We start from the raw sequence: 243,290 nt of genomic DNA, 5'->3' as shown, positions 1-243,290 counted from the left end.
TAATACCAGCTTCCTTAGGTCAGGATGGGGACTGCTCAACAGCCTGCTTCCAGGCACCAGACTGCAGTGTGACATACTCCGCATGGGCCCACTGAATTAATTATAATAAGAAAGCATTGCCAGTGCTGCAGGAGATGGAGGCACACCCTGCAACATCTCTGTGTATAGAAGTGCCCAAATTAGTCCAGATAATGGAGAATAGTAATAAAAACTTTCTCTCGTAGATTCTGACTGCAAGTCCAGCCACTCCTCCCAGCTCTGTCAGCAGGAGTCAGCCATAAAGCCATAGCTTTACCCGTGCCTCAGTTTCCCCACCAGTATGACACTAGGAGTCATCACTTGGATGCTCCCAAGGTCCCTTTGTCCTGTATTTCACAGCCCGTTCACCCACCTCAGTTCACTTGATGTGAATCTCCAACTCAGATGCGTTTGCAGTTGTTAACAGCATTCTAACCTGGGCCTGAAAATCCTCTCTTCATCACACTGTTAGCTGGTGCAACTCCTGTGCTGGTGGTATCGCTTCCACATGACAACTTCAGTAGATGATTAATGTGGTTATTTTCACACCCACTCATTTAAAAAATTGAACTAAATTCTGAGGCTCAGCTTTATTCTCCCTTGCGCGACACATTAGTTTAATTGCATTTTGCATTTGGTGCAGTGCACTGATTGCTTTGATGTGGGAGCACTTCAGAAGTCAAATTATTATCATCTCTCCTGGATGCTGTAGGCCAAATATCAAGGCTATGGCAAAACTAAAAAGCAAGCCAATCTATCACAGTGCCGCTGAGAATCGCTTTGCATACATGTCACTCTTCCTGCCAGACCTTCAGCTCATTCATTCTTCAAATGTTTCAAATCACAGCAGTTCTATTTTATGTTAAACGCATTGAACCTCACGTGGGTCATGCTCCTTCCATGACTACTTTAGGAACTTTAGGGTACCCCAGAGGTGCTCTTTGAAGCCCATTGCAGCCAGGAAGGCTGCTCTGCCTCATGCTGCTTTGCACTTGCAGGTGACATCACAGGAGAGGGAGGAACACAGTAGCATGGCCAGAACAGCACCCTGCTGGCTCTGCTGGGCTGTTCATAACTCCTAGCAGAGCTCCTACATCCACATCTGCATTACTTACATCTGCATTACTTTCTGTTTTCTATGCAGGATAGATCTAGCTAGAGTAAGCTTGTATTAAACACCATTGCAGAACCAATAGGAAAGGGGATGATAAACCCAAGAGATAATTCTTATCACTGTGACCATCAGTGCTTGTAATTACCTCTGCACCTCTGTGCCTCCCTCCATTAACCACAGTTGTGCTGCGAAGCCATGTAAAATCAGAGTTCCGCTCTTTAGCAGCTTCTCTAGTGCCACCGGGAAGGCTTACAGGGGAAACTAAAGCGAAGTCAGAAGGCCATGTTCTTGTTGGATGGGGCACCAAATGGATCACCTTAAACACCCCTTTTTTTCTTATTTTGGCTAATGGTTCTGTTAGCTGAGAATTAAAACCCCGAGTAAAACTGCGTGAACCACTGAAAAAGCAGTTCAAACTGTGTTTTCTTCATCTGTTTTTGTATCTTTGGAGGAAGGATGCATTATCAGGTCAGCAATGACTTTGCAGAGCACTAAGGTGCTAGGCAGAGCTTATTTATATGGAAAGGATGAATGGTTCCCTATGTGTTAATAGCACAACCGGTGACAAAACCTTGGCATTAATATTTAACACCCTTTGTTATGTTCGTGCCTGACTGTTATCCAGAGAGGGCTGAGTCAGGAGATTGGAAGCTGCTGGGAATTGAATTAACCATTATTGGTGGGAATTCACAGAGTAGAAGCTGGAAAATGGAATAGATGCTGTTGTGCTGTATGTCAGCACACTCGTTCTCTCTGTTACATTAAACACACATTAACCCCAAACCTACTCCCTCTGTCCCCATTACCACAGAGCTGCTGGTCAGAGGCAGTTCCATCCCGCTCCCCCCACACCTGCAGCTGCAGGGCTGTTAATCACTTTTAATTGCCCATAACACTACACTCCAAGGCCTGCCCTTGTTTCCACCCAGCAACACGCTTTTCATCTGGGTGACTTTCAGAAGCGCTCCGTTTTATGTGGGCAGCTAAAGGTGTAAGAGTATGTGCTATATTATATTACAAAGACATTTTATACGGAGCTGCAATACTAGAAAGGGAGAGACAAAGAGGGAGGGGGAGGAGGGGTTGTGTTTCATATTTTTCTTTTTTTTTTTCCCCCTTTCTGAAGGTACTTTCTGCTGTATGTCCTGGAGGGAAGCAGAGGGGCCTCCCTTGATGAAAGGTGGAGTAAAAACGTGGCAGAAGCAGCAGAAGATGGGGCGAGGGCAGCTGCACCGAGCGCTGAGGGCCAGCAGGGGGAAGCAGCAGCGCGGTCCAGGCTGAAACATGGCGGGGGGGGGTCTAGCTGGTCCCAAGCACCCATAGTGGCTAGCTAATTATTGTTGTATATTTACAAGCGTAATGAGGAGCCGTCCTTATTCCTGCCTGCCACCTGGTTATCCCTCGGGCAGCCGCTCAGATATTTGCTCTTAAAAGAAACCCCACAGCTGCTCGTTCCCCAACCCATGTTCTTCCCTCCAGAGCCAGCTGGATGCCAGTTGCGTGTGCACATGTGCTTTGCAATGAGAGTTTCATTAGCTAAGATGAGATAGACTCCTCCCTTCCAGCCAGCCCCCCCCCCACACACACACCCCCCAGGGTAGGTTGCAAAGGAAACCCACAAACTTTTGGTTTTGCTCTTTATTGTAGCTAATGAAGAGAACAGTTTGCAAGTTCCGTGACTCATGTTTATATCCTCTCTAGCTACAAGTGGAACTGCAGTGTCAAACAGCCTGACAGGTCAGTGTGTGACCACAAACAGCACTGCCAAGACACATGGGGCTTGATCCTCACAGTAGGGATGGACACACAGGCTTGCTCAGTGTTGATAAAGATGCTTTTGTCTTGTCCAGCTGGAAGCAGGACTAGCTGAATACCCCCTAAGGAGGGCTGTATTTCATGTGATTTCCAGACCAAGCTGAAATGATGTTAGAGATAGGGCTCAACCCTGTTCGGAGCTTCTGGGGCATCTGTTGGTTTGCTGCCCTCAGTGCAAGATCTGGGCATGGTCACCTATAAGAGTCATTGGGCATGTCCTCAAGGAGACCAAGTAGATGTTCACTCTTCTAAACATAGCTGTGGAACACCACCATAAAACAACAACAAAGCTTTCGTGTTTACTGGGAAGCACAGTGATTGCACTGCTAAGTGATACACACAAGCTTAATACAATAGCAGCCTCTGTCCATGTCCTTTCCTTTGTAGGATATGTGATAACCTCAGTGCTGTGTCAAATACATCAGTAAGCCTGTGTATTTTTAGAGATCTACCCTTTCACCATGGGATATGTGGCATACTGAGAAGTGCTGCCCACTTCATCTCCTGGTGGAGCACTGCTTCTCCATCTTCACACAGGTAAGCTCATCCAGCTCTTTCTTCCATGAGGTGAGTTTTCTTCATCACAGTTCCAAAAGACATTCAAGGAACATGATTTTCATGTGCATGCATGCAACTGAGCCAGCGAGGGATCCAAACCTCCTCTGTCCCTGCCAGACATGAAAGCAGCCGGATATCCCTAACATTTTGGAGACTGAATGGTGGAAATGGGTGCTGTGACATTGATAGGGCAATGCAGATTCAACTCCTGACCTCATTTTGCAGCCTCACCTCCACCCATTTTCTCTAATAGACTGGGAAGCAGACCATGTGCAAATCTCAGCCCACTCCCTTAATCACCTCCCTTCACCATATGTGTGCATCTGCCCAGATGCTTGCTGCCTAGACATTTTACTCCCAACTTACACTGTTTCCCAGTGCTGCAAACAATCAGCTGCTGTATTCCTCTGCAAGCACTTCTGTGCACAAAACAGGGGAGGGGAGGGCAAAGGACAGGATCTCCATTCACGCTGCTTGAAATCACTGCCTTGCAATGTGCTGGCAGTCCTTGCAATGTGTTGTGTCTACATGTAAAACTTCTTCCTGAGTTCTTTTCTTCCCATGCTTTGAATGCCCAAAAGTGACACAGAAGAGCTGGAAAAACCAACCCACCCTGTCCAAATGGTGAACGTTTTCTTTGTTTTATTTCTTTTAAGAAGAAAAAGAAAAAGAGTTCTGACCATTGAACTCCCTTGTGAGAGCCTGATGTTCAGTTGTATCAACACATCAGGTCATGAATAGATCTCTGGTGCCTTCTGGTAATCTCTCAGGTCAGGATACAGGCACAGAGATAGCTGATGTGGCAATGATGGGGGCTCATTGCACACCTCTGTACTGGCCTGCAGGCTCCAGCATGATCCCTTCAGCAACACAAGTAAACTCAACTTGTTCTCGCCCAGCATCTCAGCACTGTTTACCTTAGGGATTGCTGGGCCCCTGGATCTGGAGGTGCATGCTCTCCTTGGAACTCCTGCCATGCAAACAGCTGAGATACTTCCACGTCGCCTATACCCAACTCTCATCAGGAGGAAGTATCTCACCACCATCTCTAGCAGGCATGTGGTGCCAGCCAGCTAGCAGCCTCATCCACTTATAGTCCAGCCTCATCTCTGCTTTGTTTGCTTCTTTTTCATGGCAACAGACAAGCTGTGGAGCTTTTCACCCACACACTTTACCTGATAACAGTCTCGAACCAGCATCTGTTTGCCTAGAGGCACAACTCCTTGCTACTAGTCAGGACCTATTTCTTAGGAATTGTTGATAAATGATGTCACTTTGGAATGAGCTCCATCAGCCGTGTCTGCACTACCTCACCTGCCACTCCGAAACTTGCTGCTGCCTGTGTCCAGCTGTGCACAGGGACGACCACAGACATCGAGGCAGCTCCCTCTAGTGCAGCAGAAAGATGTGCTCAGCTCCTTCCTGAGCATTTAGATCCACAGAGCTTGAAGAGCTGAAGTTATGCTCCCCCTCCCACACGGTTCAGTGTTTGACTTAAAAACATGGGTATTTCACAGCTTTGTGTGGAGCTATTTTGATTTCCAGTTTGGAGTGGGCTCTTGGCAGAACACTTAGAGCATCCTTTTAGCCTTTGTCTTCTTGGGCTGGTAGCTCAAACACAACCTTTGGCTCAGTAGAATTGGAAGTCAAGGCTGCCTGCCCCCGACAAAGGGATGCTTACCCATGGAAATGTCACACACACATTGCCAGGGATGGGCAAGAACAGCACTCATCTAACCTGACGTGTGGCCTTTGCCTCTCTCCAATTTACAGCAATGTACAACAGCACATTTTAACTCTCGGATGGACAGCCGGGCTGTTTCAGCATCCCCTCATTTTGCTGTTATTGTGCTGGGTGTGGGACCCAAGACAAACACCAAGTCACACACAGACACACATGCAAACACCCTTTGCAGCTTCATGGGTTTTGCTGGCTGACGAGCAAAGGAACAAACAATCTGAGGGAATGCAACTTCTCACCAGAGCCCAGCAGAGTGCAAAATCCCACCCAGCACCAAGGACTCGTGATTTATGCTTCTGTTACTGCACTGACAGACAGAGGCAGGATTAAAAATAAAAAGTCTTGCCAGATTTTCTATCCCCTGTGATGAAGCAGGAATCTCTGCTTTTGAATGCATTTGTGGATTCACCCCTCAGTTATAAGGAGAGAAGCTTACAAGTGGGACAGGTTCAGCAGCTGCAAAGAGAATAAAGATGCTGCAAGGGGAAAATAGACTTCTAGGCAGACTGAATCAGAAAGACCAGCAAAGGGAGAACATCTGAGTTCAGCAGCTGAGGTAAAGTGCTTTCTGTTTCAAGTGCAAACATGGAAACTGTAAATGTGAAGACTGAGACTCCCCAGAAGAAGAATTAAGCTCAGCAGGTAGCTCTGCCTCTGTCCCAGGCTGGACCATACAGACAATCCTGATTTATCAGTTTTGGAGAAAAGAGGTGGGGTCACGCATTCAGAAGAGCGTCTCACATCTCACAGTGCTTGCTCCAAGAAGCCTTGTGTTGGAGTCCAACCAAGCTGCCAGAAGGGCAGACTGACATCCCCATGTCCACAGCCCCAGCCCTGGGCCACGACCTGCTCTGCTTCCTGTTCTGTTTGCACCTCAGTCTGGAGAAGTTTCCATTTTTGTCCTATTGCTAAAAGCAATTTCAGTTGAAAGCAAGTAATTAAGAGCAATAATTAAGCAGATGTGATTTTTAAGCATTTAAGGTTGAAAAAGCTTGTATGATCCTTGAAAACAGGATTCTTTAAAGTACCACGGTGATAAATTGTTCCCATAAATGATGAGAAATGTTTAAATCAATAAAACGTTTGTTTAGATGTCCATATGGAGGAAAGATACAGTCTGTTGCTCTTCGTATTGGATTGATCCCACTGTGTTAAATTACAGCTGGCTACGGCCCTGCATCGTTTACTGCACAGCTTGACAAGCATGTCAGATATTCACACTGAGCACAAAAATTTTGTGTGTCTGATCTCTGCATTGTCCTTGTCACTTCCTCCCAGCCAGGGCCAAATTAAAGGCTGCTTAATATGGGGGGAATCTCGCCGCAGCTCTCCCACAGGCCTTTAGCCACATTACCCGATATCCTCTCGGATGGCCCTGGGGAACGAGCAGCTGGGAAGCAGATGTAGGCAGCTTTCAGCACGTGACCGTGTGTCTGCCTATAGCACTAGCTGTGTTTGGGATGTATCAGCTGCTCTGGCCTGGTGGCCATAAATACATAAATACAGCAGTAGTGTGGGCAGGGTCTTAAAGGAGTCGTGGCTGTAGGAAGGCTCCCAGAGGGTAGCAGCAGTTCTGGGTGGCTGGGGAGCAGCCAAGGAGGGAGTGGGAAGCAGTGGGTGATGCTCCCAGCCTCTCATTGCTTTTCCTAGGTGACCTATGCTGCAGGGCAGAGTGAGGTACTGTGGATCCCATGGAGGGGACAGGGAAGAAGCTGAACCAGGTAACAGGGTTACTGGGTTATTGGTGCTGCAAAATGCCGGGCTGCTTACCCCCAGTGTGCTCACTTTTTCAGGTTCGCTTCATGAACATGGGTCAGATTTCATCACATTTCTCCACACTCATCTTTTGTACATGCCAAGATAGCCCCGTTAGTTTAGGGATGCTGGTGAGTGCTCTCCTGCTTCCTGCAGACACACTTCTACTTCCACAGCTCTCACTTTTCCCTTGAGAAAAGGAGCCCTGCAAAACTTGGGCATTGCTGCAAGCAGCAGCAGCAGAGCAGGAAGAGAAGCAGAAAAAAGCAACCTGATGTCCTAATAAGGGCCAGTAGAGGCCACTGCTGTATGCTTGAAAATAACTCCAGGTTTGATGTCCCTGGCCTGGTCTTGGCTCTCAAGCACTCTCATCCAGTGAAGGTTTTCCCCTCTTCTCCTGGTGTCACATCTTGGCTCCAGCACCCCCAGGCATGCTGCAGACAGGGTCAGATTGCAGCAGCCCTTTCTGCTCTTTGCAAAGGCTGATGTTGGTGGCTGCACAACTTAATTCCTCACCTCCAAGCTCCAAGCTGCCACCAGTAATGAGAGCTAATGCATGCAGACCCTCAGGAGGCTTTGGTTTTCCAGCCCAGGTATCTTTAAGACAGCGTGGTATCAAGATTATACATATTTTCTTGAGTCTTTCAGACGTGGTAACATCAAGAAGATCCCACCTTTCAACCAGGGCATGTTCAGTTCTCCTGACTGTAGCACTTTGCCTTTGTTCCCTCTATAGCCCCATCCTTCCATCTAGCTGATGGCGATTTGGGCTGACTCTTATCACAGCCTCAGCAAAGAAAAAGATATAACATGGACTGCATGTTGAAATCCGTGGAAATATTTCTGCAGGTCTGTTTGTACGTAGCCAGCAGTGCAGCAAGATGTGGAGTGCCTTTGATGTTTTAAATGGCTTGGGTCTGTGAAAGCCAAGCTGAACTGTGCCTCGACTTTAATGAAGCAAACAGAGAGGTGACTGTGAACGGCAACTGCTACGTTTCAGAAAGGTAGCATTGTGGAAAAACAAGCAGGGCACCAGCAATAAAGTCAACAGCTCTTTTAAAAATAACTAGATTGCTTTAAATAACTGTAAGCGTGTTTTAGAATAGCTTGAAACGTTATTTTAAGAGACAGAGGGCCTTTTTCATTAGATGATGAAAGAGGACGTTAATTTTTCAGAAATCTGGCATTTTGTCAATGTCTGCCTTTGAAATTTATGAAGACAAACTCGCTCCCTGTGCCTGTGTTTTATCTGCTCATTACTCCCAGTACCAGGGGGAACAGAGTGCTCTCACAGTGTGCTCTGATGGAGATGTTGTGCTTCGTTCTGTCTCGGTCATGATGAAATGCGGCTGAGCACATTCAGCCTGTTCCAGCCGACGTTACACCTCTTTTTGCTCTCCAAGTGGAAATGCAGTCATCAGAGGGTGTGTACGTGTGTGGGAGATGGCTTCTCACAGAGCAGCTGGGATCCAGGCACTGGTGGGGCAGCGTTGCCACATGGAGAAGCTGCTGGACATACACATGGCTGTGGCTTCAGGCCAACTGGCAGCACTCTGCTTTGCCATCAGCCTTGTGGGACTTATGGAGCCAGAACCTGAGTGAGTTGAAGGTTATGTACTTTCTGCCCTCCTTGATGGGGAAAGTGAAGGCTCCAAGAAGGAAAGTGAAGGTGCAAGACCTGGTATGAACATGTTAGGAACCAGTGATTTAGGCAGCGGCAAATCCCCTGGGGACTAATAGTGCTTCCCTCTTCCCTGTTTTTTCAATTCACTGTACTCATTTCTACCGTTAAGCAGCTGATGCTGAGTTACAGTGGGAATTGCCCAGGGATGGCACGTGGTGTGCATGTGCATGGAGGTAATGGTTTTACTGTGACCTGTTGGAGCTCAGAGACAAGTTAGAGCCTCAGGATGGCTGCAGAGAAACTCAAGGGCTGCTCTTCACCTAGTCAGCATGGCTCACATTCAAATGGCAGCAGAGCCAGATGCAGCTCTGTGAGGTGTTTGATCACAGAAATCTCCATGGGAGAAAAAAAATAATAACAATACTCTTAAAAATGGCTGTTTCACTCTTTGAGACACTGAGAATCTGAGTCCAGCTGATAAAACACTACAAATGGGCTCTGGGGAACGAACTGTGCTAGCAGAAGAAGTGTGAGGCTACAGGGAAGCCTGAGACATGGCCTAATACGTGTTAGCTTCTGTGCTTCTACCAAGCCATAGTAACAAGATGCATTATGTGCATCCTCCCTGTGCCAAACACAACAGCTCCCTTCCTTACTCAGCCTTTCAGCACGCACTTGAGGCTGCCATATTACACAAGCCATCACCCAGCAAAGTGCTGAAACCAGCCATGGCTCACCTGAAGGTAATGGGACATGGCAGAATTTGCTGCCATGCAAAGACTGCAGATACCAGCTATTAAGATGTGTTTGAACTTTCACCAGCACGATCAATGCGTATAGGCAAGCAAATAAGCAGAAAGGTTCTGTTTCTGGCTTCTTAGTTATTAAATTGGTTTTAAAATACAGATTCTTTCAAATTAGCCTTACATATGCCCGGTAAGATGTCTTGGTCTTTCGCATGTTCTTTAAACACACAGCTGTAAACTACTGGCCCAAAACATCATTTTTTTAACCAGGGTTTCTGCACCAACTGCAATGTTTGCTTTGTTCTTCTGGTGCCTCAAAACCTGAGAGAATAACTCAGTTCCTCTTCTCATTTTAAAGATGCTCAGAAAAGGAATCTCCTGCCGTTACAGCAGCAAGTTGACGTGACTGGGTGCTGGCACAGATTGGTGAGCCTCTGGTTTTCATTCTCAGGACAGGTCCTTATTGTGAAAGGAGTGTCTGTGGTTTTAGTAACTACAGATGTAAAGGAATTGCAAATGATTTTATTGATATTTGGATCTGTGTGTAAATCAGCCAAACAATAGCAAAGGAGACCTGTTAGGCTGCGTACATCAAGGCTTTCAACAGCTCTTCATAAGGCAATCAAATAAATAGTGCTCCTAATGTGTAAAAAGTGTCATTTCACTGTTTTCCGTGAGAAACAGTGAAGGTAACACCGCACCAAGAGGCCTCATGCTTTGCAGGATGGTTTGTGATGTGCACCTTTCTTCCTATTTCAGCAGAACAGAGAGTTAGGAGCATGTTGGCTTGATTCTCTCTCTGTGTGACACTAAACCCTCAGATGTGGTTTGGGGCTGAATACATACATGTATCAATGCTCTCGCCTTGTGACAAATGAGAAAAATGAGTGCCAACATTTTGGGACTGGACTATAAGAGAGAGAGACTCAAAATCATAGCAAAGGACTTTGAAGAGTATAGTTACGCGAGAGAAACGTCACCAAATGCTATATCTGTGCAGCACTGACTTTTTTATGTAGTCAAGACTTCTATGCTATGAGACACTTAATCTCCTATCAAGCAATCTTCCTCCATGAGGAGCCTCTCAGCTTTCTGATCTCTTGCTGCAAGCACACAAGTTGCTTTCTGCTCTTGACCACCCCAGGCAGACGGTGGGGAAAGGGAGAAGTGAATCAAAAAGGGAAGCAGAGCATTTGCTGAAAGTTGCAGGTGATGGGGTCACTTAATCAGCCACAAACAAATTCTCAGGGATGGTGGCTAACCCAAAAAAGCCACTGCCATGACCCTTTGTTCCCCAGGTCAGACACATCTGAAGGCACCATGAAATAAAGCGGGAGGGAAGCGGGAAGGAGGCAATAGGTGGGAAAGTCATGGGAAGGGGGGGAAGTGTGTTGCTGGCAAAACTAATATGCATGTTGTGAAGACAAAGCCCTCATTAGTTGGAGAAGTCTGCAGACTGTAATGCCATCCAGGACACCTGTCAGTGAAGGGACAGAGGGGGCTGTTTGATCCTAATCTATTTCTTGCCAGCACGGCTCAGCTCTGTCTCTGTTTCATCTACCAGAGGTTTTGATGGCTGGTGCTGTGGCCCACTCCACAGCCTGCAAGGCTGGAGATAAGTCTTCAGAAATACCCAGCTGACCTTGGAATGAGCTTTGCTTGGATTTGCTTACAGGTGGTGATCAAAAATACCGTGTGACGGCTGCTTAGTGTGAAATAGATCCCTTCCATACAAAAGCACATCAGTGTGTATTACAAAACACAACTTGCCCAGCCGGAGATGCCAGAGATGCCATACCCCATTCTTGACACCACCAATGCAATGGGCTTCTTCAGGCTGCTGAGAAGTGGTTGAGAAGCAGTCTAGTGTTACAGGGCTGCATCCAGTCAGTACCCAAACCCCCGCTGTCCCTCCTGCCATTAGAATTTGTGGCAATGCATCTCTGATTTTCTAGGCTCTATATAACATTCATTTACACTGCATGGTGAAGCAGCTTTGCTTTCTCCTCTTGATAACTGAAGTTATTTTGATCTGCTGTCACAAGAGATCTGCACTTGATGACAGGCCAACTGTTCATGCTGCTGAACAGAGAGATGTTCAATGGCCTTTTGTATTTCTCTGTGATTTGGAAGCGTGTTAAGTCAAGGAAAAGCACAGTGGATTTTTACTGATTGCTGTGCACATCAGCATTGGTGGTGCAGAAGTGCTGGGACCATCTGGTGGGTGTATGTCATCCTGCAGAGCTGGGCTGGCTGGCAACAGGCACAGAGCTGGTGTGTGAGAGAAAGGGACTTTGAGATATGGGGAGAAGAATTTCCCGGCTCCCCTGCACTGGGAATTTCTTTAAAGAGAGTCTATTTTGTTCTTTTCTTTGTTCTTTTCTTCATGTTCTTGGTGCATGAAGCCAACTACCACAAACTGCCACAGGTATGTGTTGTAGTACACTGGTGTTGGCAAAACAGCTGATGATGGAGATTTGTAGGGCAGTGTTTTAAGCAGTTCATGTTCACGGGTTTTGTGAATATGCCTGGAGCTGATGATACCTGGTGAGGTGTAAGAACAGGCTGCCCAAAGATGTGGTGGGGTTCACCTTCCCTGGAAGTTTTTAGGAGAAGGGTAGATGTAACACAGAGGGACATGGTTAGTGGGCATGGTGGGGTTGGATTGATGGTTGGACTTGTGGCCTTTTCCAACCATAACGACTCTATGATTCTATGATCAGAGATTTGGGTTCTCTAGCTGATGTTCTTCTGAGGAAACAGATCCAAGGAAAGTGATCCCCCTTAGAGGAAGGAAATCTGCTCCCTGTTTGCCTGCTAAGGATGGCATCTCTTTTGGTACTTCTTTTTCATCCCACAATGGCAACTTCATGAAAATCAGTGAGAGAAGTTTGAGGTGGTATTTAATGCAAGGATATAAACGTGAGAAGTGTTCACTGTTCAGATAAGCTGGAACTGTTTGCCGTCACCAACATGGTATTGGTTCCCAACACCTGCAGAACTCTCCTCTCCCTCCCTCTGAGATTTGAGACACAGTTTGAGAGTCTCAATCTTATCCAGCCCACAGAGATAAAGGGAGATGATCTGAGCACTGGGAGCAAGAAAAGGAGCATTTGAGTCCTAGACAGAGAAGATACCATCCCACATCCATGTTATAGATACAGTTTTGGCCTTAATAATCTCTACAAGGTTCAAGCAAATGTCTCCAAATGCCCTCGACTCTGAGTGTTTCTCTAACTGGTTTGTACAAAAGGCAAATAGACACATCAGCTTTGGCAGCTGTTCAAGAGAAGCCAGGGATGCCATATGTGTTCACATCCTGGCCACACGTGGGGATGGTAATAAATAATGGGTTACAAATGCATGTGTTGCTTTCTTGATTACTTGCTTTACTGTGGGATCTGCTGTATTGATTAATTTTAATCTACTTTGCATGTTATTTAGATCTGAAATTGAGCAGAGTGCAGGGGATGGGGAAACTGCTCTAATTTTTAGGGAGTACACTGCATTTGATTAATTTTATGGCCTGCATTGACTAAAAGCTTTTATCCTGGTCTGCTATCAATTTAATTCTTTGTGTTTGTCATTTTTTACTCCTGGGGTCCCACATAATTCAGTTTTGTAAATTGATTTGATTGATGTTTTCTGATCTTTCAATAAAGGCTTTTGGCATAGACTTGTCTGTCCCTCGCTTTGCAAGTAACTGGACAACAACCATTGCTAAGGACAGAAATAGAATTGTATTAAATTAAAATGCATCCTGTAAAGAACAAAGTGCCCAGAGCAGGCGCCTGCTAACCATGTCCTTTGAAAAAGCACAAAGCATAAAGCTGAAGTGCCAAAGAAAACCTTCCTCGAGGCTCAGTTAACAGTTTACAGTCTGCAGGTCTCCTCTCCTCCCTGCCTTCCTGCTGCATCCCACACCTATTCCATGGGCTGTGCTGTGGCTCAAGACTCTGCTGGGACACACAGTGTCAGTTGCTGCCACAAACACGTACAGGTGCACATTTCTGTCCAGGAGAAAATAGGCAGTGCTTATATCAGGGCTCCCAGGGACATATGTAAGAGCTGGGTGTTAGCTCAGCCCATCAGCAGGTGGAGGGGCAGATGGGGCAGTGATGAGCAGCTGAGGTCTGCGTCAGGGGACAGCAAGGTGCAGAGCTGCACTTCCTGCAGGAGAGCCATGGGAATTACAGACATTTCATGGATTACATAGTGCAGGTCAACAGTGTTTGCATTTTGCTTTGGGTGTTTTTACTGTAGTCACTCCAGGCTATCTGCTGTCCTAAGGGCAAATTCCAATGTCTGCCTGCTGTGCCTTACTGAGGATTTTGTGTGTACACCGAGATCTATCCTAAAGAGGAAACTTCAGCTGGAGGCTGCCCTCAGACACAGGCAATAATTTTGCAGCAGATTATACAGCTCAAGGGGCTTTATGGATGGCACTGGTAGAGTGTGAAGAAGTAAAATGATGGTCAGCTTCTCCAGGTGTGGCTGCTGCTATCTCAGCTACAGTGCCTCATTTTCCAAGCACTGGAACAAAGCCCAGCACACTGTTGTCAGCCACACTCACCCTCTCTGTGTATCTCAGTTTGTAGCTGCTTCAACATGATGAAAACAAATCTTGAATAGCTGCTGCTTCCATCATTACATTGAACTCTGTTTTCTATTCAGTTGCAAGGACAGCTAATTTCCAGCAAATGGGAACAATGCGCTCATATTGCTAATTCATGCCACTACACACAAATGTTCAGATTATGTTGTGCAGATCCAAATTCCATTCTCATTCATGAGTGCAGCTCTGACTTAAAACTCATTCCCTAGCAAGAAGTAGGAAGCCCTGCAGCAGTTTATGACAACTTAAAAAAGAAACAATGAAAAGCAAACTGATTTCTTTAGTTTTTCAATTTCTTGCTATTTGAAAAGCAGACTTAGACTGCATGAACCAGTGTCCAAGGCAATTTGCCTGCAAGGGATCTGCTAGGAGGCTGGCATCCACACCACTGCTAACAGCAGCGTTGCCATTTCCACCATTTTCCATGGCAAGGTGTGGAAATAATTACAGAGATGTTCCTCGGTCAGACTTTCCCAGCCTGTGCTTTGGCAGAGGAACAACAGGCCCTAAGGAAATACAGTGAGGGGCAGCACAGGGCCTTGGCAGGGCATGAGTGGGGCTGCTGGGTTTTGTGCTAGGAACAGGTGGGCAGCGTTTGGGTGCAGCTGAATGTGGTGTCTGTTGGGCAGTGTGTGCTGGGAGAGCTTTACAAGAGCTGGAGGTGGGAAGGCGAGCAACGCACCTCCGAGCAAAACAGGCTGTAAAGCTGAAGTTTGGTGTGCGGGAAGGAAGTACCTCCTTCAAACAAAAATCAAACACTGCATCCAAAGCTTCAACCAGAAGCACAACACCACCACCGAGCAGCAGAGCCGCCAGGTGTTCCCCAAGTGCCCCCAGCGTGGATCCGAACAACGAGGACCGTCGAGCAGCGCTACAAACTCAAGAGCGAGAAGCACAGCCCGCTCACAACCACCACCTCCCCACCCGGCCCCGGCCCCGGCCCCGGCCCCGGCCCCGGCCCCGGCCCCCCACTCTCCGCCCGCTGCTCGGGGGCGGCCCCGCTCCGCAGCGGCTCGCGGCGGCTCCGGGTCCGGCGCATGCGGGCTCGCGGCGGGCGAGGCGTCGGTGCTCAGGTTGCAGCCGCAGCCCCCGGCCCTCCTTCCTGCCCGCCTCTCCGGGCGGAGAGCACCCGGCCCGGCCGCCTCTCTTTCCCCCCCCCTCCCCTCGTCCCCTTCCCTCTCCCTTCCCTTCCCTCCCGGCCCCGCTGCCAGGGGCGAAGCCGCCCGCCCGGCCCCGCGGTGAGTCTCGTCCCGTCGGAGTTTAGCGAAGGGCCGCTGTGTGGGGGGGAAAGTTTTGGGGGGCGGCTGAAGCGGAAGGGGGGGGGGGATCATCCCGGGGTATCTCCGGCGGAAGGGGGCTGCGGAGGAACCCCCGGCCTCTCCGCGAGGTTTCCACTCTTCTTCCTGCTCTTCTTCGGGGCTTTTCTCCTTACAACTTCGCTTCCCCTTTGCTTCCTTTCATTTCTTTCTCGTTCTTTGCTTTTTCTTCTCTGAGTTTGGGTCTGTTTCCTCGCGCGGCGCTGCTCTCGCCTCCTCTATTGTCTACGGTTCTCCCCGCACGGCCTCGAGCTCCGGGGGTTACGGAGCGGGACGAGCTCGGCCCGGGACATCGGCACCCATACACACGTACATGCACACATACACACTTATACGTACAACGTTCCTGGAGCCCCAGGCTGGCCCCCAGCCTCCCTCCGCTTCCCCTCTATTCAACCCATTGATATGCTGATGTAGGGGCGGGCGGGGGGAACCCTCGAGCTGCGCTGACGCAACTTTGTATTGGCGTTTGTTTCCTCGTTTATTTGTAGCCGAAGTTGATCGTTACCGAAGTCTCCGCTTCGTTCCGGAGTCTCCCTGTCGACTCCCCGCTGTTGGCTTTTCCCACCTTTGGGGTTTGAAGTATTTGGGGGCTCTGAAGTTGTTGCCACCGGGGCCTGGTTTGTGTCTTCGTGCTGCTGCTCGCTGATATCCCTCTCAAATGAATTTACGGTGCTTTTGGAAGCGAATTGTGGGAATTCCTGGCCGAGGATTTGGCAAAGTTTGAGCGTTTTTTAACCTGAAAACCGTCAGAGTTTTTATGAATCTGCTGTTTGTGTCTGTGCTTATGGGAGTCGTGGAAAGGAGCTGGGATTGGTGGGAATGGCGTTGCTGAGCTTTGAAGGGGGCTCTGCCCCACTGAGCTGTGCTATCCCTGGAGCTCAGGTGTAAGAAAAGTGGTTTGAGAAGTTTGAAAGGCCACACTGTGCTGGTTGTGGTTGCTCAAGGGATTGGGGTTCTGTGCTGCTCCCTGTGGTCCCGGGCAGCCATCAAACTGGAGGTGCTCATGGAGATCTGTGATGTGGGAGAACTATGTCAGACACGTAGAGCCCCCGAGCAGCGCTCAGACAGTTGCTCTGCTCTTGTGCTGCCAGTTCTGGCTCATGCAATCCCAGTTTGATTTTAAGGGGCCAAATAACACTATCTCACTTTTTTTGCTTTTCTTCTTCTTTTTTTTAACCCTCTCCCCCCCCCCCCCCCCCCCCCCCCCCCCCCCCAGGTCTCATAGCAGGGTATGGGAGCATTAAGCAAGATGATGGTATCTGGCATGAGTTCAGATCTGTACACGTCTTGTGCACATATGGCATGAGTGTAGCACTGCCTGTCCTCTCAGTGCTGGGCTGCCCTGGGGCTGCTGCTGGCAGGGCTTGGCTGAGGGGTTCTGCAGGGCAGACAGGTTCTGTAGGCAGCTTGATAATGGGGCTCTGTGGGGACACACCGTGCCGTGGCCTGTGGCTTGCTCTGGTGGCCAAGGGATGCTTGGCACGGCCCAAGCAATGAGGGCAAGATGTGTTCAGACAACGGAGCATAGTAGGAGTGCTTCTAATGTACAGAGCACTGCCAGGTACATGGAGGATTTGGACCATGATGTGGGGGAACTGGGAGACCCAGGGTTATGCAGAACTCACTGCTAATCTCCCAGCGGGATCTGCTCCTGTGTTCTGGTCCAGGATACGCTCCTGTGCTAAGAGGAGGATTAAGTGCAGCTGAAGGAATCTGGTTATGCTATCCAAAGCCTGAGGTAGGGCAGCGGGCGATAAATTATACCAGAGGGAAAAAATGCTGGTAGGCTTATTGTGGTGTGTGCTCTGCTGGTTACAAGGGCAGGAGCTGCTGTTGTGTAGTTCTCTGCTGGTGTAGCTTTAAACAGAGCTGCTTAACAAAAGGCAATGTAAGTCACTGTGCCTGCTGCACCTATTTCTTTTCCACTCTGTATCCAGGGCAGCAGGTATCAGTTTTCCCTGCCTGGTGTTTGGTGGTGTTCCACTTGCCTATCAAACAGCCCTGGAAGCAATGCTGTAGCTGGTTATCTCTGCCATCTCCGTGAGTGCTAATAATGCTATTTCTGTAGGGGTTCCCCACATGGGCAATAAATAGTGTGGAGTAAATTAAACCATGCAGCTGATAAGTATGGAGTGCCTACTTGGGTTCAGTGTTGCTGTAGTGGGGGAGGAGGGTGAGGAACTTAGGAAGTGGGGTGAAAGGCTCTTATAGACTGATTGTGGCCCCATGATCGTGAGTGAGGTGGCAATTTCCAGCCAGAGGATAACACAGGCATGTAGTGCAGGTGAAAAGCAGCTCAGGAGTGCTGGGCCAAGAGCTGTCAGTTGTTTGCATGCATTAATCACCTGTGGCATAAAGGCGATAGGTGCAGGTAGCTCCATGTGTACGTACAGTTCTGCTGTGGGGCTGTGGCTTGTACAGACTGCCTACTTTGGGGAAGGGTGTGCACCACCTGCACTGCCACATCCAGGAAATGCACTTTTCTAAGTCAGAACTTGTTGGCAGCATGCTCGATACCACAGGGTTTTAATGAAAAAACAAACTGTCTTTCCCTTCTTTCATTTATTTTTCTTTTCCCTTGAAAACTGCTGTCAATAGTTTTGATGTGAGGAGGGAATCAGCCCCTCTATGTGCTCACTGAGTGTCCAGGCACTGAAGTTGTGGTGCTACAGCCTGGCAGCGCTGCTCTTAGTTTGCATGGTTGGTGATGGGCTGATGGTCTGTGTGGTCTTAGCCGTCTTTTCCAGCCTTACTGATTGTATGAAAAACAATGCCATGGATGTGGCATGTTATGCTCTCTTTCTTTCTTTTATTAAACCTGCCTTTCTCCCTTGCAAATGACCTTTATGCAGATGTAGAGGCAGAGCACATCCCTCAGAGCTGGCTGCTTAGTTCCCTTGCTTAGCGATAAGGAAATATGTTGGCAGCGCTCCGGGGTAAGCTGCTATGCTGGGAACTTGGTGCTGCAGTCAGGCTGTACAGCTCTCCCTAAACAACTTACATCAATGGATTTCTGTTCCATTCCCTTTGTCACACAAGCGAGGTGACTTTTCCCTGAATGCCCCTGATGCTTTTTGATAATGAGGAAGGTGTCTGGCTTCAGTGCCTGTCCCTGTTTTACAGCATGGCTGATGATGATGATGATGAGAGATGTTACTCAGATAAGCCTGTGAGTTAGAAGTTGTTTCCTTTTAAAGTTCCTTAAGTTTACCTCTGTGCAGAGTGAGGATCGACATCCTCTGCTAAAGTAAACCCTGATGGGTTTTATCATCTTATTTTTTCTTTATGACCATTTTAGGTTCACTCACAGTGTTGAGGAAAGGGGTGTAATTGCAAATACTTTTAAGTAGTCAACAAGTCCTAAAAAAGAACGCAGTGTGATAACCTGCTGAAAATAAACTGTAATTCTGTTGGAGCTGCACCTGACCCCATGTTATGTTGTCATGTTCTCTAATGAGATTTTTGTACGCATGTAAAAGATGAAACCTGAAAATCAGAAGCTGGAAAATTTCTTGTGTGATTTTTGGAGTGAGTGAGGAAAAAGCTGAAATCCTTTCTGGAATGGCTGTATGGTTCCCACAGCCCAAGTGCAGAGCTGCACCGGTTTGGGACCTCTCAGATACTGGGCGTGGGCTTGGAGGAAGTCTAAGGAGAAAATACCCTTCAATGTTCAGCATCCTGCATAGCTGCTCCTCTTTGGTGCTGTTTGAGATGTCTGAGCACAGTCCTTGCAGCTGATCCTGTTTCCTCCTGTAGATGTGACTTCAGGTATTTTGGTGCCTCTGAGTGGGAAGGGGAATAAAATGGGTGGTGAATTCATTTAAATGAAGATTATGGATGTTGGTGAGACTTCTTGATGTGTGTGAGCTACAGTGGTTGTCCTGGAGAAGAGCAGGATATGTGGCAATAGATGGTGATGCTCAGGACCCTGTGCTGAGAGCCTACCTGACATGCTGTGTTTCAGTCCCAGCTGTGTCTCTGGGCTTTTTATCTCCCGTGGCTAATGCAGGTTGGAGCAGTAAGTTATGTTAAGACCTGTGACAGGCTCTGTAGCTTCATTTGAATTGTATCTGAGGTTCCTGGCAAAGTTACCTGGGAAAGTATATCTCTTTCCCAGTGTGTCTCTACCCCCACTGGTGTAGCTGCTGTGCGAGTCTGAGTGCAAAAGCTAATAAAACCATTGCAAACAAGTGCTTTGGCACGAAGGGCTGCCTTCAGATTTCTACCACTGACTCACCCTTACGTTTTTCACGAGCTAACACACCTGTTGTACATCACGCAGACGCTGGCTCCTGCAGCTCTTCCTGCTGGCAGCAAAGGGGCTGTGAGCATCCAGCATAGGCTGTAGTAAGGAAGAGAAAATGGGGAATGGTAAGGCTTGGGTTTGCTGCAATGAATGAGAAGATCTCATATGGAGACGGCTTGTTTTATAGAGTCATTTTCCTCCTGAGCTTCCTTTGGGATGCTGGAGCTTTTGGTCCCATAATAGTGTTTGGACAATGGATGCTTGAATGGAGGAAGCAGGTGTTAAAGGAAGGGGGAAGTGAGCTTTTGGGGGGAAGGGGATGCAGGATGGCTCAGTTTGGTGGTTATACACAGCAAAGGGTAGGCAATGCACAGCGCACCATGCTTTCTAGCTTCTGGACCCCCAGTGAGATCACAGCAAAACCAAGGCTTGCATCCCTCGGTGAGTCAGGCTTAGGCCGTGCACCTGAAGTTGTGTGTGATGAGTCTCGTTGTTTTGTTCCATGCTACCATAAATCTGTACATCTGAAACTCCCCATTGTTCACTCAAGGAGCTCTGTGCTTTGCTTTGAAGACAAACCTCCAACAAATGAGTTCGGGTGACCTGGATGCAAACAGTTCCCCATAGTGCGATCTGAAGCTCCTTAAGTTGGTGCAGATATCGGTCCTGGAGATGAAAGCAAAGTGCTGCAGTTCACATGCTACGTTGCACATGGTTTTGCATCCGTAGCTGAAAGACTTCCCATAAGGGGAGCACCGACAACACTTTGCATGTCTCCGCGGGATTTGCAGCCCAGGCAGGAGCTTCCCTGGGTGAGGCCGTCAGTTTTTCCATTGCTGAGTGCTTTGCAGCCGCTCCACCCATTTTTATGATGAGTGATCATCGTGCACAGCCCTGCACGAGGTGGTGAGCAAACCTTTCGTTGCGTTGTATGTAAATGTTTGTGCTTTCTCTTCTCCTAGCAGCTGTGGTGAAGGTGGGTTGTCTTAGATGAGGGCTGGGTAGAAAAATTAACGCTAAACCCCTCTTTCATGTATGGCTGCAAAGAGAAGTTTCATGTAACCAGCATCCATTTTACAAGCTCCAGGTGACTCCTTTGCACTTTTCTGTTGTGTGATGCAAAACGTTTCTGTTAGCTGCAGGTTTTCCAGTATTAGGCAGTGCAGTCACCAACAAGAAAGTAAATGGGTCTGTTGTGGGGTTATGTTGTGCTGGCTTCAGCACAGTCAGTGCCCCATCCAGCCTTTGTTCAACATTAGGCTCAGCTCTGGGGCTGCTTCTCCCTTCTGCTGATGAATTTTAGAATGAGATTTTTGGTCACTGCTGCCTGATGAGGGGCTCCAAGGCTGAAGGTTTGAGGCCTAACTGGGTTAACAGTGCCCTTTTGTGTGCTGGAGTGGGTGTCTTGCTAAGCTCCTTTGAAAAGTGTTGTGGGGAATGGGGTGATGGGGAGACAGTGGGGTGGTGTGGAATGGGGTGATGGGAAATCACCACTCAGTGATTAAAGCAGAGCTTTGGTCCCAGCTTTATTGGGTTAAGCTAGAGAACGAGCCAGCTCCTTGCTGGAAGGGCTCACAAGCTGGAGCTGGGGAGAATAAATGTGTTTGCATGGACGTTAAGAGGATTAATTGTTTGCAGTGCATGTTGAAAGTAGGAAAACTGAAGTAGCACTCAAGAGGTAACTGGCTGCACATTGGGTACATATTGTTGTTTTTCCCACCTTCCTGCTGGATTATACACACCATTTGTCCATCAGTCATTCAGAATCCATTTGAGTTCCACATTTTTCTCTAATCTGGGTGTTTTATGCTTCCCCCCTTCAGCTTGCTTATGGGCAGTAGTAGCCTTAAGCAGGGAAATGTTCTCTTTTCAGTTGGGTTATCTGCTGAAGAGGTGTGCTGCAAGCTGTAGTGGGTTTCCTTCTACAGCTGGAATGATCTCTGTTTAAACTGCAGAGTGCTTAAGACCTCCCTGGTTTTTGCTTGATCAGATTAACTAGGATTTTGGCAGGACTTTGTGCTGCTTTTTCTTAGCCAGTCAACTTGCGTGTTGAGCCTTCAGTAACTTTCTTGCTTTGTAATCTCAAAGTTCAAAAGTCATCAGGCTGCTGGAGAATAAAGGGAGATCCTGGCCCAGCAGCAGTGAACCTCTAGAATGCCCCTGCTTCATGTGCCAACATCAAGCTCCAAAACGATGGAGAAATAACAGTCCCACAGTCACTGTATGACTGCATTGTCCGAAACGAAGGAGTGTTTGAGAGGTATGAAAGTGAAGTGTTTTCAGTGAGTGTAAATTTATCAGGTGTTTTGTGCTCAGTGTGCAAGGCTTTTATTCTTTCCCCCCTATAATTTGTGATATCTTTGCCAACTGTTAGTAAAAATCAAGTCTCATCGGTGCTTCTATTAATTAGAATACTGCTTGGATAAATAAATACCTGCATGTATTTATGCCTTGGGCTTATGATAGTGCAGTGCCAAGAGGAAAACTTAGGCCTTTTGGTGGAATTGAGCTTAAATTCTGCTTAGATCTTGTCTTCAGGAATGCTGCAGCACTTGGTGTTTGCTTTGAGGGAGCTCAACTGTTTGCTTTGTAAGGGTTTCTTTTGGGCTGTCATAGCTGGTGCTGGCTGTGAGCCACCAGATAACTGGGGAATGAAGGATGAGATTTAGGTCTGTGACTGTGGACCACCCCATGCACTGGGGCTGGATGGGTGCTGGTGGCACACAGTTGGGCCAGGGCATGGATCAGGCCATGGTCACTGGTTCTGTTCACCTCCTAATTTCTGTCTGCTCCGATTTCTCTTAGAGAATAAACCTGCCATGCCTAGCCCAGAGAGGCTCTGATGCTGCCAGGAAATCGAATAACTCCTGATCTATTCTTAATTTCTTGCGTTTCCTGTGGTTATATTGTTTGTGTTACCAGCCCTAATATTTACATACCTTTCAGTGAGCTTTTCTTTCTTTTTTTTTCTCTCTCTCTTTTTTTTTTTTCTTTTCAGAAGATACTGCTTTGTTCCTATGCCTTGCAGAACAGGTTCTTCCATCTTTTTTTTTCTATTAACCAAACAACTTACTTTCTCAAAGGGTTGGGGGGCGGGTGTGAGAAGAACATTAGAGGAAACACCAAAGGGGGAGATATCTAAGAATAGAATTGCTTTTTGCTGATGATATGTTAAGACTCATTCTTAACTTGCATCTACCCTTCCAAATGTCCTTAGGCTTTTTGAGAGCTTTGTAAAACTTCCTGCCTATGAGATGACGTGTTTGTTGGTGCTGTGTCTGAATAGCAGATGCACTGACAGTTGGCATTTTAAATGCAAAGGTGCTTCTATGAAAACACTTGTAAGAATGAAACTGTGCTTCCCAGTATAACAGTGATGTACCAGCCAGTGGGCTCTGCAGTGCTAGTATTGAAAGTCAGTGTTGGTGAATGCTGTCCTGCTGTATGGATGAGTGCTGCAGAAGTGCTGTTTGCTCTGGGAGACTAAACCTGTGGCTTGTAGGGTAGAATGAAACAAGGGGAAATTCAAGTATGGTAATATGAAAGGGTTTTGCTTTACCCCCTCAACAAAGGGTATGGTGAGATGCTCCCCCACTGCTCTGTGTTTTCCTCCTGCTCTGTGTTTTCCTCCATTCAGCTGCTGGTGTAACAGTTGTTGCTGAATATAAAGAAATGGAAATAACACCAAGGTAGTAAATCCAGCGTTCCTGACTCCTTGGAAGCATCCTTGAATGGAAACATCTGTCTGTGAGCCCTCTGCAGTGCGCTCGCACACAGCTGCACTGTTATGCTTTGCTCTGGGCAGAGCCTTACCTGCAGCCCAGTCCTAACGAGTCTCCTTGGCTTTTGCACATGAAACCAGGTCCTGAGCAGGAGTGGGAGGGGAGGAAACTCCATGAAGCTGCAGCAGCAAATACTGCAAGGCGGGTGGGAAACCACCCAGCTAATGCGCTCAGGGCTTCTTCTTCAGCCTGAAGTGGAAGAACTCAGTAATTGTTTTCTAAGTGTGCATCTAAAAATAAAAAGAAAAAAAAAAAAGTTCAAGAAATGAAGCAAATAATGCAGGAAATACATAATGAATATTTTATGATTGGGAAAGAGAGTAACTGGGGCTCAGAGCCCTGAGCCTGCTGCAGGATGTAAACACTGACACGGGTGGGTTCTGTGCAGCAGTAGGGTTGGCAGCTTTGACTTTGCATGCAGACTTTGTGCTGCACTTGCTGCTGGTTTCCTGTAATCTGTCAGCAGCGCTGTCAAACCTTTTGGAGATTTTAAAACAGGTCAAAAAATCTCCCTCTTACGTTGCTTTGGTGCAAAGCAGGGTTGCATGGCTGGATTCCCTTGGGTACAGTGGTTGAATTAAAGCAGCTTGTTTCTCTAAGGGTGTCCTTAGCTGTGCTCAGCAGCAAATAATTCAGCATGCAGTGCATCCAGTTCTGAAAGGAAATAAAAAAAGAAAGATGGGTTCATAACATAAATGACATACTTGGAGTTAACTAAGATTAAAAGTGCAGTGAGGACGGGCTAGCGAGCATTTCACTCTGCCTAGACTTAAAGCCTGCATCGGAACCTGAAGTCAAATTTGAGCTGCTAATTCAGCTGCAGCACAAAATGCCTCCCTGACTCAATAGTAGGCAGCTAATCCTAAATTTGAAGTGAATTAGGGTGGGGTTTTTTTTAGTTCTTTTCATTGGGCAGATTTACAAAGAATTACTCTGATTTTTGTTTTCCCCTCTGAGTCATTTTGAACTCCACAGCAGTCATTTCATAACACAGAGGGGATTGCTTCTCCTGTCTCTCTAATGTCTCTTCAGGATTTCCAGCACTGTCAATAATTGCTCAAGGCAAAGGTACACTAATGTTATTTGATGAACAGGAAGTCTACAAATAGCCACGGGTGTTTTGCTGTGATTACATTTGCAGTGATGCAGGTGCTTGGTCTTACCATGCTCATTGAAACCAGCGTTCCGCATAGTGCCATTTGTCAGAGCACGCGACTGGGGTGGTGGGTGGGTGTCTGAGGGAAAGTACAGCAGCAGAATTGAATACAAGGGTTAAAAAATAGCAACCACCGCCCCCTTCCAGAAAAGAAGAAGTGATGTGAGTGATGTTGGATGCTGTGAGAGGATACCCCGCGTGGTTTTTTTGTTTTTGGGGTTTTTCTGAGGGGAGTTTTATGACCTTGTGCCATTGGGCTGTGAGTTTGTTTGGGAACACACTGATGCTGGAGAGGGGATGATATGCAAACAGGACTGTTCCTGTGGGTGATGATTAGAGCCAAAATGGTCTTGGAGTAGTTTTGGGAGAATCTTGGCTCATGTTTCTTGATCTGAACTGTTGAGAGAGGTCTGTTATGTGGAAGAAAAAGGGGTGGGAAGGAAGGAAGTGGGATGGGAGAGGTGTGCATAAGATAAGTAGAGCAGCACTCATCCTGTCTCTTCCAAGTCATTATTTCACATGGGCTTAGAGGTTTGGAAGAAATAGGTCTGCATGTGAGGGGCAGAAAACTGCTGAAACTTAGAGCAAAGGTTTGTGAATGAGGAATGTGCTGATGTCTTCTGCTGACGTTGGCCTCGGTGTCTTGGGAGACACAGTGGGGCATTCATGGTGTGGTATTGCATTCACTGTGCTAATACTTGGCACTGATTCTCTCGGTTTGGGACATTGCTAGTATCGTAGATCTGTTTGAGTTGGGAGGGATATTTAATGATCATTAGTCCAACCCCCATATGATGAACAGGGACGCATACAGGGTACCCAGAAGGAGCAACTCATTTTTGAAGGAATGACTTTTATCAGGAACGTGACTTTTCAGGATATTTAGACAGAAATGGTGCTGCATGTTCACAAAGGGAGAAGCATAAATATCCCAAGTGTCTAGTCGGTCCCACGGTTACCACTGTAATTATGAATGGCTCTCCCTGTGAGACACAGTGATAACTGCAGTGCTGCCTTGTTATAAATACAGTATCTTCCGTGCTATTGTTCAAAGACTCCTTTGGAAGCCTGATTTAATAGTTGAGCTGAGTGAATAATTCAAAAACTTTTTATCAAGTACTTGTTTAAATTCTTAAATGAGCTCACCATAACCTTTTTACGCACCCCTCCTGCATGTGTCATACAAGTATTAGAATAATTGAGTTTTACTAGTGCAAATGTTTCTGTGAAGCAAATTTTCAGAGCTTGATGTATGACTGTTTATGGAAAGGGGAATGTTAAAATCTTGCACACCAGTATCCATGCCAGAAACTCTCACTTGCTTACTTAGGGAAAGGGGAGGGACGCGGGACCCTCGGCTTCATCTGAGCACTCCCATAGCTAAGCCCATCCATCAGGCTGACTGGTATGCAACTTAAAGACTGAGCATGTGGTGAAGGGAACTCCAGTTGTATCTTTTTTTTCCAGGCCTTTCTAAAACAGTAGCAGTACTTATGTTAATTTTTTTCCCCCTGATAAATACTATTTCTATTTATTTTCTTTTCTTCCCTCTTTATATGAGAGCAAGCAGAACATTTGAGCTGCATCTGCTGAGCATCGCTGAGTAGCTTAGCACTGAGAACACCCGTGATCCTCTTTTGAGTTGGGTCTTCTCATGGCATGAATTTCTGCTTCTGGAGGAGAGCCCTGCTGATGGGACTTTGGGATTTTGGTTCACTGTTACTTCTGTCTCTGATCTTTACTTCAAAACTCCTTAAGCAGATGAAATGCGTGTTGGGAAGTGCAGGTGTGGTGCTGAACATAGCTGTGGAACATTGAGCTTGCAGCCTTGTGTGGTGATGCAGATTGCTGGAGCGATGAAGTAGCTGCTATTGAAATCCTCTGCTTCCTTCACTCATGATTGTTCCAAGTTTTAACGGTACAGAGGCTGGAAATTAGCTAGGCAATCATCCCTAGGCCTGTAAATAGGGACAAAACCAAACCATAGCATGGTCTTCAGAAGTAGTAGCACTTGTTTTGGTTCTCAAAAAATGCCCCAAAAAGCATAACAACAACTGATCTTGGATGTATAGAGAACAGCTGGTGATGTGTCAGAGCCCAGTAAAGATATTCATCTTCTGGTTTCCTGAAGCTGTCATGTGCATGAATAACTGAAGCAAGATGAGCTGCATCCAGATAAGCACCAATGAGCATTGGTCCATTGTGACTTCTTTTTTCCTACTGTGAAAACTGTTGACTGAGGAACAGCTACTCTATGCCTTTTTGTTTCCTGGTAGTGCAGTGAGCACCAATGGTTCATCAGCTCCAAATTGCTAGTGCTGGCTCCTCAGACTTGAAAGCAAACACAAAGGTGCACTTTCTTTGCTTGTTTTTAATTAATTGTTGGTACAACAAGGGTTGTTTCATTACAGGAAAGACCCAACGATCTTACATAACGTGCAGAGCAAGCAGGCTCTGTCTCATCATCCTATTACAACACTCCCACCATAGGCAACGCCCTTTGTATTTTGACAAACTTACTCTTATTAGTGATGTAAAGCTGCGCATTAAGTAATCTGTGCAGTTGCTTTTGTGTGTTGTATACTTATAACAAGATATTGTCTCCTCAGACACTACGATGCAAAGAATGAGTGAAGATGGGTTAGCAATATTGCTCCCATTTATTATGTGGGGAATATGAGACATGGTGACTTTTGGTGAAATCCCTTCTCTATCTGAGCATTTGTCAACTAAGCTGTTGTAGTTTACGATGGAAGCTGTTGATTGCAACAGGCAACATCTCCAGTGTGAGGAGGGTGGGTGCCAGCTCTTTGCCTTGAGTGATGTGTGCAGTGATGTAGGCTGTTGGCACAACTAGCAGCAGCTGCTGTCTGCTGGTTCCCTGCTCCAGTTCTTGGTCACGTTGTGTTTTATGTCTTTGCCCATATAGAAGCGTAATATACATTTGTATTATTTTTGGTTGCCTTAATCTCGTTTAGCATTGTCGGGGGGAAAGCCGCTAACAACTTGACATCTATTTGGAATGGATGGAGTCGTGAAGAATAGCACAGTTGGTTTCTTCTTAAGCTACATGCTGTTTTCTGCTGTGGGTGTTTTGATTCTTGTTTATTTTGCAGGCTATTTTGGAGAAGAATAGTCTGGGAGAGGGGAAGGAAGAGGCAGGCTTTACCCATACAACCATCATTGTTAGCCCTGACTTTTGGTAGAAGTTTGCTTCTTTGGCCTGACCTTTCAAAACCTGAGAAATGTGGTTCTGTTTGTATTTCCATCTTTTCACATTTTAAAACAATTGTAACTACACCAGATTGTTTGAACATTAATAGGGACAATGTTTTTCAGTGTCCTGATGGAGTTTCCAGGCAGCTTTTCATCAGCCAAGTACTACACCAGGCTCTCAGCAGTGGGGTTTGCTTGGTTAGCTTGGAGAATCTGCAAAGCAACTGTTCGAAATTGCTGACACATGTTAAGTAATGTGGAAATCACCATCCTGCTCTGTTGAAGTCTGAGTGCTCGCATCTGCAACACCAACAGGATCTGACCCTGAAAATTATACGTGAACTGTCTTAATCTGGAGAGCGGTGGTGTCTTCCCTCTGACCTGGGGTGGTTTATCTGGTTGGATAATCCAACTTCTTCCTTGCTCACTCTTAAAAATCTCCTTTTCTACCTTGTTGATGTATTTTTTGAGTTATTCAACCACATATGTGTATTCTGTAATACTAACTTAATGATAATAATAATAAAGATCTCGATTCCGTAGTTGAATATCAAGAGGAGCCCTGCTACCAGTTAGCAGCACTGGGGCCTGCAGTGGGCCTGATGTGGACCTTGATGTAAGGGCTGATCCATATCACTATGTCAGCATGGAGGAAATACGTAAAAGCCTCAGGACCTGAAAAGTCCTGGGACTGAGTTCTGAGGTTGAGTGCACCCTCAGCATGTTTGCATATGGTGCTAAGCTGGGTGGTGCAGTTGAGGTGATGGAAGGAAGGGATGCCATCCATATGGACCTGGTCAGTTTTGAAAAATGGGCCCATGAGAGCTTAATGAGGTTTAACAAGGCCAAGTGCAATGTACTGTGGGGGCAGTCCCTTCCAATGCAAGCCATTCTGTGACAATTATAGCAATAATGCTATTACAATAATGCTTATCATTAAAGAAAACCATCACCTTCCATCTCTGTCCTGCAAACCTCTGCTGCTTTGCTCTGGAACAGCTGTAATCGGCCCGTACAGCTTCCCTTCTTTCTGCTGTGAATAAATCTGGCCACCTTATCTTCTCCATCGGAAAGTCTTCCCTGTTTAACAGCCTCTCTAGGAGAACATATAAAAGGGGCTTTCACTAGCAAACAGGAAGCAAAATGAATAGAGGAACTTTTGATAATGGCCTGTCTGTCTGAGCACAGGATCAGCCCAACGAAACTGTACCAGATTGGTGAATGATAGTGCTTCAGCTGGGGCCAGAATTATGAGTTTTTAATCTTGAAACAAGCAAAGACTTCTTCCTCTTAAACAGTCATCAGCTCCGTCTTTGATTTCGGGCCTGCAGTCATCCATCCTCAGCCAGTTTGTTGTTGTTTTTTGCTCTTGCTGCAGTCTGGTTTCATGAATCTTAACAAGCCTTGGGTCATTTTTTTGTGCAGAAGTGGTTGTGGGAAGACCCATTAGTGCCCACGTGCTGCTGCCAGTGCTGCCAGTAACCATCCTGTGTTTTTGGGCAGTCTGCTTTTTATGCTCATGATAAGTTCTTGCATTTCAGCTTGGTTAATTGCTTTAGGCCTGGCTTGTCTGCTGCATAGCACCGGTTTTATTGCAGGCCAATATCATCCACGTTTGAGGAGCTGCACTGGTATACTACTGGCACCACCAGTGGAAAATGTCCTGCCGTTTCTGATATGTTTGCTGCCTGAGGAGCATCATTTTGTCACATGTTGCTGTTTGAAATGCAGTGTGATTCAGAATGAATTCCTTTTTCTCGTATCAATGAAATGATAGTTTTATCCTGCTAACTAAAATGCTTCACTTTTTTTGTGTTGTTTCAGACACTTTTTCTTGGATTTTAGTGGTAGAAAACTCTCAAATGGCATCTTTGCTTAAGTAAATGAAGCAAGACCTTTTTATGGGCCCTTTTTAGAATCACTTCCCCTATCTAAATTCTCCTGCGTGTTGTGTTGTAATTGAGAGCTGCCCACCAGCTGCACTACGTGTGCTGTGGTTAAGGCTAGAAAGATGTAGTAAGCAAAAGTAGGGTAATGCCTGTAGTACAACATGAGGACCTCATTTATTAATTTAATCACATCAAGTGGACTTGGTGCAGAATAATGAAACACAGTTTTCATCTGTGTGTAACTGCGTCATATTATCAATTTATAAAAGTTTAATTTTCCAAGATTTTCTCTGCTGGTTTTCTTTATTATTATTTTTGGGCCCTTTTTGAATATCTGCTTTATTGGCATTGCTTAATATCATTTTGTTAGGAACTGAAAGCATGTTACTTTTTCTCCATCCCTTTTCCTTCCCTTATTCCCTCAACAGTTCTTGGGAAGAACTTTTTGACGTGGAGGACAAATCACAGGATGCTCAAGATGTGTGTTTACTTATTTATTTTGTCCTCAACAGTGTGAGAAATCAAATACACCCTTCTCCCCCCTCATGCATCCATTTCCATATTCTCAACCCATCTGTGCCTCTGAAATGCTGTAGCTGAGCATGGAGGCAAACAGGGTTTCTGAGGGCTGAGTGCAAGCAAACGTTCTTGTTTATTTCTGAGTACTGTTGCAAACCTTGCTACTGTGCTTTTAAATAACAGAGAAAATGAACTCTCCTCCAGCCCAGCTGTGGTGAGCTTGAAGAGAAGGACAGACAGAACACTGCTGTGCCAAAAGGCACTGTTTTCCTTTTTGTGATGCAGGGAAGATTCTATTGACCCCTGGTGCAAGGCAACAAGTTTGCCTGTAGATATGTAGATTATTTGGTGTGCTGGCAGGAGCTGCTTGTGATCCTGGATGAGACTGAACAGTGACTGCAGCCATCGGAGGGGAATAGAGCATCCTAGCATCTGTGCTTGCAGCTATAGATGATCTGCTGCTCTTTGTGAAGAGTCTGTGTAAGGCTTTTTTCTTCTCTCCGTTTTGTACTGCTGGACCCAAGGCTGGTACCTACCCCCACACCCCCCTCCCTCTTTTCTGATCCCCTTCTAGGGAATGGCCAGCTTGGAAGCCGCTGGGCCCTGTCCCTTAATATCATAGATCTCAATGAAGTAAAGTTAATGCAGTCTCAAGCCAGACCTTTGCTTCAGTCTGCTTCTCTGTGGTGTTTGTTCCTCTTCACACTGGTCCTGCAGGGCAGGAGAGCCGTTAGGCAGCAGCTTTAAATCCAGCGGACGAGCAGAACCTTTTAACTTTGTATATTAGATACATCTATGAATATGTGCAGAGCGAGCTAATAAATAACCTGGGGAATGGTGGTTAAGAGGAAAGGACATAATTAATCCTGTCGTGTACTCGGCTTTAAAGTTGAGTCCAGAGCGGTAATGTGTTATGCTAGAAAGGTAAACACTGTCATTATTCAGCAACGAAATGCGCATGAGGCTGACACTGTTTTCCTCCCTTTGATTTAATAATTTTTTTCTTTGCACCGGTTTTAATGTCTGAGATGTCCTTTGGTACGGTGAGGCCCTACTCTTTCCAAAGGGTCATTACTCCTTTATTTTAACTCAGCTTTGTGCGAATGCTGCTGTGCTGACACAGACCGTGTGCTGTTCCAGAAGGCTCTGACTGCATGTGCTGCGGTGCTCAGCTGTCATTCCTGCAGCACAGGAGGGAATCAGGTGATCCCTTTTTAACTCCCTAAACTGTGTTTGACCCAGGTCAAAGGCACATACTATATAGAAGAAAAAACACCCTTCCCCTAATGGTGGAAGGATGCCTGTTGCTTATAGATTCTCACTGTGTAGAAGATGAAATCATTCAAATCAGATCATAGAATTATTAAGGTTGAAAAAGAGCACTAAGATTGCCCAGTCCAACCATGAGTCCACCCCCACTATGCCCACTGCCCATGTCCCTCAGTGCCACATCCCCACAGTTCTTCTTCCAGATATCTGTATGCCCGGTGCTCTCTGTGTCTCCCTAACAAACTACAGCACTCAGAACTTTTTTCTTCTTCCCCAGTTCCCACCACTGTTAGTTTAAAAGGGCCTGGTAATAAAGCAGTGTTGTAAATTATATTTCTGTGCTCTGTCAGGGTTCTTCTGATTCCAGAAAGCTTGCACAACTCTCAGGAATGTGGAGAGGAAGGGGAGTCCTTCCCTGGTATGAATCCAAAAGACGTTGCATGTTGTCAGCTTGTACAAGCTCCTCAAAGTATGACATATCTTTTCTTCTTATTTTATGTTTTTGTTGTTGATGAGTGAGATTTTGATAGGAAACTGATCACTGTGGTGGATGGCATAAAGCACACTGAATAGAGGGGTTGTTGCTAAATGGTTAACGTGCTGTTTATTTGATATCTAGTAGTCTTTTTATTTTGCTGAGGCAGATACAGGGTTTCCCAGCTCCACAAGGACAACCGTGGGAGAGATGTGTTGGTTTTAGGTTTCACCACTTGAGTGATGGGGTTAGCCCAAGACAGAGATACAACCCTGGGTATGGAAATGCTCTTGGCCCAGATCTTGTCTAGCGATGTAAAGCCTGAGAAAGGACCAAGAGGTCAACTTGAGCTTCTTAAGGAATGCAGTATATGTTCATTCTGTGGCATGTTGCTGTCTTTTTTTATTTTTTTTCCTTCTTCTTTTAATTTCAAAAGGGAAAAATTTGACTACAAGCTCAAGTGTTAATTAAAAAAAGGAAAGTTTTAATTGTAGCTTAATTATTTATATCAATAAATGTAATTAATTATATCAATAACACTGAAGCATTAATGATTAGGAACTTTAAGAGTCTGCCTCATAGCACCTCTCCTCCACCTCACCTGTCTTCCTACCACCCAGCTGGGCAGTGTTCTCAATCTGCAGACACTGGGATTATTGATTTCTTTTGCATAGGTAGCAATAACTGTGTAACTACAGTGCACTTCTCCCGTTATTTGTTCCAGAAGTGAACTTTCTCTGTTCCCGTCAGTTAAATGATTGACTTTTTTTGATGGTGTATAGAAAACTGAACCTCTGGAACAAGCTGAAATGAACAGAAGCTTGTTTCCTCTTTGCTCACATAGGCACTTATTCACTTCCCCATCTGCTTTGATTTTGAAGATCGCTCAGATTCTTCCTCTGTCTGACCCACTTGGCATAAGCTACGGAAGATTATCTTTCTTCAATAGCCAAGTTTATAGGGCTCCAGCTTATTCATAAGTAATCCTTTGAGTTTTGAGTGCTGCCTTTCTTTCCCCCCCCCTTCAAAAGCTGACTTGCTGCCATTCATCTACAAATGGAGAAATGCTTTTGCAGTCTGTAGGTAGAGGGGAGAGTTGGCTCAGTGGCCATGCAAGAGGACATGGAAAATGTCTGACAGAAATCAATTTGCATTGAAGCTCCGGCCTCTACAGTTCCTAAACCTTTGACTTGTACGTGTTTGTAGATATAAATGAGTAAGAAGAGTAACAGAATGACTATATTTGTTATGGACTTCCCTAAATAAGGGAGCGGTGAAAAACAAAAAACATATGAAGGGCTTGAGGTGATCATCTTGCTGTCTTTAAAACCCAATTTCATCATTCCTCATTGCTCCAAGTAAGGCCATTGCCTGTTGTAGCCCTTTGCTTTTGTTCTGAATGAAACAAGGGGTGATTTCACATCTGCTTTTTCCTGGTGCCTGGTACACATACATGTAGTATCAAGAAATTGTTTTGTTTAGTATGAGTTTTTTTTATCCTGATAGTTCTGATCAGGATCAGTTATTTATCCTGATAGAATATCTCTTCTGAAGCAATGAATATAGCTTGAAAACTTATATTTATCATTATTTAAATAGGTGTAAGTCAGGATGATTGTAGCAGAAGTGCTAAGTCATGGCCTGAAGCAGTGATTGAGCACCTGGTGAGAAGGCAGGGCCAACCCAGGGGAGCTCAGGTGCATGCACTGTAATGCAATGCAATGCAGCTGAGTGACCAGAAGGGCTGGAGCCTGGATCCACCCCTTCCCAGCCCTCATTAAAGGGTTGGCAGTGGAGGTGAGGGGATTGAAACATTTAAACTGGGAAAGGTAAAACAGCAGATTGCTTGCTGCAAGAAGTCTTTTAGAGGACTGGAGGATGAGACTAGTTCTGAAACTGCCATGCTGTAGGGAGGTTTCCTTACTTGGCTGTTAGGTGTGTTAGGAAGGGAAGTAAGAAGCTGCTTTGTTTTTTAGGAAGTTTTCTAGCTCAGTTTAAGTTCAGACTGTCCCATTAGAGGCAACAAACAAGTGATCAAGTGCCTGTCTGAATGCCAGCACATCCAATGCCATTCTATTGCTGGGAATCAGTGTTGACTGATTAAAAATGAAGCGTAGGACTTGGAAAAGGCAGATGATAGTGAACATGAGAAGGGAGGGGATGAGGCGTTTTGGGTAATAGGGTGACCTCTGGCTCTCTAACTTTGTTTACGAAGTAGCTGATTTTTTTTCTATTATAGAATATGTAAAATTTTGCCTTCAAGAAACTTGAGTTCAGTGGGTGGAGGAGTTCATAATGCTTTCAAGGCTTGACTTCTGCTCATTATTCATGAGTGACTTCAGTATCTTCACCAACTGAGAGTATTTTGAGCTTTAGTTCATCAGGCTTTTCAAAAGACTACAAACGGGCAGATGGTGAGAGGCTGGGAGGGAGCCCTTGGCCTCTACACAGTGGTAACATTTAAAACTCATATGGATACAGCTCGGGTAGGCATCCACTTCAATGTTCCCATGAAAAGCTTATGAGTTGGCAAGGTTTCAAGGCCTGAAAAAACACTCTGTATACAAAATGTTTTATTAATGTTGAAGGAGTAATGTTGCTCTATTTCAATGTCTGCCACTGGGTAGAATAAGTTAAACTTGTAGACTTTGGCTTTTCCCCTGAATAAAACTAAAGTGTGACTTCACATCTGCTTTCTCCTGGTAGCCTTGTATTAACTGGTGGTAGACACACCTCCAAGCTTTGGCTGGGTTTCCTGCTTCTCCTTCCTTAATTCTCCTGTAATTTGAGGTGAATTCATGATTCTTGGCCCTCACTAGGGGTACTGTGAAACGCACCCAGTGTAAGCCTTGATGTTAAGCATCACATCCCACTTACTTGCCATGATGACTTTTTGCCTCCTTTTAAGCTACATATAAAGGTGAACGTGAAGTTAGGCAGCTGAGAAAATGGAGTAGCCTCTTAAAACTTGGCAAGTGTGGTTGGCCTAATGGGTGATTTTCTTTTAGAGGAAAATATATATATATATATTTTTAAGAGAAATTAGAGTTGTAAAACATGAACTTTAAGGTGAAGTTTCTGAAGATGATTAATTTTTGCAGCCGTGATGCTGGGCAGATAGACAACTCTGGTATAAAATCCCAGTTTACAGCTCCCCAAATTGGTGTTACTGTTGTAAGATGACCTCTGCATCAAGGCTGGCTGGTGAATGAGGCACGGCTGCGGGACAGCTGAAGTGGGAGCGCCTGCAGTGCACACAGCATCGGGTTGCACTCTGAAAAAGGAGCCTGAATTCAAATCCTGAACACTGGCTTCTTTCAGGGCTGTGCAGCCTGTTTGCGGGGTACTGCAAACATTCTTTGGGACTGGAGTAGAAGTGAGGGTGTGTGACTTGCAAGTAGCTTTTGCTTTCTTGGTCATCGTATTCTCAAAGATTGAGATTGCTTTATCTCCTCCTTATTCTTTTGATCTGTGGGTGCTGCTGCATAACTAATGAAGCAGTTGGAGTACTCTAAAAGTGCTGCAGGATTATAAAATATTATCTCATTTAGGTATGTGTACTCTTAAATGTTGAGGTTTCCATCTCCCACTGTACATCTGCTTGGATGGGCTGTGCAGGTTCTCCCTGCTCTGGTTCTCTCATCTACTCGTTCTTCCCTCTTGACCAAAGCCACCAGATCTTCCTGCCGTGTGTTCAGCAGTCAGTCCTTTGGAAATCCAACACTTTTCTTGCCTGCTTTTACAGCCCCTTTGAAGCTAATCAGTGCTGTTTTCTCCCATTACCCTGTTGGGTTGCTTTGGTGGTGTCATGGACATGCTGACCTTCTTGCCCAACTGAAAGCCAGCTGAGCATTATTTGATTTCTATTTATTATCTATTTATTTATGAAGAAATGTCTGCTCGTTGGATCAGAGTAAGCTGTTCTTTTAGATAGGCTTAATCGCAGAAATATTAAGGTTGGACAAGACCTCTAGAATCATCTAATCCAACTGTCTGACTACCACCAATGTTGCCTGCTAAACCATATCCCTAAACTATATTGCCTGCAGATGCAAACTGGGGTTTAGCACTGGGCTTTGTAAGTAGTGATGTAGAAATAGCACCTGCATCACCAAAAATTGAAATCCCTTCCATCCGTGAAAGAATGGGAGGTCCTTGGGTCTGCCCGTTACCTGTTGCCCCGGTACCAGTGCTTACAGCTCATGTGTTCTGAAAGAAGAAAAGCTCATGTAACTCAGTCTGCGTCCCCTTGCTGAGCCGAGGCCTTAATTCAAGCGTGGATAAAGCCAGGAATTTGATCAGGCCTCCTAATGTTGGTCACACTTTGAATGAAGTGAAATGGAGTAGAGCCGAGTTACAGGAGACAAGGTTTTTCTAGTGAAATTTGAAGTGTTTGGCACGCCACTGAAAATGTGTAGAAATAGTCCCCACCGAGTTTCCTGTACTCAGCTCCTTGCTGCTACCCTTGTGTTTTGAGCAGTTAAAAGGGAATAATAGTGTTTTTTTTTCTTTTCCCTCTACAGTAACATATGTGGCACTGCTCAAATTGTGAAGTCCTGCAGGCTGGGTCCATCAGTTCATCTTAATCTGGGATATTTATGACTTAAAATAGAGACAGTGAGTTTCTCTTAATCTTAAATTAGGCCTTTATTCAGCTCAGTGGAGCAGGGAACATTCTGACATGCTGGGACCCTTCTGCAGGGCATTGTGTGGGTTTTCTTAAAATAAAAATGAGGGGAAGGGAAAGGAGAATAGGTCAGGTGGTGAAGTGGTTTCAGTCGCTATTAATGTTTGCCTACTGCAGCAGTAACTCATATTTCGTGGCTTTTCCCAGGGCTGGGAGAGGAAGGAAAGGAAGGAGGAAGCTGGCTGTACAGTTTTTGTTGAACTGATGCCTGGTACAAAGCAAAGTTTTTCTGCTTTGTTGCATTCAGCATCTCTAGGAATATAAAGGAAAAATCTTATATATAGGAAAAATCTGCACAGATTGCAGTCTGTCTATTTATTTCAGGGGCCATGGCCCAACTAACAAACCAGTTTTGCTTAATCTGTTTTGTAATTAAGCATCTTAAAGGAATGGATTACTAGCATTTATTCAAAGCATCTGTGAATCCTGCCCGTTGCTCTTTGTGCTGTGCAGGTTGAAAGACTTTGCCTGTGCACAGGTTGCTATTTTAAATTAATTGTATGGGGGAAAAAAAGGAGGAGGGAAGTGATTGGTATTTAAGGGCTATAGATACAGCTTACTGGTGGCCTTTCTGGTTAACCCTTGAATGTTCAGCGTAGGAGCCAGGAGTGAGCTGCAGCAGGGCTTGTGTGTCATCTTTGTGTGTGAGGAATTTAATGAATCCGTGGTTTACATAATACGAAAGAAAAGACCCTTCTTTCTCTGACTTATGGGAGCAACTCCACTAAAATCAGAGCTGCTATTCACATGAAGGAGGATCTGCAGATTGCAGCCTAATTTAGATGTATTTATTTGTGTAAGACCAGCTCCATGATACAGATAATGCACAATTTATTATGTCTGTTAAGCTTTCAGATTTCCATCCAGTTTAGAAAGAATTCACTGGACTTTATCATTCTGTAAACTGAGCCTGTCATTTCCTGAAGAGTAATAAACAGCACTGGCAGGGCTTGCAATGCCTTTACACAGAAAAGCTGCTGTGTTTTGGCTGTTTGTGGCCTGCCTAGCACAGAACACCCAAAGGACGGCTTCAGGTACCTTGGCATTGAATATTTAACTAACCAGAGGCAAGGCTGGTTGAACATTGCCTGTGATTCTGACTTGGTACGTGATTTCTAACACACAGGGATAACGAAGCACTGCTATGAGTGCTAGGAGATATTGGATGTGGAGTGAGCTTGCAGCTCCGTTTTGGGGAATTAACTTTTCACAGAGGAATTGTTTTGTATTCCTAAAGGGGACCTTCTGTCAGCCCTCCCAAACCCAAGGGCCAAGCAACAACCTTCACAGTTATCCCTTGCAGTACTGTTGAGGATGGTGAGGTGGGGGTGGGCAAAAATCGTCATCCCTTTCATTTGAGCCTTGATGCATCTAGTGATGTTTGTTGGAGAAAGGTTCCTCTTGTTGCCCCGTGAGTACTCAGGGTTGTGTTTAATGTTTTTTTTTCTCCTGCAGCTCTAGGTCAGAAGGGGCTGGAAAATTCTCCATCAGAAATTGCTAAGTTTTGTGCCTGCCTTAGGGCACTTTCCTTCCAGTCAGTGCAACCGCTGCCTGCTGCTCTGCTTTGTGTTACCTTGGAATAGTTCCTTCTGGGAACACAATGCACCTGAGAGTAAAGGTGCAAACTTGTTGCAATAGTTAATTGTCAAGGCTGCTGATGAGGAGTAAGTTCACTTGGAATGATCACAGCTTGTCTTTAAGGGGAGGGAAGTTGGGTGAGAGAGCTACATCAGTGAAATAACCTTCCAAAAGGGAAGAAATGCAAACTGCTGGCTCTTGGGTTTATCTGGGGGAGAATAAAGGACTAAGGGATCTCTTTCCTGAGGTGCCGTGCAGTAGGGTGAGGGATGTGATGGTGCCCAGCAGCGCAACTGGAGAGTTCAGGTCTTCTCACCTGAAATGTCGTGGGTTTGCAGGGATAAATTCTGCTAAGTAAAAACCATTACCTCAAGTCCTGAAGAGAAACGTTGCTCAGTGGCATGTCTTGGTGTTAAGGTGTTGTGTGGCTCAGGTGTTCTGTGGTCAGAGGACACCTGGCCATTACGTATGTGCTTAGGTGAATTTGGGGTGGATGGGGGCCTGTGTTAGCTGATGGAAAGGACTTTTCCCCTCTCGTAATGTTTATTTGCTTCTTGTTTCACTGTGCAATAGCAACACACATGCTTACAATAAAAAGAAGAATGAATTTGCATTCTTCTCCGTTGCTTTTATGTGGGCCTTTTGGCTCATGACTCACAGGCTCGTTTAGAGGCTTCCGAGCCAAAAATGTAGCTGCGTTTTTCTGTGTCACATGCTTTCTTGCCAGGTCCGGTAATAGCAACCATTGGACAAGTGTAATACAACCTGCCTTACCCCAACTGTGTGCGGAATCAGACTCGTGGGAAGCTCGAGATGACTTTCATAGCAAGGAAAAAATGTTATGGCTCTTCCTCTTTCCCCTCATCCTGGGCATGTGCTGCTTGTTAACACCCTGGATTCTTGTGGAAATGGTAGTAATAGTGAAGGATATCTCTGACTTTTGTGATGGAAGATCTATTGATGGTGATTAGACTGTGAGATCGTCCTGGGAAAGCAAGGCTAGCAGTAAAAGAGAGGATTTGAATTACAGTTGGGAGGCATAGAGAAATGCTTAGTTTTGGCAAACGACATGTTCAGCTGAGAGAGGAAATGCAAAGCAGGGACCCGGCTGGATTCTCGGCGTAGCTTGCGTTCCCTGCATGATGCAGATGTTTCCCAGAGCAGTTTACCAGCACGTTTTCCACATCTTCAGTTTCCCAAATGGTATCTTGTCTTCAGGCTTTCAGCTCTTTAAGATCTTAAACTGCCATGGGAAGAGTTGTCCTTCTAAAAGATGGTGTGAAGGAGAAATAGAGTGATCTCTTGAAGTCATTTGGTGGGCTGGTAGTTTGGCACTTCTTGAAAACATTCTGGAGAAGTCCCATGGTAACGATCAGCTGCATCTGATCAGAAGACAACTTGTAGGCTTTGTGGAAGGATGCAAGTGCTGAAATGGGAATAAATATGCAGTGTTGGTTACCTCCCGTAGGGCACTGAGGTTAAAAGATGCTTTCAATGTTTCCTGAAGTTGCAACAGAGGTTGATCTCTAGCCCATCCCTCTCGTGCCATACAAGGTTTTGAAGTGCATTTCTGTACAAGTTTGTGAGAGTATTTAAAATAATGAGAAATGACCCGCACCTATTTTGGCTGTATCTGTTGTCCTACTCAGGAGCTGTGTCTGCATTATATCATTTATGTTCATCCAGATACTCTGCAAAACAAACAAAAAAGCCAACTTCCAAATTATTTCCAAGGCACTCAGTATTTATGACAGTAATGGCCTTCAGGATAATAATGTTTATTTTTGCATATTCTTTTGCATTGCATATTTGTTTGTTATTAAAATAACTCACAAGCTTGGATTCATGAAGCTTCTGATCCTTCATCAGTACGAGCTGTGACTGTCAAAACTTTTTATAAGTATTCTGAATAAGTCTTTGCCATCTTTCCTACTGAAGTCCATCTTAAACTCACTCAGGAAGCACTGAGCTGCCACTACAACTTCTCTAAGGTAGCATAAGCACACCTGTGTGCACATGGATGCTCTGAGCCCCAAAAGAAAAAGCAAACACGTTTCCTGTGCATGTTAAAGGAGCAGATTGCAATAGTCTTGGACTCTTTCTTCACCTTTCCTTGTGAATTAATCTTGCAGGGGGCTGAACACTGGCCCTTCTAATCCAGCAGTGAGCTTATTCGCCTGTTTAATGCCATCCAGGCAGCATTATTGCTGCTGACCTTGGTGACCCACTTATTTGTAAAGCAGTGCACACTTTGCTGAGCAATGCGGAAGGCTCTGAGGTCTTGGCTCTCTGGTGGGCTCAAGTGCTTATTGCTAGCAACTGATTAACGAGTACTCATGGACAATAAGATTATTTCATTTGGTGTCAGCCAGCTAAAAATTGCAGCCAGTTCTACTCACCTCTGTGCTGTCTGGCAGTGGATTGGTTTCATTCCATGTCTCACGTAGAGGGCAGGCTTTAAAACAGGTTACTACCTTTAGAGGTATAGGTGGGGCTAGGAGAGCAGTGCTGGGCAAGTTGTTTTTGCTCCGTACTTCTGGAGTTAATGCCATCTGTGTCACAAGCTGTTAGATGTGGCTGGCTTCATAACTTCCTAAACAGTTACATTTCTCATGATTTTGCATCAAGACCCATCGATAGGAATGAATGTCATCTGTGCATAAACTCTGCTGTTTGCTTTATCCTAGTGCCTTCAGGTGGTAGGAGGGTGGAAGAGTCTGGGCACAGAGCAGTAGCTGAACATAACAAGGTGAATCAAGGGCAGAACAGAAGGCTTAACTTGCAATTTCCTTGCCTATGTTGGTTTAAGTCTGACCCTCCCATTTGTTCAATGTTTTGTATTTCATTTCCTCGGTTGCTTAACAAAAGGTTGTGGCCAACAGAGGAGCTTCAGAGGTGGGGCGTGCAGGATTCAAATCAAGAACCTGTGTTTTACTTCCAGCAGACGCATAGGTTATTAAAAAAAAATAGGTCAGAGAAAGTAGACTGCAGTTGCAGAGGTGTGGAGGAAGCTTTTAGTCCTGGGTGGCTCCTAATTTGTTCTGTAGCCTTGAGGATGAAAAAGGAAAGTCTGACCTGAATGTTTTGGTGATGCTCGAAAGGAGCTGGATGGGTGCAATTCTGAGCAGCAAAAGGGGATTTGATCTTGTCCCGGAGTTCTGTGTTGAGCTTTAATTTCCAGCTGTAGCACTGTGCTCCTTCCCACTCCCGATGCTCTGGTAGTTGAGAGGTGTAACTTGCAGAGGAAAACATTTGCAGTCCAAGCAGTGGAATAATTGCTGAAGACAAATTCTTTAGGATTGTTGGTCTTCAGCTTGAATTGCTCCTGCGAACATTTACAGATGGACCTAATCCTGAACTTATGGCTTGAGTGGAAAGTGTGGGTGAAATTTGTCAGCCTCTGATTGAAGCAACTGAACTTACAGGATCCTCGTGCTTTCCTCTGACCCAAACGTCATTTCAGAAAAGCCTGGAAACAAACAAAGCCTGGCATACCGAGGGAAAAAGAAAAAGCAAAGTCAGTCAGTCAGTAGATGTTAATCTCATGTAGAAACACTGGGAAAACTTTGTTTTTTTTATTTGTATGCCACCACCCTTTCATTCTTTCTTAATCACCCACATGCGTGTCAGCCCTTTGCCACTCATGACATTTGCATGCAGAGATCTCTGTTGCTTGGGAGCTAATCAGCTTCTGGCTGTCCTTCCTCCACCTGAGGTTCTCAGGAGATCTCTTATTCCTGTGTCACCTGCAGCAATTTAGGTGTAAGCAAAGAGCCCTTTCCTGCCATTCTATCACCTTAGTTTTCAGCTATCTGTAGAAATATCATTTCATTTTCACAGATCTGAAGCATAACAGGGAATGCAAAAATAGAATTGGCATCTGTGTCGCTGTTCTTCACGGCATGAAGTTCTAGTTTCTAGTTGTAACAGTGCTATGGAAAAAGGGCGTCTGAGCCCTTAGACGTCACAGTGAGCACTTTAATTGAGCGTATCTTGGAGCACTTCGTAGGTACAGATCAGAAAAATGATGTTTAGCAATAGATGTTATCTGCAGAGTAACGTCTAGATTGAAGTCTGCTGTTGTTCAGGGCAGGGCACCTGGAGGGGAAAGAAAGAAACACAAGTGAAATTGTTATCTTGGAAGAAGATAACTCAAGCATCAACAAATGAAAAGCACAGAGAATAAGGCTATTTGACCCAAGGTAAAAACAACATTAAATATGATGCTGTGGTCCCTGCCTTAAAACATTTCCCTTCAGAATTAAATCACAAATTACTGAGCAAAACTGTCTTAAAAATAGACAAGTGTTTTGGATCTTGACTGAGTGCCAGAGTGTGTGGTCGCCTGTAGGGACCAGTATCTATCCCAAGCAGTAGTGGTTTAACGAGTCCTACTTTTGCTGTTGAACTTACTGGTGATATGGGCTATCAGCCAGGTGGACTTTTAGCAGTGGTTTGGTTCTCCATGCCCAGCATTGCTGTACACTGTTTTGTCCCTTTTCCTTTATTGATAGCAAAGAAAAATATCCCAGGTCAGACAGTGACCATGTATGGTGCTGTATATGGTCAGCTGAAAGAAAACAAGGAGCAAAATCTTTACCAGTCCTGATAATTATGGCATATTGAAAAGGCTGTACGTGCTATTGATGAGTCCTTCTCGGCTCAGGAAAGCCAGTTAAATATCGTTGGTGGCCTGTTGTTTTGCTTAAGCTAACCCTATTTATTGTTGTGCAGGATTACGACAAGTCCTGGGGAAGGCAGGCAACGTGCAAACAGATTAGCATCAACTACAGTAATATGGCAAAGGGGAGATCCAAACTATGTGGGGTTGTGCTTGCAGTGGGTGAATCACCACTCACACAGGTACAGATGGGCAGATAGACACTGGAAACCCTACATGCACGTGGAATTGTGGGCTGTGCCTTTGTTGTGTTTGAATAGCACCCGCTGGGACTGCTGACACCCAGGGTATTGCACAAGCAGGCGGGTACAGGTGTACTGGCCAAAGGGTGTGTGCTGCAATTACAGTCAGCTGTAATGCTGACTCTTTCCTGCAATGCTCATTGTGTTGATCAATGAGATCCTTTGCTGTATACCTGTAAGAACGAGGGGAAGTCTGTTCGGTGAAAACTGCTTTTGTTGTTTTAACCCAAGCAGGGGGTGGATGGGAAGAGAAATGCAGCAGCAGCAGGTGCTTGGAAGGTTCTAGGTAGATTTGTTGTCAATGATTTGGACATGGGTTACATGGATGCTTGCTGACTTGTTTTGAAAGTCTCCTTCCCAGGAATTACTGAAGCACTGGGCTGTTTCATTGTTGAGCAAAGTCCATGCTATGAGCTAATGCTGTCCATTGATGTCCTTTGCTTCTCTGCTTGCAGTACACTGAGTAGCTATGACCTGTCTCTTGCTAAAAGTCTCTGCCTTTTGAGAGGGAGGGCAAAAATACAAAAACGGTTGAATGAGAGCAGTTTCCTTGTTAGAGGAGGCGGGGGAAAGTTGCATGGAAGTAAAGCAGATGGACCACTGAAAGACACTCTGTGGTTGCACACTGTTTGCTTTCAGCCACCGCTGATGTGAGCTGCCTGATCCACTGTGGCTGCAGGAGGCTCAGAGCAGCACCCTGCGATAAGATCTGCTGGGGCATAAATGGGTCTGTGCATGAAGGAAACAATGGACAAATGTTGTGTAGTTTTCCCGGCTCTGCTGTTGTGTACTTGGTGGTATTTTTGGTGATGCAAGCCCACTTGCCCAAGCTTCTTCCCAGAGGTTGGGATGGAGCAGACCCAGCAATGACCCTGCAGCACAGTATGTGCCTGGAGGCTTCACTCCTAGTCCTCAGTGATCTATAAAGTAAAACCTCTGAGCTCTGCCCTCTCCTTGTGGCCTCATAGAGCCATGTTCATTGCCAGCTGTACAGCCACAGCCCACGGAGCGGCTGTTGAGCCCCGGTGAGACAGCAGGGATGGCCTACGGGACAGGAAACACGTGGGAGTGAGTTCTGGAGTCTGTCAGCATTCAGTTTCTTTGTTGACTGTACCACTTGGCTGATTTTGAAAGCCCAAATAATGCTTCTTGGCCCTGGCACTGGTACGGTGTGTTTCATTTGACTGCTTAACAAAGATAACTAAAAAGATGCTGCCGAGCTGCAATTTGGTACCATGTTTATTGATGTAATGTGTTAATATAGCAGAAAAGCCATTTCAAGCCAAATGATTTCCCAGTTATCTATGCTATGAATAGAGATCAATATTATCTGGAAGTATTAGAGCCTACTCAGGAACAGAAAACACACTCAGCTGTCTTGGGATATGTATGTTCACTTCCTTATAAACTGCTCATGCTGTGAGTGCTGATCAAATAGCTAAATTGCCATGTTTATTGTCATAGTCAATGGGTGATATCTCTCTATTGACCTGGTGCTGATAATGCTTTTGTAGATAGGGCCACAGCTGGGGGCAAGGTTGCCCAGCAGTGCAAAAGTCGCTGTGGTTGTAAAGCAGCAGGTTGGAGCTGAGCGATGCCACCTCTGTAATGTGACCTGGCACTGGAAACAGCAGCTGTTCTCTTGCTTGGACCATGTTTGGATGTGTCTATTGGGTTTGGATGCAGATATGGCAGATGACTGAGGATAAGCAGAGGGTGTTTGCTTTGGAGCATCTCTTGTGGATGGTGCTGTTGCTGGAGCAGAGTGCTTCCCATTCTTTACCTTTCTTATTGCTGGTGCATCTCAGTGATTCTGGAAAAACACCATCCCCAGTACATCCCTGCAGCCAGCTGCCCAAGTGCTGAATTGCTTGAGCTGTTGTGCAACGGGCTGTAATCTGAGCACTTGGTTGCAGATTTTTGTTGCATCATTAGACCTTCTCTTTCATTATTGGTTTAGGAACATTATCCAGATCTCCTTATTTATATAATTAAGCTCTATGTAGCTTTGGTGACAGGTTGTTTTGAGCAATGGAATAATGTAATCCCATAGTGCCTGGCACACCCGGGCTGCCTGGCACCCTGAGCAGCTGCTCCATGGGCAGGGGACAGTGATTCTCCATGGGGACACTGATGCTGGGTGGCACTGGGTGGCACTCTGTGTGGTTGTGTGGGTGGGGAGGAGGTGGTTGCATCCTGGGTGGGTTGCTGCATTTTCTAGGCCTGTCTGTTCCTCTCCCTGCACTTAATCCGTTTGATCTGCAAACAGCTTGGCAAAGAGACCCCAGCTGTTTCCTATGGGGGCTGGGCATGGGGGACCTTGGTTATGGAGCCACAACAGCACGCAGCGTGGGCTTGCACTTGGTGCTTTGTACTAGCACAGCAGGACAGCATTTCATTTGTGTTCATTTGTCAATGCTTGTGTGCTACTGGAATCACAGAATCATAAAATGGCTTGAGTTGGAAGGGACCTTAAAGCCCACCCAGTTCCAATCCCTGCCATGAGCTGGTTGCCCTCTACCAGCTGCCCATGGCCCCATCCAGTCTTGAGCACCTCCAGGAGTGAGGCACACACAGCTCTCTGGGCAGCTGTGCCAGGAGCTCACTGCTCTCTGAACAATTTTCTTCCTAACACTTAACTTAAATCTTGCCTCTTTTGATTTAAAACCATTCCCCCTTGCGCTGTCACTATCAGACCACCTAAAAAGCTGGTCTCCATCTTTTACATAAACTTCCTTTAAGTAGAGAAAGGAAGTTGGTTGCAGTATGTGCATGTTTCCATCCTTATCAGAAGGTTTCTAAGTACAGTAATCACTGTTTACTGTCTTCACTTCTTTTCTTCTTCCCAAGTTGGAGTGCCTCGCAACTGCTAATGACTTTGACTTCATTCCAGTGGCCAAGCAGTTCTTTCTTACTCCATTTCTCAACTGAGAATTGAGACAGAAGCCACAATTAAGTGACAGTTCAGTGAGAGCATAGGGTTGATGTCATTGCCATGATGTCACAGCTGTGCTTTGACTGGGGGCATTGGACTGTCTGACCTTCATGAACCAACCTCATTTATCTTGGTGTCTCATTTGCAGCCTCTCTTCCTTTTCTCCAGGTCACGCAGTGCTTTGCAGGGCAATGTGTCACCTGCCTTGGTTGCCTCAAGCCTGGCTGTGTCAGGGAAAAGGAGAGGGGAAGCAGAAAGATTTGTACTAGAATTTAAAGACTTTGTCTTTTGGGAGTGGTTGTGGGCTTGAAATGTTGTTATTGCATCTGTTTGCTTTGGCTTTCAGCTCATTGCTCCAATATGGTTCTCCAGCAGTGTCGGGAATGGTGACTTTGCTGTGGTGATTCATTGAAGTGCTAAGGTCCAGCACACCTTAACTTACACTTAATTCTAAACTCCCGGAGCTAGATTGTGAAGTCTCATGTAGCCAGTCAGCTGTGGTGCTTATATAGAAACAGTCTAAAGTCCTTACTGTACAAGGCCATCTAGAAAACAGTCGTTGCTACTTGGGATGGATGCTGTGACATAGATCTTTTTAAAGGAGATCAAATCTCTGGATCAAGACCTAATTTTCCTCTTAGTGTATCAGTAAAAAATCTAATGAGGCACAAAAATAATATTATACCATTTCATTTTTTTTTCTTTATAGTTTCTGTCTTCAGCATGGCAATCGTGGTGTGGCATGTAGTTGCGTTGTATTTGTTAACTATTATTTACAAGTTATTAGCTTTTCTCCATGCAGTGTGCCAGGTTTGATACTGCCCACTAAACAAAACATATCTGTTTGGTTTTGGAGGAACCTGGTGCGTGTGGTAAATGTGATGGCTGCATTCAAATCTCTGCTGCTCTGGTAAATATTTAGTGTGATGCTGTGGTTTGCGGACACACTTTGCCTTTACATCTGCCCAAAATAAAGTGGATTTTAGGGAAAAGGTCTTTTATTTTCCCCCCCCCCTTTTTTTGCCTATGAATGTTCATAGCCTTAGCAAATGGGTTTGTCCCGCTGAGTTTCATGGCTGCTGGGATGCTGCTGCTCCTGTCCAGCTGCATTGAGACCTGCTTGGCTTTCCTTGTGGTCAGTGGGGAAGAATTTGGTGTTGTGAAGGTGCCTTCATATCATGTGAAATGCCTTGTCCAGGCTCCCTTCCATAAGGAATTAGGAGGCATAGCTCAGCCCAACTTCAACAAGCATCTTGTGAGCCAGCTTCTCCTGAAAGCCCAGCAGAGACAGAAAAAGGACTTCCTGTAATGTGAACATCGTGATGCATAAGCATAGGCTATACATACATATATATATATATGTGTGTGTGTGTATATATATATATATATATGTGTATGTATGTATATATGTGTATATATATATATAGCAACAAGGTAGCAGCAGCATGCAGATGTGCGTCCAGTAGCTGAGCTTTCCTTGACGTCATTTGATATGTAATTACAGGGAGGTTTTGTGGAATGCAACAGCCAAAACTTGGAAATACTGCGAAGGTTTGTTTGGATGTCTTGGCTGTGGGATTGGCTGTGCTTGGGTTCTTGGCTATCAGAAGATCCCGGCTGTATGAAATAATCCCAAATAATCATCAGTTCATCTCCCAGACCGTTAATGTCCTGTTCTTGGTGCTGGTTTTTCTTTGAGTTTGTTAAAGCTTCATTACGGCAATTACAAACAGATGGTGAGATAACTCATTTTACGTGTCAAAACAATCAGTTTAGAGAGCGGAAAAAAAAAAAACCAAACAGTGCAGTGCTTCTCAGAAGAAGAAATTGGATTTGTGTTCAGGGGAAAATTAAAAGACAACAACAACAACAAAACACACACAAAACCAAGTAGGAAGTGTTTTCTGTGTGATGGCCGTGTTTTGGAAGTTCTCTATTGATTGACTTGGATCTTGCAGAAGGTGCCAGCTGAGCACTGGAGACCCTGTGGTCTGCATGCTTGGGTTCTGCTGAGCCTTCAGGAGGGCCTTGCTGACCACTGCCCACCTTTCAGCTCTCCACTCCTCAGCTGGCTTCTCCTAAATGTGTTTTAGACACAGATAACTCTCTTTCTTGCTGTGTTTACAGTCCCTAATGTTCACTGCATTTATGAATGTGTAGTGAGTACCTTGTGCTGCTTGGCTCCTTTGCCCATAAAGATGCAGATCATCCATAAGTCATTTGGCTTAAGATCTGCTTGAACTGAGATCTGTTGCTGCCTGGCAGAGTGGCCATGGGCAAACCCCTTTATTGGCTGCATGTCATTACTTTGCTGTAATGACGTGGAAGAGATTTATGCGTTTTCTTCCTTGTTAAGCAATATGAACACAGCTATAAGACTTAATTGTTTTATTTTTTTAAAGTGTATATATTTTTTAAAGATTATATATAAGAGAGGTGATGTCTGTGTTCGCCAGTGCTGGGATATTCCTTCCCAGTAGAGGATGAGGGGAAATCCATATGGAGAAACCCTTCTAAAAAGAGTCTACTTATACATTCAGGAGTTATCTTGATGCATCTCCATGAGGAAAGGAGAACCCTTTGGGTGGTTAATTCCTTGATTTGGACACCTTTACTGAACGTGCAGACTTTTTGCATACAGAAATAGAAATATAAGACTTCTTAATATTCTTTGCACCTTCTTGGGCTAAGCTGAAAACTCCTCCAGAATAAACTCAAACAAAAAGCCCCAGGAGAGTAATGTCTTTTTGCAAAGCTGGTTGATTTTCTCCACTTGCTAATACTTTCCAAGTCATAAACATCCTAGTGAGTTTTGCATGTGTGCCTCCATATACACACCCTCATTCCTTAATGGGTATGATGAGAAATCTGCAGTGATTCACTGCACACTCACTGTGTATTTACCAGTGTTATCTCTGCCCGTAATGCTTGCCAGCTTATAGGAGTAGCAGTAAAGCTCGCTGAAGCTCTGCGTGGTATTGAAAGCCAAGTTATCAGTCTCACAAACAAGTGAAACCACTGCACTGTTGTAGTGTATGCCTTGGAGAGAGCTGCTGATCATCACTCTCTCCGATCAACGTGGGATCACTACCAGGAGCCTTGGGTTAATGTTTCTTACTTAATGTAGTTAATCGTTGCCTTATCAAACTGTAACCACTCTTTAACATGCAGTCCTGAAAGCAGCTCTGCAGGAATGCTGGAGGGAAGTTCCAGTCTGTTTGCTTCTGACTGTGAGGGAGGTTTTTACTGGTTAATGAATCCAAAGGACGTTTGCTTCCTCTGCCTGGTACTGGAGAGTTCAGGTAGTTCTTTCAGCTCAGTACTTTGCCATGGAGATGTAATTTAGAAATGTGACAACAGAATAAGGAGTCATGGACTTCTTATTTTTCCCTCATTTCCTCACTGCTTCAAGAGGAACAAGGGGAAGCTTTTTTTCCCTTTTCCAATTTGAAATGGTCTGTGCTGAAGTGCCTATGGAAAAATAACCCTTTTCTGCCTTCAGTGCCCCATAGTGCCTCACAAAGTGCTGTCCCTATCCCTCAGCAGGAGCCCACCAGCAGAATTAAGGGAAGTTTTAGTAACAGCCCTCTCAAAAAACCTTGTGCACAACTGGTGTGGCAGAGTTCAGGTTCTGCTGTGTCTTTGTGGTTGGATGAAGGCTTGTTTTGCAATGCTCTGTCTCTCAGCTTTTACCTTCCCCAGCCAATTCATGGAGCACAATTGATTTTCCAGCTGCTAGCAAGCTTTGCCATTGTTCCTGCTTGTAATTGTGCTTTGAGCTGTGCAGATTGGATCAGGATGTGTGAGATCCCTCATTACAAGCATTTTCCCAACTAAACAGTATAGGAGCAGGCGATGCATTGAGCTTGCATTGGGTGCTGTGTGCCTACCCACAAACACTACTGGTGTGGTAATGAAATGATGGCCAGAGGTGCCCCAGTGACTGTCATTTAGGCCATACAATCTCTCACGCAACATTTAATACACAAAATCACAGCCTGTATTCTTTCTTGACTTGCCATTCGGTTATTTTAACTGTTCTTTCCTGTTGTGCTCCATAGAGCAGGCTTACCCCTAGGGCTGGGGAAGGAAATCTGCCTGTGGAGAAGTGCATGGTTCCCCATCAGGGTTTGGCAGAGGCTTGCTGGTAGATTATGGGCTTCATCTACAGATTCTCACTGGCCACCAACTTGTGTTGGGTGCTTTTGTCTTCTCCAACATGCCTTGTGATAATGAGGGTTCCCGACTACTTTGAAGTGGTTGAGATAGGTGTAGGGGGATGAATTTGCAGGATTTCATCTTCGAGTTAAGCGTGACAGATACCAATCCAACTGTACTGTGGAGGGGGACAGGGCAGGATCAAGCTCAGTCCCACAGATGGGTTTCATGCTTCCTTCACAGAATCCTGGGAGCAGGCTGCTGTCTCCTATCTGCCCACAAGACATAGGTTGGTGGAAGGTTTCCATACCCCAGGTATGGGGCAGGTGTATGTTCCCAGTACAGGCCTTGTTGCATCCCGGTGACTCCTCCTTCTTCTCTTGCAGGAGCTGAACCTTGAGTCCTGCTCTGCTGCTCTATGCTCACTGGGGGAAGGCCTGGAAGGACATCTTGGACTATTGGTACTGCTTCATGCAGTTCAAGTAAGGTCACTTGTTTTGACAGCTCTTGGGTACAAGTGAATGCTGAGGCAAATTGTTCTGGGGGATGGGTTTGCCTGGCTTACCTGCTGGATGGCAAGAGCAGATGTGGATATCTAAGTATGTGATAAGCAAATTTGACAAAAGGAAAATAGAATGGTGTGAAGAGTGCTGAAGGTGCTGGTGAAGAATTACATTTGAGACTTTATCTCTCACAAGTGAACTCGCAGCATGATTCATAGTGCAGTTGTACATGCTCTTATTGTTCCATTGAGCGTATGCCATGGTGTGAAACAGTCTATAGCACTTTAGGCACCAGCTGCTCTTCCCTATTATTTTAAGGCACTGTGCACTTGTCCCTGGGGGTAGACAGGTGGTTGTGGTGTTCTCAGCCCGAGGGTTTCTTCAGAAGTTGCTGGGTATAGGAGTTGGGGCACACAGGGCTCCTGCCCAGGGACCATGGCTATTTGTGGGCCTGATGGGGGCCTGTCCTGCAGTGCTCCAGGTGTTCGTTCAGTGTTGTATTTTCAGTTCTCATAACCTCTCAGTGGTGGTGAACCAGATCAGGGGATGGATCTGACTTGCAAGATGACATGTAGCTACTGTAGGACTGTTCGGAGATGTTGTGTTTCATGCATTTATACTCATTTTCTCCAAAAATACTTAGGTTGGAAAAAAAACTGTTAGCCTAAAGCAAAGAAACTGTGGGAGTCTTCTTTGGAAACGGGTGCTTGCAGAGCTTGGGCTCTGTCAGAGGGCTGTTTTCTCCTCTTTTGTGTGTAACCTGTTTACCTTCTGCAGCGTCTCACATTTTCCATGGCTGTGCCCAAGAAGACTGGTGCAAAGCAGTGTGGTTAACAGTGCTGGGCCCAAATCATTTGGCAGTGCTGTAGCAACAGCTGGGTGGATTAATAGTAAACTGTTGCTGTGCTTGGGAGACAAGTATTTGTTGTGATTATTTTGGTTTCCTTTTCTTATGGGTTGGGTAGGGGCGTTGTACCTATTTGCAGAGTTTGAGAAAGAAAAATAATAATAAGTCTTAGAATTATGAGTGAAATTATGAATGAAACCTTCTTTATTAGGAAAGCATTCCTTTGAGGATGTGGCTTGCAGAGGGCTGGTCTCTGCATCCATCATGAGCTCAGACCGTTAGCTAGATGTGCTGTGCATGGCTAGAGGAATGCACTACATGAGCTTCTGTAGAAGAAAAGCAATTTGCTGTTTGATTTGCCACCAGATCAGGCTGTCCAGGGCTTCATCCAGTCTGGCCACCATCGATGGGGCACCTACAGCTCTGGGCAAGATGTTCCAGTGTCTGTTCCAGTGTCTCATCACCCTTCCTAGCAGTTTCTGAACTTCCTGTTAATTCTGGAGTACAGGAGCATGCAGTGAGCAGTGCCGGCTGCAGAGGTTTCCATCTGCAGGCAGCAAGTGCTGCTCACCTGGCCCTCAGAACCAACATCTGCACCATGGCTGCTTCCAGGTGTGTGTTCTCTGATAGGTCTGGAAAAAAGACTAAACTTGAGTTTAGGAACAGCTTTCCTTATTCTTCAAAGCTTTCTCTCTTTTTGCCTGCTGGTCCAGTATTTCCCTACCTGTGCTTGTAATGATGATCCCTTCATTTCATTCGTGGTTACTCCTTAATGAACTAAATGTTAATGAATTCTGTAACATTTAAAATAGCTGCATAACTTGATGAAAAACAAATAAGAAAAAAAACAACAAGCAAACAAGAAATACTAATAATAAAGGGATGCATTTCTACTCTCTGAATTTAATCCCGTGTTATAATGGTGCAGAAATGCCTGGCTGATGAACAGCTGCACAGCGTGGGCTCTTGGTTCTGCGTAGCTGCTTGTCCCTGAGCTGGGGTAATAAATGATTTACTGGTGTGGCTGCAACCTGTGGGCATTAACCCATTGGGCTCCTAAGGGGGCCAACCTGAAAGCTTGTTTTGTGAGGGCTGCTGGAAGCAATGTTTTCAGGTGCAAAGCTGGATGTCTGTTTGCAAAACTTGCTTTATTGCTTAAGGGCAGGTTGCTAAAGGGATTGGATGAAGGGGATGGATGAGGTGGTGATATTGAGTAGAATTTGTGCCTTTTAGAGTTTGATTTTGTTTTTAATTTAATTTTCAGATTTCAATGTGTATTTTCTTATCTCTGCTTTAGAGATGTGATACTTTGTTGCCTTGTTTTTTGCTTTTTGTGGTACCATCCATGGATGCTGTGCACTTAATATTATGTCTAACTTTCTCTCCCTGGCTATGAGTACTAAAGGACTAAATTAGTTGTTGAGAATGGGTCAGTGTTGAGTTTGGCTCAGATGTGATGCTCCAGTAAAACCAGCTGATTCTGTGTCTACCTAAATAAAGTACGTGAATCACTAGGATGTTTTTTCCTATGGTTGCCTGAGTTGAAAGGAACAGATTACTTATAGAAAACAACTTCTAATTTTGCTTTCCCTTCCTGCTGTCTTTCAGCTGGCTTTTGTGCATCTGGAGGCGCTATAGGTGCTGCATAGCATATCTATTCATATTTCAAAGATAACTGTAGTCCTGTTCCTTCTATTTTGAGCACTCAGCTTTGGGATGGCCTCTGTTTCTGCAGAGAATGCTGAATGTACTTGTCCTTTGAACACTGCTGCATCTTGAGAAGTTCCCCTAAGTATCTAAAGTCAATAATTGCTTTTACAAACAAAGTGTTTTATCTTTGAGGACTTCCCTAGAATTTACTCCCATCGTGTGTATTCAAGCTATGCAGTGTATTAGAAGTTATCATTTGAAGAGGCACCTAGAAGGTCTGCTAAGGATTTCTGGCGGTTAATACTTGAGCCTGAGATAAATGTTTCATGCCTACGTGAGACAGCTGCCCCAGAACCTGTTGGAGGACTTGATTTGAGTATAAACATACATGTGCTTTTACGTACGTGCTGCACTATAATTCAAGTTGACTGTTAGTCCTTAACTTTATTAGGATGTAGCTACTTGAGCTGAAGATGGAGCCTCTGCTTTTAATTTTATTACAGCTGCGTGGTAGCTACTTTAAAAACGCTGCTTGGGTTTTAGGAATTGGTATCTTAATTACTGTTTGCCATTAGTAATACTTTAAAGTACCAATTGACAAGTGAGGGCAGTTATATCTTGTTACAAGTGGATTGGTTGACAATATGTATGTATTGTAATATGTGAAATTAATGGCCCTGTGCTGATGACCCTTGTACATTTACAGAAGACTGGTCTTTATGATACACAAATAGATTCCGGACACAGGAAAGAGGCTTATGACAAGAGGATGAGATCAGTTTGTATAATTAGAGCTAGTAAATAATCCTTTTACTCTCTGTTGTTTCAACTTCTACAGCGTCTTTGTTTCTTTCAAATTGGGCATGAGGAGCGTAGGGTTGATAACCACAGTGATTTGAGTTTTGTGGTGGTTTTTATACCTAGCAATAGCAGTGAAGAAACCAGATGTATGTGCTGAGAGTGATTGCTGCCTTCCTCTGCTGGGCCCGGGGGATGTTGCTGCTTTGGTTTACCCCACATGGCTTGATCTCCTTCCAGGGTCTGGGTGGTAAGGTGGGAGCCCCAAAAACCATGGTCCTGTGCTGCAGGCTGGGCTTTGGTCCATTAAGAGCATGGGTCCATTGCTGCCACCAGGAAGCCAAGCTACATTAAGCAAAGCAAGTTAATCTATATCCAGAGCGTTTTATTAAATCATCAGTCAATTAAATCAGTGACGCTCTGTTAGCTTTCGTTCCAGCGAGGCTCTGCATGCAGTTATTAAGCTGTTGCTGTAGCAACTCTTGGCCTTCTGTTGGTGGGGCCTGCTGCATGGGGAAGGCTGCAGTGCTGAGCTCTCCAACAGCATTTAACATATAGGGCTGATTTTTCAGTTGAATTCGTTCCTTTTCCATCCTGTACTGGGGAAGGAGAGTGTCATGAAGTTGCATTTCTTTCTGGTGCTGTTAAATCTGTCTGCATGCAACTGGTTGCAGCAGGGGACTCGCAGACCTGCCAGTGGTCTTTCATAGGCAAAGATAGCACGGCCAGGCCAACACGAAGCGTGTTTACATCTCCTTTGCATCACTTGCAGCCAAATGAAACTCCTCTGTGTCTGTAATTGAATGGCGACATATGGTTTTGTTTGCAGACAGGACGCAGCTGGCAGGCAGCATCACCTGTGGAAATGATGCAGGAGGGATTTTTTCTTTTCTTCATAAGGAATCAATATAATTATAAAACTGAACCTTCAGCAAGTTGCATGAATTCAGGTGGCTGTACACAAATGTCTGGGAATTTATGCTCAACACCTTTTTCCTCAGCTGCAATGGCACATGCTGTGCTGCCTTGTACTCATACCCTGATTGCTGCCATATGCATGAGATGCAGCTCCTCATCTCCTCATTCCCTTCTACAGTCAAGCTTTTGTGTTTGTGAGGTAGCTTTTGAATGGGTTACTTGCTTGATTCCTTCAGCCTCCAATTTCTGGCTAAATAAATAAAATCATGCATTAATATGGCTACACAGAAAGTCATTCTGCATTTAGTATTGTAGTGCCTGGAAACATGTACATTCATCTTCTGCCACAGGATCAGTCAGAGTAAGGTTTATTTTAGTCACTGCAATTGCCGCTTGATTTATACAAATTTCTCCCTGAAAACAGCTGAAGAATTGGATCGTTGTTTATTTCTCCTGCCTAATCAGAATACTTGTTGGTTTTGCTCTCAGTTTTATGTTTTTATTCAGTATCCTGGCACATCAGAGGGCGTTAATACATCCATTAGAAAGGCAGTTCATTTTGTGAATGGTGACTTCTGGTACCTATTCGGAATGAATGAAAACAGTGGGGCAAATTTTGTGAACAACTCATTCCTTCTTTCACCTAATACTGAAGAGTGAGAGCAAGTTATTGAAGATCTAAACTGTGCAGGAGGAGACCCAGGAAGAAAACATTAGGCAGGATAAAGTGAATAAAATTAACATCGTTTGTTTCTATGTTTAGACTTATTGCTACAGTTAAAGAAAAGAAAACACATTAACCAAAACAAGAACAACTTTGTTTCAAATTGTAATTATCTTACAATAAAAAAAGAACGGAGGCTGCTGATGGGTAACAAACTTGGTAACTTAGTTATTCCTCCTAAGATAAAGGGAATATTCTAGTGTAGTGATTCCCATGACATTAGGGGAGAGCAATTAACTTGGGAAAGATGTTGCTGTTCTAGCCCCCTTTGCATGAAATTCAGGACTCCGGCAAGGATCTGTAATGAAGGTTACAAAGCTTGAAAACCTCAAAGACTTGAAAGTGAAGTGTATATTGTTGCATAAGGGAGAGGAGATGGAAGAGAGGTGGGTTTGCACAGAGATACCAGGTGGTTTCAGTGCCTCTCCTCCCTGTTCCTGCCCATCCTATTGCTTTCCTTTCTGACTGGGGAAAAAACACAAACAAGTGTAAACGAGATGGAAAATCTCAAGGCCATTTTGGTAGCTCTGAGCTGTGCTGTGTGGACAGACCTTCAGTGTTATCTGTGCAGGGCTGTAGGCATGGCGTTCAGATCTGTCCTTAAGATACTCTTTGCAATGCCTGTAAGAAATAAGCCAAGTAATTAAGGTGAAATTAAATAGTAGCTGGAAATAGTAGATGGAGAGGATTTGTTATTTAGTTATATTGTGTTTGTATCCCTTTCTGCTCTCTCAGCTTGTCAGGGCAGAAACTTTGTTTTGAGTTGCATTTTCTACAGCATGCAGCTGGTGGGGTCCTGATCCTGGCTGAGGTTTTGGGAACCACAGTAAGGCAAATAAATGCTCTTGTTTTCACTCCTTGTCGGACTATACAATATCCTAAGAGACTGAACACAGTAGTTTGTTTTCTTCCTTGATATACGTGGAATAACACAGAATTTCTCCAGAAGAGGCTGTAATAACACACACTGTATTAGTTCTTCAATGCTTAGCGGAGCAGAAAGGTATCCTCCCCATTCTGAGAAGGCTCCAGTAGCTTTCCATTTTACTGACTTATGCAGTTCTTTATAATGCCTGCAACCACTGTTCCTTTAAGGGCTGGAACCTGGTCTTTTATTTCACATTCTACTTTGAAACTTGGAAACACAAGGGATTTCAGTGAGGTATCCTAAGGGGAAAAACCTAACAGAATTCCAGAAGGATTGTAGGATAAATGCCTGGATGGCTGTAAAGGCTTTCATAAGGCAATTTATATGATGCTTAGTTGGGCAGGTATCAAGTGGTGCCAAAGATGTATGTGGAATGGTGCTCGTAAGATGCTTTGTTTGCAGCAGTCTGAGAAGGAAATGAAGTTTTATGCTGAGAAAGGTACTTGTGCTGGTTACTGGATCTCGTGAAAGCAGTGCACTTTGCAGTGGATGTAGAATCATTTTGTGTTATTTTAGCCCTGGTGGAAGCACGCTTCTTGAGGAATGCAGCTGATCTGCAATCTTTAACAGCACACGTTTGCTCTCCTGGGGGTGAGCATATTTGAGATGTCCTGCGGTAAACCAGCCTTCTTTGTGTGTCTTCCAGGATTTCCCTTTAATAAAAGTTGTGTTACAGGATGATGACAAAACAAGTGCCAAGCTCTTGTCCAATATTTTGATTTAAAAAAGAAGATAGGATAAACATGCTGCTCTTTGAGGGGTAGAAATGCTCTCACTACTCCTGGTGCTATGAGATATGTTTCAGTGGGTACAAACTGTGTTTTGGGTGCTGTGACCACATGGTCTGCTGCAGACTTAGAAGAACCAGGCAGGTCCTCATGTTCCTGTTTCCACCCATGGTGACTTGGCTCACAAAGCAGTGATGCTGGCTGTGATGATAGTACTTAAAGCACAGCCTCGGGCTGTGCAAAGCTTGCAAGGCTGCTCCCCCCAGCAGCAGAGAGCACGGTGCTGAAATCCCCATTGCTCACTTGGAAAGGTTTGGCTCTCTGTGCAGTCACAGCTTGGGAAGCTGCCTCAAGAGACAGTGTTTGGAGTAGTCACATTGTCTGCCTGCTTCAGCACCGTGACAAATAGCATCTAGAGACAGAGCTGAGCCCTTCCAGTTGGCAGTAACTGGCGCAGTCGTTTTCTTTTTGACTCTGTAAATAGACTTCTAGGTTGAACACATGCAACAATTGTTTCTGTTAGAATAGGTCAGCATGTTTCGCTGCAGGCTGCGTGTGTCCTGCCTGCAGATATAGCAAGCTGCTCTTCCTGTGAGGTTTTCTCTAGAATTCATGTGTGGGACTCAAAAGTATGCTCTGTGTTTTTGTTCTGGCTTCACTTGATGATGGAGAAGGTGCAATGGATGTGATTTTTCTATCTTTGCAACACGAACCATGGCGGGTAGAAGGCCTTAAAACAACTGTGGAGGTGGGATTATTATTTGCCTTTACTTTTTGGCTTGGCTTTCAAAGCAGTTCATATACAGTCCAACTCCATATCTCACAACAAGGCCAGGCATTCTCTCTGCAGTTTGCATTGTCTGATAGGGCAGGTGTGGGGCTACCTGTCCAAAAAGATAGAAACTGCTTTCTGGGGAGCAAAGCAGGCATCAACTCAAAGGATGAGTTCCTCAACTCAACTCAAATGATGAGTTTCAGAGGCTGCCTGCCTACCTGCTGGCTGGAGAAGTTAACCTACATTTAGTCCTCTGCTGATGCAAAGCACTCATTCAGACTTAATCTGACACTCTGTTTCTCTCATGTGTTTTTGCCAGAGCTCTTCCGAACAAGATAAAATATCTTTAAAACTTGCTTGTCTCCTTGCAAATGAAGTTTGCCTACTTGGAAAAATTGGACTGACATATATATTATGAAATATTAAATTGTTTCATTTAAGCCATTGATGTGAAGACTTCTAGTAAGATAAAAGGGGGAAAAGCTTCCAGCAGGAAGTATTTCCAGAGGTATTTTTCTTGTCGAGATCAAGCATCCAGCAGCTGCACTGTCACCTTACTTCACTGCTGCTGCTATGAACTTCTCTTGCAAACAAACACAAATCCCATACCCGTACAGCCATATGTTTGAACTCCTGGGCATCCCCTTTTCTTGAGCAGTGTCAGTATTTTCACTTCCTTAGGTATAAAATCTTTACTTCTTTTGGCCTCTTCAACTTGTGACACTGTCTTTTCGACCAAACTTAACTCTCCCACAAGATGAGGTTATGCTGTGGGAGTTTGGAACCAGCCCATCCTTCCTTTCCTGACCTGCATGTGTCTTTCTTTCCTGTTTCTCTCTGCTCAGCTGCTGCCAGCCATCTGCCAGGAAGGGGATGAAGCAATGCAACATGCATTTCTGTAGGGTGGCAGAGGTCAGACTATGCAAGGTCACTTGATTACTTGAATAGCAAGAATCCAAGTGCTCTGTTGATATGATACTCCTCTGCTGTTGTGGTTTTATACACATCTTTGATACCTTCAGTGCAGTCAGACTTCTTACACTGTTTTCCACCAATGATCTTGAAAGGAAAGTTCTTAATGTGGCTTGTTTTGTCTGCTCTGTTAAAGTGATCTGATAAGAAAAAAATATCAAATGAGTGTGAGTGCAGGATTTACGAAGTGGGACCTACAACAGAAATGACGATGGTACTAGGTATGATATGCAGTGTCACAGCTTCTTATTTTGGATAAATCTGACAGTAGGCGTTGTGATGGGGTGCAGGAGCTATGGTTTCTGCTGTGTATGAAGGTGTGAGGAGCGTTAGTGGTAGGGTGGCACCTTACACAGAACCTGTGAAAGCAGGGAAGGTGGCTCATAGTGGCTCAGTCCTATGGCATGGCAGCCCAAACACCAAGCATGGTGTGACAAGGCTTCTCTGTGGTTCAGCTGGAAGGGGATAGGCTAAAGCACCCGTGAAACTGTCAGTAAAACAGATGAAGAAAGGTCCGGCTTAGTACCCGATTCCTTCTGTCAACACCTCTCCTGCTTCTCAAACCTGCACCAGGGAAGGGGTGATAAATCAGAACACTAAATCTTGCTGCTGCTTTAGCAGTGTGCTGGGGTCAGGCACATGCTTCCTGCCTGGTTGGTGGGGCTTTGAGTTGGGCTTTTTTGTAAGTGTTGACTTGATGGCTGGGCATAGCCAACAGGAGCAGGATGGGGAAGTAGCAATGGCAGTCTTGTAACTGTAGGGCACATTGGCCCCTTCCCCATAGGTTTGTCCCAGCAAGGCAAACAGCTCTGGTGAAGATGAGGTGCTTATTTGGCATTGCGAGTGACTGTAGTTGTAACTTGACTGCAAATGGCAGAAGTTACTTTGTGTGGTGACAACAGCGACAATAACATACCAGTGAACCTTGATGTGGAAGAGATAAAGTTGTTAGTTAATGAAGGGGAAAGGATGACTTTGAGTGTGTTTAGAATAACTTCCTTTCCTCAGAGCTGACTTCTGAGAAGTTAAAATAACCGATGAGAGATTAGGAAAGCTAATTATTTGGGAAAGGAGAGCAACTCGAAAGGTAGAATTTGTGTCTTGGGCAGATACAGACCTGTCATGTTCTGTTCTCTTGAAAATTTCACATAGTGTTCTTTAACATGCATGTTAGGCCAGTTGTAATATAGCCAGTAAGGAGGTATGGATGAATATCAGGGATAATACAACAACAGCTCTCAGCTGGGTTTTGCTTTGGTTCCCCTGTTCAAGGTGCTTAGGTTTAGAATAGGGATGGTATTTAGGTAGGTCATGAGGCAGAGTGGCAAGGTTTGAGTGGTTTGTACTTGTGTTGGGGTTCTATCTTTTAGTCTTTGTTCCTTCTGTTTTCTGTTTGTCCTTGTGAGAGCTCAGTAGGACTGGCATGACAGGAGCATGTCATAGGAAGGATTGCTTACAGAGCTGCTTCTGGAGCTTACCAGCTCAAACAACAGCTTGTGTTCCCTGTCCCCTGTTTTCACCAGCAAGTAACTCTTTATAAATCTAAACAGGCAGGGAAAACTATCGTGTGTAACCATTTTGAGGCATTCTTGCTGTTGAAAGGGACTTTTGAGGTTGAAAAAATTGTATGAATTGAATGAAAAGCTCTCAATGGTTTCTAGATTTATCTGTTTGTGGTGTGGGACCTTCTGCAGCGGGATGGTGTTGGGCTGAGTAGCTCAGCAGGTACCTCAGCCATTGAAAATAGGCAGTGCAAAAACCATGTTGCAGTATAGGAGAGTATGTGAGGGAGCTCTAAAAGCTGGAATCAGCTAAGAGAAATTCAACTGTTTTTGGGTTTCTGCCTCACTAAAGGCAAACTGGGGAGGTTTGGAAGGGAACAAAGTATGAACAAGATCCCGTTTGGATGTATGGGCAGATGTATAATTAAGGACTCATCATCATCATAAAAAGTGAAGGTTGCTGGGAGGAGGGGATGGATTTAGGGGTGTGAGAATGGGAAGCCAGTTTCGCTTGGAATATTACGAATGCCAGCATGGCTGGTGGTACAGATGAGAAGCTCTATGATTTGCTCTGCAGATTGTTTTAGAATCGTCTTTGCTTAATAACTGTGTAAATGAAAAAATAAACTGAGCAGATCCAGAGGGAAAGTACAGAAAATAGTTGTTTTTACGTGACTTTCTATTAGAAGCAGTAATGTAAGAGTGCCAGTACCATGCTGGAAATGTAACGTCATGCAGCTTATGGAGAAGTACTTAATGTTTTATGGAAAACAGTCCTAAATTTGTCTTTTCTTTTTTGTTTCAGTGTTCTGAGGTCATGAAACTTAATCCACAGCAAGCTCCGTTATATGTGAGTAAAAAGTTTCAACAGTTCTTTCCTCTTCTCCTATTCCCGTAAAATGCTTCTCACCATCACTGATGGAGATTCTGCTCATTTCCTCCCTGCTCCCCAAAGACATTGCTTGTATTCATTCAGCCGTACTGGCAATACACAGTGATAACCCTCAGGTGAGTTATTGGGTCTCTCTGTCTTCCAAGGACACAGTTTGAAGGAAGTCTTGTGGCACATGGTAATGCTGCTGTCACGCAGCCTGCACAGTGCAGGAACCCCTTGCTCTTTGGATCCTTTCTTGGTGTGTTGAGAGGCCCTAAGAAGGGATTGTTGAAGTGGAGAATAGAACATCCAATGCACAGCACTCATTTGCTGTGATAATGTTTTTCTGCTCAGAGTTTTAAACGTGGCAGGGAGCGTCTGGAAGCAGTTGGGGCTGGGCTGACAGGCTCCTGCAGCAGGGCATGGCTTACGTCATCTCCTACAGGCTCGTAGCCTTGGTGGCTGAGTTAATAGGGAACAAGCTTCCTTTCGCTCTTGAATAGCAGCTTTGTTGCAGAATACGGGGACTGTCAAATTAGACCCAAATTTGAGGGGGTGGATGCATGTGTGTGACATTTATGCCAATGCTGCTGGCCAAGGCTGTAACCATTTACTTTCTGCATTGCCATGCACAGAGCAGGATGGGCTGCTAAGCTGTCCTGGGTTTCTGTGCTGCAAGGATGGAAAATCAGGAGGAAAAATTGTTCAACAGTGTGGCTTTGTGGGGTAGGAATAGGAAACTGTCCCATCAGGTAATTCAGCTGTATCTTGGAATGTGTTGTTTGTTGTAAATAGTGAATTTATTGACCTTTATTAGAACATTTCAAGTTCTATATATGTTTAATTACCAGCTGGAAGTTGTGCGCATTAGAATTTGTTCTGTACTTACTGTACTAAGCGTGGTGCTGGGGGCAAGATGGACACCGTGTAGATTGATCTGACTTGAGCTAAACAGCCTTCCTGGAGTAGAACACCGTGTTGTGTGTTACTATGGAGCTCAGATCAGCCTGAAGTCTGTTAAAACACAAATGTGATGAACAGAACGACTTTGAAGAAACTTTATTTAAACTTTGGGTTTGTTAAAAAAGTACAGACTTATGTATAAATATGTTCTGCAGATGCTGCAGTAGAAATATATGAACAGCAGAAAGCAGGATAAAATTATTCTTATATCTTTTGAGCTGAGTATGCCTTAACTAATCAGAAGGCTTTGTTTTCCCAGTCTTATCTTCTGACTCAGTTTACTTTCCCACCATTTTGTGTAGTTTTGCATTCAACACATACTTCAGTGGCTGATGTAAAAAGTCCTCTTCCCCGCGTGACAGTGTGAGGAGGACTTGGCTGAGGTCAAACTTTGCCCAGTGGAAAACAATGTTTATATGGCACTTGGTGTTGCTTTTATTCCCATCTGAATGAAAAAAGTTCATGGCACCATTATTAATGCATCAGGGACTCCTTTGCCTCTCCCCTGTGTCATCTCATGGTCAGGTGTTTATGCAGATCAGATTCCTTTCAAAACAAACAAATTTTGGTGGCTTAAGGAAGAAGAGAAAACAAAAAGAGAAACACATCAAACTTAAAAACTAGGTGTTTAATCTTCCTGTTTCCTTTCAAGGTTGGTTTTATGCAACTTTTAAAATTAGTTGCTGTGTTTGTGGAGGTGTGAATTGGCTCAGCTCATCTGGGAACTGTGAGATGTGAGCAGAACATGAAGGAAAATATGTTTTCCTGGTGTTTTTCTTTTTTCAAGGCCTGGCCCATTAGCAGGTGAATAATAAACATCGCCAGGTTCCTTGTTTAGAGCAGTGATGATAACTGCTTTCCTTGCACAGGTTCCTCCTCCAGCTTGTTTTCAGGAAGCTGAGAACAGCATCCAATGAATTTCTCCATAATTAATTACAGCTCTGTGAAACAGGTGACTGGAAATGGCAGGCAATACAAACACGTCAGGGAATCTCTCTACGTTTGCCTACTTTCAGGAATGTTGCTTCCCCCAGGTTTTACACTTTTGTGCTTGGGGCATTTGCAGTGCATCCTTTAACCATTATTTTCTCTTTTAAACCAATAGCTTAGATTCAAGATTTATCTATTTATTTAATTTGAATCTTGCATGAGTTTCATCCTGAAAGCTCTGTGTAAAGTGCACGGTTTGGCCAGTGCATAGAAATAAAACAAGAATGTCTTAGAAAAAATGTGGTTTTTGCAGCTTTCCTGATCTGCTTTTGAGGGTAGAAACTAAAAAAATGAAATGTCCAGATCTGTTCCTGGAAGTCTATCAGCTTGTGTAGCATATTACACCCTATCTGATGTCTACCAGATTGTCCAGACTTGTAACTTAGTTATTATGGAAGACATACTGGGAACCCAAAGTGATGAATATACTCAAGACCAAAATTCTATGGGTGACAGAAAATGTAGCACTTCCATATATGCTCTAATACAGGGATGAGCTTGGTGCTGCTCCTGGTTTGCCAGCAGCACAGTCACAAGGCGGAGAGGAGCTCATGCCAGGAGAGATAGGACAGTTATGCATTCCTTGATATAGTGTAGTGTGAGTTCAGCGCAGTGCGAGACACTTAATGCCAGTTCCAAGCAGCTATCTGAGCTGCATGGCTGTCAGCACTCAGTTGCATTTATATATGACAGTGCTTTTGGCCCAGGGTTGTGTGAATCGAAAATAAAGATGTCCAAACCTTACCTCCTTTCTAAAGCGAGGACAAATCTTTGCTGCTGCCTTGCTGCCAGCTGGGTTCTGAAGAGCCAAGGCAGCAGAGCTGGGAAGTCCCTGACATGGTCTGCTGTGTTCATGCAGCAATGATGAAGTGTTCATGTCTCTTCATTAAAGCAATGGTCCTAAACTTTGTCATACAAACTTGGATTCAATGCAGCAATAGTTTCTAGAGCTTTAATCTGCATAGCACATAGGGCTGTAGCAGACCAGGTTTTATCTCCTGGCTTTTTCACTGGTGTGGCTCAAGGTTATGAAAAGGAACTGTCACTTGGCTAGGATCTCTGTTGGTTTTGGTTTTGTTTTTTGCTGGTGCTCTTCTGTTTTTGTTGGGGAAAAAAGGGATCAGCATTGCTCTAAGTAACAGAGGCTTATTTTTAAGTGGGTTTTATTCTATTGTGATTAATTAGTAAAGTTCTCTGTTTATAAATTAAGTAGCTTAGATTAATCACTTCACTTAAACGTGACTGAGGCTAAAATCGTTGTGAGAGAAAGAATATAGGAAAGAGCTTGGTAGAAGCCAAGTGTTGGTCTTTGTTTAAATGTGATCATTAATTGAGTGTCCAGTGGGAGATTTAATTACAAAAGGATCAAGGATCACAGGCTATGTCTCTATTTCTAACCAAACTGGTAAATACAGAATGCATACAAGTAAATGACTACGATCAAATTAGTTGCATGTGGCGTCCCAGTAATCTTACTTCAGAAGAGCCTTCATGGCTTCTGATCTCAGCCTTGCTGGCTGTTAGCTCCAGGGATATTGTAATGTTATTGATCTCTCTTTTTTTCTTTAACCCATTCACATTTTCTGCCACTCCAAAATCCGTGTTGTTTTCTAGAAGTAAAACCTGAGAGCAGCACTGGGTATGAAAGTGTTAGACCAGACTGAGGTGACGTGCAGGGACGAGGTGTGTGAAGCAGTGTCATCTTTTATTACTCCCAAGACTACAACTTTAGATCCACCTTTAAGACGGGTGTGTATGGGTTTTTTTTTGCTATGATAATGATCAGTGGGTGTGAAATGGAAAAGATTAGCAGCTGGGGAAGGATGATGCATCACTGCCCTTTTTTTTTTTCTTTCCCCTTTTTGATTAAAAGGAAAGAAGTTGTTCTAAATCACAGCACTCCTGTACACAGTTTGTCTAAGGTGTGCCTAGGTTATTTGGGATGACAAAGCCAGATGTGTCACACTTAGTGAATGTATGGGAGGGCAAGCACTTAATTGATAAAGGCGCTCCCATTGACTTTGGTCTTTAATCAGTCTGTGGACTGAGTCTCTTGTATAAATTGCCACTTAGGGAGCTGTGTAACCCTCAGAATTTCTCAGAGAGAGTTTTGATAGAGATGAGAGCTCTCAGTTCCATGCCAAAATGCCATGCAACTTAATGAAGTATGAACTTCAAAAGCTTCAGCAGGAATGCGCTGACCCTCTCTTAATATAACTTGAGTTTTGGGTATAGTAGATCTCTTCTGTTAATGAATGAACTACTGTAAGTTTCCCAGTGTGTTCTGCTTCAGTGTAGATGGGAAGAGGAAGACAATGTTAATAATAGGAATATATTTCTTCACTTACAAATCTCACATGGATTTGAGGCACAATTGAAGTGCACCTTATGTTCATTGCTGAGGAAAAACAACTGTGGTAACCTCTGATGTTTGTGTTTTAAGAGGAACCCTCTTTTGAGTAAATAATACGGGATTACACAAGGAAAAAAAAAATAGCACAATACAGAGAGCATGAGGCTTTAGCAGCAGTGTCTGATGGGTAGTTATTATGTCTGAGACAGTCCTGAGTATGGCTTGTGCAATATTATCTGCTAAGTAGTTAATGGTCTTTGGAAATCTCTACCGAAGGCACAAAAGGAAGGAATGAGATACATTCATAGTCCTAACGCAGTAAACTGTTGCCATGAGATTAGCAGCTGTAGTCTAGTTACTTTTCTACAAAGCTGAATTTGCTTTCTTAGTGACCATCAACAGTGACAATATTTGAATATCTGAAATCAGTCCAGCTGAAGAGGTTGGAATACGCCTGGCTTGTTTTTGATGTGGGAGTTTCTCATGAAATTGTCTATGAACAAGTCTTGTCTTACTTTCTCCTGAGTCCTTAGGCAAGAGGAGGATCAACCTTGATGTTCAGCTCAGTTCTGCGGTGAGAGGATCTGATAAGCCTCTTGTCTTTTATTTGTTGAGTGCTTGATTTCTTCTTAATGACAAAGTAGTTTTCTGCCTCACCTTCAAAGCGTCTTTGATTTATGAATGGAAGGCCTCTGAGCACCCTGTACAAATAGAATATTTGCTTGTGTTCCTTGTGGAAGAACCTGCTGCTTGTTTGGTTTTAAGAAATTAAGCTGGGGCGCCAGATCAAACTTTGCTTTGCGAGATGCGCTTTGTGACTTTCATGGTTCTTTTTCATTCTGTGGACAACATCATATCCTTCCTAGTCTGTGTTTGTCTGGTTCTTTGTTGGTTTCTTTATTGAGTTTTTGTTACGTAGGTCCTTGATTTGAATTCTTTTCAAATTCTGGTGTCCTGAAACAAATGCCTCCTTTCCTACTGAAATGGGCACACAGCAGTGCTTGGGGTACCTGAGTGCTGATGGTGCTGCCCAGATGGGTTATCACAAAGCTGTTTGCTTGGCTTGCTCCTCTTAGATGAAGCATTCTGTGGCTTACAGGATCTACTCAGTGTAGGATTTCTTGTAATGTGGTTATCTTAAGCATTTACTTGGAGACAGCTTTGGCTGGACAAGCCGGAAGGGGCTGTGTGGCCATCAGCACTGCCTTCCTTTCTTCCAGGTGCACCATGGATTAATTTGCAGTTTAGAGGTCTCTTCTTAGCACTTCATTCCTATTAGCCAAACTAAAAATGCTGGTGATTTGGATTCCAAGCCCTCCTGCTGTAATTGTCTATTTGATCTTTGCTTGCTTCTGTGATCTTCTTTAGTGCGTATGAGTGCACTGGTGAACAAGTGGACCAGCTTAACATCTGGAGCTTTTGCTGTCTGAAGTTCTGCCCTTAAGTCAGCATTACTTTACAGCATTACATGTGATTGATTGTCAGAAGAAAGATGCCAGGCCTCATACAGGGCAAGGGTGGGAAAATGGATGAGACGATGAACCGCCTCTCTAGCAGAGCTGTCAGATTGGCTCAACCTGTTCCCTGAAACTGAGCCCCACTGCAAACAGACAGAAGGGATCCTTACACCATCACACTGAGTTGTAATTAAAATACTGGATGAATACCTTCTAAGGGTCTGAATTTAGTTTTTTCTTAGGTCTTGCAGTAGCTGATGAGCTGGTTGGTATCTGGAATGAAGTTAAGATTGCATCCCAACTCCTTTATTGTTTCCTGTCTCAGTCAGTGGAGTGCAGGACTTGGTGGTTAAGAGGATGACAATGTTCTTCCTCTGTGGATTGTACTTGTACAGGGAATTTATACATATTCTTGCGTTACCTTTAGGACAACCAGACCAATTTCCCAATATCAAGATGTGGCTCCCCGCTTTATTTTGTGTTACAGAATTCTGACAATCGTTTTGGGAACCACTAGGCTAAAAACAGTTCTGACAGCAGAGCAATCGTCATGATGATTTTAAGACCTTGAATTGACAAAGGCACGATGCTTTCAAATAAGCTCTCAAATGTTGGCTCCTGTCCTTCAAAAGGCTGTGCTGCATGCGATGTGTGTGCATGCAAACACTCATCCTCTACAATCCCATATTGTTCTTAATTGGGAAATAAACTAAACTCTGATTAATTGCTGTGCGCTGAGATCAACGCTGTGTACTGCCATCAAGTGGCAGCTCTATTGCAGCACGTTAGCAGAGCTATAAGTCTGTAGGGCTTGCCTGCGTTTGCATCTTCATTTCAAAGGGGTTCCTCTCAGTGTTGCACAAGTGTCATCTGCACGTTGGTTGTGGCTGAGGGGTGGTTGTTTCTGTTCTCTTAAAAAAGGGAATGTTACTTTAAAAAGGGCCTCTATCGCCATAGTGTAGCTCCAAGTGCTGTGGCTGCAAAATATTTACAGACTGGGGTGGATACTTTGCAACTAGCAGGAAAATCAGCACCCTGTGGGCCGTGTCTCTTCGAGGAGCTTGCTGCACTGTAGAGGATGCTGAAGTATAAGGGAAATGCTGTTCTCATGCCTTTGAATGGTTGTGTTCTAATCAGATTATTAATACATTTTTTCCTTTGAGACACATCAAGACTATTTGTGAAAACACTGCGGTGACAGGAGATTGTTTCAAATGGTGTGTCATCACATGTACTTTATCTCCCAGGATCATATGTACTTTATCTTCCAGGAATTGTGACTCCATTCAGCTCTCTGATGCCAGGAGAATTGCTGGATGTCTCTTTCTTAGTCACCAAATGCACTCAGACTGTCTGTTATTGCTCCCAGACTCTGTGATTTTTGTTGTTATTGCTCTGCGAGTAGTTTGCAGGGAGCACTATCAGCCCAAGCAGCTGGTAATAAATTGTGTGCTTCATTTTGCGGTGTACTAAGGAACAGAATAGACTTTAGGGAGAGGACAGAACAAGACATCCCTGTCAGTTCGGATGTGCTTTTATAGGGAATGGTTGCATTAGTTTCCAGAGGTTCTGAGAAAAGCACTTGATAGTAAGATCAGCCCTTGCTGGGGAAGCTGGGTGATACCAGAGTGAACATCTTGCTATGTAGAAGGTTCCATGTTTTTGTCTTGTCTTCATATGGTGGCATTATGTGGAGATGTGCTCAGATGTGAGGTCAGTCCCCCAGTGTAGTGAGTGTGCTCATCTATCCATGTCTCTTCCCAGCACCAGAGCTGTTTGGGGCTTGATGTGGGCAGGCTCACACAGACAGTGCAGGCCATGGCAGCAGGCATGCAGTGTTTGCAATGAATGAGCTGGCCAATGTTAACCTGCTCAAATAAATGAAAATAAATCAATGTTTTCTCCACTGTACTGCCAATTCCAACCACGCAATATGATTATGTTCCCAGATACGCTGCTCTTATCAGTACAGATCTTCCCATAATTTTCTTCTCTAGGGTATAACACAAACATTTCAGTGACGCTTTTCTTATCCTTCCTGTATTTCTACTTAACATTTTTTCTTTAATTACTATTATTTTTGGGGGGGAGTTGTTAATTTTACAATTTCAGAAGTGCCCGTGGCTGTTTGGTTGTGTGAAGGCTGTCTGCACACAGCACAGCTCCCTGCAGCTGTTGAACAAGAGCTGGTTGTGGCAGTGCTCCAGAGCTTGTGGAGCTCTGTGCTAAAGCAATAATGCACCCAGGCTGACTGTTAACAGCCAGTTCTAGTAACTTCCCTGGCTCTGTGCACCTAAGTAATGTGTCATAAAGATGCACCCATGAAGATAAATTATGTCGTCTTCAGCACTAACGAGATCTTCTTACTATGATGGATTTTCTGTTGGCAGTCTGTGGAGATCTCCTCTAAGCTGCCTGTATTAATGTGTGTGTAGTGCCTATAATCATCTCTTGACACTCAATAAAGATTCATCACGGAGCTGATTGATTTGGAGACGCAGACGTGCTCTGTCAAAGGATGTGGGTTGCTAATAATGGGCTTCTTTAAGTGTGTCCAATTCTGCTGCTGTTGCTTGCACCGGCTCAGAGCAGGAAACCCTCTCCTTGCTGTCCCTGAGCCATTTATCTCTTTGCAAACAAACCACGCAGCAGGATTAGACACCTGAACTGGTGAGGCACGTTGTGTAGCTGTGAGGCTGCCCTAATAAATCAGTGCTAATGGTGCTGGCTCTGCAGACAGTCAAGGTCCATGCTGTGTTTTCAGCATAGGTTGCACTCAGGATAGATCAGCATGAGCCGGCTTGCACCTGGAAGCAGCAGTTCCATTACATCTGTGTTTCCTAGTAGTTCTCAGCTCCCTCTATCCACTTAGCACTGCATAGCAGACTATTTCTTGGAGCTGTATTAATCATAGGTGTCCATGTTTTCCTACTTATTCCTCTTAAACAGTCTTAACTAAATGGTCTTTTGACTCTGTGTTCTGCATCAATCCATTGCCACGTTAATCTAAACTTATTTTTATACAAAATATTGTTCTCTGAAACTGTTCTTCAGAGTGTTGTTCTTCTTTCTCACCTTTGTGAGAAGAAATTGTTGGAGAGAAGGAAGTTATTTTGCATATGCAAGTCAGTGCTTGGGTCATGACTTTGTGGCTAATGCTGAAAGAGGAGCTGGGCTGGCTCTGTGTGGTGTTAATGAAATGTGGAAGGTGTCACTTGGAGTTGCTGTGTGGGCTGGGAGAAAAACCTGTACCATCATCATGCTCTTTTGGTGGCCTGTGGGCAAGAAGTTATGGGCTACCATTGTGTTTTCCTAAGGGTAAGAGACCGCATGGCAAAATCTGTCTTTCTCATCAAAGAGGGGCTCAGCCTCCACACTGGTAACCTGAAACTTCTCTCTGGCAAATCTGATTGTACTGCTGTTATTTTGAGAGCAAAATGAAGTTGGATTTGGAGGTTATGATTTTTTTTTTAATTTTTATTTTTAAATCACTGGCTCTGTTTTTCTTTTCTTTGTGTTTTGTTTCCTTGAAAAATAATAATAATTAATAATAAAATCTCTACCTTGTGCGCCTTTAAGATCAAGGAGTATGTAGTCGTTGACTATGAAAAAGGACCCAATCCTACCCCAAGCTTGGCTGTTTGCCATTCTATTTATTTCTGGAGTCTTTCCTTGGAGGTCTTATCTGCAGGAGGTTGTAACACCCCGGCAGAACGACATCCATCTTCCCTTATGCTGCTGACCCAGGTCACTGCTGTTATCAAGGAGGATATCTCCGCATGAGGAGGGTTTGCTGGAGCTGCTCATGTTGGGGCAGTTTGCACAGCACTGCCTTTGTTTCTGAAGGCTGGGGCTCTGCAGAATGGGCTGTGCTGGACACAGACTTTTCTCCCGAGTGCTCCCCTGACTTGGTGAGGATTGCTAAAATTGAGGGTGTCTGTAAGGACTGCTGTTATCTCATTGTAACGTACCTCTGACCCCTTCCATTTCTTTTTATATATAAGAGCTCAGAGGTTGTGAGATAAGTAGCCCCATCTGCAGAAGGGCTTGGGTGCATCAGGGGCTGCAGTACCAGCCCTAATTGTGTTCTCAAGAAGGAAGGTTTGCTGTGGTTTTGTATCTGTCATCCTGGTACAGAATAACAGGAGCTGTTTGGAGCTTTTCAAAGGGGGAGGAAAAAGGTTCTGTTTCAAAAGCACATTTCTCCTTCTTTTTTAATCATAACATAATGCAACAAGCAATGACCCAACAAAAATCTGATTCATGTTATGAACAGTGGAAACAAAACAAAACTTGTTGCCTTGGCAGATTACGTTTACTCATCTAATCCAGAGCTTAATCCAGCCTCTAGAATAAAGCATCACTTTGCTGACTTCTACAATAGCTCTGGAGAAGGAGATGTATTAGAGCGGTTTCTTCCCTTGCATGTGAATCTTTCATCTATCTAATATGCTGACTTTCTGTTCCATATAACTGTGTAGGTTTTACCTGCATGAAACAGCAGCCCAAGATGGCAGTGGTCATCAGCAGTAACTTGGCTTTTCTGTGTAGAACAAAAGGAGCTTTACTGGTTGGCAGTGTTTTCTCACTGAAGGCTAAAGCAAAGCTGGAGTGCTTCAGCTTTTCTATCTAACACATGCTTTGCTTCCGTAAGTATTTTTAGAGTTTGTGTGGGGGAAGGTCAGAGTGGGTGGTTAATGGGTTAGATAATGTACTTCAAATTCCCAGTGTGATCCAGAAGGGAAAAAAAGAAGCCTGTTTAGAAATCACATGCTTCACATGCGAAAGTAGAATGTGGCTTTATTTTGGTAGAAACTTTAAAATCTGTTAACCAGCACAGCAATAGGCTGCAAAGGGAAATCATCCACCTTTACAGACACAACCCAGGTGGTATCAGAAGAAATGATTACTCAGAGTGGCTTATATATTATGTACACAACCCACACGCCTTTATGGCTGTGGCACTTGAAAAACAAACATCTGGAATGGTGTGGCTGTCCCAGTGCCGACAGGCAGGTGCCTTGCTGCTTTATGGTTTTGTTTCTTGAAGATACTACCTGTGCTGGGGCCTTTTTAGAGATCATTTCATTTCTAATGCTTTAAGAAAGCTGACTGTTCAGGGACAAGCTACACCAGCATCGCTTTGGGCTGGGTTGTGGTGGATCAAAGCTCAGGGCCAGGTCTGGTTTTCCCAATGCTTGTGTCCCCTGAGGAGGCAGCTCATGCTCCTCCTCCCTTCTGCTTGAGGAAGGGAGTGTGTTTTGATTGCAGAGCAGCATCCATGCTCTTTGCATCATGTTACAGCTATCCAAAAGGCTTTTTTTTCAGAGACTTTTCAGATCAAAATGAAGGCGAGGGTGACCTCTTTCATGAATGGACAAAAATGGAATGTTTTCATTTCCAATAGGCTTTAAGCCAAGTAAATATTAGTCAATCCAAACTAGTTTTGAAATTAAATTATTCTTATTTGTTGGAGCATTCCAGGGAATCGCTTTGATCTGTCTGTACTTTCACCAAAGGGATATTGGCAGACTGGCCATCCAGTTCTAGCCATTGAGGATGAAAGAAGGGTTATAATAACCACCTTGTGCAGCAGTGATACTGAACAGATGACTTTTTTGGATAATATTAAATGAATAAAGGTAAACATACTTCAATTAAAATGTTTTTGGAGGCTGAATGCAATCGAGCTGTTGGAAACTCTTCTGTGCGGATCGAAGGAATTTTGGCTGTGTTTGTAACTGATTTTCTTTAGCTCCAAAAGTGTTTGAAAGAGGGAGGCTTGTTCTGCACACTATTTCCTCTTCAAATAAATACGTTGTTTCAAAATGGCCTTTTAAAATTAAATAAAAGTTGGCAGTGGATAGCGAAGTTGTTAAGAACCAAGGGGAGAGATGTGCGTTGAAGGACGGCCTGCACTTAGTGCTTTGTTCCCATTGGGATCTCTGGTCACGTACAGTGAGTCGTCCCGTGCATAGCACAGCCAAGAGCTCATTCAGAAGACAGCTGAGAATAAACTGAAGCACACAGCTTTTAGGTGGCACCTTATCCATCTTGCTGCAGACATTTGGAGACGATGTACGATTTCAGTTAAGAAAAAATAATAATATTTAGCTGACGTAATAAGGATATTGAGCTGCTCTAATCAGTCTTGGGCCAGGTCCTTCAGAGGTACGGGAGAAGGATGATGGGGAGTGTTCCTCCATGAAGCACAGTGTAGGCACAGCAGAAAAGCTGATCGATATCAGCTGAGGAGATTTTGTGTTTCCCTCAGGCTTCAATTTGCACTGAAGTAAACAGAGCTAAAATAAAACATACAAACTGAGAAATAATTTTGGCTAAGAAGGATTGCTGGGGGTCACCAGGTCTACCTCTCCTGCCCCAAAGCAGGGCCACCCCTAAAACTTGGCCTGGCTGCTTGGCAAATTCGCTTCAGGCTTCTATATGAAAAGTTAACACATCTTATTAAGCCTCAGCTTGGACAGCTTTCAGGTTTCTTACCTGTGTGTTTACACAGTCAGCATTTTCTAGTCACCATTTTATTTTGCTTTTCTTTGTCTTTATTCTTTCTTTTGAATCAAGTGCTGTGCTGGGAAGCGCCTTATTCACATGTATAGCCAGGTGTCTTCTCACGTGCACTCTCTGCAGATTTGCTTTTCCTTCATGAGGATTAGACTGGCTGTACTTGAATTGTGAGTTAAAGAACAGAACAACTACAGAGCTACTGCTTGAACAATTGGCCCCATTGATGAGTATCCTTAAATGTCACCTCATTTTTAAGTCTATTTAAGTACCCTGTATGTTCATGCCTGAAGGGGGGAACAGTATGAACAAAGATGGATATAAAAGTCAAAGCACAAAGGATTTGCAGGTTGAAACTTCTTTTTCTTTTTAATTGAGCATCTGCACAAAACTGGGTCTATTTGCTTGCAATGAGTTATTTTGTTTTCAGCTCAGCATGTGAACTCGTCATGCTTGAGTTTAAAGTTTAATTTCTTTTTGCACCTGTTTTTATTTTAACACTGAATACTCGGAATCTATACTTCTGCTCTGTGGTTCTTTTATCCCCTGCTGGAAGTCCGGTATGATGTTATCGTGTGATACCTTCCTGAAATGTCCATTTGGAGCTCTGCACACTGTGGAAATGCAAACTACTTGCTGCTTCATTTATCTTTGTGAACTCATAATTTTGTGCATTAAAAGGCTGACCCGTATCTTTAAAGGCTGCGTCCAAAGCAGTCTATGCAGCCTGCCTATGGCATGTGCTACCAGCCAGGGCAGGGAAGAGAAGAAGTGGATGTGAACTTTAAGAGAGGAAGCTCTGCTGGGGCATGTAAAGAGTTGAAGTGATGATAGAAGATCGGGGGGGGACACTAGAATTGAAGTGTGGGAAGCGATGCTAATGGGTGCCTGTGAGGACTTGGAAGTCTTGGATTTTTCTTCAAGGATTGTATTTGACAAAGAAAAGATTAACTGAGGGATTTTAAGGAAAAGGTTTGAAGGGAAGTGCCATGTGTCTTCCATTGGCTATGCAAATCAGAATTACATAATCTGCACAAATAATAATAAAAACAATCTTTTCCAGATTTGCAGCCCTTAAGCATGTGCTCAGTGTTGTGGCAGAGGGCTGGCTAATGCAGCTGCTGTGTAAAACTGGGGCATCCAACTGGTTTTGATCTTTGAGGGAACTGGGGCAGAAGGTCACCTCAGTCTGTTCATGATGTCTCATGTTTTATGTATTTCAAGCAGATAAATGATGGGCAGTCAGATCGAGTGAACGTGCTTAACTTATTGGTGTAGTAACTGCAAGTCATCCCCCTTCCCTGATTCCTCTTCTCAATGGAAAACTGAATGTGTTGGATATTATTCCTGTTGACTGTAGGGGTGCATGAATTGCAGGTATATTTACTGTATCCTGTGCCAGTTCAGCTATGATAATGATATGTGCCCTCTATATACAAGGGTTTTGCTCTTGAGTGCTAAGATCAAGTCTCTGTGAAGCTGAGCAGGAATCAGCTATTTATCTCGTAAACCTCAGTGGATGAGAACCATTTGTATCTGTGTGTTTATTGACGGAGGATTGTGTTCAGTGGTGGAGATGGTCATGCTGGAACTATCAGCACAGTGGCAGGGGGGAATTTAAGCTCATGAAGACAGGCCATATTAGGATGCTGGACTTGTTGTTTTGGCTAAGTATATATGATGTGTGTGTGTGTGGAGTTATCTGTATGTGTGCGCATGCCTATAAAAGACCCTGTATGGGGCATGTGTTTATCAGACTTTAGTGCAAAGACACAATTTCCCTATGTCAAGTTGCTATTCTGGATATACTCTGGGGGTTTCTATGTGTCTCTTCCCAGAGCTGAGCTCAACATATTTTCTAGCTGCTTGGCTGGCTATGATGCTCGATAGTCTGGCTAAGAGGCGTGCTAAGGATAACTTGCATATCTGAAAATTAAGATGGGCTCCAAGTCATGTGAAAGGAGTGCGTGAACAGAAAGCAGCAATCTGAGGGTAGAGTTCTATTTAATGCAATTCTTGGATATGTAAACTTAATTATTTTTGTTGTTGTTCTTTTTCCCAGGGCGACTCTGTTATTACAGTGCAGCTGACTGAGGAAGATAAGGTTGAAGATGATGTAGTTTTCTACTTGATCTTCACTGGGTCAACTGTCCAGCACTGCACAAGCACTAGAAAGATTAATCCTGGGAGTCTGGAGACAATTTCTCCTGGTAAATAGTTGCTTTTCTTTGAATTACCAGCGTATCAGTCTATGAAATATGCTCAATTCAAGTGGATTTAAACATAGTTCTGTTTTGGTTAACTTCTCATTTGCACTTTCATTGAGAGCAGAGTATATAGTTTGGATGGCCACTTTAGCCTTTTAAAAATCTCTTGCTCCACTTTGCTATAATGGTATGACTTCTAGTTTGTAAATATTTAATGTTTAATGACATTCTATTGTGGAAAATACAAAATCATATTTACACATAGTAAAAAGCTTTTCAATGTGAGCAGGGTACTGGAGGATATATTTGCAAGGTTAAAGATGCTAGTGCCTAAATGTTGTACGGCCTGGTAAGTTCTGATTACTCTTAGGATCTGCTTAATTAGTGTGACGAGTTTCATTGCTATAAACCTTGTGAAACACAGCCCTTCTCCCTGAAATCTTGTGCAGTTCAAAACAAACACGGCATTTACTGAAACTCCTTGCAGAAGCAAGGAAACACGTGGTGCTCAGTGCCCACTATTCCTCTAGCAGAGAGTTCAGACAGAATGGCTTTTCACATTTAAAGCCCACCACTCTCATTTAGCCTTTGTGCACTTAAAACAAATGAGCACAGAGTTTTCCTCTGGTGACTTCAGGCCCATGGGAATGGGCACTTTCCAGGCTGCGGTCCCTACAATTAACCTTCCCTTCTGACTTCTTGCTGTGCAGCACATTGGTACATAGTGTGAGGAAAATGCCTGATATTTTCTCTATATCCAGTGTAGCTTATGGAACTGAGTGCATTGTTTTATTGTTATTATTTGTCCATCTAGTAATTTGTTATAAGGGATGTGCATGAAGTATGATTTGGCCTAAGGACTGAGCTAATTCCCTCCTGGTGATTAGTGGCTGAGAGTTGGCCACCTCATTTGCTCATTTCCGCTCCTTTCTGTGCTGTTGGAGCTGTTTTCTGCTCGGGAAGAGAAGCCTTTTTACAGTGGCTGATTCCTGTGCAATCAATTAGCTCAGCGTCTGTTTTCTCACTGAAGGGGAGAGGCTGTGACTCGCAGCCCATGTGTGCATGGGGTGCTCAGGGGCTGTGACAGCGTGCTGTGACCTCATCTCCCTCCAGGGACCCAGTGGCCAAATTGCCAAGAAAGGATCTGAAAGGATGCTGTGTTTGCCTTCAGGAACTAGAATATTTCATGGGATTTCCGGGCAGCAGTAATGCTTTCCTACAGCATTTTCCCGGGCATCCTCAGTGCCATGGCTTGGCTGGTGGCCATGGCTTGTCCCCAGCTCCATGGCTCTGCTTCTCCTGTCCTGCAGGCCCTAAGTCTAACTGAGTCATTGGGGAGGGCTCTCTGGGTTCTTCTTGCCGCCATTAGTTGTAACAAGTGGGAAATCTGACTCTGCTTCTGATTCAGAGGGAAAGGAGGTAATTGCTTTCAATTGTTCCCTTGTTTATAACAGGATTTCATACTTTCTGGTGTAGTAGCATAGTGATTTTGTTTCTTAGATATTCCATAAGGGATGATTGTTGACCCAAGATCCAGCTTAGATCAGACCAACGTTGAACAGGGACCTCAGGGAGAGGCAGGCCCATGTGTATGGGAAGGATGGCTGCAGTATGAGGGTGACATCTTAAATGCAAAGCAGCTGTTGTGTGGCATCCTCTCCTGTGTTTGTACCTCATTTTGGAGAAACTATCTGAGGGGAAAGAAAAGATTTCAGTGAAGACACTGAGTAGAAGCAAACTGGAAGGGGAAAATCACGTTATCATGCTGACACAGACGTGCTTGTCCTGTGCTACCGCAGCGCTGATTTTAATGCAAGCATGACTTATTTCAGCCCAGCTCTTTCTCCTCCTCCTTCCTGATCCCCGCAGTGAATCTGTAATCGTGTGTTTACATCGTATATTCGACCAGTTGCCTGGGAGATGCTGTGGTGACTCATGGCTGGTGTTATTTGACCTCGGAGCAGGATTAGCCATGAACAAGAAGGCGGTGTGTGCGAGACCAGCCCTGTTTAAACACCCCAGCCTGGGCAGGCAGTGAGTGCTATGCCAGCAAGCTCTGCAGGCAGCTTGCAGCCAGAACCTTGACCTTCTTCCATCTGGGAACATCTTTCCTTTACCTTGGCACACTATTGCACACCCTTGTGAGTGTGGCAGCTGCTGGAGGCTCTGCTGAATGCAGGGGGGCTGATTTGTTAGAAGTACTCCAAACCCTCTGCCAACCTTACCTTACACCTCTGTACTTCCCTCTGGGGACCATAGCTCTTCCTCCATCCTCTTCTTGTGTCCTCGTGGCTTCAAGCAGTTCACAAGTCTTAAAATATATAAATTATACTATATAAATCTCTAAATCATACTTATTTATAAGGAGAATGGACTTCCAGCTTCCTTTGGTTTATGTCATGAATCTATAGTGGCTATGCCTTCTCTATACAGCATTCACTAGAGCATAACTAATGTTGGAATGTTGCATGCGGATTTGGTTGCCTTTAGGCAATTTTAACTTAGGTGTAAAGGTGTTTGTTTTTTCCTCCATGGTGGTGTAAAATACATTTGTTACCTCTACAGATTCATCTCCCTAACGTTTTAGATTAGAAACTTCTCTTCTGTGAGGTGCAGACACTTGAAGCTGTAAGCATATTTGATTTAAAGATGCAAGAGGATATGAATGGGAGGGAAAAAAAGACCAGCCAGTGTTGAAGCAGTGCCACTTTGTCCACCGTGCCAAACAGCATCTGGCTGCCAGTCCTGCTGTACCTTCACTTATGCAACTTAGCTAGCCAGAAAGCTCACTTGCTGGAGTCACAGCCTGGTGCCTCATGCCTACTCAGAGAAAGGGGCTTATAGCCTCATTTGGTCTGTCATTTTATAGGAGTGTAAGCTTGCAGGTTGACAGCTGTGTGTACTATAGAGCTTGAAGTGAAAGCATCTTGAATTTTAGTAGCCAGGTGCAAGTGTACAAGGGAGTCTTTTGGACAGGAAAAGACTATGAAAGTGATACAAAGGAAAGGAAAAAAGTGCTCAGAATACATACAGTAAAACTGTGAGTCACACCATAGGAAAAAGGGAGGCAGCAATGAGGCCCAAGAGGTTTCAGGGACATAGGATGTATTTTGGTTTGCTGCCTTATTTACATGATCAACAGCAATTACCAGCCCCTAGTAGGAAGGCTGGAAGCAGGCTAGGATTATTAATCCTTTGCTAGGCTGCAGTGCTAGGAGTCTTCTGTTGGTGTAGGGAAAAAAACTGTGGATCCAGTGATCTTTTCAGTTTCAGTGCCTTGAGGATACCTGAATTTAAATGTCAATTCAGAAATCACACAAAGGATGGAGTGATAACTGTGGTTTTGTTCTTGCTGTGAAGGATGGGGTGGGTGATTATCCTGCCCCCACATTTGGCTATATTATGAATTTAGGGGAAATAATTTCCCCTTATAAGAAACAGATTCTCAACTGAAGTGTCAAAATAAAGGCCTGAGTTTCAAGAATTAGGCAGTGATTCTTTCTTATGCTTCCAATACCTCTTTTGCTGGCAGATCAGATTGCATCATCCCTCTCTAAGCTTCTGTTTGCCTTGATGAAAAGTAACAAAAAAAATATTTTGCTATTACTTTACTGCGATCATTGAGATGTTTTAGTTTCCAAATGATCTAATCTAAATTGTCTATAATCAAATACATTTTCCTCTCTACCAGAGATACTTCATAGTTCTGCAGAACAACTTAAAACAATTCGTAGTCAGACACTTCCAGTGTTAAGGTCCATCTGTGTGGCAGGCAGAGATCATAGAATCATTAAAGTTAGAGCACGTAGGTCATCCAGTCCAACCATCAGCTCATACTTGTGGCCTCTGTTACCTTCTTGAACGCCTCCAGGGTTGATAACTCCACCACCTTCCTGAGCAGCCTGTTCCAATGCATTGCTGCTCTTTCTGAGATTAATTTTTTTTTGTAATTACCAAGCTGAAAATCGAGTGTCATTGTGTGTTTTTCTAGTTTGGCTATTAGTTGCTGAAATATAATCGCTGGATTTGCAGAATTAAGAAAATACCAATGGTCTACATGGGGAAGGACGTAGAAAGTGATACCACCTCTGCTGCTGTGGCTAAGCAGTTTTTTGCTGCTGAAATTGCATTGTTTGAAGATAGCTTGTGTCTGTTTATGTTAAGAGAAACTTGTCCTGCTTAGTGTCAGTCATAAACTCAGCTTTTCAATAAGTCCTTGTTAGTGTAGCAGTTGAGCCTGTAGTCATCTTTAATATACTTTTCTTCCCAATATTTCTGCAGGGTAGGGAGGGTAGAGTGGAGGCGCTGACTGGCTTAACAGGATGGCACATGGTGGTACAGAAAGTTTGTCAAAACAGGGAACTGAAACTTGAATACAAGGCAGCAGCCTCATCTCCTGCCTCTGCTTCTGAAGCAGTTTTTTTTCCCACTGAAAACAAAAATAAATCAAGTCTGAAATCGTGGTTTGGGAAACAACACAATAAAAAAGGAACGACCTCATCCTTGTTCACATGAGTCAAAAGCCCCAATTGCAGTGTGTGGCAGAGCTCTAGATCAGCAAGCTGCTGGGTAGATCTTGGGAGAACTTTGCCAGCTGTGTTTGGAGGAGGGCACAGAAGAAAGCTCACTGTGCTGTGTGTTGTATACAATGTGCTTCATACAAGCTCTAATGGCTGCACCGTCAGGCACCAATGTGGGTTTGTGCTTAAAGAGCAGGTATCTGGGAAGTGCAGAAGAGCAGCAGAGGAAGGACAACAAAAAATGGTGAAAGGTCTGGAGGGTAAGATGTGTGAGGAGCAGCTGACGTCCTTTGGTTTGTTCAGCCTGGAGCACAGGAGGCTGAGGGAAGGCCTCATGGCAGCCTGCAGCTCCTTGTAGCTTCCTCACGGAGCTGATCTCTCTCTGGTGGCAGTGAGAAGACTTAATGGAGTGGCATTAGCTGTGTCAGAGGATGGTCAGGTTGGATATTAGGAAAAGGGCTACAGGGCATGGCCCTGAGCTGCCCGAGCTCGGGGTGCATTTGTTCTGAATTCCTGTAGTCCTTTGCTTTGTTTTATTCCCCCTTCCTTTTTGCTAGTTGAGTGGATAAACTGAAATTAATTTCAGCTAGCTTGGAAATATCTTCATTTCAAACTTCTATTTTACTGTGAAATCCTTTACATATGTTCCTGCTTTATTCTCTTCTACCACAGACCGTGTTTTCCCCTAGGAAACAACTTTTCATAGAAAAAGCTATATTTCATGAATTGCAGTCTTCGTACTGGGAGACCAAAAGGGTAAACAAGTTGCATAACAAGTGATCACTTGGCAATGCTAGTTGTGGATTTTAAAATACTCATAATTATGAAACAAAACCCCCCTAAAATAGAATAGAACAGCATGGCCAAGAAGACTTTTTGCACTCCATCCTCTTTGGTGTACTTAATTGCTCTAGGCAGTGCAATTAAAAGGAAGTGATGTTAGTTCTAGATGACATCAGTGACAGGAAAAAATGAATTTGTATTGAAGTTATTTATGAGGTAATGTGTAGGGTTTCACTCTTCTACAGTTTTATACGAACTCTACAGCATAAAGAACCTAAAACAATCTTTCTACGCTCTCTGTATGAATAGTACAGGATTTGAAATGAAAAATGAAGGCTCCTGTCCATTGTTTTTATTGGCCAATGTGTTTCGTATGGTCTCTTATGTTTCAGGAGTAAATACAGCAGCTGCACATGAGACATATCAAGCATGGGCTTTAGTTCTCAGAATCAGAATTTGGGATTTCTGAAGGGGAGAGCTTTATTCAAGTGGCCATAGGAGATCCTTTGACTTCTCTGTCTACAAGCCACCAGATGGCAACACTTGTTGGATGCAGACTGAAAATACTCCAGGAGATTCACAACATTCTCTGTCTGGCTTTCCTGTCCTGTTTAGACCTCCACATAAGATCTCTTTAAACAGCTCCCACCGTGGTAACTCAGAGAGTGCAATTAGCAAAGGAGTCCTCAGTCACCAAGCAGGCAAACCTAAACATGTGCTTCCAGCAGTGCTTTAAATAGCTGCTCACACTGGGGGACCATTGTCTAATATCTCAAATGTGAATTCTGAAAATAGGAGGTTTGGGCAGGATTTCCACTTTCAGAGGAGTAGGAAATGAAATCATGTTTTAGTAAAAGCTCTGCTTGGGAGCAACAATGTTTTGTCTCCATGTGTGCCTTGTTTGATGATAAAAAGTCTGTTCAGAGTCCTGCTGCCACCCGTTCAAACACACCCCAGGTCAGTGAAACAGACACCACTTGGATGTTTGAGTCTAAGACTATACATGAACTTGTCTATGAAGTCCTTGCAGCTGATCATCTCCACCTTTTGCAATGTTATTTTGCAAATGTTATTGTGGAGAGGAGGCAGTGCTATCATACCAGCTCATCTCATCAGGTTGAGTACAGAGAGGCCAGAGCTTCATGTTTCTTGTTTTTTGTTGTTGTGTATTGCCCAAAGCAAGTTCCAGTAAGTGGCCTGGTAAGGAATTCTGTAATTGAAGACTTGTTGTCTTGCTTTAAACAATTTTTAAAGTGTTGGTTTGTGAAACTGAGGAATTCACTTTATCGTGGCAGAAACAAACTGCTGCACCCATCTCTGCACAGACTGGAAAGTGCTATAATTTCTGTATTTTTCCTGTAATATGTTGGCAGATCCTAGAACAGCTCTCAAGTATTGAGTTGCTTCTAAATCTGAAGTAATCGAGGACCAGGAGAAACGGGGTAACATTCAATACAAGAAGAATTAAGGGGTGGATTATTTGACTTTTATAACGGTTTGGCTAACATATAAATGGTGAAATTCCATACTGTGGCAAAGAAAAAGTGCTAAGAAGAGAACAGTGAGGATGCCAGCACACAGCCTGAGACATTAGCAAGCAGCAATGGTAGAAACACTGTTATGTTTGTTGGAGAAGTTAGAATTCAGGTTGGAATGTTGCTGGATGGTAATAATGTGGTGGTGTTCAGTATGTTACCATTTGCTTTGGATTGCTTGTTAGGCCAGATGATGGGATTTCTGGATGAGAGTGAAGGCAATCTGCAATGTTATGCAGCAACTCAGACCCATTTAAGCTCTAAAATGCCCAGATTTCTCCCTTGTGGGTGCACCCATGGGTGTAATTCATTCAGTTCCCCCCCCCCCATGTTTTGAACCTTCTGAATTGCAAACGTTACAGGTAGGCTATAAGTAAGCTGATGTTCATCCTGATGCACCCAGGTTTTTCACCTTTTTAGTGAGTCTGAAGAGCTTTGTCTTGCTTCTAGATGGAGCAGTTAATGGCCATATGTTGTGATGCTTGTGATTTTGAACACGCTCTGTGTAGGCTGGGTGAAGGATGCTGCACACCAGCACCATGCATGGGTCCATCCTTCACCCTGCTAAGGGAAAACCCCACTGGAGCAGAATGGAGACCATTCAGAGCAATAGCAGCTGTTCCAGCCTTGCCCTGAGTTCTTAGTGATCTTAGGCAAGTTCCTTAACCTCATGAAAACAGCTTTGGGCTTATTCTGCGGATGATAACCATTTATCTCCCACGAGTGCCAGAAAGCTGAGCTCATTTTTCCTACCACTGCTTAACGTGCTCTGGGAAAAGGGCTACTGAAGTTCAACTGTTATTCCAGGGTAGGAAGCAGGTCTTTGATGTTGAGAGCAGCCTTGCCACACTGATTGTTCCTGCAGAAGGTCCTGTGTGTGCTCGGGTGTTTGAGCTCGTTTCTGGTGACGTCCCTGTGGCTCTTTCAAAGCAGGGGGCAGAGACCTCTTGAGCAATCTTTTACTGTTTGCCACGCTTGTTACTTAATTGCTCCTCCTGTGTTTGAACTCTTTGCCAAAGTCAGAACCTGTCCCAGACTCTTAACCCCCCAGTCTGACATCTCATCAGATGTAGGGAAGGAGAACATCAAAGCGTTGTGAGGGGCTGCCCTTTGGAATAACATTCCCAAGGGTTTAGCAGGATGCTTGTTTGATCCTGTCAGATGTACGTGGATTGTCAGCTCCGGCACTTCTCTTTTAAAGCTGCATTGGGTGCTAGTGGGGCAATCAGGAGAACCACCTCTGGCTGCGGATCAGGACACGGTCTGGTTGCCACCTCAACTTGTTTTGTGTCCATGCTTTAAATGCACTGCAAGGCTGGAGTTCCACACATGCTCAGTGCAAGTGGATCATGGCTCATCCAGTCTGATGTGCTGGATGAAGGCGACCACTTTTCTCTACTGAAGTTTCTCTTGTCATAATGGAGAAGCTGTGGCGGTGAAGGTGTTTGTTTCCCTCATGAAGAAGTGACTGTCCTGCAGTGTTTCTCTGATTGCCAGCAAGCTCTGCTTGCCTCCAGCTTCACTCCTGAAAGTCAGCTGCCTGTCTGGCAGAGTAGCTGTTTTCTAGGTTGTTTTGCAGATGGGATTCTTATGGGAATAGAGAGAAAATAGCTTAAAAAAAGTCAAAATCAAAGGTTTCGCTTTTCTCATGTGATTAAGCAATCTTTCAATCTTTTATTAGGCCTTTTGCATTTTAGCAAACTTCCACTGCTTTGCATGAGGAAAAGCCAAGTTCGCAGCTCTTGAGTCAGCTTTTGCTGGCTCTTCAGGCTGAGTGCAGCTCAGGGCTTTGGTAGAGGTTTTAAATAGTGTTAGTACGCCTTCTTAGCTCCTTGTTCTGATATCATTAGAAGGAGCAAAGCAAGAAATTACATGGGGAAGGCTGGAAAAGTCTACAATGAAGAGAAGTTCCCCCCAAAATTGTATCTTCTCCTTTGGGTATTTGAGGCTGCTTCATTGAGGATGGATGGAACTTATGATAGATTTCCTCGGGGCCACTGCCAGTTCCATTAGATAGTGATGAGTTAAACTTTGAACGCATGTGTAATTTCTCCAAGTCCTTACTGCATCAGAAAGAGCATCCTGTACTTTCCTCCAAGTTAGACTTATCCGTAGCTTCCAAAGAACCCCCAAAGTAGGTCTTCCCACTCTTATTCTTCACTATAAAGTCAGTGTTAGTATGTCTGTTCCTTCAGCTTTCACTTAGTTTTCCTTTGATATGTTTCCAGCTGCACTTGCTCTCCTTGGGAAGTCACACAGCCTCATCTCTTACAATTTGGTGCTACCCACAGTGTCCTAATAGCAGTTTTGACCTCTCAATTAACTTCAGGATTGCCTCTTTCAGCAGACAAACCTGTACAGTTGCCAAAAGCCTCAGAACAGATCTGGAAGGTTGGCTGAATGGCTGCAGAGATTAGGGACGTATTTTCCTTTTGTGAGTGAAATCAACAGCAAAGAGCCTCGACACAAGAAGGAAACTTTCCCACTGACCACAAATAGGGGCTTAAATAGAATTTTCAAGCCTTTAAAAAAATAAATCGTCATTTTGTATTTAATTAAGTAGGGTTTCGTGAATGCGGTTCGATGCCGAGGTCATGTGCAAAAAGAAGCTTTTCCAGTAATTAGTGCAGGGTTCCATGCTGTTCTGGCAAAAACAGCACTGACGTCAGGCTGACACAGGAACAAGGAGCTGTGCCGCACCGTGAACTTAAAGCACGAACCTTATTATTGAAGGGGCATGTCTGACAACTGCCAGCACTGGCTGCTTTGGGCCCTAATTAAATAAACGTAGCAGAGTTCTACTGTTTTTATTTGGTAAATATGGAAAGAGGCCATTTTGGGTTTTTATTCTGCAGAAGCTTAGTTTTAGCGCTGTGTTTCAGGCTGTACTCTCCCAGCTCTTGCTGCTTTGTAGGTCTGTGTGTTAGGTGATGTTGCTGTACAAGCCAAGTGCTGTGCCAGCTTTTGGTATAGGAGGTTTTCCAGCTCTCAGGTTCTACTTTCTGTTGAGTTCCTGAGTCCTGTGGAGCTGGAAAGGAAAGGTCCGACTCTATAATCTGGCTGATTGGATCATAATTCCCACTGGTGCATTAGCAAAATTGTTACCAAGTGCTCTTGAATGTACTTGTAGCTGGTCAGAGCTGAGCTGCTGGGATACTTCTGGCTTTATATTATGCCAAACAGAAGAATTGCACATCTTTTAAAATCTGCACAAAATACTTACACCTCTTCAAACACTTTGAGATCCAAGAAAGCTTTTAATTTAGAGTTGTGACTCTTGATAACTTGTATTTATCTGATTTAATATAAGGAATGTATGTGTCAAAGATGCTGCTCAGCAGTGGCTTTCTTCAGCACTCAACTGTTCTCTTCTACTGTTTCCCCTGGTTTTCTTTGCAGGCCATGACTGCTGTGAGACCGTGAAGGTGGCACTTTGTGCTTCTAAGGAAGGTCGCCCTGTTCTGGTGGTGGCAGAAGAGAGCTTCAAGTTCATCCAGGATGAAGCTTACGATGCAGCCCAGTTTCTGGCCACCTATGCAGGGAACCAGCAGGCACTAAACTTCACCCGCTTCTTGGACCAGTCGAGACCACCTGCTGCAGATGTGGATATTTTGGATGAGAAAGTAGCTTTGGCATTTCGACACCTGAAACTACCTGCAGAATGGAACGTGCTGGGAACAGATCAGTCCCTCAACGGTGAGAAGCATGGAGATGTATGTGAGGTGTGGGTGGGAAGAGGGGTTAAAAGCCACCTGCTCTTGGAGTCATCCACTTGTCTTTCAAAATATTAATTGGTCTTTGTGCACAGAAATGGGACAGGCTGTATGCTGACATGTCCTACTGTGTCTGTGCCCTACGCTTTGCACTTCAGCTACCTTGAAATACAGGTCACCTGTGATTTCTATATCTTCATTTATAAAATAGGACACAATGTCATAAATGGTCAGTGTTGCAACACGTGCAGATAGGGGTGTTTTTTTTTGGTCTGTGCAGTGTTATTCATGCATCAGCATCACGCTTCTCCAGTTTCCTGAAAGAGATGGGTCTGTGGAGGAAGCCTGATGCTTTGGCCTTGTGCCACAGCCTTGGTGTATTTGATAAACACTGGTTTTATTGCACAGGTGCAAAGGAACTGTAATGTGCGTAAAACACGTTTGATTTCTCTTGGAGAAGCTGGCAGGCTGCCTACAGGCAGCATGTTTGATGCCAAAGCACCGTGAGGATTGGTCCAGCATCCCTGCCTGTACAGATGTCTGTGAACACAGATCTTCCCCAAAATGAGCCCAGATAATTCTGCAAGTCAAACAGAGTAAAAGTGGGAAAGCCTGGCTAATGTGTGCCCTTAACCCATAGCAGAGAGTGCTACTGAGAGGTCATAAATAGATATCAGTGCTGGCCCAAAGCCTTTAGTAAATGCAGCAGAGCCGGTGCGTTCAAGGTGCTGTGACATGGCTGTAGCCTTGGAATTCTGCTTTTACTTTTCGTCATAGAGAAGTTTTCAGGCAGCATACTGGTGCACTGTGGGGCTAATTCCAGTGTTGCTGTACATTTCTAAGGTATTTTGGCAAATAGTTTCACACGAGGAATATGGCTGTGAGGCATTCGCTATCTATTATGGGATACGCCAGCCTAAACACTGCAACAGGAATGAGTTGTTCAGCACAGCGGCTGCAGTTCTGCTTGCCTTGATGGGGTTTTCTGCAGGACTTTTTCCTGCTTTAATTGTCACTGCCTCACTGACTGCTTTTGTAAACACGAGTGCATGGGCAGGCAGTCAAAGCAGCATTAGCAGACGTTCAAAGATGTGATCGTATTTAGTGGTTTCTGGATAGAAATTCAGATGCTGTTGTCTGTTTACTGGGAGATAAACACTTGGTATTTTTTCCTTCTCCATGGAAGACGCTGATGTTTCTTCTTGCGTTTTATAAAGCTGTGATACTGCAGGAATCTCTGCTTTATGTAAGTGGTAAAAATATAGTTAAAGATTGGCTGAGTGCTCTTAATTAATGAAAACTTCAGTTGAAGCACTGAGTTGCTACTAATGTTGCAGGAAAGCTCAGATCCACTTTCTTTTTGTCTTTGATTCCTCTTTGGAAAAACCAGAAGTTAGGGAAATCAGCCATAGGGTTTGCTCAGCGTGCACTTATGTGCCTGAAAATCACCGTGGTATAGGCTGTGGTATATAGCAGCAATAAATGCAACCTTCATCCAAGAGTGCTGGCCTAATAAAATGTTCCCTTGCAGTAAGTTTTTTTTTCACATGTAACTGAATAAGGGCAATCTGTTGATGCCTTGGTCTGTTTTTCATCTCCTGGTTGGCTTTTTGTCTGGAGGCAGATTTATCTGGTAGCTTTTTTTCAGTAAGCTGATTATAACTAGGGACTTTTGGGGAATTTTTGTGATTGTGACAGGAAAGATTTGTATATATAATCATCCTTCTGGTCACGTAACCCTGTTTTGGGAGAACAAGGTTGGAGAGATGTCTCTGATTCCTGACGGAGAACTACATTAGGAAAAGAGCACCTCTGTGGTGGTGTTTGTGTGTTAATCTGGGTTGGGAAAGTGGAAAAATCACTGCACAGATTGGAACCGGGGGAGCATGAGAACAATTATGCATATGTTCTGGTCAGTGCCCCTCCAGTGGGGGACCACCCATCCCTCATTGCATCACTACCTATGAACAGTTATCTCAATTCATATTTCCCATTTTGCTAAATGTCACTGCCAGACACTTCAAATAACCTTCTTGAAGGAGAAAAATACTATAGAAATAAGAACAAAAGAAAATGTCAGATCCTTTCTTGAAAGACTTTCACGCTGCCTCTAAGCTGGCATTTCTCTATGGGCTCTTGTGGGTTGGAAACAAAACGCTGCTGTTTAGCAAAACCTCTGAAAGTCAGACTGCGAGGAGAGCCTCAGCCAGCAATCTGGGCACAGAAATGCTGTTATAAGGTGAACGTTGCTGTTATAAGGTGAACGTTGCTGTTAAGCATGCTTAAAAGGAGATATTTCTAAAGGCTGGAGCCTAGAGATAGGTGTGAAGTGTCTGCTGTTCTGCATGAAGAGTTTGAATGGTGGCTCCAGGGATGAGCACAGCTTGGTGCAGGCTTGTGAGGAGGGGCTGGCTCTGCACAGGCCTCTCCTTTCCTTTGCCCACTCCCAGCTCTTCCAGCAGAAGGCAGGGAGTTCAATGCTGTCACGCTCCAAAGGACAGGGAGGATGCTGCCATAACACTGAGTAAGTAAAAGTGCAGCATTGTTGTGGTCCAAAGCTATGTAAGAACTATGTGCTTGCTTATGTTTTGGTTGCCAAACCAAGGTCTTCATTCTTCAGGAGTTTTTCATTGCTCTAGATTAAAGGCACGGTGCATTCATATATCCAAATTGCTAAGAATGCATTGCTTCAGCTGTGGGTTAGAAATACCTCTAACATTATTTAAAAGTGCCACAGGACATTTGTAAGCATTCCAGTGAAACACCTTTCTTTTTTTTCCCCATAACCTACTAAAGTTAGCTGTTGCCATTCAGCAAGAGAATTTTCTTCAGGTTTGGTAATCCCTGTAGTATTTTTCGCTAGGTTTTCTTTCTATTTATGTCTTTTTATCTCTTTAGACACCATTTTCATTTGAACAAACTGAAAGTAAACTCAGCTTGTATTCCTGTATGCTGTTGACCCAGCCTGGTCCTGCCAGCATCTGTAATGCTTGAGTGATGGAGGGCAGTGCTTGTACATGGGGAGTCCCTGGCTAGAAAAGCAAGTTCAGAAAACAGAATCTTCTTCTCTGAAGCTGTTGTTCAGTGGTCTCATCTTAGACTTAGGGATACTCAGTTTCAGGACATTTTGATTAGCACGCTGTTCCCATGCAGAATAAGCTGATCTAAATTGCCTTCCCAATCTCTACCTCTTAATTTCCTCATTCTCTGTGAACCCACCTCCTTGAGGTGCAGCCTCCTATTTGCTACTTGTAGAAGGCCCCAGAGAAGCCTTTAATCCATATTTTAGAGAAAAGTTCTACAGAAAGTCTTGCAGTAACTCTTCGTTAGATACCTGTTTATTCACACACACAAAATATTTCACAGAACACTTAGCTGTCGTGCCTGTTATGTAGGACAGATCTTGTAGGACTGGGAGCCCCTAAGTTCTCTGACTCCATCATGGAGCAGGTAGGATAGTCACAGCCACAGTGCTCTTACCCAGCACTGTCCCTTCCTGGGCTTTGCCCCTAATTTTCTGTCAACTCATGTGAACTCAGATGGCATCCCAAGTTTATTTCAGACTATCCCTAGTTAAGGATGACTTTTGTTACCATGGTGTTCCAAACACAGCATTACTTTCAGGTGCTGTGTAATCATGTCTGATCTTAATTATTGCTAGTGCACTGTAACTTTCTTAAGTACATAGTTGTTAGTGCTGTTAAGCGTAGGGTTATTTACTGTTCCCTGTGACATTTAGAAGGCTGTTGTTGAAATTCAACAGATGGGTTATACTTTATATCTAGAAATGAAAATTTAATATGTATTCTGAGGATATATGCAATCTAAATGCAGGACTGTAATTTTCTATTTTAAATGATTAAGCAGAAAATAAACTAACTAGAAAACCAGAGCAGAATATTTGGAGGTATGAGTAATGATTATGGCTTGTTTGTGCTGCAGTAGGGAGAAAAAGATGGCAAAAAAAGTAGGGAGGATTTAAGGTATGGAAAGCTTAGAGAATTTAATCCGTGAGTTATCTGTCAGTAGTGACCAAATTGCTTTCAAAACTTCTTTTAGGAACCAGTCTGTTCAATTTGCTCATCAAAATAAGTGATGAAATCCAGACCAATGGTTCCTATTTTGGTGGTGTGAGCTCTTCAGGTTGATGTTTTCAGGGTGCAGTGATGATCAGCTGTGAGAGCAAGTGATTCCCTGTGAGAACATTGGGAAAAGCTGTCCCTTTGATGAGCTGCAAGATAGCATTGATTGCAGGCAGATAACCAGAATACCATCTTAGCAGATAAAACACTTAGCAGCTCCTGGGCCTTAGGAATGCAGTTACTGACGTCTTGAAGACGTCTTGAATATATACGGTTTCCCAGAAGCACTGAATAGCAAACATCCATATGCAATAATGCTTCTTGAGAAATAAAGCTCTGTGAGCTCACTGGGAAGGAGATGGTGGGGAAGAAGTTGCCTTGCCCCAGTCTGGAATAGTTGGGAGTTATGTTTAATAACGGTGCATGAAACACAGTAGGATTTCAGTATACGATGCAATAGGCCACATCAGTAGAGATCAGAAAGATCTCCAAAGGATACCAGAAACAGAGAATGTCTGAAGAGAGCAGTAACAACAACAAAAGCCTTATTAAAAAACAAACAAACAACAAACAACTTTCAGGACTAACTATAATGAAATTAGGAGCTACCTTTTTTTCTCCACTGGAGCATGTTAAAGGGATGTGGCTGATGGTATTTTCCGGACATAAAGCTTTAATCTGTTCATCTCCTGCATTCCTTTTATAGTTTCTACTTGAATGCTTTTAGAATAATAGTTAGCAGTTTTCTTTTCCCTGGGTTTTGTGTTCTTTCCTATCTGCTTCTCACCTTTCTCTCTGCCCTCTGATAAAGGCTTGTATAGTATAAATGGGCATGATCTTTCCCGAGCCAACAGCACGAAGTAGTCTGTTCAGCCACAGTACTTGATAAGTATGGTAAGATAAGATGAAGAAAATATATATTTTAGTGTAATGCCCTCTCCATTGCAAAGTGGGAAGCAGAAAATGTTCATTGGCGTTACCACCAATTGGCATTTTAGGGTGTTTCTGTTCCCTTAGGAGTTAGTGGGAGTAGGGACATGAAGATCCTTTAGTGCGTTTGGGAAAAGTCTTGTTTATAAGATTAAAAAAGAATTACCCACATCTTTTATTAACTGAACCGGTAACTCCAACAACTATCTCTTCACCTTGATCCTTCCTTTAGTACTGTTGTCTTCTCAAGCACCAGGTGACAGCTTGTTTCTAGGTTTTGCTCTGAGCACTGAGAACACTTTCATCCATAAACAGGATTTGATGGTAGACTTCAAAATTGCAGACAATACATGATTTAGGCTGAGAAACAAGGGAAAGCCACCATCACAGGAAGAGTAGCAAGAGATACTTTGAGCTGTTCCAACCCATGGTTTTCTCTCCCTCACTGAGCTGTCTCAAGGTTTGGAGGGTAAACTGAACCATTCAGCATGGATTTCTATAAATAAATAAGCAGCAAATTTTAAAAGGAAATACAGGAGTTGTTTTTTTGTTGCTTTGTTTATTTTTTCTTTTTTTTCCTGTTATTTAATCAGGATTAAAATGCAAGTTCCTTCTTAGGGAACGGTTTGTGTGTTCTCAGACGTGTCGTACCCAAACCTTTATATTTTTGTTCTATTTCAGTGCTTTTCTTATTTAGTGCTAAAAGCACCTCAAGCCTTAATCATTTACAGTTAGCAAAGTACATTTGATATTCTTCTATGGAAATTTTGACCTTAGCTACTCAGATAAATTGTTCATGTGTCACAGCTGCAAAAAAAAATACATTAAAATAATACATCTAAAGTCTTCTGTTTTGCCAGCTGGATTAGAGTGCCCTGCCATTATGGGACAATAATCATATGTTTCAACTCTTGCCTATTACTAGGAAACAAGAAAGGAACAAAAACAACTTTGGTCTTTCCAGTATCGTGCGTCTTGCTTTTCCACAGTTTCCTAATTACAAGAACCTTTTTGTTGACATTTAAAAGACAGCCATTTTGTGATGAGGAGCTCATGTTTGGTGTGGTAGGAGAAGCTCTGGCTAGTGCTGGTTAAAGCTTCTGTTGCTCTTCTGTAGCTGGGAAAGGCATTTTGTACCGTGACAAGACATTGTAATAATTGACTGAATTTCTAGCATCCCATGTTACAAGCCTCAGACCTTCAGAGCTGGAATGGCTGTAGGCATGCCGCTCATCTGCCTTCCATCTCCATCATGCAGCACTCCCATACTCAATGCACACCTGCTCTTGGCTTGTTCTGAGCAACACTGTGCACCAGCAGATGTATTTGTCATTGTATATTAGTAGTTAATCCAGTCCACAGATGGCACACGCCTTTTCACTGTAGCTGTGTGAGTTTTAAACACTCCAAAACCCTCTAAAGCCATTGCCCAGAGCCCTGCAGTTGTTGTGTGCGCAGCACTTCGTCTCTTTGCTGCCATCATCCGTACCCATCTGTTAGGATGGCCTGGAGCCAGTCTGTATGTCAGGCAGATCCTTTCCAATGGACCTGGAGAATGAGTCTGTGTGTTTAATATGCTGAGGATGGCAACGTGCCATGTCTTCTTGTATGCATCTTCTGTGCATGTCGTGTCTGCACAGAGGCACTGGGGCAGTGCCAAGTTCAGGTCAGTTGCATTTGTAGCCACCTCCATCCACCTGTATCCACTAATTTGACAGTAGTGAAGATTGTTTTTAAAAGAAGTAGAGAAGAAAAGGTTGGATTTTCAGAAAGCACATTCAAATTAGTGGATTGAATCATGTGAACATTTGGAACAAGTGGGAGAGGCAATTCCTTTATGGAAATATGTGTAGGGAGGGGCACCCAGGTGGATCAGGGGATGGATAGCTGCAGGTACCTTTCGAAACTTGCAGTTGGTCTTTGTTTTTATTGAGGAACCAAGAGCTGGTAAGCAGAAGATGCCGCTTCCTAGCTGTGCAACTCTCAGCTAAAGGAGGAAGAGACATTTTGATCCAGGAATCCATGGTTATGCTTTTCAGGTCTGCCTTGGTGCAAGGCTGTTTGTTTCAGTTAGGAAGATGATGCTCCCTTTCAACAAGGCAGCTGGAGTGGGAGACGATGCCTTGCTGCAACAGATGTGGTCAGACCAGTGCAACATGTTCTTTATTTGGACAGCAGTTATTTGCTCCAACAGAAGTGCTGTGATGCTTCCTACATCCGCAGCAGGAAGAGTTGTACTGTTTTAATCATGCTAGCTGACTACCAGTTTATTAGTGCAGTTATTGTGAGAGCTCTATGCAAGTACAAGTTGACAAGGTAAAACTCTGGGCATATGCTTTCACTCTGGTTATGTCCAGTCCTGTATCCACACTTTCTCCCTTCTGCAGCCTCGTCAGTAGTTTCTCTCTTTTGTCTCATCAATTTAGTGTGTTCTTTCTCATTATACCCAAAGCTGACAGTCTTTGATTAACTACCTTGTTAGGCTGTTTATTTCTGAAGCATGATGCACTGTTGCACTCAGTACCAAAATCTTTGTAGTCACTCTCCCATAGAATAAGAACTTATCTGTAAGACCTGCTATTTCTTTTTTCTGTGATCAGCTGGAACCTCCATTCCGACATACTCATGTCTTCAAGATAACATGGTTTTGCTTGACAGTAATAAAAGGATGTTAGGGAGGAAGGGTTGGTTCATAGCCCAGAGATCCTATTCGGAGTCATATGGAAGAGAGACAGTGCCAGAGAGTTTTTGTTCTTGAGTACAGGTCAGTTCTTCAGGAGCTGATCCAGAAGGTGGGGAAAGTCTGTGTGTCAGGCATGGATAACTCCCTCTTTTTGCATTGTTTTTCACTGAAGGCCTTAATGATGTCCCTTAAGAAAGCAGGCAAGCAAGAAAAACAGCAGCAAAGTGATTTCTCTTGGGGTTTGCTTCTTGGGGAAAAAAATAATTAAATCTTACAGGCATTATGTACTTGTGTTTTTAAACTGACTATGTAGATTTGGCTGGCAACCAAATTAATAACCCAATAAATCACCGCTATGATATTAAAGGTATTAAACCATTGGCATGGTTTACTCAGACCCAGCTGGTGCATTTTTGTTGTTTTTGCTGCTGCCAGTCAATCCTGCAATCCTTTGTTAATTAAAAGAACAAATTTTTATTTCTTGCAGTTTTTTAACCCAAATGCTTTCTCCCTCCCTGCTGAAGTAGCACGCTTTGATCTGCAAATGCTGTGTTTCAGCGGTGCATCTGGAGCCCATTTCTGGTGGAAGTTCTCGGTCTGTAGCTTTTAGAGTAGGGGGGATACTTTACTGAGATGAAAGCTTAGGCTCAAGAGTGACTTTTACCGTATTAGAAAGTCACGGTTATTAGACATAAAAAGCAGCAGAGGAGATTACTAGTTTATAAATGCTGCTACTCAGAATTATAGAGCTACTGCAGAAAGCTGAGAAAAGCTGGGCTAAGGCACAATCAAGCCAGGAAATCAAAAGCCTCATTTTCATGTCCATATGAGAGGCTAAAACTGTTCTCTTTTATAACCGCTCTGCATTTGTTAGTCAGTTGTAATTGATTCTCTTCATGCCTTGGGACAAATCAGCGTTCCATTAAATAACATAACTCTTAGATTCCTAAAAGCTGGTCTTGGCCACGGGACTAAAAAAGGCTTGGATGTACAGAGAAATGTACACCCCTGAAGATGCTGGGAGCTGTAGGGAAGCCCTGCAGCTCTGTGGTTGTCGTGGCTGTCCACAAAGCCCTTCTTTTCACTTTGACTTTTGTGCTCTTTCAGTCTGACCCCAAGATGTCCTGAGCACGTTCAGTCCCACTGGAGCCAGTCCCTTGCTTTCAAGCAGCGGTCTCTCCTGGATTTCGCAGCCAGCTTGTGCAGAGCGTGTTTTTCCAGGTGCTGCAGTGTTTAGGTTCCTTGGCTTTTTGGCTGTCAGCACCTTTAGTTCCATGCCAGCCATTGTGCTGCACTTGGCATGCGTGTGGCTTGTCTCCAGTAACAAGGATGTGGGGGTATGGCATTCACCTCAACGGCAGCCTACAAATTCTTATTCCTTTTATTTTTCCTTATTCCCAGAGAACGTCCCTCGGGAGACGCTGATGCACTTTGCGGTGAGGCAGGGCCTGCTGCGGCTGACGTGGTTTCTGCTCCAGCAGCCAGGAGGAAGAGGAGCGCTCAGCATCCACAACCGCGACGGCGCGACACCCGTGAGCTTGGCCTTGGAGAGGGGCTACCAGAAGCTGCACCAGCTTTTGACTGAGTAAGAGTGATTTCATGGTTGCTCTGCTTGTTTTCCTTTATCATGCTTCCCTTTTACTTTAATCCCTGAAGAGTGTCTAATTGGGGAATATTGGTTGTAGGTGGATGGTTGGACTGGATGATCTTAGAGGCACCTTCCACCTTAATGATTCTAAAAGCTAAACTCTACTCTTAAAAGCAAAACTACAGAAAAACTTTCTTCAACTTTATTGCTAGAAACAATGGGAGAGTGACCTTAGTATTCAAAGTAAGTGCAGTATTACTGTTGGGTTCTCCTTTTTTCTTCTAAAGGCATGTTGTTCTGTTTCCAGCTGTGCCTTGCAGCCCAACATGAGTCATGATAATATCAGCTAATTAAGGCAAACCTTATACAAACACAAGTGAAAAATCTTGTCTTCAAACAAGTACAGCTGTTGAAAGGGAGTGCAGCTAGCAGGCTGGTGGCTGTGACTGTCACGTTTGTGCTTCATAGATCTACAGGCTTTTGGTTAGATGAAATCATAACCATTCTGTTGAACTAAAGCAGCGTCTGGTAGAGAACAGATATCTGCTGGTATAAGTAAGAATTTAAGTAAAGTAATGCAAGTATTTGCAGCAGAAACTGTTCTGTTTCATGAGGGTAGAAGCAGCCGGATCTTGCCAACTGCAGCAAGTAACTTGTTGCATGAGCCCTCAGTGCAGCGTTTGACAGAAAAACTTCAGAAGATGGAAAGTTATTTCTGAATAGCAAATGTTTGGCTTACCAGCTTTAAAGGCTGCAGCTTATAAAGACAAAGAGCTTAAGTAAGTTCAGGGGCAGGAGTGGTGTTTGTAGAAGTTTTGGTCTGCATGTCTGCTGTTCTGATGCCCAGTTCTCTTAAGCTTTGTTATTAACTTTGTTTTCCTGATGGGAATTTTCAGATGCTTAGGGTTTATATTCAGTGACCCAATGTCATGTTTAGGACTCTGCTGTGTTGTCCACGTTCTCACGCAATGTTTCTTTATGCTACAAATTGCAAATTATTCTGTTTTCTATAGTTGTTGGACAGGATGTTAGAGGCAGCAAAATGTAAGTTTGGCTGCTCATGTGCTTGCATTTAAGTTTTATCTGAGACGATAAAGCCGACTACATAGCAAGCAGGGTGAAGGAAAAGGTGAGGGGAAGAAGGTGGGACGGGAGCTGTACTCTGACCTTTTCTTTACCACTGTTGGCTGGGATGAATAAAGAGATGGCAGCAGTGTTTCTGTTTTTCCCACGTGAGTTCAGCAACAGTCATAATGTGAAAATACTCAACGGTCTTGCAGGCTGCTTTGTAAAACTGGAATAAGCAAATTCATCCTGAAACTGCAGCCAAGAGCTCCAAGGTGATACTAATGATGTTAACAGAATTTGCATAATATCGCAAAGCCTAAATTGACCAAAACTTGATGAAGCTCACAGCAAATACTGTGATCTGAATATGAGCAGAGTTGTTAATTTTAAAAGATAAGGGAAGTAAACAGAGCTGTTGCAACTGCTCTTCATGTAGTTGGCAGCGTGTTTCACAACCGGTTATGTGGCATTGCCCTCTGCTAGTTACTGGGACAGCTGCTGGTGGTGTTGTCTAAGGGGTTTCTCTAGTGACCTTTGCAGTACATCTTTGAACACAAGATACTCAGTACCTTCTCCATCAAGGTGCTTCTGGCTCTTGCTCTTTTTAATGTATCCTAAAACCATTTAGGTGAGTTAAGCAGAATTATGGTTAGTTTCCCTCTTGAGTGGAAGTACCACGCCTAACCATCTGACAGCTGTGCTATGCATCTTATTGCTCCGAAAAGCTTGCAGTGGTTGATGGCTGCAATGAAGGTGGCCCATTTCTATAGCAGAAGATTCATTATGCTTGGTGCTTTCTGCAATCAGAAGGGGATAAGGAGCTGAAAATCCCTACTGGGAGGAGAAATAATAAGTTTCAAAATAGTGCAAAGCAGCCAAATGCCACGACAAGAGTATATATTATTTACATGCTGTCAAAACACAATGGATACTGCGCAACCTCTTTTCTGCACTCTGCTTATGCACAGGCTGTATAAACCGCGCACACACATTTGGCAGGCAGTGTGTGCCACTCAGCAAAATACAGAACAGCAATGCATGCTAGTGAGAGCTTGTACAAAGGAGCCATTATTTTTACAAGTAATTAAGCTCCACTTTGGAAAATAAATGAATGCAGCATGTTTTGTGTTGCATTATACTTGGGGGGGGGAGGGGGGTTTTATTGTTCACTTGCTTGCTAATTTGCAGGACCCTGCATTTCACAACTCTTCTCTTGGTCAGCATGAGGAAAGGGGAGAAGTTCTGCTGTAATTAAGGCAGAATCATTAAAAAACAGACAGAAAACCTCTGTCGATGCAGTTTTGTCTGGGTTCGGCTGCAGTGTAAATATTTTTCTCCAAAACTAATGACACTGGTGACACTTGGAATTTCTGTTTGTTGGATGAGCTTTCCCTTTTCAGCTCTTGCAGTTCATTTTAAGGATGCAAGATGCCTTCCATCAGAGCTGCAAGTCTGGAAGCTTTGTTTTTTACTGCAGGCTGGAGCCTGTGATGTGCCTTTTGCATCCTCTGGCAGAACTGATGCACCCACAGCTGCTGGCGGGGCTGTATTCACCTGATCTCCCATAGAAAAGCCTTGGGAAGCAAGCAGGGTGCAGAGTTCTCTCTGAGTTTCAACAGTTCCTGAGTTCAGGAGGAGTGAATTGAAAAAATGAAGGCTCCTTTGTTGAAGTGCTGCTACCTTATGTTTAAATTGGGCAATGCTGGCTGCAGGGCGTTGGCAGTTCTGCTGTGCTGTGCAAAGACAGAGCTCCAAGGAAGCAGCAGGGCTTCTAACCAGGGTAGGGTGAGTAACTTGGCCTCTGTAACAGGACGGCTGCATTTTGCAGTACTTGATGTTTTTTAATATGGTTCAGTGTAGCAACATAATCTGCCTGCCAACTCCATGTTCTCTTCAGTGTAAGTCAGGCGAGTAAAATGGCTCCAAGAAATGGCTCGTGTTCTGAATTTCGGAGTCTGAGTGCTGTTCTGTAAAACATACTATGATTTTGTAACCTGATTTTGTTTCTGCAAAGCGAGGTTCTGTCCAGCAGCCCTAAAGTGTCAGTTCTTTTCTTACAGTGAAGCCAAATGCGTGTTGTTCTTTCACAGCTGAGAGTGAGGGTAAGAGAAAAGTAAAGTCTGTAAGAAAAACTCCTGTATTTTCCAGTCCATGCAGAGGGGAGGACACAGAGCACAAGTGTCTTGTGTTTCTAGCATTCATTTTGCTTTTCTGTATTCTCTGCTGGCCTCTTATCATGAAGCACTTCTGTGTGTCTCTGTGGGTTAAACCTCCAGGTAGCAGCCTGGTGTCCCAGATGTGAAGCCATAAGCCAGTATTAGTGCAGATTTCCAAAATTAAACTGACCTAGATTTAATTAACACACACAAGGAACAGCTCACTGGTAGCAGAAGTTTCTCGTGAACGTTTTGCAATGCTTGATAATCACTTGCTATTGTTCCAATTTTGTGCAAGTCTGTGCTGTAATCTCTGTGGTGCCTCTCAGATGAGGAAGGTTTTTCAGTCACTTTACTTTTGTAATTGAATGCTCTTTTCTGGGCTAGGGCTGCGAAAGGATTTGTCTGGTGTCTCATTTCTTTGCACAGCAGTTCAGCAAGTCCATTAAGCACATTTGATTTCAGAAATCGCCTGTTCATCTTCAGCTGTCTGTGGTTCAGGTGCATTCTGAAATCACAAGGTTTTTGGGCTGGGAACATCACTGACTGCAGTGAGTTCAGTGCCAGGCTGTGGCAGTGCGTAACAGGGCTCTGGCCTGGTCCTCTCTGCACCCTTGCCCTAATTGTGAGCTGTTTGTTAAGATAACTGGACTTGTCCTAGGATTGCAAGTCTGCAAATAACTGTTGAAGAAACTGTTTTTTGAGCCCTCCTGTATGATGTATAACTGATGTTCCCATAAATGGGGAGGGACATGGAAGTGCTGGTGTGCACTTGTGCTGTGTATGCCTTAAAGACAGTGGGGCTGTTGACAAAGAGCTGATCATACCCATACAAGGCCTCTGCAACAGCATTGAATTACTCTCTTGCCTGTTTCCATTTACTTTGTAGTGGGACAAAATAAAACAAAAAATCTGTTAAGAGGATATGAAGGGAGCACAGTCAAAAGGGACACACTGAGTCCTCTTAGGGAGTAATAGCATCGCCACTAAATATTAATTGTAATTAGTAATGAGCGGTTGTTGGCATTGTCAGTAGCTGGTTATTGCTGGCAGCCTGCAGTTCCGTTTGAAGAACAAGGAGATAGTTTGGAGCCCCACACCCCCCTGTGTGATGAGCTTAGGAAACTGCCTTTTGTTTGTTGGAGTCTTGCTCTGACATTCTGGTGACTGTGATAAATCTGGGTGTGGATTTTCATCGGAGGGGCTGTTGGCTTGATGTGTATGTAAGTTGTTAGTGTTAGGGCCGTGTTGTGTAACAGCCACCAAGCCCAGCTTCCTGTCCCAGTAGGCACCATTCCTTGTTTATCCCGGACCACAGACAGTCTGTCTGATCTCATATTTTCAGTGAGTTATTAAAATAGCAGCCATAAATCAAAATTTGAATAGGAATGTCAGATATGTAATGCTAAAATCCAGTGTAGGTTTTACTTGTCTTAGACAAAAGAGCACCTAAATTCTAGCATTTCCTCACTTTTTGCCATAGCCATAGTACTTTTTTTTTCTCCTTTTTTTTTTTTTTTTTTTTTTTTTGAAGTGATTTTATTTTCTTTATCATGTGAATCTGATGCTTTCAGAACCACCCCCAGCTGTGGCTAAGTTTACGGTAAGATCCCAAGAGCCAGCAGTGCTGCTGGGTTTGCTTTGTTCCAGCCAAGGTCTGGCTCAGAAATGTGAGGGGATATCCCCAGGAAACAACAAACACCTTGACTTCCTGCACCGCCTTCCGCACTTCCCTGTGGGATCCCCCTTCCTAGTATGAGGCTCTGCTTGACCCACTGAGATTGTTTGGATTGTTTATCCAATCTCTTCCTCAGCCTACCTCTCCCCTTTGGATAAATCCTACTATCTGTGTACTGGAAGGTGCTTCTTTCAAAGCCCTGACGTAGCCAAATTTCAAACCACTCCAACCAATGACCTCTTCTGAAACTTTGAAGGGCTTTTCCTCCAGTTGGAGCATGTTTGTTGTTCTTCATTTCTCACTTATCTTCCCTCTTTTTATAAATATCTGACCGGTATCTGCAGGAAGCTGGGAGCTGCACTGGGACGTTGCAGCCGTTCCTCCACTGCTTTCCGCCCCTCCTTGGCCCAGGGCCCATCCTATCAGCTTCACTACCAGACCAGAATAGATCTGAGCACAAATACGGCACCGCTTTGCTCCTCCTTTGCAGGGGATGGTCTAAAAAATAGTATCCCTTGTGGTTTCTCATGTGTCAGATGTGTTGGTCATGCTGTGGTTTGAGCAAGTCATGGCCCGAGAACGTTTTGGAGGTGGTGAGAGGTTGAGTTTGCTACTCCACTTGCTACGTTTGGGGTCAGCATCCTTCTTTGAGCCCCATTTCCGTGGGTGAAGGGCCACTGGTAAGTCTTTATCCACGCAAGCGCTGTTCTTTCATGAAGGCAGCCATTTCCTTTCTGTACAACAGAAAATAGGCGTGAAGCAGCAGAGAACAGGGCTGGAGGACTCCTGCCAGGTTTTCTCAGTGGAACATGGCTCAGTGCATATGGCTGTGCTGGAGGTGAAGGTGTTCATATGACCGCTGTGGACTTTGTTGGTCAGTTCTTCACTTCTGAGCCAAGGGAGATAGTTCCATCGGCTAAAGTCTGGCTCAGAGTTGGTACAAGGGAAACTTTCTGTTCAATGCTGTCTTTCAAGTACGTCTGTAGGAAGCTGTTGAAAGGGCAGGGTGAGAAAGAATTGACCCAGGATGGTCAGATCCTGTAAAACATGCTTCCCCTGTTGCAGGCAAACTGCTGTTAAGACTTTTGTGCTGAATGGAAGCAGATTTTTGGACTACTTAAATGCTGGAATTTTTATCCATGTCTGTTGGTAAATATTTGCATTTTTGTTTATATCTCCTAGTAGCTCACCTTGGGTATGCGCTCCTGTACAATTACAACTACTGCAGAAACTGCTAACCTGCACAAAATGAGTGCCTTTCATAACGGGAGCACTAAATGTAGGTCTAAATTCTATTTTCTGAAAGCATGTGTGTGTTTTTGTAATTTCTCAATGGAAGGTAGGGTTTGTAGTGAGCCAGAAAGGAAACACACAAATGGTTAAGCTCAACTCAGGGGCAAATGAGCAGGAGAGTGTTCTCATGTGATCTACATCCTCTTGAAAGCGATTGTCTGAGCAACAGAAATAGCAGTGTGCAAACAAGTTGACACTTGTGAGCACTCATTTGTCCTCTCTGCTGCAGTACATCAGCACCGGGATGTGTCAGTGTATGAGAGAGGGATGACTTGGAGGAGTCAGTGGATTGAGCCATCTCAATGATGTACAGCATGGGTGACTGCTCCTAAAAATGAGAGCTCTGTGTTATCTGTGGTTGGTTGTGATGTGAGAAAGATCCTGTCTATTCCAAAAGGCTTAAGCCCTTTTGTAGACCGCAATGTAGATTTGCAACCTGAATATGGAAAGAAGTGCTGTCTTTAATCAGCAGCAATCACTGCTGCTCACAAATGATCAGCCTGACCTGCAGAAGGTGAAGGTGGCAGACTGTAGCAGTGGTGAGATGTGCTCATGATGTTGCAGGGCACTGTGCTCCCCTGCAGTCCCACTCCAGGTATTGAAGCCTTTGTGGGTTCTGTGAGGCTGCAGCTCTGCAGACTGCTCTGTGGGTGTCTGTTTGAAGATGCTTGTAAGTATACGTGAAGCTGATGAGAAGGCTGAGAAGGAGGTTGTGTTCTTGAAGCTGGTGGTGGCTTCATGAATGGGTGAGTATGTTTGTGATGACGGCTTCATTGTGCTCCGATGGCTGCCCTGAGCATCGTGATTTCTCGTACAGGACAGCTGAAAAGAAAAATAGTCCACTCAGAAATGTCTGTGTTTCCTTGATAAAGGAAGGTCATTTCTGTAGCTACTTTGTGCTTGTGATGTCTTGGTGGACTTCAGTGCCTCGATGATTGGATTTGTACTAATAACTACAAAAAACTGTATGCTTCCTCCTGCTCCTCTATAGAAATATTGATTCTGTTTAAATCAAGAGTAATTCTGCAGAAGTCAATTGAGTTATATTGTGGAAAAGGGAGGAAGACATAGATTCACTTTGTATTTATTTGCTCCGTGTCCTGATGTTACCCGAAATGATTCACAGGGAGGGGCTTGGTCACTGCACAGGGACATGGTAGGGGCAGCTGTTAGCCCTCCTTTGGCTGCGGCTCTCAGTAGGGCCTCCTGATCATTCAAACAGATTTTTTGCTGTCCTGAGTCAGTTCTGATTCAAAAAGGAAAGTTCTGGACCTGAATCTTTAGGTGAGCACCTTGGTAAGGTGAATGTTTCCACGCACCCTTACTGTGCCCATGCTGTCTCATAATAGAGAGAATGACTTGCATAGAAGCAGTTTCACAGGGCAAGCAAAATTCATTTCAGGAGTGACAAAACTGCTACAAGCTGATGGCTGTTGGGTGTTTGTGAAGAGGCGTGCGGGTTTCGGTGTAGAAGTTGTAGTATCTGTATCACAGAATTGTCACTCCCTCTCACTTGTCCCCCTGTGGTCTGTCTTTCAAGTCGCTGTTGTTCCGCAGCAGCTTCTCTGGTGATCTACACCTGCAATAGGTTCTATTTAAAAAGCAATTGTACCCCTTGTTGCTAGTCACTCATGTGCTCTTCCAGTCTGGGGGAAAACAGCAGGTCTCTCTACTGGCTGGAGTTAGCTGTAAATCACCTTCATTTCCAGGATGGAGACGTGTGTGCGTGCATGTTTGGCTGTCTGGCCCTGGAGCCTATGCTCTGCTTCACTTGGGCCATTGATTAGATGACTGTCCAGAGTGAAGAACAGCGTGCGTGTCCTGCAATGCAGCATTCCTTCTCGCTCGCAGGTTAACCCGCACTGCTTTTATTTCAGAGAGGAAGCCACAGCGCCCGACTCGTGGAGCACCCTGTCTCACACTGTGCACACTGGGGACTACTGTGTCAAGCACCACCAGCAGCTCGATGTTTACACGCTGACGGCTGAAACCAAGGAAGGGAAAAAGGCCAACCTGGAGAGTGACATACGGCAGCTTCAGATGCACATGCAAAGCCACCGGCACACGGTAAGGAATACCCCTGTGGGTGACTGAAAAGAAGGTGTTTGCAGCAGCCTGGTGCCTGGGAGGGATGTCCACACATAGGAACCATTTGGGTGCATGTTTAGTAGTGAGTCCAGACAGAAACCTACCTTTTTTCTCTTCCATTTCCTGCCTTTCCCTTCGGTTGGGGCACCCTTAGAACAAGGACACATCAGAAGGGTAGAGAAATCCCCCTTGAGGAGTGTGAAGTGGCATTAGGTGTGCTTTGTAGGGTCTTGGGGTCAGTAGGGGTTAGCACAGTAGGTGTGTCTCTGTCCAGACACAAAAAGGTCAGAGAGAAGAGTGAAGGGAAAGCCTTTGGGAGGCTGATGGAGGAAACTGTTTATCTTTGTGCCTGTAGGACTTGGGGGACAAGCCTACCCTTGCCATGCAGTGTGCATACAAATGCCCTGCCGTTGTTGGGGCCCATGGTGGTCTGGGTACACGAACAGCACTGACACAAGGCAGGGACTTTGGAGAGTTCCCCTCATTGCCTGAAAATCAGTGCCCAAGGGACTCGTTCAGGAGGGGAAGATGAAGCAGCGAGGTGTATCTGTGTGACTTCTCAGAACCGCTCTGCATGTAGCACAGCTGCCATTGTGTTATCACCCATAGATCTGCTGCTGTAGGGGGTGTGGGGTTTAAATAACGCTGCTCCAGGGGGTTTCTGTTCCCTTAACAAGCAAGGAGAAAACCTTTGTCTGAAGGAAAGTGGGGTTCAGAGCTTTTGGCCACCCAAGCCGTCATCACCCTTCTCTGAGTGGGTGGTGTTAATTACTCCCGACCTGAGGAGGAACTGGTGGTACAGCAGCGCTTACCATGAAGTCTCCTCCCTGTGCTTCTCCTTTCCATCAAATAACACTGTACATGGTCGGCATATCAAGCTCGTTTCGTGTTTGCTGGAGCAAATGCCAGACGGGTACACGTCTGACACTGAAATCACAAAAGGCTATGTTTAGACTTTTTCTTTCCAGCGCTGTTTCACTTCACATCTAATCTGATTTCGATTTGGAATGCAGCCCTGTAATTATTTCATTTAGGTTCATTTAGGGTCAGTTAGAAGCCAGTTGGCTTCCTTTGGAGACGGCTGTATTTTTCAAGCTATTGGCAGAGTGACTTTGCCATGATGAGGCTGGGGTTGCTATAGACCCTCCTGTTGAAATCCATGCTCGTTCCAGAACATATGTCACTGTTATCTCTGTCCACCCATCCTGGCTGGAGGCCAGCAGCACAGTGTTAGATAGAGATGGCAGCTTTGCAAGCCTGTGTTGCCTGCCTCCTGGGCTTACCTGCCTCAGGCTGCCTCAGAAGACACAAGCTGTGCCATGGCTGGCAGCATCCTCAGCTGTGTGGGAGCAAGGTGAAGGGGTTGTTTTAAATAGGAGAGCCATCACAGACACCAGAATTAGGTTTAGTGGTCTGTGATTCAGTGATTTGGTGGCAGTGGTCACAGTTTGCAAACCTCAGATCATGGAAAAAATAGCAAACACAATATCCTCAGGGCAGCAGAGATCATCACCACCGCCTGTACATGCAAAAAATAAAGGAGTTTGAAATAGATTCATTAGAGTGCTGAATTTTTAGAGGGCCACAGGCAGTTCTCTCCTGCTGACTGAGAAAGCAACGTGCCCTCTGAAAGCATGCAATGAAAGCCCAAAGTTTGCTTTCAGAGCTGCTTCCTACTGAAAACCAAGGAAGCTATGCGGGATCTTCACTGAAGGGCTGGGCTTGCTTTTATTAATTTAACAAATCATTTTTTTCCCGGTTTCTGTACACTGAAATACAGCAGAGAGGAGAACAAAAAGATGATATTGAAGCAGAGATGGTTCTTTTTAAGTAAAGATTTGATTGTATCTAGCTATAAAGCTTAGTGAATCCTGGACAAAACGGATATGCTTGAAAGGAAATGCAGATTAGACAGGAACTGAGTACTTTGCTACTGTTCCACAATATTGCACATATTAATTTTAATAGGATGTTGTCATTTTCAGATTTTCATTTCCACTTAGGAATTATATTTCAGATATTTAATTATGCATGCATTGCTCTGGTCCTAGAAGTAGGAGACAAATGACTGTGGTAAGATATTGACAGCCAACTGCCTCGTTTGAAGTGGTGTTTCCACAGGATAGTGAAACAGAGCAACACTGATCAGAACTGGGGAGTGCCGCTGGACAGGGATCTCAAGTTGTTCTCAAACAGTATTTGCTCAACCCTTTGGGACCATTATTTGGTAGACTGAATTTTGCTGTTTGCTGATCTTGGATTTAAATGCGCTAAAGAAATAAGTGTACAGCTACTTGGAAGGTGGTGATAAAAATGACAGAGCCAAACTCTTCTCAGATGGTGTAGCAAGGAGTTGGAGGGATAAATTTCAGCTCTGGGTATTTTGGACACGCTGCTAGGAAGAAAATCCTTCACAGGAGGGTAGTGTGGCACTGAAAGAGGTTGTTCAGAGAAATACTTGGTCCTCCATCATCAGAGGTTTTTGGAATTTGGCATGCCAGAGTCATTCCTGACCTGATGTGGCAATGCTGATAGGCCAACTTCAGGGGGGGAGGTTGCACGACCTGCAGATGCTTCTTCCAGCCAACATTTCTGTTACTCTAATAATTTCATTATTACTGCTTAGCAAATCAAAGTATATGATATGTTTGTGGTTCTGCCCTAGGGGTCACTAGCATCACAGAGGTGTACAGCAGGAGCTGCATGAAATAGGTGTTTGTATTGTTAAGATATGGGTCTTATATATGGTGAATACAGTGTGAGAGTGTGACAGAGCAAAATAATCTTTTTTTTTTTATGCCTTGTAGCAGAGTTCAAGGAAGCGGACAAAGACTGTACGGGGAGCCTCTGGAAATAGCTGTGGCAATGGAGCTGAACCAGTTGGTCACTCAACTACTTCATCTCAAAGCCTAGAAGAAATGCCAGGAGGAGGAAGGAAGGAAAGTCCACCTGATGTCCTTCACCTTGACAGTGGGCAGCTCTCAGACCAAGCCCACCAGGAGGACGAGTGCCCCAGTGGATCACTGATAACTTGTGTTACCAATGCACCAAATGGCTCGCTGGGTCTGGGGGTGGTGGAGAGCCCAGAGTGCTCCTGTGAAAGCAAAAATACAGTGACGTTGTGTAAGAAGGAAGAGGAGGGGCCAGACTCTGCTCAGAGCTCCGGGACTGTATCTGATGAGAATGGCTGCACAGTGAGCCCGTGTGCAGGCATCAACGGTGCTGTAAATCTCCCATCCTGTGGAAATACAAATGAGAAAGCTGGAATGACATCTGCTGGAGTTGTTTTGGATCAAGCCGGCTTGTGCAGTAAAGATAGCACCCATCAGGAAGTGGGAGCTGCTGAGGAGCGTGCAGCTGAAAGCACTGTTGCTGTGGTTGAAACTACCGGTGAAGCCCCAGCTTCCCAAGAGGGTGTGGATGTGGCCATGGGCCAGACTGAGTGCAGGAACTGTGCTGGGGCAGCTGAGAGGGCGCCAGGCCAGCGGCAGGTAGAGGATGGGATGGCTGAGACCCCTGCAACGAGGACTGCAGATCCAGAAGAGCCACAACCAGCTGAGGAAGAGCCTACAAGTGCTGCTCAGCCCTTGCTTGATGGCTTTAATGGCACTGAGTGTGCAGGTGGAAAGGATGCAAATGTGGGAGTGGGATCAGCGTGTGACAGTACAAATGCAAATGTTGATGCTGATGTCTCTGTTGGTCTTTGCAAGAGTGGTGATAACGATAAGACTGGAGTCCCAGGCATTGATCTGGTAAGCAATGGAGTTTTGCAAAGCCAAGGTGGTGCCTGTGTCAAGGAAAGGCAGAGAGGCACTGCGAGCACCAGGGCACCATTGACAGCAGTGAATGGAGCAAAAGTACCTGTGTCTGCACCTGTGTTTCCTGATGTGGAAAGCCAAGCCAGCAGTGAAAGTGTGGAGCCAGAAGGGCAGGTGAAAGCGGGTAGCACAAATGGCAAATCCAGCTCTACCTCCTTGGAAGACAGCGTGGAAACTGATGGCCCTTATGTTGGAGCTGAAAAGGGCGATATTGGTAGAACTAAACAAAGCAGTGAAAAACCCACGCATTGCCAGGGGTGCAGTGACATTGCTGAGCATACAAGCAAAGCCATGGAGGGCAGCAGAGCACACAAAGAGGAGCCAGTGGGAACTGATACCAGCAGCAGCAGAGAGGGAGGAAGTGTGGATTCTGCAGACAGAGCTCAGGAAGTTGCGAGCTGCTGCCCTCCTGTTGATCAAACTATTGTTAATGATGAAATGGGGGACAAGTTAAAGCTGGATGGCACTCAAGGGAGTGAGCAGGAGCCCAGATTGCTCCCTCTGGAGGATGCGAGCACGTTCTCAGCAGGGAAGGAGCCTCCAAAAGCTGAAGAGAGAGCAGAAACTGCTCCAGGGCAAGCGATGCCCCGTCCTGATGCAGAGAACCTGGCTGAGGGTCGGACAGGAGATGCTGCAGTGGCACCTCCTGGACAGGAGACACCCATGTGCAGTAATGACCCCGTTTTACCTCCATGTGCCAAGGGCGCAGACTGTACAGAGGATAATTTTGTAGGCACACCCTTTGTAATTCGTAATGAAGAATCTAAACAAAAGCAGGAAGTGGCAGCAGCAGGCTCGGCTGAGCTGGCCCCGCTGCACGGCCAGGAGCATGGTGGGGTGGCTGGCGTGCTGGAGGACTATGCGGGGGCCCCAGGCCCTCCCATGCAAAGCCTACAGCCTCGTGTTGAAGAAGACACAGCCAAGCCTGAGCGGGAGGCCTCAGACAGCAGCCAGGAGCAGGTTTTGTCAGAGAATCTGTTTGCCACGGTTGTGAAATCCTCTGTCGGCAGTACAGAGAGGCCCTCAGCCAGCAGTGATGCGGGTGCTGGGCTGAAAGAGCTGGGCCCCAACCAGGCTGGGACAGCAGGAGCAGGAGATAGCATCATGCAAGGAACTGGGCCAGCAGCAGGGAGTAACCCTTGTCTGGATGCAGGGCTGCCCCAGGAGCATGGTCCAAGCCTGCAACGCATCTCCCCACGCAGCAGCACCCCTGAATTGAAGGATGCTTCAGAAATGGAAGCCCCGAGCCTTGCTTTTGAGGCTGAGGAAACGTTACAGATAGCGGCGATAACCTCCATCACAGGGTATGAGGAAGAGCAGGGGGAGATGGAAAGTGTCCTTCCCAGAGCTACGCTGCAGCCCATTGCAGAGGAGCCCATGTGTGACAGCGACTCCAGCAGTGACACTGTAGGTCCAGGAGGTGATGGTGATTCTGCTCCTGCTTTGACAGCGGCACAAGGGTTGGTCACAGCACAGCCTGAGGGTAAGCAAAGCCAAGGCATATCGGAGCCAACCCCTTCACCCTGCTCCTCTGGCTTCAATGCTGTTGAGTCACCCGAGCATGTGGGAGTAAAGAGTTCAGTTTCGGCAGATGATGGCTCTTCTCTGGATAAAGTTCCTAAAATGGTAAAAAGTTTTGATGCCGTAGTTTTTGCAACTGAGACCCCTTCATCTCCTGGCTTACCAGCTGAAGGAAAAGTGGGGCCTGAGCCCCAGCCTACAGTGGATGTGGCAGCTGGCCTTAATGGAGAGGCGGATTTAAGATCCTCTGCCAGGAAGGACGTCAGCCAGGCCATCCACGCAGCCAAGCCTGCCACAGGTATGGAAAATCACTTCCTTTAATGCTGTGTAGCTTTCCTTTGTTGGTGTGCCTCTAGCCTCACATCAGCAAAGGAAGGGAAGTGCGTGTGTGGGGCTGCTGTGCAGAGGAAATGTAGGTGTCTGGGGCTTGCTTTTCTATTCTTTCTTTTTCTTTTTTCCTTTCCTTCTCATCTGAGAGAGAAAACTGAGGTTACAGTTTAAACTTCTGAGTTGAAATGTATGGCTCATGGCTGGTACTTGAGGCCAGGAAAGGAGATCATGTCATATGAAGTTGTGCAGAATAGTTTCTAGCACATACATCCCTTCTGGGGATACATCTTCCTTGTGGGGAAGGGATGAATGGGAGGAAGATATTTAGACTCCAGTATCTTCAAGCTGCACGCTTGGGCCACAGGGTTCTTTTGCTTAGTGCTAATTTGAGCAATTCCTTCACTTTTCCCCCTGAATTTTAACTAACATGAAATCAGAAGACAGAGCAGTGCTGCCTTGCATTTTCTTTCCTCTACTCAAACAGCTGCTGGTGTCCTTCTGAACTGTGCAAAGCCACTTCCTAATTGGTGGCATTAGGTCATTTAAAGAGAGGGCCAGCCCTGCCCCCTCTGCCTTTTCCTGTCTGCAAAGCTTTTGTCGGGCTGAGCAGCCGGGTGTTTCCCATTGCACTTCAGCAGGGTGGGAATGCAGTGAGGAGTCAGAGCCTGACTGCTGGGATCTGCTGGGAGGGAGCGGTGTGCCGTGCTGGGTGATGGTGGGGAGCACAGCCTCTCTGGGGACAGCTCAGACCTGCTTTCGTGCTGCATGAACCGATAGAAAACATCCTCAGGTAACGCCAAGAGATGGGAAACAAGTGGATGAATTGGGGGAGGGAGAAAGGAGTTTGTCAATGCAGCCTGGACTTAAATCATAGGTGAATTTGGTGCAGCTGAGATTCCCTTTGCATCCCACCTGTTCCAGCAGCTCTTGGATGCAAGCGGCTGAATATTCTCAGTTGCTGATTTTTTCTTTGCTATGAGATAATTGTACAGTGCATTCTCTTTCCCAGCACTGAATAAGCAACCAAACGGACAAAAAAAGATAGAAATGGGGGGGAAGGGGGCATAGGATTGAGTAGAATTACTAGGGGTGGGGGAAAGGTTTGTTTAATGGGGGTTGCTGTTAGTAGTAATAGCAAATGCTTTTTTCATTGAGTTCTTTGGGCTTTAGAAAGTTGACTGGTCAGGAGGGAATCAGTAAACGTTCGTCAGGAGTTCACTAGTAAATACCTGGGATGGTGTAAAGGTGCATTATATAGCTGTGTGCTGAAAGAACTTCATTTTTGTGCTCTGGCAGATTGACGTTTCAATAGGATGGGAGTGGCTGTAAGGCAACACCTGGGAGTTGCCTTGGGTTGTACCTCCTTACAGCTCGGGTCTGTCTCTGGTTGGGTTCTTGGAGACATGACGCTGTGTAAAGGAGTTTTTAAAGGAGAAGGGTCTCCAAAACCCTATAAGACAGTAACTGCAGTAGAAAAAAATAATAGTTGGAGATGTCAGAGGGGTGTTTGCTGCTGGTGTTGCATACATGGCTCATGTTGATGTCTGCTCTCTGTGGTGGTTTGTGTGCTCGGTCTGTCAGGGCTCCGTGTGAATTCCTGTCTGCTGTGTCAGTGCTGTGAGTTTTCCCTGCAGTCTGGGGCTGTATGGAGCATTTTGTGAGTCGCTGGTGTGCTCAGAATGAATCAAATGTTGTTTCAATAGGCTACAATAAAACCTTCTCATAGGAAGTGGAGGTCATGAGGCCATTTCTCAGAAACGCGTGCGGTCAGAAGCTTATTGTCATGCTAATTGATCAGAGGCTCAGTCAGCTGATACTGCTGCTGCCATTAGTCCAAATCACAAATTGGACTTTTTAGTTTGTGTATGTGATTCTATAGGGCTGTGCTGACAAACACCTTCAAGCTGATGCAGCTTCTTGACAGCAAGCAACCCCAGTAAAGTCAAGCTGTGTAGCTGTGGGGTCTGATGCCATACAGCCATTAGGAAATACTCTAATTGTTACTGCTGAGCCCCCTTCTGGAAGAAAATTTTCCTGGTGTATCATCCTATGGATCTCAAAAACAAACATTCATTGCGAGGTAGAAGTGTATCACCTTATGTTGCACCTTATCGTTCCATGGATGAGCGCTTGCCACAGACTACTTCCCCTTGTGGAGTAGCAGGGTGAATTGGTAAGAAATGATATCAATTACGTATGTGATAAGGTGCTCTGTGCCTATGATAATATGATAATGCAAGGTTCTGCTTTGGGGTTCTAGCAGTTCAGGCATAAGTGGAGGAGTGCAGAAGAATTATCCCCTTGAATTTCACCTGCTGGTGACATGGAAATAGAGCACTTAAGCCTCAGCACACAAACAGGGTTTTTCCGTTGTTAAAAACTCTTGATTTTTATCTAGCATGACAATAAAATATGGAGCTGATCCTGCTAGGATCAAGTTGAAACGCCAACTGATGGCCTTACCAGGAGCAGAGTTCTTGCCAGTCTGCTCAGGAGATCACAGTGCCACAAACCCTGCTTGGGTTGTCCATTATTAGGGAGGAAAGTGTAATTAGTGCTTCTCGGATGGTGAAGTGGAAACTCAGTAACTTGTTCAGTTGTATGGAGGACATGCTGCCAGGAGATGCTTCTCCCCACTATGGCATCGCTGTGACCCCAAGCTGTTCTCCCCATGACTGTGATTTCTGCTTCTCTAATAAATTATGCTCTCAGAAACTTGTGTCATTTGAGAGTCTGCCCTTAGCAGCACTCAAACTCATCTCAATGAGATGAAATTATGACAACTTGAGTTAATAATACTGAGTTCGTTTCTCTTGTGCCTTGTAAGTATTCCTAAGACCCCTAAGTCAAAAGCAGATGGCAGACCAATTGACAGCAGCTTTCCAGTGGATGTGAAGGAAACCTCTTGCAAAACTGCTTCCTCAGATGGGGAAAAAGTCACTGCAAATGTGCATCTCCCTTAAGGTGTTGATACTCATTGGTTGTTTGTTTTTCATAGTAGTCAGAAAGAGAATGGGATTCAGGCAGGTTTTTAGCCTGAACACGTGGGTGGCTTCACCAAATCACTGTGCTGCTCTGCAGGCTGGCTTAAAGGGCTGTGACACTGCCACAGAAATAAATGAGTTTGTTGGACAAACTGCTTTGCAGACAGAAATCCTGTCATTGAAACATCTTGGGCTTTGCATTATTTCGTCACGTGTACGTGTGTTGTGAAAGCTCTTATCTTGGGGGAAAGAGGTTTTTACGGCTTTGTTAATGCCAGGGAAAGGTACGCAGAGGGGAAGGAACCCTTGGGGAGCGGTGACTGATGAAAGCTTTTGTGGTTTTGCTGGGCAATGAAAGCATGGGATGGTGTTTGTACTACGGCAGTGGTGAGGAGCAGGGGAATCAGCTGGGACTTGGTGAACCCCACCAGACAAAGCTTTGCCCTCCCGATTCCCCATCCTAACCAGCATCTTTAAGGCAGAGCTGAATTTCCAAAACTTGTGGTTTTTCAGCGCTGAAAATATCAATGGAGAAGGCAAGGCTCATTTCTTGCAATTTCTTCAGGCTACGGTAAGAAGAAAAACAGCAAAAAAAACCTTCAGTTCTGTTACTGGAGGGATGGGAGCCAAGTGAATACATGGGCAAAGACACGTGGATGTGCTCAGCCTCACCTGGAGCCTCCCAGCACTGCTCTGCTTTGCTTCTTGCCATGCTCGTGCTTTTCTCAGAGTTTCCTTCAGCCCAGACACGACAGTTGTTAAAACTAATAACAAACAAGCAGCAAAGTCGGGAATGAAACCAGATGTTGGGAGTGAGATGGGCTTGTTGAAGGGGGTTTGGTTTTTTTGTTGTTGGTTCTTTTTTTTCTTTTTTTTTTTTTCTTTTTTGAGGCTGGTTTGAATAAACAGAAGAATCTGAGCGGCGCTGAAAGGAGTTTGTTTTAAATTGCCTGTGCAAACCCCTCTGTTTTCACAGGGAAGTTGGAAATGAAAACTGAAGATGAGGTGGATTTCATGAAGGATCCCAAAGAGAGCACAGCGCGCGAGGAAGCGGTGAGTGTCCTTTATGCATTGTCACCTTCTGTTTTTTGTGTGCCTTATAAAGAAGTGCTGCAGACGGTCACCTCAGCTCTGGTTTCCTTCTGCAGCCTTTGCAGGGCTGAACATCGTCAGTGGTTGTCACGTTTTGCTTCAGCCTTTTAAAAATAGCGTGGGCTTTTTTAGCTCTTGTGTATGTAGCGCACTCTGGGTTAAGCCACACGGAGGTTGTTCCAGTCTGAGGAGTGCAGATTGGCCCCAAAGGTTCCAGAGTTATGTTCTGAATAGAAGATGTACAAAGAGGATGGAAAGCCCCAGATTCTTCACACAGGGGAAACCATAGGCAAAGGTTGTGTTGGAGATCCAAAATGAGTTGTGTCCATTTCAACCATTCCCCTGGCCCCTCTGCTTTGCAATAACAGTGTAAATACTGAGCTTGACAGGATTGTGATTTTGGTTTAAAAAGCCTCTAATACGCATTCTGCTTTATCAACAGCTGAGTTTTTGGGCTCACCTTTCTTAGCTGTGTGTGCATTCATTTCTACATCTGATATGTAACTTCTTGTTCCTGAAGAAAAGTATTTTGTAAATGCTGAATTGCTCCAAGCCCGTGTTCTTGCACGTTGCTGCTGAGCAGCTGTGTTTGTGTGTCAGCCTGTGATGATGAAGCTGTTAAAAGAGGGGGGGGAAAGCACTGCAGAGATGAGTTAACAGTGCAGGGTGGAGCACCAAAAACTTTGCTCATCCCACAGTAAAGCTCTTTAGGCAGCAGCACGGTCTTGCCAAAGCTTGTAATAAAATCAGGTTTATTTTGTTTTTAACAAGTTAAGGCTTTATTTCTGTAGCTGTTTGCTCAACGAGTTAGCCAGGGACTCAAAGTAATGGCTTTTCAAGGTAACATTTGTGTGTCTGATATTCATTAATGGAATACGTGAGCGTAAAGATGCTGATGTTATTTTACTGACCCATTATTAGAGATACGGTGACTAATGCTCACGTACCTGGTAGTACTTTAAGATATATTTAGAAGGTGCAAATTAGAACCAGGGAATACACCCTGCATTTCATTTCAAGCTTCTGAAACAAGAAGGAAAAGGGAACATACACAAAGTTTGGCTTCCATTTTGCATGTTTGACAGGCATTGGGAATTTTTTGTGTGTTCTTTCTTCTCTTCTTCTCCCCCCCTCCTTCCCCTTCCTCCACCCTTCCCGCCCCATCAAACACCTCTTTAGAAATCTGGCTTTTCTGGTGCAGGAATGGGAGTGTCAGGGGAATGGAAAGTTTGCTGCAGGACTGACACGGTTTCCTGTTGCTAAGTTGGACAGAAACAAAATAACAACTGCACTATATTAAGGCTGCTTGAAAAAAAAAAAAAAAAAGGAAAAAGAAAAGAAAGAAAATGGTTGGAAGGCTTATAAATAGAGCTTAATTCACACTTATAGGTTGAGCAAGGAGCGGAGCAGTGAAAGCAGGCATGAAACGCGCTTCTCCTGCCCCGTCCTGCCTCTGCTTTATTTAGCGCTGACTCTTTTGTAGCCAGAAGTCTTTCAGGTGCTCATTGCCTTCTCATTACCGGGCCATTTTGTGGTTAGTAAAAGTGGTTTTCTGGACGTGTTGCAAATAGAAACGCTGCTTGCTGCTGCAGGTATTCAGCAGCCTTCCCCCTGCTTGCAGGAACTTGGGACAAGTTGCTGGGAAGTGCATTAACCCCTTGGGTTGTGGGGGAGAGTTTTGCACCACGTTGTTTATTAATACATGACGTGGGCAGCTGTTTGTACACATGGGCTGTTAAAAGCCATTGGGATCTAACAAGTGAAACTTTGTATATTGGAATCAGGCTGAATAACAAGATCAAACATAATGGAAAAGAAGAGGGAAAAATCCTTCTTGTGAGTTGGTTTCTGGAAGCATAGCATTGTCTGGGTTCTTGGTGCCAAGAAGCGTGCTCCAGTATTACAAGTATAAGATACACATGCTTTCCCTGCAGTCTTTTCAGAAGGCTTTGCTTCAGAGAGCTGCTTGTGCATGTCATGGAAAAGCTGCAGCTGAAAACTGTTTAGGAAAATAATGGCTCGTAGGGTTGTAAACATTGAGAAGGAAATAATGGAAAAATGTTTCTTTTCCAATTAAAACGGGCTTTTAAAGTGTCTGTTTCTTAAATCTCCAGAATGTTTTCTCAGCGGCTGTATTTATTCAGCTATAGAAACTGTACCAAAAATTTCCACGTGCCCTTTGTGCTGAACAGGAGGTGCAGTGAGACCCCAGCACTCCTCATTGGGCAGCTCTGTTGGCAGCTCAGGGGGGCTGGGCAGCAGCTTGATGGGATCTATTAAAATCAAGCCTTATCTTTTTGTACATGGAATGACTTCAGAACCTTAACTTTTAAGGGGACAGCTGATTTGGCTTTTGTATGCTGCAATATTAAAAGTAATTGAGAATTGAATCCTGGTGGCTGCATTGGTATGAAGGTAAAGCGAGGTGGGATGAGCTGTACCCCACTACCCTTCTCTCCTTGTGCTGCTCACAGACATCAGCTTTGATTCATTCGTTGCTGAATCTTTGTCTTCTTGCAGCAGAATGGATGATGTTGCACTTTGGGGTTCATCTGGGTTCCTTCTCCTTTGTCTGAGCCTGTGGCTGACAAACTGTAGCTGGAAGAGCACAAAACCACAATTAAGTGGGAGATGGTCCGCTCTTGTATTGACTGTGTTACATAGATCCTATTGACTTTAATGTTTCCAACCTTCACCACATGAATTAATTTGGAAATGAACACCTGTATTTTCAGAAGTTGCAGCTGACCAGATAAACAAGTCCTTGCAAAATGTCTTTGTGTGGCACAAAGCTTGATCTGCACTCCCAACTCTCTGCTCATCCAAGTACTGCAGTAATAGAGCAGCTTTGTGGGGAGAGCCTGCAATATTTCAGTCATGGTTTGGAAGAGTGAAGTGTGTTTATAAGGCTTTCGGATGACATCAGGTTGGGAGGGGTTGTAAGCACTGGGGAGAGCAGGGTTAGAGTTCAAAGTGACCTTGAGCAACCAGAGGGTGCATCCAGATAAGAGATGAAGAAAGATACAAAGTGTGCAAAGAAGAAATCAAAGTACTCGTTTTAATAAGTCAGGATTGCTGGAGAGTGATGGATAGAAAATGACCAAGGATTTTTTGAGGGCTGAAAATTAAGTGTGGACCATCAGTGAGAAGCTCTTGCAAAAGAGACAGAGCTTGTTCTGGGCTTCTCCAAAGGAGTGTCATCCTAAGACACGGGAGGTGACTTACTCATGTGCGGCACTTTGCAGGTCTCATCAGTGTCATCAAATCCAATTTTGTGTCTTGCTCCAAGGAGGATGCAGAGGTTCTGGAAAGTATCCAGAAGGAAGATTGAGAAACGTTGAGAAGAGCTTGAGAGAACTCACTTTGTTCAGTGTAACTAAAAGAAAACTTGTGCAATCTAGCAGACTACCAACATGTAGGAGTTATTAAAGTCCAAGCTTTCCATGGCAGCTTAATTTACTGATTTGCTAATTTGCCAGAATTATTGAGGTTGGATATTGGGAAAACCTTCTGTTATCATCATGAAACTGTTGCAAGACCACCTAGTGAGGATATGAAACCTTTTCTGGAAGTGGTTATGGATAAGACAGATGACCTTCAGTTGAGGCAGAGCCCAGGTCCATTGTTGTCCATTGCTTTTGATTTGTAGAACCTTAGGTTTTGTGGGCAGTTTTATAATGTTTTCCCCTTCTGTCATGCAAGGTTCCTGTATGCTTCACCTGCATGCACTGGAGGTAGGAAGAGGGCAAGGGATGGACTGGATGGCAGAGTGCTTGTGTGTGTTGGACTTGTGCAGTGGGGTAGGTTGTAGGGATAGACTTTAAGTGTGAAGGATCCTGAGGTCTGGCCTTTCTCTTGCTGTAGTCTTACTTATTTCATCCCTGGTGTCAGCAGAGAATTGAGGACAATTATGGCCAAGGTGTTGCATGGGGTCACCCCCTCTAGTGGCTGCTGCTCAGAGAGGAGGAGTGCTGGAGTCAAGTAGTAGAGAGATGCTCACAAATGCTGAAATGCAGGGTCTGCATAGGATTTATTCACCAAAATTCAGGTTACCTGTGTGCACTGAAGCCAGTTTGCTTTGTGTGCATGTGTACATCAGCCTATATTGATATATCTGTCCATACTGTGTGATGGTCTGTAGCTGCACGGTTGCAGGCTTCTGTGTCCCAAAGGCTGTGTGGAACAGCACAGGAAGGCTTCCAGCAGCGTGGGGAACTGTAGACCGAATGGCTGGAGTGCTGGAAACAAATCAAAGCAGGGTGCCGTGGCAGCCCTAACAATAGGCTGTGGCCTAGCCTGCCTCTTCAACATCACTTGTGTAACTCTCTTTGTAAATATTTTACTGTAACTAGAGTAAACATGGGAAAAAAAAAACAACAGCCAAAAAGGAGCCTGCCCAAAGCCTGGCATTAGTGTTAGATGGTGACACAATTGCTTTGGTCAGGGCTTTGGGCTGGCCATCTGCAGGGCCCTTTCTCACTGGCATCCTCTGCATGTCCCTGAGGGCTCAAGAGGGCCCTCAAGAAGATTCACGGGTGGTAGTGAGAGAAGCAGGAAGACAGACAACAAGTGAAATTGCAACTTGATGCAAGGATGCTGCAAGCTGGATGGAGCAGATGAGTGGGACTCCTTAGTGAGCCACGTGGAGGTGGTGAGTTACTTCTCATCCCCAGCACCGTCCCCTTCAGTCGTGGCAGTCTCCATTATTTCCCAAGATTGAAAAACCCAGAACTAAAGGATTTCCTCCAAAGAAAGTCCTGGTTTTGGAATATCATTTCTTTTTTTTTTATGCAGCCATGAAAGTATGGGTACATATAATAATGGATTTATAAGCGTCTGTGGCAAAGCAGTGTTGGCAGTGAGTGGTGTACCTTCAGGAGGAAAATACCACTCTGTTTTCAAATGGTTCAATCTCTTGTATCACATGGATTCTTTTATTTGTGTTTGAGGTCCCTTAAAGTTTTGTGGTGTAACTGTTGTATGGTAGACATGGTTACCACACACTGAATTCCTAGACTAAATATAGTGGAAATCAAGATGATAACATGGGAGACCAAACATGGACTGCATTATTATGACAAATGGGTGTTCTGGTGCATCACATCACTGAGTTTTTCCCCTTCTCAGAATACCTACCCTGCTCCATGCTCATGTTTTGCAAGTTTGAAGTTGGAACCCTGCTATGTAGAGAAGTCTCCTTTGGACTGGAACCATTTGCATGGAAAAAAGACTCCTTCCAACTCTTTGCTCTGATGGAAGAGCCATAAAAGTGTGATGCGGGGTTTAGAAGATGAGGCTAATCAAACTGAGACTATGGGAATGACAGTTCTGACTTTCAGGAATGAAAACAGTTATTTTCTTAAGTAACATACTTTAGGAATGGATGAGCTCTCCATTGCTTGAACTCTTCCGTCAAGAACTGGATATCCTGCAGAGTGATAAGCTGCAGCTCTGAATAATCTGCCAAGGAAATGTTACACTGAGTCACCTGGAGGTTTGGATGGGTTGGATGTTTGCATGTTGTCTCCTGTCTTTAAGATCTCTCTTAGAAGATGAACCCCAGCAGTGTGATCAGAGAGCACTCACAGGGACACAGATGAAGGACTACAGGCACCCGTATCCAGGCATGGCATTTTTGACTTAGTCCTTCCAGCAAAGATGAAAAGAATGGTGTGAAGAAGAAGAAAAGGGTAAAGAACAAATAAGAGAGGATTGTATTCAAAGCTGGAGTGCTGATCAGAAAGAATACTTCTTCTGTTTAAGTATTTCCACTCATGCAGTGTGAATTGTTATGAAAACATATTTGGCATTTTACCCAGTACTGTTAAAACTCTCTCCATGGAAACATGAAGCAGAAGGCATTTTGCCTTGTGGTAGCTGCGCAGATTCCCCTTTCTTTATTTGCTTTTGGTCCCTTTTTCCCCACCCTTTTTTAGGTGGGTCAATCTTCTCTTATATTCTTTTCAAGCAGAGGTGGAAATCTCAGATTCTTTACCTCCAGTGTCTCTACTTTGGATCATGTGTGCATCTTGTGAGGCCCCAGATGACTCGACTGTGTCACAGGCTGCTGCTAAAACACCAGATGAAGTAAAAGCTTCAGTGATATAAAATGTTTGTCTTTCCATGCAGCGTCCTTCCTTGTATTGAGCAGCTTCACTGCTTTCAGGCTTTGTCAGAGATGTTTTTCCTGTTGCTTTCTTCCTCATCTACAAGCATGGTCTGCATGTACTCTGGTGCAGAGCAACAGCACAGTAAAATTTGGCCTTGTATTAACAATGGAGTTTTCAGCTTGGGACTGCAAGACAAGAATAGATGACAAATGTTGCAGTGGATCAGAGTTATCTTAGGTCTATACAGAGATGCTGGTAACAAAGCCTATGATACCTGCAGCGAAAGCCCTTTGCTGACATGAAAGGGATTGGGTTTGGACTTCATCTTTGGAGAAAAAAAAACAACATGACATGGAGGCTGTAACAAGCATGCAACAGAGCTTGCAAAGCTTTAATAAAATAAACTTTATCAGCTATATTGGAATTTGTGGGCTGGAGCAAATCCTAAACCTGGCTTTCTTTTGCACTTAGTCTCTTCCAGCCAACAAAATTCTCATCCTTCATCTTCCTGATCTGCTTTGCTTATGGATTAAATTTATACCTATGTAAGGATGTATTTGGTGTTACCAACTTTCTGGTTTTCTCTTAAGTGGTGGTGAACTTAGCTATTCTTTCCCTTCTTGCATATTGTGTTCATCACCTTAGTGCCAGCAATGTACTTGATAAAACTGAAGGCAGTAGCTGTGCCCAAGAGGATAGTTCAAAAGATAGGACCAATATTTCTGGGTTATCTTGTTTGCTTTCTTTTCTGTTTGTGCAGTTAAAGTTGGAGTGATTGTTACTAGCTTGTGTTTAACCTGAGTTAATACTGGTGTCATTTCAATCTGGAAAAGACTCCTGCTTGGCTTATGATTGTGTCAGCCTAGTTAGATAATGCTTCTCCCATGATTTATACCCTGATACCACTGCAGTCACAACAATAATAGTTTCACTTTATTTATGTACTTAGTTATGTGGAGGCACGTTCTATGTGCAGGAAGCATGGCACCTTTGCCAAATCAATGTGCCCCCTGTCCTGAAGCATTTGCATCTTCTGTGCTGCTGTGGGAGCAGCAACACTCTTCTGCAGGTACCATGGCACTAAGTCTGCCCACCTCATTGACAGCCAAACGTGTTCTCTCTTCCTGTACATTGGCCTTCCAGCTGGTGAGATAAGAGCAGGAACGTGAAGCCTCACCCTCCTCAACTCATTAGTCTGAGCCCTGGTAATGAGTCTGCTTAGCATCAAGTGACATGTTTTTGTTCTGTCTGAGACTGTGCTTACTTCCATAAATCACGAGAAGATCATAATCCTAACTTACTTGACTCTGAACTTTTGCTTAGTTTCTTAACACAGCTGGATGCATTGAATGCCCCAAAGTGCTTGGAAGGGCTATTGTTTCCAAAGTACACATTTTCAAAGTCTGGAGGTGCAGTTCTCAACGTTGGTTTCAATCTCAGCTCTTGTTCTTGGGAATTTAGAATCCTTTTCTACCCTTCCAAAATATTACCTGGCAGAGTGCAGTGACTCTTAACCAGAGATACGGACGAGGGTAGGCTGATAGAATCTGCTGAAATAAGATGTGTTTCTTAGTGTTTAGTTTCACAATGTAAACATTAAAAAAAGGAAGAAGATAGGTATTAAACTCTTTTACTGTAACAGGGTGAGGAAATGCATTCTTACCTGCTTACCCAGAGGGAGGTGGCCATGTATGTGAGGGGTGAGCAAAGAGCATCAATGCATCTTCTTCCACCTTTTAAGAGAATAAGAGCTTGCAGCATTTTCAATTATTCCCACCTCTGGATACCAGAAGGGAGCTGTTGACTGTAAAGGCCCATGGTATTAAAAAGGGAAGAGAAGAGAAAATGATGGAGAACAAGAAACTGCAGCCTGGGTTTTCATTTGATGGGCGGTGCTGTAGCCCACAATTGAATAAAGTCTCAGCAGTAGTGCCCCAAGACTCATACTCATACTTTGGCTTTAGGGCATTTTGCAGCTTATGATTTTAATCACTTTTTGGGGAGACTGTTGAGAGAAACCTCTATAAGTCCGTTTGTTAGTAGCCAGATATTTGAGGGACAGTGTTTGATTTGCTTGTCAAGGCTTGTTTATGACTTGTTTGCTATCTCTGAGGAAGCTGAGGTTTACTTCTTATGTCGTAAATGATGCAAAAGGCACCCAGAACAGTGTACACGAATCCCCTGTCTTTGTTATAAATCTAAGTATATAGACTAAATAAATAACTTCTTTCTGGGCTTGAAATCCTTACAGTGCACCAGACAACAAAAATTTGCGTTTTGGAGTAGCTCCTAGAATTCTTTAAAGCTGAAAGATCTCCTCTGCTCGAGAACCTGGGGCTCTTCCTCCTGTAGACGAGCGATGGTTATTTAAACTGGCTTTTCTTCTGCCTGGCCTCTTGGGCTGGGGTTGGCACGGTTCAGTCAATACCCACTGGGATGTAGGAGTGTGTGGCAGCAGAATATGAGGCTTTGAAGGTAAGGCTCAACAAGTACTTTCTTTAAAAGAGCAAGGGGAAAAATCTGTGCTCTCACAGTTGCCTTTCTCAGCTCTAGTAGGAAACTTTGTGTACCGGGTACACTACAAAAATGATTTTTAGAGCAATTTAGATGCTTTTTAAGTTATTTCCTTCTCTTTCCAGAAAACAGAATTTGATACAGAAGCATACTGTTTTGAGTACCAGTTTAAAAATAGGCTATTTTGGTTTAGTTTAGATATTTTTTGTTTAGGTAAGCATTAGTCTCCCAGGGCAAGTACATTCTGTTTCTCTGCATGTCTTCTTATGAGCATTGCATGTTCCCTGACTGGTAAGCAGTGCTGTCTGGCACGCAGAATATGTTTTGGCAGATTGGCTCTTAAAATCTGTGTTATTCTTTTTTATGGAGGACATTGGCTGAGGTCTGAATCCCATACTGAAAGAGCAGAAGGGAGGCAGGACAAATCTGGGGTTAATAGTAGAACGCTGCTAGAAATGGAGGGGCAGCCAAAGAGATGGGCAGCAGGGTTTGCTTATTGGTACGGAACAGAAAGCAGCCAAAGCAATGGAGGTGTCAGACCTGTGTTTAGGTGATTGAGATAATGTACATCTGAGAGCTGTTTCCTTTATCTGAGGGTGGTGACCAGGATCAGATCTGATCATCCTTCTAACTTGAAGGCATTCTGACTATTTTTTCCTGACCTCTCTGAGTGGAGAGGGAGAACACGGCACTGATTGCAGCCATTGCACAGACAAAATCAGGGAAGGAGCCCAAATAATGTTTTCTTCCAGGCTTACCAAATCTCCTGGCCAAAGAAAGCATGAAATAACAACAGCTCTGAGAAAGCCTAAATCGTTTGCCTGTACCAACAGATGTTTCTGTAAGACATTGACTTTCAGCTTGTCCCAGCTTAAATACAGAGTGAAAAAGGGTTGAAAGGGTAAAATGCACTTAGAAGAGTTTTCTCTACTTAAGAGAACTCTGTAAGCTGTTGGTGAAGCTGTAAATGAAGCCACAGTGAAATATGCATCGTCTTGTAGTTTAGGTTGTGTCATTTTGCTTGTTACCAACTGCCTGGGTTAACAAAAGAAAATATTTTTCTTTCAGTAGCGTTCAGATCTTTTTCTGGGTATTTTTTCTTATGCGTCTGCATTAAATAAGCCCATTTAACAAAACACGATCCTCTTACAAACATGGAATAATGACAACTACATATGGCTTTCATTAATTTTTGCATGTTTTGAAGTTGCCTTTTTTTTTTTCTCCTGAAGGCTGACTTCAGAAACAGAGATTAATGCTACATAATGGCCAAAATGACTAGCTGAGCAGTCAGCAATTCTAACTTGGGATAGGAGGAGCTTCTCGTTAAGGTTATTTAACCTTTTCATATTAGGAAGGATATTTTTTTCTGTACAGAACAGTGCTGTATAATCCACCCTCATCCCATTTATGGTTACTTGTTTGCATCAATTGGACAGACATCAGCTGGTTATTTGCAAGCTTTCTTGCTTCTGACTCCTGTAAACATTTTAGATTTTAGCCTGCCAAGAACTGTGGGACATCTCCCCCTTTTCTCCCCAAGAAAGCAAACCCAGCCCCTTCCTTGCATTCAACAGGAGGAGTTTCAGGTGATCTCTTTTACCCAAGAGCAATCTGCCTTGTTATCTGCAGCACCTCAACCTTGGCAACTCCTGAGATAGCCAAGCAGTGGACATCCAGATATGTGGAATGCTGTTGTTTGACATTTTTGTCCCCACTTATCATTGTCCATTAGTTTAGGGTTTATGGATTAGGTTTAGAGCCTTGGATCCATTTTTCCACTTAAGAATTATACCTGCAACAACAAACACTGCTGCAAAGGCATCTTTGCAAAGCAAATAGAAGAGATGCAGTATGTGCCAGCTTGTAACCCAAGAAATAAATATTAAAGCGTTTTTTTTGTGTGAATGATGTCAGCAGTTGAGAAAATTCGGTACTAATGGCTATGTTTCCACATACCTAGCTGTTAATTAAACCTATGCTTTATGTCCTGAAATTCACCTTCTAAAATGAGGTTACAGAGGAGCACATGTGGGGTGTAGCAGTGCTTATGGCAGTGTCTAAACAGGGCAGAGCAGGCTTTCATTTGTGAGCCTGGTGATGAATCCTTGCCCTCACATACCCATCTTTAGACCAGAGAGGTAAAATTAGTAAAACAGGTTTATTTCATAGGGTTAACATTCTTTCCTGGGCTCCCGTGCTGTAAATACATGTTGGTTTAATATTCTTTACAGAAGGCTACCAGGGAAACGGATGAAACAGTGAGCAAATTAGTACTTCTGTGGTCCTAAAGCAGACCTCCCAGGCAGGAGCTGGAACCCAAATGCCTCCTCTCAACCTTTGTGTTGGATTTTGTTTCAAGTTTCCAAATGCATGGGGAGAGGGTATGAAAATATTGGTTGGATGTAAGCGTAGGTTGGAGGGTGTGCTGGTGTCTCTGTTATTGCTGGGGAGAAAGGGTTCTGGCCATGGACAGAGCATCTCATTTACCAGTTGGGTCGGAGCTCCTCCTTCCCACAAAGCAAACAGAAACACTGGAAGGGCAAAACAAATCCCACAGTGTCCTCTGCTTCTTGCCTGCAGCAGCAGCCAAGTAAAAAACTGACCTGGAAATATGGTGGGTGCCTTTATATCAAACAAGCTTTCCCTTCCAGATCACATACTGTCAAGTTACAAGATGGAAGAAGAGATAACTTCTTCCTTTTTGACATAGTGCCTGGCTGGGACAGAACAAGGGTCGTGTGGGCTTCCTAGGGTGGCTGAATCCCAGCGACTTCAATTAAAAGTAAAAAAAGAAAAAGGGAGGGAAGCTGAATCATATTCTGGCATGATTCATTCATTTCAATGACCTTCTCTACTTTTCAATTGGATTACAGTAGAGGCATGAAAGAATGGTGAAACTTGAATAATTTCCTCAGCTAAAGATGTGTCATTTTTATATTGTCCGTTAATTTTACTCCCTGATGCTGTACGTCACTCATTTTGGGCTTTATCCGCCAATTCATCTATGCAATCTGCTATCCTGTCCCTGTTTTTAGCTCTCTTTTGATAGAAGCATCCCCCGGGCCTATCCTTGACCTGATCTCATTAGGGTGAAGCTCAGGCAGTGCTGCCTGCCCCTGTGCTGTGAGCTGTTATGTGGGAAGACAATGTTTTCTGCACTCTGCAAATGCGAGGCTGTTTGCTTTCCTGCACAGAATTCGTCTTAACCTTCCACTGGAAGGCTTTGCTCCTTTTGAAATTTATTATTATGATATGAAGGAACATAGGGGTTTTTTTTATGTGTCAGTCCATATCAAAGGTTTATCCCAGTGATGTCAGAATATGCTTTTTTTTATTATGCATGGTGTACAACTGAAAAATTCCTTTTCAATTTGTCAGCTTCATAGGTAATGAGACATCCCCATCTTTCCTGCATTTGAGACAAATTAACTCCACTATAGGATGAGTTACTGGGCATTGCTTGGTTGGGTACTATGTGGATTGTGCAGCCCTTCAAATACTTAGGGGATGTAATGTGCAAACCAAGACTCGTGTAATGCTTTACAGTAGCTTGAAAACTCCTATAAATACAATTCCCTACTATAAATTTGTTTATTTACACCATTATCTTTCCAGATCCCAGAGGCTGGGCTCACCAGAACTTGCATTGCTCCCAGTGCTACTGAAATGGTCAATAATTCCACATGGGGATCAAATCCTGTTTTTACTCTCTATTCTGTTATTTGTTTTCTTTCAATAGGTGCTGTAGGGACTTGAGCCCCTGAGCCACACTTCTCATTTTGGAGGGAGTTTGGCAATGTTAGGCCATATGCTGGGCTACTAGGATGGCAGCAAAGATAATTTCTTATTGTGAGAACATATGATTTGCACATTGGATACGAAAAACATGAAGTGAAATTGAAGCTGAGCTAACACCATCTGACATTGTCCAACAGCACTTCAGCCAGCCAGCCATCCCCATTTGCAGTTATTTTTGGTAAAGGCAGAACTGTATGTTGCAGACTGATGTAAGATCAGCTGAGAGGTTGCTGATCTCGTGTGTGGGATGTGTTTTCTCCTGTAACCATTTGGGAGCAATAAGATGGGCAGTTTGCTTCCTCTGAAAGGATGTTCAGGCATGTTCTATGGCAGACAAAAGCCTCGGCGTTTTTCTGAAGGTTATTTGCACAATAGAAATTACTGAGAAATGTACACCAAGCTTCTGAGGAATGTTAGGAAGGTGAAGGTCAGGAAATGGCTGAAGGTCTCTCAAGGTGTTTTTGTGTTTTCTCAAACCACGCGCTCCATGTATCCATATGTCTGACAGCTTTCCAAGTCTTCCTCATTCCTTCTTTGTGGCTCTTCAACTGTTTATTAGGCAGCTATGTCTCTGAGCTGGAACACAGGCTGTGGCTGTTTGAGGCTTTATTTGGATGCAGGAATTCAACTCAGTCGTGTCTCCCAAAGTACAGGGTGGCTCCACAAGGAGATGTCCTTCTCCAGACCTTGGTGTGAAGATCTGAATGATTTAAATGGGGATATAGGAGAGCTGAGGATGCCCAGGCTGGAGACTCAAATTTGTTTTGGTGCTGTAGAAGATTTGCTCTGTGGATTAAGTTGGGCTGCAGCAGCACAGTGCTTGTCATGGACAGGATCTGTGTACAGACCATGGGGGGACCATCCTCACCTCTCTCCCTGCCACCTCTTTCTTTTGGATTCATAGAGGAATCTGGTGTCACAGCTCTCCTTTTGTGGCTGCACGCTTAAGAGGATGCTGCTCAGGTGGGTCTTGACACATCCACAGGGGTACAGCCTAGACCAAAATACAATGCTGATGAGCAGGCTGGGCTGGAAGGGGTCAATCTCAACCCTCTTCTGTGTCTTGCAATCCTCTTGCAAGAATGAGAAATGCTTTCTTTCACTTAATCTTCCCTAAGGTGTGCAGCATGGGTGCCTGCTGGTGCTCAGCCTTTGCCTGCTCACCTCCAAACCCCATGTTGGAGCATCCACCTGGGTTTGTGCTCTGCAGAGCTGAACTGCCTCCAGGCAGACACTCAGGATGTGCCTTCCCATCCAGATTGGACACGCTCCTCTTACAGGCTTTGCAGTATTAGAGTGCAGATTTCCTTTGCCTTATTTAGTTTTGGGGGGGGGGAAAAAAAAAAAGAGGTTGTTTTGTCTCTCCTGGCAAATGCCAGAAACGTAGGATTTTTAAATCACTTTCCAAAAAGCTGATTTCTTTGAAGAAAAAGAGCAATTTGAATTGTAATTATTCTCTTTTGCTGTCTGACAAATTTATTATCTCCTGCTTCTAGTGCCCAATAGTGGGTTTTGACTTGCTTAAGAGAGGGGGAATTTTTTCCTTTCATGTGTGGCTCCGTTAGTTCCTATCAGAGCCACGGTTTAAAATGTTAATGCTCCTCAGTGTTTCTGCAGATTGCATCATTTTCAGTGTTTCATAACTATATGGCAAAAGTAATTTGAAACAGATAACAATAGCGCTGTCTGTTTTAGAATAGCCATGATTTCCTTGTCATTAAGAGATCTGTTAGCGGGGAGAGGAGGAGAAGTTTTATCTGGATGAGTTACAGATCATATGGTGCAACTGAGTGCTTGCTTTTCCTTTTTATTTTTTTTTCCCCTTCCCTTGAAATTCACAGCACTGGACTTTGGTTTGGATATGAAACGATTGGATAGTTTCAAACTCCTGTCTGCACTGAGCAGCTCAGTGCTTCCAGATGGTTTCAATAAGCATCCCAGAAGTGTCGCATCAGCAGCCGATGGCCCGGGCTGAGCGCGTCTCCTCTCCATTTTGAGTCACTTGCAGGAGAGCAGAAGACAGAATTATTCACTTGATGGAGTTGTTTTCTTTTAATCCATATCTTCTTGCCTTGTGCGTCGTATTTCTTAGCCTAAATGCTGTATTATGTTTAAGCATGCACGTGGCATTCAGAGGATTGCTTTAAACAGATGGGCAAAAGGGGCTTGGAAGCCTTTGTTGTGCTTTGTCTGGGCTGAGCCTGCGTTCTGCATCTCCTCTGCATGCCTGTGTGTCCATAGGGCCGTGTGCGGGACAGGATTTCTACCCTGAAACAATGCAGCAAAAGCCCCACCTAACATGGGAAGGGAGTGATGGCCTCCCAAGTGGGAGTATGTCTGGCCCATTATCTGCTGTTTGTTTATATTATGATCTAGGTTTTTTTGTGTGCTTTCCCCTCCCCCCCTTTTTTTCTTTTCCTCCCCATAGCAAATTAAGATGGGTGGAAATTAAGATGAGATGAACTTCGGGTGCTTGCAGTCGTCACTGGCCTCCTGATCTTGGCTGTGAGTCAGGAACATAACCACAGAAAAAAACTCTTGGAACAAATTAGGGATTTGGAAGCTTAAAGATGAGAAGAGAGGGGAGAGATGGGGATTTTTTCTTACAGGTTTATGTTGTTTTCTTGTTGATCATTTCACTTCGTGGCTGAAAGCATAGAGCATCCAAGTAGATCAGTTGGCAATAGCTTCCAGATCCTCACTAGATCAAAGCATGGTATTTATCTTATGGAGGATGGCAGGTCTTCCTGAGTCATAGGTATAGATACAAGTCCTGGGAGTCACCTGGCCAGGAGTCACCTTGCCACCTGCCTGCAATGTGCACCTGAGGTTTCTGCTCCCTGCTGCCCCATGGCAGCACGCACAGGGTTACTTGTGGCTTTCAGCCATACAAAGATACTCCTGCATAGCTTAGAAAAGCTGTCCTCCTCCTCTCAACTTCCTGCTATGGAAGTTGCACATCTCCCAATGCACCTCTCCACCTCCTTTGGCTAGAGTCATTTCTCATTTCTCCTTACCTTTGGGAAGGGTGAGTGTGTGCGCAGCCACAAAGGATGTGGTGGGGATGCAGCTACAGGGCTGACCTATCTCACATCTCAAATACGCACCATACACTTCAGTAGTGGTGCTCAGTGGCAATCTCCCAGTTGTCAGAGATAAAAGGTGGAGTGCATTAAGTGAAGCACAGAGCTCTGAAGTTATCCCTTGGGTGTATCTTGGCCAGTGAATAGGGAGAAGCTTTACACGCCAGCAGCTATCGATAGAGTGATGTGAAAACAAAGTTAAACTGCTGTATTGGTTAAAAAAATATCTGGGTGCTACATAACAAACAGTATTGCATCATTAAGGCATGGTGGCTGCTGCGGATTCCTTTACCTGACCTGAATTCACACGCTTTGTTTATAAGCTCCTGTCTAGTAAATTTAGATTTGAGGAAATCCCAGCCTTTTATGGTAGTGTTTGAGGGGCTGGAATGCTGTCACAGCCATTTCTGATTCCTCATCTTGATGGGCACGTGATTGCTGGGATTCATTACATGTAGAGAGAAAACCAGTGACTCCAGAAAGTCCCCAGAGCACTACCACATTTTGTGTGTGTCCTAATACTGAAAGCAGAAGCTTTGTTACTGGGAAGAACAGAGTCACTGGCTGAGCTCTCACTCTTGGGGATGTTGGAGCAGGGGAGACCTAAGAGGAGATGCTCCCGGTTTGCTGTGGGCTGGGAGGTGAAGCTTTGGGTTGTGAGAACCAGTCTGCAGCCTCATGAGAGCAGGGTGGGATGCCACGCAGTGAGTAGGTAAGAGCCATGTGCTGGGAGGAGGTGACATGCTGTGTCCCCATGCTACTTCAGCATGGAGGGCTTCCTTACACACTATGCCCTGTGCTGGGCCTGGTCACTGCAGAGCAGTGAGGTAATGATCCAGCATCATTTCCTGCTGGATCCAGAGGGTACGTAGGCTTTTGCATGATCTGACTGTACAGATTGGGGATGTCACACCCAGCATTGCCCAAAATAATGCCTACAGTTTCTGTGAACTCACATTTTTCTTTATTTTACCGAAGAGTTGTGTGTGTGTGAGTCAGTTCCTGTGTAACCTATGGGCAGGTTTCAGTTTGGATGGACAGAAAAGCAGATAGCACTAAGAAAGTGAGGAGCTCCAGCATGGGTGGGACCTTCAGATTTAGGCCTCCTTTGGAAGAGTTTTCTTGCATTCGTGTGCTGCAGACTCATTCTGCTCTGCATTGAGACCATCCACCAGCTGTTGGTTGGGATGGCTTTTTGAGATCTGCAATTAAATGCTGGTTTGATAGCACTGGTTCCAACATCTGCATCTGCTGCTTTGCAACGTAAGTTTAACAATCCCTCCATTTCCAGCTTCCTACCCAAACCAAGCAGCAAGTTTGCTCAGCACAAACTCCTGCACTCAGACCCAACCCCAGAACCTCCTTCCCTTTTTCCTCTTTTTCTTTCCATTTTTTTTTAACCCCCCCCCCCCCTCCTTGTTCCCTTTTGAATCAGTGAATGAGAGAATGTCTAAAAGCCAGGGAAGGATGGAAACATTTTCTCCTTGGTGAGGTCAGGGTGGGGTGGAAAGCAGAGGGGGCTGCGAGGGGGCAGTTTGAAAACAGGAAACCATGTGGCAGCATGCATGCAGAGCCCAGCTGATGTGAATGAGCTATTGAGAGGGGAGAGCCTTGCTGCCTAACTCAGCATTAGAAAAACTGAGAAACCCTGTGTTTGCCCTTCTTTTTTTTTTTCCTCAAAGAAAAAAAAGCTCTGCTTCTCAGTTAGAATAAATGAGAGAAACGTCTATTTTCCTGAGCGCGAGTTACTGAAATCCTTTTTTTGGGGGGGTGGGGTGAGAGCGGGGTGCACTGATTGACTCATAAGTTTCCACCCCCGTTTTGGGGAAGCGCTGAGCTTGAAGATGTCTGTCTGTCTGTCTGTCTGTCTGTCATCCACCTGGCCCCAGGGCAGAGGGTAATGCAGCGTTTCTCCCTCTCCTTGCCTCACCTAAAATGCTTCCCTTTGCTTCTCCATCTTTGCACCCAGCAAACGGGCTGAGAGCCTTAAAGCAGGAGGTGGAAGGCGCTGCCGATGGAAAGCTGCTGCTTTTTCTTCCTCCACTCCCATCCTTGTTTTTTTTTTTTTGTTTCATTTTTGTTTTTGTTTTTTTTTTTTCTTTTCTGAGGAGATGAATCATGCTCCACAAACTGCAAAGACATTTTCAAAGCTGAGAACGCTGGTGGTGCAGTACTAAAAAGGCAAGTAGGGCCGTCCCAGCTCAGGCCAGGAGGGGAGTGGCTTTATTTCATTATTTTCTTTCCTCTTGCCCTGTGCTGTCATTAGAAATTTAAACTTAACGCAAAACCGAGCCCTCCTGCCTGCTGCTGAACGGCGGACCGACTCATAAAGGAAGAAAATACCTTTTTTTTTTTTTTTCTTTTTTTTCCCTTTTTTTTTTGTTGAAGGAAACTTCCCTTTGTTGCCGTTTTTACTTCGGATACAGCGATCGACTGCTTTTTTTATTTCTTTTTCCTTTTTATTTTTTCCTTTCCTTCTGAATCAGACACGTCGTGGCTCAGCCTACCTCCTGCTTTTCCCCCTCGGAGCATCACGGTTCCTATCGCATCCGTCTGGCTTTTGTTCTCTATCAGAGTTTTCATTCTGATGCTTTTCGGATATCGAAGTTGTCTGGAAAACTTTTTATTATTCTTATTCATATAACAGGAAGGCTGATACCATTCTTAGCAGCTACAAAAGAAGTAATAGCCATATGTATAAAGCTCTCTCGATATACCTTCTGTTTTCTATAAGTTCCTGTGTTTGTATAAGCAAATCTGTTCCAAGAAGACTTTTATCAACCGGTCACAGCTCTGGGATTTTCTTTTTCCTGTTGAGAGGCTCGGAGCGGCGGGGACTTCTCTGAGCACTCGTGTGTGTGGCTGGGAGCACTGCAGGCACTCTAGGGTTCATGGTGGGCTCTTCTCCCCACACCTTGCCTCTGCTTGCAACCCTTTGGACACAATGTACGAACGGCACAAGAGGCGATACAGCCTGTGCGACATCTCCAAGGTGGACAGGACGGTAGATGTGGTGTTGTTAAAGGTATGGTGCTTGTTTACCTTGCTTATCCTTCTCCTTCGTTCTCTCGGGTGCTGCAGTTTGGGGGTTCAGGTGGAGGAACTTGCGTCTTTCAGCATGCGGATGGGTTGCAGTGGTGATGCTTGGCATGAAGTGGTTTGCTGTTATCTCAGGATTATCCACACTCTAGTTTGCAACCACACTTCCAGAGAACCATTCTGGCCAACTTCCCCATACCCCGGTCTTCTCTGCCCCTTAAACACTCCCGTTGTATTTTGCAAACCTCACAAGTCACAGGTGTTTTTTCTGCCCCGTTCAGTCAAGGATTTTCATTTCCAGTGTTCATTTTTGGACTGAAATGTGCCCTCTCCCCCTCCCTTTCCCCAGAGATATATCCTGCTGCAATAGGCACAGTGGATCCTCCCTTGTCTCTGTTCTTTTTCTTTGTTTACATTTGAAAGGTGGTGTTCTTATTGTTTGGGTGTGAATTTTGTTGGTCAGAGCAAGAGCCGGGAGCAGCTCTTGGCTAATTGTCCCAGCGTTCCTTCGCTAATCTAAAATTAGCAAGTGCTCCACCAAATGGCACAGTGGCAGTCTGGGAATGTCCTCTCCCTAACAGCTTTTTTGGAGCTTCAGCAGTTTCCTGGCAAAGTGGATGGAAATCGGAAAGCAGCCAGAGGGACTGCAAAACACAGCTTGCCTCAGATAGCTTAACTCCTGAACGAGCCTTTCTTTTTGCCCCTCTTTTCCTCTCTTTCCTTTTCTTAGCAAAGGCAATGGGTTTCTGCACCACCGTGGGGCTTCTTTTTCATGGGTTTTACTTCATGCCCATTTACCATGACTGGTCTGAGGACTGAAGAGATAAATATTCTCATTTTCAGTGGTCTAATTCACATGCATTAGAATGGACCTAACACTTCTTAGGTTAATTAGTACCGTTTAGGAATGAAAGCTGTTTTTAATTTTAATTGAATGGATCCTTTGGTGGGTTGTTTTATTTGTGACACCAAGCAGAAATAACTCCAACTTGCTTTCTGTACCAACTTGATCTTGTTGAGTAATGTTTGAACCTTTATCTTAATGTTTGAATCCTGTGGGATTCAGTCTCTAGATAAACCTTATGAGTCATTAAGAGCTGTAGACGTGCTATGAGCACACTACTTGTGTCAAATCACTGCTTAGTGAGGCTGGGAAAAGAGGTACCCCTGAGAACCTTGGTTGCAAATATAAAAACGACAGTCTTTTTCTTCATAAAGAATATCTGGATGCCTTGGTTGAAATGTAATTCACTGTAATTATCTGACTTCAGAATTTCTGATGTCATTAGTTCCCTAAATTAGTTTTTGTTCAGCAAAGCTTAGATTTTATAACAAAGTATGGCTCTTGTTAGTTCCCACTAGTATTTTCCTAATTGAGTTTCAAAACTGTGGGTTATGATGTCTGTTCCTGCAGATGACTCAGTGTCCATACATGTGTGCATGTGTGCACGCGTTGCTGCTCTGAACGCTGGCTGTAAATAGTGCAAATGTTTAAAATAGAGGGTGCCAGTGACAGCTACAGTACAAGCAGCTTCATCTTGTTATTTAGTCATTCTTATGTTTTAGCTGGTTTCTATAGCATAACCAATAGATTAAATTTTGACGATCCAGGGATCTAAGCCAGTATTAGACTGCGTCAGTGGCAGATCATCTCTTGACGTTAATGGGAGCTGGATCAGACCCTTAATGAGGGAGCTGTTTGGGGTTTGGTATTTTTTTCCTTTGGCTGGTTTTGTTTTAAATTAAAATACTTATTTAGGTCACCGTATTTTAGTGTGTAGGCTTTTCTTAAGCGTCAGTCATTGAATAGCAGATAAATATACTCACAGCAAAACCAAATATTGTCTCCATTTACAGTATTTCATTGGAATGGAACCATAACAAGATATCTGCTAAATACCAGGTATTTACCTGGCAGCTTTCAGTTTGGCCTACTGATCAGCTTGCGCAAGCTGCCTTTTCCTTGGGTGGGTAGGTGAATACGTTCTTCTCTTCATTTTAAGATGAAGAGCTCAATCACGACATAGGAAAGAAAAGCAGCTGGTGAGGAAGGCAACTGGAACAAGCTGTGAGCAGAAAATGTCTTTTGTCATTTTGGCTGCTATAAGTTTATAGATTGTATTGTCGTAGAACTGCAGAATCATATGAGTTGGAAGGGACCCTTGAGGGCCATCTGGGCCAACTCCCCTGCAATGAATGGGGATACCTACAGCTGATCAGGTGCTCAGAGCTTGGTCCAGCCTTATACAGTTGCAAAAGAATTTCAGATCCTACCAACTATTTTGCAATGCATGTGCCTTGTGAAGGATTGCTGTGTTGGGGCTAAAATTTTCCATGTTTAGATTGTGCCTGAAAAAGTGGTTTGCAAAGTTACAATAAAAAACCTCAGCAATTTTGAGGGCTGATGCACACAGTTATTTTTTACTTTAAGTTGCGTTCCTCTTCCTCCCCACACATGAACACGAGGCAGTGGGTAAATCCATGTCTTAGCTTCTTGTTGGGGTTAGAATTTCATCTTTACTGTAGCTCTTTTTGCTGCTGCAGCAATGCAAACATGATGTTCCTGGTTATTGACCACAGTGGTTTGCCGCTGTACAGGAAACCCTAGTTAATGCAGAAATGGATATAACAATTTGACATCATCTTTCCTTCTGAGATCACACTGTAGCAGATGAAGAAGGTGTGGGTCAGGTGGGATATCTGCTTGCTGAATGAATAATTGTGCCCAGCTCCAGGCAGGGTAAAGGTAAAGCAGTTTGCACTGCATTCTTTCTAGGCCCAAAATGGGAAGTCTCAATGGGCCTGTGTGCGAGTTGGCAGCTATAACCCATGTTATGCCTGCCACCACAAATAGAGCTGTCTGGGGACAGAATACAGATACCACCAGAGCTGGCACCTTGCAAGTACATGCAGTTAGAGAAGTGTTTAAGTCTGGCTGGCAAGGCTGTCCTTTGCAGTTAGAGAATAAGAAATAGGCTTGCTTTGAGAATGAGAGACTGAGCAGTCACAACTGGATATGTGTTACCATTTTTTCATTGATCCTGTCTACATTGCAGCTCTGTAGACGAATGCTCAGGCTGTTACTCCTAAGCAGGATGTCTAAGTCTTCTTCCTAAGTAGGGAAATAAAGGTTTTCATGTAGCTGCTCTTCAGGTAAAACAGATCTTATTGAGCTGCACCATGTTCTTTCCTGCTTTGGGGTCTGGGGCTGAGGGAAGCACTGTCTTTTGTCATTGAACTTTGTGGCCCTAAAGCAAATCTGAACTTTAATCCTGAGAACAGTGATTTTGTTCCTGAAGGCTCAGTAGTAAGAGATGTATTTATGACAATGTGGAGAACTTTATTTGTTCATGCCTTGTGTAGAATTAGAACAGGGAGGATAGCTTAAATGGAATGGAAGGGTTTTCACACAAACATTTATGTGCCCAAGGTTAATTTTGCTCCCATTTTAGTCAGGAGTTGTTATTTTTTTTTTAATGTAAAGCCATTGTTCTAATACTCAAAGCTTAATTAAAGGTTGTTATTAACAGGGCTCTAATTCTGCTACTGGCGGAAGATCCCCCAGTGCCAAGGGCAGAAAATGTTCTCGGGCAAGATGCTCACTTCCCCATTTGGGACACTGCCAGGAAGAAAAGTGCACTCTAGGAATTCAGCATTGCTCTTACACCGCAAAGTGCTAATTTATTCAGCCATTTAATATGTCCTGTGGTTGTAGGAGCCTCTTCCTTTAGTGTGGTTCTTTTCAGCACTGTGTGCTTTTTGCTGTGAGCAAGGACATGTTGAACCTCCATGAGCAACTGTTGGACCAGTGCTGGTATTCCATAAAGATAAAAGGTTTGGTGTGGTGTATTGACTACATTAGATTACAAATAGATAATAGGAATCCTTATGGAACTGCAAGTGTTGTCACTTTGTCCTTTTTGAGATGCATTGGAAGATGGTCTCTGCGTCCTTCATCTACTCTGTAAAACCTTCCAATAAGCTTAGGGCAAGAAAATACACAGGGAATTACTATATATATATATTGCTATGTATATATGTGTGTGTATATGTATATATATATATACATACCCACTATATTCCTGATTACGAAATTGCAATTAAAGCTAAGTTTAATTTTTGCTTTTTTAATTCATCTATAGGTTATTCCCATCTTTTCTATTGTCTGTTACTGCTCAGCACAGTGCATGAGTATTTAATGATACACCAAGCAAACTCAAATAACTCTATCAAATATTTTCCTTTATGCTTGATTGGAAGCTGGAAAAAAAAAGAAGAGGGGAATGGAAACTTGCAAAATTAGGACAAAGTTAAAACAATGTGGAAGGAAGACAATCTCTAGAGATCTGCTCAGAAATGAAAGTTAAAATCATGTTCCTTCTGCTCAGAGACGTTTGGTGCTGATTTATGCTGGTAACTGGTGATGGTGACAAGTGTGCAAACTTCTATAGCAGGAGAAGATTTCCTGAGAGGTCAGTGTGTTCCTGTTGTTGTGAAATGGAAACGCTGTCAGAAGAGTTCAGATGAAACCAGAGGGAGGAAGAAAAGGGTTTTTCTATGGTTATCACCCCATCTAAATCTTCTGAGTTACAGGAAGGCCTGACGTGTTTAGGAAGCTTCAGTGCTTGGCTTGGAAGTGAAGCTCTCATATGGGGGACAGTCCCTTGTAGGAGGCTGTGAAGGGCATGACAACTGGTCCCCAAAAAGCCAGCACAGCAGAAGTGGGAAGAGGCAACTTTGAAATGTCACCTGAGGAGGAGGAGGAAGAGATTATGGTTTCAGTAGGCAGACTCTGAGAGGGCTGGAAAGGGTTAGAGAACTCCTCCGGACAGATGGGTGTGCGGGGGAAAGGAAGGAAGAGCCGGGGGAGATGCAGAATAGGAAGCGGAGGGGAAAGGGGCTGGCGGTCACTAATCGCTCCCACATGATGGAGAACATTGTGGCCTGTTTGGCTCGCAGATTGTCTAGTTCTGTCCTTCTCTTATGCAAAGAGGCTTCTGTACTAAGTCACGTCGAGTTTCAAATTAAACGTCTGCAGGAAAATGTCTCTGAGATTCAGGAAATACAGGCGTGCGTGCCCAGAATGAACAGCACAACTGTCTGCTGCCTGCAGCCCCAGCTGCTGTCCTGAAGCCCTCTTTGGACATTCAGTCTGCTAGCGTTTCACAGGCACACAGAAAATCCTCCGGGATTCACTTTTTGGTGCCTGGGGACATGCTCCCATGATTCATTCAGCGTCTGAGCTGCAGATAAACACAGTCAGGCTTTGGCATGGAAAAATAGCTGGTTCTCTCCTGGCATGCTTTCAAATGCTGCATATTGAAGCTCTGTTCCCAGGGACTGTTTCATATTGCCTTCTGCCATCTGATCACCGCATCCTCTCTGCTCCACATTGCCACAGCGATGTGGGATGCCCAGCAGCAGTGGGCTATAATCAGTGTGGGCACGGTGGAGAGCAAGGGGTTTTTTAATTGTCTTCTGTGGCCATGAGCCTGAGGTCCTGTTGTCAAGCTTCTCTTGGCTGTACAAGGGCTAAGGGAGGAATAGTTATGTATGATGTACATCTGTCTGCAAAATCCCAAAGCAAACTCATTTCTGATTATTTCATACTAGTACATCCCCCCGCCCTGGTGATCAGGCGCTTTTATGACGGCTTTTTCCCTGCAGCCCATGCTGTCTGCGCCCTCAGTTCAGCTGTTGAGCAGGGAATGCAGTTCTCAGTGCACTGCAATGTATGATGGGCTTTGTGTTTTCGGTATCTGTGGACCACCCAGTTTCCTGAGAGCTGCAGTAAACCTCCCTCAAATCCTGTCTGGTCTCTTTTTGGCATAAGGAACACTTATGTATAGTAGTGGTTTCCTTTGTTTGTGTTTTGGTGGTGATTATTATTATTCTTGAATTAGGGCCGCTGAGATAAATACTCTGTAATGCTTCATTTTGTGCGTAATCAGGTACATTTGAAAGAACATCTTAAACTTCAGTGTTACTTTCTCATTAATGCTTTTTCTAGAAGAGCAAAATATAAAAAAGCAGACATTTTCAATACTTGGCAAAGGACGGAGCTGGCTGGGTAATGGGAAAAATATTCAGATCTTTCTTGAAAAAATGCCAATGTCTATAATGCATTTTCGGGGAATGACTCAACTGGTTCTATTAAAGGAAAAAATATAACATTAATTCAGCCTAATTTAATGTGTTCTATCACAGTCAACTGGTTATAAACAGTCTTGAATCTTCTAATTCTTTGCTTGCTTTCCCATAATTATTGAATAGGGTGCTTCATTATCATTTTCCAGTAGTGCATGTTAATATAAACCAAGAGTAGTTTCCATTAATTTGATGGAGCTGCATTGGTTTAAGAGTAAGAAGAATGAAACTCAGTGTGTTCAGCAAAGAGTAACGTGCAAACCATTCGGAGGGAGGCAGAATTCGATCTTATATCGAGATGGATCATTCCTTCATTGGTGTGGACTTGAGCAAATTTGTGTTTATCCTCCCATGTGTGTTCAGACTCAATGTCTAGATTTGCCTTTAATTAAATATATGTGCCCCAAAGTAGGCTGTGCTTTGGCTCGAGAGAAAAGAATATTAATCTGATGCTTATTGACTTTACAGCTCTTCTAAGACTGACAAATAGATATAAAGTCTGTAGTGAAGTTTAATTGCTGAGGTTAGATACCCCTGAGCCTTGTGAACTTCTTCCACTGAAACAATCAGAAAGGTGACCCACTGTCCATGCAACAGTTAAAGCAAAACATCTTTGTCACTATGGAAAATAAGAAATCTTTCTTTTTGTTATTTACTTCAAAGAACCTTTTTTGGAGCTTCAAACTGCCTTTGCACTTCCTCTGTCACTTTGCACCCTTTGTTAACGTATCTGTTACTGTGCTGGTGAAGGTGATGTACTGAAGCCTGTGTGTGTGCACATGGTGTGGGGCAGGAGAAAGGACAGAAGATGGGTGTGCACGTGTGTGCAAATGCATGTGTTTGAACAGAGGTGCAGGAAAGGACTTTAGATATGTATGCATAGGAGAGTCTGATGGGATCTTATATTAATGTATATATGAGGATTCAGTGAGCAGAGTCAGGGAGCAATTAATGGAAAGAAAACCAGTCTGTGAAATGCCTAGAAGCAGGGAGGGATGCCCAAGGCTGTGCACTGACTCACTTTGAGGCCTCACTCTGAGGCCTCACTCTGGTAGAGCATGAGGCCTTTGGCTCTCCTGGGGAACTTATTTTTACCCTCTCAGGCCTTCCTGAGCATGAGCTGCTAGCTGGGAAGGTCATGGCATCCTCTCTGCTGGAGGATTTTACAGGCGTGTTGCATGAAGGCCTCTCAGATTGTAGCCAAACCTGACTTGGAACAGGAGAAAGGGACTAAATGACCTGTCAAAGGCTTTTCCAACCCCATTTTGTCATCACAGAAGTATGGACAGGGACAAAAGCTGATGAAGAAATATGTAGTGCAGAAAGCAGCTGACAGGTCTTGGGGGAGTGCTGGCTTTGTTGGGAGCTCATCAGAGGACCCAGAAGGGAGACTTTCCATTGCAGAGCAGTAGGAGCAGGCCAGGCTGGGACAGCAATACTGTGCACATTGGGTCATGTAAAGAGGAGGAGGAAAGTGGGTTCTTAGAGCAAGGAGTCCTGGGATAAGGGATAAGAGTCTGGCATAGAGGGGCAGGATGACTATGGAAATTTGGTGACAGGTTAGAGGCGAAAAAGCAAAAATTCTCTGTCTGTCAGAGAGGACAGAAAGGAAAGCCAAAGAGAGGGTAGGGAAAACATTTGTCATGTGAAGTAAGACAAGTCATCTGTTTCAGCAACTATTTAGCTAGAACATGTGAGACCCTGTGTGTGTTGAAGCAAATGAGGAGCAGCCAGGCTGGAGGGGAAACAACTTCTGGGTTTGGTCTCAGTGGGATTTGTGTTTGGAAAACACGTTCATCTACGAAGAACAGCCAAACTGCTGAAGACAAGAGAGTGAAGGGGTTTCCAGACCAGTTATAGACAAAAGCAGTGAGAAACGTGTGTTGGGTGAGCCAAAGGCCATGGATAATCCAGCAGACTTCAGGGTCAAGAAGCTGGACTAAAGAACCCAAGTGAGGAAGAGTAAAGCACAGGAAGAAGGCTGAGTTCAGATCAGTCATACCTACTGAAAGTCTGGAAGTTACGGACAGGATGAGGAACAGGGTGAAATGATAAGGCCGATGTTGAAATAAACCATGTGATGTGTCAGTGTTAAAATGGGATTTTCTAACACAGTCATCGCTGCAGTTAATGCAAACATGTGAAGCCAGATGTACAAAGTACTTCTGGTTCTCACCATGATTTGGACACTTCTGTAGCCCTCCTTTCTGCATTATCAGAGCTCCCTGCCATCTTTAAGGTTGTTGCACTTGGATCAGTATGGGTAGTAAGAAATTACTATTCTTAAGATCATGAACCAAGACAGAAAGTAGAGGAGTATCTTGCCTGCGGTCCCACTACAAATGGAAGTGAGAAATGAAGCCAGGTTTCATGAGTTCTCCACTAGTAGCTTAAACTCTGGCTCATCCTTTCTCTGAACTCCTGCCTTGAGTGGGAGCCACTTCTCTATCATACTTTCCACAGAGAAACACAGTTTTTGGCATATTGTACTGGTTTGTTTAGCGAGGCGAAAGAAAATAATGGCCAATTACTTCTGAGATTTTTACTGTTATTATGGAATTTAGCCATAAGTATTTATCCACTGGTCGATGCAGAATTAAGTTGCAGAAGAAGCTTACGGAGATGATAGCAAAAGCAGCCTTTTTTTTTTTTTCTTTTTAATTTACTGTTGCCTTTTCTTTCAGATAAACCGTGAAAGTTGGTGCTCACTGGAGCCATGTCCGGACTCTTCGCTGCTGGAGCGCAAGCGGACAGGAGAGTCTCCAGGTAAGCTATGGGTTCTTGGCCAGCATGCATACAGAAGAGCATCCCTCTTGTTCTCCTCACATCTTTCCTTCTCTTTTCTAATTTTTTTTTATTGTCATCCTAACCTCAATGGGAAAAAATACATAAGCTAAAGAAAATGTGTAACGAGTCTATCATGAGTCATTGTTAGTACAGAGTTGCAGCACTTGCAGCGAGCTGAGTGGTGTGTCACCTTCTTAATTGCACACTTGAAATGTTTCAGTATTTCAGTTTTCTGTCAGATTTCAGACATGATGGAGAAAACAGACGTGTTTTCTAGCCAAAATGATAATAGAATAAAAGGAAAGAAAAAAAAGCAGAGTTTTAAATTCTCTTAATCCATATTCGGATGAAGATCAGCAGCTTCATGGTTGTTGTTTTTTTGTTGTTGTTGGTTGGTTGGTTTTTGGTTTTTTATTTATTTTTTTCCTAAAAGTTCCCATGATTTCCAGACTTCAGGAAGCAGAAAGGCAGGTCAGAGCCATCGTTCCCACACCCTGCCCACCAGTCCTTCATGCTGGCGGGTGCTCGCTGTCTTCCACAGGGACAGAAAATCTTGTCTGGCAAGTTTCAAAGAGGGATTCATGTCCAAGATAGGGGAAAAAAAAAAAAAAAGCATTTCCTTTAATTGAATCATGCGTGTTCTAAACAAATACAGTAATTTATCAGAGCTCTGAATGGAGGCTTTGCTTGGCCTTTCGTTGAGTATTTGTTTTACTGTCATTACGAGAATGAATCTCACCTGAATCCCCTTCATTGAATCTGAAATACTTAAAAGAAAAATGGGAATTGAATCACTATTGAATTGAAATTTAAACCCCATCTTTTCAGGGTATGGGTTAGGAAGTGACATTTTGGGTGACTGACCCAAAGGGCTTATTCTAGCTAGAAGTCCTAGCTCCCACTGAAGTGAAATAAGCCATTTTCCTTCCTCCTTCCCCTTTTTAAATAATAATAATAAATAATCCAGTGACTTATAGGTTAGGATAGTCATGATCTTGTCTGACTGCAGAAGCAGGAAGAGCTCAGGCTCTGCAGGTGTTGGCATTCCAGAAATAATTTAATGACTGCTCACATGTCCCACTGTAGAGTCATGCCCTGACACCTTTCTAATATGACTAATGTGAAAGCACTCAACTTGAAAGGGAATTATGACTTTTTCACCTGCTGAATAGTCCTGAGGTAATTAGTTCTAAGGAGACAGCCCTCAAATCTTAGAAGAAAACTTCAGGAATTGTAGCTTCTCATTTTCTGTATATGCTTTGGAGATGTGTCGCAGCTATTTAGTTATGGATAGTTATTCAGCATGGAATTAGAGGGCTCAGCCCCATGTTGGAGGGTATGAGGCTTTGGAAAATGTATGTAAAGGAGTTTGGGAATTTTCATCCTAGGGCTTTTTGCTGTGTAACTTATTGCTCCTGTATTATGTGGAGAAGTGTGTTGCCATCATATCCTTACTGCATGCATCTGCACAGACAAACAGATAAGTGCAGTTACACAATAAATGAGGTGTATGCAGTGTGCTGGGAGCTGGTCCACGTGCCCCAGTGCTGTGACAGCGCTGTCAGCAGGGCTTGGAGGGTCATGGGTGGGAGCAACTGAGAGACAGAGGTCAGCGTTGTGCAATGTGTGCATGGTTCAAAACAGCAGAGCAAAATCAACAAACTGAGAAAAGGGGGGGAAAAAAATCACAGACCTTCCTGAAACAACCAAGGGGAGATGAGAGCCAGGACTTGGAGATAAACACCTCAGCACAGATGAGAGGAGATGTAGGGTTTCCCCACCTGTCTCTGCTCCTCCCTGCCTTCCCAGCCCTCTTCCACTGGCTCCTGCTGGGCCTCTTGCTGTTGCTGTGATTTATCGGCTGGGCGAGGTATCCGTTCGTTGGTGCATCTGGACTGTCCCTGCTCATTTTCCACTGGAACGTGGCTTGAGCCCCTTTGTTTTTCAGTCTGGGCTTGGACAAGCTCTGCCAGCTGGCCGGCCGGCCACATCCTGGCCCGCTCCCTTACAGCCGCTCCATCTCAACTTTGCTTTTCCTTTTTTTTTTTTTTTTTTTCCTTTCTCTCCCCTCTCCCTTATCCCCCTCAATTATGGAAAAGCAGTTCAGATTTTCCAGGTTTACTGAGCAGGGGAAAGGCTGAGGAGGGAACACTCGCACCTTCTCCAACAAGTGCTTTTCCAGTTCTCCCCGACGTGGAAACTCCTTAAGAGGGAGGTGATGGGGTTTCCAGCCAGCTTTACCATCCCCATGGCCCTGGGGCAGCACCTTTGCCTTCATCCCTTCCACAGGGAAGGGAAAAAAAAATGTCTTCAAGCTACCCAACCCAAACCTGTGTTCCCTGTGTCGATGTATGAGCCTGCCACAGCCAAGGATGGAGTTTATCAATTATAATTTAAGAGCAAACAAATGTTTTATTGCCCTGGCTCCTTTGAAGGAAGCTAAATGTGTATTGGAGGCATCTTGTTTAGGTACAGTAGCTTGAAGAATAACACTTTTATTTTTCCTTTTAAGTACTAATAATCAGCAAGTATTCTTAGCTGGCAGAAAAGAATGTTCAGTTCATGCCAAAATTGTCATTAATACCTCTGCCTGTAGGCCGAAAAAAAGTGAAATGATATATAGGCATTATGGATACAGGCACATAGCCCTTAAGGTTTTTGGAAGGAGTGGGCTTTCTCAATGGCTGGAGTGCATTTCTGTGTTGCTCATCGCCCTGCTACAAACAGCTGGAAGTATTTGAAATGGAAGGGAGAGATGCGATATGCTCAGGTTTAAATGTCAGCAGTTAAGAAAGCTTGTGAAATTGAAATAAGTGCCCAATTTTTGAATCTTTAAAAAGTGAAACTTGTCATAGAATTCTTACTGTTGCTTTTCCAGTGGGAAATATAGAAGAAGCAATCAACCGATGGACTGATGAGCATTTCAAAAGCACCTTGGCATTTAAATGTTAGAGGAGATTAATTGTTTTTAATTGAGAAAGTTAATATTGTTGACTTAGGTATTTATTGAATATTAATCTAATATGGCAGTCGCTGCAGTCAATAGGAAAAAACAATATCCTGTTGAGTATTTAACTCTTGAATAAATTAGTTAAAAAATTTTTGTCCTGTTTTTAAGGTGCGAACTCAATTTTGAAAGCTGTGCTTGCTCCTGAATTGACTGAGTGTATACGAGCTGGAGGTTTGAATGCTTCAGAAAGCATCAGACCATAACTCTTTCTGCTTTGCTCCCACAGAGTGTGAGAACTTCTTGGAGGATGGGCTGAGCAGCGTCTGTGCCTCATCACAGGGTGTCCTTAAAAGAGAGTCTGGCAGCGAGTCTGACTTCTTCTCCTTGCCTGGTGATGGGATGGAAGATCTTGTCTTCGGCAAGGTAGGAAAGCCTGACTGGGATACATTTACATACACTGTGTAACCCCCTAATGTTGAATAGATGAAAGCAATTGTGACTGCACAAAGGTAAATCAGTTGTTAAAGAGTTGAAAAAGTGGTTTTTCTTGCAAGGTAATTAATGTCTGCACAAAGAGTATGGAAGCCATCTTTATGTAAGAAAGAGCTTTCTCCAGCAAACATAACCTCTGCACTGACACATTCAGAATCATATACTGTAATTCTCAGAGGAACTAGTGTTTTTCTTTAAATTCAATGTGACTCCATTAATAGGAAGGAAACACTCATTCCAAATAGTTAAGGCCAATTCCAGGGAATAGCTTTGTTTCCAGGGCAACATACCTCTAATGCCTTTTTGCGTGCAAGCTGAAGGAAAATGTTTTCAAGTTTGCTTAAAATCAACAAGAGAAGTCATTACTAACCTTCGTCATCTCTGTGCCCTTTGTGTTGCTCGTGGATGAGAAGAGGAGGGGGAGGAGTGGGTGAAACCAGAGATACAGAAGCAGTCTCCTGAGCAGAGAACACATCACTTCAGCACTGCCCTTCTGCCATCTGCATCAGCTCTGCCCAAAGATATTCAAGGGACTGCTGGGTTTTGCCTTTTAAAACCCATTTTGCTTGCAATTGATACTTCTGTGCTCCTTGCCATAAGTAGATGATGAGAAAGCACACAAGAGGTGGTGCAGAATGGATACAAGGCCCTGTTGATCAGCCAACGTGTTGGTCACAATCTGCCTTGGTTCTGCATGGCTTTAACCAACTCAAACTTCAAGCAGATGCAGTTCTTGCTCTGAAAAACTAAGTTTTTAGACTAGGTTTCACACTTGCTTGCAGGGAAATATATTTAATGAAACAAAATTCTGTTTGGTTAAATCAAATCAGATGATGGTGAATATTTTCCAGCGGGACGGGAAACACCACAGTCTGGTCTAAGTGATCTCATGTGCTATAAATGAGCAATAAAGTCATTCTTAATGCATGTGGCAGGGCACAGAGCTCACCAGCCTCACCCTTTCCCATCTTACTCTCAGATCTGGGGGACCCTGGATTCTGAGAATATAAAGCTGTTTGGCAGAGCAGAAGACTGTCTTCAATTTGCTTGCACAGAACGAATTACAACAGCAGACTTTGTCATTTGAGCCTCATTTAATGATTGTATGGGGATGCGTGGGAGAATAGTGCTGTGAGAACACAGTACATTTTATAACGTACAGAGCTTTAGCTTTTTCCCTTTCTTTTATGTGGAAAGTTTGCTTCTCCAAATGTGCGGAGCCAAAATGAAGAAGGATAGGTAGGGCAAAGTAATGGCAGTGCCATAGGGCAAAGAAAGAAGTGGTGGGGAAGTGGATCTTCAGTTCAGATCAGAGAAAGGGGTAGGGTGAAGAAATTCTCTTTGTAGAAAAGGAAACCTCTTAATTTGGCAGCCTGTGCATTGTTCTCATCATTTGGTGGATTGCAGGCTTCATCTAGAAATGGGTAAAGTTCCAAAGGTTTATAAGTTTAGTTTAGGAAGTCATTCAAAACTAATCACAGCCCCAGTCAGTTGGTTGATTCGTCTCTGCTTTGCTGACTAACTCAATTCCCTGTCTCCTTCCTCCAAATTTGTCTGAATACCTTTTCTAAAGTCACAGTTGTTTATATAAGAACTCACTGGGTGTTGTGGGCTTGTTCCTTAGGTCAGCCTTTCTTCGAGGCTACTGAGCACAGCCAGTGGAAATGCAAGTTTCAAGTATATTTAATAACTATTAACATTATTGTTGAATTAAATCTTTATTTTCATATATTATGGAAATACTGTAGGATATATGTATTGATTGTAGTCATTATGTTATAGCTATATTAAATAAGCAAATTGCAGTACTTAATTGAGACGTTCTATGAGCATCTCAAACCTCTCAGTATCATTTCTGCTGTTGTTATTATTGCTCCTGTTCTTGTTTTCCTTTTGTATGAAGCACCAATTGATCTTTTGGCTATTAGAGTTCTGTCTTTTTTTTTAAACTGTACAAGCCACTCCTCTCTTAACTGCTAAATACATTAAAGAAATGTTGAAGTAATGAACTACTGTCTGTCCAGGGTCTTTGGGATGCTTCCATAAAGATAAGTTGAAATCCATGGATTTTAAGCCCTGGTTCTATCCCCAGACCATGAAAAATTAGGGTCTGTGGAGTCATGAAATCTGCAGGTGCTTTGGAGTGTCCCTGATGTGAGCTGTGGTCTCTCATTGCCGCCTCCTCACTGTCTCCTTTTCTTCTCTCAGAGTGACGCATGCTGAGCTGCATAGCATCAACTCCTGGACTGAGAAAGATTTAGCATTAGAGCCCAACTTGCTTTTTTTCAGACCGGAGAGGTTGCAGAAATTCAGAAATCATGTCCAACATGAGGTCTCATTTATTTATTTATTTGTTTGACGTCAGTTCTTCATTCCCACGTCCTCGTCATCCTCCTCTTCTTTCTCCGTCTCTACCCAGCTGTGTCTGGGCAGACTTTGCAACACTCTGCTTGGATGATTAATGTTGCATGAGGTCATTTCTTACAAGCATCTGGCAACGTCCTGGGGTGTCGCCCATACACTTTGCTCATCTTAACTTTTAACCTGCCACTGAAATTCAGTGTTACATGGAACTCTCTAAAGGCACCCCTTGGGAAATCGTCCACGTGCAGGGGACTACGGAAGTCAGGGACCTGCAGCTCATTGTCAGAGAAGGGAGCTAAAGCTTCATGTTTAGTTTCTGCCTTTGTTTCGAGTCGATCAAGGAAGTACACAAATCCATAAATCTCTCCTGCCTTTATTTTCCTGGAGTTATTGTTTCTCTCTCTGAAGCAGAAAACAAACCCTCGGAGCTTAAAGCCTGAAGGAAAAGGCTCGCAGTGGGGGAAAGCTGCTCCACTCCAAACTGTAGACACAGTGATAAATAATTTCTAGGATGTCACTGCCAAGGTTTACTTTGGGCATTCTGGAGCCACTGGTAAATCTGAATTAAAAGATATTCTGCTTGATTATGTATCAAGCCAACCAAACAATTTGACTCCCTTCATGTAATGATACGTTAACTAAAGCTCAGCACGCCAAGGTCCTATTCGTTTTCTTTTTGTTGTTTTTGTTTAAACACTATAACGCCATTAATGCCTTTGTCATGTGGAAGATCAGAGAACAAAGTAAGTTCGTGTTCTCAGCGTTTCGCTTGTTGTCATCAAGAAAACAATAAGAAAGAACATCACAATTTCACTTCTCAGGACCTCTGATAGATGAAGGGTTTTAGTTGAAGTTCTCTTGTAGCCCTATACCATCCTACTGATTTCTGTCATCCATACACAGGAAGGATATATGTTTTTCTTTTCCCAAAAAACCCTCTTTTAGGTTTTACCGAATGGAAGACGTTGTTTAAGTGAAGACAGAACAGGTTTTATAGTAAATGCATGGGCCACAAGTTCAAGGAAAGTGTTTATAGTGCTCTGCACTCTGTTGGATTCTCAAGGCAAAACTCGAACTAGGCAGATATATTGTGCAGTTTCAATCCTCTTTCTGAGCTGTGATAGAAGTCTTAAATCTTCCTTGCCAAGGAAGCAGTTTTTGTTCTGCATTTTCAACTGGAGCAGTATTATTTTTCATCCAGGAAATAAAAATTCCTCTTTTTACTTCGGGGCAAAGAAATCCTTTTATGTTTTAACTTTCTGCACTATTTTCACCAGATTTGCATCCACGTTTAATGTTTCCAAACTGTCCCATCGTTCTGCTGCACAGCTGGCATGTTGTTATCCATCCTGCTGTTCTGCCCTGGTGTCTAACAGTGCTTTCCTGTGTCACAAGAAGGCAAAGCAAACTGTTTCCTCTACTGGCAGAGTGTTATCCACATAATGACTGCTTAATTTGTCTGGATTTAAGCGAAGCTCTCACCCTGAATCACACCAATATCAGATAATCTTGAACAATGCCAAACATGATCGAAGACTTTGCAGGGTTTGCCTTTCTGTTTTCTCTTGCTTTAACCTATATTTCCTATTTAAATATGTGTCAAATCCAGTAGTTTAAAAGTATGGTAAAATTTACTATAATTTGCATAAATTTGTGGCTAATGTTTGACATTCCTTACCAATGTAACATATGCCTCTGGGTGTATTCTTAGTGGTCATTTAATGTTTAGTGGTGAAAGCAGGGACTGTGCTGTGCATGCTGTCTCTGTTTCCCTTTTTTTTTGGTGGATGAGAGGGGGGAAATAGTGTGACAGCATTTATTGATACCACCTTAGGAACATTATTGTCTACCTGTTAAACTGAAATAAGAATAACATAATAGCCAAAAATGAAACAGAGCTTCCCTTCATGTTGTGAAATGTTGGGTTAGAATGCTTTATGAACACTGCAGTGTAGTTTTATTCAGTTTAACACAAAGCTTTTACCTTACGCTGTGTGCTCGTGAGAAAGCAGTGCCTGGAGCATCTAACCATGCTGGGCTTGATGGGAGATGAGGATGCTGCTCATCTCCCACGTGGGTTGTGGTGCCCGTTGCCCTTCACAGAACAGGATGTTGTGTTCTGCCAAAGACTGCAGCTCCTCGAATACTCAGCTTCTGCTGACAGCCCAGCCTGCTATTTGAGGACAATTAGCTGCTGTGGCTTTGGTGAATAGTCCATTATATATGATCTGACAGCTCATTCTGCCTATTATTATTTCAAATGATACAGTGCAGGGCTCTGCAGGAGAATAAATTGAAACTTCCCACGTCAGTCTCTTGGGGCAAACACCATTTCAGACTGAAGGTGATGTCAGATACATGCTTGTGTTTTTGCCCTAGCCACGGGGAACACAGAATAATCATAGGCTCTTTCTAGGCTGTATTGTCAGCATGTCTTTTGCCAAAGAGAACCAGTTTGGGTTCCGCTTACTGCTTTTGGAGCAAAGTAAACCAAAAATTGCAGTATGAATGGAGGCCTGTAATAGAGTGTGGCTGATCCCATAGAACAGTATTTTTCAATTACAGTTGGGGTTTGAAGAAATCCTGCAAACCCTGGCATTAACTTTTTGCTCAGTGGAAAGTAGCAGGGGATGAAGAATTAAGTTTTTATTTTTGTGTCTGTTTCCTATGACTGAATAATTCTTCCTTTTGCACCATGCGATGCAGCAGAATGGTGTGGTGTTGCCTTCAAACTCTCATGGCTAAGAGCTGAAGCTGGCCCCTTGTCACCCAGGAGGGTCTGGCATTGATCATGGGGAGCCATGATGACCCGGTTTCCCCTTCATCCCTCTCCATCATTAACACCTGGGACATCTCTGGCAGCTTTGTGCCCCTGTGACTGATAATAGGTTCAGAAATGGTGAGAATGGAAGTTTGCTGTGCGATAGCAGAGATAAAGGCTCATATTTATTTTTCTTCCTTGCAGCAGCCTGAAGAGGAACAGTCTGTAGGAGATGTCACCAGCTCCAGCTCCTCTGCTGATGACACCGTGTCCTTGGAGAGGAACTCGTCCCTGGGCAGCGACACGTCCCTGCCCTTCCCACCTGCAGTGAGCTTCACACAGCCCAAGGACAGGCGCAGCCTGGATGGGAGCTGCACGAGCATGGTGGCTGTGGAGGGAGGAGAGGGTGAACTCTCTGGCTTGGGAGAGAAGGAAGAGGAGCTGGACAGTATCACAGACGTGCCTGCTCCTTCCTCTGTTTCAAGAAACACAATGCGGCCGCTGTCACCTTTCCGTCGCCACAGCTGGGGGCCGGGGAAGAATGCCACCAATGAAGCAGAAATCAATCAGAGGAGGTGAGTAGAGAGCTGCCCTGATTTGCTTTGCATGCAGTTACATGGGCTTATCTGAGCTTTGGACTTAGCATGATGAAATTGAAAATGGAGGTCACTCCTCCAAACTTTTTTCACTCTGAGGAGAGAAAACAACCTCCTAACGTAAATATATCTTTAACTTTCAGATTGAAAGTTCTTAATACCTATGGTACATTCTGGGTTTCCATAGGAGGAATAACTCAAAGTTTATTAGAGCAAATGGAAGCCAAAGAATCATGGTAACTTTTGAGTTGAAAGGGGCTTGTCGTTTAGTCCAACTGCCCTGCAATGTACAGGGACACCTACAGGTGATCAGGTGTTAAGAGCCTTGTCCAGCCTGACACTGAGTGTTTCCAAGGACGGGGCAACCTGTGCCAGTGTCTCACCAGCCTGACTGTAACAAACTTCCTTAAATTCAGTCTAAATCTCCCCTCTTTTAGTTTGAAACCATTTCCCTTTCTCCTATCACAACAGACCTCCAGTCTGTCCCCTTCCTTCTTACAGCCTCTCTCTAGATATTCTGGGATAGATCTTAAGTTTGAAACATTACCATCTCTTTCTATAAGAAGAGTTCTGTTAAAGGAATAACCAGAGTGTTAAATCTCATTGACTATTGTAAGTGATAGAATGGGCTATAAGGTTTAAAAAGAGATATGTAGTCCTCATTGGAGTCTTGGTACATTTTCAAAGAATTAGTTCTACTTGAGCTGTCATGGACAGGGAGTCCCATCAAACACATCACCGTACCTGCAGGAAGGTAATTCCTTTTCCCTTTTATTCTTCAACCTTGTATCTCAGTGGGGGGAGAAAGACGAAGATGCAGACCAAGGACATAATAGCATTTCATATCTTTTAAAATACATGGAGCAACACAGGGTGAACAATGTCTTACTGTAATTACTATTTGCTTAATGCTGCCAGATTTTTTTTGGCTTCATTCTTCATTCCTAGGTAATATTTCCATGGATTAGGCAATACTGTTATCTTAAAGCTACAGAAGAGTCAGTGTCAGGTATACATGCAGGAATATGGCAGCACGAGTCCATAAGCTCACAAGCTCTTTTAGAAAGATTTTTCAGTGCAGTACCTGTTATGTAAGGATTTGTGATGGTAATAAACTGCATAGCTGGCAGTTACTGCTAACGCTTAACAGATGGGGTTAAATTCTTCTGCATCAGAGTTCAGAGGCAGTTTCTGATATGGGAAAATACACTTGTTGTAAATGTAAGACAATTTCAGTAAAGGAACAGTAATTATTCTCACATGTTCCTAGATGCAGCTGCCTCTACGTAAGGATATCTGTCACACAGGTCAATTAGAAAAGACAATCTGGAAGACCTTTGCTGATAACTTGGTTCCCATTTTGTTTTGTGCTTTTGTTTGGAAGGAATTTGAATTATTTGTTTTTGTTTTGCTTTGTTTTCTTTTATCTTTTGTTGTTGTTGTTGCTTTTCATGCATGGCTGTTGCGATGTTGAGGTTCTGGTTGCTTAGTGAGCAACAAGAAATACCAAGAAAGCGGAGCCCAAACAAGTGGCTTCCAGACAAGGCGTGTAGGGCAGATACTTTTCCACTTAAAGAGTGGAAAGCCCTCGCTGTAATTTGACTTCTGCAAACCTTCAAAATGAAGCTATGTGAAGCGCAAACCTTTGCTAAGGTTAAAACCTGTACTTAAAACCCCATCCCACCCCTTGTATGAGCAGTTTGCACTCACTAAACGAGCACAAGATGAGCTAAAACAAAAAAGGGAGCTGTATTGCAGAGGACATTGGCAACCAAGCAGCAGGAGATGCCTTCTGGTTCCATCCCCCGATCCCACCAAAAACAGTCTTGTCCCCAGTGCAGAGTCTGCAAGGGTGGGATGCAAGGAGCCTATGCACCTCCATCCATCTTTTTGGTGTTTTCCAGTATTGTTTCCTGTTTGTAAGTGAGATTAGCGTTAAAAAAAAATTGTTCACAGAAAAGATTAGAAAAAAAATTAATCATCTTAAGTAAACTGTGAAAACACGCTTATTTCCCCTCTGCACCCCCTCTGTTTGTGGATAATCCCCATGTCTACATTTTGCTATTGAAAACACAAAGGAAGCAAACAAGGCTTCCACAAAAGGATGTTCATCCTTCAGTAATTCCTGACATTCATAGCGGATTTGAAATGCCTGTCTTTCAACAATAAAGCAGTGTTTTTCACATTGGTGTCTGAGGAAAGAAATGCCTGCATTTTTTAACCGATGGATGAAAGCTGCAAAGCTGGAGCTATTAACTGTGGCTGTTAACAGCTTCTGTCAAGTGGTTTGCCCTTACCTAAACTTAGCTGCTGCCCACGGTGGGTCAGCTTTAAGTTGCAACATGGTCAATACTCGTTAAATAGATAACTTGTAAGCAGAAAAACAGATGTAAGAGGATTGAGACTCATTGCTTTCTGCTGTACCTCTTTTTGTGTTTTCTCTGTACTTCCATTCCCTCTGTAGTTTGTCTGTCATGCAGCATTCCTTCAGCTGTTGTTTGTTCATTTTATTCCATCTGTGTGTCTGACCACTGTCATGATTCATTTTCAGTTCAATGCGAGTTCTGGGGGATAGTATAAAGAAGCCTCCCATTCATAGGAGAAGGTACAAAGCCAGCTAACGTGACTAACCGTATTGTGTTTGAATGCCTACTAACTCCATATGTCACCTTAGAGAACCTGGAGTCCCCCACTTCTCCAAGAGCTGTGCTAGAATAGCGTGTCCTGCTTGGCTGCTTTCCCTCTACAACCTAACCCTGAGCACAAGCTCAAGCTGCTCTCTCCAGAGCTTGGAACAGCCTCAGACATAGGCTTTGGCATGTGTTAGATTGGGCTTGTACAACAATAACCATTTACCTGCAAGCACAGGCATAACTTGTTCCTAGAGCACATGAGAGCTGCGTTCCAGGACTTGCAGGAGGGGGGATCTGCTGAGGAGATGCACCGAAACAACCTAAGAGTCACAGGTTACTCTGCAGGTCTGCAGCTGGTTAAATGACATGCTGTGTTCTTTAAAACCACCTCCCAGACAAATAGAAAGTGGTTATTTCTTTCTTTGCTTCCATGGGTTTTCTGGTTTTCTTCTGCACAGCAAACTTTCAGTTCCGCATCCACAGTGCAGATAAATCCTTTCACTCACACAACCTTTCAGCTGCCCATTAACATATGAAACAGGCTGCTTCATTTCTGACTCAGCACTTGTGTGAACTGTCCAGGTTTAGACATCTTCAGGTTCCAGAAAAAGAGATGTTTCAATGCTCCCCTTCAGCATTTCGGCCTTTTCTGATCCCTCCCCACTCTCCCCCCAAGTCCTTCCTCCTGCAGTGGGTTAACCAAGGACCTCTCTCCCATGATACGGCTGTGGTTACCTGACGTGCGTGTGAGACGTGTGTTTAAACAAACTACCAAATTTCCACATGTGGGAGAAATGTTACGAGGGCCTTACCATGCATCAGCATAAATAAAGCCGCTTGAGCAGTGCTGTGCAGTTCAGGAGAAGGCACAAGAAAGAACGTGCTTTTTTACTTCTAAGAAGCCACTTTATTTGCATGACGCTGCTCTGCACTCATCTTCTCAGTTCATGCAAATGAACACCTCTTTAGCAGTCACTATTAATACTACTACAGCTCCCGTAGAGGAGACCTTGAGTCATAATATTCTGAAACCCTGAACCTAAATGTAAAGAAAATGTCTCAAAAAGGCAACTCAAAACATTGAGTCAAATCTAATAATGTCCTGATGTTCTTTCATAAGCGTTTTCTGTCCTTCTTTTCTGGCTTCCCAACCATTTTGGTGTTATCCAGCAGTTCTCACATGAGGCTGTTTTCTATAGTTGCTCTCGTCTTCCCCAAGTCTTTCTCTGTGAAGGCTTTCTGCATGCTATGCAATGATCTTGTGCAGTTTTGATAGTGTTACCAGTAGATTGTGGGTGGCTCACCAGCAAGGTTATAATTCTGGAAGACTCTGGAAGACTGACCCAGCTGAGGGATGAATGTAGGCCTCAAATTGCAGACTGAGGTTGATGGTGGAAAGGGGTTTGCTGTGCCCATGGGGATGTGTTTCTCTTAAGTATTCAGCCACGTCCCTCACTTACACCTCCCTCCACTATGTGGTGTAGCTGAATCGTGAAAAAGAGCTTGAAATATTGGTGTATGCTAGGAAGGTCTTCGTAAGGAGTGGTTATGGTACTGAGCTGAGAGCTTCTGGGTAAGCACTGAGAGCTTGGGTTGCAAAGCACAGCCCAGTTAGCATCCTTAATAAAGCAAGTAGCAGTTATCTGAATTCCAACATTGAATATCAACCATAAACACTTCCAAAATGTTTCCAGCATTGCACTGTGTGGGAGCAATGCAAGGACTTGACCTGCAGTGGATGCAGTCAGTGGCTTTAAACACTCCTTTGTGACATCTGAGGTTCCTAACATTCATAAACCCTGACCGAGGGTCACTTAGACTTGTGCTGCTTGTTCTGTAGGTTCCTGGCTTGGATGGGAGCATACTCTGGCCACGTTCTCTCCATGCATGGCCCACAGGGGAGGGCTGGGAGCAGGACTGGTGCAGCACTGCCTTGGCAGATCTTTGCTGATGCAAAATTTCCTTCAGTTTTACGTTTCCTGGACAGCCTTTCTGGTATTTAGAGGTCTTTTATATGCCATAGCTGACAAGAAGATTGATTTCTCTGTATTTGCAAAACCTGCAATTGGCCCATGAGATCGCAGGGAAAAAATAACAAAAGCGGTATTTAAAATGACAACCAAGATATTTGCATTCTGCATTTGCATTGCTTATGTCTTTCCTGTTGCAACGTAGGGTTCTTTGGGAGTATGGGATCTGAAAGGTTTTCTAGTCAAAGTGTTCCTTGAAGGACCCCGATTTGAATGAATCCCAAGTTAGCAGCAAGACGAGCCTGTTTTTCCTTCCAGCCTCTTTCACTGACTTGCTGTGCAGCTTTTAAGACTGCAACTCCCCTGTCTTATTTTTCCCAAGTGTAGCCCGCAGTTATTAATTCCTGTGTGGAGGAGATCTGCATGATTAAACATTTGTAAGGGGGTTCTTTTTTCTGATTGTGGGGTGAGAGGTACCAGAAAATACTAATAATTACTAACACAACGGCTGTGTGATTACTTATGCAAAAATAACTTTGCTGTGTGTCAGCCCTGTGTTCCCCAAAGCATCTCTCCCCACCAGGAACAGTTTCTGTTGTACGCTGGCGGGGTGGGATGGGTGTAAGGGAAGCATGGGCTGCCCCGCTACCTGTTTGGTGTGTTCTCACAGCCAGGAACATACATTAACGACTGTATTATTTCTGAGGGCTGTGTGTTTGTTTTCATTGTAAGATATTCAGAAATGAGAGTATTTTAACACTCCCCTACGTCGTAACAAGCCAATAATCACAGCCCTTTTCCTTTCTTTGCCTCTTCTGATGTTCCTAGTTTGAGCTGGTGTCCCTCTGGTGTGCAGTTCGCTGCCATGGGTCCTGACTTTAATTGTAGAAGGTATGGTATAAATAAATGTGCTGCAGCAGCAACCGAGTGCCGCAAAAAACTGTGTTGTCAGCTTGTCGTGCGTTGCCTTCTCCTCTGCTGCTCTGGCTGAAGCGTGCACGTGTCTGTTTGCTTCATCTGCTTTTTCAGCCATGAGTTGTGGTATTGGGCATCCTGAACTGGCCTATGGGTGAAGGTGGTGGCTGCTTTTTGTTGGCTTTGGGTGTTTGAGAACCACGCTTTTGGTTGGAGCTGCTCCGCTCTGTGGTGATTTTAAGGCGTGATTGTGACAGCTGTGATGACGGCCATAGAATCACAACATGGCCAGCTGTTCTTTCATGACACGGTGTTCTGGGCGTATCTCATGAGGGGCTTAACTGCGATACGTGTTTGCTCCCTGTACACTGAGAGCCTCCTTTGAAGAGGCTGCTTAATTTCTGTGAGAAAACAGTCCAATAGCCGCAGATGGACATTTCCCAGGCACTCAACATTCGCTCCTTCAGCAGAAAGCTCCGATGTTGGGATTAATGCTTGTAGGTCAGATCATTACCTGGTGCTATGCTTTAATGTAACTGGAAGCCACTCACAGAGTTTACAGCCTCTGTTTTCCACTGGCATTTCTTTTGCTGGGTGCGGGTAGAGCTATTTGAAACTCTCTTTCTGAAGACTAGATCTTGAGAAAGAAGTGAATCTGTCCTTCAGGTTACAAAACTAATCCTGTTTCATCTACATACTAACAATGATGGGACGGTATGACCAAATGATGACTATTTTATGGAGTTCTTTGTGTCACAACAAACTGCATTTTGTTTTCTGTGCTCTGTAATATCATTATTGTTTTCTTGGGATGGAAGAAAAAATGTTCCTGGGCCTTAAATAATTGGTGAGAAAGGGACTCATTTCTCTCTGCAGGTGTTTCTGAATGAGCTTGATGGTGCCTGCTGTTGATACGCACTGTTGAATCAAAACCTTTCTAAAGCAGATTAAATTGTAAATGCCTCATCCAGCCTTCTTTCTCATTAATCAACATGAAAAAAAATAGTCATAAAAATTTCAATAAATCTTCTTTCTCAAGGCTTATAGCATTTTTGGCTTTGAAGCTGCATATTTATCAGAATGGCTCTGAATGAATGCAGAAAATGAATCACTGCTATGCAAGTCTACCTGAATTTAAAGCTCCTCTGGTTGTTCAGCTAATCTATGCAATATATAGTGTGTTTTCCCTTTCATATGTTGGTGCTGGTTGTTTGTTGCCCGCTTTGATGTCAATAAATTGTGTTTCTTTATGACTATTTTTTTGTGGGTAGACAGAGATTGCCTTAAAAAGTAATCAACCTTTATGTTACTTGCTCATTTTGATGTCATTCTGTGTACCAAAGCTGGAGTACATACATAGGGTACATACATATCTTGCTTCTGACCAGCAGGATTTGTGCATGTGAGGTCAAACATTAGTCATGGAGGTGTGAATCTGCAAAGTGTGTGTGTTAACCCCATATGGCAGAGTGCTTATCAGTCTTGGCACGAGGAGCACAAGGATTAGTGGCAGAATATGAGGGCTAAGAAAGATCAGGTGGAAATAGTCACATTTTAAAAGAGAATTATTTTGTGTAGATGAAGAGAGTGTATTAGCTTTATTTTTCTGTAGTGGTCACCTGTCTATCAGCAGGTGGTGTCTCTGCAGAGGTTGGCCAGACCTCGTATAACTACCATGTTTTGTATGCCAAAGGTTGGTGTTTTGAATATTACTGAGTGATTGTGTCTGGCTCCATTGGTCAGAGCCAGATTCAGATTCGGAGCCTTCATCAGCAAATGATAAAGCAACACTGAGTGGCTGATAGGGAGAAAAAAAAAACAGGAATTAAAGGAAAAAACAGTTTTTGACAGAAAGACTTTGTTGGTACCAAAGCTTTGTGCAGTGGCAAATGCTAAGTGGATTCAGAGGATGCGTCTGCTAAGATGAACTTTACATGCAGTTCAGTGCTGATTTTGTGGGAGGGTGGTGGTCCAGGACAGGTAGTGTTGTGCTACACATCTTGTGTTACACAAGATGATGCTATTTCTTCTGAATATAATGTAAATACAAATCTCTCCCCTGATATCTGCACTTGTTTGTTGAGAGTAACATGCTGAGGGATAGCATCAGCATATCTCTGAATGGTTCAGCTAGTGACTGCATTCTGGTTTACACTCGAGTGTGCTATGTGTTGTATGACACAGGTTCCTGAGAGCTCTTCAGCATCTAACCTGCCTGGTTTCTCTTCAGTTACAGCCTAGAAGGCCTTGCTGGAGACTCTGGTGAGAACAAGAAGCCCTCTGCAAACATGGAGGCTGCTTCTCTGAGCTCCAAGGAGCTCCCACGGAGCACACTCACCAGCAACCAGTGCGGCTCCCTTGTCCTGCTCACTGAAGAACTTGAGCAAGGGGAAATCAGAGACTATGATCACCAGGTAAACCTGCCCAACCATTACTGCATTTCTTGGAAAGTCTACACCTACATTTTAAAAGTCCTTTTTCAGAGTGACAGCGAAGGCTTCTACACTGTATGTGTAATATAATTTGTGTTCAGTTTTTACACAGAGGAATTGCTACTTTGATCAGATTTGCTTCTTTATTCTTTGGAGCATTACAGGTGGTGGATGACTCTTTAGAGTGGACGGAAATAAACCTTGTAGTAATTTATCTGTTAATATTTTGAGGTTAACCAAAGTTTGTGTGTTTCTTTTCTGTCTTAGACATAACTAGAATCAAGAGACACAATATAAGCAACAGTTTAGCGAAATTTTAATTGCATGTTAATTAAATTTAGCATGATCTCTGGAGCAGAAGTCTGTGGTATTAAGGATAGATTGGCCAGAATAATGTGAGTGTCTCCGATTATTTTTATTAAATAAGCAATTATGCTCTTAAATACTTTAAATACCCTTTATTTCAGAGCTTGGTGTTTCAGCCATGGTTCTTTCTGGGAACCTGCCAGAATCATTAGTCAGCCCACCTCTCTACCTCATAGAGTCACTGCAGTCTATCAAGGACAGTAAATGAGTCTTGCAAGTTCTGACCAGTGAGAGCTGGTGTGTGAAGGCTGTTATGTCTTCTCTTGCATCGAGGAATGGGATTTCTGGGGAGAACAATTAAGCATCAGTTTTTTTACCATGTTGAACCACAGTGTTGTTACGATGAGGAGCTGGAATCACAGCAGAAATTTCTGTGGCTTGAGAACATTCACCTTGTAATAGCTTGCAAGAAAAGTTAGCAGCTAGTTTCTCTGTTCCAAAAGTTGCCTTCCACTTAAAAGAAAACGTTGCATTTCAACAGTTTGATGCTACTTGCATTGTTGTTTCTTGCATTTTTCACCTGTGCCTTACACTGGGATTGTTTGAATTTCCAATGTTTGAAAGCACGAATTCCAGTAATTTGACTGGTGTGGGTTTTGTTTTTGTGCTGTTCTGCAGATCCATCAAGCTCCACATCCACAAGGATTTAATTTCTGCAATTCCTCCGTTTCATCTTCACTGACCAAATCTGTGTCTTTAATGTCAATTAGTAAACCATCGCTGGACAGTGAGTAACACGATTCCCATCTCCTTCTCTCTTTTGCTTTGTGTTGTATCTACCTACCTTCCCAAGGCACAGTTTACTAGCACTTGCTCTTCCATTTTATGTGAAATACGTTATTTCACTGCAGAATGGAACTGTGGGTGGAAAGGCAGAACTCATTCAGTTTAGATCCTTATTTTGTTACTCCCAATACATCCCTGCTGTTTCTAGTTCTGTTGTTTTCATTTGCTTCTTTCATAATTATACAGCTGCTGTGAAAACTGTGATTTATTGAAGTTGTTATTAAATATATATATATATATATATATATGCTTGAATTTTGTACCATTTCAGAGTTACTCCTTTTGATGTTGAGGTAAATTCCACTTGAGATGTTGTTTTCCTACTTTATAAAGTAGCTACGTGTCATGGTCCCTTTAGGGGAGTTTGGTGCTATTTCTTTTGTTGAGATAATTACTTGGGGGCAGATGGGTGCCACTGATGAAATCTCGATCCTTAATAAAATTGTAAATGTTGATTAGGGGGGAAGTTTTTCAATTTAGTTTAGCCTGATTGAAGCAATAGAAAGCACTTAATTTTGCAACTTCACTGAATTGATTTTTTCAGCTGAAAAAGTCACTCAGAAGGCTCCAGCTGGAAGTGCTTAGGAAGGGCCATGTTACACATGCTTTCATTTTATTAACTGCCAGACAGAAAATGTATTGACTTTTGACATTGCATCTTGTCAATCAGTGATGATTCCTGATCTTTTCCTCTTTATTAACGTGCTTTTTCCTTAAAGCTGTGCCATACACATCTTTTTGCTGTTGCATGCAATTAGAAGTGCAGGGCAGCAGCCTGGCCCAGGGCTCATGTGCTGTGATTAGCACAGCCCTGTTTCCCCAACAAAACCAAACCACCACCTTTTATTTTCGTGGTCAGCTGGCCAAGCATCTCCCCATGCAGTCAGCAGATGGGCAAGGGGTTTACATGATGGCTGTACACCTTCAGATTAGGCATTCAGATGCACTTTGGTGCAGGTGGAGCTGTATGAAGGAACCACAAGTTCTGTAAAGCTGGTCATGGAAAGGTGCTTCAAAGAAAGGCATTTTATTCATCTAGGAGGCCTGCTGGAAGAAGCTCACAGAGACTGTGTTTGTAGGAGATGCTTTTAAATTCTTTGCAATCATTCTCCCATGATTAATAAGCATGTGGCTTAACAGATGTGGCCCCAGCAGCAGTTAGCAAAACACTGGCAAATCCATCCCATGAAAAGACCAGCTCCTGCTCCATGCTATGGCTCATCTTCTTTCCTTCTGGTGCTGAAGACTTTCATGACACTTTAAAAGCAACCAATTTATTGCCATTGCACACAGTTGCTAACCAAGCACTGTAAATGCCTTGGCTAACCCCTAGAAAACATACACTTGGGGGCTGAGAGCACCCAGCAGGCTGCTGCTGCTCTCCCTTTTGCTTGACACTTCCCTTCAAACTCAGAGAAGGAGGGATATGACAGCAGAGGGTTCACAGAATGGTTGAGGTTAGAATGGATGCTCTGAATGCCACCTGGTCTGGGCATCTAGTTGGAGTCTCTTCCCAACTCTGACACATTCCTAACTTTGGAAACTTCAGTAGATGACTTTTTCAATCACTGTGAAAGAGGAATAGTGTTACTTCTTAAGAGCTGTGAATGCGTGTTTAGCAGCTTAGTGCCTTTCATGAGAAGTTCTGGGAGTCTCGGCTCTCTTGTATCACCTACCTTTGAAACGTATGTTATTGCATCAGAATGCTTTTGAACTGTGCAGAATAAATCCTTTGTTTCACGGAGGTGTATCTAGGAAAAGGTAATTATCTATGTTTCTACTTTCCACGTGCATCATTTTATGGTAGATGTTTCTTAAAAAGGAATTTTCCAACCCCTGCAAATATGTTTGAATGATAAGAGCAGCAACGCGTTTGTCAGAAAAGCTTCAAAAATTAAATCCAGTCAAATAAACGGAGGACTTTCTGTTATTATTCCCATATACTGCTTTAAGCATTGAGGCAGAAGCAGTTTACAAGACTGAATTTCTAACCCACACTCCATCTGATGCCTCAAATGTTCCAAGAGTTGCTGTGGCCATTCACAACTGCTAGTTCTTTAGCATTTTATGGAGGGAGGTCACAAGAGCTGTTGGCTGGAGTGCTCGGAAGACTGCTTTCGGCTTTGGAATAGCAAATTTCCAGTATGGAGCATTGTTATAAAGCCAGGAACTGCTATAAATAAAACCACTGAAATGGAAGTTGAATTGAACCGTGCTGGAGGAGGTTGTTCTATTTGCAGTCAAGTATTGTTGTTCATCTTGACTTTTAGTCTAAATAGACAGTGGACTATAGATGAAAGAAAGCGTGGTGCGGCCTGGTTGTGTTCTTCAGATCTTGGATATCAGAAGAACTCCTCTGAGAGGCAGCCTAAACAAAATAAATGCCTGAGTCTTTTCAGAAGTTCTTCACTTTAAACGCCTTTCACTGGGTCCCAGTTTAGAATTGCTCTGCTTCATTTGAAGAAGCGTGCACTTAAGTTGAAGAAGCGTGTATGTAATTTGAGTCAAATCCTTTTGGTGAATGGCATTATAACTAATGGCTGAAGGAGATTTCCAGTGGAGTTAGCTTTGCATTGACTGCATTGCATGGATATTCCTTGGATAATATTTGCATATTCTGAGTTCAGTTTTGGCGTATGATATCAGCAATACAAACAATTCGTACTGTTTTATTGTTTTAAATTCTTAAGCTTTTCTTATTGGCTGAAAGGCCCTTCCCCTTCAAGGCGAATCACTTGCATGGCCAGAAGACATATACCCTCATAGTGTTGTTGTGATGGGTATTCAGCAGCCTGGCACTCATCAGATCACAGCACAGAGGTTTCCACCTGTGGTCGTATGATGGGAAGTTTTAGGAAGTACAGCTCTGTTATCTCTATGAGAAGTGGTGTAGCAGTATCAGTGAAAAGAGTGGCCAGCTGGCTCCTACATCCCTTTTCAGAGAAGCCTGTACTAAGAAAGAGTTTTTGCAAGGCTGATGCTGTGTGAGCGCTGCTCAGCATGCTCATATGACAGCTGTGGTGTGTCGTTTAACTGCAGAATGCACCATAAAACTGATGTCTCGTGTTGTTTTAGTTTGTTTCCCTGGCATTTATTTCAGTGAGGCAGATAACCTTTGTCCGTTATGAGTTCCTGTAAAAGTATGCCAGCAAAATGTAAGGAAAGCCTTGAATGTTGAATTGTGCATGCAGTAAGACCTGCATCCTCTGAAACCTGCACCCTCTGCAATTCATGCATTCTCAATTCTTTGTTTCTTGTGCCTCTTCTGAAGCCAGATGCTTTGCAGACATTTCCTTTGCTTTGTTTCTAGTTTGCTTTGGCTGCTTTCCTCTCCTTTTTATTATTAAATACATTTTCAAGCATGCTCTAATGTCTGCTGTTAACCCACTTCTCAGCCCAGGGCCGGACTCGACCATCGAGACGAATCTCCTTCTCCTTCAGCATCTCTCCACTCATTCCTAAGTCTAAAACTCTCTTTTCTATTGGCTCTTCTTCCAGTGATGAGGAGGAGGAGCTGGATAGTAAGTAATCATTTTCTGTGCGTTGCAGCCATTATGGGTATAAACAAAGGGAAATCTGTGTTTCTGCTTCAGACTTTGAAGTTGCACTTAGCAAACACTAAACTCACCTTTCTGTTGCATGGTATCTAACAGCATTATCTTAGTCCCGTATCTGAATGCTGACTAACGGCAGAATAAAAGGTTTATATCCCATAGAGTGTTGTACACCAGCACTGCTGAATCTCATCTGGTTAATTTTGGTCTGTATCCATTTGGTGAACGTTACCATCACTCACTCTAATTGGCGGTGTTGTCATTACCTTGTTATAAAAAACAAAGTACTTGTCTTGAGATTGTTGCAGCACATGGAGTTAAGAGGAAGAACAGAACCTCTGTATGCAAGAAATGACTATGTTGTTTGGTGGGAGCAGAAGAGAGAAGCCCTGATACTAAAACACAGTTGCCCTACTGGGTACAATGCAGGCCAAACACCTTAGATCACCAAGGTGTTTACATTAGGTCCTGATGTTAAAATTGGAATAATTTTGTCAGGAAGCAGTCGAGTACTATGTGTTGTAGTTTTTCTTCCTGCTTCAAACTCCATTGTTGAAAGCAAACCCAACTGAGGCAGAAGCTTAAATTAGTCATTTACCCTCCTCCTCCTTTTCCTCTTTTGTTTTTCTTAAGTAGACATAACAAAAATATTGAGGGTGCTTCCTCTTTCTTAAACATGTTTTGTTTTATTAGACTACTGAAATAAACTAGAACGGATAACTATCTATAGAGGTAATTCAGAACTGGCTTCATCAGCTGGTTCTAATACAAGCTTCCATCCCTTGTGTCCACAGTGGGAGGGGAGAAATTCCTTTCCAGTCCAACAGATTTTGGTCGGTTTTTGAACTGAGAAGTCTCCATCTACTCCAAAAACCTGCTGCATGTTTACAAGTTTTCCTCCTTTCCATTCCCAGTCTTCACTGTGGATCTCTCCCTTGCTATAAGTCCTCTACTCATCTTGGGTGTCATACCACCCATGTCATTATTTAAGCTCTCTCCTCCTCCCCTTTTGCTCTGTCCTCTCTTTAATAAAACTCATGATTTGTGTTCCTCACACAGTCAGGGGTGCCATGGTCAAAAATATTCTAAGCTAAACTTTTTGATAGATTTCTTTTCAAGCATCCGAGCAGTTCAGTAATTCTGAGCAGTTGGGTGAGGGCACAGCAATTTTTGAGGGTATTTCTGCTAGCCTGGGAGCCATCATTGCTGTCTTAACTGTGCTGCTGCTACTGACAGGTATTTGAAGTAAGGTCATATATTGTTTCCCACAAAGATGTTGCTTTCTTTACATGTGTTATTCCCTCATGTTTGAAAGCAGCATTGTGACTTTATATAAAGGTTGGTTTAACTACAGCTAACTAATGAGGTCCCCTTGGCAAATGGACATTTTTCATGTAGAAATCCCAGAGCTATCTATTTCTTTCTTCACATCTTCAGGGTTCATAGAGGATGGATGTGTTGGTGTCATCAAGTATAGAAAACATGGTTTTTGGATGGTTGGACAAACCAGGCTGCATTTGAGAAAATGTTTTATCATTATGATGAAGCCTTTGGGTTTCTTGGCCAAGAGAAGTTGAATTACTGCCTGTATTAAGGGCTACAGTATGCTCTCCTATTCTTTTTGTGCACCATGAAATCAGTTTTAGCATTTCAGTTTCATACCTGGCCATGACAGGAAACACTCGTGCTGGATCTGGGAGCGTGTGCCCTTTTTTTATGCTCATCTTCATGGGTTATATAACTTGCAGCAGAGAATTGATTTTATGATGCTTAACTGTAACCTAAAACCCAAACTGTGAAATCATAAACAGACCTTCACCTCGTTTTTTGTCTGGATTCATTTTGCCTGTCAAGAGTATCCTATTTGTAAGACAAAATACTACTGTAGTAAAAGATAAATAGGACGTAATTGAAGTTCCCATGCAATGTAGTTTCTCAGGGTGCTGAAAAACAGTCATGAATATTAAATCTTTATAGCTCTTGATTCAGTGTTCCTCTGCATTTGTTAGGTTAACTGCAAAGAAACTGAAAGATTTGTGAAATAATGAATCCAGTCCAATTGAGTAAGCTGTTATAAAAAGGAAAGAGAGGGGAGGCTTGACCCTTGTAACAGAAAAGCAGAGCTGAAACAAAAACCAGTCTCTGGGGGTCTCACCAAGTATGGAGGCTGGGAATTGCTTGTGTGATCCTAGGAGACAATTAGGCAGTAGGTAGCACCAAAAGACCCCTCTATAATCAGGAAGTGGAAGTGGAGACTTCATTCAGTTCCTGTTATGATATTACTCAGATTTTTTTGGATACCTCATTAGTTAGAAGGAAGATTTCACAGATGAGATCCTGAGAGACATCCGAGTAGGGATTAGGCTATTCCAGTGTTTTAGCTTACCCAAATAAAGAAGTGATATTTCTGTCTCAGCCAGTGCTGATACAATCGGCAATTAGGAAAATGTGTGATTTAGAGTCCAAAAGCATAATATTGTGTGCATTTTTCCCTAATGGTACTTTTGGATACAGGACCATCTTTGCCTCTTAAATGAAGGGGCTTTTTGCCTGCACTTTAATAATGTGTTAATGGAATTTAAAGTCAGAAGAAGACTGGTTTTCTTACAGGATGTGTGCAGAAGCCCAGCAAGATGGTCAGTCACATTTCTTGCACTTCAGATGTGACTGCAAATGGTCCTTGCAGTGAGGTGGGGGCTTTAGGAGTCCTGACAGCCAGAGGGACTCTTCTCTCCTCTAGATCATTTCATCACCATTTTTCAGTGTTCTTCCATGTTTCTGGTAAATGATATCAGCTACCTAATCTGCCCCGCAAGTGTTGTGCAAGGAGGTTTCTTGTGGTATACAGGGAAGTCATGGCAGTGGCAGAACTTCAACACTGTGTTGCAAGTCAGCCTTCATCCAGCACAGTGCTGTGGGGCTGAGCTGTATCCTGGCAATGCACTGAGGAAAATGGAATAAGGCTTCCCTTGTTTCCTTTGTTCTTTATGAAGCATTTCAGGATTTTGATGGGAAAATGAACTATAATTTTATCAGGGAGAAGAGTTTTGTACATAAAACCCAGATGTGTTGCACAATAGATTCTTTTTAGTGATGTGTCAATGAAAGTATTGTGGCAGAATGATTTGCTTTCATACCTATTGTGATTACCTTGGCAGTTCTGTATCAGATACCCCGATTTCCTAGCCAAGTTAACAGGTACACATCATTTGCTTAATAGCTGAAGAATGATAAAAATACTAAGCAATCTTTCACCTCGGCTTCTAATCTGAGATCACCTAAGGTTAAGGGGAACAGACTTTATCCTGAACACATGAAATCTTTTCTAAACACTCACTACTGATAAACATTTCCCTCTCCTCTTTAACTGTCCAAATACACAAACTGTGCTTTTAAATCCAGTGAGCTAAGACTGTAGCCTAATACATCACCTCCCATCTCTCCTCTCTTCCAGGTACTCAGGCATTCGGTGGCCCCGCGGGTTCCTTGGTTCAGAGGTACGGTATCATGGGGTTCCCCATCTCTTCTGTTGGCTCACATGTGGTGTGCTCCCATTTAGAATACCAGAAGCCTTCCTAGCAAACCCCCAAGTGTGTTAATCAGCTCCTTGTGTATGTTTTAGACAACATAGTGTGAAAATTGTTTGGTTTGGGTCTTAGCTCTAACAAAGCTTTATTCATAGATTAATCCATGTCCTTCTCTTCTGCCTTCCCCAAGCCTGAAACAGGCTGCACACTGTCAATTAAATGCCAGGGCTGATTTTATGTGCCCAAAGGGACAGATTTTTCCTCTTAAGCAGGCAGATGTGGAGCATGTTACTCGTTATTTGCCTATTGAAGCAGCAGAGGGTGCTGTGGCACGCTTTGAGAATGGAGATTGCTTTAAAAAAAAAGGGCTTTCTTGAAACATGTGGCAAACTGCTTGATTGGCATTTTGCCTTTATTGCCTCCATGCATGTAATGCCATAAAACAATCCATGCTTCTGTAGAATAACAAATGCATTTGCCCTTTAAAAACAAACCTATCCTCTTCATATGTGCTTCGGAAGAAAAACTAAAAGTAAAACCCTGCCTCTTTCTTTTTTTATTTTAGCATATCTGAAGAAAGCAGCAGCGTCCCCTCTATTAAAAGTGGAACAAAAGTCAGTCGCACCTTCAGCTACCTCAGGAATAAAATGTCCAGCAGCAAGAAGAGCAAAGTAAGTGCTTTTTGTAATTTATATAGCCGTGAGAAACCTATGGGCAGCAAAGATTAGTTATGTACCTCAGTGTGTTTCCATAGTGTATTATTTGTCTTCACCTGGCTTTATTTTTCCTTTTGCAAGGGCAGAATTTTCTGTGTGGTCCTTGAGAAGAGCAGTGTGGGAAATTGTAGCAGCCCCAAATTAAAAATGCATCCAAGGCAAAGGTTTCCTGTGCAGTGTTTTGGCCTCTTTTTCCCCGCTGAATTGTTTTTCATTTTGGAGGATAGATTGCACTCTAGCATGAGTTATGGTTTTGCAGTGATTGATGGGTCTAATTTTTACAGTGCCTGAGAGGCATTTAGTAAAACCAAGACAGGAGCTGTAAGAAGGGACTGGCTACCAAAGGTTTATATCGTGTTTCCCTTTTTTTTCTACCTTTGTAACAGAGTTCCTACTCACTGCTCATTTGCTCAGACCGTGACCTTGAGAGGTGGCCATTGCTTATATTTTCCTCCATTTCTGGAGGAGGTGGGTTGAGTTTGCTGAAGGTTCAACACTTTCTCAGCGCAGCTGAATTTCTTGGGAACAGAAGTGGTTATAGAAATGATTACATTAATGCTGCATGCTTCACAAAAACAGGCTGCTTTTCCATTAGTTTGTCCCCTGAAGATGAATATATGTGTGGTTGTTTTGTTTTCTTTTGCTTAGATTTTTTCTCTTTAATCTCACCCCTATTTACCATGTCTGACAGATAGAAGCTGCCTTAGCTCCTTAGCTCACAGCATGCAGTCTGTGTTGTGTGCTTAACTGATGCCTAATTGCTGTGTTGATAAATCCTATTGGAAGGGCCCTGAAACACGTAACTACATCTTCTGATGAGAGTTTGAATAGCAAACAGGAAACAAGTTGTGGCATGATGCACAGCGCCTATCACATAGCTATGGGAGGGGTCGCAGTCTGTCTGTACAAACAACCTCCGTTTTGCATTTCCCAGTGCAAACACTTGGTCTTTCACCCTGTGCTCCTGTGCTGTAGGTGGGTTTGTGCAGCGTAATGGCATGGTGTGCATTTAAATGCTTATTTTTGGAAGATTGCATCACCACTGCAATGAGGTATCAGCTGTAATGACCTCAGTGTCCATAATGCACAGTTCCTCTTTAAGGATCTGTCTTTGAAGATGCAAAGTGCAGCTTCTGGCAGCTCCAAGCTGCTGCTGAAGAGCTTTAAACCGGTGCTGTTCTCTGCTGTGAGATCCAAAAAAGTGCTCAGACACATCAGTGCATTACACCAGCTAAAAGCTGTGGTTCGTTTTGCACAAGATTGGAAATGCATTCACTGGTTCTTGCAGTTTGGATCCACCATCTTTAAGTCAAGAACTAAACGTAAATAATAGAATTGGTTGGGACAAGTAAGAAAACGTGACAGATATTTGCTCTGTCTTTCTGAGCATCATGGAATCACTAAGGTTAGAAAGAACCACAAAGGTCGATCTAGTCCAACCATCAACCTGCCCTTAAATAAGTGTGGTCCATTTGTGTTCATGATTGTGTTTGAGACTGTCACAAAAGCTGAAACTACTCCAAGCTGCCAACCATCATTCATACCCTAAAAATTGCACTCCATAGCAGTTCTGATGTTTTGGCTAACGAGAAAGCCATGATATCCAGATTACAATTGTTCTTCTGCTTTTGATAAAATGTCTGTGCTATGTGCTTTTTAGGCCTTCAGCAGTACATTGAAATAATTCAACATAAAAATTCTTAGGAACGCTGAATTGTCGAACCTTAGGGCTGCTTAAAAACCTGCAAGATTTAAAAAGAAAAACAGCAAACCTTGAAAGAGGAAGTTGGACAGGAAGAGTTGGTTTCTGGTGCAGTCTGGGCTGTCAGCAGGGAGAGGGAGAATGCAAGTTCTGTCCAACTAGGTTTTGCTTTTCTCCAAACCTGGCTTCAGAAATGCATAGTTTTCTTCTAAGATTAACCATAAAATAAAGCACTTTGGAGAATATTAATGGCAGTGGCTCTTCTTGAAAGTGAGTTTTGAGGAAGTTCTGTAAGAAAGGACGTTCGGTGTATGAACTGTAGTGAAGATACTGGTAGACGTGTGTGTGTATTTACCCATGTTCTGAATGTTACGTAGGGATTAGCCACTGAATCTCTTGCAGTCAGCAGCACACGCTGCTTCATGCTTTTAAAGCCTCCAGTGCTCTGTGTTGCTGTCAGTTAGCAAAACTCATTCTAATTCCTGTTGGCAGAGAGTTTCTGAGAATCGATGACATAAAGATTAGCATGAGTAATTCCTCCTTGTCTTGTGTGGTTAGTGGGCAGCGCTGTACCAGTACTTGGGTATACAGCAGGGACTGTGAATGTTGGGGAGGACCCGAAGGGCAGGAGGAGTGCAAGTGTAAGGAACCTTTAGTGGTACTTTGTGTGCTCAAGTACAACATTGCAACACTGAGGTGTGTTCACTTTTTATGTATCCCAGACATCACAGAGGAGTTTTGTTTGACCGATTTATCTGCTTTTTAAAAGCAAGGCCCCCAGCTGACTTGCAGCCTCAATATTAACCCCATCTTTTCCTGCCTGTAGTTAATTTTTTCTCAGCCCTGGGTGTGGGGCAGCAGAGCAGGGTGAAAGCAACAGCAAAGTAGCTTATACCATTTTCGAGGAAGTCAGCAGATGTCAGCCCGCCCTCCTCCCCTTTTTGCTCAACCCTTTGCTGTCTGCCGCTCCGGGGCTGCCACCATGGGCTAGTTGTGCTGGGAGCTGCCCTCCCCTCCCACCTTGGGGGCAAAATGTCCATCAAAAGGCATCGATTTTCGGAAGTGCCCCTTGTCACAGTGAAGCTGGTAGGACTTAAGAACTGGGAGGTAAGAGTTTTGTGGTTATTTCGTAGTGGGGCCGACAGCTGCATTGCACCAACCGTTATTTTGGGCCATCAAACCAAGGGTCTTTGTTTCCAGTATGTGTTAGTGTGCATTGGTGTAGCGTTTCAGTACCCACAAATGCATCGTCAGATGCACCGTAAAACAGAGCTTTAAATCGTGGTGGCAGCGCTGATGGAGCAGGACAGTGCTTTTATTAGTACAGTTCTATCTGAAAACAAGTCACTGTCGGAACAAAACCAAAAAATAATCTTATTTTGAGACACGATTTCACCATTATCACTCCATCTGTGTGCAAAGTTGCTGTTTGCTCCTTCAAGGCGGTACACCATTTCCTGTTTCTCGCCGAGTAGTTTAGCTTAAATTGAAGTAATTCTTACAGTGGTTTTATGAAGGAAAGATATTATTCCAGACTGCAGAATTACTTGACTTTTCAGTAAGCACTGGGGACATTAGTAGCATAGGATGGTGGATCTCCTTCCAGTGTTGTGAGTGGAAGCAAGGTGTGACTGGAACAGTGTGTGATCCTGGGGCTTCACAAGTCCTGGCAATGGAGCACATCTCTGACAGTCCTTTTGGTGCCATCACCAAGAATTTAGCCGCAGTTTTAATTATTGAATGAGTGGGAGGTGGGCAGGTCAACCAGTGGAGAAAAACATGGCAAGCTGGCAGGATGGCGATGTCTCAAGGAGGCAGAGATGTCTGCAAAGCATCTTCTTCCTTGCAGGTTTTCCCCTTCAGACAGGGTTATTTCACCCTGCAATGCTCTTTTTGTTGTGTTTTTTTTTTTTTAAAGCTTTTTTGATGTTTTTTGCAGTATAAAGTTTCATTCGGGGTGTCTGTGAGGCTTTGCAGGAAGAAACTCTGATGCTGGCGTTTTGCCTGGGGTGTGCTGGGAGAGGGCAGCCTTTAGGCTGGGTTACTAATTATTGAAGCATCAAAGGCACAAATGCTGGCAGAGCTCGATACGTCTTTTAACTGCTTCTTGGCAGTTGCTCATACAGAGAGCTCTGCAGCTCTCCAATATTTAGGTTCCTCTTGTGAAATATTTAGCACAGGGCACGTGGCATCTAAGTAACAAAATGCAAAGTTAAGCTCACAGAACCGTTTGCCAGTTTTTGGTTGACCGTCTCTTAGAGGTGACACGAAATCTTTAGTAGTAGTTGAAATACAGATTTGGAGATGAATAGCATGAAGAACATTTTGTGTATAGAAAGATGAGGAGTCACTATAATGCAAGTGCTGAGTTTTTCTATGGAGTTTCCTATAAAAATCAGATGATAGTCTGTGTTTGCAAGACCTCTATATCCATGAAATGCCTCAGGGGATGTTTCTCACACTGTTAGTAGTTAGCAAGCTTCTGTTTCAGGTAGAAATAGAAAGATAGGCAAAAACTACTAAAAATCAGAGAAGCTGTCAGTGCTGAACATCTTTCCAATGACGGTTGAGCAGTTCAGGGGTGGAACTGTGGCTTCCTGAACACAAGATAATCTTTTTCTGGTGTTGCTATTGTTCCTCACAGTCTTTTTGTAATGCCATATTTTGAGAGGTTGTGAAGAAAGATGGCTGCCTTTGTTTGTTTGGGGTTGTGTGAAGCTGTTCAAAAAAAGCTGTCCCTGTTAGTAAGATGGAGAAAGGAAGAAGAGATAATCTGGTACTGTTGCTGTAGAAGGGTTGCTTTCTCTGTGACACATGCAGTGCAAAGTAAGGGTCTTAAAGCTGGCCTTAAAAATTGTTCTGTGAATTAGACTTGCATTGTCTGAAGAGTTCTGAAGAGCTCAGTTAGAGCCCAAATTAAGAAAGAAGGTAAGTCATTAACCCAAGCAAATGTAAGAAGGCAAAGGTGGACAAACACAGCTGCCTTCAGAGCAGGCTCAGTTTCGTTTCCTTGAATGAGATACCCGTCCAGAGGGCTCTGCAAATCAGTAGTATGTAAATCTATTTCTATGGGGCCCAAGGCGTGGGGTTTTTTTTTTGGAGGAGAGCTGTGTAGACACATGGCCATTGTTACTGTGTGCTCCGATCGATATCGTCATGGTGCTAAAGGCAAACACTGAAGAATCTGTAACTAGAGGATAGACCTCTGCAAAGTGACGAGGTGTTCGTTCTTTTTCTTGTGGCAGGAAAAAGAGAAAGATAAAGAGAAGACTAAAGAGAAGGACAAAGATTCCAAGGAAAAGGAGAAAGATAAGAAGATGTTAAATGGACATCTCTTCACTGCAACCTCCGTTGTAGCCCAAGCAATCTGTTACCACTGTATGAAACCTTTCAATAAGGATTCGTACTACTGTGCAAGTAAGTTTTGTCTTCCTGTTTGCTTTTATTTTGCATTGAATCTGAATTGGGAAACTTGAACCCAGTGCTGTATTGTTGTCACTTTTAAAGCAATGGTGACGTGGGGCAGGAAGGAGACGTTGGCAGTGGTGATTCATGTGGCAGTGACTTATGGAAGTTGTGCAGAAGTGAATCACGGCCACATGGAGTTGTCCTGCAGCCTCCTGCCTTGCTGCTGTTTGGGCACAGCAGCATCCTCTGCTTAGAGAGATGTGTCACTGAGAACTTGGGTTATTTCAGATGTGTGGTGTGGGTTGGGGCTGAGGTGCTTTGTTAAAACTGATGCTGGACAGAGAAAGCTACCTTGGATCAGGGCTGTTATTTCCAGTGGGTGTCCCACCCATCACTGGTACACTGCTGTGCATACTTGAGTTATCTGAAGCACTGTTTCAGTGAGCCCTTAATGAAAGCAGGATACAAAAAGGAAATGCCTGCCTTTTTCTCCATTTTTATGTGATGCATCACCAATCGAGTGACGTGTGAGATGCATATAAGACAGTGCAGGCAGTACAGCAGCAGCATCATGGGGTTTCTGTGAGCTTGGTTATTTTTACCTTGTTTCTCATCAGGTGGCTTCTCATGCCTGTAACTGATCAGTTCAGTGGCATTTGTGTGGTTACAACCGGAATGGTGATTGGTTTATTTGGAGACTCAAAACTGCAGAATATGTTCTCACTGTAGCTCAAGACTGTCATTTCTTCACTGTTAGTAATATATAGACTCTGCCAGCCTAGAGATGAGGCAGAGCAGGTACTTGTATTGCTACCAGGCTGGGGCAGGAGGCTCTGCCTCTGTTCACATTGACTGTGTATAAAACATCTTAAGCAGGAAAGGGAAGGAGAAGCGAGCTGAATCTCCAAAGGCAATTTGAAGTTTCCTGGAAGGGAAGAGATTTCATCAAACTTGTTTTCATGAGCAATGCTCTGTGTCCACCTGATGGGAGATGGAAAGCAGTATCAATTACAGGCTTTCAGATGGAACCTTTCCTCACTCTTTTTAACTCTTAAGTCATTTAGAAGATATGTCACAACTTACATTTTATATCCTGATAAGTTAAAATAATCCAGCAACACCATGTAGCAGCACGTGTTTTAGTAGAAACATTATTCCATCGTTTTCCAAGTTTAAATAGAAAATGATTGCGTTTTTTCTGCATTGCCCAGAAAATGACCATCACAAGGAAGGTTTGGTCAGAGCTGACTGTTAATCTGCACATCCGAGTGCAGTCTGTTGTCACACCACATCCTAAAATAACCTCCTTGATGCCTTGAAAATAGCAGATAACCAGCAGCAGAGGCTTTCTCGTTCCCGTGCTGTTCTGTAGGCCATTTCTTTTCAGCAGAAGTGACAGTGCTGTATTGCTGTCATCACTGCTGTCTCACCTGTAGGATGACTTTTTCTTAATGGTTTCCAAAGGATTGACTCATTGGAAGGCAACATCTGAACCTTTCAGCAGCACCCCTTCATCATGAGCAGCCAAAGATGCAGCAAAGAGGCTTGCTGGGTTTTAATTATTAATACTATTGATAGCGAGGAGCCGGAGGAACTTCCTGCCTGCTGAGGGGTTGAGTTAGCTGGAGGAATAAAGTCCAGGTCTTTGGTCAGAAGCGTGCCATGATAACTGCAAAATGCTTTACTCCTAAATGGGATATTGTAAGGTGCTGACTTCAGGTTTTCAAGGCTTGAGGTTGATTTTAAGTGTTCTGAATCATCTCCCTGCCTCTTTTTGTTTGATTTCAGTGTCAGAAACCAGAAACGAGTTATGCTCTTCTTTCTTGTTTGGTCTGAACAGTGATAGCACCGCTTGTGGGTGCCATGTAGGTTTTTGTCTCATACACACAGGAAGCTGTGGGACTTAGAACAGCAGCACCCTAAGCCTTACTCTTACCTTTCACAAACTATCAGCAGAATTGCTGGCTTTTATTAAATAGGCCTAAATTTAAGAAATTCTTGCAATGTAAGAATATTTCCTAAGTCCTATCCTGGATATTTTTTCCTTTAATTTCATATTTCTTTTGGAAATAATTCAGAGCTGTACACTTGCAATGTAATGTACGCTTAAAACACAGTTCATGGGCTGCGTTAGCATGTTTTCATGAAGTGATAGGTTTATAGTGTTGTGCTCTGTGCATTGGTGAATGTGGTGGTTTCAGCCCAAAGCTGTGATGTCAGTGTAGTTCTCACTCCCTGCCTCACAATTTCTATCACCTGGCAGAAGCTCCTGTTGCTTTTCCTGTTCATCCTATCATACAGAACTCAGATCCTGTACTACAGATCTAAGCTGTGCTATACCTGGATTTAAGTAAATTAATTTCCCTGGCTTTCCCTGCCTTTTGCATCCCACTGTCATGGTCACGATAAGAACAGTCTTTGTATTTGCAGAGAATATGTTGGCACTACCATTGGTTTCTATTTGTCCCATCTCTGCTTTCCCCCTTACTTTCCTTTCAGAAGAGTAACTCTCATCTATTTTCTTCTGACAGACTGCAATGCAATTGTTCACAAAGGCTGTAAGGAGAGCTTTGCTTCCTGTGCAAAGGTGAAAATGAAGGTAAGTAGTATCATCTACTTGACTTCATTATAAGAAGGAACCATAAACGATTCAGTCTGCAGATATATACCATCTCAGGGCGGTCTGCAGTGAGGAGCAAAGACAGCAGCAGACCTGGGTAGGAAGTGATGCATAAATGAACTGTGGGGGTATTTAGAATCTGAAACTAGATATTCCCAGTGCAAACACCATCCTTCCTGTGCATATGGAATATGATCAGTGCAGATAATTAAAGTTTCTTGCTGGCAAAACCTGAGGTTTACCCAACAACCAAAAATACAGCATCTTTTCAGTTTTGAATATTGCATCATTTTATGCAGCATCACATGCATACATAATGCATGATGAAATGTATTAAATATGTATGCTGTTTACATGAGGGATATGCAGAATCTGTGCTTGTTCCAAATGTGAGGAGCCTCCTCTGCAGCATGGCTCTCCAAACCAGTTACTGCTTGTACCATTACAAGCTAAGAACAACTCCTCTATTGTTCCCTTCAGTAGTCAGCCCTTTCTCTTTCCATTTTACTCTTTATTTTACTGTTTATTTTACCCATTTCTTATATGACAACAGTAGTTGCTGAGGGGCTCTCCACTACATACTATGTATATTGGAGAGCTGTTCTGCTCATAGAGGGTTCATTAAGGACGTAGCTATGTGGCACGGCCCCATGGGAGAAAGGAGGAAAAATTAAAGTGAATTTCCTTTTTCTTTCAGCCACAGAGAGGAATGCTGCAGTCACATGATACCTCTTCATTACCCACAGTGACCATGAGAAACAAAGGTAAAGTTTCCTTTTTCTTCCTTTTGGTGCTAGTCTCTGTCTGCTGTTCCTGTTGTGACTAATTAAGCAGATAGAGGCAGGGATGAGTGCATCTGCTCTGCATGGTGAGCGCTGTTTGAGACTTTAAAAGTTGTGCTAAAGCTGCACAGGTGATTTAATCTTATGCTTTGAGGTAGTAAAAATAGGAAGTTAAATCCTGACTAGGAGCAATGCTGACAAAGTTTGTATGGCTGCCCTGAGGTCTCTGCTGCTCTACTGAGCTACCCAGAAGGACAGGGGCAAAGAACTGGAATGAAATAGCCCTCATGAGTTTTGGAGCATTGTAATTAGATAAGCTCATTTAGTGGTAGCTTGTTGATCACTGTGCAGTATCATGCTGTATCATATAGTCATACCCACTGTGGTTTTTGTCATGAAATTCAGAGGAATCGCTCCAGGAACCATAAATACATCTGAAGAATGGAAAATTTAGAGTTAAGATGAAAGGATTAGTCATGGATATGTGATAGTATAAGGAAAAGCTTAGTGTTACTCTGTAGTATATATGGTTGGAAGAACCTATCAAAAGATGTGACCAGAAACAGGAAGATAGATATAACCACCGTATCTCCTTGCCCAGAGAAGTTAAAACCAATGGAGTAGATTGCTACGTGTGATTGAATAACATTAAATATGTTTCCCTAAGTGCATGTTCTTGGACGTGCAGATTCCAGCTAAATCTTTTAGGTATATTGCAGTCATTTCAGCAACAAGGTCAGTGTTCTTTCATGCCTGAAACACAGCAGTGCTTACTTTGAGAAGAGCTCAGTCTCTGCTTTTCTGCTCAGGAACACTGCTGGACTTCAAAGCAATCACAATTAACAAGTCTCAATGGGCTTTCTTATTGCAGAGAAGAAATAAATTGAACTTAAGTATGTTAGGCCTAAGGAGACCAAAGTTTCACAGGTAGATCTGATCGCCAATGCTGTGTGTGCGTGATGTCTAAATTTTGTTTTTAAGTATTTCAGCATCCAGCACTCAGGTTTACTGTCTGAGACAAATACCAGATTGTCTTGGGCAAAACACAGGGACTTTGCTTTGACCAGGTTCTGCTTTAACAGCACCGCAGGAGTGCCAGGGAAGAGGCATAAAGCTCAGGTTAGGGCTGCGTGTAGCAGCTACAGATAGATCTCCCAGTGGTGACTCTGGAGCAAAAAAGAAGGGAATTTTAGAACCTACTTTCTTTATTACTCCATCATTGCAGCTAACAATGCAGTTGCACGAGCTGACTTTCCTCTGGTGCTTCCCTTCCAGGCTCACAACCCAAGGAGCGCCCTCGCTCTGCAATACTCGCTCCCGATGAAAACACCGTCACCTCAATATTCAATAACAGGAGATCACAACAGCCTACGGCGCTTTCCAAAAGCGTCTCAATACAGAACATTGCAGGGTAAGGGTTCTGCTTGTGAGTACATGCGGATTATGTGCTGTAAGCGTGGAGAAGTTCAGATTGCATTAAAAAATAAGTTTCTGTAGTAATTGGTGATAACAAAAGAGGATCAGAAAACCAGAAATGCCCATATTATATATGATACTACCAGCAGTCTTCTGCATAGTCAAACTGTCTGGGTTAGGTTTAGTCATGGCGTGAGCTGAGGAGCATCTGAGCTGGCCCGGTGATATTAAGGATCACTTCCCAGAGATGCTCTGGGATCCAGGAAGCCAACTGGGCATGGGGTTGGAACTGTGTGATCACATATTTTTTGCAGCTCAGGCATCGTATTTATTTCTGTGTCCATAATGGTAGGGTGGATGCACAGAGCTGCAGTCTTCACAGTGTTTGAGGAATGTTCTATGCATAATTAACTGCAAAAAGTCACAGAAGAAAATCAAATATGTGCTTCCTATCCTAGCTGCACACTGAGTAATTCTACAGACAGGGCAATAGCACGGACTGGGATGTCCTGAACAATTGGTATACCCTGGCTATTCATGGTGAGATTTATTTCAGTCCATTTTTTCCATACTACATTTTTTTCATGGTTTGCTCCAATAACAGTGAGGATGGGAAGCGACAGTGTGAAAAGGAAAGCAATGAAAAAGAGTTAGCCCAGCCATAAAGCCTGAGGTGTGATTCTGTAGAGAAGCAGTGCCGTCATTTAGAGCTGTAGGTCTGGTTGTAAACAATATCCTGTCTTCTGTTCTTCTTCAGGGTTGGGAACGATGACAGCTTAATACACACTTGGAAATTTCTGTCACAGTCCACAGACTCTTTACATAAAATTAGCCGGGTGAATGAATCCACTGAGTCATTGGTTGATGAAGGTAAGGCATCCCATGGCACTTACAGCAGGAGGAAGGTCTCCGTGCTGCTTTCCAGAAATAGAAAATCCAATCTGACATTTCAGCTTGAGTTTTTCTTTTTTAATGGACAATTAAAGTGCGTTTAATGTCATGTTACAGTGATACCACACGGTAATTTCTTATTGAATTGTGGGAAAACATTTAGAAGGTTTCAGTTACAGTTGAGTTACTTGGAATTGAGCTTGAGGGCAAACATTTCCACTTTTGTTTTGTTCCTCTGGCCTGTTCATCCAGCCAGACGCAGAACATGCCTTTTTATGTCGATATGAGGTTTTTTGTTGTGGGGACAGAGAAGATTTGCCATATCGCATTGATGGATGAAATACCTGTAGTGTTCAGATCTACCTGCAGCAGTTGACACTTATGTTGCTTTGTGAAGGTGCAGACATGAACGAAGGGCAGCTGATGGGAGACCTGGAACTAGATTCCAAGCAGCTGGAGGCAGAGTCCTGGAGCCAAGCAGTAGACAGCCCGTTTCTACAGCAGCAAAACAAGGATGTTGTCAAACGGCAAGATGTCATTTATGGTAAGACGTGCACGGATGTTCATTTTTCACTCATTTTAGATGGCCTCTTTATATATCCACATGCATGTATTTCAGAAACCTTATTTCATTGAATAGGAATCACATTGACTGTGATTCCTCAGTAGCCAAAGTGAGCTATGGTTTTTCATTGTACTGTGCACCCAAGTTCTCTACCATGACCTTGTCTTAATCCCCTACAGAGCTCATGCAGACAGAAATGCATCATGTCCGCACCCTGAAGATAATGAATGACGTGTACAGTGCGGGGATGTTACAGGAGCTGCAGTATGATCAGCAAGTTGTGGACAAGATCTTTCCCTGCCTGGAGAACTTGCTGCACATACACAGTCAGTTCTTCCAGAGGATTCTGGAAAGGAAGAAGGAGTCATTGGCAGACAAAAGTGAAAAGAACTTTGTTATCAAGAGGATAGGTGACATCCTGGTGAATCAGGTAAGCTGTGGATAATAATTGAGCTTCTGAGAATGCAGCTGGAAGCCAAGTGCTCCTGAGTTCTTGCTTCTCCCTCCGTCTCTCCTGTTTATACTTGTTAGGTAACTTCACATGCAGACAAAATTCTCTACCTCTGATTTTTAAGCACCTTTTGCTCTTTTGGAGGAAGATGTAATGATGGAAATTCAATTTGTTTATACTGTGGGAGAGAGAAGCATTTGGTAGCAGACGCCACATGGTTTGACCCATAGCCAGGAGGGAAGGCAGTAGCCTGCAATGCAATGTGTGCAGTGCGTTTCTTGGCTGATGTACAGAGAGAGAAGATATTTAACTTAGGGCGGGCTCTTGTGCTTTCCTTTATGTTTTCTCCCATTCTCCTTTCTCTAACTCTCCCTCTTTGGCTTTTAAACTCCACTGAGGTGCCGTCCCAGATTTAGTGTTAAGTGTGAATGCAGCAGAGCCACAGACTCCGCTTGTTACTTTCTAGAGATTTAATTTCTTGGCTTATTGAGCTTTGTGCTGATTTGTTTTCATAAAATTCATTTGAGAGACTGACAGGCGCTGCTGGAAGTTGCACCAAGAGCTCAGTGGAAGTTGGATCTTTACATCTCTTGTCTTGCAGTTCTCCGGAGAGAACGCTGAGAGAATGAAGAAGACATATGGCAAATTCTGTGGGCATCACAATGAGGCAGTAAATTACTTCAAAGATCTGTACTCAAAGGACAAACGTTTCCAGGCTTTTGTCAAGGTAGGACCTGGTGAAAGAGAAACAGCCCATAGGGAGAAAAACTGATTCCTTTCTGTGCTCCATTGGGTGCTTTGCTACAGAACTGAAATTTTTGGCTTTGTTTCTTAGAAAAAAATGAGCTCCTCGTTGGTGAGACGCCTTGGGATTTCTGAATGTATCTTGTTGGTAACGCAGAGAATCACAAAGTACCCGGTCCTGTTACAGAGGATACTGCAGTACACTGCAGGTAGGGGCCAGTTCTTTTGTAAGCGTGTATTTGCTCATCAAGTGTGCATTACCAGGACCTTTTTTTTTCCTTAAATTTTCTTAGAGTTGGCACACTAAGCCAGTCGTTGTCTCACACTGTTATAATGGGATAACCATGTTTCATCTCTCTGTTCAGTGTTAGTTGATCAGGTGCCTTGGTTTCATTGATGTAATCTATCTCTAGCTAATTGTGTATGTTTGGTGGCCCTGCTAGGCAGGGGGGTTGGAACTACATGATCCTTGAGGTCCCTTCCAACCCGGGTAATTCTGTGATTCTGTGATAATTATAGAGCCAGCATGCTCAGGCTCCAGAGTCTTCCAGCTTACCTTTTTTTTCATAACAGCTAAAAGATGTGGTTACTTTGCTCATTTCTCATCTACTGTCTTGAGGTATATTGGAACATCTCCCAGCCTCAACCCTGTATGTGAAAGGGTTTGTGAAGCTCTGCTTAGGAAGGAAAGATGCATCCTGTTGGGAGAATGTTAAAAAGTTATAATGCAGGAGTCTGAGAGGGAGAAGAGGAAGGAAGTAAAGGGAAAACAGGGATGTCCACAAGGATAAAGTGAAATAGAAATCTTTCTCTTTCTGTTCAAAGAAAATGAAGTGGAACATGAAGACTTGACTCAGTCATTAAACCTTGTTAAAGATGTGATTGCCGCGGTCAATAGCAAAGTCAGTAACTATGAGAAGAAAATGCGCCTTGATGAGATTTACAACCGGACGGACAGCAAGTCCATCATGAGGATGAAGAGTGGTCAGATGTTTGCAAGAGAGGACTTGAGGCATCGGAAGCTCATCCGAGATGGGCCTGTTTCACTGAAAAATGCAGCTGGGCGGTTAAAAGGTAACAATTCCCTCTCTGGGCATAGGGTTGCTCCTCAGATTGGAATCCCCAGAACTTATTTTGCTGCTCTGAGAGCCTTTGACAGCAATTTCAAATCGGATATGATTTATTTTGACGTTTTGGAAACAGGAAGTTTATGTTTGTTTTCTGAGCTTCCAGGATTACTAATGACTTCATAAGGTGGATGAAGCAAGTTATGCTGCTGTTGTGAAATACTGTGATAAGCACAGGCTGCATTTGTATTTCTAAGTCACAGAAATGCCTGTTCTGTAGTGCATGTTCCCAGCAAAAGCAGGACCTGTCGATCCCAGTAGGGGTGCAGCTGGTTCTGATCCTTTGGCAATTCTGTGGTACTTTAGGTGGAAAAGATAGAAATTTGGGAAGAACTTTTTCTTGCACCTTGTCAGCATTTCCCCTCTTGCAGAGTGCATGGAAAATATAGTGATGGAGAAGAATGGGGTCAAATGCTGACTCATGCAAACCTCCAAGGGTTTTGAGTTCACTTTGCAGCTTTGATTAAGATTTGGTGGTTCTTTTATCCAAAGCAGATCCTGTCTTCCTAAAGCAGAATGGAAGGAATTACCATGGGATGATTTCACTTTTTGGTTTGCTTCCTGTGTGTCACAAGATTTCCCAAGTACATAACACAAAAACGCTTTGTACTGAGGGATATGGGTGGGGTATTATACTTGGTACTTAGTGTGCAGCTTTATGCTCTGTCATTAGGAGACTTGGAAGGCTGTGCATGTACTTTGGGAAACGTTTGTATTCTGATTTAAGATCTTCTCAATCGCTTGGTGCTGTGCTTCCTTCCACCATGAAATAAAGGTCCTGCATCTCAAGCTGGGCTCTGTTAGCTCCCCTTGGAGTTAGCAGGGGTTTTGTTTGTCTGTGAGCAGAGCTGGTGGTGGCTTCTGAAGTCACTGTTTCCTGTAAAGAAACTGCAGCTGACAAATGTTGCTGTTGCACAATAATTTACACTCCCCCAAACTACTCTTTGAAAAAGACATAAAACCCCCAACTTCCTGTGCTGATGCTTTGCTCATGGGCTGAAATATTGATTGCTTCAGAAAACAATTCTGTTCTGTGTCTCCAGTTCTTGCTGCTATTCCATGTCCTACCTGTGGGCAGTTCATGGCTGGAGAGCAGCCCTCCCACCCAGGGGGGGGTTCCCAAGGCAGCTCTGCATTGCATGGCCCTTCCAGCATCTAACCAGGTGTTGCACAGCACTGCAGGCTGATCCCAGACCAGCCCTTGTGCTCCCCAGTGGCCAGTGTTATTAAAAGATAAATCTGCTTAGGAGTGTGTTGTGTGGGTGGTTATACAGCACCTATATAATTTTTCTCTTTTTGCAGAAGTCCAGGCTGTTCTCCTCTCTGACATGCTCATATTCCTTCAGGAGAAGGACCAGAAATATGTCTTTGCTTCACTGGTAAGTTTTCATCCTTCTCCTTTGCTTTTCTGTGTGAGGGTCCCTTGGTGTTTGTTATGCAGTAAAACCAGCCTCTGCCTGCTAAACAACTTCATTTTCCTGCTTAGAACATTTCTGTTTGTTGGGGGAGCTGTTTTGTCAATTGGAAAACGCGTCATTGTTTCACACCTCCCCCTGGTGATTCCTGCAGTGCCTTGGCACTGCTGATAATTGGCCTTGAAAACCCTCCTGCCACTCCACACGCCTTCTCCTTTTCAGTTTGTGCAAACTGAAGCCATGAGCTGGGGGGATGGAGAGTAATGGGATAATGCAAACGTTGTGAAAACAAATCTTAGCAGATGATGGTGTTCTCATATATTATGAAGTGCTATAGAGGAGGCAGGGAACACCACTGCAGTAAATGCAGCAGAGCAGCGTACAGATAAATGTCAGAAGAATGTGGTTGTAATGCACCAAACCAAAACCAATCACTTCTGAATGCAGTCTCCTAAAGGTCGAGACACACTACACAACGGTAGTCTGATACCTAACTAGGTCTGTTAGGACTGTACCTTGCAGACACAGTTTAGACTGTCTAAGCCTTGTGTCCTTTTGGCCCTTGGAATGGGAGCAATGGGATTTTGTAACCCAATGGGATATTTTAAATCGGGCAGGCTGACTACACAGAGACCATAGCACACAGTGAGCACCCTCTTATGTACAAGTATTGTCCATCGCAGATGTCCACTGTGGGCTTCTGAGAACAGGCAAGTTTTTGTTGGACTTGAAAATAAGGTGTTACTCCATCCAAGGGTGAGACTGTGAAGATGAGATGTGAGAAGCAGCTGCTAGCAAGCTTCACTACATTGAAGGGGCTGTAATATAAATGACAAATTCAAGAGTGTGGGCAGGAGGAGATGAGATCAAAGGTCTGCTGGGGATAGAGCAAAATATGGTAGAGATTTCAAAGCCCCAAACTCCATTTTAAATTACTTCTCTGTTGAAATGGACCAAAGTAAAATTGCTTTTCCTACAGAAATGATGGAAGAAAGCAAAGCCCTTCTCTGTTTTGTGACCCCAGCAAAATGCTTTTTATTTTAATCAGCCAGTAGCTTCAAAAAATATTTACTACCCGAGAGCATTTGCTGCATTGGTAGTGGGACCTTTAGAATGGTAGTTCATTTCCTCACCCATTTCTTTCCATCTGAAGGACCAGAAATCCACTGTGATCTCTCTGAAGAAGCTCATTGTGCGGGAAGTGGCTCACGAAGAGAAGGGTTTGTTCCTGATCAGTATGGGTGTGAAAGATCCTGAAATGGTGGAGGTGCACGCCAGCTCCAAAGAAGAGCGGAACGGCTGGATACAGATAATTCAAGACACGATAAGTACCATGTAAGCTACCAAGCTGCTCTGGAAGGGTGAGAAATGCATATGGTGGTGTTGTGATGGTTACTGAGATGTGTCTCTTTCATGCAGGGATAAAGATGAGGATGAAGGAGTCCCTTGCGAGTCTGAATTTGAAAAGAAATTGTCAGATACAAGAATCAGAGCACTGAAAGGTAAGGAACTGCCTAGGACAGCAATTGTTGCATTGGGTTTTGTGACCCTTTTCCACGTGCACAGTTGAACTCTTTCAGGGGAATGAGGATCCTGCATCCAGCCAAGGGTTGCAGTCCTTGTTTGCATCTCACCTTGTTTACAGCCCAGTGCTTTGTGCCTGCTGCATGCAGTTCCTGTGCAGGATTACAAGGGGCAGAGCTGTGTCACCACGTTCCACTAGATGGGGCCAATATCTCAGGAATCTCTTTCCTTCCTTCCCAAAGCTTTTCTTTTCAATCTTCATTTCTGTTTTCTGCTCACCCCCACAGAACAACTTCAGCAGAAGGACAGGCAGATCCTCCTCTTGCTGGAGGAAAAGGCCAAAATCTTCAGTGACATGGCAGACTCCTCTATGCAAGAGGACATGCCGGGTTCCAGACTGCTCTTCAGAGCCAACACTGAAGAAGCACCAAAAGGAGAGGCCATTATGAAAACCGCAATAAATGAAGGTGAGCAAGTCAGCGTGGCACTGAACAGCGCTCTCACCTTCAGTGAATCCCTTGGTTCTCAAGCACGGTGTTTACAGGGGCAGCCTGTTTGTTCCAAGTGAATGAATAACAGCATAGATAAGAAGGTACTGCTACTGATGGTGTTGTGGCAGGGACAGAGAATGAGGATCAGGAAAGGAAGCAGATATTGATGGCTGTTGAAAGAAGGCACAAAAGAAGTCTCAGTATAGAGAACAACCCTGTGTTGAATCTGAGCTGAGGCCAGGGACAGCCCAATATTTCATCCTTGTCTTAAATACAGACCATGCTGTCTTTCGCTGTGCTTTGGGCTCAGCAAGGTTTGTGGGGGGGACTCCAATTCCTGCAGGTATTCAGGGTCTCTGCAAGAAGCAAGCAGACTGTTGGCAAATGCAAGGCTGAATGAAAACTCACGCAACTTTTCAGTGTCTTCTTTGGAAAGAGTGAAAATTATTAAGTGCTGTTGTGAGTTTTTGCAAGGGAGACACATATGGTTTGTGTCTCTGTAGAAACATTTCTTCTTTAGTACAGAAAAACACGTGAAGGTAGAGATGGAAGTAGCTCAGAAAGCCTGAGGTGGTCTGTAATGGTCTGTAACAGAGAGAGATTGATGATTTTATCTTCCCAGTGGAACTGCTACAAGAGCTGGTGAACAGGAACCTGGGCAGCACCCTTGTGCAGCAGCTCAGCAGTGCCACCATTGACGAAGAAGGAGTTGGCCCCATCTCTCTTCCTAAACGGGCAGAAACTTTTGGTGGATTTGACAGTCACCAGATGAACGCCTCCAAGGGTAAGTCGTTATGTGCTCCCACAGCAGCATTTGTTAATGATATTTCATGTCATCCTGTCTTGTGCTTTCTGAAGGATTCCAGCAGATGGTCTGTTTGGATGACTCTACTTTTCTGCAATGCTAGCAGGTAGATTAAATATCAGATTAGGAAAAAAGGTACAGGTGAAATGGTAGTTGAGAACTTGCTATGCAAGTATTGAACATGTGAACTCTTCACTCCTGTCTCTCTGTCTTCTCTCTTAAGTCATTTTTCCTAATTTACTTACATGCTTACAAGCATTTGGCTTCATTACAAAGTGTCTTCTTCGTGTTCTTCTGCCTGCAGTTCTGTTCTTCATCCTTCAGTTACCTTCCAGCAGGAGACTGGGGCTGCTGCCTTTGCGAATGGATGATGATACTGCCAAGCACCTTCCTCTGTCTGTGCTCTCTGTGCGTTTGTGTTCCACATGCAACTGCATGTGTTATTCCTGCAATTAAGTCTCTCTCAAGAAAATGAGTGAATATTCATTTCAGCTGCAGAGTTGGCTGCTTCCCAATGCTCTCTTTCTTTCCCCTAGTCATCAGAAACTTCCCTGTCCTCAAATTCCTTTCTCTGTGGTCTCTCTCATGCTCCCAATACAGCCAGTTTTGCTGTGCTAGTGTCTGTCTCAGCACTGGGATGTTGGACCCCGTCTGACCTTCTGCATTAAAGGAGCAGTGTTAGCTCCAGACAGTCAGACATGAGAACTATGTAGAGATTTTCCTGGCTATTGGAAAGCTGCAAAGCTCTCAACAGGCCTTGTCATCATCATGACAAATATATTCACGCTGAGGGCTGGAGGGGGTTGGCTGTTCAGGGCTGGGCCTCTTTCTGTTGTAGTGATGAATGAATGGCACAACCTCAGGCTGTTCATTGCCCAGCACTCTCCCCCCTCCTTGTTCACTGTCGCCTGTTTTTTGTTTGATGTGTGATTTTTATTTTTTTTTTCCCTATAGAAATACCATCTTTTGAATTAGGTTGGAGTTCAGTAGTTGTAGGGTCTTGGGAGATGTTAGGAAAATAAAGCGTGGCCTGTTTATTCAGCTGTGGAAGGTCCAACGATGAGTTGCAGCAAAAATAAAGGTCTGCTGGAGGGTGAGGGTCAGCCTTTAGTAGCGAAGTCTGCCTTGGAAGGGTGATGAGAAAACAGGTCTGTGATGGCTGCAGCTTTCCTGGCCCCATGAGTCAGTTCAGTGCTTGGAAGCAGTGATAGGAGCCATGCAGGGAGAAGCTAGACAGAGATGTCCAGCATCCCTTTGAAGGCAGAGGTTTCTGATGACTAAGGACTTATTAACATAAAATCACACAGCAGTCTAACCCAGCTGTAAATTACATTTGGACAGAGAGGCACTGAAACTGTACCTGCAGTAATATGCTCTGAGATGTTATTGCTATTTTTCTCCATCTGCTTTTGTTCTGTCTCATGACTTGTTAGCAAATATGGGTGGTTTATTTTTGTGTGCAGAAAGCACTTTGGGGGCTAGACAGAGCACAAGTTAAAGGTGTATGTCAAATTTATCAGAGCAATGTTTGAAACCAAAGTCAATCTTTGTCTGAATTCACATGTCGAGTGCATGAAGGAAGCAAACACATCTGGTTAAAGTGCAAAGAGCTCTGTGGCCCCTCTTGTGACACATCTCAGTTGTCTTTATGAAATCTCAGACACAAGCAAGTGGCTTAAGACATTGTATAACCAGTACTGATGCTGGCTTCTTGCTTTAGGTGGAACAAAGGATGAAGGCGACGATGCTCAGGACCTACGGAGAACAGAGTCAGACGGTGTTTTAAAGAAGGTATTGCATGGTTTATCTGTGGTGCCATTCTGAGTTCAAGAAGGTGATAACTCAAGTCTTGAAAGAGGCCTGAATCCGTTGGCAAGGAGATGTATCCTAATAACATGAAATAAAATGGGAAGTACAGAGTCCAGAACACTGCTGTAGCTAAAATCCTGACTCGAGAACCATTTCATATCAGTAATATTCCTTTGTGGCAGAGGTTGTGCCATCTGTCTGCAGATCAGCCGAAGCATGTGTTTAATTATGCGTCGTTATTGAAACAACAAGGTCACACAGAACCTTGCACCTATTCTTTCTGGGGATCGATTCATCACGTAACTCCAAACGATACTTTATTAATATGTGATTTGGTGCCATTCTAACTCTCCTGAAAACATAAATGAATGGTCCCAGAATTGAATGTGGAGGGGAGGGGGGTTAATGTGTCTGTCATTAGTTCAGCTTCACAGAACATTTGTTACTATTTCTTATTTGTCCTCATATTAAGCGTGATCTTTTCACAGGGTGGAAATGCGAACCTGATGTTCATATTGAAAAGGAACAGCGAGGTAAGAATCGATTCTGTTGCTGTTTTCTTCACTTAAGTGAATTTGTCTCAATAGGTGATAATGTAAAAGAAAATACATTACTTTAGCTGGAGCACACGTGGACTTTTAAGTACATTCAGCTGAACCCACTGTGTCGTTTATTTGTTTAACCTTGGATGTTCAGACAGGGAATTCACTAATTGTCATCTGCTTGCCAGCGGGATGATATGTGCTGATTATAGGCATCAGGGGTTAATTACCACTAGGATGTGCAGGACTGTATTTATTGTGCATCTGCAGACAGAGGGAGTTTAATTTTATGTTGCAGGTGCAGTGATTTGGGGCAATTAGATTTCTATTCTCCCTTTGATACACATTCATAACTCCAATTAGCATTAAATTCAGAATGAGAAGCTGTTCTCTCAATGCTGGCTACTGCACCAATATTGCAAACACCACTGTTTGTTTCTCTTTTTATTCTGTGGGGTTTTTTTCTTCTTCAATAGGTGAATATATGAGATTCAGACAATTTTTTAGCTGGGCTAAACATACATTTTGGGCTTGGGCATCACTCCAAAGTGTCCTGCTCTTGGCTATGTGGTGGTGCACCAAGTGTTTGCATGTACCTGTTTTCTGGGAACCTTCATTAATATACTTGCTGTATTTGTGTGTCTGCCGCGCTGCAGTTTTCCTATGAAACGACAAGAGGATTTGTATGGGTCAGCCAGGGTGAAACAGGGCTGTGTACCAGGGAATGATAGAATTGCTGCAGGTGATGAAGAAGAAAAACATAGGATGTAGAGGGTTGGCCATGCAGCTTGGACTCACCTGTGGGTCACAGTGGAAAAGGAAGTTTCTTTATTACTGTCCTGGCAGTAAGTGGGGTCTAATAAGAGTGCTGTTGTTTTCTTGCAGCAGGTCCTTCAAAGTGTTACCAACCTCCGTAAGCTGCTCAGTGCTCTGCAGGTACGCTGCCCTTTCATTCCGCTTCCACATGCTGCTTGCCCAAACCATGGAATGAGCTCTCCCTGGTGCCTTCTCTCCAGGCTGAACAAACCCAGCTCCCTCAGCCTGTTTCACCCCTCTGAGCATCTTTGCGGCTTCTTCTAGCCCTGCTCTGGCAACTCCACATCTTTCTTGTGTTGTGTGCCCCAGGCCTGGATGCAGTCCAGAAGCTCTTCCTCTTCCCCCCTCCTGCATGGCCCAATACCCCACAGCAGACTTGCATTCAGCCTCCTGGCACAGCAGCAGTAACCAGCTGCTCCCTGGCACACTGTTTGCATTTAGGAAGCTGCACATGGAGGTTTAGACCTCGACCAGCAAAGCTGCCACTGCAGCTGAATGCTAAAAGTGGTTGAAAAAGATGCAGTTCTATTGTGCCCTGAGCTGCTCAGATGTGAAGCTGCTGACCCTGGAGTGGGCATTGCAGTGATGTCTCCCTCCTTCCCTCCCAGGGTGTTGTCCTACAGCAGGACACCTACATTGAGGGCCAGAAGCTGGCCTTGAGTGAGAGGGCTTTGTCCCGAGGCTTCTTCCGCCCAACCTCGCTGCTGGAGCAGGAGAAGCAGCGCAACCTGGAGAAGCAGCGCCAGGAACTCGCCAACCTGAAGAAGCAGCAGGCTCAGCACCAGGAGGAGAAGCGGAGGGCAGAGAAGGAGTGTGAAGCACGGGAGAAGAAGCTGGCGGAGTTGGAAGTCCAACTGGCCAAGAGGGAGGAGGAGATCCAGAAAGGGTGGCAGGAGCTGGAGTGCAGGCGGGAGGAGCTGATGCAGTTGAAAGCCTCCTACCAGCTTGAAACGGAAAAGCTCCACAGTAAGCAGAAGCAGCTGGATAAGGAGTGGGAGCAACTCAGGAAGGACATGGAGCGACAACCTCAAATGTGGTTGGAGCATGATGACAACCAGGTAAATGCTGCCAACAGGCAGGATCCCACAGGGAGCTGTGCTCTGCTGGGAGCTCCCAGCCGGCTGCCTGCCCTGCGGCACCAGCTGCCTGGCTTTAGCCCAGTCCTGGGTACGCAGGGCCTGAAGCTTAAAGCTGGGTCTTTCCTTACACCTCAAAAGCCACTGAAGCGTTGCTGCTGTGCTCTTCCTGCTTTCCCAGTGCCTCTGTTTGGCAGAGGCACATGGGGAGGATGCACTGGGATGTCTGAAGTGTTGCCTTCCACATTCACTCCAAGTGGGTTTGGCTTTGTGGAGCATTGAGGCAGGTGAGGATTTGTTCTCAGGAACAGCCCAAACGTTGCTGCTCACTTGCACCCTTTGGCATAGGGTGGCCCTGTGAATGCAGTATGTGAGCTTAAGTCTGCCTCCACAAGCATTACCTAGCAGAGAGGAGTGTTGTCCCTGGTCCTAAGGAGGCCAGACTCCTGCAGTCTGGATGTGGTCTGAAGGTCACTTGCTCCAGTGTGAGAAGCTCCTGGTGTAGGACTGTCCAGAGCTAAAAAGCACAGATCCTGTTCTGTGCTGTACATTTTTTTAGCACGCTGGGGAGAGCATGCATCAGTTTGCAAAACATGGGCTGAGTTTGAACCTTAAGCCAGCTGTTGAACGTTTGTTTGTTTATAACTCCCTGATTTTGAATGCAATTTGCTTAGAGCTCTAACAAAATTAGCCTGTAAATGCTGGATTGCGGAACTGAAATTATTTTGGGTGCCTGAATGGACTAATTGCGGAGCTCAGCAGTAAGCTCTGTAAAAGCAAATCACCCGGGGAGTGCCTGCTCCCTCCCAGCCCAGCCCCAGTCAGGCCAGGGGCACACAGCACAGCTTCCTCAGCATCCACAGAACACAGGGGCATGGGGTGCGATGGGAGAGGCTGAGAGGTAAAGTAACTGAGGGCTCGGGATCAAGGGAAGGAAGCTCCTTCTCATGCAAGCATCTCACTGACAGTTCAGAGCTATTAATAGAGGGCTCGGCGAGGCTTTGTTGAGCTGTTGTTTTGATCTTCCCTTTGAATGCAAGGGCTCAATTATACCCTGAGACAGACGTTAAGAAAAATCAGGGAAATGTTTTGCTTTCATCTTTCTCTTGGGAAGGCTTCCTTTGCCACATGCCCGGCCGGTGCTGCATGCTGCCCGGAGAGGCACACTCCTCTTGGCCTGCTGCCACTGTCTGTGTGCACTAACAGTGCTGGGTGAGTCGTGGTATCGAGATCTTAGAGAATGTTTGCCCTTGGCTTGTTGATTTTACATGTGGGAGTAAAAGATACTGGAGCGTTAGTCTATACTCATCGCCTGTCTCACGCAGGAAGGGCTTTGCCTGGATGGCTTTGCTTTGTAGCTGCTGAGTGGGTGGTGGTCTTTGTGAGTGGTCTCAGAAACATCTTTTCTCTGTCCAGATTCCCCACTGCCCTCTTTGGTGCATGAGTGAAACTTGTTTCGTTTCTTTTATAGGTGTCAAATCGACATGAGAAACTTGCAAGGGTTTGCTCCCAGTCCAGCCTGGAAGGCACCTCCAAGCAGAAGAACCCCTCGTTCCCTAAGCAAGGGCACTCTGATGTAGAACTGTCTGTCTCCCCAAAAAGGAACAATCTTTCAAGGACACACAAAGAGAAAAGCACTTCCCATTTACTTAGCACAACAAACCAGACTAACAAGGCAGCTGAGGAACAGCCCCAGATGCCTACTCGCCTCTTCAGTTTATCCAAACCAAAGGAAAAGAAGGAAAAGAAGAAAAAGGGCAGGGGACATCGCTCCCAGGAATCTGGTGAGTGTCAGGGGGTTGCAGATGTGTTTTTAGGGTCAGTGAGCTGGAATTCCCCACCAGCCAGTGAACCTGTGGAAGCCATCTAGCCTTGAATAATGATGGTAACAGAGAAGGACAGAGAAGATCAGAATTCCCAGCTTCGAGTGACCTCCTCTGTGGACCTTTCTGCCTGCTCTGCAGCCGCTGGGGCTGTCAGAGGGACATGTTGCCTCTCTTCTCCTTCCCTTCCATGTCCTGTTTTGAGCAGCTTCCACAAGCTGGCTTCTCTCTCTGTTTTTCAGCTTGCTCTGCCTCAGAGGGAATCAGGCTTTCAGTCTTTCAGAAGCTGCGTGGAATCTTCCGGTCTGCCTCGGGACCCTCCAGCAGCAATGCTGACAATTATTGTTCTGTTGTAGCTTGTAAGCAATGTCTCCAACCCTTCCTGTGCCCTCTCCCCTGTGCTGGTCTACCTTGTCTATTGATTTAAAAACTAAACATGTTTGGGTTTTTTTGTCCCCATAGTTTTTCATCCCCATAGCACTCAGTTCTGGACTTCAGACTCTTGCCCCCCATACACAATGTGATCTCAAGCCTTCGGGTGACCAGCTGATCCATCTCAACTCATTGATGTTTTCCAGTTCACGTTCAGGAAATTCAGCAGTTTTCCTAATGGCTGTAATTTCCTAATAGCTCACTGGAACTGGACATCTTTCAAGGTCCCCAAAGGACTGAGCAGAGGGTTTCCACATACCTGAAGGGAGTCCTGCCCTGCTTGCGATGTTGCTATATTCCCATAGTGATTCCCATTTGTTCTCCCCTCAGATTCTCATTCATCGGAAGCACCTCCAGAGGGTGAGGAGATCTTCTGCTGAGTGGGGACAGATCCATCGGTCATTCTCAGCTTTCGTTCAGTGGACATCTCCCTGCCCGACCCACAGCACAGTGCTGGTGCCTGCACCTGACAAGCGTCTGGAGGTTTTCATTAAAACGTTCTGCAAGTTTATAAAGTGGTGGGAAAGGGCCTCTTTCCTTGGGTTTGAGTGCGTTGTCACCACAGAGGCTTCTTGCACAGCAAGTGGTACCATCTCCCTGTGCAAACCTGGATTCAGGTCGGTTGGGATGGATGTTTGCAGTCTGCTCGTACTGCTAAGGGATGAGAGAACATAGCCTTAAGGGGTCTGTGCCTTCATATTCCCCTTTTCTGGGGAAGGTAACCAAAACCAAGCATTCAGAAAAAGATTAGGACTCTACAAATGGTGCGTACACACTGGCATATATAGATATACTGTACATACCCATCTCTGTATCTGTGTATCCACTGGGATATGCTTTGGTCTGTACAGCCAAGCTGAGCTGGGCCCGTGGGGATAGGTGATACCTGATGACTTTCAGGGAGTGTGTAGATATCAAATATCTTGCCCCACTGCCCCGGCTGTAACACCACTGACCCACACGCCCCTTGGTGCTCACAGTGTGGGTGCTGGGTTTCAGCAAGGTACTGCACACCAGGGAAGAGTAACAGTGTTCAAAAGAAAGAAAAAAAAACCAGGAAACAAATAAAATTGAAGATTTCCAAAGAGATTTTACATGGGGCAGAGGAGTTGCATGTCAAACTGTTTCCAGAATCAAGCAGAACTTGGAGTATATTTAAGGTGATGCTGAGAAGAGAAACTGGGGAGACTTGGAAGGCAACCCTAGGAAGCCAGGACAGAAAGTCATCAAGTAGGAAGAATGCTAAGCAGCTTTTGTTAAGCGCTCTCTTGGAGCTACAGCTCACTCCTTCCCATAAAGACTTGTATTGCTAGAATCTGTTTCTCCAGTTGTTTGACATCCCTTCAGCCAAGCCTGGTGGCTTACGGGAGAGGTGGCTGGAAATCTGCTTTGAGGGACCTTGGTTCTGTTATTTGTGCTTTCTTTCCTCCACTCTTTACATTACTGCAAGGCTTTTCTTCCTCTGGATTTTGTCAGCTTCTCCAGCTTGTTTCTAAGGCAGAGCATCAGTGATTTCAGAGCACATTGGTGCAATAGGTCAGAGCAGAGTGAACATTGAGGAGACAGGTCTTCAGTCCCATGTCTGTGCAACACTGTGCACTTGTCTCTGGGCAGAAATATATATTTGCATGGACAAAACCACTGTGCAGCAGGTCCAAAGGCTGGCGTGCCAAGTGTGTGTCCTTCATTGTGTGAGCACATCTGTGCCACCCTCAGCAGAAGGGGAAGGTGTGAGGACAGCTCTCGATGCAGAATCATAGAGTCATTTCAGTTGGAAAAGACCTGTAGCATCATCAAGTTCAATGGCTCACCTAGCACTGCCAAGTCTGCCTCTAAAGCGGCATATGCCGACAGTGAGGTGTTTATACAGCTGTGGAGTACAGCAGGCAAGAGGAATGCAGCAAGCCTCTTCTGTTCCCCGCATGATTATTCCAAACCCTCTGAGGTCAGTTGGCCAAGTGGATCTGTGAATGGAGATAGGACGTTATCAGCTCCAAAACAACTCAAAGGTTTGCTCCGAGTTGGAAGCTGCTGAGCGCATTTCCTTCCCTACCAGTTCTGCTTTAATGTAAAATAACCCAAAACCACGCAGCACAGCAGTTGTTCAGTTGCTCTGTTGTTTGATTTAGCTTCTCCCAAGCTAGGAACACGCAGCAGTTTGCAGAGTCGGTTGCTGATGAGGGGGATGCTCCGATGGTCTGTGCAGGAGCCTTGAGAGCCACCTGCTTGGTCTTGAAGCAATCTGAACTACTAAAATGAAATGAAAAGGGGGGGGGAGGAAAGGAAGAAAGGAAAAAAAAAAAAAAAAGGGTTGAGATTGATTCTTACTTTGCTTTTTTTTTGTTAATGTTATTTGGTGCTCGTTCTTAATTGCAAGCAGGGCTTGCAAAATTATTTATCTTTCTGTTTATTTGAAAGAGGTTTTGTTTTTTGTTTTAAAGAAGTTTACTTGGTTTTATGTCTTTGTTTTGCTTTTTTTGGGGGGGAGTTGGTTTTTTTCTCCCCCCTTTTTTTTTTTTTCCTTTCCCCGTTATGTTTTTATTTTCTTACCAAGAGATTGGTAAAAACCCAACATTCTGATTGCCTGCTTCCTACCCAGCCGGGCTGTGGGCAGTGCTGTGCCCAGAGTGACACGATTTCAACTCAGAGCTTTCCATAAGGCAGAGCATCTTTAGGCCAGAAAAGTCTGGGAAGAGAATTAGTGACTTTAGACAAGAGTTCTATCAGCTCTTTTCTTTGGTTAAATATTTAACTTGGGTTTTCTTACGTTTCTTAGAGGCAAAGGGAGAGCAAAACACAACAGGGTCCTGCAGTGCTGTCAGGGCCTGGGTGGATGTCTGGGCCGATCCGGGCAGCTCTGCTTGGCTGGAAGTGTTGGTGTTATCTTCTCAACAAGAAAAGCACCCGCTGAGCAGGTTAACTTCTGCCCCACTGTTTGCATGGCTGGGAAAACACATGTGCCAAGCTGAAGTTTTTGGAAACCAAACCAGTGCATGGCTCATTTAGTGTTGTATAAACAGAGATCAGGTCCTCGATGTTTCTGAGCATTCCCTGGAGCCTCCAGTGGCCTTTGCCAGTCTGAGCTTTTCTTCTCATCCCGGTGTCTTTTTGCCACTACTGCTTGAATTCACAAAGCAGGGGGATGTTCTGTAGCTCTGAGAAGGGCCTCAGGAGGGAGATCCAGGGCTGCAGGGCTGTGTGCCTGGTTTCAGTCCCTATTCTGACCTGAGCAATCCAAAATGAGCACCCAGGGCCATGGCCGAAAATAGGGTTTGCTGCATGATCTCCAAACGTCCGTTTGTCAGAGATGCTGTGGGTTTGAATCAGAACTATCCTGAAGGGAAATACTGCACATCAAAGCTGTTTGTGTCTGACATCGCAGTGGGCAGACCTTTGTCCCTGGAGGATGTACATTGCTACATGACTCACTTTGTTTGGATTGAAGCCTTTACTCCCACGCTGCTTCTTCCTTCTGTTACCTTTAGGAAGGTGAGGACTTGTTTTTACCTCTTCAGCCTTTTGTTTTTTCCCACTCAGGTTTTCTTTGGAAATGCTTGGCATAGGTTCCCAGAGTCTGATTCCCACTCTGATCCCTGCAGGTTGCTTAAGGTTGTCTGCCTAGACTACAGTCCCAGTTCTACAGCACCTTTTCCCAGCCTTAAAATTGTGTTTGCTTCAGCTCCAGGCCTGGCACCCATCCTGCAGGTGCCGAGAGCATGTTTTTCCTTCAGCCCAACCTGATGTCAGGCCTGGTTCCCAGAGCCTCGATCCCACTTAAAGTACCCAACCCTCCTCATTCCATGTGGGGTTCCTGGGGCATAGAACAGTTTTGGCACTGTTTTAGATGAAGTACAAAGGTGGTCAGTATCAGCTGGGAGCGCCAGGAGACCCCAGGAGCAGCTATAGGTGTAGGACTTGGTGGAGATGTGTGGGGTTTGCCTTAGTTTCTCTTAAATGATGTGATCATCTCAGCATGTGACTTTCTCTCAGTGTGATGCCTTAAAGCACTTTAAATGGAACTGGTTGTGTCGCTTTTCAGTTTGGTTACATGGAGACAATCAGCTGTGTTATTGCTTTCCCCTCTGCATGCCCAGCACAGCCTAAGCTGCACAGAGCAGTGTTACCAGCACCAGCCTGCCCTTGTTCTGGGAGGGGACAAAGGGCCAAGCGTTTGGTATTGTTATTAGACCAAAGTGGATGTGAATGTGACTATGGTCCCACCGCAGGCAGGGTGAGCCCTTTCCCCACGGGAGAGCCCAGCAGTCATTTGCTTATGAAGCCCCCTGGCCTCACACCATGGCGCTTAGGAGCAGGCAGGAGTGGAGCAGTTGGCTTCTGATGGCCTGGCTGTGTCACCCTGTATGACCTTATGCTACCACCACCCTCCTCCTCTTGGAGTTTGACCACTGCTGAGAAGCAATGCCATGAGCTCAAGCGAGTTTGTACAGCCTTCCAAAGGCAAGAGCATCTGTAGAGCCTGAAGTCTTTACACCTTCCTTGCTGCATGAGGATATCTCAAATGCCCAAACCCAGTCCTTCCCATTGCTACTGGGTCAGGAGACTCTATCCGGTACCAAACGCCAAGGAAGCTGTGTAGGGTGTCTGGCACAGAGCAAGGGAGGAATGGGCAGGGGGCACAGGAAAGAGCATCTGCTTACATCCCACAAAACATTCCTTGTTAACCAGAAGTCTGGAAGTTATTCTGCCTGCTGGTCAGGTTTGGGAATTCAACATAATTTAAGGCACCCTTTTAAAGAAAATAAAAACCCCAACCCTCCTGTTCTGCTCCTAACTCTTGCGTTGCTTGTCAGAAGGGGCAGCAATCAGCGATGAGTTCTTGACCCGACGATGCAGCTAAGTTTTAATGATAGGCAAACTGAACTGGAGACACCTCTGGCTCCTGGGGCATGGGAAGCACAGCGCCAGCTCCCAGCCCACCTGCATTATGGGGCTCGGTGCTTTTCCTTCCACACGCATTTCACTGACACTGATGCTTTGCCCAAATATATTCTGCTTCCTTCGCTTGGGGGGGGATTGGGGGTCAGGATGATGTTCACTGCTTGGCCTACAGCTGTGAGCTTTGTGTGTATTTAAGCTGTCTATAGGTATCAATCATTTCCATGCTCTGAAAGTATTTTATTGCTCTATCGATATTAAACGGTGACTCAACAAAAAACAATCTGACTTCCAGTTCAGTTCGCCTATGGTTAAAGTTTAGCCTGGTGTTTGTTTTGTACTAATATGGAATGCACTTGAGTAATGCCCAGGGCGTTAGGAGGTGTATTACAACAAGCCCATATACCTCTGCCTTTGGTTTGTTTCTTAAATGAAAAAGAGAAAAAATATGCTTTGCATTTTCATGTTGAACCCATTAAAAGTTTTAAAAAGAAAAAAAAAAAAATTTTAAAAAAAAGAGGGTAAAACCTAATTGCTGTATGTTAATTTGTAATTATGTAAAAAGTGAGCAGGTTATTGACTGTAAAATTCTTCAGTTTTTTCTGTAACTTGCCAGAAACCATTAGGTTTTGTAACAAGCTTTTATTTATCTTCCTTTTTAGTTATTGGCATCAACCTCTTGTAAAGTCATTTTTCCTCTAAATAAATTTGATTTTAAGTCTGAGTTTTCTACCTGATTTATTCCCCTCTCCGCCCCCCCCCCCCCCCCCCCCCCCCCCCCCCCCCAGTCCCCAATCCTCTTGGTATTCCTGTTGTTGACTTTGTGACAGGTGGGGGGGGAGCAAAGCAGTAGCTGCAGCCCTACCTGTAATAAATGTTTGCATGTCTTTTATCTGCAGGGTTCCACCACGGACTCTTTATTTGTTTCCTCTTTGAAGATTTGCATTCTGCTGAAGGGTCGTAGTGATGCTCAGCTCTTTCGCCTGCTCTTTTTCATCCTTTTACAAGAAGAGGAAGTGTCACAGCATTATCTCAGCCACTTCAGCTCTCAGGTGGGCTCCTGGCACCAAGATAACAGGCAGGTGGTGGCTGCAGGTGCTCTTATGCCCTGTATTTTCTGTCACCCACTGAAATTACTGCTTATCTCAGTCAAAACCTGGGCAATTCTGGTCCCAGGGTGTTTTATCTCATTTGGCTGAGAACTGGAGGTGCTGCTTCACGCTGTGGAGGGAACGCTGTATGCCAGATGAGCTGGTTCTTAACAGGCACTTGGGAAATGCCGGCCCCCTTCCAACACTCCATTGGCCATCAGTGTGCTGCGTCTCCCCCCAGCTCACTCCTCTGTTGCTTGTGCTGTGTATAAAATCCTGCCTGGTGTCTGTGCCCTGGAGCGTGCCTGCTGCCATGGAGCTCAGAGCCTAACAGCTCCAAGGGCATGGGATGAGAGATGAAAGGGCCCTCCTGTACCTCCAAGTCCATCCTTCTGCCTTCCTTTCACCAAAGAATCAGTTCCTACCAGCTGCATCTTCCCATCCAGGCTGGTGAGCCTAATTAGGCAGGAGTTCAATTAGAGAGGTGAGTCATTAGCAGAGTCCTGTGGGAAGCCCCAGTGAGCTCAGAAGGGCCCTGGCCTTGCAGGGAGCAGTGTGGGCAGAGGAATGGGCCAGACCTACAGGGCTTGGGAAGTATCCACCTGTCTGAGTTCATGTGTCTGATCTGTTGTTCCTGCAGCAACCCAGAAGAGGGTAGCTGGTGTTTATGTATCTCTCTGCATCTGCAGTAAGCCCAGCACCTGCTCCAGACTGCCAGAAATTCTATGGTACTGACTGGGTATGATGCTGACTCTTCAAGAGGAGGAGGGGATGCTTGCTCTGGACAAAGGATGTCAGGAGGGACAAAAGGATGTATGGGTGAGCCAGGATCCATCCTCTGGAACCATTTCCCCACCAGCATCTGGAGGTGGGTGCAGCCGTACGCAGGTTTCTTGTGTGGGATGCAGACGCTGGCGGTGCAGTTCACGCCAGGGAGAGGGAAGTGAGATGTGTGGGCGCTGACAGCGTGAAAGCCAGGCTTTCTTCCACTTAATTGGATTTGTTATTCAGCTGAGAAACAATGAATGGCTTGGGTGGACTCCAAGCTTGCGATTTCAGTTAGGAAGTCAGCAAAAAAAATGATAAAGTAGGTCACACCACTGCAAACAGCACTGATGGTTTTGCACAACAGTCGATGACATTAAATAAGGAGGTCATGAAATGGAAAGAACAAGGGAGACTGTAATGGAGTGAACAAATGGGCTCAGCCTCTGCTGTACACTCACGAGGAGTCTCCCATAGCCTCACTGCACATCAGCACTGGAACAAGAGGGATTCAGCCCAGTTTAAAATTCCCCTTTGGTTGAAGGGAATTGGTGGCAGTGGTTTCTGCTGCTCTTGGAAATATAACTAGAACTGCACTGAATGGCTGTTAGTGAGCCTTGACCCTTTTCAGAGACTGCATTGCTTTGGGTTTATCTGAAGAGAGAAAGGAGTGTGGGGAATGGAGAACAGCTTGCCCTGGGACATAATACAGGGAGGATGTGCAGTGCTGGGCATTAATTAATGTGCAGGGAAAGAAGACAAGCCAAGGACACAGGACTTCAGTGCTCTGTGTAGACATGGGTGAAACTGAGACCATGTTGGGTGGCTGGAAAAAACATCTCTCCACTCCAAGAATGTGTCTAAAAGGCCAGCAAAATGCCAGACCGGCCTCTGTGTGGATGTGAGGCTTCCTCAGACACCGGAGGTATTAAATCACCAACTACTCTGTGTTTAATTGACTCCAGTGAAAAAGAGCGAATGAGCTCAGATGATAATTCCCTGCAGGGATTCATTGCACAATAGTATTATTTCAAGGGCAGCTGGGGTCATGCTCGGAAAGTGCATATTTAAAAGCCAACACAGCACTCTGAATTTCATTTAAATAAGAGATAGGAGCTTCAGCTTGTTGTCCCCAGGGAGATCCAGATGGTTTGTCACTGGGGAAGGAGGTCTGGGACCTGGAGCAGGGGCCTGGGAGAGGTCTGCACCCAGCTCCTCCTCCCTGCTCACTCTACTCCAAATGATCTGGGAACTGAATCCCAGCTGGGGCTGAAAGGCAGTTGGGTGAGGGCTGAATCCCTGCATGCTGGGACCATCTCTAGGCTGGGCTCCCAGCTGCTCTAGGGGTCATGTTCAAGCTCCTGAACTGCCCCCAGCAAAGGCTGACCGTGGCACTTTTCTGCAGGAGTGTGAACACAGAGCCCCTGCAAAGCTACCAAACTGAGCTTTACCTACTAAGAAGACAGAAAAACTCTTAAAAAATAATAAAATAAAAAATCTAAATTTCTTTTTATCCTTCTCAGTTAAAAACCTGACCTGCTCTGACTTCAGCTTTGTGTTGTTCCATCTGTGTTCATCTCCCACTCCCCTTTTACTGTGTTGCTGCTAACTGAGAAACCTTTGTATTTCACATTGTATATAATTCCTTAGCAACAGGTTGCTGCTGTCACGGCTACTTGTGATTGCTTTTGAATTCTCTTTCCAGCAGGCTCCAGAATAAATACAAAAGAGCACGTCTTTGCATGGCTCATATCAAAGCTAGCCAGTTGCAAAGCCTCCGATCTGCTATTTAAAGCCCCAGCATCCTGTATAAAACCTTGATCAACAAAATTGAAAGGGATTTCATTTACATGCTCCTGCTATTTTTCATTCTCCTGCTCATCCAACAGTAATTTCTGGACTGTGAATTGGTTTCCCAAAAAGCCCATTAATGAGCTTTTTCTATGGAGCCTTGCATTCTATTTGACCCAGCTCATGTCTGCTGACACCACTACCACTCAGCTTTAGGGGCAGGGGGCTGTGTTCCTAGTCTCAGCTTTGAAATGTAGGTTCCAAACCCCTCTGAGTTTCTGTGTGCTGCCCATAGGAAGCTCTGCTTCCCGACTGTTGCATCCACTGTTAGAAAAGTAGGAAATAAATACAAATTTGCAAGGTTCTGCTGTGCCAGTAGCTGCCCTGCAGCAATGCTATCATGTTCCAAGTCTGGAGCGCCCGGATCCTTTCAGAGCAGCTCCTCAGAGACAGGGAGAGCAGTACACGAGCAGCGTGAGCAGGGAACACAGCTGGAAAGCCCATTTTGCCTGTCAACAGGCCTCTTTTTCAGGAACTGCAGCAGCCAAGCGAAGGCAAATAAGAAAAACAGAGGTATAAACGCTTCTCCTCTTCCTTATAAATTACCAGCTTGGTCTGCATGTCTGCATAAATTACCAGCATGGCTGAGTCTGAACTGGGCCTCCTCAGCTTATTTGGCAGGTTTTGCAAGGCCATGGTCTGACTGTGAGTTCTGCTATCACTGCACAGCTTTGGGGTGACACGTGGGCTGTTCCCAGCAGGATGTTCTGTGCCTTTCAGTTAACACAAGAAGCCCTGGATCTTATTCCCAGCTCTGTCACTCACTGTAACACAACACTGTGCCTCAGTTTCCCAAGCTCTGAAGCAATAATAATTACAGTCAGGCTGGCTGCAAGAGTTGGTTGTTTGTGAACCGCCCCACTAAGTGCCAAGCCTGTTATTATTCCTGTTATTATACCTAAATCCAACTTGCTTAGGGATGAAGACTCCTGTGAAAAGCACACAAATGGTTTCCCAGATCATCATTTTTATTAAAGTTTGCAGGCAGCTGAAGAGAAGAAACAGCAACAACAAAAACCCTACCAAATGTGAATAAGTGTCATTGAGAGTGCTGCAGAAGGGCTGTGCACAAAGTGTTCTCCTCCCAGCAGCAAAGGGCACTTGCTGCCCCTAAAAGTCCTTCGTTTTTGGAAGCAATGGTGAGGGCTTGCAGCACATTGCATCACCCAGCTGGCCCCACACAGGGAGAAGGGCAGGGGTGCCTGCAGCAGGATGAACCAGGCCAGCCAGGAGCTGGCAGCTCTGTGTGACCCTAAATGTAGCCTGAGTGCAGAGATCACTTAAATGTGGGGCACTGAGGCCCAACCTCATGCCAGCCCTGTGCTGCCTCTTCCCTTTGGCCTTGCTTTGCGGGAAAGGAGGCAAGAGGCCTTGCTTGCTCTGCAGGCCCGACTAGGCCCCGCCGCGCAGTGAGGCCTGTGTTCCTGCTCGTTTGCTAATTACACCCTCACCCACACGCTGCTGGGAGAGCACACGGGGGGGGAAGCAGAAGCCCTGCTCTGAACAGGCAGAAGTTTTTTATCTGGTGAAGCATCTCACCGCAGTGATGGCGTTTTGGCAGCACGTGGCCTGGCAGCTGTGTGCGGGGAGCAGCCTGGCCTCAGGCCCAGCACCGGGAAGGAGGGAAAACACCAAAAAAGATTCACAGTGCAAAACCAAAGGCACCTGCCCCGTCCCACCGAGGCTCTGGATGCTGCTGGCAGCTGTGCATAGCTCCCACGCTCCAATATTTCAGCAGCTGCAGTCTCCATGCTGCGGCTGGAGAACCAGGTGCTGAGTTCTGGGCTCAGCCCTTCCCTTTCCCCCACTTCCCCAGCCCCCTTTTCCCTATAAAAACGCTTCCACATCAACCCAGACAGCAGGCATTGCAAACAGCAAGCTCACTGCTATAAAAAAAATAGTAATATCTCTTATCCCACCCTCCCATCCTGTGAAGTAACTCTGAGGGATGCAGCCTGGTGTACATCCTTCATCTTCCTGCTCACATCGGGCCACCGGTATCCACCAGCCAGATGGTCCTTTGTGCCTCCGTGGTGCTGGAAAGGATGCAAGAGGCTCCTTGGCACCCTGTGTGGGGAACAGGAGGGGATTCAGTGGTTGTATCAGCTCCAGCAGCAAGGCAGGGGACATGGATGTGACACCGGCATCTGAGGAGGGAAAGAAAAAAGGAGTTAATTGCTGTGTTGGGAGCAGAGCTGGTGCCATGCACAGAACAGGTTTTGCGTGCTGGCAGCTACTGGGATCCCCTGACACCCAGCTTCTTTTCCTGATAAAAAATGCTTCTACAGGCATTGCCAACAGCAAGCTTACAGCTCCTCCAAAACCACCCATATGACTGTGATTTCCAAGGAGCTGATTTACCACAGTCTGAGGCCAAGCACACACTGCACGTTTCCATTTGCCCAGGTTTGGAAAAGCCTGATTTTCATTGACGTTCCTCCCCAGGCCAGCCACTCCCTTCCAACACTGCTTGATAAACTGGCTCCAGAGACAAACAGCAGCAGAACTGCCCTCCCTGCTCAGCCTGCCTCGCTGTTATGTGCATGCAAATGGCATTCCCTAGGAGCCACCAACAGAAACTGGCTGTGACTTTGTTTGGGCAATAACAGCAAGGTTCTAACAGGCTTCTAGCATCGAACTCAGCAGCAAGCAGGTTATGAGAAGGGAAATGCGGGTTTTGGGCTGTCCTGAATGCTACTGTGGGCATCCACAGCTTGTACAAGGCAAGGTGGCTGGCTGCAAGCATGGCAGCAAAAACCTGTGGTTTCTTGCACGGTGTGAGCTCACCCAGTTCCACACAGAAGGGAAGCCAAGCTCGTGCTCATAAAAGGCTTGTTATCTCCACTGTAATTAAATAATCAGGAAAAGAGTCATTGAACAGATCCGATGTTTATTGTGACTGCAGCCTAGCAGTACCATAATGTAGTGCTGGGCCTGGCAAGTTGCCGCAATCCTCACAGGCACTTTGAGATCAAAGTTCAGCTTTTCAGTGCCAGAACAAAATAAGCTCCCACTCAGCAATGCTGCCTCACCCAGGGCAGGCAGAAGGTCCCGGGGACTGTTGTCACCATGTCACCTGTACAGGAGCTACTGGTTTTAGGGTGGGACTTGGGATTTAGCACCTGTGAGCCAGTCCTCAGCCCAACAGTGACCTCATCCCATGGAAATGAGGCTGTCGCACAGGACAGACAGTTTGGAGAAGCTAATGCTAATTTGAAGACATGTAGCTTGCAGAACCTGCTCCTGGTATTGCCCCAAATCACCTCCTGGGAGGTACAGAGCTGTCCCCATCAGCTGTCACTGCCGAACACCACTACACCACCCAGCATCACACCCCAAGCTCCAGGCTGGGCTTTGCTTGTGTTTATAAACACAGAGAGCCATTATTAGTGAAGTGCTCAGTATTGTATTTCCCATTTGCAATCATTTGTCTCATCATGCCATAACTCCTGTGGGAATGACAAAGCTGACTCGGCCAGCTCTCCCCCCAGATCAGCCTGAATTTAACACCTCTTACTCAAACTTTCCGCCTCCAGCCAGGGCAGAGGCCAGGTGATTTCTGCAATGAGCAAAGACACATCCAAGCAGGTCCCATCAGGACAATCCAGCAGCACCAGTGCAGCCCCCTATTTCACACCATCACCGGAGTCACCCTCATCAGCTCAGCAGTCACATATTGGAGGAGGCCAGGCTTTCACATTTTATACCATTAATCATGCTCAATCCCTGGAATTACAGCTGGCAGCAAGCACCATGTTGATGTCATGCTGCATACTTGGCAGGGGCAATGGGAGCTCTGCCCAAAGGTGTACCAGCACAAGGCTGCCCTTGGCTCTAGGAGGGTTGGAGGCTGAGCCTTTGGGGACATGCATCCAGCTGAGCCGTTTTATGCTTTCCCCAGCTGAAGCACATTACCCTCTGGATTAGCAGTGGCTGCCTGCTCACAGAGTGCACCAGCACCTGGAGAAACCTACGAGGAAAGTGCCCACCTCTCTTCTTGGTGCCCCTTCCTGAAAAAGGATCCCATAGGGAACAAAGCAGGTATTGCAGCAGAGACCCTCCTGCATCGTGGGAGCTGCAAGCCAAAAACCCCCTTGGCCAGGCTACTTTAGGATGATGGAGTAACCACAGGGTCCTATAGGCAGTTATCCCAGGTCCTGAGCCCAGTTTTGACACAGGTGCAACAACAACCAGCTAAGACAAGAGTAGGAGATGTCACAGGTAAGGCACAGGCTGCACATGCATATCAGAAAGACGTGGATCTGGCCTTTACCAGCCAGTCCTGGTTCTTTATTTAAGGAGATGTCGGTGGCTGAGGCTAGAACATTAAATTAAACAACAAGCACACAGACAAAACCCCTCTAGAAAAATAAAAGGATGTTCTCTCTGGCAAAACAAACAAACAAACAAACAAACAAAAAACTATGTATATTTTAAATACTTCTTTTAACTGAAGACTAGAAATTAAGCCAAAAAAAGCATATCAAACCCTTACACACTGACTTTTCACCAGCTTTTCTTCTAGGTTGGTATATTACAGTTCCTGCTCCTCCTGTGCTTGTGCCAGGCTCTGGCATTCAGTATGAATTATTATCATCTATCCCCTAGAAAGAGCTTTGTAAAACCTGAGCAATCCAAATAGAGCACAGAGTAAAAACGCAGAAGAAGAAAGTACAAGCACTGTGTTTTGGGGAACTGCTCTTTATTCAGTGGCTGAAGAATCAATGCTCACCTCAAGCTGTTCCCTGTTCTCACTCCAAGCAGTGGGGCTGGTGTTGAGCTTTAATATTCAGGCACATCTGCTACCAGAGGAAATGAATTTTCGGCTCTAAGGCAGCTCTTAAAGGGGGGCCCCACTGACCCACATAGAAAATGATGGAGTCCTCACACCCTTTGCTGCGATATTTAATAGCTGAGTGGCAGTTAATTAGATTACTGAGCCACTGTGACAGATGCTAGGCAACGTCTGAGGAGGAGAATTTGGAAAGGCCATTATCTCCTAGTGATGGGAAAGCTCTTGGAAATCTCATTTTAGCCCTTTCCACTCTCCATGCCCTCGCTGCGGTCCAGCCCATGCAGAAGCCAGGCATTTTACAAATCAAAGGCCATTATAGAGAACACCCTGGATGCTTTTTCCACCAGAGACAAGCAGGTGGCCATGTTGGGCAAAAGCCCAGTAGAGGTGCCAGGAGCTCCCCTCAGCTTCCCAGCTGCCATCAAAGAGAAGATCAGTGGGAAATGTCGAAGCACTTTGGTGATTCTCAGGTGCACCATCCCCACAGACTGCGAAACAGGGGAGCGAGTGGGTGTCAGATGGGCAGCATTCTTTCTTCCCTGCATTAAGTGGAGTGGATTTTGATGAAGATATGGAAGGATTCCCCACCCCACAATCTCACTTTCCAAGGAAAACCTTAATTGAGGCTTGCTGATCCCGCCCCATGGGCAAAGGATCCCAGCTCCTGTAGCTAACTAGGAGCACACCTCCATCAATACAGCAGCGCTGCATGCATTGCTGGCACCCAGAAACCTGCAGGCAGAGGCGTTACAGACTTCCTGGGAAGAGAACTTTGCACTTAGATGACATTTGTTTTCACAGTGCAAAGCAATTGTGCTGTTGTGACCTAATTCCTGGCCATCTACATCTTGGTACAGATTGGTGAAAATGTGCAAAGCTCAGTGGGACAAAACCAGTAACCAGAATAGCAACTAAACATCCCACTGGGGAGGAAAAGAGGAATCCCTCTTCCACTGGTGCTGGGAGCAGTAGCTTTCCTGAGCATGTGAGAACCAGAGCACTGGAATTACACAGGACACTGATCTTATTCCCGTACACCCCCCAAAAAAAAAACAACCAATAAACACATTCTTCTTCTGGTTACAAAACCCCTTTTCCTCCCACTCAGGTCTCACACAGAAGTCTCAGAAGTACTGATATAACAAGCAACAGTTTGGATGTTAAATAAACACCAGAACCATCAAATGCACCATGGCTTCTCAGCTTCTGCTGCCCACTGAAATGAAAATAGAGAGCACAAAAAGAGATGCAAGATTCCCCAGCATCCTAAGGGTCACTTGCCTACATATTCATCAGCTCCAAAGCAACCACCCAGATAACAAGCAAAAATATTGAATTACTGAGATGTTTTCCAAAGCGCTTGTTGCTGTAGTATCTCCCTGCTCTCAAATTTAAGTGCTTTTACTCATAGATACCACAACCCATTACACAAAATGGGGACAGAATGCATTCCATTGTCCTATCCATGAAAGCAGGTGTGGGGTCTGCCTTCTCTCCCCCCTGCCACACTGAGATGGGTGATGCTGGCACACCCAGTTAGTTCAGAGTGAAAGCAAAGGGGCTGCAGCCTCCTCACAACCATCAGTGTAGACACATCTCATAAGATGCAGAGGGGACTATCTTGAATCAAGAGTTAGCAAGACTTCCAACATCACAGAGATGACTATTCTCTTCCGGTGCTACGTCCCTCTCACCGTTTAATGTAGCCTTCTCATAAAAAGGAAGCACACTGCAACCTGTGGTTTCAGTGAGGTGTGTGGAGATGTATTTGAGGCAAAACAGTAAGTTGTAATTTTAGAGAACACCCTCACCTTACTGAGCTCCTGAAAACAAGCCCTCGAGCCCCACCTCTCATGATGGCAAGTGCTTCCAGGTGCTGACAAAAGCTGTAGGGATGAGTGAATAAGGCACCGTTGTGATACAGTTCCACGTGTCTGATGTAGGATCGTAGCAGTCCAGCGTTTTGCACCTCTGAGTCCCAAAGTAACCACCCACCACATAGAGTTTATTTCCTGAGGCCAAAGCGTGGCACGACATGCGCTTGGCTGTCATGTCCCCAATGCGTGTCCACTGGTCTGTCTCGCAGTCAAAGCGATAGGCAGATGCTGCTGTGAACTCTGTATCTCCCCCCATGATGAAAATCTGGCTGCCCAGCACTGCGGCTGCAGTGTAGCGCCAGGGCTGTGGGCATTCTGCTTTGATCGTCCACCGATTCTCCACTGGATCGTAGCACTGCACTTTGGACACCATGTCCCGGTGGATGCTGGTTCCACCGAAGACAAAAAGTTTCAGCCTGGCGCTTACCACTGCAGCATTGCTCACACCATCTCTCAAAGGAGCCACCATCATCCATTTGTTGGATGCAGGATCATACTTCTCTACTTGCTTCAAGGAAACAGAAGGTGATGCGGGGAAGACCCCGGCCACAGCAGTGTGTCCACCAACCACATACAGGCAGTTTTCCAGCTCAGCTGAGCCATGCCCAAACCGTGCTATCAACATGGGGGCAGCTTTTGACCATTCCTCATGTACAGTATCATAAACCCACACATCTTTGGAGACCCCGTTCTCTGAGCCCCTGCCACCAGTGATGTACACTTTGCAGCCAATGGCACAGGCACTGAACTCTTTCCGTGGGCTCGGCAGGTCTGCTTTGGGGATAATTTCCTTTGCTTTTTGATCCACTTGGTAGATCTTGTCACACATGAAGGTCTGTCCTCCCAGGATTAGCAAGGTGTGCCCGGCTTTGCGAGGCCTGGCACAAGGACTGGTGACAATCCCATCATTCTGGAGAATCTTCTTCTTGCACTGAATAGCTTCGTCCAGGACAAGCTTGTTCCTTTCATCCACCATGATCAGGTCCTCACAAGCCAAAGCTTCCTTGAGGCATTCAGAAGGAAGCAGGGCCAAGCGGACATTCCTCAGAAGCTCTGGGAGATAGGCCTTCCGTTCATCCAAATCATACTTCACCCACTGAAGGACGGCCTTAAAGACCTTTTCCTCGTCCTCAATCTCCAACTCGTCACTGGAGATTAAGTCCAACAGAGTGTCCTTGGAAAGGTTGTTGAAGTCCTCGCTCTTGTGAACAGTCTCAAAGTTGACCAGGCACATCCTCCAGGAGAGCTCGTAGAGCCGCCGGCACTGATGGGCATCTGAGAGCAGCATCATGCCCAGGCAGTTGGAAGGGTAGAGGTTCTTCTCCAGGAACTCAGCTGCCGCATCTCGGACATCGTGGAACTGTAACATGTCTCCAGCCTCCAGGAGGGACTCTGCATTTTCCTCATTAATGATGATCCGAGAGGAATAAGCAAAGTCCAGCAGCAGCTCCAGCACCTCTGGATGGAGGCTGTCATGGAAATTCACCTCATCATCCAGGCTCTCCCGGAGGCCATTGCTGAACATGGCTTCGAAGTACCTGCTGGAAGCAGCCAGCACCGCGCGGTGACATGGGAATGACCTGTTTCCTGCCCAAAGGGTGACATCAGTGAACATGCAGTGCTTCCGGAGGGTGTTCAGGTGGGATAAGACGCAGTCTGGGTGGGAAGCTTTGTGGAAAAGCAGGATGTTCATGGAGCCTGTGCTTGTCCGGGATTTGCGGTTCTCGTGGACGCTGACTGACATGATGACAGATCTACTGCCTGCAGAGAAACAAGCAGAAAAACCATTATTCTCTTGTTCTTACCAATGCGAGGTACTGAAACAGCACCAGAATATGTGCATTTGCTATCCAACCCTGACGTGCTGTTAGTGGATCCCAAACCTGAAGCCTCAGCTCTATGGGTGCTCCTGCACCCCAACTGGCAGCACCCATGTCTCCAGCGGTGTCTGCACCCACACATCCTTCTGACATGTAACCCAGCAGGGCGGAAAAGAGGGGAGGAAACTCTGCCCTTTGGTTTCAGCAATGGAGCAACAATGTGAGGCAATCAAAACCCAGACTTGGTGGTACATCTCCTCAGTGTCTCTAGAGGGTATTGGCAAACCACAGAAGAATTACTCTTCCTTAGAAAACAGCATTAAGAGGGCATTCCATCCAGGATAAAGGGTACTGGTCTGCTCCGGGCTCAGCAGAAATCAAGTTTTTCATGAAGACTATTGCAGGTTTAGGAAATGCAATTGCTGTTGGCTTTATTTATGACTGTCCCAAGGTTTGAGAAATGAGCCTTGAAAAAAAAGCAACCCTGAGATATGACTGAGGAGTTCGATTTTTCACATCACCTTCCAACCCGTTGCCACTCCTTTAATTCCCTTCTGTGAGGAATGAGTCCAGGCACCCAGCGGAGGGCAGCTGGCGATGCTTGGGATAAGGGCAAAGCAGGACTGATCCCCAGCCCCATGCTGAGCTCTGGCTCACTGACCTCGCCAAGACCCGGAGCAGCACAGCCCTCCCACGCTCTGCAGCCTGATGACCTCAAGCGGAGGCTGATGGCCAGATAAGCAGCCTGAATCATGCTCTGCTCACATGTTCCTACCCCCCCTGTCCTCCAAAGCCTCCAAAGAGCCCATATTGGACAAATATTTGCAAACACGTCTCTCCTTCCCCCAAGTTGCCGTGAAATATCGAGGCTGGTGCTCCCGAGGCATCATTCATTCCTCAGGGCTGTGTCACGGTACAGGGAAAAGGTCTCTCCAGGCTTCTGTGCATGTTCCTCACCCGAACTGCAGCCTGTGCTGAGACTGCCAAGCTCATTTCATTTGTGATGGTAAGCTGTGCAGAATCAGGGCTCCAAAACAGGAGGGAAAATGCCATTGCTGATCCAAATGCATTTTGAGGAAATGGTTTCCACCATCTACAATCAGCTCAGGGACAACAATAATTTAAAAGCTTATATGTATTCCAGCATCAAAGCTCTGTAACGCTGGACTAAGGAAAACAAATGAAACATTTATGAGGCTGCTAAAAGCTATTGATTTAGATTCCTACTCCTACAACCTCAGAAACAACCCTGCCATCTCTAGCACTTCCTTTGCTCACAGCTCAGGTCACATATCCAATGTTAACCTTTGATTTGCTCATCCACAAGAAGAAATCAAGCTATTTATACAGGGCAGATATAGAAACAAACAAGAAGATCACAGGAGGGCAGCACCATTTATTCTGATGCTAAGATTAGAAGAGCAGCTACTCAGAATGGAAGGAACAGGTTGTTTAGAAATAAGAAATGTCTATATAAAAGCTGTGATGACATACTAAAAACAAAACAGAGCCTTCAAGCATCTAACATTCAACATCACACCCAGGGGAACCAAACAATATTTCTATGCCATGGGTACTGAACAACACTTCGGGTACAGCTGGTGGGTTGCAGTCCAGCCCTTACTGGGACTGCTTTTCATACTGTCATGTCCCAGTACAGGTGCTAACTGGTTCCCAGTACAGCCATATCTGAAAGCTGGAGGAGCTGTGGCCTCTCCTGGCATCGTTGTGGCTAGACAGACCAACACACCAAAAGCTGACAGCCTCTGAACTTTGGTTTTCAGCCATCTCAACAGCAAGGATTGCTTCTCTTTTATTCAGTAACTTCCAAGTGGGTTGTTTTGAGGGCAAACAGAGCAATTCACCTACTTCTTGGATCCTATTGCAACTGGGGCAAACAGAAAACTGGCTTTTATTATTTCTTCCCTTTGCAAACACATCCCAGCGCTTCTCGCAGCCTACAGAGAATCTGGCTTCATCCCACACATATCAGACGGACTGAAACTGCAGGGAGCAGATATTTCATCAGATGGGTTTCTTCCAAAATCCAGCAACCTTGTGAACCTCAGAAACCTGCAGCTAAAGAGATCTTCTGTGATTTTCATGTGCACAAATGTACTCTTCCACTTCAGTAATGCTGAACTGCAGAGAGGAGCAGAATTCCCAACCCCCCCCCCTCATCCCCCATTCACCACATCCCTCGCCTGGCTACCGAGCTGAAGAGAAAAACCAGAACTGCTCAGAAGGAGGAACAGTTCACACAAAGGAACCTGTCAGTGCCTCTTTCCGTGCTCCCACCTGCTCTGGGAGCACTCAGGGGGTTATCAGAGCTCACAGCTGCATCCTCCATCACGCAGGATGAGAGCACTACACCAGATGTGTCAACTCGAACAGCAGAAGCCACGATCTGAACAAATGGCTTCTTGGCTTTCTCCATATTTATTTATTTATTTTTGTCCTTTGAAAGATGGTTATTAAAAGAAAAAGAAAAAAGCAAATATCTGTTGCAAAGCCTTTTAGAGGATCTTATTGTATGCACAGGCAGATGATAACCCTTCTCTCATATGGATGAGAGCAGAGGAGCAGCAGCTTTTTGACAGCTATCCAGGCTGTCTGCTGGCTATAATGTTTCCCTGTCTGTCTGCTGCTTTTATACAGCAGATATAGGAAAGACAGGATTTTTTCCAGTGGAGCAAGATAAGGGTGCTTTGGAAATCCTTCCTGTGAAGCCAGAAATCCAAAAAGAGATCGGGAGTTGTATCTGGAAGTAAACAGCCCTCTGATCCTCTGATCCCAGCTCGTGAAGAAAATGCCTCTGGACAGAACAAAGCTGGCAAAGAGAATGAGGCAAGAAAACAAAGCACATCATGAAAAAATCCAAGCAGCCCTTAGAAACTGAGTACTCTGAAGCCACTTCAGCTCCAGGTTTCCCACCACAAAAGACCCGTGTATGAGAGGACAACCCAGAAGGATAGTTATATATATGAACTATATTTAGCAAGGCTTGGGGTTCCCCCGTCCATCTTAAACCAGCAGAACATCCACAAATCTCCACTTTCAATCCCTATAGGCAGGGAATTCCCAGCTGGTTTGGGCATGCCGTTTGCACCTTGTGAGCTGAGCTGGGTTTCCCCATCCGACTGTACCCATGTGCTGCTAACATGCAGGATGCTGTGTCCGATCTCAGGTCATAGTAATAGTGCTGTCGCCTTTTAAAAGGACAATATATCTGGGGAGCAAACAAGATATTCCCCAGTGAGACTGGGGGTTCAAGAATCATTTCTTCTTGGAAAATGAAAGTCCCCAGACTATAAAGGTTGACTGCACACCAACAAAGAGCTCAAATCCCATGAACCGAAGCCGGCGCTTTTTGTTTGCCAATCAGACTTTCTGAGAAGCAGCAAGCAGAACGCATTTCTTTCTACACTGCTCAACTACGAGCTATTTAAAGTGGTAAATAAGTAAATAAACAAGCAGGAGGGATCCCTGCTGGCTCTGTACAGACTTGGAAGAAGGAAGCTGGGGAGCTGCCTCCCCTGTCCTGGGAGCGCTGCGATTTAGCACGGGCTGTGCACTGCACACTAGGGGCCGTCAGGAGGATTTAACTGCTAACTGTGTGAGGGTAAGATCAAAGGCTTCAGACCCAGCAGAGCTTTCATCATTTCCCTCCTTGATTTACTCCAGCCTTGGTTTGGCTGCCTTCCTTTTTCCTGCCACACACTCGCTGGTAGATAGCCTGAATTCCAAGCAATAGGGACAGAAGTCATCTGCTGGGACACAATGCAACAGAGCAGAGCAGCCCTGAGCAGCCAGCAGCGCCTAATTTTGCAAGGCAACAATTCATCTTTTCCTCCCTGATTTCACAATATCCACCCTTTGCAGTGAAACACCCTCTCAAATTCAGAGAAAGTTCAGTTTCTTCCTAGAATAAACGCACTCTCTACTTGCTAGTCCTGAAAATCTGTGCCTTTCCAATGCTTTTATGAACTGCATTGCCTGGTGCCTAGGCCAGCGACCCCAGCCCCGGTCAGTTACTGATGCAGGACAGCTGACTCCCCCTTTATATTTTTATTTCAAGAGTTGCAATGCAAAAACATCAAGTCACTGTTACATCTTCATGGGGAAGAGCTCCTTGCAGAAGCTGCTCAGCGCAAGGAGAAGTGTGGCAATGCACTGACACAGATCCCGGATGCAGCCCTGTTTCCAAAGCGTGTAAAGCAATTGCTGGGTGAAGGTTTGTCAAAAGGTTTGAAAAGAAGGGCAGCACAGGAAGGCTTTCATCACCTACTCATGGGCACTGCTTGAGCTTCTAAAGCAGGAAAAAAACCTTTACGCAAAACAGGAAAAGATGGGGTGGGGTTTGGGGGGGAAAGGAGGCAGACAGCAAGAAAGGGGAAGGAACAAATCTGAAGGGGTTTTTCAGATGCTTTTCATGTCCTTCCAAAACGCAGTGGACTATCAGGTGTACAGCTCAGAGCTGCTGGAAATGCTTGGTACTAATAACATCCTTCTGCAAAGAGTGTTTGTGATGAAAGAAATAAAAATAGCAGCCGGCATCACAGCATAACACTGTGCTTGTTGGGCTGCAGCCAGGGGGGAACAGCCAGGGACCTGCATGGCACCTCCAGGACGAGTCCCCTGCCCTGTCCTCAGCCAGCTCTGCTCTCTGACAGTGGAGCTTCACCTCCAGCAACACCTCTGAGCTCAGTGTCAGTCCCATTTGTTCTTCTCTGCAGGATGACTAACACAGCAAATATGCAACTGTGATTTTTCACCTAGGAATTTGGGCAACGTAACCCTGCCGTGAATCAGGGGTATTGCTGTGAGAAAGCTGCACTCAGCCATCCTGACCAGCTCTCATCATTTCGTCATACCTGCCATACAAGGGAATATGGTTAACCCAGCCCCCACAAACAGGATTTGGGGTCCCATCCCAGCCTTTGGGATAGGAAGGCATCCTTATCATTTCTTCTCGTTTTCTCACTTTCTCGTCTGGCTGTACATCCTGGACAGAAAACAGAGAGACCATGTGAAAGGCTCCTTCTGTTGGCTCAGACAGAAACTGGGAGGTTTTCCAAGGCCAGTTCTGTAGGCTCCAGGAGATCAGATTGTCTGGAGAAGGTCCGGGCACGTATCTCAACATGCTCACTAAAGCACATCAGAACGCAGAAACTTGGGCTGTCCATCACTGCTCCCTAACCCACACCTCCCAAGCACCCTTTGGCTTTTCCAGTGCTCCACTCTGAGCCCAAAACCACCACCTGAATGCCACTTACCATAGAAACTCAATGCAGTATTTGCAAGCAGTACCAATCAGCTCTTGTTCCATCCTGCAAAAGCACTGCCCCACATCAGTGACACAAACTAACCTGAGCCAAAGGGGACCACGATCCAACAGACATAAAAATACCTGTAGGAAACTTGCTGTGCGTGCAAGAGGCACAGTTGTATTTGCAAGTCGGGAGTTGGATTTGCTGCTCTGCAGCTGAGTTACTCCATACAGGTTCTGAAGGTACCTGTGAGGCAATCACACCAAGTTCACACTCACCACTAAGCTCGCTGGCTTTGCAGTCCCTGGGAATACCACACCCTCCTACAACCACTAACCAAATCAGGATAAATAATGCTTTTGGCCACGGTTCAGGCTCCAGACAATGGCTTTTCATTGCTACGCCTTAACCCCAGTGGATCTTTTCAGACCCCGTGATTCATTTCAGAGGCTGCTGTGGGGTTTTGTCCTCCCCGCTTGCCCTCCAGCTCCGCTGGTGAATGAATTCCCTTCTGCTAGATCAATCACAGTCGCTTTGCAAAATGAATGTGGGGCTGCAGAAGAAGCAAGCAAGCTTTCAGCCCCGTCTCCCAAATTATATTCAAAAAGGCTCTGAAATGGAAACAATCGACTGGATCACAGTATCCACCCCAGCCCCATCTGAGCGGGACAAAGTCCTTTTCAAGCAAGCCAACTTGTTAATGTGCTGCACAGGGAGCTTCAAATAGAGACAAGTGGAACCACATGCCACTTCCCAGGGAGGGTTTATAGGATGAGATGTGGTGTGTGTCAAATTAATGCCAGAACAACCGTGGAGCTGCTGACTGCAGAGGGCATACCCACATCCTCCCACCCTGTGCACTGTGCCCCGCTCCCAGCACTGCTTCCATGGTCAAGAGGGACCTCTCATCCTTCACACCAGCTCTATCCTCAGGCTTTGAGCTTTGTGCCTGGCCGGTTCACTTGGTTTGATCATCTTACTTCTGGTGCTTTTATTTCATTGCTAACACAGCATCAAACCATGCGCTCAGCTTGCATATCCCAGATCAGCACGCAGCAAAGCAGGCTGTCCAGGCATCTGCGCACACAACAAGAGCAAAGCAGAGGGGACTGAAGCAATAAACTCAACACCATCTGGCAGGATCTCATGCAAAAACTCTTTGCAAAGTGTCACACTCATCAAGCAGTGAGCGGGGTTACGGGACACGCAGTGCTCCCAGCGATGGGAACACACAGAGCCTTTGTGTGCATGATGCTCACTGCAGGGATACAAAGCTGATAAGCAGAGGTCGATGTGATGGTGGTTTAAAGGTCAGGTCGGGGTGGTGCGCTGCAGCTCAGTGCTTCCTGCAGCCACCGCTGCCCGCAATGCCAGCTCTGTGTGTGTGTGCAGTGCTATTCCCATCTATAAAGGACTACATCCAGCACTGCAGGGAGCACTGCAGGGAGTAGCACTGCTCGCATTATCAGCCCTGTCCCGAATGCAGCGTGGGAGCCTTCAGGTGCAGGACATGGGGCAGGACGTGGGGCAGGACGTGGGGCAGGACGTGGGGCAGGACGTGGGGCAGGACGTGGGGCAGGACGTGGGGCAGGACACCGGCCAGCACAGCCACATACAGGCACAACGAACACACAGGGGGGAATGGGAGCTTCAGTTCTGCGTTGCTGCTCCTCCACCCCGATGTCACCGCTCCCGATCTCCCCGTGCTTTCAAGCCCTTCGCCAACTTCCACCCGCTCCCCTTCCGCACCCGATTAAGCTCAAAGCTCAGATCACTCACCGTTTCTCTCCTCAGCCTCCCGGTGTCCCAAAGCCTTTCACAGCGCTGCCACAAGCCGGGCGGATCGCTGGAGCTGCCGGCCCACGCGCGTTGCGCTGCGTGGCGTTACCCCCCCCCCCAGCCCTGGGTACAATGTGAGCCTGCCCCGCGTGGGGCAGTGGGCAGGGCCGCCCGAGGAGCCTGCGACCAATCAGAGAGCGCGCTTGTCGTGACGTAACTAGTAACCAAGTTACCACCCCGCATACCCCCCGCGGAGAGGTGTACGTTACGGTGCTACGGAGGCCTTACTGGTCCTAACGGCTGCTCGGGAAGGGTGAGGGATGTATCCTTGTCTGCTCCTGGCTTTTACCCTCTAATTCAGGGCTATGCTGGGTCCTGAGAAGCCTTAAAGCCAGGCCAGCACCTCAAGCTCCGGTTCCTGTGTGCTGCTCAGCCCAGACCTGCAACCGTCAGGTCACTTCAGGTTGGAAGGATGCGGCCCAGTGCCCGCCCGCAACGAGGAGTTGCCTTATATCACATAGGAAAAAACTCTTTCTTTCAGGTTCCTGCATTGCAGAAGTGCCAGCTTGGTATTTTATACAGCAGGCAGCAGGTTGATGTGGGTGCAGATTGGAGCTGAAATCCTAATACATACAAAATACAGCCCTTCTTCTCTTCCCAGCTAAATAACAAAGTACAGGTAAATAACAATAAAGGTAAATAACAGGTAAATAAAGGTAAATAACAAAGTACACTGAAATGTGTACTGAATTCCTGACTTTTTGGTCATTGCAGCTTAACTCTTAGCAGTGCTCCTTTCTCAGTTTCCAGTATGACTTCTCCAGAAGAGCCTACAAATTGCTGTGGGGCTTGTTAAGGACTTTAATGAGCTGCTGAGGAAGACAGCGGGGATTTGTGTGCAAGGTAGGTGCGGTGGCAACAGTTGCAACAGTTACTAAACAGCAACACAAAAGGCAAAACTGATTTGTTCCCTTTTGCTGCTGAATTCCACCCAGCTGCTCTAGAGTATGAAAGAGCTGTGGGGCAATGTGAGATACTGTGTCTTAATTCTGAAACACATTCAGGGGGCTGCAACAAAAGCTCATTCCTGTCCCAGCAAGCTGTGTGGGTGAATCCAGCCCTATTTCTTGACCTGTTGGTTACAGGGAGCTGCAAAGCTCACAGAGCTCTCTGCAAAGCTGTGTGAGGAGATACTCCCAAGACATAATGCCTAATGCTGATCTTCCACCCACCAGCTTTCTATCTGTGCTAGAAATCAACATCTAGCTCTTGTTCTCAACACAGTCACTCCCGACTCTTGCCAGCGTAATCATCAGCCCTGGGACTGTAATTCCAAATAGAGCAGCCTGGCCAAGTTCCACCCACTTGGGTGTTGTGGACAAATCATGTCCCTTGCTGGGTGAACAGAAAGGTGGTCAGCACATGGCAGGGCTGAGAGGGATAGGCTGAGCCATCTGAGAAGGCAGTGGGAGCATAATGGGGATGCTTTATAGCAAAGGAAAAAAAAAAAACAAACCACACAAAACCCTAGGCAGATAGTATAAAACGTTTTTAAACCTCTTGTTAAAGAGGATTTAAGATCCAAGCGTGTGTAGGGAAAAGAAGCTTAAATTAGAATGAATGTTAATACGAGCTTCTTACATACGATACTGGCCTCCAACATCCCTCAGGGTATTTCAGGGACTGGTGCTGTGGTTATGGTTTCAGTGTATTGAGGGAATTCTCTTGCACTGTTAAACAAATTATGCCCTATGTTGGCCTTTGGCTTGATGTATGTAGTACATAGGCAGTACTAGCCAGCTGGGGGACAGTGCTCTGCAACTAGTTCATGTTTGGAAAATAAATTGGAAAACTCATCATGACCCGTCAAAGGGGACATAGGTTAAATAGTTTAAAATCTGTGGGGGGGAGGGGAGAGGAAACAACAACACAAAATACACCCAAAGTTTGAAACAAATAGCATTTACCCCATGGCTGTATTTGTTTAACATAACGTTAATCGGTGATGGAGCGTTTAAACGTTTGCAAAATTAAGTATTTAATCTGACTTGTTACAGAAATCAGCCCTAATTGCTCTGTTCCTATTAAATCATCGCTTTCTTGAAGGTAGACAGCCCAGAGGTTTACCCTGCACAACATTCCCTAGCTGCTTTTATCCACTTATATCATAGATCTAATCCCTGAGGGAGATGACTAAGTAGGTGATGTTCACAGAAGAAGTAGGAAGGGTAAAATTTGGCCAGCCAAACATGTTTTACCGTTTTCTATTTTTTCACAGAACTCCTCTATAATATCGAGCTGTTCAAGAGGTTAAACAATAACATTTATTTCTTCCCTCCCTAGGTCAGTGGTTGCAATCCACCACAGCCTTTGCCACAACCAGCTAATGGCTGCTAAATGGTCAGTATGAAATCAGTTTAGTAGATTTCAAGACAGACAGCAGTTGATAAATGCCTAAAAATCACTTCTCCAATTGGCTTCCTTGTAGGCAGTCACAGCAAGTTAGTCAAGGTCTGAAGAGGCCATGCAAATTCAGCAGTTCCTGGAGGTTAAGAGCACAGACAAGATTGCTCGTGAATACTTTCACCCTGTTGTGAATGCCAAAAGTCTTCAGAGGAGGTCACTGCACAGCACTGCAGGTATGTAGCAGAAATGCTAAGTTATGGCCTGAAACAGTGATTGAGCACATGGTGGAAAGGCAGGGCCAACCCAGGGGAGCTCAGGTGTTTGCAATACATCTGAGCGACCAGTATAGGTAGAGCCAAGATCCACCCTTTCCCAGAACTCGTTTGAGGGTTGGCAGTGGAGGTGAGGGGATCTTGCTGGAGATCCTTAGCTCTTGGGAGTCTTCTAAAGGTAAGAAGTTTTTGTTACTTTGTATCTGTGTCTACAGTTGTTGCACTTGGGCTTGTTCTCGTTTGTTACAGCCTAGGATTGTGCCACCCTGCTGTTACTGCTGTACTTTCAATCACATTATAGTATTACAAGGTGCCAGAATCTGAAGACTGTGCTATCACCTATAATTCAGACATTTAGGGAGGGGTAGTAGCTGAATTAGCAAAACCCAACTGAGAGACCCAGCCTTAAGGAGAAGATGTAATGGAAGACTTGATAGAGGCTTTCACACCTGGTCTGGTCCTGCTCTGGAGAGCCGGCTGCAGAGCTGTCAGTCACACTGAACCAGCTTAGTATTCCCTGCAGTAACAATAGAAATCCAATCTTTCTCCCTCTTGGCCTTTTCCACCCAATGGCAAATTTAAACAACCTTACTTTTTTTGGCAGCAGGAAACTTTACAATTAAATATAGAAGCAGAGCAGACTTTCAGATGGAAATTACAGCAAGAGAACAACAGATGGCATTGTTTGCTGGGCTGGAAAAGCTGCATCTGCTCCTAGAAGAAATGCTAATCGGAGCTTAATTAGGCATTCAGAGGGAACTATTCCCCAACCCCAGGACAATGGCCATGTGTACACGATCCTGAAAAACAGAAGGAAGTAGATACAAAGGCATCAGAAATCCTCCCTGGCCCAAGACCAGATGAAGTGCATAATGGGATAGGGTAACCCAGAGAATTTCCTCATGCTGAAATCTATCCAAGCCACTCAAAATAATAATGTAATTGGCAAAGACTTATTTCATTTGCTAGTGGTCAGTGATTTAGTTTTGGATTTCAAAGCAAACAATTCTAGCGTTACACTGCAATCAGATCCTGCCCTGACTGCTCGATGAGGTGTGGTAAGATTAAAGGGTAGCCGAAATCTTTACAGCAGCTACCGCAAGTGGGAATAATAGAGTCAGAAAGATCAATAATACGTGCTTTGCCTAGGATAATTGATCTCTCCATACACACAGCAATGAAGAAGAGTAAGGTGGAAAGTGTGGCCTGGTTCATCTCAATTAGGTGTTCAACCATAAATGTGCCCTGTGGTGTGTAGCATGTGAGGATGGCTTAAAGCAGAGCACAGGATGCTGTTCCTCCTCTTTCCCCAAGGCCATGGAGCTTACACCAAGACCCCAGCTGCCAAATTGGCCTGCACCACGGGGAACCCCATTGTACTGAGGTTTTTCACTTAACTGCTGGAGTTCCAGCAGCATGTGCCATTGTGGTACTTGGGGTTGTTCTCTGTACCTCTGGGCTTTGCTAATGGGGATCCTGTTTCATGCCCTGCTTCCAGTAGTCCAGTATATACCTGAGCATGGCTGGATATCCCTGCTGCCATCTATGCCTCTTATACCTAAAAAATGTTCAGAAACAGGAATTGTTGCTATTTTCAAACAATGCTCTCCAGACGTTGCCAGAAAATCACCAGAGATCAAAGGCATATTGGAACAAGCACTTTAGTGCTGCAGTAAGGAAAAGAGTTTTCTTGGCACGAAGGCAACTTTCAGCAACTTGAAAGCGCAGTGCAGAGAAATGTTACAGGATCCTAAAATGTTTCTTCCTTCAGCACCATTCTGTTTCAAAGGGGTATCACATCCTGGCATATCCCTATGATGTGCTGGGGAACAGGCACCAGATTTTTGGATAAGGGTACCCACTGTGAGTCAGGGATAGCAAGGAAGCCATATGCAGCTTACCATAGACAGGCAGCTCTGCCCTCAGAAGCTGCCCAAGCAAACAAAGTATTATTTTCATGTGGTGAAGACAAGCATCCAAAGCATCAGAGCTGCCATCCTCCTGCTGTTCGTTGCCCATGCAATTGCAAGACCAAAGAGAGAGGTCCCTTATGCCATGAGGTTGTGCCAAATGAGGCCAGCCTGCCAGTGAGGCCTTGGATTTAGCTGCTTTTATGAGTGTTGAATCTCAAGGGTCTGGCAAACAGCAAAGAGCACAAGGTCTCAGCTTTCCAAGGACAGCTGGAGAGCTGGTCCCAGCGCATCCGCACGTAGCAGCACATGGGGCTCCCAGCAGGGCTGCTGCTGTGCGGTGTGAATCTCCCAGCACTCATGGTCTGAGAGCAGACGCAGGCCTTGGCTGGCTGCCTGCAGCTTTCATGTCTGTTTTTTAGATCCAGGCTTCCTTCTGAGTGGCTCCAGAGGGGAAAGAATAAACAAAAAGCATTCCCAATAACCTAATTCCTCTGTCAGTGGCCAATTTTCTGCCATCTTTTGAATGTGAGAGAGGTAGAGAGGAAGTGGGAATGGGGAGCACAACAGCCTTCTTGTCTGCCCTTTTTGGCTCCAAAGGGAGTCTAGGGACTCTCCATCAGCCAGACCATCGCTTCTGTACCAGAACAAGTGCAGAAAGCATAGAGCTGAGCCCAGGATCATCCCCAGCATCCTCTTTCCTTGCAGTGCAGCATTTGAATTGTTATCTTGAAAATGAGGTCATTTCTTTTCCACGTTGAGCAGGGCAAGCTGTTCAGCCACCATTTGGCCTTGTCTGGGAGGCTGTTAGAAAAGCTGGCCAGGGCTCAGCACCTGGGGCTTCTGGAGTTGGGGGTGTGTGTGGGGGGGTGAGACAGTTCACTGTTGCTGTGGAGTCCTCTAGTGGTGAACCTTTCACAAACCACCCAAGCGTGCTCCCAGATGAGCTCAACCTCTCTATCAAATACACATTAAAACTCAATACAACTGTTTTAATCACTTACAAATGGTGTCAAAGGTAGGGATCCAAAATCAAACAAGCCAAACTTCCTTCCCTCTATCCCTCAATTATCCCTTCCATTTCCCATACAGGGCTAGATGATGCTCTTCCAGATGTGTGGGCTGTGAAACCCTCTATGCGTTAGAAAACTCATGTGATTGCCCATTCAGTTTCTGTTACTGCTGCTCAGAGGAGTGACTGAAGAGCCCATAGAGCTGAAACATCAGCACACCTCTGCCAAAACATTTTCTGTTTTAAAATCCAGACAAATCTGCCTGAGTGGTTTAGCATTACAGTGGTGAGGAACATGGGCCAGCTCCATCTCCAGCAGCTGGGGGGGTGGGGTGGTGGTGGTGTAGGTTTAGGTGAGGAGCTGAGTTTGGATGAGCTTTAAAACCAAACAATTTGTGGTTCATGTCACCACTCTCTTTTCTGTCTCCTTTCTCTTATGTTGCTCCCAGGCTCCATTTCTGTTCCTATGTCCAAAGATGTGGCCTTATGCAAAATTCATACCCAGCTCGGAGCAGCAAGTTGAGTATGCAACAGATTAAAAAAAAAAGTTACCTGCTCTGAGCTCCCTCTGCTAAAGAGAAAAGCACTAATTTTAACAGGATATTTCTCCTCCTAACGAGACAGTTGTGTCTGTGCCTCATTCTCTCCCTTCAGGCCTGAGTCTTCTCAGCTGTCATTCAACTTCTTCATTAGAACCCCGGAAAAAAATATCATACAGAGGTTTAAGGCTTCATTACAAGATGTGCTGTCAGATGCTGCAACCAAATAATTGAGCTCTGTTTCTTTCATAAGTGGCTTTTTTTTTCTCCTTCCCATCTAAATAATCACCCACAAAAAAAAAATGCCCTTTGAGTTTCATCTTCTGCATTGGGATAACTGCATTAACACCTGCTGAAGACAGCCTGCTTGTCATTGCCAGGCTGTGTAATTAAGGAGCACAAAAATAAATGAAGGAAACAAAAGAAACATGGGATCTGAGCAGACTTGTGGTTGCTGCCTCCTGTGCAGAACACAAACATAATATGCAGTTGTAGGGTCACATAATAACCTATGCTGGCAGGGACCACTGGTCATCATTGTGCCCCATACTGTGCTGCTCACTGCAGCCCCAGCCACAGCAGGCGCTCAGGTACAGGTGATTCCTCCACCTTCTCCTCCCTTTCACTACAACACAGCATTATGCATTCAAATCATTAATACGATGTTTTATCTTTTCATGAAGTTGGACCTCCCTCACATTCTGAGCTCTTCCAGCTGAAAGCTGCGCTATTTGGTATATATTTGAATTTATAAAGTCAGTTCCCACCGATTTCCTTTAATTATTTTCCTCTAGGCTCAGTGTCCCACCAGTAACCACTGACACATCCTTGAGTATTTCTGCTGAGAAAGGAAGCTTCAAGCTTATCCCTGCCAAATGCTTTGCAGGGCCCAGGTGCCTGTTGGTTTTGCTGCTAATTAGACTGATTTGGGGAGTGCTTACTGTAAACTTAAACAGAGCTGCCAGCCACGTATCCATCCTGCCTGCATTAATTTAGACATACCCTCATGTCCAAATCAATAGTCATATGTACCAGTAAATAGTAATGCTTTCATAAAGCTGAAGTAATAGAGATTGAGAGTGTTATTTCAGCTAAAGAACTGAGCCCCCGGGGTCTGTTGTTTCGCTCTTGTTTTTGCTGTGTCCCATAGGAGGATTTGAAAGTGCTTTCAGAGTGGCTTTTCACTAGGGATTAACAGACAGACCATTGCAAGGGCCCTGGGAGAGCAGATATTGTTGAGTTTGAGTGGGAAAGTTCCCTTTTCCTTCTTCCTCTGTCTTCTTCACACCAGGGGAACCTATGGAGAAAACAAAGGACAGTATTCATCAAACCTTTCTTCTGCTTTGCGCTAAAATTCAGCATCTGATTCTAAATTATGTTATTTAGTATTTTCTGAAGTTTAAATTTCTCCCTTCCCCCCCAATAGAAGCTTCCTGACAAAAAGCATCATCTGCATTTTAATTTATTTTCACTGCAAAAACTGTTCACCATAAATTTCTCACTAGGTTCATCACTTCCTTTTTACAGATGCAAAGATGAAGCTTCAGGAAAGGAAACCACTCAGATGTCGATAAGTGATGTGCCAGATCAGGTAGGTGAAAGGAGAACCTCTAGGATAGCACATTTTTTCCATAAAACAAGTTCCTTTTTAAGCCCAGGTTGATATACGGCTGCTGACATGCAGAGCAGGTCCCTTCCGCACTGTGTGGAGAAGCAGGATGAAACTTGGTTCTGCACATGCTGGGTTTGTAGTGTATTGTAGTGGGTACCTCCAGCAGCTTCTGGCATATCTTGTTTTTCCAAAAGAGACCAGAAAACTCATGGGATGTGAACATTATGGGAAAGCCATGTCTGTACACACAGGATAGACAACAATCTGTCTTTTGATGGGTTTTCAGAGGCACCAGCTGAAGTGGTCTTTAGAGCAGAGTCCAAGCATCACCTGCTTTCAGAAGTATCCCTTCCTTCCTTCTAGGAATGACAGTTTCCAGAGTTTATTTATTTGGGATTTTGCTGTCACCTCGATCCAACTCTCATACTTTCTGGGTGGTGTCCCATAATCAGTGTGGTCTGGGGGCTCAGTGGGAACACTGCGACATCTCTTTATCTGCATATCATCTTGCCTGACTTCATGCCTTGGAAACTGTGCTGGGATGTTGCTCTGCCATAATAAGCAAAAATAGAAAGGTTGTGTTATCTGTAGAAACCACACCACCAGATGCTCGGTCCATTCACAGCTATGAATTTATTATCAGAAAAGTCTCCACACATCTCCAATTCATACAAATGATAAGAATTGTTTGTTTCTAATGCCTCACTGTAACTGCAGCCTGTGTGTGTCCTGAAATGGCTCCCGAAAGGGAGTGCAGCTGGGCAGGGAGGGGAGAGGGGAGCTGGTGCTGGTGTGTAGAGTGTTAATCAGAAATATTTAGGGCCTGACTCTCAGGTGCTGAGGAAAGCATATGGCAAACCTATATCCTAATGCCCAAACACCGTGCATTCAGTGGGTGCTGCATCATGTATGGGGTTGCTGCATCCCATGTGTTTGATCCCTGGAGTCAGTGCTGTGCTGATGATCTGAGGGCTGGAAGCTCAGGCTTCTCCAGACTCCTCTTTGTATTAATTACTTGTTATGTACATCTTGTGTAATTAAAAGCCAGAGTATTTCCTGCCATCCTCAGTGCAGAGGTGCCGTGCTGCTGTTGTAAACACACTTGAGATTGAAGCAAGGCATTTTGTTTCCTGAGCTCTTTGCTTTTATTTCGTGCTAAATGCTGGCAGCAGGCACTACCTGCACTGGGCAGGGGCAGAAGGTTCATATTAATTACATGTTGTTATGGAAACAGCACATCAAACTTAGATTGATGTTTCCAGGGGAGGGAGGGATGGAGCTGCTCATAATAGAAAGGCTCGTGGTTAATTTGAAGGGACAAGTGTTTGCCAGTTTGGGTTTTGTAAAATTGCTATAGCCTAGAAACATCTCCTGGGTTCATCTGACCTTTCCCTTCCTGTGGCTGATGATTGCTGTCTGCATCAATCCATGACCCTGAGCCCTGTGAAGAGCCCCAGTTTGTCAGCAGATCAAATAATAATGTTCCCCACTAAGTGTTCTGTATGTGCAACTTGAACAAGACAGAATTAACACTGATCATGCAAAATCATGGTATTATGGCTGAGTGCTGGATAAGGCAGAAACTAAAGCACTGTCACTGGTGAGAAATGGAAGATTTGGTGCTTTGCAAGGTGACATATCAGAGTAATACTTACAGATATCCCTGATGCCCTGTCTTGGTGATGCAGTGGCTTAAATCAGAGGTTTATCAAGCTGAAGCAATGAAACCTAGTCAGTCATTCAAGAACAGTCATTCAAAATATAGTTGGATGAGACCTGCCTACTCTTTTCTGAATTGTCTTCCATGTATTTAAACTGAGATGTTTCAGTGTCAGCAGGTGATTAGATCATTTTTAGATCATTATTTCCATCTGCTTTGAGAATTTAATAGAGGAAGGAAAGAAATATATGGTCACTTGGTCCATGGCCTTTCCACACATCAAGTTTTAAACCTGCCCTGAGCTTATCCTCAGGGGCAAAATGGAGCTACAGCGCATCTGGGACTGTACCGTGGCACCAAATTCTCTTTCATGCAGCCCAGGGTAAGTGGTGGAGTAATTATTTTCTAAAGAGGCCCAAAAGACAAAAGGTAAGGAAAAAGAACATTGTAGTAGTAATTTTTCTCATTTCATGGATGAAACTGCTCAGGAAATGACTCTAGCTGAGTTCTGTAAGATTTTGCTGGTCTGTGTGATGGCTGTCATCTGGCATTTCAGGACAGAAACCCATCCATCTGGCTTTGATTTTGCTTATTTTGTCAGCCTGAAGTCAAACCCAATCTGTACACAAACCTATACCTCCCGTTTTCACTTAGTATCAGTAGAGATCCATCCCTCAGAAGATCCCTAACCTGAGGGGCTGCTTCTCAGAGAGGTGGTAGCTAATTAGTGTGCGTTATTGAGGGGTAAACACATCTTGTAATCAGATCATCCTTCCATCCTTCCATTTTTATCCTTACTTGCACAACTTGGATGAGGATCAGCCATGCCACTTGTCAATTAAGGAAGAGCAGATTCATAGCCTAATAAATTTAGTGAGTGCCATGTAAACCCTAATTGGTGGACATGACCACTTGCATTGCATTAATAGCTCCAAAAGGATCTGCTGGTCTTATCATGTCATGCTCTTTTTTTAATCAACATAACCCTTATTGCATTCAAAATTTCCACTGTGATTAGTCCAGCACTGCAGCCAGCATCCTTCTGCTTTCACTAATGCTAAAGAACTCTGACTTGTTAATAGGAAAAACAGACTAGAGGCTTCGTCTTCCTACCTTATTCAATAATGCTGTAGGCATGAGTGGGTTATAAAAGCTCTTTTTCTTCAAGGTAAAAGATAGTTCCCTGCCAGAAGCAGCTCCAACATCTTTATGACGTCTCAGTGTAAAAACAATTGAAAAGGATTGTCATAAAGGGAAGTGTGTCAGTTGTGAACTTTACTGAATTGAGCCTAATGTAAAATTCATGCTCAAGTGTCACAAATGAAAGGCAATTTATTAATCCAACTTATCTGGAACTGGTAGGCAGCAGTCATGGTACATTAAGATCATATGAATATTCCTTATGCTGCTTTGGGGCTCTATTCAGGACACCTCTTGTGAGTGCAGCAGTGTCCATAGGGTTGAGAAATGTTGAGAAAGCCTCAATGTGCCTACAGAACGTAATGGGTTTTTCAGCACAGCAGCCTTTTGGAAACAGCAGTGATATGGGACAGATACCTTCTGAAGGGACGAAGAAAAGGAAGAAGGAATTAAAACGGGTTGAACTGAAAGTGAATCCAGCTTGCAAGCACCTCCATCATCTTTTGGTGCTGGTGGGTAGCACCCAACCCCCTTGAGATGAGGGTAAATTCCTGCTCCACAAGAGGAACACTTTCTCTGTTTCCTTCTCTCTTTGGTTTGGTTGCCCACAAGGTGGCAGTCGCCACCAGCACATCACTCATGTGCTGTCAGGGCCACGGCTGGCTCCGGGGAAGGATGGATGGGGGGAGGATGGAAAAGACACGCCTGCTTTCCACAGGGAGCCTCCCTATGCCCGAGCCCAGCGTCTCTCAGCTCTCGTGGTTTCAGCGTAGGTATACCATAAACAGGTCCATTTTTTCCTCCCTCAGACCGCAGCAATGAAACAGACAGGACAGCAGAGCCCCTCCAAGTAGATTTTCTTTCCACATTTTTGATGCTGGGAAAATCCTCCTGAATCAAGCATGGCTGTTGCAAATGGAAGTGGATATCTCTGCATAAATCAGCTATTAGCTTGTTGCCTTCTGCAAGGGTGCCAAAGGAGCAGAGCAGAGCAGCCAGCTGAAGCTGCAATGCCTATCGCTCCCTTGGAAGCCTCTGGTTTGCTCAGAATACATGAAAGCATCTCTGGGTTGGAGCATTTTAGACTTCGTGGTGTAGGAGTTTGCAATCTGAGGATTTCTTTGTAGGCTGTGATCTGAGAACTACTTTCTAGTGGGCAAATTGGCCACATAAATAAGAAAAACACACGATAATTTAGGTAGCAATGTTAATTAGCTGATTAGTTCCACTCACATAAATGTGTGCAACTTACAGTGGAACATTCAATAAAGCTGTAGCTTGGGCTCTGGTGAGATTTCTGTATCACTAAAAAATGTGCTAACAGTTCTTCAGGAAAGGTCTAGTAAATTGTCTCTAAAGTACAGGAAATTGGCTTAGCTCCTTCTGTGTAATATTTGTATTAAGAAGCACATCACAGGCAATAGGGCTGAGAAGAGTCACTGAGGTCTGAAATACGTGGACTCTTGCAGCAGCGATATTACTAGCACCTCTAAGAGAACCTATGGGGTTTAATTTTGCTTCAGGCTCTCAGGAGAGCCATTAGAAATTGCTTTATGAGTTGAAATACCCAAGCTATTATACTCATAATTTGATACTGCAACCCCAGTTACTTGTGTTTCTGCAAATCAGTCTCTCTTTTCTGTCTGCAGTATTTCTTTACTCTCTGCAATACAATCCTTTAAAGAGAAGGCTAGGTTTTGCTAGTGGCACAACATACTGGGATGAGCTGTTTCAGGGCACCACATTTAGCATGTAGGTAGCAATAGGAGAAATAAATCACTGCCTTAATTGTCTCATAGTGCTAATTGTGGCTTTCCAGAAGTTGCTGTAGTTGAATTGTTGGGCTTCTCCCCAGCCCATCTGTATTCAGTGTCTCAACAAGCCATGCTGAGAAGCCTGAGCTGGCTCACGTGCAATAGCCAACATCATTTCTTAGTCCTTTAGCTGGTATATCTGTGCCATGATACCTTTAATCAGGGTGGTAGGTTTAAGTGCCATAAGGAAAACATGTGCTTTTACCACACAGATATAGGATAAGCAGAATTATCCCACTGTTAGTTACCTCCAACTGCTTTCAGTATTTGCTGCACTTCCACAAAGCCTTTTTTTGTAGCAGAGCATTGGAATATAGGTTGGCACATCCCTCCCAGTTAATGTCTAAATATTAAGTATGTTGTATTGTCTTCCTCTCTCATTTGAGTTGCAGAACAGATGAAGTAGTGCCTGAGTGCTTCCTCCAGGGGATGTTTAAAGCCAGAGAACTTTTCTCATTGTTCTTTTCCCCTGATTCCTTAATCTAACATTAAATTCTAGTTAATGTGCAGTTTCCAAGGCTAACTCAGTTTTGATCGAGTTGTGTTAACTTTGAAAAGCTGACTGAGTCCAGCTTAAAATGGATGCACTTAGAGGAGGATGAAAGGCCTTTTTTATCAGTGTTGAAGGAAGTAGTTCAAAAGCAGGAATGGTTTCTTTCTGAAGACAAAGAAGCTCTTTCTTACTCTTCTCCTGCCATGAAAGAGATCTTTTGCAGCTAACTGCCCATCAGAGCAGAATTTGATGAACTAGAGATGAAGTGGTGGTATATTGGGAATTTTATTGCTGTTGCTGGAATAAAGGAAATTTAGCGTATGTCTGTGCCTCTTCACACTCTCCAAATACTCCCTTACTTCAGCCTTTTTTGGAGTTGTCTTTTTCTTCCCTTCTTTGGAAGCCAAACAACAGTTTTCCTGTTATGCTGGTTAGGGAGAACTACTGGCCTTCATGTTACCATCTCATACTATTAATAACCCTAGAAAGCATTGTGGAGAGGGAGAGAGAGAGAGAAACACAGAGATATAAATCCCTCATCCCAATTCTACTAGCAGTTTAGGCCATCAGGATTACAGACTTAATTATGAGACAAAACCTTTTTGCACAAGTGAGGCGATTATTGGTGGAAAGAGCTTTTTAGAAGGGCTGTATCTCCACTGAATTGATTCCATCACTTCCTAAATGAATATTTAATTGTCGCCTATTAAGATGCTCATTGCTGTAAAGCAGCCCAAACCACTGGTGCTGGGTTTCCAGCCTGTGAGGCTGGTGACATGTTAGATTAAAGCAATAGATCGTGCCTATGCTGGGATGTCCAGCTATAAAACATAGAAACTGAGCAGGAAAACAGTTTGGGCTTTGCTGATATTCGTAAGGTAAGGATGCTTAAAGCAATGGTGGTAAATAAGACTGACTTAAATTCCTGCTTGTCCTGCTTGAGAAAAAGCTTCCTTAGAACTCCCTGGCTATTTCAACTTGGGCACTTAGAGTGCTCTTTCTGCATTGGAATTACAGAGGTTTTACATAAGATTTCTTTGCTTAAATGGCTTCAAAACTGGGAAGAGACAACATACACGAACACAGATACACACACACACACACACACACACACACACACAGAGCAGCACATAAGCATATGAAGCATGTTGATATAAATTATTAAAAGCAATATCACAGCAAAGTTGGCAGAAATATAACTTACATAATTGGCACCAGCGGGCTGCATGTGTCAGAGAAAAATAACCAGAAATTAAATGGATATCAGAGCAAATCCAAAGTGGTTTCTTGGTTTGACAAGTGAAATTTAAAGCAGGAGGGTGTGAAAAACTCCTTTATTTCCTTAACCCTTTTGAGCCACAGCCACATAGAGATACCCACACTCTGAGCATGTATCCCTTCTTTCCTACAGTTATCTGGCCTGCAATCAGGAATATGTCAGTCTGCTAATTAGCTGCATGGGTTTAGCAGCCATGTGATTTATGTTGGTTTAAGCACGTGTGTGTCAAACGTATTTGTATTCTCCTAAACCTTTGGTAGTTCAGAGCAGGGTGCTGTATTTTCAACACATTTAGCATTCTTGTTTTGAATTTCCGCATTCAGGTTTGACAAAGACAGCTCCTGGCCTTCCTGGGGCTGCTGATGTTCATTAGCATTGTGAGATACCTCTGAGCACACTGAGGTGGAGCTGCTGAAGATCCTGCAAGGCAGTGCGTCACCAGTTTCAGCTGAACAAGGCTAATACTCAGCCACTCATTCCTAATCTGCACAGTGACTCATCCGCTCCCAGCTCTGATGTTTGTTTTTTTACCATACTTCTCCCTACCCTTTATGGCGATTCAATTTTCTGCCTCTTTATCATCCTCTTTCATCACATATATATGGCAGAACACACCTGGAAACAAGACCTGCAGCACAGGCAGCTGATCTAGGAAAGCAGGGTCGCAATGGGTTCTTGAGTGAGAGTGAGCCGATGACTGAATGTGAACACCTGCTGTAAAGCAATGGCTAATGGTCTAGGGCAAGCATTAAGTGTGTAAGCAAAGAAGTGCCTCTGCAGGTGAAATTCAGTTTACTGAATCTAGACCTAATTTTCCACGTTGGCAACCTGATGATGAAAAATCAGGGGGGGTGCAGGCAGGACATCCAGAAGTGACTTGACACATTGAGAAAACACAGTGTAATTGAAATTCATAAAAAGCTCTGTTTAGTTCATCATGAGCAAAAGGTGACTTAACTTGGATGTATGAATACATTTATAAGCATAAGATAGTTAGTGTTAAAAGGCTCTTTAATCCAGTGCAGAAAGGCTCAGCAAGACTCAATGGCTGCAAGCTGAAGCCAGACAAATTCAAATGAGCAATTAGGCATACATTTGATAATGGGGAACAATTAACCACTGTAACAAACTACCAAGGGAATCTTCATCAGAAGATCCCTTCAGTTCCCAGACCAGATGCCTGGACAGTCTAGCCAGGAACAAAAAACTGAAGTACCAAGTCTGAATTCAACGGTCTGTGACCTACAGGAGCTTAGAGAGTTTGAGCTAATGATGCTTTCTGTTTTTGGTTAAGGACCTAGGGATCTTCCTCTTTCCTAGTTTTATATCTGATACATATTAAATGGCACCAAAGAACCTGTTTAGGATGAGCACACATGACCTTGAATGACAAAACTCAAGGTACTGGGCTCAGACCAAAGAACATATTCCCCCTCCATTTTGGCTGCCTGTTTGGATGACAGATTTTGAAGCAGAGGTAACAAAACCCAGTAGCAAAGGCATGAAGGAATAGCACAGTTTCCTTCCACTGCTGCTTTCAGCCAGACACAGTACAGGCAAAGTCATCTCATCCTACTTGATCTGAATTTGCACGATAACAGATTGTATCCATTTATCATCTCAATATACTTCACTCTTCAGATACATTTATTTAATGTATTTAATTCCTTTTGACGTGTGAACAGTGAAAAAGCATCCTGAGTGCTCTGTCAATTATTTAAAATTACACCCAGAGTGCATTGTAATCTGCTTATCTCACCTTTCCAGCAACTGCTTGTTTTTAAAGATAACCATCCCTTTGCTTCTCTTCAGATCCTCTTCTTGATCTCAAAAGACCAGACAAAGTCCAAATGCTGGGAAGAGTGCCCAAGGCATTAGGAGCCCTGGCTGTTTTTTACCGCAGCTGGGAGGGAGGATTTCAGGCAGTTCAGATTTTCCTTGAGGAAGGCTCTTGGATGCACCATCCTTTACTATGGGGTTATGCATTTGTGTCACATTCAACTCCATCTAAGACAAGTTACCATGGGAAGGTTGTTTTCCAAAGGATGTGAAAATTAGAAACCAAATCTTTGCCTTGTAAATATTTCCCTATACCCTAATATCTGCTCCCAAGAATAGTCAGTGAGGGACTGACCCAGCATATGGAAAGCAACCAATGCTGTGAGGATACTTCTCCCATGCACAGCAGCCTTTGGGAGCCTTCTTTCTTCTTCTGTATCACCCAGCTAAAGCATCTCACTGACCCCTTGAAATCCTGCCTGTGCCACCCCTCCTACATACACCCTTTGATTTCAGATGCAGGTGGGAACTGGAGAAGTAAAGGGCAAAACTATGGGAGTAAGGAGGTGGAGATCAGAGATAGAGATGAAACGAAAGGTATAAGTGTGTCCTCTGCTCTGCAACCACTGGACCTCAGTTTCCAAGTTTAAAAAAGGAGAATATGCTTTCAAAGCCATTGCCAGGGAGGAACCCTTGCCATTCCCAAACCCAATAGCATAGTTAATGGCAGCCTCTGCTACATCAATGTACCTCTACTTATTAATTAAAAACACATAGGCTTCAATTTGAAGTTAAACTGACGTATTTAATAGTATCTTTCAGAGCTTACTCACACTCAGTGAGAACTTGATAGTCATAGTAAGTTTGCATAATAAAAAATTTTGGTCCTAATGTTAAAGTACGACACATTATGCAACATGCATGAAGATGAAGGAAAGAGGAAACCCCTGCATAATTTGTTCCTCTGCCTTCCTAGCTGCAGCAGAAGAGGCATTAGTCAGGTGCACTTCATCTCCAATTTGTGCCACTGGGTTATGTGTGCATCCAAGTATCTGCATGACTTGATGGGAGAGCGTACTAAGAAAGAAAAGAGCCTGAATGTTCACCTCTGCCTTTGGATGTGCTTTCCCATATGTTTCTGGCAAATCTTGTATTATATGCAAAAATATAGAGGTAGATTATCTGCACTGGATCTTAAAATTGGGCTCCCAGGGTTTGTGTGAATATGAAAGTCAATTCTAATTTAGGCAGGTTAGGAACTGCAATGAATTTTCAGTGGGCTAAAGTTAACAGCAGTAAGGTCTCCTCTTATCCCCAGATCATAACATTTCTACACATGTACTGTTCATAGCCATTTGGAAATGAATAACTTGATGTGTAGACAAAAATATGCAGCTTAAATAAATTATCTTTTTTTTCAATGTTAAGGGAATCCTATTTTCACCCTTTTTCAACATTTATGCATTCATCTCAGCTCAGGAACTTGAGAAACCAGCATTAGTTTCTGCTTCATGTCAATCTGGAGTCAGAGTCTCATTGTTTTGGGCAACCAGTTCCCCAAACTAAAGCAGGATATTTTTCTTGCATTATTTGTTAGTGATTCCTGGCATTAAAAGTCACTACAGTATTTGTAAAACAGGAGGCTTTTTATTTTTTTAAGATTTCACCAGCTATTAAACTTTCAGAAAATCTGGGGAGTTTTCATTCTTTGATGGGTAATGATGTGTTCGAAAACACTTGGTGAAGAGTTCTCCCTTGACAAAGAGTAAATAATAATTCGTATTAACAGAAAAGCCTCCAAAGCATTTGTCTTTCCCATGCTTATTAAATCTTAGACAAAATATGAGCCTTATAGTATTTTTTATGGCTCAATTTGGCAATAACTACTGTTTTCTTTTAACTAAATGCTTTTGCTGCATTGCATGCTAATAAAAATAAAGACATAAAAAGCAACTGCGCTATACAGAATTTTCTCCTTTGTTCCCATTTTTTCCATTTTCTTGATGGAAAAGACTTGTTGTAGTATCCGGGGGAATAGCTGGACCATGCAGCATGCTCAGACATGCTCTCAGCATACTCTAGGAGCTCTTTTGGTGTTGCTGGAAGTTTTGAACATCTGAGTGAATTAGTGGTGATGCTCAGATAAAATTGGAATTGGGACACCTGATCATGGAATCATTAAGGTTGGAAAAGACCTTTAAGATCATCTTGTCTGTGAGCCCACGCTCACTGTCCATATCCCTCAGTACCACATATACTCTTCTCTTGAAACCCTCTAGGAACAAGGGTTCTTACCACTTCCCTGGGCAGCCAGTTCCAATGCCTTAATCCAAAGCAGTTGGAAGCTACCGAAAGGGAGCTCTGGGGAAGGTGGAGGCGTCTCAGTTCTGTGCCATGTCAAAGAGCCAACTTTTCCATTTTTTCTTAAGTGACACAAGGCTTGGTAGCATCTTGATTTTTTTACACAGTCTACATATATGAAGGAGCCAGGTCCTCTCACCACGGCATCACCACCCACCTGTAAATCAACCTATTTCACAGCCTCCAAGGGTGCTTTCAGTGAGCGAGAGAAAGAAGAAAGGGGTGGATGGACCCAGCGATGAGGGAGCTGTATCTACCTAAGAGATAAGAAGTATCTTAATGGCAGAGCCACTGAGGTGAGCGAAGAGGAAAGAAGAAAACTGGTATTTGGATTTCTTCCTTCTAGGTCAATAACCTGAGACTAAATAGCCCCTTGCACCTTTTGCGCCAGGAGTTGTTCAGCGTGTCAAGATGGGAATTTAAGGATATTAAACTCAGCTCCTAGTGCAATTACTATGCAGATGGTGGAAAATAAGTGCTGGCAGATTTAGTGTGGGTGCTTGGTGAAGCTTATATCTATAGAAGAGGCAATGGGCAAACACTGAAGAGGAAATTTCAATTTCTTCACAGCTCTGGAAGACCTGAGATAATCAAAAATATTCATAGAGGGGCTGTTTAGATTCTTCTTTTTGAGAGAAACTCTGTCAGCTGCTGGTCCCTCTCTGTTTTGCTGTCATGTACGGGTTATCTGCGAAGGGCAGATAATAGTCTGGGGGTTTATTTGCTGATTTACAGAGTGTGCTGTTGGAAAGCATTCCTCGCTGCCCTGAGCTGCCCTGACTATTTCTCCCACAGCGTCCCATGTCCTGCTCTGAAGCCCTAGCGCTGCTGCATCCGTCCTTTGGTCTGGCAGCATCTCTTGTAATTCAGGGATTGCCCTCAGTGCCAGCTCCTTCTCCTAAACGTTACTATTGGCCAGGCTGAGCTGAACCTGCTGTGTATCAGTCATCAGCCATAATAACCTTTCAGCGTCCTGATTTGAATCTAGATCTAGGACATTATGCAAATTCCTGTCTTTCTGCTCCTATCGTATATTCATCTCAGCTGAAGTTGTTTCTTGTTTTGATTTCCTACTTCTCTGAAGAAAAGGTTGCAAACCTCCCGTTTAGACAGAGTTTCACAAAGGACTGAATTTTTCTTTTCTATTTACTTCTAGTCCAAAGCAGTCTTGGTAGGCAGCCTGACAGCAGGAGCTACTCCCTGCATGAGCACTGTGACTAATGAATAAATATTATGTCTAAGATATAACATTTTTCAGTGCTGATTAACCTGAGCTGAAGCGATGGATACCGGCTCCTGGAAACTGTGCTATTGGAGAGAGCAACACAAGCTGAATTTTGTGATGTACTTTAGAACTAGGCCTTCATAGCTGAGCGGTAACAGCACCATCTACCATTTAAGCTCTTTATAAGTGCGCATGGTGAAATCACTCCAGAAGCACGTGGGAGTTGTTCAGTGGCTGCGCTGTGTAGAAAATCCATCAAAGCCCAGTCACACTCAAGACTGAAAATCAGGCTTGGTGGCAGCATAAAAACTTGAAGGGGAGAAATAAATATCTGCTTGATCTCTCAGAGAAAACAACAGTGGTGATTCAATGCAGATATGATACAGTGCAGCAGTGGCTTCATTTCTCTGACAGTGTAGAGGGAGAGAAGCTTTTAGAGCTCTGCAGGAGTGACCCACATGAGTGAGAAGTGCTGGAAAATGCATGTCCAGTGACTGTACTGTCCATAGAATGGGTAGGGGTTGCATGCAAGACCACCCCCACCCATCTCAAGAAGGGACAGCTTAGGAGTGGGAAACAGGTTGTGGCCCCTATCTGTTGCTCAGTGATGGCTTTATAGACCAGTCAGTGCAAAAGATGGGTGTTTCACACACACAGAGCTGGTTCATCTCCACTGACCTCTTTTTTGTCTTGGAGAGAATTTTCGGATTTTAATATTGCTGCACTGGAACTAATGAGAGCAGCCTGATCAAGCTGCCAGAATGAATCAGGGTTATAATGCTGCACTAATATTCTAGGAAACAGTCTATTTTAATTATTATTATACTTTTTTTTAACTTTAAATTGGTTGAAATCTGATTTTGTGTCTCATATTTGCACTCAGTGGGGGAATTTTCTGGCAGCGTTTCAGTTTGGAGAGTACGTTTCCTGAATATCCTACCTCTTCCAATCTTAAATCTGGAGGGAGGTCAAGCTGGGCAATATTCCCCTCGTGTGTGAAGAGAGATATAAACAGCTTCTCATTAGAGAAGAGGTGGAGTTTGGAGCCTCAGCTCTGCGCACCTTGGGTTACTGAAAATGAGCCCTTCCCCACAGTTCTGCTCCAAACCTAGATTGTACCAGCTCCGTCTTGCTCTACTCTGTAAGCTTTCAAATTTCTTATGGCTTGGTTTTGACCTTTCAAAGTCTTGTAGGAAAAACAAACAAACAAGCAAAGGAACAACCACCATCAGCAACAACAGAAAACCCAGATAACCAGGAAAGGAAAAGCAGAAAGAAAACACCCCAGCAAATACCTGTTTTGTCAATATTCGTCCATATGTAACTGAAGGAAGCACCATTTCAACAAGTGTACTCACCACTAGGCACCTCTTCAGCTGATTTACCAAAACTAGGCTGTGCCTTGCTTACAAACATGCAAACACTTCTCCCAAGCTGCATCTATTCCCACCAGGATTGCCAGTATTTCCAGTAATACAGTAAACCAGAAGTAGTAAAGGTCCTCCTCCTGGATGGCAACTTCTGACCCAATAAAAAAATATTCCTTAACCACTTCAAGGAATGCTTAAATTGTGTTAAGGAATAAAAACTCTGAGCTGAGTGAAGAAATCAGAGAACAACGTTCCCCAATGATTAAAGATGATGGATTTCACCTCAGTCTAGAAAACCTTGTAAGAGTAACATTGAGATGGGAGTTGGATTTTAAGAAAAGTTCTTTTTACTTCTAACATTTGTCTTCTCTTTAAAGTTTCGAAATAACCCGAAGGAATGCAAGAATGAAAGCTTGAATAAACCAAGCTGACATAAGAAATATTTCACTTAATAAGTAAATGTATCCTGTGTGCGGACTCCAGCTTTTTCTATCAACAGGCAAAGAGAGAAAGCACAGGATTAGCGTTTTTCCCCCTTATCCTATGTAGTTTGTATCAGGAGTTGCCTCTCATGAATGTGTTGTAAGCCTTTTGGGTTTTTTTTGGTAGGATGTTTGTTGCTGTTATGGATCAACTCTGAGTCAAGAGATTTCTCTCAAAAAAAGGAAGACAGAAGCTGGGAAGCTTCTTGCATAGGTGTAACTACCAGAAAAAGCCTAGAATGTTAGCTTCATCAATATCCAATGGAGATAGACATCTATTTGCTGTCCAGAAATTGCCTCTATTTACCTTTTCCATTTATCCTGGGATACCAGAAATCCCTTTTTGTAGAGTTATTTCTTTTCTTTTGGCTATATGGGGAAATCTGTAGGTGTAGCCCTAAACCCTAACCTGTTCATTATGTCTATATCAAGCAAGAAAACCAGTTTAATGGAAGTGAAAAGGTAGGAGCAGTAGATGCATAAAGCTTGGGGAATTAATTTCAGGCTAGATCTAGCTGGTCCCATTCACCAAATGTCCCTGTTGTACATATGATTCAAAGCTGTCTGAAGGTCCAGACATCAGCTTGGTCATTATGTCTTGAGGTCTGCAGCACATTTGCTGCACTTTTGGGGTGGAGGTTCTAGTTTAATTTTCTCCAGAAGGAATCTAGTTCATGTGCAGCAAAACAGCTCTGCAAACAGAGCCAGTGTGTGGTGAACTGATGTCTGGGAGATTTTCTTCAGAATCCCACTCCTGTTCTGAAGAAAAATGTAGAGGCAGCCTTAATGTGATGCATGCAAACAATTCCTTTTGTTCTTCCAAGTATAACTTGATTCTTTTGTGTATGTGCGTGTGTGTGAAAATACTTCCCACAAATGAGATTTCTGTCTTCTGAATAGCTTTGTCAACCAACAAGGTTAAGAGCAGGAGCTGACAGAGGGTTATTTCAGCAGCCTGATGGGGAAAAGGAGAGCAGCCACGGTGGGTGAGATTTAGTAGCACTTTGTAATAAATGCATCGTTGTTTTCTGAGGCTGCTGCTTCTGTGCTTGTTGCATTAGTGGCCACTCTTTTGACTTCTCTGCAGGCAAGAACTTGCTGACAAGCTGGGTCTGAAGAAGGCAGCTTGATTTTCTCCCTGCTCCTTCAGCTGGGTGTTGTGCTGCTGCCGGTGGTTGTCTGTCATTATAAGACTATCCCAGTTGGTTTAAATCCTTACAAACTCTTTTGACTCGTTGACCTGCTGCAACAGCTAATTCCACAGGGTGTCTGCAGTGTGCTAAAAAATAACAGCTTTCTTCGCATCACTTCTAAATTATATGCCTTTTAGCTTCATAAAAATGTCTCCCTCTGCTCTGGAATGAGGGGAGAAGAGGAGCATTAGGTCAGGATTCACCACAGAGTTCATTTTATTCTTTAACTGCAAGCTACCCTTTAAAGTTTGAGCCTGCTTTCTTTAAAATTAGAGGCAAAACACCTACCGAACTGCAGTGGGAAGAGTTTCAAGCTTTTACATTTCTCCTTTCTGTGTTAAAATCACTACCAGCCTTTGTGATCTCTTTGCAAATAGAAACTTCTGCTCCCAAGGGAACTGCCACAAAAATCTGGCTGCAATCTGTTCACACGCTGACGAGTCCATGTGTTTGGAGATGCACTCCCAGTGCACAGCACAGCCAGAAAAGTAGACTCCATTTCTTTGGTTCTTTTCTTCCCTCTGGACGCAGACATCTTCATTTAGTTACCATCAGAGACTCCTGGGTCTGTGCTGGCAGTGAGGCTTCAGGCAGGGACAAACAAAGGAGTTTTTGTCATCTCTCAGGTTACAAAGAGGATTTATAGCTAATTCTCCAGAGCCAAACAGTGTCAAAATAAGTACAATAAAAGCAGAGAAGACTGTTCAGTCTTGCAAAGGCCTAGGCAGTCAGCTACCTGCTGACATTACCAGCATTCAATCAGTGTGCTTTTTGCTGTTGTCTCCCTGTCCATTTGGCTGCTTCTCACTGTATTTTCTCCTCTCCTTCCATGCAGAATACTCACTGAAGTCAGTGCAAAGATCCTCACCTATTTATTTCACAGAGTAACAGTGAGATGTGCATGTTCCACTGAGTTTTGTCTTGCATCACTCAGCCTAAGGGACAGATAGCCAGCAACACTTGGCTGCTGAAACCAGAGGGTGAAGAGATGCTTCTTATTTCATAAGGACAGAATATGCCTTTCTGTCTTCAAGGATCACAGCCATCTGGAGAGATCCAAACAGTGGAAAATTAACCTTTGCTGAGTTTATCTTTTGCAAAGAAATGAGAATATTCACAGGGATGTTCATAGCTGCTTTGTTAGGATCACTGATGCAGATATACTGAAGCAGGGTACAGCAGCCAAGCTCTGAGATTCCAGTCATTGAAACAGGCAAGGACTTGGGTTTGTTATGGCATTAGAAGTTTTCAAAAGGATTTGTGTTTTGTTATTTTTATTTTTTTTTCTTCAGCGTGGAATAGGAACAGCTTTGTCATCCTGGAAATTTGTCTGTAGGTTTGGAAAGACTTTTCCTGTGCCTGTTGTTTGTGGTCTTACATCTCACAGTGCAACTGTAACATTGCACTGATGCTGAGTTGCAGTCTGCTGTTTTAAGTAGCAAAACACAACAATATCAGTGTGGCTTTGTTCCCAACAGGCTCTGAGCCTTGGACCCAGCTTTCAGCACTGAAATAAGTAATGTGTGAACAGGAGGTTGGATCTGGGACATGCAGTGTGTGCCTACATAAGCCCCTGCTGGGACAAGTGGTGCCTGTAGTCCAAAGCTCTTGTGGGGAGAGGTGGTGATATTTAAGACACTTTCTGAATTTCTTGTTTCTAGAACCAATGCATCTGAGTCTGGCCCATGTCACAAAGCACCTTATAATAATGACCATGGCTGTACTTGTTGCCCATTAGAAGTACAGACTAAACACTGTTAAAAACAAAAGAAATGAAATGTAAAGACTCCCTCGCTGTTACATCTGTTCTTAACCGGTTTGGAGGTCAAACTTCTGGTGCCCTTCTCTGCTCATCTCCCAAGCTTATGTATATAGCTAAATAGGAAACAGGTTAACCCCAAAAATGAATAATACCATAAAACATGTACCAAACATTTACCAAACCTTCCTGTGTGTTAAGGAAGTGGGCAGAGGTAGGACCCTGTGCTGCCTTATGTGTGGAACATGGCCACACTTCATCTAATAATTTTGGGGTTTTTTTTGTACCCCAAGACATTTGACTTATAAATAAGCTGTAATATTTTGAAAAGCAGAGTTTATGTTGCTGTGTGAACTTTCAGTTTTCCTCCACCTCCATCCCTTTGTGGAACCAACTGGGTGTTATTCCACTTGTGACATAACTTGCCCGATGTGTCTGTGCCTTGAGCTGCCTCTAAAATTTGTTTGGGGTCTGCACACCAATGTCTCGACAATGCACTGCACCAGGATGACAGTCTGTGTCATGGTATTTCAAGCTGATAAGCTGAAACATATTGGCTGCTTTTATTTAGTAGCTGGATGATGTAATTGTCCTGTCTGCCCTAAAAATTGATCAGTCAGTGAAAGGCACATTTTGACCTACAGGCTGCTTGTAAATGATTAGCCATGAACAGCATTTGGGGTACTTGTTATCCATAATTTATTACTTTGGTTGTTTGGAGTAGATGTTGAGGTCACATAGTATGTATCAGTTCCTACGCTGGTTGGATCCTTCTCCTTAAGACAGGCCTCTGGACTGAATAATGGCAAACAATGACATGATGACTAGTTTAATAGCCTCCATGAGGGGAGAATTCAATATTTGTCTTTGTAACATTCCATTTATAATTGCTTGCTGGAATATTCATGTAAAAGTGGCACCACTGCAGTCAAAACAAATCACTTTCAGGCTCTGACCTGATTCTTATAAATGATTTTTTTTTTCTTCCAGTTTCTATCTTAACAAGCACAAGGTGACACAGTAATTCTGGTGCATATAAGCTATAGTACATCATGCAGTAATCAACAGCTTTCATATGCCACAATATAGACAAGAACTCAATTTAGCATGATGAATGGATAGCCCAGAATCTGTGGAATTTTTGGAGGACCATCCTAGGCTGGAGAGATATTTTATACAACATTTGGAAACATTTGACCCACCAAGTGTTTGGGGTTTCTGTGTGCCACATTCATGCAAGGAGGAATCTTTGGAATGAAGAAGGTAATGGAGAGATGGTAATCGCATCACTTGGAGGTTATACCTCTGGGCTCAGGCCAGCTGGACCAGGCTTTATCTATATTTGAAACATGCACTGGTTTTAAATGTCCACCAGTTAGCTTTAACCTCTTGACTTGGCATGCAACAAATCAATGAGGGCTGATAGACTGTACAAGCTGCTGGTGGCAAATATTTACAGCTGTGGCTCCTTCGCTGGCTTGGAAGCTATAAAGTAGCAATGTACATTTTCAGAGAGGAAATGTTATCTTTCCATTTTTCTGCCCTGACTCGAGCAACATGAGCAGAAAGAAGTACTCACATATGTGTGAGGCAGTAGTGTTCATCCAGAGGATGGTTGTTCTCTGTGTCATGGACAATGGAGCAATCTCATCTGTGGCTCCATAACTGTTGTGTGGCAGCTGATATTAAGAAGCTGTCAAGATCTCTCCTTCCTGCAGAGCTGAGAGGGTATCAGCAGTGTAGGATGAGGAAGCTGAAATGAAATATATGTATATTATAAGCATATAGGGGAGAGGGGAGGAATGAACAAAGGAACAAGTGAATATCAAAAGCACTTAGGATCCTTCAGAATGAACGGTGCTACAGAAATATAAGATATTATCACAATTACTTTTATCAATAGTACAATATTCTCAGCTTGCTTACTTCATTATAGTCCCATTGCAACATTGATGTTGTCACCCAGCCTATTTTAAAATGGATTGGAGTTTAGTTTTATCTTTTGCTGGGCTAGAAACCACTCTGAGAACTCCAGCTAATGTGCTTTGGAGTGACAAAACAAGTATGTTTTATGAAGCCAAATAAAAGTTTGCTTCATCAACAACTTCAGAGTATAAACAACTGCCAGCCATCTAAGGGAGTAGATATTCTTTTATTTAATAGCAAATTAAAAAACATAAACCACCTTAAACACAGAGCTACTGTCACATCAAATCAATACAATAATTGTGCTCCAGCAGTTGTAAGGCGCACGATGCTCAGCATCTTGCATACTAAAACTAAATCAATCACCAGAGCAATAAGCAAGTTTTATAATATACGAGTAGATTATGGTATATTAGCACATTTTGTATTGTATGACTGCTTTCCCCCATTTGCTGAATGCATTTAATACAAAGGGGAAATCCGTCATCAGAAAGTTGTTATCAATTCTTTTCGTTCTGGTGAGTTCCTGTTAATAAGAAAATCACTGGAATAAGGCAAGAGATGCTCAGGTCACACTCATACCCCACAGCCAAGTTTTGCTGCACAGTCTGAGCTGTTCTTTACAGTTTGGTAGTCTGCTGGATGGAAGGATTTAAAACTTTTTTATTAAATATAATAATGCAGAAATGTCTTGGAGACTGAAATCCTGGATCTTCCAGGATGGCAATCTGCTGGCTTGCAGAAACAAAGATCTTAAAAGAAATATCTTGAGTTTTGCACTGCCTTCATCAGTAGCCCAAGGTTTGGTCTTGTTTTCACTTGACCACTGCAAATGTCTCATGGGTACAGAGGGAGAGATGCTCTCCTGGTAAGGAATGGTAACTCCACAGATCACTTGGCATAAGGACACTGATGTCTCAAACAAAACTCTGGATCTAGTTGGAAGCCTGAAATCATACTGAAGTGCTTAAAACATCCTTCCAGACCTTCTTTACCCTGCCCACCACTTTCCATTTGTGCCATTATCTGAAGGTAAGTCTCAGAACCACCTCAGTGAAGTAAGGCAAATGGAAGAACAAATTGCTTTCTCACTAGTGCACAGATGAGAGGGCTCTTTTGGGGCAGATGGTGCTGGTTGATTCATCAGATGACTGAGAGAAGGAGTCTTTGCTGTCCCCCAATGTACAGCTCAATTAATGTTGCAGTCTTACTTATCTTGGA

General features: G+C 44.3%; 2 protein-coding genes across 17 annotated transcripts; one reads left to right on the top strand and one right to left on the bottom strand.

Moving 5' to 3' along the window:
* The first annotated feature begins 50,511 nt into the window (after positions 1-50,511).
* Positions 50,512-197,313, top strand: AKAP13 (A-kinase anchoring protein 13). Of its 15 annotated transcripts, none has more exons than XM_015873121.2 (40): positions 50,512-50,620; positions 61,289-61,333; positions 75,705-75,852; positions 86,087-86,383; positions 95,497-95,680; positions 103,756-103,945; positions 106,774-109,603; positions 113,596-113,672; positions 141,090-141,171; positions 144,429-144,565; positions 149,967-150,334; positions 152,907-152,960; positions 155,787-155,849; positions 158,104-158,287; positions 159,290-159,398; positions 162,853-162,978; positions 166,466-166,508; positions 167,104-167,209; positions 172,202-172,373; positions 174,896-174,963; positions 175,682-175,748; positions 177,042-177,177; positions 177,940-178,052; positions 178,471-178,617; positions 178,818-179,068; positions 179,691-179,816; positions 179,925-180,042; positions 180,659-180,907; positions 182,263-182,339; positions 183,529-183,710; positions 183,795-183,877; positions 184,187-184,366; positions 185,013-185,174; positions 186,916-186,986; positions 187,493-187,537; positions 188,432-188,482; positions 188,971-189,420; positions 190,910-191,222; positions 191,504-191,620; positions 192,024-197,313. In XM_015873121.2, exons 2-40 carry the CDS (start codon positions 61,301-61,303, stop codon positions 192,071-192,073), a joined length of 8,259 nt encoding a protein of 2,752 aa, XP_015728607.1. In that variant the 5' UTR covers positions 50,512-50,620; positions 61,289-61,300; the 3' UTR covers positions 192,074-197,313. The 15 variants fall into 15 exon arrangements, with proteins under 15 accessions (XP_015728607.1, XP_015728608.1, XP_015728605.1 ...); XM_015873122.2 differs by having other exon boundaries at positions 149,964-150,334; positions 188,435-188,482; XM_015873119.2 differs by having other exon boundaries at positions 149,964-150,334.
* Positions 197,314-201,243: 3,930 nt separating this feature from the next.
* Positions 201,244-215,993, bottom strand: KLHL25 (kelch like family member 25). 2 transcript variants are annotated; one of them, XM_032446925.1, is made up of 4 exons: positions 215,838-215,993; positions 214,199-214,304; positions 206,903-208,729; positions 201,244-202,443 (listed from the first exon to the last, which is right to left on the bottom strand). In XM_032446925.1, exon 3 carries the CDS (start codon positions 208,710-208,712, stop codon positions 206,943-206,945), a length of 1,770 nt encoding a protein of 589 aa, XP_032302816.1. In that variant the 5' UTR covers positions 208,713-208,729; positions 214,199-214,304; positions 215,838-215,993; the 3' UTR covers positions 201,244-202,443; positions 206,903-206,942. The 2 variants fall into 2 exon arrangements, with proteins under 2 accessions (XP_032302816.1, XP_015728629.1); XM_015873143.2 differs by lacking the exon at positions 214,199-214,304 and having other exon boundaries at positions 215,838-215,992.
* Positions 215,994-243,290: the final 27,297 nt, after the last annotated feature.

The sequence above is a fragment of the Coturnix japonica genome, chromosome 10, assembly GCF_001577835.2.
Source record: "Coturnix japonica isolate 7356 chromosome 10, Coturnix japonica 2.1, whole genome shotgun sequence".
NCBI lineage: Eukaryota > Metazoa > Chordata > Aves > Galliformes > Phasianidae > Coturnix > Coturnix japonica.
This window is presented reverse-complemented; position numbering and strand designations above follow the sequence as displayed.

Bases quoted from the DNA above. Each gene is read 5' to 3' on its own strand.
- AKAP13 (XM_015873119.2), top strand. From the start codon at position 61,301: ATGAAACTTAATCCACAGCAAGCTCCGTTATAT. The intron at 184,367-185,012 runs GTGAGCAAGTCA...TTATCTTCCCAG, and splicing joins GAAAACCGCAATAAATGAAG to TGGAACTGCTACAAGAGCTG. The intron at 189,421-190,909 runs GTAAATGCTGCC...TTTCTTTTATAG, and splicing joins TGGAGCATGATGACAACCAG to GTGTCAAATCGACATGAGAA.
- KLHL25 (XM_032446925.1), bottom strand. From the start codon at position 208,712: ATGTCAGTCAGCGTCCACGAGAACCGCAAATCCCGGACAAGCACAGGC.